Source organism: Cervus elaphus, chromosome 27 (genome assembly GCF_910594005.1).
Source record: "Cervus elaphus chromosome 27, mCerEla1.1, whole genome shotgun sequence".
Classification (NCBI taxonomy): Eukaryota; Metazoa; Chordata; class Mammalia; order Artiodactyla; family Cervidae; genus Cervus; species Cervus elaphus.
This window is the reverse complement of record NC_057841.1, coordinates 3313195-3601552: the sequence shown is the minus strand read 5'-3', so window position 1 is coordinate 3601552 and position 288358 is coordinate 3313195.

Sequence of the window (288358 nt, the reverse complement as noted above, 5' to 3'; positions counted from 1 at the left end):
CCCAAGATGAAAGGATGTCTGAATCTCCTGTGGAGACCACAGAGAAAGACCTAGATCCCCACCTCATCGCGACCGGATTCCTTATATCCTTTGAAAATTCCAGAGGTACGCGGAGATCAGTGCCTCCAAAGGAGACGATGCCTGACTCCTCCTCAAACTTGATAGGAGTCCCAGGATTCCTGTGGCACGTGGAAAGGGACCCTTGGTCTCCCGCCTCAGCTGGAGAGGCGTCCCAATTGCCCTGCCAAGCCTCGAGGAGAATCCCGAGTTGTCCCTCGCAACTAGGCAGGAGTCCTGACGTCGCTGAACAAACACGTGGGTGGAAGGGCCATCCCCGTCGTAACTCGAGAATATACCCCAGGATCGCACCGCAACTCGAGAAAAACCATGAGACTTCCCTCTCGCCGCGAGATGAGGCACGATTCCCCTGCACTGCGTGCAGAGCAATTCCGTGTTGCACATCACACATGAAAGGAGCCTTCATTTCCTTGGTGGCACTCCAGAGAAACCCCAAGAACACTGTTTCAAGGCTAGAGGGATCCTGAGGTCACTGTAGCAACACGAAAGAGCTCCGTGGACCAAAAATCAACTCGAGATGAGAGGTTAGTCCCTGGCTTCGACTACAGAGGAATACCACCTTACCACAAGCACCTCAAGAGAAGCCTTCTCTCAGCTCTAGGTATGTGAGAGGGACCCTGAGTTTGCGGCCTCAAGTGGAATGGACACCGCGATGCCCTAGCTCGAAATAAGGCCGGATATCCCTGCAGTGACTTGAATGCAGGCTCGTCTTGCATCTCCCAAGACGAAAGGATGTCTGAATCCCCTGTGCAGACCACAGAGAAAGACCTAGTTCTCCACCTCATCGCGACCGGAGGCCTCACATCCTTTGAAAACTCCAGAGGTACGCGGAGATCAGTGCCTCCAAAGGAGACGATTCGTGACTCCTCGTGAAACTTGATAGGAGACCCAGGATTCCTGTGGCACGTGGAAAGGGAGCCTTAGTCTCCCGCCTCAGCTGGAGAGGCGTCCCAATTGCCCTGCCAAGCCTCGAGGAGAATCCCGAGTTGTCCCTCGCAACTAGGCAGGAGTCCTGACGTCACTGAACAAACACATGGGTGGAAGGGCCATCCCCGTCGTAACTCGAGAATATACCCCAGGTTCCCGCCGCAACTCGAGAAAAGCCATGAGACTTCCCCCTCGCCGCCAGATGAGGCCCGATTCCCCTGCACTGTGTGCAGAGGAATTCCGTGTTGCACATCACACATGAAAGGAGCCTTGATTTCCTTGATGGCACTCCAGAGAAACCCCAAGAACACTGTTTCAAGGCTAGAGGGATCCTGAGGTCACTGTAGCAACACGAAAGAGCTCCGTGGACCAAAAATCAACTCGAGATGAGAAGTTAGTCCCTGGCTTCAAATGCAGAGGAATACCACCTTACCACAAGCACCTCAAGAGGAGGCTTCTCTCAGCTCTAGGTATGTGAGAGGGACCCTGAATTTGCGGCCTCAAGTGGAATGGACACCGCGATGCCCTGGCTCGAAATAAGGCCGGATATCCCTGCAGTGACTTGAATGCAGGCTCGTCTTGCATCTTCCAAGACGAAAGGATGTCTGAATCCCCTGTGGAGACCACAGAGAAAGACCTAGTTCCCCAACTCATGGCGACCAGAGGCCTCACATCCTTTGAAAAATCCAGAGGTACGCGGAGATCAGTGCCTCCAAAGGAGACGATTCGTGACTCCTCGTGAAACTTGATAGGAGACCCAGGATTCCTGTGGCACGTGGAAAGGGAGCCTTAGTCTCCCGCCTCAGCTGGAGAGGCGTCCCAATTGCCCTGCCAAGCCTCGAGGAGAATTCCGAGTTGTCCCTCGCAACTAGGCAGGATTCCTGACGTCGCTGAACAAACACGTGTGTGGACGGGCCATCCCCGTCGTAACTCGAGAATATACCCCAGGTTCCCGCCGCAACTCGAGAAAAACCATGAGACTTCCCCCTCGCTGCGAGATGAGGCCTGATTTCCCTGCACTGCGTGCAGAGCAATTCCGTGTTGCACATCACACATGAAAGGAGCCTTGATTTCCTTGATGGCACTCCAGAGAAAACCCAAGAATAGTGTTTCAAGGCTAGAGGGATCCTGAGGTCACTGTAGCAACACGAAAGAGCTCCGGGGACCAAAAATCAACTCGAGATGAGAGGTTAGTCCCTGGCTTTGACTCCAGAGGAATACCACCTTACCACAAGCACCTCAAGAGGAGGCTTCTCTCAGCTCTAGGTATGTGAGAGGGACCCTGAGTTTGCGACCTCAAGTGGAATGGACACCGCGATGCCCTGACTCAAAATAAGGCTGGATATCCCTGCAGTGACTTGAATGCAGGCTTGTCTTGCATCTCCCAAGACGAAAGGATGTCTGAATCCCCTGTGTAGATCATAGAGAAAGACCTAGTTCCCCACCTCATCGCGACCGGAGGGCTCACATCCTTTGAAAACTCCAGAGGTACGCGGAGATCAATGCCTCCAAAGGAGAGGATGCCTGACTCCTCGTGAAACTTGATAGGAGTCCCAGGATTCCTGTGGCACGTGGAAAGGGACCCTTGGTCTCCCACCTCAGCTGGAGAGGCGTCCCAGTTGCCCTGCCAAGCCTCGAGGAGAATCCCGAGTTGTCCCTCGCAACTAGGCAGGAGTCCTGACTTCGCTGAAGAAACACGTGGGTGGAAGGGCCATCCCCGTCGTTACTCGAGAATATACCCCAGGTTCCCGTCGCAACTCGAGAAAAACCATGAGACTTCTCCCTCGGCGCGAGCTGAGGCCCGATTCCCCTGCACTGCGTGCAGAGCAATTCCGTGTTGCACATCACACATGAAAGGAGCCTTGATTTCCTTGATGGCACTCCAGAGAAACCCCAAGAACACTGTTTCAAGGCTAGAGGGATCCTGCGGGCACTGTAGCAACACGAAGAACTCCATGGACCAAAAATCAACTCGAGATGAGAGGTTAGTCCCTGGCTTCGACTCCAGAGGAATACCACCTTACCACAAGCACGTCAAGAGGAGGCTTCTCTCAGCTCTAGGTATGTGAGAAGGACCCTGAGTTTGCGGCCTCAAGTGGAATGGACACCGCGATGCCCTGGCTCGAAATAAGGCCGGATATCCCTGCAGTGACTTGAATGCAGGCTCGTCTTGCATCTCCCAAGACGAAAGGATGTCTGAATCCCCTGTGGAGACCACAGAGAAAGACCTAGTTCCCCAACTCATGGCGACCAGAGGCCTCACATCCTTTGAAAAATCCAGAGGTACGCGGAGATCAGTGCCTCCAAAGGAGACGATTCGTGACTCCTCGTGAAACTTGATAGGAGACCCAGGATTCCTGTGGCACGTGGAAAGGGAGCCTTGGTCTCCCGCCTCAGCTGGAGAGGCGTCCCAATTGCCCTGCCAAGCCTCGAGGAGAATTCCGAGTTGTCCCTCGCAACTAGGCAGGAGTCCTGACGTCGCTGAAGAAACACGTGTGTGGAAGGGCCATCCCCGTCGTAACTCGAGAATATACCCCAGGTTCCCGCCGCAACTCGAGAAAAACCATGAGACTTCCCCCTCGCTGCGAGATGAGGCCTGATTCCCCTGCACTGCGTGCAGTGCAATTCCGTGTTGCACATCACACATGAAAGGAGCCTTGATTTCCTTGATGGCACTCCAGAGAAAACCCAAGAACAGTGTTTCAAGGCTAGAGGGATCCTGAGGTCACTGTAGCAACACGAAAGAGCTCCGGGGACCAAAAATCAACTCGAGATGAGAGGTTAGTCCCTGGCTTCGACTCCAGAGGAATACCACCTTACCACAAGCACGTCAAGAAGAGGCTTCTCTCAGCTCTAGGTATGTGAGAGGGACCCTGAGTTTGCGGCCTCAAGTGGAATGGACACCGCGATGCCCTGATTCGAAATAAGGCCGGATATTCCTGCAGTGACTTGAATGCAGGCTCGTCTTGCATTTCCCAAGACGAAAGGATGTGTGAATCCCCTGTGGAGACCACAGAGAAAGACCAAGTCCCCCACCTCATCGCGACCGGAGGCCTCACATCCTTTGAAAACTTCAGAGGTACGCGGAGATCAGTGCCTCCAAAGAAGACGATGCCTGACTCCTCATGAACCTTGATAGGAGTCCCAGGATTCCTGTGGCACGTGGAAAGGGACCCTTGGTCTCCCGCCTTAGCTGGAGAGGCATCCCAATTGCCCTGCCAAGCCTCGAGGAGAATCCCGAGTTGTCCCTCGCAACTAGGCAGGAGTCCTGACGTCGCTGAACAAACACGTGTGTGAAAGGGCCATCCCCGTCGTAACTCGAGAATATAGCCCAGGTTCCCGCCGCAACTCGAGAAAGCCAAGAGACTTCCCCCTCGCCATGAGATGAGGCCCGATTCCCCTGCACTGCATGCAGAGCAATTCCGTGTTGCACATCAAACATGAAAGGAGCCTTGATTTCCTTGATGGCACTCCAGAGAAACACCAAGAACACTCTTTCAAGGCTAGAGGGATCCTGAGGTAACTGTAGCAACACGAAAGAGCTCCGTGGACCAAAAATCAACTCGAGATGAGAGGTTAGTCCCTGGCTTCGACTCCAGAGGACTACCACCTTACCACAAGCACCTCAAGAGGAGGCTTCTCTCAGCTCTAGGTATGTGAGAGGGGCCCTGAGTTTGCGGCCTCAAGTGGAATGGACACCGCGATGCCCTGACTCGAAATGAGGCCGGATATCCCTGCAGTGACTTGAATGCAGGCGCGTCTTGCATCTCCCAAGATGAAAGGATGTCTGAATCTCCTGTGGAGACCACAGAGAAAGACCTAGATCCCCACCTCATCGCGACCGGATTCCTTATATCCTTTGAAAATTCCAGAGGTACGCGGAGATCAGTGCCTCCAAAGGAGACGATGCCTGACTCCTCCTCAAACTTGATAGGAGTCCCAGGATTCCTGTGGCACGTGGAAAGGGACCCTTGGTCTCCCGCCTCAGCTGGAGAGGCGTCCCAATTGCCCTGCCAAGCCTCGAGGAGAATCCCGAGTTGTCCCTCGCAACTAGGCAGGAGTCCTGACGTTGCTGAACAAACACGTGGGTGGAAGGGCCATCCCCGTCGTAACTCGAGAATATACCCCAGGTTCGCGCCGCAACTCGAGAAAAACCATGAGACTTCCCTCTCGCCGCGAGATGAGGCACGATTCCCCTGCACTGCGTGCAGAGCAATTCCGTGTTGCACATCACACATGAAAGGAGCCTTCATTTCCTTGGTGGCACTCCAGAGAAACCCCAAGAACACTGTTTCAAGGCTAGAGGGATCCTGAGGTCACTGTAGCAACACGAAAGAGCTCCGTGGACCAAAAATCAACTCGAGATGAGAGGTTAGTCCCTGGCTTCGACTACAGAGGAATACCACCTTACCACAAGCACCTCAAGAGAAGCCTTCTCTCAGCTCTAGGTATGTGAGAGGGACCCTGAGTTTGCGGCCTCAAGTGGAATGGACACGGCGATGCCCTAGCTCGAAATAAGGCCGGATATCCCTGCAGTGACTTGAATGCAGGCTCGTCTTGCATCTCCCAAGACGAAAGGATGTCTGAATCCCCTGTGCAGACCACAGAGAAAGACCTAGTTCTCCACCTCATCGCGACCGGAGGCCTCACATCCTTTGAAAACTCCAGAGGTACGCGGAGATCAGTGCCTCCAAAGGAGATGATGCCTCACTCCTCGTGAAACTTGATAGGAGTCCCAGGATTCCTGTGGCACGTGGAAAGGGACCCTTGGTCTCCCGCCTCAGCTGGAGAGGCGTCCCAATTGCCCTGCCAAGCCTCGAGGAGAATCCCGAGTTGTCCCTCGCAACTAGGCAGGAGTCCTGACTTCGCTGAACAAACACGTGGGTGGAAGGGCCATCCCCGTCGTAACTCGAGAATATACCACAGGTTCCCGCCGCAACTCGAGAAAAACCATGAGACTTCCCCCTCGCCGCGAGATGAGGCCCGATTCCCCTGCACTGTGTGCAGAGCAATTCCGTGTTTTACATCACACATGAAAGGAGCCTTGATTTCCTTGATCGCACTCCAGAGAAACCCCAAGAACACTGTTTCCAGGCTAGAGGGATCCTGAGGTCACTGTAGCAAACCGAAAGAGCTCCGTGGACCAAAAATCAACTCGAGATGAGAGGTTAGTCCGTGGCTTCGACTCCAGAGGAATACCACCTTACCACAAGCACCTCAAGAGGAGGCTTCTCTCAGCTCTAGGTATGTGAGAGGGTCCCTGATTTTGCGGCCTCAAGTGAAATGGACACTGCAATGCCCTGTCGCGAAATAAGGCCGGATATCCCTGCAGTGACTTGAATGCAGGCTCGTCTTGCATCTCCCAAGACGAAAGGATGTCTGAATCCCCTGTGGAGACCGCAGAGAAAGACCTAGTTCCCCACCTCATCGCAACCGGAGGCCTCACATCCTTTGAAAACTCCAGAGGTACGCGGAGATCAGTGCCTCCAAAGGAGACGATGCCTGACTCCTCGTGAAACTTGATAGGAGTCCCAGGATTCCTGTGGCACTTGGAAAGGGACCCTTGGTCTCCCGCCTCAGCTGGAGAGGCGTCCCAATTGCCCTGCCAAGCCTCGAGGAGAATCCCGAGGTGTCCCTCGCAACTAGGCAGGAGTCCTGACGTCGCTGAACAAACACGTGGGTGGAAGGGCCATCCCCGTCGTACCTCGGGAATATACCCCAGGTTCCCGCCGCAACTCGACAAAAACGATGAGACTTCCCCCTCGCCGCGAGATGAGGCCCGATTCCCCTGCACTGCGTGCAGAGCAATTCCGTGTTGCACATCACACATGAAAGGAGCCTTGATTTCCTTGATGGCACTCCAGAGAAACCCCAAGAACACTGTTTCAAGGCTAGAGGGATCCTGAGGTCACTGTAGCAACACGAAAGAGCTCTGTGGACCAAAAATCAACTCGAGATGAGAGGTTAGTCCCTGGCTTCGACTCCAGAGGAATACCACCTTACCACAAGCACCTCAAGAGGAGGCTTCTCTCAGCTCTAGGTGTGTGAGAGTTATCCTGAGTTTGCGGCCTCAAGTGGAATGGACACCGCGATGCCCTGACTCGAAATAAGGCCGGATATCACAGCAGTGACTTGATTGCAGGCTCGTCTTGCATCTCCCAAGACGAAAGGATGTCTGAATCCCCTGTGGAGACCACAGAGAAAGACGTAGTTCCCCACCTCATCACGATCGGAGGCCTCACATCCTTTGAAAACTCTTGAGGGACGCGGAGATCAGTGCCTCCAAAGGAGACGATGCCTGACTCCTCGTGAAACTTGATAGGAGTACCAGGACTCCTGTGGCACGTGGAAAGGGACCCTTGGTCTCCCGCCTCAGATGGAGTGGCGTCTCAATTGCCCTGCCAAGCCTCGAGGAGAATCCCGTGTTGTCCCTCGCAACTAGGCAGGAGTCCTGACATGGCTTAACAAACACGTGGGTGGAAGGGCCATCCCCGTCGTAACTCGAGAATATACCACAGGTTCCCACCGCACTTCGAGAAAAACCATGAGACTTCCCCCTCGCCGCAAAATGAGGCCCGATACCCTGCACTGCGTGCAGAGCAATTCCGTGTTGCACATCACACATAAAAGGAGCCTTGATTTCCTTGATGGCACTCCACAGAAACCCCAAGAACACTGTTTCAAGGCTAGAGGGATCCTGAGGTCACTGTAGCAACACGAAAGAGCTCCGTGGACCAAAAATCAACTCGAGATGAGAGGTTAGTCCCTGGCTTCGACTCCAGAGGAATACCACCTTACCACAAGCACCTCAAGAGGAGGCTTCTCTCAGCTCTAGGTATGTGAGAGGGACCCTGAGTTTGCGGCCTCAAGTGGAATGGACACCGCGATGCCCTGACTCGAAATGAGGCCGGATATCACTGAAGTTACTTGAATGCAGGCTCGTCTTGCATCTCCCAAGACGAAAGGATGTCTGAATCCCCTGTGGAGACCACAGAGAAAGACCTAGTTCCCCACCTCATCGCGACCGGAGGCTTCACATCCTTTGAAAACTCCTGAGGGACGCGGAGATCAGTGCCTCCAAAGGAGACGATGCCTGACTCCTCGTGAAACTTGATAGGAGTCCCAGGACTCCTGTGGCACGTGGAAAGGGACCCTTGGTCTCCCGCCTCAGCTGGAGAGGCGTCTCAATTGCCCTGCCAAGCCTCGAGGAGAATCCCGAGTTGTCCCTCGCAACTAGGCAGGAGTCCTGACGTGGCTTAACAAACACGTGGGTGGAAGGGCCATCCCCGTCGTAACTCGAGAATATACCCCAGGTTCCCACCGCAACTCCAGAAAAACCATGAGACTTCCCCCTCGCCGCGAGATGAGGCCCGATATCCTGCACTGCGTGCAGAGCAATTCCGTGTTGCACATCACACATGAAAGGAGCCTTGATTTCCTTGATGGCACTCCAGAGAAACCCCAAGAACACTGTTTCCAGGCTAGAGGGATCCTGAGGTCACTGTAGCAACACGAAAGAGCTCCGTGGACCAAAATTCAACTCGAGATGATAGGTTAGTCCCTGGCTTCGACTCCAGAGAAATACCACCTTACCACAAGCACCTCAAGAGGAGGCTTCTCTCAGCTCTAGGTATGTGAGAGGGAACCTGATTTTGCGGCCTCAAGCGGAATGGACACAGCGATGCCCTGACTCGAAATAAGGCTGGATATACCTGCAATGACTAGAATGCAGGCTCGTCTTGCATCTCCGAAGACGAAAGGTTGGCTGAGTCCCCTGTGGAGACCACAGAGAAAGACCTAGTTCCCCACCTCATCGCGACGGGAGGCCTCACATCCTTTGAAAACTCCAGAGGTACGCGGAGATCAGTGCCTCCAATTGAGATGATGCCTGACTCCTCGTGAAACTTGATAGGAGTCCCAGGATTCCTGTGGCACGTGGAAAGGGAGCCTTGGTTTCCCGCCTCAGCTGAGAGGCGTCCCAATTGCCCTGCCAAGCCTCGAGGAGAATCCCGAGTTGTCCCTCGCAACTATGCAGGAGTCCTGACGTCTCTAAACAAACACGTGTGTGGAAGGGCAATCCCCGTCGTAACTCGAGAATATACCCCAGGTTCCCGCCGCAACTCGAGAAAAACCATGAGACTTCCCCCTCGCCGCGAGATGAGGCCCGATTCCCCTGCATTGCGTGCAGAGCAATTCCGTGTTGCACATCACACATGAAAGGAGCCTTGATTTCCTTGATGGCACTGCAGAGAAACCCCAAGAACACTGTTTCAAGGCTAGACGGATCCTGAGGTCACTGTAGCAACACGAAAGAGCTCCGTGGACCAAAAATCAACTCGAGATGAGAGGTTAGTCCCTGGCTTCGACTCCAGAGGAATACCACCTTACCACAAGCACCTCAAGAGGAGGCTTCTCTCAGCTCTAGGTATGTGAGAGGGGCCCTGAGTTTGCGGCCTCAAGTGGAATGGACACCCCGATGCCCTGACTCGAAATAAGACCGGATATCCCTGCAGTGACTTGAATGCAGGCTCGTCTTGCATCTCCCAAGATGAAAGGATGTCTGAATCCCCTGTGGAGACCACAGAGAAAGACCTACTTCCCCACCTCATCGCGACCGGAGGCCTCACATCCTTTGAAAACTCCAGAGGTACACGGAGATCAGTGCCTCCAAAGGAGACGATGCCTGACTCCTCGTGAAACTTGATAGGAGTCCCAGGATTCCTGTGGCACATGGAAAGGGACCCTTGGTCTCCCGCCTCAGCTGGAGAGGCGTCCCAATTGCCCTGCCAAGCCTCGAGGAGAATCCCGAGTTGTCCCTCGCAACTAGGCAGGAGTCGTGACGTCGCTGAACAAACACGTGGGTGGAAGGGCCATCCCCATCGTAACTCGAGAATATACCGCAGGTTCCCGCCGTAACTCGAGAAAAACCATGAGACTTCCCCCTCGCTGGGAGATGAGGCCCGATTCCCCTGACTGCGTGCAGAGCAATTCCGTGTTGCCCATCACACATGAAAGGAGACTTGATTTCCTTGATGGCACTCCAGAGAAACCCCAAGAACACTGTTTCAAGGCTAGAGGGATCCTGAGGTCACTGTAGCAACACGAAAGACCTCCATAGACCAAAAATCAACTCGAGATGAGAGGTTAGTCCCTGGCTTCGACTCCAGAGGAATACCACCTTACCACAAGCACCTCAAGAGGAGGCTTCTCTCAGCTCTAGGTATGTGAGAGGGACCCTGAGTTTGCGGCCTCAAGTGGAATGGACACCGCGATGCCCTGACTCGAAATAAGGCCGGATATCCCTGCAGTGACTTGAATGCAGGCTCGTCTTGCATCTCCCAAGATGAAAGGATGTCTGAATCCCCTGTGGAGACCACAGAGAAAGACCTAGTTCCCCACCTCATCGCGACCGGAGGCCTCACATCCTTTGAAAACTCCAGAGGTACGCGGAGATCAGTGCCTCCAAAGGAGACGATGCCTGACTCCTCGTGAAACTTGATAGGAGTCCCAGGATTCCTGTGGCAGGTGGAAAGGGATCCTTGGTCTTCTGCCTCAGCTGGAGAGGCGTCCCAATTGCCCTGCCAAGCCTCGAGGAGAATCCCGAGTTGTCCCTCGCAACTAGGCAGGAGTCCTGACGTCGCTGAACAAACACGTGGGTGGAAGGACCATCCCCGTCGTAACTCGACAATATACCCCTGGTTCCCGCCGCAACTCGAGAAAAACCATGAGACTTCCCACTCGCCGTTAGATGAGGCCTGATTCCCCTGCACTGCATGCAGAGCAATTCCGTGTTGCACATCACACATGAAAGGAGCCTTGATTTCCTTGATGGCACTCCAGAGAAACCCCAAGAACACTGTTTCAAGGCTAGAGGGATCCTGAGGTCACTGTAGCAACACGAAAGAGCTCTGTGGACCAAAAATCAACTCGAGATGAGAGGTTAGTCCCTGGCTTCGACTCCAGACGAATACCACCTTACCACAAGCACCTCAAGAGGAGGCTTCTCTCAGCTCTAGGTATGTGAGAGGGACCCTGAGTTTGCGGCCTCAAGTGGAATGGAAACCGCGATGCCCTGACTCAAAATAACGCCGGATATCCCTGCAGTGACTTGAATGCAGGCTCGTTTTGCATCTCCCAAGACGAAAGGATGTCTGAATCCCCTGTGGAGACCACAGAGAAAGACCTAGTTCCCCACCTCTTCGTGACCGGAGGCCTCACATCCTTTGAAAACTCCAGAGGTACGCGGAGATCAGTGCCTCCAAAGGAGACGATGCCTGACTCCTCGTGAAACTTGATAGGAGTCCCAGGATTCCTGTGGCACGTGGAAAGGGACCCTTGGTCTCCCGCCTCAGCTGGAGAGGCGTCCCAATTGCCCTGCGAAGCATCGAGGAGAATCCCGAGTTGTCCCTCGAAACTATGCAGGAGTCCTGACGTCACTGAAAAAACACGTGGGTGGAAGGGCCATCCCCGTCGTAACTCGAGAATATAACCCAGGTTCCCGCCGCAACTCGAGAAAAACCATGAGACTTCACCCTCGCTGCGAGATGAGGCCCGATTCCCCTGCACTGCGTGCAGAGCAATTCCGTGTTGCACATCACACATGAAAGGAGCCTTGATTTCCTTGATGGCACTCCAGAGAAACCCCAAGAACACTGTTTCAAGGCCAGAGGGATCCTGAGGTAACTGTAGCAACACGAAAGAGCTCCGTGCACCAAAAATCAACTCGAGATGAGAGGTTAGTCCCTGGCTTTGACTCCAGAGGAATACCACCTTACCACAAGCACCTCAAGAGAAGGCTTCTCTCAGCTCTAGCTATGTGAGAGGGACCCTGAGTTTGCGGCCTCAACTGGAATGGACACCGCGATGCCCTGACTCGAAATAAGGCCGGATATCACAGCAGTGACTTGAATGCAGGCTCGTCTTGCATCTCCCAAGACGAAAGGATGTCTGAATCCCCTGTGGAGACCACAGGGAAAGACCTAGTTCCCCACCTCATCGCGACCGGAGGCCTCACATCCTTTGAAAACTCCAGAGGGATGCGGAGATCAGTGCCTCCAAAGGAGACGATGCCTGACTCCTCGTGAAACTTGATAGGAGTCCCAGGATTCCTGTGGCACGTGGAAAGGGACCCTTGGTCTCCCGCCTCAGCTGGAGAGGCGTCCCAATTGCCCTGCCAAGCCTCGAGGAGAATCCTGAGTTGTCCCTCGCAACTAGGCAGGAGTCCTGACGTCGCTGAACAAACACGTGTGTGGGAGGGCCATCCCCGTCGTAACTCGAGAATATACCCCAGGTTCCCGCCGCAACTCGAGAAAAACCATGAGACTTCCCCCTCGCCGCGAGATGAGGCCCGATTCCCCTGCACTGTGTGCAGAGCAATTCCGTGTTGCACATCACACATGAAAGGAGCCTTGATTTCCTTGATGGCACTCCAGAGAAACCCCAAGAACACGGTTTCAAGGCTAGAGGGATCCTGAGGTCACTGTAGCAACCCGAAAGAGCTCCGTGGACCAAAAATCAACTCGAGATGAGAGGTTAGTCCCTGGCTTCGACTCCAGAGGAATACCACCTTACCACAAGCACCTCAAGAGGAGGCTTCTCTCAGCTCTAGGTATGTGAGAGGGACCCTGAGTTTGCGGCCTCAAGTGGAATGGACACCGCGATGCCCTGACTCGAAATGAGGCCGGATATCACTGAAGTTACTTGAATGCAGGCTCGTCTTGCATCTCCCAAGAAGAAAGGATGTCTGAATCCCCTGTGGAGACCACAGAGAAAGACCTAGTTCCCCACCTCATCGCGACCGGAGGCCTCACATCCTTTGAAAACTCCAGAGGTACGCGGAGATCAGTGCCTCCAAAGGAGACGATGCCTGACTCCTCGTGAAACTTGATAGGAGTCCCAGGATTCCTGTGGCACGTGGAAAGGGACACTTGGTCTCCCGCCTCAGCTCGAGAGGCGCCCCAATTTCCCTGCCAAGCCTCGAGGAGAATCCCGAGTTGTCCCTCGCAACTAGGCAGGAGTCCTGACGTCGCTGAACAAACACGTGTGTGGGAGGGCCATCCCCGTCGTAACTCGAGAATATACCCCAGGTTTCCGCCGCAACTCGAGAAAAACCATGAGACTTCCCCCTCGCCGCGAGATGAAGCCCGATTCCCCTGCACTGTGTGCAGAGCAATTCCGTGTTGCACATCACACATGAAAGGAGCCTTGATTTCCTTGATGGCACTCGAGAGAAAGCCCAAGAACACTGTTTCAAGGCTAGAGGGATCCTGAGGGCACTGTAGCAACACGAAAGAGCTCCATGGACCAAAAATCAACTCGAGATGAGAGGTTAGTCCCTGGCTTCGACACCAGAGGAATACCACCTTACCACAAGCACCTCAAGAGGAGGCTTCTCTCAGCTCTAGCTATGTGAGAGGGACCCTGAGTTTGCGACCTCAAGTGGAATGGACACCCCGATGCCCTGACTCGAAATAAGGCCGGATATCCCTGCAGTGACTTGAATGCAGGCTCGTCTTGCATCTCCCAAGACGAAAGGATGTCTGAATCCCCTGTGGAGACCACAGAGAAAGACCTAGTTCCCCACCTCATCGCGACCGGAGGCCTCACATCCTTTGAAAACTTCAGAGGTACGCGTAGATCAGTGCCTCCAAAGGAGACGATGCCTGACTCCTCGTGAAACTTGATAGGAGTCCCAGGATTCGGTGGCACGTGGAAAGGGACACTTTGTCTCCCGCCTCAGCTGGAGAGGCGTCCCAATTGCCCTGCCAAGGCTTGAGGAGAATCCCGAGTTGTCCCTTGCAACTAGGCAGGAGTCCTGACGTCGCTGAACAAACACGTTGGTGGAAGGGCCATCCTCGTCGTAACTCGAGAATATACCCCAGGTTCCAGGCCCAACTCGAGAAAAACAATGAGTCTTCCCACTTGTCGCGAGATGACGCTCAATTCCCCTGCACTGCGTGCAGAGCAATTCCGTGTTGCACATCACACACGAAAGGAGCCTTGATTTCCTTGATGGCACTCCAGAGAAACCCCAAGAACACTGTTTAAAGGCTAGAGGGATCCTGAGGTCACTGTAGCAACACGAAAGATCTCCGTGGACCAAAGATCAACTCGAGATGAGAGGTTAGTCCCTGGATTCCACTCCAGAGGAATACCACCTTACCACAAGCACCTCAAGAGGAGGCTTCTCTCAGCTCTAGGTATGTGAGAGGGTCCCTGATTTTGCGGCCTCAAGTGAAATGGACACCGCGATGCCCTGTCGCGAAATAAGGCCGGATATCCCTGCAGTGACTTGAATGCAGGCTCGTCTTGCATCTCCCAAGATGAAAGGATGTCTGAATCCCCTGTGGAGACCGCAGAGAAAGACCTAGTTCCCCACCTCATGGCGACCGGAGGCCTCACATCCTTTGAAAACACCAGAGGTACGCGGAGATCAGTGCCTCCAAAGGAGACGATGCCTGACTCCCCGGGAAACTTGATAGGAGTCCCAGGATTCCTGTGGCACGTGGAAAGGGACCCTTGGTCTCCCGCCTCACCTGGAGAGGCGTCCCAATTGCCCTGCCAAGCCTCGAGGAGAATCACGAGTTGTCCCTCGCAACTAGGAAGGAGTCCTGACGTCGCTGAACAAACACATGTGTGGAAGGGCCATCCCCGTCGTACCTCGAGAATATACCCCAGGTTCCCGCCGCAACTCGACAAAAACGATGAGACTTCCCCCTCGCCGCGAGATGAGGCCCGATTCCCCTGCACTGCGTGCAGAGCAATTCCGTGTTGCACATCAAACATGAAAGGAGCCTTGATTTCCTTGATGGCACTCCAGAAAAACCCCAAGAACACTGTTTCAAGGCTAGAGGGATCCTGACGTCACTGTAGCAACACGAAAGAGCTCCGTGGACCAAAAGTCAACTCGAGATGAGAGGTTAGTCCCTGGCTTCGACTCCAGAGCAATACCACCTCACCACAAGCACCTCAAGAGGAGGCTTCTCTCAGCTCTAGGTGTGTGAGAGGGATCCTGAGTTTGTGGCCTCAAGTGGAATGGACACCGCGATGCCCTGACTCGAAATAAGGCCGGATATCCCTGCAGTGACTTGAATGCAGGCTCGTCTTGCATCTCCCAAGACGAAAGGATGTCTGAATCCCCTGTGGAGACCACAGAGAAAGACCTAGTTTCCCACCTCATCGCGACCGGAGGCTTCACATCCTTTGAAAACTCCTGAGGGACGCGGAGATCAGTGCCTCCAAAGGAGACGATGCCTGACCCCTCGTGAAACTTGATAGGAGTCCCAGGACTCCTGTGGCACGTGGAAAGGGACCCTTGGTCTCCCGCCTCAGCTGGAGAGGCGTCTCAATTGCCCTGCCAAGCCTCGAGGAGAATCCCGAGTTGTCCCTCGCAACTAGGCAGGAGTCCTGACGTGGCTTAACAAACACGTGGGTGGAAGGGCCATCCCCGTCGTAACTCGAGAATATACCCCAGGTTCCCACCGCAACTCGAGAAAAACCATGAGACTTCCCCCTCGCCGCGAGATGAGGCCCGATATCCTGCACTGCGTGCAGAGCAATTCCGTGTTGCACATCACACATGAAAGGAGCCTTGATTTCCTTGATGGCACTCCAGAGAAACCCCAAGAACACTGTTTCAAGGCTAGAGGGATCCTGAGGTCACTGTAGCAACACGAAAGAGCTCCGTGGACCAAAATTCAACTCGAGATGATAGGTTAGTCCCTGGCTTCGACTCCAGAGAAATACCACCTTACCACAAGCACCTCAAGAGGAGGCTTCTCTCAGCTCTAGGTATGTGAGAGGGAACCTGATTTTGCGGCCTCAAGCGGAATGGACACAGCGATGCCCTGACTCGAAATAAGGCTGGATATACCTGCAATGACTAGAATGCAGGCTCGTCTTGCATCTCCGAAGACGAAAGGTTGGCTGAGTCCCCTGTGGAGACCACAGAGAAAGACCTAGTTCCCCACCTCATCGCGACGGGAGGCCTCACATCCTTTGAAAACTCCAGAGGTACGCGGAGATCAGTGCCTCCAATTGAGATGATGCCTGACTCCTCGTGAAACTTGATAGGAGTCCCAGGATTCCTGTGGCACGTGGAAAGGGAGCCTTGGTTTCCCGCCTCAGCTGAGAGGCGTCCCAATTGCCCTGCCAAGCCTCGAGGAGAATCCCGAGTTGTCCCTCGCAACTATGCAGGAGTCCTGACGTCTCTAAACAAACACGTGTGTGGAAGGGCAATCCCCGTCGTAACTCGAGAATATACCCCAGGTTCCCGCCGCAACTCGAGAAAAACCATGAGACTTCCCCCTCGCCGCGAGATGAGGCCCGATTCCCCTGCATTGCGTGCAGAGCAATTCCGTGTTGCACATCACACATGAAAGGAGCCTTGATTTCCTTGATGGCACTGCAGAGAAACCCCAAGAACACTGTTTCAAGGCTAGACGGATCCTGAGGTCACTGTAGCAACACGAAAGAGCTCCGTGGACCAAAAATCAACTCGAGATGAGAGGTTAGTCCCTGGCTTCGACTCCAGAGGAATACCACCTTACCACAAGCACCTCAAGAGGAGGCTTCTCTCAGCTCTAGGTATGTGAGAGGGGCCCTGAGTTTGCAGCCTCAAGTGGAATGGACACCCCGATGCCCTGACTCGAAATAAGACCGGATATCCCTGCAGTGACTTGAATGCAGGCTCGTCTTGCATCTCCCAAGATGAAAGGATGTCTGAATCCCCTGTGGAGACCACAGAGAAAGACCTACTTCCCCACCTCATCGCGACCGGAGGCCTCACATCCTTTGAAAACTCCAGAGGTACACGGAGATCAGTGCCTCCAAAGGAGACGATGCCTGACTCCTCGTGAAACTTGATAGGAGTCCCAGGATTCCTGTGGCACATGGAAAGGGACCCTTGGTCTCCCGCCTCAGCTGGAGAGGCGTCCCAATTGCCCTGCCAAGCCTCGAGGAGAATCCCGAGTTGTCCCTCGCAACTAGGCAGGAGTCGTGACGTCGCTGAACAAACACGTGGGTGGAAGGGCCATCCCCATCGTAACTCGAGAATATACCGCAGGTTCCCGCCGTAACTCGAGAAAAACCATGAGACTTCCCCCTCGCTGGGAGATGAGGCCCGATTCCCCTGACTGCGTGCAGAGCAATTCCGTGTTGCCCATCACACATGAAAGGAGACTTGATTTCCTTGATGGCACTCCAGAGAAACCCCAAGAACACTGTTTCAAGGCTAGAGGGATCCTGAGGTCACTGTAGCAACACGAAAGACCTCCATAGACCAAAAATCAACTCGAGATGAGAGGTTACTCCCTGGCTTCGACTCCAGAGGAATACCACCTTACCACAAGCACCTCAAGAGGAGGCTTCTCTCAGCTCTAGGTATGTGAGAGGGACCCTGAGTTTGCGGCCTCAAGTGGAATGGACACCGCGATGCCCTGACTCGAAATAAGGCCGGATATCCCTGCAGTGACTTGAATGCAGGCTCGTCTTGCATCTCCCAAGATGAAAGGATGTCTGAATCCCCTGTGGAGACCACAGAGAAAGACCTAGTTCCCCACCTCATCGCGACCGGAGGCCTCACATCCTTTGAAAACTCCAGAGGTACGCGGAGATCAGTGCCTCCAAAGGAGACGATGCCTGACTCCTCGTGAAACTTGATAGGAGTCCCAGGATTCCTGTGGCACGTGGAAAGGGATCCTTGGTCTTCTGCCTCAGCTGGAGAGGCGTCCCAATTGCCCTGCCAAGCCTCGAGGAGAATCCCGAGTTGTCCCTCGCAACTAGGCAGGAGTCCTGACGTCGCTGAACAAACACGTGGGTGGAAGGACCATCCCCGTCGTAACTCGACAATATACCCCTGGTTCCCGCCGCAACTCGAGAAAAACCATGAGACTTCCCACTCGCCGTTAGATGAGGCCTGATTCCCCTGCACTGCATGCAGAGCAATTCCGTGTTGCACATCACACATGAAAGGAGCCTTGATTTCCTTGATGGCACTCCAGAGAAACCCCAAGAACACTGTTTCAAGGCTAGAGGGATCCTGAGGTCACTGTAGCAACACGAAAGAGCTCTGTGGACCAAAAATCAACTCGAGATGAGAGGTTAGTCCCTGGCTTCGACTCCAGACGAATACCACCTTACCACAAGCACCTCAAGAGGAGGCTTCTCTCAGCTCTAGGTATGTGAGAGGGACCCTGAGTTTGCGGCCTCAAGTGGAATGGAAACCGCGATGCCCTGACTCAAAATAACGCCGGATATCCCTGCAGTGACTTGAATGCAGGCTCGTTTTGCATCTCCCAAGACGAAAGGATGTCTGAATCCCCTGTGGAGACCACAGAGAAAGACCTAGTTCCCCACCTCTTCGTGACCGGAGGCCTCACATCCTTTGAAAACTCCAGAGGTACGCGGAGATCAGTGCCTCCAAAGGAGACGATGCCTGACTCCTCGTGAAACTTGATAGGAGTCCCAGGATTCCTGTGGCACGTGGAAAGGGACCCTTGGTCTCCCGCCTCAGCTGGAGAGGCGTCCCAATTGCCCTGCGAAGCATCGAGGAGAATCCCGAGTTGTCCCTCGCAACTATGCAGGAGTCCTGACGTCACTGAAAAAACACGTGGGTGGAAGGGCCATCCCCGTCGTAACTCGAGAATATAACCCAGGTTCCCGCCGCAACTCGAGAAAAACCATGAGACTTCCCCCTCGCTGCGAGATGAGGCCCGATTCCCCTGCACTGCGTGCAGAGCAATTCCGTGTTGCACATCACACATGAAAGGAGCCTTGATTTCCTTGATGGCACTCCAGAGAAACCCCAAGAACACTGTTTCAAGGCCAGAGGGATCCTGAGGTCACTGTAGCAACACGAAAGAGCTCCGTGCACCAAAAATCAACTCGAGATGAGAGGTTAGTCCCTGGCTTTGACTCCAGAGGAATACCACCTTACCACAAGCACCTCAAGAGAAGGCTTCTCTCAGCTCTAGCTATGTGAGAGGGACCCTGAGTTTGCGGCCTCAACTGGAATGGACACCGCGATGCCCTGACTCGAAATAAGGCCGGATATCACAGCAGTGACTTGAATGCAGGCTCGTCTTGCATCTCCCAAGACGAAAGGATGTCTGAATCCCCTGTGGAGACCACAGGGAAAGACCTAGTTCCCCACCTCATCGCGACCGGAGGCCTCACATCCTTTGAAAAGTCCAGAGGGACGCGGAGATCAGTGCCTCCAAAGGAGACGATGCCTGACTCCTCGTGAAACTTGATAGGAGTCCCAGGATTCCTGTGGCACGTGGAAAGGGACCCTTGGTCTCCCGCCTCAGCTGGAGAGGCGTCCCAATTGCCCTGCCAAGCCTCGAGGAGAATCCTGAGTTGTCCCTCGCAACTAGGCAGGAGTCCTGACGTCGCTGAACAAACACGTGTGTGGGAGGGCCATCCCCGTCGTAACTCGAGAATATACCCCAGGTTCCCGCCGCAACTCGAGAAAAACCATGAGACTTCCCCCTCGCCGCGAGATGAGGCCCGATTCCCCTGCACTGTGTGCAGAGCAATTCCGTGTTGCACATCACACATGAAAGGAGCCTTGATTTCCTTGATGGCACTCCAGAGAAACCCCAAGAACACTGTTTCAAGGCTAGAGGGATCCTGAGGTCACTGTAGCAACCCGAAAGAGCTCCGTGGACCAAAAATCAACTCGAGATGAGAGGTTAGTCCCTGGCTTCGACTCCAGAGGAATACCACCTTACCACAAGCACCTCAAGAGGAGGCTTCTCTCAGCTCTAGGTATGTGAGAGGGACCCTGAGTTTACGGCATCAAGTGGAATGGAAACCGCGATGCCCTGACTCGAAATAAGGCCGGATATCCCTGCAGTGACTTGAATGCAGGCTCGTCTTGCATCTTCCAAGACGAAAGGATGTCTGAATCCCCTGTGGACACCACAGAGAAAGACCTAGTTCCCCACCTCATCGCGACCGGAGGCCTCACATCCTTTGAAAACTCCAGAGGTATGCGGAGATCAGTGCCTCCAAAGGAGACGATGCCTGACTCCTCGTGAAACTTGATAGGAGTCCCAGGATTCCTGTGGCACGTGGAAAGGGAACGTTGGTCTCCCGCCTCAGCTGGAGAGGCGTCCCAATTGCCCTGCCAAGCCTCGAGGAGAATCCCGAATTGTCCCTCGCAACTAGCTAGGAGTCCTGACGTCGCTGAACAAACACGTGGGTGGAAGGGCCATCCCCGTCGTAACTCGAGAATATAACCCAGGTTCCGGCCGCAACTCGAGAAAAACCATGAGACTTCCCCCTCGCCGCGAGATGAGGCCCGATTCCCCTGCACTGCGTGCAGAGCAATTCCGTGTTGCACATCACACATGAAAGGAGCCTTGATTTCCTTGATGGCACTCCAGAGAAACCCAAAGAACACTGTTTCAAGGCTAGAGGGATCCTGAGGTCACTGTAGCAACACGAAAGAGCTCCGTGGACCAAAATTCAACTCGAGATGATAGGTTAGTCCCTGGCTTCAACTCCAGAGGAATACCACCTTACCACAAGCACGTCAAGAGGAGGCTTCTCTCAGCTCTAGGTATGTGAGAGGGACCCTGAGTTTGCGGCCTCAAGCGGAATGGACACCGCGATGCCCTGACTCGATATAAGGCTGGATATCCCTGCAGTGACTTGAATGCAGGCTCTTCTTGCATCTCCCAAGAAGAAAAATGCCTGAATCCCCTGTGGAGACCACAGAGAAAGACCTAGTTCCCCACCTCATCGCGACCGGAGGCCTCATATCCTTTGAAACCTCCAGAGGTACGCGGAGATCAGTGCCTCCAAAGGAGACGATGCCTGACGCCTCGTGAAAGTTGATAGGAGTCCCAGGATTCCTGTGGCACGTGGAAAGGGACCCTTGGTCTCCCGCCTCAGCTGGAGAGGCGTCCCAATTGCCCTGCCAAGCCTCGAGGAGAATCCCGAATTGTCCCTCGCAACTAGGCAGGAGTCCTGACGTCGCTGAACAAACACGTGTGTGGAAGGACCATCCCCGTCGTAACTCGAGAATATAACCCAGGTTCCCGCCGCAACTCAAGAAAAACCATGAGACTTCCCCCTCGCCGCGAGATGAGGCCCGATTCCCCTGCCTGTGTGCAGAGCAATTCCGTGTTGCACATCACACATGAAAGGAGCCTTGATTTCCTTGATGGCACTCCAGAGAAACCCCAAGAACACTGTTTCAAGGCTAGAGGGATCCTGAGGTCACTGTAGCAACACGAAAGAGCTCCGTGGACCAAAAATCAACTCGAGATGAGAGGTTAGTCCCTGGCTTCGACTCCAGAGGAATACCACCTTACCACAAGCACCTCAAGAGGAGGCTTCTCTCAGCTCTAGCTATGTGAGAGGGACCCTGAGTTTGCGGCCTCAAGTGGAATGGACACCGCGATGCCCTGATTCGAAATGAGGCCGGATATCCCTGAAGTGACTTGAATGCAGGCTCGTCTTGCATCTCCCAAGACGACAGGATGTCTGAATCCCCTGTGGAGACCACAGAGAAAGACCTAGTTCCCCACCTCATCGCGACCGGAGGCCTCACATCCTTTGAAAATTCCAGAGGTACGCGGAGATCAGTGCCTCCAAAGGAGACGATGCCTGACTCCTCGTGAAACTTGATAGGAGTCCCAGGATTCCTGTGGCACGTGGAAAGGGACCCTTGGTCTCCCGCGTCTGCTCGAGAGGCGCCCCAATTGCCCTGCCAAGCCTCGAGGAGAATCCCGAGTTGTCCCTCGCAACTAGGCAGGAGTCCTGACGTCGCTGAACAAACACGTGTGTGGAAGGGCCATCCCCGTCGTAACTCGAGAATATACCCCAGGTTCCCGCCGCAACTCGAGAAAAACCATGAGACTTCCCCCTCGCCGCGAGATGAGGCCCGATTCCCCTGCACTGTGTGCAGAGCAATTCCGTGTTGCACATCACACATGAAAGGAGCCTTGATTTCCTTGATGGCACTCCAGAGAAACCCCAAGAACACTGTTTCAAGGCTAGAGGGATCCTGAGGTCACTGTAGCAACACGAAAGAGCTCCGTGGACCAAAAATCAACTCGAGATGAGAGGTTAGTCCGTGGCTTCGACTCCAGAGGAATACCACCTTACCACAAGCACCTAAAGAGGAGGCTTCTCTCAGCTCTAGGTATGTGAGAGGGTCCCTGATTTTGCGGCCTCAAGTGAAATGGACACTGCAATGCCCTGTCGCGAAATAAGGCCGGATATCCCTGCAGTGACTTGAATGCAGGCTCGTCTTGCATCTCCCAAGACGAAAGGATGTCTGAATCCCCTGTGGAGACCGCAGAGAAAGACCTAGTTCCCCACCTCATGGCGACCGGAGGCTTCACATCCTTTGAAAACTCCAGAGGTACGCGGAGATCAGTGCCTCCAAAGGAGACGATGCCTGACTCCTCGTGAAACTTGATAGGAGTCCCAGGATTCCTGTGGCAGGTGGAAAGGGACACTTGGTCTCCCGCCTCAGCTGGAGAGGCGTCCCAATTGCCCTGCCAAGCCTCGAGGAGAATCCCTAGTTGTCCCTCCCAACTAGGCAGGAGTCCTGACGACGCTGAACAAACACGTGGGTGGAAGGGCCATCCCCGTCGTACCTCGAGAATATACCCCAGGTTCCCGCCGCAACTCAACAAAAACGATGAGACTTCCCCCTCGCCGCGAGATGAGGCCCGATTCCCCTGCACTGTGTGCAGAGCAATTCCGTGTTGCACATCAAACATGAAAGGAGCCTTGATTTCCTTGATGGCACTCCAGAGAAACACCAAGAACACTCTTTCAAGGCTAGAGGTATCCTGAGGTCACTGTAGCAACACGAAAGAGCTCCGTGGATGAAAAATCAACTCGAGATGAGAGGTTAGTCCCTGGCTTCGACTCCAGAGGAATACCACCTTACCACAAGCACCTCAAGAGGAGGCTTCTCTCAGTTCTAGGTATGTGAGAGGGACCCAAATTTAGCGGCCTCAAGCGGAATGGACACTGCGATGCCCTGACGCGAAATAAGGCCGGATATCCCTGCAGTGACTTGAATGCAGGCTCGTCTTGCATCTCCCAAGAGGAAAGGATGTCTGAATCCCCTGTGGAGACCACAGAGAAAGACCTAGTTCCCCACTTCATCGCGACCGGAGGCCTCACATCCTTTGAAAACTCCAGAGGTACGCAGAGATCAGTGCCTCCAAAGGAGACGATGCCTGACTCCTCGTGAAACTTGATAGGAGTCCCAGGATTCCTGTGGCACGTGGAAAGGGACCCTCGGTCTCCCGCCTCAGCTGGAGAGGCGTCCCAATTGCCCTGCCAAGCCTCGAGGAGAATCCCGAGTTGTCCCTCGCAACTAGGCAGGAGTCCTGACGTCGCTGAACAAACACGTGGGTGGAAGGGCCATCCCCGTCGTAACTCGAGAATATACCCCAGGTTCCCGCCGCAACTCGAGAAAAACCATGAGACTTCCCCCTCGCCAGGAGATTAGGCCCAATTCCCCTGCACTGTGTGCAGAGCAATTTCGTGTTGCACATCACACATGAAAGGAGCCTTGATTTCCTTGATGGCACTCCAGAGAAACCCCAAGAACACTGTTTCAAGGCTAGAGGGATCCTGAGGTCACTGTAGCAACACGAAAGACCTCCGTGGACCAAAAATCAACTCGAGATGAGAGGTTAGTCCCTGGCTTCGACTCCAGAGGAATACCACCTCACCACAAGCACCTCAAGAGGAGGCTTCTCTCAGCTCTAGCTATGTGAGAGGGACCCTGAGTTTGCGGCCTCAAGTGGAATGGACACCCCGATGCCCTGACTCGAAATAAGGCCGGATATCCATGCAGTGACTTGAATGCAGGGTCGTCTTGCATCTCCCAAGACGAATGGATGTCTGAATCCCCTGTGGAGACCACAGAGAAAGACCTAGTTCCCCACCTCATCGCGACCGGAGGCCTCACATCCTTTGAAAACTTCAGAGGTACGCGGAGATCAGTGCCTCCAAAGGAGACGATGCCTGACTCCTCGTGAAACTTGATAGGAGTCCCAGGATTCCTGTGGCACGTGGAAAGGGACACTTGGTCTCACGCCTCAGCTGGTGAGGCGTCCCAATTGCCCTGCCAAGCCTCGAGGAGAATCCCGAGTTGTCCCTCGCAACTAGGCAGGAGTCCTGACGTCGCTGAACAAACACGTGGGTGGAAGGGCCATCCTCGTCGTAACTCGAGAATATACCCCAGGTTCCCGCCGCAACTCGAGAAAAACCATGAGTCTTCCCACTTGTCGCGAGATGAGGCTCAATTCCCCTGCACTACATGCAGAGCAATTCCGTGTTGCACATCACACACGAAAGGAGCCTTGATTTCCTTGATGGCACTCCAGAGAAACCCCAGGAACACTGATTCAAGGCTAGAGGGATCCTGAGGTCACTGTAGCAACACGAAAGATCTCCGTGGACCAAAGATCAACTCGAGATGAGAGGTTAGTCCCTGGCTTCGACTCCAGAGGAATACCACCTTACCACAAGCACCTCAAGAGGAGGCTTCTCTCAGCTCTATGTATGTGAGAGGGTCCCTGATTTTGCGGCCTCAAGTGAAATGGACACTGCAATGCCCTGACGCGAAATAAGGCCGGATATCCCTGCAGTGACTTGAATGCAGTCTCGTCTTGCATCTCCCAAGACGAAAGGATGTCTGAATCCCCTGTGGAGACCACAGAGAAAGACCTAGTTCCCCACCTCATGGCGACCGGAGGCCTCACATCCTTTGAAAACTCCAGAGGTACGCGGAGATCAGTGCCTCCAAAGGAGACGATGCCTGACTCCTCGTGAAACTTGATAGGAGTCCCAGGATTCCTGTGGCACGTGGAAAGGGACCCTTGGTCTCCCGCCTCAGCTGGAGAGGCGTCCCAATTGCCCTGCCAAGCCTCGAGGAGAATCCCGAGGTGTCCCTCGCAACTAGGCAGGAGTCCTGACGTCGCTGAACAAACACGTGGGTGGAAGGGCCATCCCCGTCGTACCTCGGGAATATACCCCAGGTTCCCGCCGCAACTCCACAAAAACGATGAGACTTCCCCCTCGCCGCGAGATGAGGCCCGATTCCCCTGCACTGCGTGCAGAGCAATTCCGTGTTGCACATCAAACATGAAAGGAGCCTTGATTTTCTTGATGGCACTCCAGAGAAACCCCAAGAACACTGTTTCAAGGCTAGAGGGATCCTGAGGTCACTGTAGCAACACGAAAGAGCTCCGTGGACCAAAAATCAACTCGAGATGAGAGGTTAGTCCCTGGCTTCGACTCCAGAGGAATACCACCTTACCACAAGCACCTCAAGAGGAGGCTTCTCTCAGCTCTAGGTGTGTGAGAGGGATCCTGAGTTTGCGGCCTCAAGTGGAATGGACACCGCGATGCCCTGACTCGAAATAAGGCCGGATATCCCTGCAGTGACTTGAATGCAGGCTCGTCTTGCATCTCCCAAGAGGAAAGGATGTCTGAATCCCCTGTGGAGACCACAGAGAAAGACCTAGTTCCCCACTTCATCGCGACCGGAGGCCTCACATCCTTTGAAAACTCCAGAGGTACGCAGAGATCAGTGCCTCCAAAGGAGACGATGCCTGACTCCTCGTGAAACTTGATAGGAGTCCCAGGATTCCTGTGGCACGTGGAAAGGGACCCTCGGTCTCCCGCCTCAGCTGGACAGGCGTCCCAATTGCCCTGCCAAGCCTCGAGGAGAATCCCGAGTTGTCCCTCGCAACTAGGCAGGAGTCCTGACGTCGCTGAACAAACACGTGGGTGGAAGGGCCATCCCCGTCGTAACTCGAGAATATACCCCAGGTTCCCGCCGCAACTCGAGAAAAACCATGAGACTTTTCCCTCGCCAGGAGATTAGGTCCAATTCCCCTGCACTGTGTGCAGAGCAATTTCGTGTTGCACATCACACATGAAAGGAGCCTTGATTTCCTTGATGGCACTCCAGAGAAACCCCAAGAACACTGTTTCAAGGCTAGAGGGATCCTGAGGTCACTGTAGCAACACGAAAGACCTCCGTGGACCAAAAATCAACTCGAGATGAGAGGTTAGTCCCTGGCTTCGACTCCAGAGGAATACCACCTCACCACAAGCACCTCAAGAGGAGGCTTCTCTCAGCTCTAGCTATGTGAGAGGGACCCTGAGTTTGCGGCCTCAAGTGGAATGGACACCCCGATGCCCTGACTCGAAATAAGGCCGGATATCCATGCAGTGACTTGAATGCAGGGTCGTCTTGCATCTCCCAAGACGAATGGATGTCTGAATCCCCTGTGGAGACCACAGAGAAAGACCTAGTTCCCCACCTCATCGCGACCGGAGGCCTCACATCCTTTGAAAACTTCAGAGGTACGCGGAGATCAGTGCCTCCAAAGGAGACGATGCCTGACTCCTCGTGAAACTTGATAGGAGTCCCAGGATTCCTGTGGCACGTGGAAAGGGACACTTGGTCTCACGCCTCAGCTGGTGAGGCGTCCCAATTGCCCTGCCAAGCCTCGAGGAGAATCCCGAGTTGTCCCTCGCAACTAGGCAGGAGTCCTGACGTCGCTGAACAAACACGTGGGTGGAAGGGCCATCCTCGTCGTAACTCGAGAATATACCCCAGGTTCCCGCCGCAACTCGAGAAAAACCATGAGTCTTCCCACTTGTCGCGAGATGAGGCTCAATTCCCCTGCACTACATGCAGAGCAATTCCGTGTTGCACATCACACACGAAAGGAGCCTTGATTTCCTTGATGGCACTCCAGAGAAACCCCAGGAACACTGATTCAAGGCTAGAGGGATCCTGAGGTCACTGTAGCAACACGAAAGATCTCCGTGGACCAAAGATCAACTCGAGATGAGAGGTTAGTCCCTGGATTCGACTCCAGAGGAATACCACCTTACCACAAGCACCTCAAGAGGAGGCTTCTCTCAGCTCTAGGTATGTGAGAGGGTCCCTGATTTTGCGGCCTCAAGTGAAATGGACACTGCAATGCCCTGACGCGAAATAAGGCCGGATATCCCTGCAGTGACTTGAATGCAGTCTCGTCTTGCATCTCCCAAGACGAAAGGATGTCTGAATCCCCTGTGGAGACCGCAGAGAAAGACCTAGTTCCCCACCTCATGGCGACCGGAGGCCTCACATCCTTTGAAAACTCCAGAGGTACGCGGAGATCAGTGCCTCCAAAGGAGACGATGCCTGACTCCTCGTGAAACTTGATAGGAGTCCCAGGATTCCTGTGGCACGTGGAAAGGGACCCTTGGTCTCCCGCCTCAGCTGGAGAGGCGTCCCAATTGCCCTGCCAAGCCTCGAGGAGAATCCCGAGGTGTCCCTCCCAACTAGGCAGGAGTCCTGACGTCGCTGAACAAACACGTGGGTGGAAGGGCCATCCCCGTCGTACCTCGGGAATATACCCCAGGTTCCCGCCGCAACTCCACAAAAACGATGAGACTTCCCCCTCGCCGCGAGATGAGGCCCGATTCCCCTGCACTGCGTGCAGAGCAATTCCGTGTTGCACATCAAACATGAAAGGAGCCTTGATTTTCTTGATGGCACTCCAGAGAAACCCCAAGAACACTGTTTCAAGGCTAGAGGGATCCTGAGGTCACTGTAGCAACACGAAAGAGCTCCGTGGACCAAAAATCAACTCGAGATGAGAGGTTAGTCCCTGGCTTCGACTCCAGAGGAATACCACCTTACCACAAGCACCTCAAGAGGAGGCTTCTCTCAGCTCTAGGTGTGTGAGAGGGATCCTGAGTTTGCGGCCTCAAGTGGAATGGACACCGCGATGCCCTGACTCGAAATAAGGCCGGATATCCCTGCAGTGACTTGAATGCAGGCTCGTCTTGCATCTCCCAAGACGAAAGGATGTCTGAATCCCATGTGAAGACCACAGAGAAAGACGTAGTTCCCCACCTCATCACGACCGGAGGCCTCATATCCTTTGAAAACTCTTGAGGGACGCGGAGATCAGTGCCTCCAAAGGAGACGATGCCTGACTCCTCGTGAAACTTGATAGGAGTACCAGGACTCCTGTGGCACGTGGAAAGGGACCCTTGGTCTCACGCCTCAGATGGAGTGGCGTCTCAATTGCCCTGCCAAGCCTCGAGGAGAATCCCGTGTTGTCCCTCGCAACTAGGCAGGAGTCCTGACATGGCTTAACAAACACGTGGGTGGAAGGGCCATCCCCGTCGTAACTCGAGAATATACCACAGGTTCCCACCGCAACTCGAGAAAAACCATGAGACTTCCCCCTCGCCGCAAAATGAGGCCCGATACCCTGCACTGCGTGCAGAGCAATTCCGTGTTGCACATCGCACATAAAAGGAGCCTTGATTTCCTTGATGGCACTCCACAGAAACCCCAAGAACACTGTTTCAAGGCTAGAGGGATCCTGAGGTCAGTGTAGCAACACGAAAGAGCTCCGTGGACCAAAAATCAACTCGAGATGAGAGGTTAGTCCCTGGCTTCGACTCCAGAGGAATACCACCTTACCACAAGCACCTCAAGAGGAGGCTTCGCTCAGCTCTAGGTATGTGAGAGGGACCCTGAGTTTGCGGCCTCAAATGGAATGGACACCGCGATGCCCTGACTCGAAATGAGGCCGGATATCACTGAAGTTACTTGAATGCAGGCTGGTCTTGCATCTCCCAAGACGAAAGGATGTCTGAATCCCCTGTGAAGACCACAGAGAAAGACCTAGTTCCCCACCTCATCGCGACCGGAGGCCTCACATCCTTTGAAAACTCCAGAGGTACGCGGAGATCAGTGCCTCCAAAGGAGACGATGCCTGACTCCTCGTGAAACTTGATAGGAGTCCCAGGATTCCTGTGGCACGTGGAAAGGGACACTTGGTTTCCCGCCTCAGCTCGAGAGGCGCCCCAATTGCCCTGCCAAGCCTTGAGGAGAATCCCGAGTTGTCCCTCGCAACTAGGCAGGAGTCCTGACGTCGCTGAACAAACACGTGTGTGGAAGGGCAATCCCCGTCGTAACTCGAGAATATACCCCAGGTTTCCGCCGCAACTCGAGAAAAACCATGAGACTTCCCCCTCGCCGCGAGATGAGGCCCGATTCCCCTGCACTGTGTGCAGAGCAATTCCGTGTTGCACATCACACATGAAAGGAGCCTTGATTTCCTTGATGGCACTCCAGAGAAACCCCAAGAACACTGTTTCAAGGCTAGAGGGATCCTGAGGTCACTGTAGCAACACGAAAGACCTCCGTGGACCAAGAATCAACTCGAGATGAGAGGTTAGTCCCTGGCTTCGACTCCAGAGGAATACCACCTTACCACAAGCACCTCAAGAGGAGGCTTCTCTCAGCTCTAGCTATGTGAGAGGGACCCTGAGTTTGCGGCCTCAAGTGGAATGGACACCCCGATGCCCTGACTCGAAATAAGGCCGGATATCCCTGCAGTGACTTGAATGCAGGCTCGTCTTGCATCTCCCAAGACGAAAGGATGTCTGAATCCCCTGTGGAGACCACAGAGAAAGACCTAGTTCCCCACCTCATCGCGACCGGAGGCCTCACATCCTTTGAAAACTTCAGAGGTACGCGGAGATCAGTGCCTCCAAAGGAGACGATGCCTGACTCCTCGTGAAACTTGATAGGAGTCCCAGGATTCCTGTGGCACGTGGAAAGGGACACTTTGTCTCCCGCCTCAGCTGGAGAGGCGTCCCAATTGCCCTGCCAAGCCTTGAGGAGAATCCCGAGTTGTCCCTCGCAACTAGGCAGGAGTCCTGACGTCGCTGAACAAACACGTTGGTGGAAGGGCCATCCTCGTCGTAACTCGAGAATATACCCCAGGTTCCCGGCCCAACTCGAGAAAACCATGAGTCTTCCCACTTGTCGCGAGATGACGCTCAATTCCCCTGCACTACATGCAGAGCAATTCCGTGTTGCACATCACACACGAAAGGAGCCTTGATTTCCTTGATGGCACTCCAGAGAAACCCCAGGAACACTGATTCAAGGCTAGAGGGATCCTGAGGTCACTGTAGCAACACGAAAGATCTCCGTGGACCAAAGATCAACTCGAGATGAGAGGTTAGTCCCTGGATTCGACTCCAGAGGAATACCACCTTACCACAAGCAACTCAAGAGGAGGCTTCTCTCAGCTCTAGGTATGTGAGAGCGTCCCTGATTTTGCGGCCTCAAGTGAAATAGACACCGCGATGCCCTGTCGCGAAATAAGGCCGGATATCCCTGCAGTGACTTGAATGCAGGCTCGTCTTGCATCTCCCAAGACGAAAGGATGTCTGAATCCCCTGTGGAGACCGCAGAGAAAGACCTAGTTCCCCACCTCATGGCGACCGGAGGCCTCACATCCTTTGAAAACACCAGAGGTACGCGGAGATCAGTGCCTCCAAAGGAGACGATGCCTGACTCCCCGGGAAACTTGATAGGAGTCCCAGGATTCCTGTGGCACGTGGAAAGGGACCCTTGGTCTCCCGCCTCAGCTGGAGAGGCGTCCCAATTGCCCTGCCAAGCCTCGAGGAGAATCACGAGTTGTCCCTCGCAACTAGGCAGGAGTCCTGACGTCGCTGAACAAACACGTGTGTGGAAGGGCCATCCCCGTCGTACCTCGAGAATATACCCCAGGTTCCCGCCGCAACTCGACAAAAACGATGAGACTTCCCCCTCGCCGCGAGATGAGGCCCGATTCCCCTGCACTGCGTGCAGAGCAATTCCGTGTTGCACATCAAACATGAAAGGAGCCTTGATTTCCTTGATGGCACTCCAGAAAAACCCCAAGAACACTGTTTCAAGGCTAGAGGGATCCTGACGTCACTGTAGCAACACGAAAGAGCTCCGTGGACCAAAAGTCAACTCGAGATGAGAGGTTAGTCCCTGGCTTCGACTCCAGAGGAATACCACCTCACCACAAGCACCTCAAGAGGAGGCTTCTCTCAGCTCTAGGTGTGTGAGAGGGATCCTGAGTTTGCGGCCTCACGTGGAATGGACACCTCGATGCCCTGACTCGAAATAAGGCCGGATATCCCTGCAGTGACTTGAATGCAGGCTCGTCTTGCATCTCCCAAGACGAAAGGATGTCTGAATCCCCTGTGGAGACCACAGAGAAAGACCTAGTTCCCCACTTCATGGCGACCGGAGTCCTCACATCCATTGAAAACTCCAGAGGTACGCGGAGATCAGTGCCTCCAAAGGAGACGATGCCTGACTCCTCGTGAAACTTGATAGGAGTCCCAGGATTCCTGTGGCACGTGGAAAGGGACTCTTGGTCTCCCGCTTCAGCTGGAGAGGCGTCCTAATTGCCCTGCCAAGCCTCGAAGAGAATCCCGAGTTGTCCCTCGCAACTAGGCTGGAATCCTGACGTCCCTGAACAAACACGTGGGTGCAAGGTCCATCCCCGTCGTAACTCGAGAATGTACCCCAGGTTCCCGCCACAACTCGAGAAAAACCATGAGACTTCCCTCTCCCCGCGAAATGAGGCCCGATTCTCCTGCACTGCATGCAGAGCAATTCTGTGTTACACATCACGCATGAACGGAGCTTTGATTTCCTTGATGGCACTCCAGAGAAACCTCAAGAACTCTGTTTCAAGGCTAGAGGGATCCTGAGGTCACTGTAGCAACATGAAACAGCTCCGTGGACCAAAAATCAACTCGAGATGAGAGGTTAGTCCCTGGCTTCGACTGCAGAGGACTACCACCTTACCACAAGCACCTCAAGATTAGGCTTCTCTCCGCTCTAGGTATGTGAGAGGGACCCTGAGTTTGCGGCCTCAAGTGGAATGGACACCGCGATGCCCTGACTCGAAATAAGGCCAGATATCCCTGCAGTGACTTGAATGCAGGCTCGTCTTGCACCTCCCAAGACGAAAGGATGTCTGAATCCCCTGTGGAGACCACAGAGAAAGACCTAGTCTATCATCTCATCGCGATTGGAGGCCTCACATCCTTTGAAAACTCCAGAGGTACGCGGAGATCAGTGCCTCCAAAGGAGACGATGCCTGACTCCTCGTTAAACTTGATAGGAGTCCCAGGATTCCTGTGGCACGTGGAAAGGGACCCTTGGTCTCCCGCCTCAGCTGGAGAGGCGTTCCAATTGCCCTGGAAAGCCTCGAGGAGAATCCCGAGTTGGCCCTCGCAACTAGGCAGGAGTCCTGACGTCGCTGAATAAACACGTGTGTGGAAGGGCTTTCCCCGTCGTAACTCGGGAATATACCCCAGGTTCCCGCCGCAACTCGAGAAAAACCATGAGACTTCCCCCTCACCGCGAGATGAGGCCCGATTCCCCTGCACTGCATGCAGAGCAATTCTGTATTGCACATCACACATGAAAGGAGCCTTGATTTCCTTGATGGCACTCCAGAGAAACCCCAAGAACACTGGTTCAAGGCTAGAGGGATCCTGAGGTCACTGTAGCAACACGAAAGAACTCAGTGGACCAAGAATCAACTCGAGATGAGAGGTTAGTCCCTGGCTTCGACTCCAGAGGAATACCAGCTTACCACAAGCACCTCAAGAGGAGGCTTCTCTCAGCTCTTGGTATGTGAGAGGGACCTTGGGTTTGGGGCCTCAAGTGGAATGGACACCGCGATGCCCTGACTCAAAATGAGGCCGCATATCCCTGCAGTGACTTGAATGCAGGCTCGTCTTGCATCTCCCAAGACGAAAGGATGTCTGAATCCCCTGTGGAGACCACAGAGAAAGACTTAGTTCCCCACCTCATCGCGACCGGAGGCCTGACATCCTTTGAAAAGTTCAGAGGTATGCGGAGATCAGTGCCTCCAAAGGAGACGATGCCTGACGCCTCGTGAATTTGATAGGAGTCCCAGGATTCCTGTGGCACGTGGAAATGGACCCTTGGTCTCCCGCCTCACCTGGAGACGCGTCCCAATTGGCCTGCCATGCCTCGAGGAGAATCCCGAGTTGTCCCTCGCAACTAGGCTGGAGTCCAGACGAGGCTGAACAAACACGTGTGTGGAAGGGCCATCCCCGTCGTAACTCGAGAATGTACCCCAGGTTCCCGCCGCAACTCGAGAAAAACCATGAGACTTCCCCCTCGCCGCGAGATGACCTCCGATTCCCCTGGACCGTGTGCAGAGCAATTCCGAGTTGCACATCACACATGAAAGGAGCCTTGATTTCCTTGATGGCACTCCAGAGAAACCGCAAGAACACTGTTTTAAGGCTAGAGGGATTCTGATGTCACTGTAGCAACACGAAAGAGCTCCGTGGACCAAGAATCAACTCGAGACGAGAGGTTAGTTCCTGGCTTCGACTCCAGAGGAATACCACCTTACCACAAGCACCTCAAGAGGAGGCTTCTCTCAGCTCTTGGTATGTGAGAGGGACTCTGAGTTTGCGGCCTCAAGTGGAATGGACACCGCGATGCCCTGACTCGAAATAAGGCCGAATATCCCTGCAGTGACTTGAATGCCGGCTCGTTTTGCATTTGCAAAGATGAAAGGATGTTTGAATCCCCTGTGGAGACCACAGAGAAAGACCTAGTTCCCCACCTCAACGCGACTGGAGTCCTCACATCCTTTGAAAACTCCAGAGGTACGCGGAGATCAGTGCCTCTAAAAGGGACGATGCCTGACTCCTCGTGAAACTTGATAGGAGTCCCAGGATTCCTGTGGCACGTGGAAAGGGACCCTTGGTCTCCCGCCTCAGCTGGAGAGGCGTCCCAATTGCCCTGCCAAGCCTCGAGGAGAATCCCGAATTGACCCTCACAACTAGGCAGGAGTCCTGACGTCGCTGAACAAACACGTGTGTGGAAGGGCCATCCCCGTCGTAACTCGAGAATATACCCCAGGTTCCCGCCGCAACTTGAGAAAAACCATGAGGTTTCCTCCTCGCCGCGAGATGAGGCCCGATTCCCCTGCACTGCATTCAAAGCAATTCCATGTTGCACATCACACATGAAAGGAGCCTTGATTTCCTTGATGGCACTCCAGAGAAACCCCAAGAACCCTGTTTCAAGGCTAGAGGGATCCTGAGGACACTGTAGCCACACGAAAGAGCTCCGTGGACCAAAAATCAATTCGAGAAGAGAGGTTAGTCCCTGGCTTCGACTCCAGAGGAATACCACCTTACCACAAGCACCTCAAGAGGAGGCTTCTCTCAGCTCTAGGTATGTGAGAGGGACCCTGAGTTTGCGGCCTCAAGTGGAATGGACACTGCGATGCCCTGACGCGAAATAATGCCGGATATCCCTGCAGTGACTTGAATCCAGGCTCGTTTTGCATCTCCCAAGACGAAAGGATGTCTGAATCCCCTGTGGAGACCACAGGGAAAGACCTAGTTCCCCACCTCATTGCGACCGGAGGCCTCACATCATTTGAAAACTCCAGAGGTACGCGGAGATCAGTGCCTCCAAAGGAGACGATGCCTGACTCCTCGTCAAACTTGATAGGAGTCCCAGGATTCCTGTGGCACGCCGAAAGGGACACTTGGTCTCTGCCTCAGCTGGAGAGGCCTCCAAATTGCCCTGCCAAGACTCGAAGAGAATCCCGAGTTGTCCCTCGCAACTAGGCAGGAGTACTGACGTCGCTGAACAAACACGTGTGTGGAAGGGCCATCCCTGTCGTAATTCGAGAATATACCCCAGGTTCCCGCCGCAACTCGAGAAAAACCATGAGACTTTTCCCTCGCTGCGATATGAGGCCCGATTCCCCTGCACTGCGTGCAGAGCAATTCCGTGTTGCACATCACACATGAAAGGAGCCTTGATTTCCTTGATGGCACTCCAGAGAAACCCCAAGAACACTGTTTCAAGGCTAGAGGGATTCTGAGGTCACTGTAGCCACACGAAAGAGCTCCGTGGACCAAAAATCAACTCGAGATGAGAGGTTAGTCCCTGGCTTCGACTCCAGAGGAATACCACCTTACCACAAGCACCTCAAGAGGAGGCTTCTCTCAGCTCTAGCTATGTGAGAGGGACCCTGAGTTTGCGGCCTCAAGTGGAATGGACACCGCGATGCCCTGACTCGAAATAAGGCCGGATATCCCTGCAGTGACTTGAATGTAGGCTCGTCTTGCATCTCCCAAGACGAAAGGATGTCTGAATCCCCTGTGTAGACCACAGAGAAAGACATAGTTCCCCACCTCATCGCGACCGGAGGCCTCACATCCTTTGAAAACTCCAGAGGTACGCGGAGATCAGTGACTCCAAAGGAGACGATGCCTGACTCCTCGTGAAACTTGATAGGAGTCCCAGGATTCCTGTGGCATGTGGAAAGGGACACTTGGTCTCCCGCCTCAGCTGGAGAGGCGTCCGAATTGCCCTGCCAAGCCTCGAGGAGAATCCCGAGTTGTCCCTCGCAACTAGGCAGGAGTCCTGACGTCGCTGAACAAACACGTGTGTGGAAGGGCCCTCCCCGTCATAACTCGAGAATATACCCCAGGTTCCCGCCCCAACTCGAGAAAAACCATGAGACTTCCCCCTCGCCGCGAGATGAGGCCTGATACCCCTGCACTGCGTTCAGAGCAATTCCGTGTTGCACATCACACATGGAAGGAGCCTTGATTTCCTTGATGGCACTCCAGAGAAACCCCAAGAACATTGTTTCAAGGCTCGAGGGATCCTGAGGTCACTGTAGCAACACGAAAAAGCTCCGTGGACCAAAAATCAACTCGAAATGAGAGGTTAGTCCCTGGCTTCGACTCCAGAGGAATACCACCTTACCACAAGCACCTCAAGAGGAGGCTTCTCTCAGCTCTAGGTATGTGAGAGGGACCCTGAGTTTGCGGCCTCAAGTGGAATGGACACCGAGATGCCCTGGCTCGAAATAAGGCCGGATATCCCTGCAGTGACTTGAATGCAGGCTCGTCTTGCATCTCCCAAGATGAAAGGATGTCTGAATCCCCTGTGGAGACCACAGAGAAAGACCTAGTTCCCCACCTCATCGCGACCGGAAGCCTCACATCCTTGGAAAACTGCAGAGGGACGTGGAGATCAGTGCCTCAAAAGGAGATGATGCCTGACTCCTCGTGAAACTTGATAGGAGTCCGAGGATTCCTGTGGCACGTGCAAAGGGAGCCTCGGTCTCCCGCCTCAGCTGGAGAGGCGTCCCAATTGCCCTGCCAAGCCTCGAGGAGAATCCCGAGTTGTCCCTCGCAACTAGGCAGGAGTCCTGACGTCGCTGAACAAACACGTGTGTGGAAGGGCCCTCCCCGTCATAACTCGAGAATATACCCCAGGTTCCCGCCCCAACTCGAGAAAAACCATGAGACTTCCCCCTCGCCGCGAGATGAGGCCTGATTCCCCTGCACTGCGTGCAGAGCAATTCCGTGTTGCACATCACACATGGAAGGAGCCTTGATTTCCTTGATGGCACTCCAGAGAAACCCCAAGAACACTGTTTCAAGGCTAGAGGGATCCTGAGGTCACTGTAGCAACACGAAAGAACTCAGTGGACCAAGAATCAACTCGAGATGAGAGGTTAGTCCCTGGCTTCGACTCCAGAGGAATACCAGCTTACCACAAGCACCTCAAGAGGAGGCTTCTCTCAGCTCTTGGTATGTGAGAGGGACCTTGGGTTTGGGGCCTCAAGTGGAATGGACACCGCGATGCCCTGACTCAAAATGAGTCCGCATATCCCTGCAGTGACTTGAATGCAGGCTCGTCTTGCATCTCCCAAGACGAAAGGATGTCTGAATCCCCTGTGGAGACCACAGAGAAAGACCTAGTTCCCCACCTCATCGCGACCGGAGGCCTCACATCCTTTGAAAACTCCAGAGGTACGCTGAGATCAGTTCCTTCAAAAGGGACGATGCCTGACTACTCGTGAAACTTGATAGGAGTCCCAGGATTCCTGTGGCACGTGGAAAGGGACACTTGGTCTCCCGCCTCAGCTGGAGAGGCTTCCCAATTGCCCTGCCAAGCCTCGAGGAGAATCCCGAATTGACCCTCACAACTAGGCAGGAGTCCTGACGTCGCTGAACAAACACGTGTGTGGAAGGGCCATCCCCGTCGTAACTCGAGAATATACCCCAGTTTCCCGCCGCCACTCGGGAAAAACCCTGAGACTTCCCCCTCGCCGCGAGATGAGGCCCGATTCCCCTGCACTGCATGCAGAGCAATTCCGTGTTGCACATCACACATGAAAGGATCCTTGATTTACTTGATGGCACTCCAGAGAACCCCCAAGAACACTGTTTTAAGGCTAGAGGGATCCTGAGGTCACTGTAGCAACACGAAAGATCTCCGTGGACTAAAAATCAACTCGAGATGAGAGGTTAGTCCCTGGCTTCGACTCCAGAGGAATACCACCTTACCACAAGCACCTCAAGAGGAGGCTTCTCTCAGCTCTAGGTATGTGAGAGGGACCCTGAGTTTGCGGCCTCAAGTGGAATGGATACCGCGATGCCCTGACTCGAAATAAGGCCGGATATCCCTGCAGTGACTTGAATGCAGGCTCGTCTTGCATCTCCCAAGACGAAAGGATGTCTGAATCCCCTGTGGAGACCACAGAGAAAGACGTAGTTCCCCATCTCATCGCGACCGGAGGCCTCACATCCTTTGAAAACTCCAGAGGTACACGGAGATCAGTGCTTCCAAAGGAGACGATGCCTGACTCCTCGTGAAACTTGATTGGAGTCCCAGGATTCCTGTGGCACGTGGAAAGGGACCCTTGGTCTCCCGCCTCAGCTGGAGAGGCGTCCTTATTGCCCTGCCAAGCCTCGAAGAGAATCCCGAGTTGTCCCTCGCAACTAGGCTGGAATCCTGACGTCCCTGAACAAACACGTGGGTGGAAGGGCCATCCCCGTCGTAACTCGAGAATGTACCCCAGGTTCCCGCCACAACTCGAGAAAAACCATGAGACTTCCCCCTCGCCGAGAGATGAGGCCCGATTCCCCTGCACTGCATGCAGAGCAATTCTGTGTTGCACATCACGCATGAAAGAAGCTTTGATTTCCTTGATGGCACTCCAGAGAAACCTCAATAACACTGTTTCAAGGCTAGAGGGATCCTGAGGTCACTGTAGCAACACGAAAGAACTTCATGGACCAAAAATCAACTCGAGATGAGAGGTTAGTCCCTGGCTTCGACTGCAGAGGACTACCACCTTACCACAAGCACCTCAAGAGGAGGCTTCTCTCGGCTCTAGGTATGTGAGAGGGACCCTGATTTTGCGGCCTCAAGTGGAATGTACACTGCAGTGCCCTGACTCGAAATAAGGCCGGATATCCCTGCCGTGACTTGAATGCAGGCTCGTCTTGCATCTCCCAAGACGAAAGGATGTCTAAATCCCCTTTGGAGACCACAGAGAAAGACCTAGTTCCCCACCTCATGGCGACCGGAGGCCTCACATCCTTTGAAAACTCCAGAGCTACGCGGAGATCAGTTCCTCCAAAGGAGACGATGCCTGACTCCTCGTGAAACTTGATAGGAGTCCCAGGATTCCTGTGGAACATGGAAAAGGACCCTTGGTCTCCCGCCTCAGCTGGAGAGGCGTCCAAATTGCCCTGCCAAGCCTCGAGGAGAATCCCGAGTTGTCCCTCGCAACTAGGCTGGAGTCCTGACGAGGCTGAACAAACACGTGGGTGGAAGGGCCATCCCCGTCGTAACTCGAGAATATACCCCAGGTTCCCGCCGCAACTCGAGAAAAACCATGAGACTTCCCCCTCGCCGCGAGATGAGGCCCGATTCCGCTGCACTGCATGCAGAGTAATTCCGTGTTGCACATCACACATGAAAGGAGCCTTGATTTCCTTGATGGCACTCCAGAGAAACCCCAAGAACACTGTTTCAAGGCTAGACTGATCCTGAGGTCACTGTTGCAACACGAAAGAGCTCCGTGGCCCAAAAGTCAACTCGAGATGAGAGGTTAGTCCCTGGCTTCGACTCCAGAGGAAAACCACCTTACCACAGGTACCTCAAGAGGAGGCTTCTCTCAGCTCTAGGTATGTGAGAGGGACCCTGAGTTTGCGGCCTCAAGTGGAATGGACACTGCGATGCCCTGACGCGAAATAATGCCGGATATCCCTGCAGTGACTTGAATCCAGGCTCGTCTTGCATCTCCCAAGACGAAAGGATGTCTGAATCCCCTGTGGAGACCACAGAGAAAGACTTAGTTCCCCACCTCATTGCGACCGGAGGCCTCACATCTTTTGAAAACTCCAGAGGTACGCGGAAATCAGTGCCTCCAAAGGAGACGATGCCTGACTCCTCGTGAAAGTTGATAGGAGTCCCAGGATTCCTGTGGCACGCCGAAAGGGACACTTGGTCTCTGCCTCAGCTGGAGAGGCCTCCAAATTGCCCTGCCAAGACTCGAAGAGAATCCCGAGTTGTCCCTCGCAACTAGGCAGGAGTACTGACGTCGCTGAACAAACACGTGTGTGGAAGGGCCATCCCGGTCGTAACTCGAGAATATACACCAGGTTCCCACTGCAACTCGAGAAAAACCATGAAACTTTCCCCTCGCCGCGAGATGAGGCCCGATACCCCTGCACTGCGTGCAGAGCAATTCCGTGTTGCACATCACACATGAAAGGAGCCTTGATTTCCTTGATGGCACTCCAGAGAAACCCCAAGAACACTGTTTCAAGGCTAGAGGGATCCTGAGGTCACTGTAGAAACACGAAAGAGCTCCGTGGACCAAGAATCAACTCGAGATGAGAGGTTAGTCCCTGGCTTCGACTCCAGAGGAATACCACCTTACCACAAGCACCTCAAGAGGAGGCTTCTCTCAGCTCTAGGTATGTGAGAGGGACCCTGAGTTTGCGGCCTCAAGTGGAATGGACACCGCGATGCCCTGACTCGAAATAAGGCCGGATATCGCTGCACTGACTTGAATGCAGGCTCGTCTTGCATCTCCCAAGACGAAAGGATGTCTGAATCCCCGGTGGAGACCACAGAGAAAGACCTACTTCCCCACCTCATCGCGACCGGAGGCCTCACATCCTTTGAAAACTCCAGAGGTACGCGGAGATCAGTGCCTCCAAAGGAGACGATGCCTGACTCTTCGTGAAACTTGATAGGAGTCCCAGGATTCCTGTGGCACGTGGAAAGGGAGCCTTGGTCTCCCGCCTCACCTGGAGAGGCGTCCCAATTGCCCTGCCAAGCCTCGAGGAGAATCCCGAGTTGTCCCTCGTAACTAGGCAGGAGTCCTGACGTCGCTGAACAAACACGTGGGTGGAAGGGCCATCCCCGTCGTAACTCGAGAATATACCCCAGGTTCCCGCCGCAACTCGAGAAAAACCATAAGACTTCCTCCTCGCCGCAAGATGAGGCCCGATTCCCCTGCACTGCATTCAAAGCAATTCCGTATTGCACATCAAACATGAAAGGAGCCTTGATTTCCTTGATGGCACTCCAGAGAAACCCCAAGAACACTGTTTCAAGGCTAGAGGGATCCTGAGGTCACTGTAGCAACACGAAAGAGCTCCGTGGACCAAAAATCAACTCGAGATGAGAGGTTAGTCCCTGGCTTCGACTCCAGCGGAAAACCACCTTACCACAAGCACCTCAAGGGGAGGCTTCTCTCAGCTCTAGGTATGTGAGAGGGATCCTGAGTTTGCGGCCTCAAGTGGAATGGACACTGCGATGCCCTGACGCGAAATAAGGCCGAATATCCCTGAAGTGACTTGAATGCAGGCTCGTCTTGCATCTCCCAAGACGAAAGGATGTCTGAATCCCCTGTGGAGACCACAGAGAAAGACCTAGTTCCCCACTTCATGGCGACCGGAGTCCTCACATCCATTGAAAACTCCAGAGGTACGCGGAGATCAGTGCCTCCAAAGGAGATGATGCCTGACTCCTCGTGAAACTTGATAGGAGTCCCAGGATTCCTGTGGCACGTGGAAAGGGACTCTTGGTCTCCCGCTTCAGCTGGAGAGGCGTCCTAATTGCCCTGCCAAGCCTCGAAGAGAATCCCGAGTTGTCCCTCGCAACTAGGCTGGAATCCTGACGTCCCTGAACAAACACGTGGGTGCAAGGTCCATCCCCGTCATAACTCGAGAATGTACCCCAGGTTCCCGCCACAACTCGAGAAAAACCATGAGACTTCCCTCTCCCCGCGAGATGAGGCCCGATTCCCCTGCACTGCATGCAGAGCAATTCTGTGTTACACATCACGCATGAAAGGAGCTTTGATTTCCTTGATGGCACTCCAGAGAAACCTCAAGAACTCTGTTTCAAGGCTAGAGGGATCCTGAGGTCACTGTAGCAACACGAAAGAACTTCATGGACCAAAAATCAACTCGAGATGAGAGGTTAGTCCCTGGCTTCGACTGCAGAGGACTACCACCTTACCACAAGCACCTCAAGATTAGGCTTCTCTCCGCTCTAGGTATGTGAGAGGGACCCTGAGTTTGCGGCCTCAAGTGGAATGGACACCGCGATGCCCTGACTCGAAATAAGGCCGGATATCCCTGCAGTGACTTGAATCCAGGCTCGTTTTGCATCTCCCAAGACGAAAGGATGTCTGAATCCCCTGTGGAGACCACAGGGAAAGACCTAGTTCCCCACCTCATTGCGACCGGAGGCCTCACATCATTTGAAAACTCCAGAGGTACGCGGAAATCAGTGCCTCCAAAGGAGACGATGCCTGACTCCTCGTCAAACTTGATAGGAGTCCCAGGATTCCTGTGGCACGCCGAAAGGGACACTTGGTCTCTGCCTCAGCTGGAGAGGCCTCCAAATTGCCCTGCCAAGACTCGAAGAGAATCCCGAGTTGTCCCTCGCAACTAGGCAGGAGTACTGACGTCGCTGAACAAACACGTGTGTGGAAGGGCCATCCCTGTCGTAATTCGAGAATATACCCCAGGTTCCCGCCGCAACTCGAGAAAAACCATGAGACTTTTCCCTCGCTGCGATATGAGGCCCGATTCCCCTGCACTGCGTGCAGAGCAATTCCGTGTTGCACATCAAACATGAAAGGAGCCTTGATTTCCTTGATGGCACTCCAGAGAAACCCCAAGAACACTGTTTCAAGGCTAGAGGGATTCTGAGGTCACTGTAGCCACACGAAAGAGCTCTGTGGACCAAAAATCAACTCGAGATGAGAGGTTAGTCCCTGGCTTCGACTCCAGAGGAATACCACCTTACCACAAGCACCTCAAGAGGAGGCTTCTCTCAGCTCTAGGTATGTGAGAGGGACCCTGAGTTTGCGGCCTCAAGTGGAATGGACACCGCGATGCCCTGACTCGAAATAAGGCCGGATATCCATGCAGTGACTTGAATGTAGGCTCGTCTTGCATCTCCCAAGACGAAAGGATGTCTGAATCCCCTGTGTAGACCACAGAGAAAGACATAGTTCCCCACCTCATCGCGACCGGAGGCCTCACATCCTTTGAAAACTCCAGAGGTACGCGGAGATCAGTGACTCCAAAGGAGACGATGCCTGACTCCTCGTGAAACTTGATAGGAGTCCCAGGATTCCTATGGCATGTGGAAAGGGACACTTGGTCTCTGCCTCAGCTGGAGAGGCGTCCGAATTGCCCTGCCAAGCCTCGAGGAGAATCCCGAGTTGTCCCTCGCAACTAGGCAGGAGTCCTGACGTCGCTGAACAAACACGTGTGTGGAAGGGCCCTCCCCGTCATAACTCGAGAATATACCCCAGGTTCCCGCCCCAACTCGAGAAAAACCATGAGACTTCCCCCTCGCCGCGAGATGAGGCCTGATTCCCCTGCACTGCGTGCAGAGCAATTCCGTGTTGCACATCACACATGGAAGGAGCCTTGATTTCCTTGATGGCACTCCAGAGAAACCCCAAGAACATTGTTTCAAGGCTCGAGGGATCCTGAGCTCACTGTAGCAACACGAAAAAGCTCCGTGGACCAAAAATCAACTCGAAATGAGAGGTTAGTCCCTGGCTTCGACTCCAGAGGAATACCACCTTACCACAAGCACCTCAAGAGGAGGCTTCTCTCAGCTCTAGGTATGTGAGAGGGACCCTGAGTTTGCGGCCTCAAGTGGAATGGACACCGAGATGCCCTGGCTCGAAATAAGGCCGGATATCCCTGCAGTGACTTGAATGCAGGCTCGTCTTGCATCTCCCAAGATGAAAGGATGTCTGAATCCCCTGTGGAGACCACAGAGAAAGACCTAGTTCCCCACCTCATCGCGACCGGAGGCCTCACATCCTTGGAAAAATGCAGAGGGACGTGGAGATCAGTGCCTCAAAAGGAGATGATGCCTGACTCCTCGTGAAACTTGATAGGAGTCCCAGGATTCCTGTGGCACGTGCAAAGGGAGCCTCGGTCTCCCGCCTCAGCTGGAGAGGCGTCCCAATTGCCCTGCCAAGCCTCGAGGAGAATCCCGAGTTGTCCCGCGCAACTAGGCAGGAGTCCTGACGTCGCTGAAGAAACACGTGTGTCTAAGGGCCATCCCCGTCGTAACTCGAGAATATACCCCAGGTTTCTGCGGCAACTCGAGAAAAACCATGAGACTTCCCCCTCGCCGCGAGATGAGGCCCGATTCCCCTGCACTGCGTGCAGAGCAATTCAGTGTTGCACATCACACAGGAAAGGAGCCTTGATTTCCTTGGTGGCACTCCAGAGAAACCCCAAGAACACTGTTTCAAGGCTAGAGGGATCCTGACGTCACTGTAGCAACACGAAAGAGCTCCGTGGACCAAAAATCAACTCGAGATGAGAGGTTAGTCCCTGGCTTCGACTCCAGAGGAATACCACCTTACCACAAGCACCTCAAGAGGAGGCTTCTCTCAGCTCTAGCTATGTGAGAGGGGCCCTGAGTTTGCGGCCTCAAGTGGAATGGACACCGCGATGCCCTGACTCGAAATAAGGCGGGATATCCCTGCAGTGACTTGAATGTAGGCTCGTCTTGCATCTCCCAAGACGAAAGGATGTCTGAATCCCCTGTGTAGACCACAGAGAAAGACATAGTTCCCCACCTCATCGCGACCGGAGGCCTCACATCCTTTGAAAACTCCAGAGGTACGCGGAGATCAGTGCCTCCAAAGGAGACGATGCCTGATTCCTCGTGAAACTTGATAGGAGTCCCAGGATTCCTGTGGCACGCCGAAAGGGACACTTGGTCTCTGCCTCAGCTGGAGAGGCCTCCAAATTGCCCTGCCAAGACTCGAAGAGAATCCCGAGTTGTCCCTCGCAACTAGGCAGGAGTACTGACGTCGCTGAACAAACACGTGTGTGGAAGGGCCATCCCTGTCGTAATTCGAGAATATACCCCAGGTTCCCGCCGCAACTCGAGAAAAACCATGAGATTTTTCCCTCGCCGCGATATGAGGCCCGATTCCCCTGCACTGCGTGCAGAGCAATTCCGTGTTGCACATCACACATGAAAGGATCCTTGATTTCCTTGATGGCACTCCAGAGAAACCCCAAGAACACTGTTTCAAGGCTAGAGGGATCCTGAGGTCACTGTAGCCACACGAAAGAGCTCCGTGGACCAAAAATCAACTCGAGATGAGAGGTTAGTCCCTGGCTTCGACTCCAGAGGAATACCACCTTACCACAAGCACCTCAAGAGGAGGCTTCTCTCAGCTCTAGCTATGTGAGAGGGACCCTGAGTTTGCGGCCTCCAGTGGAATGGACACCGCGATGCCCTGACTCGAAATAAGGCCGGATATCCCTGCAGTGACTTGAATGTAGGCTCGTCTTGCATCTCCCAAGACGAAAGGATGTCTGAATCCCCTGGGTAGACCACAGAGAAAGACATAGTTCCCCACCTCATCGCGACCGGAGGCCTCACATCCTTTGAAAACTCCAGAGGTACGCGGAGATCAGTGACTCCAAAGGAGACGATGCCTGACTCCTCGTGAAACTTGATAGGAGTCCCAGGATTCCTGTGGCATGTGGAAAGGGACACTTGGTCTCCCGCCTCAGCTGGAGAGGCGTCCGAATTGCCCTGCCAAGCCTCGAGGAGAATCCCGAGTTGTCCCTCGCAACTAGGCAGGAGTCCTGACGTCGCTGAACAAACACGTGTGTGGAAGGGCCCTCCCCGTCATAACTCGAGAATATACCCCAGGTTCCCGCCCCAACTCGAGAAAAACCATGAGACTTCCCCCTCGCCGCGAGATGAGGCCTGATTCCCCTGCACTACGTGCAGAGCAATTCCGTGTTGCACATCACACATGGAAGGAGCCTTGATTTCCTTGATGGCACTCCAGAGAAACCCCAAGAACACTGTTTCAAGGCTAGAGGGATCCTGAGGTCACTGTAGCAACACGAAAGAACTCAGTGGACCAAGAATCAACTCGAGATGAGAGGTTAGTCCCTGGCTTCGACTCCAGAGGAATACCAGCTTACCACAAGCACCTCAAGAGGAGGCTTCTCTCAGCTCTTGGTATGTGAGAGGGACCTTGGGTTTGGGGCCTCAAGTGGAATGGACACCGCGATGCCCTGACTCAAAATGAGGCCGCATATCCCTGGAGTGACTTGAATGCAGGCTCGTCTTGCATCTCCCAAGACGAAAGGATGTCTGAATCCCCTGTGGAGACCACAGAGAAAGACTTAGTTCCCCACCTCATCGCGACCGGAGGCCTGACATCCTTTGAAAAGTTCAGAGGTATGCGGAGATCAGTGCCTCCAAAGGAGACGATGCCTGACGCCTCGTGAATTTGATAGGAGTCCCAGGATTCCTGTGGCACGTGGAAAGGGACCCTTGGTCTCCCGCCTCAGCTGGAGACGCGTCCCAATTGGCCTGCCATGCCTCGAGGAGAATCCCGAGTTGTCCCTCGCAACTAGGCTGGAGTCCTGACGAGGCTGAACAAACACGTGTGTGGAAGGGCCATCCCCGTCGTAACTCGAGAATGTACCCCAGGTTCCCGCCCCAACTCGAGAAAAACCATGAGACCTCCCCCTCGCCGCGAGATGAGGCCTGATTCCCCTGCACTGCGTGCAGAGCAATTCCGTGTTGCACATCACACATGGAAGGAGCCTTGATTTCCTTGATGGCACTCCAGAGAAACCCCAAGAACATTGTTTCAAGGCTCGAGGGATCCTGAGGTCACTGTAGCAACACGAAAAAGCTCCGTGGACCAAAAATCAACTCGAAATGAGAGGTTAGTCCCTGGCTTCGACTCCAGAGGAATACCACCTTACCACAAGCATCTCAAGAGGAGGCTTCTCTCAGCTCTAGGTATGTGAGAGGGACCCTGAGTTTGCGGCCTCAAGTGGAATGGACACCGAGATGCCCTGGCTCGAAATAAGGCCGGATATCCCTGCAGTGACTTGAATGCAGGCTCGTCTTGCATCTCCCAAGATGAAAGGATGTCTGAATCCCCTGTGGAGACCACAGAGAAAGACCTAGTTCCCCACCTCATCGCGACCGGAGGCCTCACATCCTTGGAAAAATGCAGAGGGACGTGGAGATCAGTGCCTCAAAAGGAGATGATGCCTGACTCCTCGTGAAACTTGATAGGAGTCCCAGGATTCCTGTGGCACGTGCAAAGGGAGCCTCGGTCTCCCGCCTCAGCTGGAGAGGCGTCCCAATTGCCCTGCCAAGCCTCGAGGAGAATCCCGAGTTGTCCCGCGCAACTAGGCAGGAGTCCTGACGTCGCTGAAGAAAAACGTGTGTCTAAGGGCCATCCCCGTCGTAACTCGAGAATATACCCCAGGTTTCTGCGGCAACTCGAGAAAAACCATGAGACTTCCCCCTCGCCGCGAGATGAGGCCCGATTCCCCTGCACTGCGTGCAGAGCAATTCAGTGTTGCACATCACACATGAAAGGAGCCTTGATTTCCTTGGTGGCACTCCAGAGAAACCCCAAGAACACTGTTTCAAGGCTAGAGGGATCCTGACGTCACTGTAGCAACACGAAAGAGCTCCGTGGACCAAAAATCAACTCGAGATGAGAGGTTAGTCCCTGGCTTCGACTCCAGAGGAATACCACCTTACCACAAGCACCTCAAGAGGAGGCTTCTCTCAGCTCTAGGTATGTGAGAGGGGCCCTGAGTTTGCGGCCTCAGGTGGAATGGACACCGTGATGCCCTGACTCGAAATAAGGCCGGATATCCCTGCAGTGACTTGAATGCAGGCTCGTCTTGCATCCCCCAAGAGGAAAGCATGTCTGAATCCCCTGTGGAGACCACAGAGAAAGACCTAGTTCCCCACCTCATCGCGACCGGAGGCCTCACATCCTTTGAAAACTCCAGAGGTACGCGGAGATCAGTGCCTCCAAAGGAGACGATGCCTGACTCCTCGTGAAACTTGATAGGAGTCCCAGGATTCCTGTGGCACGTGGAAAGGGACACTTGGTCTCCCACCTCAGCTGGAGAGGCGTCCCAATTGCCCTGCCAAACCTCGAGGAGAATCCCGAGTTGTCCCTCGCAACTAGGCAGGAGTCCTGCCGTCGCTGAACAAACACGTGTGTGGAAGGGCCATCCCCGTCGTAACTCGAGAATATACCCCAGGTTCCCGCCGCAACTCGAGAAAAACCATGAGACTTCCCCCTCGCCGCGAGATGAGGCCTGATTCCCCTGCACTGCCTGCAGAGCAATTCCGTGTTGCACATCACACATGGAAGGAGCCTTGATTTCCTTGATGGCACTCCAGAGAAACCCCAAGAACACTGTTTCAAGGTTCGAGGGATCCTGAGGTCACTGTAGCTACACGAAAAAGCTCCGTGGACCAAAAATCAACTCGAGATGAGTGGTTAGTCCCTGGCTTTGACTCCAGAGGAATACCACCTTATCACAAGCACCTCAAGAGGAGGCTTCTCTCAGCACTAGGTATGTGAGAGGGACCCTGAGATTGCGGCCTCAAGTGGAATGGACACCGCGATGCCCTGGCTCGAAATAAGGCTGGATATCCCTGCAGTGACTTGAATGCAGGCTCGTCTTGCATCTCCCAAGATGAAAGGATGTCTGAATCCCCTGTGGAGACCACAGAGAAAGACCTAGTTCCCCACCTCATCGCGACCGGAGGCCTCACATCCTTTGAAAACTCCAGAGGTACGCGGAGATCAGTGCCTCCAAAGGAGATGATGCCTGACTCCTCGTGAAACTTGATAGGAGGCCCAGGATTCCTGTGGCACCTGGAAAAGGAGCCTTGGTCTCCCGCCTCAGCTGGAGAGGCGTCCCAATTGCCCTGCCAAGCCTCGAGGAGAATCCCGAGTTGTCCCTCGCAACTAGGCAGGAGTCCTGACGTCGCTGAAGAAACACGTGGGTGGAAGGGCCATCCCCGTCGTAACTCGGGAATATACCCCAGGTTCCCGCCGCAACTCGAGAAAAACCATGAGACTTCCCCCTCGCCGCGAGATGAGGCCCGATTCCCCTGCACTGCGTGCAGAGCAATTCCGTGTTGCACATCACACATGAAAGGAGCCTTGATTTCCTTGATGGCACTCCAGAGAAACCCCAAGAACACTGTTTCAAGGCTAGAGGGATCCTGAGGTCACTGTAGCAACACGAAAGAGCTCCGTGGACCAAAAATCAACTCGAGATGAGAGGTTAGTCCCTGGCTTCGACTCCAGAGGACTACCACCTTACCACAAGCACCTCAAGAGGAGGCTTCTCTCAGCTCTAGGTATGTGAGAGGGGCCCTGAGTTTGCGGCCTCAAGTGGAATGGATACCGCGATGCCCTGACTCGAAATAAGGCCGGATATCCCTGCAGTGACTTGAATGCAGGCTCGTCTTGCATCTCCTAAGATGAAAGTATGTCTGAATCCCCTGTGGAGACCACAGAGAAAGACCTAGTTCCCCAGCTCATCGCGACCGGATTCCTTATATCCTTTGAAAAATCCAGAGGTACGCGGAGATCACTGCCTCCAAAGGAGACGATGCCTGACTCCTCGTGAAACTTGATAGGAGACCCAGGATTCCTGTGGCACGTGGAAAGGGACCCTTGGTCTCCCGCCTCAGCTGGAGAGGCGTCCCAATTGCCCTGCCAAGCCTCGAGGAGAATCCCGAGTTGTCCCTCGCAACTAGGCAGGAGTCCTGCCGTCGCTGAACAAACACGTGTGTGGAAGGGCCATCCCCGTCATAACTCGAGAATATACCCCAGGTTCCCACCCCAACTCGAGAAAAACCATGAGACTTCCCCCTCCCCACGAGATGAGGCCTGATTCCCCTGCACTGCGTGCAGAACAATTCCGTGTTGCACATCACACATTGAAGGAGCCTTGATTTCCTTGATGGCACTCCAAAGAAACCCCAAGAACACTGTTTCAAGGCTAGAGCGATCCTGAGGTCACTGTAGCAACACGAAAGAGCTCCGTGGACCACAAATCAACTCGAGATGAGAGGTTAGTCCCTGGCTTCGACTCCAGAGGAATACCACCTTACCACAAGCACCTCAAGAGGAGGCTTCTCTCTGCTCTAGGTATGTGAGAGGGACCCTGAGTTTGCCGCCTCAAGTGGAATGGACACCGCGATGCCCTGGCTCGAAATAAGGCTGGATATCCCTGCACTGACTTGAATGGAGGCTCGTCTTGCATCTCCCAAAATGAAAGGATGTCTGAATCCCCTGTGGAGACCACAGAGAAAGACCTAGTTCCCCACCTCATCGCGACCGGAGGCCTCACATCCTTTGAAAACTCCAGAGGTACGCGGAGATCAGTGCCTCCAAAGGAGACGATGCCTGACTCCTCGTGAAACTTGATAGGAGTCCCAGGATTCCTGTGGCACGTGGAAAGGGAGCCTTGGTCTCCCGCCTCAGCTGGAGAGGCGTCCCAATTGCCCTGCCAAGCCTCGAGGAGAATCCCGAGTTGTCCCTCGCAACTAGGCAGGAGTCCTGACGTCGCTGAACAAACACGTGGGTGGAAGGGCCATCCCCATCGTAACTCGAGAATATACCGCAGGTTCCCGCCGTAACTCGAGAAAAACCATGAGACTTCCCCCTCGCTGGGAGATGGGGCCGGATTCCCCTGCACTGCGTTCAGAGCAATTCCGTGTTGCCCATCACAAATGAAAGGAGACTTGATTTCCTTGATGGCACTCCAGAGAAACCCCAAGAACACTGTTTCAAGGCTAGAGGGATCCTGAGGTCACTGTAGCAACACGAAAGACCTCCATGGACCAAGAATCAACTCGAGATGAGAGGTTAGTCCCTGGCTTTGACTCCAGAGGAATACCACCTTACCACAAGCACCTCAAGAGGAGGCTTCTCTCAGCTCTAGGTATGTGAGAGGGACCCTGAGTTTGCGGCCTCAAGTGGAATGGACACCGCGATGCCCTGATTCGAAATAAGGCCGGATATCCCTGCAGTGACTTGAATGCAGGCTCGTCTTGCATCTCCCAAGACGAAAGGATGTCTGAATCCCCTGTGGAGACCACAGAGAAAGACCTAATTTCCCACCTCAAAACGACCGGAGGCCTCACATTCTTTGAAAACTCCAGAGGTACGCGGAGATCAGTGCCTCCAAAGGAGACGATGCCTGACTCCTTGTGAAACTTGATAGGAGTCCCAGGATTCCTGTGGCACGTGGAAAGGGACCCTTGGTCTCCCGCCTCAGCTGGAGAGGCGTCCTTATTGCCCTGCCAAGCCTCGAAGAGAATCCCGAGTTGTCCCTCGCAACTAGGCTGGAATCCTGACGTCCCTGAACAAACACGTGGGTGGAAGGGCCATCCCCGTCGTAACTCGAGAATGTACCCCAGGTTCCCGCCACAACTCGAGAAAAACCATGAGACTTCCCCCTCGCCGAGAGATGAGGCCCGATTTCCCTGCACTGCATGCAGAGCAATTCTGTGTTGCACATCACGCATGAAAGAAGCTTTGATTTCCTTGATGGCACTCCAGAGAAACCTCAATAACACTGTTTCAAGGCTAGAGGGATCCTGAGGTCACTGTAGCAACACGAAAGAACTTCATGGACCAAAAATCAACTCGAGATGAGAGGTTAGTCCCTGGCTTCGACTGCAGAGGACTACCACCTTACCACAAGCACCTCAAGAGGAGGCTTCTCTCGGCTCTAGGTATGTGAGAGGGACCCTGATTTTGCGGCCTCAAGTGGAATGTACACTGCAGTGCCCTGACTCGAAATAAGGCCGGATATCCCTGCCGTGACTTGAATGCAGGCTCGTCTTGCATCTCCCAAGACGAAAGGATGTCTAAATCCCCTTTGGAGACCACAGAGAAAGACCTAGTTCCCCACCTCATGGCGACCGGAGGCCTCACATCCTTTGAAAACTCCAGAGCTACGCGGAGATCAGTTCCTCCAAAGGAAACGATGCCTGACTCCTCGTGAAACTTGATAGGAGTCCCAGGATTCCTGTGGAACATGGAAAAGGACCCTTGGTCTCCCGCCTCAGCTGGAGAGGCGTCCAAATTGCCCTGCCAAGCCTCGAGGAGAATCCCGAGTTGTCCCTCGCAACTAGGCTGGAGTCCTGACGAGGCTGAACAAACACGTGGGTGGAAGGGCCATCCCCGTCGTAACTCGAGAATATACCCCAGGTTCCCGCCGCAACTCGAGAAAAACCATGAGACTTCCCCCTCGCCGCGAGATGAGGCCCGATTCCGCTGCACTGCATGCAGAGTAATTCCGTGTTGCACATCACACATGAAAGGAGCCTTGATTTCCTTGATGGCACTCCAGAGAAACCCCAAGAACACTGTTTCAAGGCTAGACGGATCCTGAGGTCACTGTTGCAACACGAAAGAGCTCCGTGGCCCAAAAGTCAACTCGAGATGAGAGGTTAGTCCCTGGCTTCGACTCCAGAGGAAAACCACCTTACCACAGGTACCTCAAGAGGAGGCTTCTCTCAGCTCTAGGTATGTGAGAGGGACCCTGAGTTTGCGGCCTCAAGTGGAATGGACACTGCGATGCCCTGACGCGAAATAATGCCGGATATCCCTGCAGTGACTTGAATCCAGGCTCGTTTTGCATCTCCCAAGACGAAAGGATGTCTGAATCCCCTGTGGAGACCACAGAGAAAGACTTAGTTCCCCACCTCATTGCGACCGGAGGCCTCACATCTTTTGAAAACTCCAGAGGTACGCGGAAATCAGTGCCTCCAAAGGAGACGATGCCTGACTCCTCGTGAAAGTTGATAGGAGTCCCAGGATTCCTGTGGCACGCCGAAAGGGACACTTGGTCTCTGCCTCAGCTGGAGAGGCCTCCAAATTGCCCTGCCAAGACTCGAAGAGAATCCCGAGTTGTCCCTCGCAACTAGGCAGGAGTACTGACGTCGCTGAACAAACACGTGTGTGGAAGGGCCATCCCGGTCGTAACTCGAGAATATACCCCAGGTTCCCACTGCAACTCGAGAAAAACCATGAAACTTTCCCCTCGCCGCGAGATGAGGCCCGATACCCCTGCACTGCGTGCAGAGCAATTCCGTGTTGCACATCACACATGAAAGGAGCCTTGATTTCCTTGATGGCACTCCAGAGAAACCCCAAGAACACTGTTTCAAGGCTAGAGGGATCCTGAGGTCACTGTAGAAACACGAAAGAGCTCCGTGGACCAAGAATCAACTCGAGATGAGAGGTTAGTCCCTGGCTTCGACTCCAGAGGAATACCACCTTACCACAAGCACCTCAAGAGGAGGCTTCTCTCAGCTCTAGGTATGTGAGAGGGACCCTGAGTTTGCGGCCTCAAGTGGAATGGACACTGCGATGCCCTGACGCGAAATAATGCCGGATATCCCTGCAGTGACTTGAATCCAGGCTCGTTTTGCATCTCCCAAGACGAAAGGATGTCTGAATCCCCTGTGGAGACCACAGAGAAAGACTTAGTTCCCCACCTCATCGCGACCGGAGGCCTCACATCCTTGGAAAACTCCAGAAGTACGCGGAGATCAGTGCCTCCAAAGGAGACGATGCCTGACTCCTCGTGAAACTTGATAGGAGTCCCAGGATTCCTGTGGCACGTGGAAAGGGACCCTTGGTCTCCCGCCTCAGCTGGAGAGGCATCCCAATTGCTCTGCCAAGCCTCGAGGAGAATCCCGAGTTGTCCCTCGCAACTAGGCAGGAGTCCTGACGTCGCTGAACAAACACGTTGGTGAAAGGGCCATCCCCGTCGTAACTCGAGAATATACCCCAGGTTCCCGCCGCAACTCGAGAAAAACCATGAGACTTCCCCCTCGCCGCGAGATGAGGCCCGATTCCCCTGCACTGCGTGCAGAGCAATTCCGTGTTGCACATCACACATGAAAGGAGCCTTGATTTCCTTGATGGCACTCCAGAGAAACCCCAAGAACACTGTTTCAAGGCTAGAGGGATCCTGAGGTCACTGTAGAAACACGAAAGAGCTCCGTGGACCAAGAATCAACTCGAGATGAGAGGTTAGTCCCTGGCTTCGACTCCAGAGGAATACCACCTTACCACAAGCACCTCAAGAGGAGGCTTCTCTCAGCTCTAGGTATGTGAGAGGGACCCTGAGTTTGCGGCCTCAAGTGGAATGGACACCGCGATGCCCTGACTCGAAATAAGGCCGGATATCCCTGCACTGACTTGAATGCAGGCTCGTCTTGCATCTCCCAAGACGAAAGGATGTCTGAATCCCCGGTGGAGACCACAGAGAAAGACCTACTTCCCCACCTCATCGCGACCGGAGGCCTCACATCCTTTGAAAACTCCAGACGTACGCGGAGATCAGTGCCTCCAAAGGAGACGATGCCTGACTCCTCGTGAAACTTGATAGGAGTCCCAGGATTCCTGTGGCACGTGGAAAGGGAGCCTTGGTCTCCCGCCTCAGCTGGAGAGGCGTCCCAATTGCCCTGCCAAGCCTCGAGGAGAATCCCGAGTTGTCCCTCGCAACTAGGCAGGAGTCCTGACGTCGCTGAACAAACACGTGGTTGGAAGGGCCATCCCCGTCGTAACTCGAGAATATACCCCAGGTTCCCGCCGCAACTCGAGAAAAACCATAAGACTTCCCCCTCGCCGCAAGATGAGGCCCGATTCCCCTGCACTGCATTCAAAGCAATTCCGTATTGCACATCAAACATGAAAGGAGCCTTGATTTCCTTGATGGCACTCCAGAGAAACCCCAAGAACACTGTTTCAAGGCTAGAGGGATCCTGAGGTCACTGTAGCAACACGAAAGAGCTCCGTGGACCAAAAATCAACTCGAGATGAGAGGTTAGTCCCTGGCTTCGACTCCAGCGGAAAACCACCTTACCACAAGCACCTCAAGGGGAGGCTTCTCTCAGCTCTAGGTATGTGAGAGGGATCCTGAGTTTGCGGCCTCAAGTGGAATGGACACTGCGATGCCCTGACGCGAAATAAGGCCGAATATCCCTGAAGTGACTTGAATGGAGGCTCGTCTTGCATCTCCCAAGACGAAAGGATGTCTGAATCCCCTGTGGAGACCACAGAGAAAGACCTAGTTCCCCACTTCATGGCGACCGGAGTCCTCACATCCATTGAAAACTCCCGAGGTACGCGGAGATCAGTGCCTCCAAAGGAGATGATGCCTGACTCCTCGTGAAACTTGATAGGAGTCCCAGGATTCCTGTGGCACGTGGAAAGGGACTCTTGGTCTCCCGCTTCAGCTGGAGAGGCGTCCTAATTGCCCTGCCAAGCCTCGAAGAGAATCCCGAGTTGTCCCTCGCAACTAGGCTGGAATCCTGACGTCCCTGAACAAACACGTGGGTGCAAGGTCCATCCCCGTCATAACTCGAGAATGTACCTCAGGTTCCCGCCACAACTCGAGAAAAACCATGAGACTTCCCTCTCCCCGCGAGATGAGGCCCGATTCCCCTGCACTGCATGCAGAGCAATTCTGTGTTACACATCACGCATGAAAGGAGCTTTGATTTCCTTGATGGCACTCCAGAGAAACCTCAAGAACTCTGTTTCAAGGCTAGAGGGATCCTGAGGTCACTGTAGCAACACGAAAGAACTTCATGGACCAAAAATCAACTCGAGATGAGAGGTTAGTCCCTGGCTTCGACTGCAGAGGATTACCACCTTACCACAAGCACCTCAAGATTAGGCTTCTCTCCGCTCTAGGTATGTGAGAGGGACCCTGAGTTTGCGGCCTCAAGTGGAATGGACACCGCGATGCCCTGACTCGAAATAAGGCCGTATATCCCTGCAGTGATTTGAATGCAGGCTCGTCTTGCACCTCCCAAGACGAAAGGATGTCTGAATCCCCTGTGGAGACCACAGAGAAAGACCTAGTCTCTCATCTCATCGCGATTGGAGGCCTCACATCCTTTGAAAACTCCAGAGGTACGCGGAGATCAGTGCCTCCAAAGGAGACGATGCCTGACTCCTCGTTAAACTTGATAGGAGTCCCAGGATTCCTGTGGCACGTGGAAAGGGACACTTGGTCTCCCGCCTCAGCTGGAGAGGCGTTCCAATTGCCCTGGAAAGCCTCGAGGAGAATCCCGAGTTGGCCCTCGCAACTAGGCAGGAGTCCTGACGTCGCTGAATAAACACGCGTGTGGAAGGGCTTTCCCCGTCGTAACTCGGGAATATACCCCAGGTTCCCGCCGCAACTCGAGAAAAACCATGAGACTTCCCCCTCACCGCGAGATGAGGCCCGATTCCCCTGCACTGCATGCAGAGCAATTCTGTATTGCACATCACACATGAAAGGAGCCTTGATTTCCTTGATGGCACTCCAGAGAAACCCCAAGAACACTGTTTCAAGGCTAGAGGGATCCTGAGGTCACTGTAGCAACACGAAAGAACTCAGTGGACCAAGAATCAACTCGAGATGAGAGGTTAGTCCCTGGCTTCGACTCCAGAGGAATACCAGCTTACCACAAGCACCTCAAGAGGAGGCTTCTCTCAGCTCTTGGTATGTGAGAGGGAACTTGGGTTTGGGGCCTCAAGTGGAATGGACACCGCGATGCCCTGACTCAAAATGAGGCCGCATATCCCTGGAGTGACTTGAATGCAGGCTCGTCTTGCATCTCCCAAGACGAAAGGATGTCTGAATCCCCTGTGGAGACCACAGAGAAAGACTTAGTTCCCCACCTCATCGCGACCGGAGGCCTGACATCCTTTGAAAAGTTCAGAGGTATGCGGAGATCAGTGCCTCCAAAGGAGACGATGCCTGACGCCTCGTGAATTTGATAGGAGTCGCAGGATTCCTGTGGCACGTGGAAAGGGACCCTTGGTCTCCCGCCTCAGCTGGAGACGCGTCCCAATTGGCCTGCCATGCCTCGAGGAGAATCCCGAGTTGTCCCTCGCAACTAGGCAGGAGTACTGACGAGGCTGAACAAACACGTGTGTGGAAGGGCCATCCCCGTCGTAACTCGAGAATGTACCCCAGGTTCCCGCCGCAACTCGAGAAAAACCATGAGACTTCCCCCTCGCCGCCAGATGACCTCCGATTCCCCTGGACCGTGTGCAGAGCAATTCCGAGTTGCACATCACACATGAAAGGAGCCTTGATTTCCTTGATGGCACTCCAGAGAAACCCCAAGAACATTGTTTCAAGGCTCGAGGGATCCTGAGGTCACTGTAGCAACACGAAAAAGCTCCGTGGACCAAAAATCAACTCGAAATGAGAGGTTAGTCCCTGGCTTCGACTCCAGAGGAATACCACCTTACCACAAGCATCTCAAGAGGAGGCTTCTCTCAGCTCTAGGTATGTGAGAGGGACCCTGAGTTTGCGGCCTCAAGTGGAATGGACACCGAGATGCCCTGGCTCGAAATAAGGCCGGATATCCCTGCAGTGACTTGAATGCAGGCTCGTCTTGCATCTCCCAAGATGAAAGGATGTCTGAATCCCCTGTGGAGACCACAGAGAAAGACCTAGTTCCCCACCTCATCGCGACCGGAGGCCTCACATCCTTGGAAAACTGCAGAGGGACGTGGAGATCAGTGCCTCAAAAGGAGATGATGCCTGACTCCTCGTGAAACTTGATAGGAGTCCCAGGATTCCTGTGGCACGTGCAAAGGGAGCCTCGGTCTCCCGCCTCAGCTGGAGAGGCGTCCCAATTGCCCTGCCAAGCCTCGAGGAGAATCCCGAGTTGTCCCGCGCAACTAGGCAGGAGTCCTGACGTCGCTGAAGAAACACGTGTGTCTAAGGGCCATCCCCGTCGTAACTCGAGAATATACCCCAGGTTTCTGCGGCAACTCGAGAAAAACCATGAGACTTCCCCCTCGCCGCGAGATGAGGCCCGATTCCCCTGCACTGCGTGCAGAGCAATTCAGTGTTGCACATCACACAGGAAAGGAGCCTTGATTTCCTTGGTGGCACTCCAGAGAAACCCCAAGAACACTGTTTCAAGGCTAGAGGGATCCTGACGTCACTGTAGCAACACGAAAGAGCTCCGTGGACCAAAAATCAACTCGAGATGAGAGGTTAGTCCCTGGCTTCGACTCCAGAGGAATACCACCTTACCACAAGCACCTCAAGAGGAGGCTTCTCTCAGCTCTAGCTATGTGAGAGGGGCCCTGAGTTTGCGGCCTCAAGTGGAATGGACACCGCGATGCCCTGACTCGAAATAAGGCGGGATATCCCTGCAGTGACTTGAATGTAGGCTCGTCTTGCATCTCCCAAGACGAAAGGATGTCTGAATCCCCTGTGTAGACCACAGAGAAAGACATAGTTCCCCACCTCATCGCGACCGGAGGCCTCACATCCTTTGAAAACTCCAGAGGTACGCGGAGATCAGTGCCTCCAAAGGAGACGATGCCTGATTCCTCGTGAAACTTGATAGGAGTCCCAGGATTCCTGTGGCACGCCGAAAGGGACACTTGGTCTCTGCCTCAGCTGGAGAGGCCTCCAAATTGCCCTGCCAAGACTCGAAGAGAATCCCGAGTTGTCCCTCGCAACTAGGCAGGAGTACTGACGTCGCTGAACAAACACGTGTGTGGAAGGGCCATCCCTGTCGTAATTCGAGAATATACCCCAGGTTCCCGCCGCAACTCGAGAAAAACCATGAGATTTTTCCCTCGCCGCGATATGAGGCCCGATTCCCCTGCACTGCGTGCAGAGCAATTCCGTGTTGCACATCACACATGAAAGGATCCTTGATTTCCTTGATGGCACTCCAGAGAAACCCCAAGAACACTGTTTCAAGGCTAGAGGGATCCTGAGGTCACTGTAGCCACACGAAAGAGCTCCGTGGACCAAAAATCAACTCGAGATGAGAGGTTAGTCCCTGGCTTCGACTCCAGAGGAATACCACCTTACCACAAGCACCTCAAGAGGAGGCTTCTCTCAGCTCTAGCTATGTGAGAGGGACCCTGAGTTTGCGGCCTCCAGTGGAATGGACACCGCGATGCCCTGACTCGAAATAAGGCCGGATATCCCTGCAGTGACTTGAATGTAGGCTCGTCTTGCATCTCCCAAGACGAAAGGATGTCTGAATCCCCTGGGTAGACCACAGAGAAAGACATAGTTCCCCACCTCATCGCGACCGGAGGCCTCACATCCTTTGAAAACTCCAGAGGTACGCGGAGATCAGTGACTCCAAAGGAGACGATGCCTGACTCCTCGTGAAACTTGATAGGAGTCCCAGGATTCCTGTGGCATGTGGAAAGGGACACTTGGTCTCCCGCCTCAGCTGGAGAGGCGTCCGAATTGCCCTGCCAAGCCTCGAGGAGAATCCCGAGTTGTCCCTCGCAACTAGGCAGGAGTCCTGACGTCGCTGAACAAACACGTGTGTGGAAGGGCCCTCCCCGTCATAACTCGAGAATATACCCCAGGTTCCCGCCCCAACTCGAGAAAAACCATGAGACTTCCCCCTCGCCGCGAGATGAGGCCTGATTCCCCTGCACTACGTGCAGAGCAATTCCGTGTTGCACATCACACATGGAAGGAGCCTTGATTTCCTTGATGGCACTCCAGAGAAACCCCAAGAACACTGTTTCAAGGCTAGAGGGATCCTGAGGTCACTGTAGCAACACGAAAGAACTCAGTGGACCAAGAATCAACTCGAGATGAGAGGTTAGTCCCTGGCTTCGACTCCAGAGGAATACCAGCTTACCACAAGCACCTCAAGAGGAGGCTTCTCTCAGCTCTTGGTATGTGAGAGGGACCTTGGGTTTGGGGCCTCAAGTGGAATGGACACCGCGATGCCCTGACTCAAAATGAGTCCGCATATCCCTGCAGTGACTTGAATGCAGGCTCGTCTTGCATCTCCCAAGATGAAAGGATGTCTGAATCCCCTGTGGAGACCACAGAGAAAGACCTAGTTCCCCACCTCATCGCGACCGGAGGCCTCACATCCTTGGAAAACTGCAGAGGGACGTGGAGATCAGTGCCTCAAAAGGAGATGATGCCTGACTCCTAGTGAAACTTGATAGGAGTCCCAGGACTCCTGTGGCACGTGCAAAGGGAGCCTCGGTCTCCCGCCTCAGCTGGAGAGGCGTCCCAATTGCCCTGCCAAGCCTCGAGGAGAATCCCGAGTTGTCCCGCGCAACTAGGCAGGAGTCCTGACGTCGCTGAAGAAACACGTGTGTCTAAGGGCCATCCCCGTCGTAACTCGAAAATATACCCCAGGTTTCTGCGGCAACTCGAGAAAAACCATGAGACTTCCCCCTCGCCGAGAGATGAGGCCCGATTCCCCTGCACTGCATGCAGAGCAATTCTGTGTTGCACATCACGCATGAAAGAAGCTTTGATTTCCTTGATGGCACTCCAGAGAAACCTCAATAACACTGTTTCAAGGCTAGAGGGATCCTGAGGTCACTGTAGCAACACGAAAGAACTTCATGGACCAAAAATCAACTCGAGATGAGAGGTTAGTCCCTGGCTTCGACTGCAGAGGACTACCACCTTACCACAAGCACCTCAAGAGGAGGCTTCTCTCGGCTCTAGGTATGTGAGAGGGACCCTGATTTTGCGGCCTCAAGTGGAATGTACACTGCAGTGCCCTGACTCGAAATAAGGCCGGATATCCCTGCCGTGACTTGAATGCAGGCTCGTCTTGCATCTCCCAAGACGAAAGGATGTCTAAATCCCCTTTGGAGACCACAGAGAAAGACCTAGTTCCCCACCTCATGGCGACCGGAGGCCTCACATCCTTTGAAAACTCCAGAGCTACGCGGAGATCAGTTCCTCCAAAGGAAACGATGCCTGACTCCTCGTGAAACTTGATAGGAGTCCCAGGATTCCTGTGGAACATGGAAAAGGACCCTTGGTCTCCCGCCTCAGCTGGAGAGGCGTCCAAATTGCCCTGCCAAGCCTCGAGGAGAATCCCGAGTTGTCCCTCGCAACTAGGCTGGAGTCCTGACGAGGCTGAACAAACACGTGGGTGGAAGGGCCATCCCCGTCGTAACTCGAGAATATACCCCAGGTTCCCGCCGCAACTCGAGAAAAACCATGAGACTTCCCCCTCGCCGCGAGATGAGGCCCGATTCCGCTGCACTGCATGCAGAGTAATTCCGTGTTGCACATCACACATGAAAGGAGCCTTGATTTCCTTGATGGCACTCCAGAGAAACCCCAAGAACACTGTTTCAAGGCTAGACGGATCCTGAGGTCACTGTTGCAACACGAAAGAGCTCCGTGGCCCAAAAGTCAACTCGAGATGAGAGGTTAGTCCCTGGCTTCGACTCCAGAGGAAAACCACCTTACCACAGGTACCTCAAGAGGAGGCTTCTCTCAGCTCTAGGTATGTGAGAGGGACCCTGAGTTTGCGGCCTCAAGTGGAATGGACACTGCGATGCCCTGACGCGAAATAATGCCGGATATCCCTGCAGTGACTTGAATCCAGGCTCGTTTTGCATCTCCCAAGACGAAAGGATGTCTGAATCCCCTGTGGAGACCACAGAGAAAGACTTAGTTCCCCACCTCATTGCGACCGGAGGCCTCACATCTTTTGAAAACTCCAGAGGTACGCGGAAATCAGTGCCTCCAAAGGAGACGATGCCTGACTCCTCGTGAAAGTTGATAGGAGTCCCAGGATTCCTGTGGCACGCCGAAAGGGACACTTGGTCTCTGCCTCAGCTGGAGAGGCCTCCAAATTGCCCTGCCAAGACTCGAAGAGAATCCCGAGTTGTCCCTCGCAACTAGGCAGGAGTCCTGACGAGGCTGAACAAACACGTGGGTGGAAGGGCCATCCCCGTCGTAACTCGAGAATATACCCCAGGTTCCCGCCGCAACTCGAGAAAAACCATGAGACTTCCCCCTCGCCGCGAGATGAGGCCCGATTCCGCTGCACTGCATGCAGAGTAATTCCGTGTTGCACATCACACATGAAAGGAGCCTTGATTTCCTTGATGGCACTCCAGAGAAACCCCAAGAACACTGTTTCAAGGCTAGACGGATCCTGAGGTCACTGTTGCAACACGAAAGAGCTCCGTGGCCCAAAAGTCAACTCGAGATGAGAGGTTAGTCCCTGGCTTCGACTCCAGAGGAAAACCACCTTACCACAGGTACCTCAAGAGGAGGCTTCTCTCAGCTCTAGGTATGTGAGAGGGACCCTGAGTTTGCGGCCTCAAGTGGAATGGACACTGCGATGCCCTGACGCGAAATAATGCCGGATATCCCTGCAGTGACTTGAATCCAGGCTCGTTTTGCATCTCCCAAGACGAAAGGATGTCTGAATCCCCTGTGGAGACCACAGAGAAAGACTTAGTTCCCCACCTCATTGCGACCGGAGGCCTCACATCTTTTGAAAACTCCAGAGGTACGCGGAAATCAGTGCCTCCAAAGGAGACGATGCCTGACTCCTCGTGAAAGTTGATAGGAGTCCCAGGATTCCTGTGGCACGCCGAAAGGGACACTTGGTCTCTGCCTCAGCTGGAGAGGCCTCCAAATTGCCCTGCCAAGACTCGAAGAGAATCCCGAGTTGTCCCTCGCAACTAGGCAGGAGTACTGACGTCGCTGAACAAACACGTGTGTGGAAGGGCCATCCCGGTCGTAACTCGAGAATATACCCCAGGTTCCCACTGCAACTCGAGAAAAACCATGAAACTTTCCCCTCGCCGCGAGATGAGGCCCGATACCCCTGCACTGCGTGCAGAGCAATTCCGTGTTGCACATCACACATGAAAGGAGCCTTGATTTCCTTGATGGCACTCCAGAGAAACCCCAAGAACACTGTTTCAAGGCTAGAGGGATCCTGAGGTCACTGTAGAAACACGAAAGAGCTCCGTGGACCAAGAATCAACTCGAGATGAGAGGTTAGTCCCTGGCTTCGACTCCAGAGGAATACCACCTTACCACAAGCACCTCAAGAGGAGGCTTCTCTCAGCTCTAGGTATGTGAGAGGGACCCTGAGTTTGCGGCCTCAAGTGGAATGGACACTGCGATGCCCTGACGCGAAATAATGCCGGATATCCCTGCAGTGACTTGAATCCAGGCTCGTTTTGCATCTCCCAAGACGAAAGGATGTCTGAATCCCCTGTGGAGACCACAGAGAAAGACTTAGTTCCCCACCTCATCGCGACCGGAGGCCTCACATCCTTGGAAAACTCCAGAAGTACGCGGAGATCAGTGCCTCCAAAGGAGACGATGCCTGACTCCTCGTGAAACTTGATAGGAGTCCCAGGATTCCTGTGGCACGTGGAAAGGGACCCTTGGTCTCCCGCCTCAGCTGGAGAGGCATCCCAATTGCTCTGCCAAGCCTCGAGGAGAATCCCGAGTTGTCCCTCGCAACTAGGCAGGAGTCCTGACGTCGCTGAACAAACACGTTGGTGAAAGGGCCATCCCCGTCGTAACTCGAGAATATACCCCAGGTTCCCGCCGCAACTCGAGAAAAACCATGAGACTTCCCCCTCGCCGCGAGATGAGGCCCGATTCCCCTGCACTGCGTGCAGAGCAATTCCGTGTTGCACATCACACATGAAAGGAGCCTTGATTTCCTTGATGGCACTCCAGAGAAACCCCAAGAACACTGTTTCAAGGCTAGAGGGATCCTGAGGTCACTGTAGAAACACGAAAGAGCTCCGTGGACCAAGAATCAACTCGAGATGAGAGGTTAGTCCCTGGCTTCGACTCCAGAGGAATACCACCTTACCACAAGCACCTCAAGAGGAGGCTTCTCTCAGCTCTAGGTATGTGAGAGGGACCCTGAGTTTGCGGCCTCAAGTGGAATGGACACCGCGATGCCCTGACTCGAAATAAGGCCGGATATCCCTGCACTGACTTGAATGCAGGCTCGTCTTGCATCTCCCAAGACGAAAGGATGTCTGAATCCCCGGTGGAGACCACAGAGAAAGACCTACTTCCCCACCTCATCGCGACCGGAGGCCTCACATCCTTTGAAAACTCCAGACGTACGCGGAGATCAGTGCCTCCAAAGGAGACGATGCCTGACTCCTCGTGAAACTTGATAGGAGTCCCAGGATTCCTGTGGCACGTGGAAAGGGAGCCTTGGTCTCCCGCCTCAGCTGGAGAGGCGTCCCAATTGCCCTGCCAAGCCTCGAGGAGAATCCCGAGTTGTCCCTCGCAACTAGGCAGGAGTCCTGACGTCGCTGAACAAACACGTGGTTGGAAGGGCCATCCCCGTCGTAACTCGAGAATATACCCCAGGTTCCCGCCGCAACTCGAGAAAAACCATAAGACTTCCCCCTCGCCGCAAGATGAGGCCCGATTCCCCTGCACTGCATTCAAAGCAATTCCGTATTGCACATCAAACATGAAAGGAGCCTTGATTTCCTTGATGGCACTCCAGAGAAACCCCAAGAACACTGTTTCAAGGCTAGAGGGATCCTGAGGTCACTGTAGCAACACGAAAGAGCTCCGTGGACCAAAAATCAACTCGAGATGAGAGGTTAGTCCCTGGCTTCGACTCCAGCGGAAAACCACCTTACCACAAGCACCTCAAGGGGAGGCTTCTCTCAGCTCTAGGTATGTGAGAGGGATCCTGAGTTTGCGGCCTCAAGTGGAATGGACACTGCGATGCCCTGACGCGAAATAAGGCCGAATATCCCTGAAGTGACTTGAATGGAGGCTCGTCTTGCATCTCCCAAGACGAAAGGATGTCTGAATCCCCTGTGGAGACCACAGAGAAAGACCTAGTTCCCCACTTCATGGCGACCGGAGTCCTCACATCCATTGAAAACTCCCGAGGTACGCGGAGATCAGTGCCTCCAAAGGAGATGATGCCTGACTCCTCGTGAAACTTGATAGGAGTCCCAGGATTCCTGTGGCACGTGGAAAGGGACTCTTGGTCTCCCGCTTCAGCTGGAGAGGCGTCCTAATTGCCCTGCCAAGCCTCGAAGAGAATCCCGAGTTGTCCCTCGCAACTAGGCTGGAATCCTGACGTCCCTGAACAAACACGTGGGTGCAAGGTCCATCCCCGTCATAACTCGAGAATGTACCTCAGGTTCCCGCCACAACTCGAGAAAAACCATGAGACTTCCCTCTCCCCGCGAGATGAGGCCCGATTCCCCTGCACTGCATGCAGAGCAATTCTGTGTTACACATCACGCATGAAAGGAGCTTTGATTTCCTTGATGGCACTCCAGAGAAACCTCAAGAACTCTGTTTCAAGGCTAGAGGGATCCTGAGGTCACTGTAGCAACACGAAAGAACTTCATGGACCAAAAATCAACTCGAGATGAGAGGTTAGTCCCTGGCTTCGACTGCAGAGGATTACCACCTTACCACAAGCACCTCAAGATTAGGCTTCTCTCCGCTCTAGGTATGTGAGAGGGACCCTGAGTTTGCGGCCTCAAGTGGAATGGACACCGCGATGCCCTGACTCGAAATAAGGCCGTATATCCCTGCAGTGATTTGAATGCAGGCTCGTCTTGCACCTCCCAAGACGAAAGGATGTCTGAATCCCCTGTGGAGACCACAGAGAAAGACCTAGTCTCTCATCTCATCGCGATTGGAGGCCTCACATCCTTTGAAAACTCCAGAGGTACGCGGAGATCAGTGCCTCCAAAGGAGACGATGCCTGACTCCTCGTTAAACTTGATAGGAGTCCCAGGATTCCTGTGGCACGTGGAAAGGGACACTTGGTCTCCCGCCTCAGCTGGAGAGGCGTTCCAATTGCCCTGGAAAGCCTCGAGGAGAATCCCGAGTTGGCCCTCGCAACTAGGCAGGAGTCCTGACGTCGCTGAATAAACACGCGTGTGGAAGGGCTTTCCCCGTCGTAACTCGGGAATATACCCCAGGTTCCCGCCGCAACTCGAGAAAAACCATGAGACTTCCCCCTCACCGCGAGATGAGGCCCGATTCCCCTGCACTGCATGCAGAGCAATTCTGTATTGCACATCACACATGAAAGGAGCCTTGATTTCCTTGATGGCACTCCAGAGAAACCCCAAGAACACTGTTTCAAGGCTAGAGGGATCCTGAGGTCACTGTAGCAACACGAAAGAACTCAGTGGACCAAGAATCAACTCGAGATGAGAGGTTAGTCCCTGGCTTCGACTCCAGAGGAATACCAGCTTACCACAAGCACCTCAAGAGGAGGCTTCTCTCAGCTCTTGGTATGTGAGAGGGAACTTGGGTTTGGGGCCTCAAGTGGAATGGACACCGCGATGCCCTGACTCAAAATGAGGCCGCATATCCCTGGAGTGACTTGAATGCAGGCTCGTCTTGCATCTCCCAAGACGAAAGGATGTCTGAATCCCCTGTGGAGACCACAGAGAAAGACTTAGTTCCCCACCTCATCGCGACCGGAGGCCTGACATCCTTTGAAAAGTTCAGAGGTATGCGGAGATCAGTGCCTCCAAAGGAGACGATGCCTGACGCCTCGTGAATTTGATAGGAGTCGCAGGATTCCTGTGGCACGTGGAAAGGGACCCTTGGTCTCCCGCCTCAGCTGGAGACGCGTCCCAATTGGCCTGCCATGCCTCGAGGAGAATCCCGAGTTGTCCCTCGCAACTAGGCAGGAGTACTGACGAGGCTGAACAAACACGTGTGTGGAAGGGCCATCCCCGTCGTAACTCGAGAATGTACCCCAGGTTCCCGCCGCAACTCGAGAAAAACCATGAGACTTCCCCCTCGCCGCCAGATGACCTCCGATTCCCCTGGACCGTGTGCAGAGCAATTCCGAGTTGCACATCACACATGAAAGGAGCCTTGATTTCCTTGATGGCACTCCAGAGAAACCCCAAGAACATTGTTTCAAGGCTCGAGGGATCCTGAGGTCACTGTAGCAACACGAAAAAGCTCCGTGGACCAAAAATCAACTCGAAATGAGAGGTTAGTCCCTGGCTTCGACTCCAGAGGAATACCACCTTACCACAAGCATCTCAAGAGGAGGCTTCTCTCAGCTCTAGGTATGTGAGAGGGACCCTGAGTTTGCGGCCTCAAGTGGAATGGACACCGAGATGCCCTGGCTCGAAATAAGGCCGGATATCCCTGCAGTGACTTGAATGCAGGCTCGTCTTGCATCTCCCAAGATGAAAGGATGTCTGAATCCCCTGTGGAGACCACAGAGAAAGACCTAGTTCCCCACCTCATCGCGACCGGAGGCCTCACATCCTTGGAAAACTGCAGAGGGACGTGGAGATCAGTGCCTCAAAAGGAGATGATGCCTGACTCCTCGTGAAACTTGATAGGAGTCCCAGGATTCCTGTGGCACGTGCAAAGGGAGCCTCGGTCTCCCGCCTCAGCTGGAGAGGCGTCCCAATTGCCCTGCCAAGCCTCGAGGAGAATCCCGAGTTGTCCCGCGCAACTAGGCAGGAGTCCTGACGTCGCTGAAGAAACACGTGTGTCTAAGGGCCATCCCCGTCGTAACTCGAAAATATACCCCAGGTTTCTGCGGCAACTCGAGAAAAACCATGAGACTTCCCCCTCGCCGCGCGATGAGGCCCGATTCCCCTGCACTGCGTGCAGAGCAATTCCGTGTTGCACATCACACATGAAAATAGCCTTGATTTCCTGGGTGGCACTCCAGAGAAACCCCAAGAACACTGTTTCAAGGCTAGAGGGATCCTGACGTCACTGTAGCAACACGAAAGAGCTCCGTGGACCAAAAATCAACTCGAGATGAGAGGTTAGTCCCTGGCTTCGACTCCAGAGGAATACCACCTTACCACAAGCACCTCAAGAGGAGGCTTCTCTCAGCTCTAGGTATGTGAGAGGGGGCCCTGCGTTTGCGGCCTCAGGTGGAATGGACACCGTGATGCCCTGACTCGAAATAAGGCCGGATATCCCTGCAGTGACTTGAATGCAGGCTCGTCTTGCATCCCCCAAGAGGAAAGCATGTCTGAATCCCCTGTGGAGACCACAGAGAAAGACCTAGTTCCCCACCTCATCGCGACCGGAGGCCTCACATCCTTTGAAAACTCCAGAGGTACGCGGAGATCAGTGCCTCCAAAGGAGACGATGCCTGACTCCTCGTGAAACTTGATAGGAGTCCCAGGATTCCTGTGGCACGTGGAAAGGGACACTTGGTCTCCCACCTCAGCTGGAGAGGCGTCCCAATTGCCCTGCCAAGCCTCGAGGAGAATCCCGAGTTGTCCCTCGCAACTAGGCCGGAGTCCTGCCGTCGCTGAACAAACACGTGTGTGGAAGGGCCATCCCCGTCGTAACTCGAGAATATACCCCAGGTTCCCGCCGCAACTCGAGAAAAACCATGAGACTTCCCCCTCGCCGCGAGATGAGGCCTGATTCCCCTGCACTGCCTGCAGAGCAATTCCGTGTTGCACATCACACATGGAAGGAGCCTTGATTTCCTTGATGGCACTCCAGAGAAACCCCAAGAACACTGTTTCAAGGTTCGAGGGATCCTGAGGTCACTGTAGCTACACGAAAAAGCTCCGTGGACCAAAAATCAACTCGAGATGAGTGGTTAGTCCCTGGCTTTGACTCCAGAGGAATACCACCTTATCACAAGCACCTCAAGAGGAGGCTTCTCTCAGCACTAGGTATGTGAGAGGGACCCTGAGATTGCGGCCTCAAGTGGAATGGACACCGCGATGCCCTGGCTCGAAATAAGGCTGGATATCCCTGCAGTGACTTGAATGCAGGCTCGTCTTGCATCTCCCAAGATGAAAGGATGTCTGAATCCCCTGTGGAGACCACAGAGAAAGACCTAGTTCCCCACCTCATCGCGACCGGAGGCCTCACATCCTTTGAAAACGCCAGAGGTACGCGGAGATCAGTGCCTCCAAAGGAGATGATGCCTGACTCCTCGTGAAACTTGATAGGAGTCCCAGGATTCCTGTGGCACCTGGAAAAGGAGCCTTGGTCTCCCGCCTCAGCTGGAGAGGCGTCCCAATGCCCTGCCAAGCCTCGAGGAGAATCCCGAGTTGTCCCTCGCAACTATGCAGGAGTCCTGACGTCGCTGAAGAAACACGTGGGTGGAAGGGCCATCCCCGTAGTAACTCGAGAATATACCCCAGGTTCCCGCCGCAACTCGAGAAAAACCATGAGACTTCCCCCTCGCCGCGAGATGAGGCCCGATTCCCCTGCACTGCGTGCAGAGCAATTTCGTGTTGCACATCACACATGAAAGGAGCCTTGATTTCCTTAATGGCACTCCAGAGAAACCCCAAGAACACTGTTTCAAGGCTAGAGGGATCCTGAGGTCACTGTAGCAACACGAAAGAGCTCCGTGGACGAAAAATTAACTCGAGATGAGAGGTTAGTCCCTGGCTTCGATTCCAGAGGAATACCACCTTACCACAAGCACCTCAAGAGGAGGCTTCTCTCAGCTCTAGGTATGTGAGAGGGGCCCTGAGTTTGCGGCCTCAGGTGGAATGGACACCGTGATGCCCTGACTCGAAATAAGGCCGGATATCCCTGCAGTGACTTGAATGCAGGCTCGTCTTGCATCCCCCAAGAGGAAAGCATGTCTGAATACCCTGTGGAGACCACAGAGAAAGACCTAGTTCCCCACCTCATCGCGACCGTAGGCCTCACATCCTTTGAAAACTCCAGAGGGACGCGGAGATCAGTGCCTCCAAAGGAGACGATGCCTGACTCCTCGTGAAACTTGATAGGAGTCCCAGGATTCCTGTGGCACATGGAAAGGGACCCTTGGTCTCCCGCCTCACCTGGAGAGGCGTCCCAATTGCCCTGCCAAGCCTCGAGGAGAATCCCGAGTTGTCCCTCGCAACTAGGCAGGAGTCCTGACGTCGCTGAAGAAACACGTGTGTGGAAGGGCCATCCCCGTCGTAACTCGAGAATATACCCCAGGTTCCCGCCGCAACTCGAGAAAAACCATGAGACTTCCCCCTCGCCGCGAGATGAGGCCCGATTCCCCTGTACTGCATGCAGAGCAATTCCGTGTTGCACATCACACATGAAAGGAGCCTTGATTTCCTTGATGGCACTCCAGAGAAACCCCAAGAACACTGTTTCAAGGCTAGAGGGATCCTGACGTCAGTGTAGCAACACGAAAGAGGTCCGTGGACCAAAAATCAACTCGAGATGAGAGGTTAGTCCCTGGCTTCGACTCCAGAGCAATACCACCTTACCACAAGCACCTCAAGAGGAGGCTTCTCTCCGCTCTAGGTATGTGAGAGGGACCCTGAATTTGTGGCCTCAAGTGGAAAGGACACCGCGATGCCCTGACTCAAAATAAGGCCGGATATCCCTGCAGTGACTTGAATGCAGGCTCGTCTTGCATCTCCCAAGAAGAAAGGATGTCTGAATCCCCTGTGGAGACCACAGAGAAAGACCTAGTTCCCCACCTCATCGCGACCGGAGGCCTCACATCCTTTGAAAACTCCAGAGGTACGCGGAGATCAGTGCCTCCAAAGGAGACGATACCTGACTCCTCGTGAAACTTGATAGGAGTCCCAGGATTCCTGTGCACGTGGATAGGGACCCTTGGTCTCCCGCCTCAGCTGGAGAGGCGTCCCAATTGCCCTGCCAAGCCTCGAGGAGAATCCCGAGTTGTCCCTTGCAACTAAGCAGTAGTCCTGACGTCGCTGAACAAACACGTGGTTGAAAGGGTCATCCCTGTCGTAACTCGACAATATACCCCAGGTTCCCGCCGCAACTCGAGAAAAACCATGAGACTTTCCCCTCTCCGCGATATGAGGCCCGATTCCCGTGCACTGCGTGCAGAGCAATTCCGTTTTGCACATCACACATGAAAGGAGCCTTGATTTCCTTGATGGCACTCCAGAGAAACCCCAAGAACACTGTTTCAAGGCTAGAGGGATCCTGAGGTCACTGTAGCAACACAAAAGAGCTCCGTGGACCAAAAATCAACTCGAGATGAGAGGTTAGTCCCTGGCTTTGACTCCAGAGGAATACCACCTTATCACAAGCACCTCAAGAGGAGGCTTCTCTCAGCTCTAGCTATGTGAGAGGGACCCTGAGTTTGCGGCCTCAAGTGGAATGGACACCGCGATGCCCTGGCTCGAAATAAGGCCGGATATCCCTGCAGAGACTTGAATGCAGGCTCGTCTTGCATCTCCCAAGATGAAAGGATGTCTGAATCCCCTGTGGAGACCACAGAGAAAGACCTAGTTCCCCACCTCATCGCGACTGGAGGCCTCACATCCTTTGAAAACTCCAGAGGTACGCGGAGATCAGTGCCTCCAAAGGAGACGATGCCTGACTCCTCGTGAAACTTGATAGGAGTCCCAGGATTCCTGTGGCACGTGGAAAGGGAGACTTGGTCTCCCGCCTCAGCTGGAGAGGCGTCCCAATTGCCCTGCCAAGCCTCGAGGAGAATCCCGAGTTGTCCCTCGCAACTAGGCAGGAGTCCTGACGTCGCTAAAGAAACACGTGGGTGGAAGGGCCATCCCCGTCGTAACTCGAGAATATACCCCAGGTTCCCGCCGCAACTCGAGAAAAACCATGAGACTTCCCCCTCGCCGCGAGATGAGGCCCGATTCCCCTGCACTGCGTGCAGAGCAATTCCGTGTTGCACATCACACATGAAAGGAGCCTTGATTTCCTTGATGGCACTCCAGAGAAACCCCAAGAACACTGTTTCAAGGCTAGAGGGATCCTGAGGTCACTGTAGCAACACGAAAGAGCTCCGTGGACCAAAAATCAACTCGAGATGAGAGGTTAGTCCCTGGCTTCGACTCCAGAGGAATACCACCTTACCACAAGCACCTCAAGAGGAGGCTTCTCTCAGCTCTAGCTATGTGAGAGGGACCCTGAGTTTGCGGCCTCAAGTGGAATGGATACCGCGATGCCCTGACTCGAAATAAGGCCGGATATCCCTGCAGTGACTTGAATGCAGGCTCGTCTTGCATCTCCTAAGATGAAAGGATGTCTGAATCCCCTGTGGAGACCACAGAGAAAGACCTAGTTCCCCAGCTCATCGCGACCGGATTCCTTATATCCTTTGAAAAATCCAGATGTACGCGGAGATCACTGCCTCCAAAGGAGACGATGCCTGACTCCTCGTGAAACTTGATAGGAGACCCAGGATTCCTGTGGCACGTGGAAAGGGACCCTTGGTCTCCCGCCTCAGCTGGAGAGGCGTCCCAATTGCCCTGCCAAGCCTCGAGGAGAATCCCGAGTTGTCCCTCGCAACTAGGCAGGAGTCCTGCCGTCGCTGAACAAACACGTGTGTGGAAGGGCCATCCCCGTCATAACTCGAGAATATACCCCAGGTTCCCACCCCAACTCGAGAAAAACCATGAGACTTCCCCCTCCCCACGAGATGAGGCCTGATTCCCCTGCACTGCGTGCAGAACAATTCGGTGTTGCACATCACACATTGAAGGAGCCTTGATTTCCTTGATGGCACTCCAAAGAAACCCCAAGAACACTGTTTCAAGGCTAGAGGGATCCTGAGGTCACTGTAGCAACACGAAAGAGCTCCGTGGACCACAAATCAACTCGAGATGAGAGGTTAGTCCCTGGCTTCGACTCCAGAGGAATACCACCTTACCACAAGCACCTCAAGAGGAGGCTTCTCTCTGCTCTAGGTATGTGAGAGGGACCCTGAGTTTGCCGCCTCAAGTGGAATGGACACCGCGATGCCCTGGCTCGAAATAAGGCTGGATATCCCTGCACTGACTTGAATGGAGGCTCGTCTTGCATCTCCCAAAATGAAAGGATGTCTGAATCCCCTGTGGAGACCACAGAGAAAGACCTAGTTCCCCACCTCATCGCGACCGGAGGCCTCACATCCTTTGAAAACTCCAGAGGTACGCGGAGATCAGTGCCTCCAATTGAGATGATGCCTGACTCCTCGTGAAACTTGATAGGAGTCCCAGGATTCCTGTGGCACGTGGAAAGGGAGCCTTGGTCTCCCGCCTCAGCTGGAGAGGCGTCCCAATTGCCCTGCCAAGCCTCGAGGAGAATCCCGAGTTGTCCCTCGCAACTAGGCAGGAGTCCTGACGTCGCTGAACAAACACGTGGGTGGAAGGGCCATCCCCATCGTAACTCGAGAATATACCGCAGGTTCCCGCCGTAACTCGAGAAAAACCATGAGACTTCCCCCTCGCTGGGAGATGAGGCCCGATTCCCCTGCACTGCGTTCAGAGCAATTCCGTGTTGCCCATCACACATGAAAGGAGACTTGATTTCCTTGATGGCACTCCAGAGAAACCCCAAGAACACTGTTTCAAGGCTAGAGGGATCCTGAGGTCACTGTAGCAACACGAAAGACCTCCATGGACCAAGAATCAACTCGAGATGAGAGGTTAGTCCCTGGCTTTGACTCCAGAGGAATACCACCTTACCACAAGCACCTCAAGAGGAGGCTTCTCTCAGCTCTAGGTATGTGAGAGGGACCCTGAGTTTGCGGCCTCAAGTGGAATGGACACCGCGATGCCCTGATTCGAAATAAGGCCGGATATCCCTGCAGTGACTTGAATGCAGGCTCGTCTTGCATCTCCCAAGACGAAAGGATGTCTGAATCCCCTGTGGAGACCACAGAGAAAGACCTAATTTCCCACCTCAAAACGACCGGAGGCCTCACATTCTTTGAAAACTCCAGAGGTACGCGGAGATCAGTGCCTCCAAAGGAGACGATGCCTGACTCCTTGTGAAACTTGATAGGAGTCCCAGGATTCCTGTGGCACGTGGAAAGGGACCCTTGGTCTCCGCCTCAGCTGGAGAGGCGTCCCAATTGCCTTGCCAAGCCTCGAGGAGAATCCCGAATTGTCCCTCGCAACTAGCTAGGAGTCCTGACGTCGCTGAACAAACACGTGGGTGGAAGGGCCATCCTCGTCGTAACTCGAGAATATACCCCAGGTTCCCGCCGCAACTCGAGAAAAACCATGAGACTTCCCCCTCGCCGCGAGATGAGGCCCGATTCCCCTGCACTGCGAGCAGAGCAATTCAGTGTTGCACATCACACATGAAAGGAGCGTTGATTTCCTTGATGGCACTCCAGAGAAACCCCAAGAACACTGTTTCAAGGCTAGAGGGATCCTGAGGTCACTGTAGCAACACGAAAGAGCTCCGTGGACCAAAAATCAACTCGAGATGAGAGGTTAGTCCCTGGCTTCGACTGCAGACGAATACCACCTTACCACAAGCACCTCAAGAGGAGGCTTCTCTCAGCTCTAGGTATGTGAGAGGGACCCTGATTTTGCGGCCTCAAGTGGAATGGACACTGCAATGCCCTGACGCGAAATAAGGCCGGATATCCCTGCAGTGACTTGAATGCAGGCTCGTCTTGCATCTCCCAAGACGAAAGGATGTCTGAATCCACTGTGGAGACCACAGAGAAAGACCTAGTTCGCCACCTCATCGCGACCGGAGGCCTCACATCCTTTGAAAACTCCAGAGGTACGCGGAGATCAGTGCCTCCAAAGGAGACGATGCCTGACTCCTCGTGAAACTTGATAGGAGTCCCAGGATTCCTGTGGCACGTGGAAAGGGACCCTCGGTCTCCCGCCTCAGCTGGAGAGGCGTCCCAATTGCCCTGCCAAGCCTCGAGGAGAATCCCGAGTTGTCCCTCGCAACTAGGCAGGAGTCCTGACGTCGCTGAACAAACACGTGTGTGGAAGGGCCATCCCCGTCGTAACTCGGGAATGTACCCCTGGTTCCCGCCACAACTCGAGAAAAACCATGAGACTTCCCCCTCGCCGTTAGATGAGTCCTGATTCCCCTGCACTGCATGCAGAGCAATTCCGTGTTGCACATCACACATGAAAGGAGCCTTGATTTCCTTGATGGCACTCCAGAGAAACCCCAAGAACACTGTTTCAAGGCTAGAGGGATCCTGAGGTCACTGTAGCAACACGAAAGAGCTCCGTGGACCAAAAATCAACTCGAGATGAGAGGTTAGTCCCTGGCTTCGACTCCAGACGAATACCACCTTACCACAAGCACCTCAAGAGGAGGCTTCTCTCAGCTCTAGGTATGTGAGAGGGACCCTGAGTTTGCGGCCTCAAGTGGAATGGACACCGCGATGCCCTGGCTCGAAATAAGGCCGGATATCCCTGCAGTGACTTGAATGCAGGCTCGTCTTGCATCTCCCAAGATGAAAGGATGTCTGAATCCCCTGTGGAGACCACAGAGAAAGACCTAGTTCCCCACCTCATCGCGACCGGAGGCCTCACATCCTTTGAAAACTCCAGAGGTACGCGGAGATCAGTGCCTCCAAAGGAGACGATGCCTGACTCCTCGTGAAACTTGATAGGAGTCCCAGGATTCCTGTGGCACGTGGAAAGGGATCCTTGGTCTTCTGCCTCAGCTGGAGAGGCGTCCCAATTGCCCTGCCAAGCCTCGAGGAGAATCCCGAGTTGTCCCTCGCAACTAGGCAGGAGTCCTGACGTCGCTGAACAAACACGTGTGTGGAAGGGCCATCCCCGTCGTAACTCGAGAATATACTCCAGGTTCCCGCCGCAACTCGAGAAAAACCATGAGACTTTCCCCTCGCCGCGAGATGAGGCCCGATTCCCCTGCACTGCGTGCAGAGCAATTCCGTGTCGCACATCACACATGAAAGGAGCCTTGATTTCCTTGATGGCACTCCAGAGAAACCCCAAGAACACTGTTTCAAGGCTAGAGGGATCCTGAGGTCACTGTAGCAACACAAAAGAGCTCCGTGGACCAAAAATCAACTCGAGATGAGAGGTTAGTCTCTGGATTCGACTCCAGAGGAATACCACCTTACCACAATCAACTCAAGAGGAGTCTTCTCTCAGCTCTAGGTATGTGAGAGGAACCCTGAGTTTGCGGCCTCAAGTGGAATGGACACCCCGATGCCCTGACTCGAAAAAAGACTGGATATCCCTGCAGTGACTTGAATGCAGGCTCGTCTTGCATTTCCCAAGACGAAAGAATATCTGACTCCCCTGTGGAGACCACAGAGAAAGACCTAGTTCCCCACCTCATCACGACCGGAGGCCTCACATCCTTTGAAAACTCCAGAGGTATGCGGAGATCAGTGCCTCCAAAGGAGACGATGCCTGACTCCTCGTGAAACTTGATAGGAGTCCCAGGATTCCTGTGGCACGTGGAAAGGGACCCTTGGTCTCCCGCCTCAGCTGGAGAGGCGTCCCAATTGCCCTGCCAAGCCTCGAGGAGAATCCCGAGTTGTCCCTCGCAACTAGGCAGGAGTCCTGACGTCGCTGAACAAACACGTGGGTGGAAGGGCCATCCCCGTCGTAACTCGACAATATACCCCTGGTTCCCGCCGCAACTCGAGAAAAACCATGAGACTTCCCACTCGCCGTTAGATGAGGCCTGATTCCCCTGCACTGCATGCAGAGCAATTCCGTGTTGCACATCACACATGAAAGGAGCCTTGATTTCCTTGATGGCACTCCAGAGAAACCCCAAGAACACTGTTTCAAGGCTAGAGGGATCCTGAGGTCACTGTAGCAACACGAAAGAGCTCTGTGGACCAAAAATCAACTCGAGATGAGAGGTTAGTCCCTGGCTTCGACTCCAGACGAATACCACCTTACCACAAGCATCTCAAGAGGAGGATTCTATCAGCACTAGGTATGTGAGAGGGACCCTGATTTTGCGGCCTGAAGTGGAATGTAAACTGCGATGCCCTGACGCGAAATAAGGCCGGATATCCCTGCAGTGACTTGAATGCAGGCTCGTCTTGCATCTCCCAAGATGAAAGGATGTCTGAATCCCCTGTGGAGACCACAGAGTAAGACCTAGTTGCCCACCTCATCGCGACCGGAGGCCTCACATCCTTTGAAAACTCCAGAGGTATGCGGAGATCAGTGCCTCCAAAGGAGACGATGCCTGACTCCTCGTCAAACTTGATAGGAGTCCCAGGATTCCTGTGGCACGTGGAAAGGGACCCTCGGTCTCCCGCCTCAGCTGGAGAGGCGTCCCAATTGCCCTGCCAAGCCTCGAGGAGAATCCCGAGTTGTCCCTCGCAACTAGGCAGGAGTCCTGACGTCGCTGAACAAACACGTGTGTGGAAGGGCCATCCCCGTCGTAACTCGAGAATATACCCCAGGTTCCCGCCGCAACTCGAGAAAAACCATGAATCTTCCCCCTCGCCACTAGATGAGGCCCGATTCCACTGCACTGCGTGCAAAGGAATTCCGTGTTGCACATCACACATGAAAGGAGCCTTGATTTCCTTGATGGCACTCCATAGAAACCCCAAGAACACTGTTTCAAGGCTAGAGGGATCCTGAGGTCACTGTAGCAACACGAAAGAGCTCCGTGGACCAAAAATCAACTCGAGATGAGAGGTTAGTCCCTGGCTTCGACTCCAGAGGAATACCACCTTACCACAAGCACCTCAAGAGGAGGCTTCTCTCAGCTCTAGGTATGTGAGAGGGACCCTGAGTTTGCCGCCTCAAGTGGAATGGACACCGCCATGCCCTGACTCGAAATAAGGCCGGATATCCCTGCAGTGACTTCAATGCAGGCTCGTCTTGCATCTCCCAAGATGAAAGGATGTCTGAATCCCCTGTGGAGACAACAGAGAAAGACCTAGTTCCCCACCTCATCGCGACCGGAGGCCTCACATCCTTTGAAAACTCCAGAGGTACGCGGAGATCAGTGCCTCCAAAGGAGACGATGCCTGACTCCTCGTGAAACGTGATAGGAGTCCCAGGATTCCTGTGGCACGTGGAAAGGGACCCTTGGTCTCCCGCCTCAGCTGGAGAGGCGTCCCAATTGCTCTGCCAAGCCTCGAGGAGAATCCCGAGTTGTCCCTCGCAACTAGGCAGGAGTCCTGACGTCGCTGAACAAACACGTGTGTGGGAGGGCCATCCCCGTCGTAACTCGAGAATACACCCCAGGTTCCCGCCGCAACTCGAGAAAAACCATGAGACTTCCCCCTCGCCCCGAGATGAGGCCCGATTCCCCTGCACTGCGTGCAGAGCAATTCCGTGTTGCACATCACACATGAAAGGAGCCTTGATTTCCTTGATGGCACTCCAGAGAAACCCCAAGAACACTGTTTCAAGGCTAGAGGGATCCTGAGGTCACTGTAGCAACACGAAAGAGGTCCGTGGACCAAAAATCAACTCGAGATGAGAGGTTAGTCCCTGGCTTCGACTCCAGAGGAATACCACCTTACCACAAGCACCTCAAGAGGAGGCTTCTCTCAGCTCTAGGTATGTGAGAGGGACCCTGAGTTTGCGGCATCAAGTGGAATGGACACTGCGATGCCCTGACTCAAAATAACGCCGGATATCCCTGCAGTGACTTGAATGCAGGCTCGTCTTGCATCTCCCAAGACGAAAGGACGGCTGAATCCCCTGTGGAGACCACAGGGAAAGACCTAGTTCCGCACCTCATCGTGACCGGAGGCCTCACATCCTTTGAAAACTCCAGAGGGACGCGGAGATCAGTGCCTCCAAAGGAGACGATGCCTGACTCCTCGTGAAACTTGATAGGAGTCCCAGGATTCCTGTGGCACGTGGAAAGGGACCCTTGGTCTCCCGCCTCAGCTGGAGAGGCGTCCCAATTGCTCTGCCAAGCCTCGAGGAGAATCCCGAGTTGTCCCTCGCAACTAGGCAGGAGTCCTGACGTCGCTGAACAAACACGTGTGTGGGAGGGCCATCCCCGTCGTAACTCGAGAATACACCCCAGGTTCCCGCCGCAACTCGAGAAAAACCATGAGACTTCCCCCTCGCCCCGAGATGAGGCCCGATTCCCCTGCACTGCGTGCAGAGCAATTCCGTGTTGCACATCACACATGAAAGGAGCCTTGATTTCCTTGATGGCACTCCAGAGAAACCCCAAGAACACTGTTTCAAGGCTAGAGGGATCCTGAGGTCACTGTAGCAACACGAAAGAGGTCCGTGGACCAAAAATCAACTCGAGATGAGAGGTTAGTCCCTGGCTTCGACTCCAGAGGAATACCACCTTACCACAAGCACCTCAAGAGGAGGCTTCTCTCAGCTCTAGGTATGTGAGAGGGACCCTGAGTTTGCGGCATCAAGTGGAATGGACACTGCGATGCCCTGACTCAAAATAACGCCGGATATCCCTGCAGTGACTTGAATGCAGGCTCGTCTTGCATCTCCCAAGACGAAAGGACGGCTGAATCCCCTGTGGAGACCACAGGGAAAGACCTAGTTCCGCACCTCATCGTGACCGGAGGCCTCACATCCTTTGAAAACTCCAGAGGGACGCGGAGATCAGTGCCTCCAAAGGAGACGATGCCTGACTCCTCGTGAAACTTGATAGGAGTCCCAGGATTCCTGTGGCACGTGGAAAGGGACCCTTGGTCTCCCGCCTCAGCTGGAGAGGCGTCCCAATTGCCCTGCCAAGCCTCGAGGAGAATCCCGAGTTGTCCCTCGCAACTAGGCAGGAGTGCTAACGTCGCTGAACAAACACGTGTGTGGAAGGGCCATCCCCGTCATAACTTGAGAATATACCCCCAGTTCCTGCCGCAACTGGAGAAAAACCATGAGACTTCCCCCTCGCCGCGAGATGAGCCCCGATTCCCCTGCACTACATGCAGAGCAATTCCGTGTTGCACATCACACATGAAAGGAGCCTTGATTTCCTTGATGGCACTCCAGAGAAACCCCAGGAACACTGATTCAAGGCTAGAGGGATCCTGAGGTCACTGTAGCAACATGAAAGATCTCCGTGGACCAAAGATCAACTCGAGATGAGAGGTTAGTCCCTGGCTTCGACTCCAGAGGAATACCACCTTACCACACGCACCTCAAGAGGAGGCTTCTCTCAGCTCTAGGTATGTGAGAGGGTCCCTGATTTTGCGGCCTCAAGTGGAATGGACACCGCGATGCCCTGACGCGAAATAAGGCCGGATATCCCTGCAGTGACTTGAGTGCAGTCTCGTCTTGCATCTCCCAAGACGAAAGGATGTCTGAATCCCCTGTGGAGACCGCAGAGAAAGACCTAGTTCCCCACCTCATGGCGACCGGAGGCCTCACATCCTTTGAAAACTCCAGAGGTACGCGGAGATTAGTGCCTCCAAAGGAGACGATGCCTGACTCCTCGTGAAACTTGATAGGAGTCCCAGGATTCCTGTGGCACGTGGAAAGGGACCCTTTGTCACCCGCCTCAGCTGGAGAGGCGTCCCAATTGCCCTGCCAAGCCTCGAGGAGAATCCCGAGGTGTCCCTCGCAACTAGGCAGGAGTCCTGACGTTGCTGAACAAACACGTGTGTGGAAGGGCCATCCCCGTCGTACCTCGGGAATATACCCCAGGTTCCCGCCGCAACTCGACAAAAACGATGAGACTTCCCCCTCGCCGCGAGATGAGGCCCGATTCCCCTGCACTGCGTGCAGAGCAATTCCGTGTTGCACATCAAACATGAAAGGAGCCTTGATTTTCTTGATGGCACTCCAGAGAAACCCCAAGAACACTGTTTCAAGGCTAGAGGGATCCTGAGGTCACTGTAGCAACATGAAAGAGCTCCGTGGACCAAAAATCAACTCGAGATGAGAGGTTAGTCCCTGGCTTCGACTCCAGAGGAATACCACCTTACCACAAGCACCTCAAGAGGAGGCTTCTCTCAGCTCTAGGTGTGTGAGAGGGATCCTGAGTTTGCGGCCTCAAGTGGAATGGACACCGCGATGCCCTGACTCGAAATAAGGCCGGATATCCCTGCAGTGACTTGAATGCAGGCTCGTCTTGCATCTCCCAAGACGAAAGGATGTCTGAATCCCATGTGGAGACCACAGAGAAAGACGTAGTTCCCCACCTCATCGCGACTGGAGGCCTCACATCCTTTGAAAACTCTTGAGGGACGCGGAGATCAGTGCCTCCAAAGGAGACGATGCCTGACTCCTCGTGAAACTTGATAGGAGTACCAGGACTCCTGTGGCACGTGGAAAGGGACCCTTGGTCTCACGCCTCAGATGGAGTGGCGTCTCAATTGCCCTGCCAAGCCTCGAGGAGAATCCCGTGTTGTCCCTCGCAACTAGGCAGGAGTCCTGACATGGCTTAACAAACACGTGGGTGGAAGGGCCATCCCCGTCGTAACTCGAGAATATACCACAGGTTCCCACCGCAACTCGAGAAAAACCATGAGACTTCCCCCTCGCCGCAAAATGAGGCCCGATACCCTGCACTGCGTGCAGAGCAATTCCGTGTTGCACATCACACATGAAAGGAGACTTGATTTCCTTGATGGCACTCCACAGAAACCCCAAGAACACTGTTTCAAGGCTAGAGGGATCCTGAGGTCACTGTAGCAACACGAAAGAGCTCCGTGGACCAAAAATCAACTCGAGATGAGAGGTTAGTCCCTGGCTTCGACTCCAGAGGAATACCACCTTACCACAAGCACCTCAAGAGGAGGCTTCGCTCAGCTCTAGGTATGTGAGAGGGACCCTGAGTTTGCGGCCTCAAGTGGAATGGACACCGCGATGCCCTGACTCGAAATGAGGCCGGATATCACTGAAGTTACTTGAATGCAGGCTCGTCTTGCATCTCCCAAGACGAAAGGATGTCTGAATCCCCTGTGGAGACCACAGAGAAAGACCTAGTTCCCCACCTCATCGCGACCGGAGGCCTCACATCCTTTGAAAACTCCAGAGGTACGCGGAGATCAGTGCCTCCAAAGGAGACGATGCCTGACTCCTCGTGAAACTTGATAGGAGTCCCAGGATTCCTGTGGCACGTGGAAAGGGACACTTGGTCTCCCGCCTCAGCTCGAGAGGCGCCCCAATTGCCCTGCCAAGCCTCGAGGAGAATCCCGAGTTGTCCCTCGCAACTAGGCAGGAGTCCTGACGTCGCTGAACAAACACGTGTGTGGAAGGGCAATCCCCGTCGTAACTCGAGAATATACCCCAGGTTTCCGCCGCAACTCGAGAAAAACCATGAGACTTCCCCCTCGCCGCGAGATGAGGCCCGATTCCCCTGCACTGTGTGCAGAGCAATTCCGTGTTGCACATCACACATGAAAGGAGCCTTGATTTCCTTGATGGCACTCCAGAGAAACCCCAAGAACACTGTTTCAAGGCTAGAGGGATCCTGAGGTCACTGTAGCAACACGAAAGAGCTCCGTGGACCAAAAATCAACTCGAGATGAGAGGTTAGTCCCTGGCTTCGACTCCAGAGGAATACCACCTTACCACAAGCACCTCAAGAGGAGGCTTCTCTCAGCTCTAGGTATGTGAGAGGGATCCTGAGTTTAAGGCCTCAATTGGAATGGACACCCCGATGCCCTGACTCGAAATAAGGCCGGATATCCCTGCAGTGACTTGAATGCAGGCTCGTCTTGCATCTCCCAAGACGAAAGGATGTCTGAATCCCCTGTGGAGACCACAGAGAAAGACCTAGTTCCCCACCTCATCGCGACCGGAGGCCTCACATCCTTTGAAAACTCCAGAGGGACGCGGAGATCAGTGCATCCAAAGGAGACGATGCCTGACTCCTAGTGAAACTTGATAGGAGTCCCAGGATTCCTGTGGCACGTGGAAAGGGACCCTCGGTCTCCCGCCTCAGCTGGAGAGGCGTCCCAATTGCCCTGCCAAGCCTCGAGGAGAATCCCGAGTTGTCCCTCGCAACTAGGCAGGAGTCCTGACGTCGCTGAACAAACACGTGGGTGGAAGGGCCATCCTCGTCGTAACTCGAGAATATACCCCAGGTTCCCGCCGCAACTCGAGAAAAACCATGAGTCTTCCCACTTGTCGCGAGATGAGGCCCGATTCCCCTGCACTGCGTGCAGAGCATTTCCGTGTTGCACATCACACACGAAAGGAGCCTTGATTTCCTTGATGGCACTCCAGAGAAACCCCAGGAACACCGTTTCAAGGCTAGAGGGATCCTGAGGTCACTGTAGCAACACGAAAGATCTCCGTGGACCAAAGATCAACTCGAGATGAGAGGTTAGTCCCTGGCTTCGACTCCAGAGGAATACCACCTTACCACAAGCACCTCAAGAGGGGGCTTCTCTCAGCTCTAGGTATGTGAGAGGGTCCCTGATTTTGCGGCCGAAAGTGAAATGGACACTGCAATGCCCTGTCGCGAAATAAGGCCGGATATCCCTGCAGTGACTTGAATGCAGGCTCGTCTTGCATCTCCCAAGACGAAAGGATGTCTGAATCCCCTGTGGAGACCGCAGAGAAAGACCTAGTTCCCCACCTCATGGCGAACGGAGGCCTCACATCCTTTGAAAACTCCAGAGGTACGCGGAGATCAGTGCCTCCAAAGGAGACGATGCCTGACTCCTCGTGAAACTTGATAAGAGTCCCAGGATTCCTGTGGCACGTGGAAAGGGACCCTTGGTCTCCCGCCTCAGCTGGAGAGGCGTCCCAATTGCCCTGCCAAGCCTCGAGGAGAATCCCGAGTTGTCCCTCGCAACTAGGCAGGAGTCCTGACGTCGCTGAACAAACACGTGGGTGGAAGGGCCATCCCCGTCGTACCTCGAGAATATACCCCAGGTTCCCGCCGCAACTCGAGAAAAACGATGAGACTTCCCCCTCGCCGCGAGATGAGGCCCGATTCCCCTGCACTGCGTGCAGAGCAATTCCGTGTTGCACATCAAACATGAAAGGAGCCTTGATTTCCTTGATGGCACTCCAGAGAAACCCCAAGAACACTGTTTCAAGGCTAGAGGGATTCTGAGGTCACTGTAGCAACACGAAAGAGCTCCGTGGACCAAGAATCAACTCGAAATGAGAGGTTAGTCCCTGGCTTCGACTGCAGAGGACTACCACCTTACCACAAGCACCTCAAGATTAGGCTTCTCTCCGCTCTAGGTATGTGAGAGGGACCCTGAGTTTGCGGCCTCAAGTGGAATGGACACCGCGATGCCCTGACTCGAAATAAGGCCGGATATCCCTGCAGTGACTTGAATGCAGGCTCGTCTTGCACCTCCCAAGACGAAAGGATGTCTGAATCCCCTGTGGAGACCACAGAGAAAGACCTAGTCTCTCACCTCATCGCGATTGGAGGCCTCACATCCTTTGAAAACTCCAGAGGTACGCGGAGATCAGTGCCTCCAAAGGAGACGATGCCTGACTCCTCGTTAAACTTGATAGGAGTCCCAGGATTCCTGTGGCACGTGGAAAGGGACCCTTGGTCTCCCGCCTCAGCTGGAGAGGCGTTCCAATTGCCCTCGAAAGCCTCGAGGAGAATCCCGAGTTGGCCCTCGCAACTAGGCAGGAGTCCTGACATCGCTGAATAAACACGTGTGTGGAAGGGCTTTCCCCGTCGTAACTCGGGAATATACCCCAGGTTCCTGCCGCAACTCGAGAAAAACCATGAGATTTCCCCCTCACCGCGAGATGAGGCCCGATTCCCCTGCACTGCATGCAGAGCAATTCTGTATTGCACATCACACATGAAAGGAGCCTTGATTTCCTTGATGGCATCCAGAGAAACCCCAAGAACACTGTTTCAAGGCTAGAGGGATCCTGAGGTCACTGTAGCAACACGAAAGAACTCAGTGGACCAAGAATCAACTCGAGATGAGAGGTGAGTCCCTGGCTTCGACTCCAGAGGAATACCAGCTTACCACAAGCACCTCAAGAGGAGGCTTCTCTCAGCTCTTGATATGTGAGAGGGACCTTGGGTTTGGGGCCTCAAATGGAATGGACACCGCGATGCCCTGACTCAAAATGAGGCCGCATATCCCTGCAGTGACTTGAATGCAGGCTCGTCTTGCATCTCCCAAGACGAAAGGATGTCTGAATCCCCTGTGGAGACCACAGAGAAAGACTTAGTTCCCCACCTCATCGCGACCGGACGCCTGACATCCTTTGAAAAGTTCAGAGGTACGCGGAGATCAGTGCCTCCAAAGGAGACGATGCCTGACGCCTCGTGAATTTGATAGGAGTCCCAGGATTCCTGTGGCACGTGGAAAGGGACCCTTGGTCTCCCGCCTCAGCTGGAGAGGCGTCCCAATTGGCCTGCCAAGCCTCGAGGAGAATCCCGAGTTGTCCCTCGCAACTAGGCTGGAGTCCTGACGAGGCTGAACAAACACGTGTGTGGAAGGGCCATCCCCGTCGTAACTCGAGAATATACCCCAGGTTCCCGCCGCAACTCGAGAAAAACCATGAGACTTCCCCCTCGCCGCGAGATGACCTCCGATTCCCATGGACCATGTGCAGAGCAATTCCGAGTTGCACATCACACATGAAAGGAGCCTTGATTTCCTTGATGGCACTCCAGAGAAACCCCAAGAACACTGTTTCAAGGCTAGAGGGATCCTGAGGACACTGTAGCCACACGAAAGAGCTCCGTGGACCAAAAATCAACTCGAGATGAGAGGTTAGTCCCTGGCTTCGACTCCAGAGGAATACCACCTTACCACAAGCACCTCAAGAGGAGGCTTCTCTCAGCTCTAGGTATGTGAGAGGGACCCTGAGTTTGCGGCCTCAAGTGGAATGGACACTGCGATGCCCTGACGCGAAATAATGCCGGATATCCCTGCAGTGACTTGAATCCAGGCTCGTTTTGCATCTCCCAAGACGAAAGGATGTCTGAATCCCCTGTGGAGACCACAGAGAAAGACCTAGTTCCCCACCTCATTGCGACCGGAGGCCTCACATCTTTTGAAAACTCCAGAGGTACGCGGAAATCAGTGCCTCCAAAGGAGACGATGCCTGACTCCTCGTCAAACTTGATAGGAGTCCCAGGATTCCTGTGGCACGCCGAAAGGGACACTTGGTCTCTGCCTCAGCTGGAGAGGCCTCCAAATTGCCCTGCCAAGACTCGAAGAGAATCCCGAGTTGTCCCTCGCAACTAGGCAGGAGTACTGACGTCGCTGAACAAACACGTGTGTGGAAGGGCCATCCCGGTCGTAACTCGAGAATATACCCCAGGTTCCCACTGCAACTCGAGAAAAACCATGAAACTTTCCCCTCGCCGCGAGATGAGGCCCGATACCCCTGCACTGCGTGCAGAGCAATTCCGTGTTGCACATCACACATGAAAGGAGCCTTGATTTCCTTGATGGCACTCCAGAGAAACCCCAAGAACACTGTTTCAAGGCTAGAGGGATCCTGAGGTAACTGTAGAAACACGAAAGAGCTCCGTGGACCCAGAATCAACTCGAGATGAGAGGTTAGTCCCTGGCTTCGACTCCAGAGGAATACCACCTTACCACAAGCACCTCAAGAGGAGGCTTCTCTCAGCTCTAGGTATGTGAGAGGGACCCTGAGTTTGCGGCCTCAAGTGGAATGGACACCGCGATGCCCTGACTCGAAATAAGGCCGGATATCCCTGCACTGACTTGAATGCAGGCTCGTCTTGCATCTCCCAAGACGAAAGGATGTCTGAATCCCCTGTGGAGACCACAGAGAAAGACCTACTTCCCCACCTCATCGCGACCGGAGGCCTCACATCCATTGAAAACTCCAGAGGTACGCGGAGATCAGTGCCTCCAAAGGAGACGATGCCTGACTCCTCGTGAAACTTGATAGGAGTCCCAGGATTCCTGTGGCACGTGGAAAGGGACACTTGGTCTCCCGCCTCAGCTGGAGAGGCGTCCTAATTGCCCTGCCAAGCCTCGAAGAGAATAACGAGTTGTCCCTCGCAACTAGGCTGGAATCCTTACGTCCCTGAACAAACACGTGGGTGCAAGGTCCATCCCCGTCGTAACTCGAGAATGTACCCCAGGTTCCCGCCACAACTCGAGAAAAACCATGAGACTTCCCTCTCCCCGCGAGATGAGGCCCGATTCCCCTGCACTGCATGCAGAGCAATTCTGTGTTACACATCACGCATGAAAGGAGCTTTGATTTCCTTGATGGCACTCCAGAGAAACCTCAAGAACACTGTTTCAAGGCTAGAGGGATCCTGAGGTCACTGTAGCAACACGAAAGAACTTCATGGACCAAAAATCAACTCGAGATGAGAGGTTAGTCCCTGGCTTCGACTGCAGAGGACTACCACCTTACCACAAGCACCTCAAGATTAGGCTTCTCTCCGCTCTAGGTATGTGAGAGGGACCCTGAGTTTGCAGCCTCAAGTTGAATGGACACCGCGATGCCCTGACTCGAAATAAGGCCGGATATCCCTGCAGTGACTTGAATGCAGGCTCGTCTTGCACCTCCCAAGACGAAAGGATGTCTGAATCCCCTGTGGAGACCACAGAGAAAGACCTAGTCTCTCATCTCATCGCGATTGGAGGCCTCACATCCTTTGAAAACTCCAGAGGTACGCGGAGATCAGTGCCTCGAAAGGAGACGATGCCTGACTCCTCGTTAAACTTGATAGGAGTCCCAGGATTCCTGTGGCACGTGGAAAGGGACCCTTGGTCTCCCGCCTCAGCTGGAGAGGCGTTCCAATTGCCCTGGAAAGCCTCGAGGAGAATCCCGAGTTGGCCCTCGCAACTAGGCAGGAGTCCTGACGTCGCTGAATAAACACGTGTGTGGAAGGGCTTTCCCCGTCGTAACTCGGGAATATACCCCAGGTTCCCGCCGCAACTCGAGAAAAACCATGAGACTTCCCCCTCACCGCGAGATGAGGCCCGATTCCCCTGCACTGCATGCAGAGCAATTCTGTATTGCACATCACACATGAAAGGAGACTTGATTTCCTTGATGGCACTCCAGAGAATCCCCAAGAACACTGTTTCAAGGCTAGAGGGATCCTGAGGTCACTGTAGCAACACGAAAGAACTCAGTGGACCAAGAATCAACTCGAGATGAGAGGTTAGTCCCTGGCTTCGACTCCAGAGGAATACCAGCTTACCACAAGCACCTCAAGAGAAGGCTTCTCTCAGCTCTTGGTATGTGAGAGGGACCTTGGGTTTGGGGCCTCAAGTGGAATGGACACCGCGATGCCCTGACCCAAAATGAGGCCGCATATCCCTGCAGTGACTTGAATGCAGGCTCGTCTTGCATCTCCCAAGACGAAAGGATGTCTGAATCCCCTGTGGAGACCACAGAGAAAGACTTAGTTCCCCACCTCATCGCGACCGGAGGCCTGACATCCTTTGAAAGGTTCAGAGGTATGCGGAGATCAGTGCCTCCAAAGGAGACGATGCCTGACGCCTCGTGAATTTGATAGGAGTCCCAGGATTCCTGTGGCACGTGGAAAGGGACCCTTGGTCTCCCGCCTCAGCTGGAGACGCGTCCCAATTGGCCTGCCATGCCTCGAGGAGAATCCCGAGTTGTCCCTCGCAACTAGGCTGGAGTCCTGACGAGGCTGAACAAACACGTGTGTGGAAGGGCCATCCCCGTCGTAACTCGAGAATGTACCCCAGGTTCCCGCCGCAACTCGAGAAAAACCATGAGACTTCCCCCTCGCCGCAAGATGACCTCCGATTCCCCTGGACCGTGTGCAGAGCAATTCCGAGTTGCACATCACACATGAAAGGAGCCTTGATTTCCTTGATGGCACTCCAGAGAAACCGCAAGAACACTGTTTTAAGGCTAGAGGGATTCTGATGTCACTGTAGCAACACGAAAGAGCTCCGTGGACCAAGAATCAACTCGAGACGAGAGGTTAGTTCCTGGCTTCGACTCCAGAGGAATACCACCTTACCACAAGCACCTCAAGAGGAGGCTTCTCTCAGCTCTTGGTATGTGAGAGGGACTCTGGGTTTGGGGCCTCAAGTGGAATGGACACCGCGATGCCCTGACTCGAAATAAGGCCGAATATCCCTGCAGTGACTTGAATGCCGGCTCGTTTTGCATTTGCAAAGATGAAAGGATGTTTGAATCCCCTGTGGAGACCACAGAGAAAGACCTAGTTCCCCACCTCAACGCGACTGGAGGCCTCAAATCCTTTGAAAACTCCAGAGGTACGCGGAGATCAGTGCCTCTAAAAGGGACGATGCCTGACTCCTCGTGAAACTTGATAGGAGTCCCAGGATTCCTGTGGCACGTGGAAAGGGACCCTTGGTCTCCCGACTCAGCTGGAGAGGCGTCCCAATTGCCCTGCCAAGCCTCGAGGAGAATCCCGAATTGACCCTCACAACTAGGCAGGAGTCCTGACGTCGCTGAACAAACACGTGTGTGGAAGGGCCATCCCCGTCGTAACTCGAGAATATACCCCAGGTTCCCGACGCAACTTGAGAAAAACCATGAGGTTTCCCCCTCGCCGCGAGATGAGGCCCGATTCCCCTGCACTGCATTCAAAGCAATTCCGTGTTGCACATCACACATGAAAGGAGCCTTGATTTCCTTGATGGCACTCCAGAGAAACCCCAAGAACACTGTTTCAAGGCTAGAGGGATCCTGAGGACACTGTAGCCACATGAAAGAGCTCCGTGGACCAAAAATCAACTCGAGAAGAGAGGTTAGTCCCTGGCTTCGACTCCAGAGGAATACCACCTTACCACAAGCACCTCAAGAGGAGGCTTCTCTCAGCTCTAGGTATGTGAGAGGGACCCTGAGTTTGCGGCCTCAAGTGGAATGGACACTGCGATGCCCTGACGCGAAATAATGCCGGATATCCCTGCAGTGACTTGAATCCAGGCTCGTTTTGCATCTCCCAAGACGAAAGGATGTCTGAATCCCCTGTGGAGACCACAGGGAAAGACCTAGTTCCCCACCTCATTGCGACCGGAGGCCTCACATCATTTGAAAACTCCAGAGGTACGCGGAAATCAGTGCCTCCAAAGGAGACGATGCCTGACTCCTCGTCAAACTTGATAGGAGTCCCAGGATTCCTGTGGCACGCCGAAAGGGACACTTGGTCTCTGCCTCAGCTGGAGAGGCCTCCAAATTGCCCTGCCAAGACTCGAAGAGAATCCCGAGTTGTCCCTCGCAACTAGGCAGGAGTCCTGACGTCGCTGAACAAACACGTGTGTGGAAGGGCCATCCCGGTCGTAACTCGAGAATATACCCCAGGATCCCACTGCAACTCGAGAAAAACCATGAAACTTTCCCCTCGCCGCGAGATGAGGCCCGATTCCCCTGCACTGCGTGCAGAGCATTTCCGTGTTGCACATCACACATGAAAGGAGCCTTGATTTCCTTGATGGCACTCCAGAGAAACCCCAAGAACACTGTTTCAAGGCTAGAGGGATCCTGAGGTCACTGTAGAAACACGAAAGAGCTCCGTGGACCAAGAATCAACTCGAGATGAGAGGTTAGTCCCTGGCTTCGACTCCAGAGGAATACCACCTTACCACAAGCACCTCAAGAGGAGGCTTCTCTCAGCTCTAGGTATGTGAGAGGGACCGTGAGTTTGCGGCCTCAAGTGGATTGGACACCGCGATGCCCTGACTCGAAATAAGGCCGGATATCCCTGCAATGACTTGAATGCAGGCTCGTCTTGTATCTCCCAGAAGAAGGGATGTCTGAATCCCCTGTGGAGACCACAGAGAAAGACCTAGTTCCCCACCTCATCGCGACCGGAGGCCTCACATCCTTTGAAAACTCCAGAGGTACGCGGAGATCAGTGCCTCCAAAGGAGACGATGCCTGACTCCTCGTGAAACTTGATAGGAGTCCCAGGATTCCTGTGGCACGTGGAAAGGGACACTTGGTTTCCCGCCTCAGCTGGAGAGGCGTTCCAATTGCCCTGCCAAGCCTCGAGGAGAATCCCGAGTTGTCCCTCGCAACTAGGCAGGAGTCCTGACGTCGCTGAACAAACACGTGGGTGGAAGGGCCATTTCCGTCGTAACTCGAGAATATACCCCAGGTTCCCGCCGCAACTCGAGAAAAACCATGAGACTTCCCCCTCACCGCGAGATGAGGCCCGATTCCCCTGCACTGCGTGCAGAGCAATTCCGTATTGCACATCACACATGAAAGGAACCTTGATTTCCTTGATGTCACTCCAGAGAAACCCCAAGAACACTGTTTCAAGGCTAGAGGGATCCTGAGGTCACTGTAGCAACACGAAAGAGCTCCGTGGACCCATAATCAACTCGAGATGAGAGGTGAGTCCCTGGCTTCGACTCCAGAGGAATACCACCTTACCACAAGCACCTCAAGAGGAGGCTTCTCTCAGCTCTAGGTATGTGAGAGGGACCCTGAGTTTGCGGCCTCAAGTGGAATGGACACCGCGATGCCCTGACTCGAAATAAGGCCGGATATCCCTGCAGTGACTTGAATGCAGGCTCGTCTTGCATCTCCCAAGACGAAAGGATGTCTGAATCCCCTGTGGAGACCACAGAGAAAGACTTGGTTCCCCACCTCATCGCGACCGGAGGCCTCACATCCTTTGAAAACTCCAGAGGTACACTGAGATCAGTGCCTCCAAAGGAGACGATGCCTGACTCCTCGTGAAACTTGATCGGAGTCCCAGGATACCTGTGGCACGTGGAAAGGGACCCTTGGTCTCCCGCCTCAGCTGGAGAGGCGTCCCAATTGCCCTGCCAATCCTCGAGGAGAATCCCGAGTTGTCCCTCGCAACTAGGCAGGAGTCCTGACGTCGCTGAACAAACACGTGGGTGGAAGGGCCATCCCCGTCGTAACTAGAGAATATACCCCAGGTTCCCGCCGCAACTCGAGAAAAACCATGAGACTTCCCCCTCGCCGCGAGCTGAGGCCCGATTCCCCTGCACTGCGTGCAGAGCAATTCCGTGTTGCACATCACACATGAAAGGAGCCTTGATTTCCTTGATGGCACTCCAGAGAAACCCCAAGAACACTGTTTCAAGGCTAGAGGGATCCTGAGGTCACTCTAGCAACACGAAAGACCTCCGTGGACCACAAATCAACTCGAGATGAGAGGTTAGTCCCTGGCTTCGACTCCAGAGGAATACCACCTTACCACAAGCACCTCAAGAGGAGGCTTCTCTCAGCTCTAGGTATGTGAGAGGGACCCTGAGTTTGCGGCCTCAAGTGGAATGGACACCGCGATGCCCTGACTCGAAATAAGGCCGGATATCCCTGCAGTGACTTGAATGCAGGCTCGTCTTGCATCTCCCAAGACGAAAGGATGTCTGAATCCCGTGTGGAGACCACAGAGAAATACCTAGTTCCCCACCTCATCGTGACCGGAGGCCTCACATCCTTTGAAAACTCCAGAGGTACGCGGAGATCAGTGCCTCCAAAGGAGACGATGCCTGACTCCTCGTGAAACTTGATAGGAGTCCCAGGATTCCTGTGGCACGTGGAAAGGGACCCTTGGTCTCCCGCCTCAGCTGGAGAGGCGTCCTAATTGCCCTGCCAAGCCTCAAAGAGAATCCCGAGTTGTCCCTCGCAACTAGGCTGGAATCCTGACGTCCCTGAACAAACACGTGGGTGCAAGGTCCATCCCCGTCGTAACTCGAGAATGTACCCCAGGTTCCCGCCACAGCTCGAGAAAAACCATGAGACTTCCCTCTCCCCGCGAGATGAGGCCCGATTCCCCTGCACTGCATGCAGAGCAATTCTGTGTTACACATCACGCATGAAAGGAGCTTTGATTTCCTTGATGGCACTCCAGAGAAACCTCAAGAACACTGTTTCAAGGCTAGAGGGATCCTGAGGTCACTGTAGCAACACGAAAGAACTTCATGGACCAAAAATCAACTCGAGATGAGAGGTTAGTCCCTGGCTTCGACTGCAGAGGACTACCACCTTACCACAAGCACCTCAAGATTAGGCTTCTCTCTGCTCTAGGTATGTGAGAGGGACCCTGAGTTTGCAGCCTCAAGTGGAATGGACACCGCGATGCCCTGACTCGAAATAAGGCCGGATATCCCTGCAGTGACTTGAATGCAGGCTCGTCTTGCACCTCCCAAGACGAAAGGATGTCTGAATCCCCTGTGGAGACCACAGAGAAAGACCTAGTCTCTCATCTCATCGCGATTGGAGGCCTCACATCCTTTGAAAACTCCAGAGGTACACGGAGATCAGTGCCTCCAAAGGAGACGATGCCTGACTCCTCGTTAAACTTGATAGGAGTCCCAGGATTCCTGTGGCACGTGGAAAGGGACCCTTGGTCTCCCGCCTCAGCTGGAGAGGCGTTCCAATTGCCCTGGAAAGCCTCGAGGAGAATCCCGAGTTGGCCCTCGCAACTAGGCAGGAGTCCTGACGTCGCTGAATAAACACGTGTGTGGAAGGGCTTTCCCCGTCGTAACTCGGGAATATACCCCAGGTTCCCGCCGCAACTCGAGAAAAACCATGAGACTTCCCCCTCACCGCGAGATGAGGCCCGATTCCCCTGCACTGCATGCAGAGCAATTCTGTATTGCACATCACACATGAAAGGAGCCTTGATTTCCTTGATGGCACTCCAGAGAAACCCCACGAACACTGTTTCAAGGCTAGAGGGATCCTGAGGTCACTGTAGCAACACGAAAGAACTCAGTGGACCTAGAATCAACTCGAGATGAGAGGTTAGTCCCTGGCTTCGACTCCAGAGGAATACCAGCTTACCACAAGCACCTCAAGAGGAGGCTTCTCTCAGCTCTTGGTATGTGAGAGGGACCTTGGGTTTGGGGCCTCAAGTGGAATGGACACCGCGATGCCCTGACTCAAAATGAGGCCGCATATCCCTGCAGTGACTTGAATGCAGGCTCGTCTTGCATCTCCCAAGACGAAAGGATGTCTGAATCCCCTGTGGAGACCACAGAGAAAGACTTAGTTCCCCACCTCATCGCGACCGGAGGCCTGACATCCTTTGAAAGGTTCAGAGGTATGCGGAGATCAGTGCCTCCAAAGGAGACGATGCCTGACGCCTCGTGAATTTGATAGGAGTCCCAGGATTCCTGTGGCACGTGGAAAGGGACCCTTGGTCTCCCGCCTCAGCTGGAGACGCGTCCCAATTGGCCTGCCATGCCTCGAGGAGAATCCCGAGTTGTCCCTCGCAACTAGGCTGGAGTCCTGACGAGGCTGAACAAACACGTGTGTGGAAGGGCCATCCCCGTCGTAACTCGAGAATGTACCCCAGGTTCCCGCCGCAACTCGAGAAAAACCATGAGACTTCCCCCTCGCCGCGAGATGACCTCCGATTCCCCTGGACCGTGTGCAGAGCAATTCCGAGTTGCACATCACACATGAAAGGAGCCTTGATTTCCTTGATGGCACTCCAGAGAAACCGCAAGAACACTGTTTTAAGGCTAGAGGGATTCTGATGTCACTGTAGCAACACGAAAGAGCTCCGTGGACCAAGAATCAACTCGAGACGAGAGGTTAGTTCCTGGCTTCGACTCCAGAGGAATACCACCTTACCACAAGCACCTCAAGAGGAGGCTTCTCTCAGCTCTTGGTATGTGAGAGGGACTCTGAGTTTGCGGCCTCAAGTGGAATGGACACCGCGATGCCCTGACTCGAAATAAGGCCGAATATCCCTGCAGTGACTTGAATGCCGGCTCGTTTTGCATTTGCAAAGATGAAAGGATGTTTGAATCCCCTGTGGAGACCACAGAGAAAGACCTAGTTCCCCACCTCAACGCGACTGGAGGCCTCAAATCCTTTGAAAACTCCAGAGGTACGCGGAGATCAGTGCCTCTAAAAGGGACGATGCCTGACTCCTCGTGAAACTTGATAGGAGTCCCAGGATTCCTGTGGCACGTGGAAAGGGACCCTTGGTCTCCCGCCTCAGCTGGAGAGGCGTCCCAATTGCCCTGCCAAGCCTCGAGGAGAATCCCGAATTGACCCTCACAACTAGGCAGGAGTCCTGACGTCGCTGAACAAACACGTGTGTGGAAGGGCCATCCCCGTCGTAACTCGAGAATATACCCCAGGTTCCCGCCGCAACTTGAGAAAAACCATGAGGTTTCCCCCTCGCCGCGAGATGAGGCCCGATTCCCCTGCACTGCATTCAAAGCAATTCCGTGTTGCACATCACACATAAAAGGAGCCTTGATTTCCTTGATGGCACTCCAGAGAAAACCCAAGAACACTGTTTCAAGGCTAGAGGGATCCTGAGGACACTGTAGCCACATGAAAGAGCTCCGTGGACCAAAAATCAACTCGAGAAGAGAGGTTAGTCCCTGGCTTCGACTCCAGAGGAATACCACCTTACCACAAGCACCTCAAGAGGAGGCTTCTCTCAGCTCTAGGTATGTGAGAGGGACCCTGAGTTTGCGGCCTCAAGTGGAATGGACACTGCGATGCCCTGACGCGAAATAATGCCGGATATCCCTGCAGTGACTTGAATCCAGGCTCGTTTTGCATCTCCCAAGACGAAAGGATGTCTGAATCCCCTGTGGAGACCACAGGGAAAGACCTAGTTCCCCACCTCATTGCGACCGGAGGCCTCACATCTTTTGAAAACTCCAGAGGTACGCGGAAATCAGTGCCTCCAAAGGAGACGATGCCTGACTCCTCGTCAAACTTGATAGGAGTCCCAGGATTCCTGTGGTACGCCGAAAGGGACACTTGGTCTCTGCCTCAGCTGGAGAGGCCTCCAAATTGCCCTGCCAAGACTCGAAGAGAATCCCGAGTTGTCCCTCGCAACTAGGCAGGAGTACTGACGTCGCTGAACAAACACGTGTGTGGAAGGGCCATCCCGGTCGTAACTCGAGAATATACCCCAGGATCCCACTGCAACTCGAGAAAAACCATGAAACTTTCCCCTCGCCGCGAGATGAGGCCCGATTCCCCTGCACTGCGTGCAGAGCAATTCCGTGTTGCACATCACACATGAAAGGAGCCTTGATTTCCTTGATGGCACTCCAGAGAAACCCCAAGAACACTGTTTCAAGGCTAGAGGGATCCTGAGGTCACTGTAGAAACACGAAAGAGCTCCGTGGACCAAGAATCAACTCGAGATGAGAGGTTAGTCCCTGGCTTCGACTCCAGAGGAATACCACCTTACCACAAGCACCTCAAGAGGAGGCTTCTCTCAGCTCTAGGTATGTGAGAGGGACCGTGAGTTTACAGCCTCAAGTGGATTGGACACCGCGATGCCCTGACTCGAAATAAGGCCGGATATCCCTGCAATGACTTGAATGCAGGCTCGTCTTGCATCTCCCAGAAGAAGGGATGTCTGAATCCCCTGTGGAGACCACAGAGAAAGACCTAGTTCCCCACCTCATCGCGACCGGAGGCCTCACATCCTTTGAAAACTCCAGAGGTACGCGGAGATCAGTGCCTCCAAAGGAGACGATGCCTGACTCCTCGTGAAACTTGATAGGAGTCCCAGGATTCCTGTGGCACGTGGAAAGGGACACTTGGTCTCCCGAATCAGCTGGAGAGGCGTTCCAATTGCCCTGTCAAGCCTCGAGGAGAATCCCGAGTTGTCCCTCGCAACTAGGCAGGAGTCCTGACGTCGCTGAACAAACACGTGGGTGGAAGGGCCATTTCCGTCGTAACTCGAGAATATACCCCAGGTTCCCGCCGCAACTCGAGAAAAACCATGAGACTTCCCCCTCACCGCGAGATGAGGCCCAATTCCCCTGCACTGCGTGCAGAGTAATTCCGTATTGCACATCACACATGAAAGGAGCCTTGATTTCCTTGATGTCACTCCAGAGAAACCCCAAGAACACTGTTTCAAGGCTAGAGGGATCCTGAGGTCACTGTAGCAACACGAAAGAGCTCCGTGGACCCATAATCAACTCGAGATGAGAGGTTAGTCCCTGGCTTCGACTCCAGAGGAATACCACCTTACCACAAGCACCTCAAGAGGAGGCTTCTCTCAGCTCTAGGTATGTGAGAGGGACCCTGAGTGTGCGGCCTCAAGTGGAATGGACACCGCGATGCCCTGACTCGAAATAAGGCCGGATATCCCTGCAGTGACTTGAATGCAGGCTCGTCTTGCATCTCCCAAGACGAAAGGATGTCTGAATCCCCTGTGGAGACCACAGAGAAAGACTTGGTTCCCCACCTCATCGCGACCGGAGGCCTCACATCCTTTGAAAACTCCAGAGGTACACTGAGATCAGTGCCTCCAAAGGAGACGATGCCTGACTCCTCGTGAAACTTGATAGGAGTCCCAGGATACCTGTGGCACGTGGAAAGGGACCCTTGGTCTCCCGCCTCAGCTGGAGAGGCATCCCAATTGCCCTGCCAATCCTCGAGGAGAATCCCGAGTTGTCCCTCGCAACTAGGCAGGAGTCCTGACGTCGCTGAACAAACACGTGGGTGGAAGGGCCATCCCCGTCGTAACTCGAGAATATACCCCAGGTTCCCGCCGCAACTCGAGAAAAACCATGAGACTTCCCCCTCGCCGCGAGATGAGGCCCGATTCCCCTGCACTGCGTGCAGAGCAATTCCGTGTTGCACATCACACATGAAAGGAGCCTTGATTTCCTTGATGGCACTCCAGAGAAACCCCAAGAACACTGTTTCAAGGCTAGAGGGATCCTGAGGTCACTCTAGCAACACGAAAGAGCTCCGTGGACCACAAATCAACTCGAGATGAGAGGTTAGTCCCTGGCTTCGACTCCAGAGGAATACCACCTTACCACAAGCACCTCAAGAGGAGGCTTCTCTCAGCTCTAGGTATGTGAGAGGGACCCTGAGTTTGCGGCCTCAAGTGTAATGGACACCGCGATGCCCTGAATCGAAATAAGGCCGGATATCCCTGCAGTGACTTGAATGCAGGCTCGTCTTGCATCTCCCAAGACGAAAGGATGTCTGAATCCCGTGTGGAGACCACAGAGAAATAACTAGTTCCCCACCTCATCGTGACCGGAGGCCTCACATCCTTTGAAAACTCCAGAGGTACGCGGAGATCAGTGCCTCCAAAGGAGACGATGCCTGACTTCTCGTGAAACTTGATCGGAGTCCCAGGATTCCTGTGGCACGTGGAAAGGGACCCTTGGTCTCCCGCCTCAGCTGGAAAGGCGTCCCAATTGCCCTGCCAAGCCTCGAGGAGAATCCCGAGTTATCCCTCGCAACTAGGCAGGAGTCCTGACGTCGTTGAACAAACACGTGTGTGGAAGGGCCATCCCCGTCGTAACTCGAGAATATACCCCAGGTTCCCGCCGCAAATCGAGTAAAACCATGAGACTTCCCCCTCGCCGCGAGATGAGGCCCGATTCCCCTGCACTGCGTGCAGAGCAATTCCGTGTTGCACATCACACATGAAAGGAGCCTTGATTTCCTTGATGGCACTCCAGAGAAACCCCAAGAACACTGTTTCAAGGCTAGAGTGATCCTGAGTTCACTGTAGAAACACGAAAGAGCTCCGTGGACCAAGAATCAACTCGAGATGAGAGGTTAGTCCCTGGCTTCGACTCCAGAGGAATACCACCTTACCACAAGCACCTCAAGAGGAGGCTTCTCTCAGCTCTAGGTATGTGAGAGGGACCGTGAGTTTGCGGCCTCAAGTGGAATGGACACCGCGATGCCCTGACTCGAAATAAGGCCGGATATCCCTGCAATGACTTGAATGCAGGCTCGTCTTGCATCTCCCAGAAGAAGGGATGTCTGAATCCCCTGTGGAGACCACAGAGAAAGACCTAGTTCCCCACCTCATCGCGACCGGAGGCCTCACATCCTTTGAAAACTCCAGAGGTACGCGGAGATCAGTGCCTCCAAAGGAGACGATGCCTGACTCCTCGTGAAACTTGATAGGAGTCCCAGGATTCCTGTGGCACGTGGAAAGGGACACTTGGTCTCCCGCCTCAGCTGGAGAGGCGTTCCAATTGCCCTGTCAAGCCTCGAGGAGAATCCCGAGTTGTCCCTCGCAACTAGGCAGGAGTCCTGACGTCGCTGAACAAACACGTGGGTGGAAGGGCCATTTCCGTCGTAACTCGAGAATATACCCCAGGTTCCCGCCGCAACTCGAGAAAAATCATGAGACTTCCCCCTCACCGCGAGATGAGGCCCGATTCCCCTGCACTGCGTGCAGAGCAATTCCGTATTGCACATCACACATGAAAGGAGCCTTGATTTCCTTGATGTCACTCCAGAGAAACCCCAAGAACACTGTTTCAAGGCTAGAGGGATCCTGAGGTCACTGTAGCAACACGAAAGAGCTCCGTGGACCCATAATCAACTCGAGATGAGAGGTTAGTCCCTGGCTTCGACTCCAGAGGAATACCACCTTACCACAAGCACCTCAAGAGGAGGCTTCTCTCAGCTCTAGGTATGTGAGAGGGACCCTGAGTTTGCGGCCTCAAGTGGAATGGACACCGCGATGCCCTGACTCGAAATAAGGCCGGATATCCCTGCAGTGACTTGAATGCAGGCTCGTCTTGCATCTCCCAAGACGAAAGGATGTCTGAATCCCCTGTGGAGACCACAGAGAAAGACTTGGTTCCCCACCTCATCGCGACCGGAGGCGTCACATCCTTTGAAAACTCCAGAGGTACACTGAGATCAGTGCCTCCAAAGGAGACGATGCCTGACTCCTCGTGAAACTTGATAGGAGTCCCAGGATACCTGTGGCACGTGGAAAGGGACCCTTGGTCTCCCGCCTCAGCTGGAGAGGCGTCCCAATTGCCCTGCCAAGCCTCGAGGAGAATCCCGAGTTGTCCCTCGCAACTAGGCAGGAGTCCTGACGTCGTTGAACAAACATGTGTGTGGAAGGGCCATCCCCGTCGTAACTCGAGAATATACCCCAGGTTCCCGCCGCAAATCGAGTAAAACCATGAGACTTCCCCCTCGCCGCGAGATGAGGCCCGATTCCCCTGCACTGCGTGCAGAGCAATTCCGTGTTGCACATCACACATGAAAGGAGCCTTGATTTCCTTGTTGGCACTCCAGAGAAACCCAAAGAACACTGTTTCAAGGCTAGAGGGATCCTGAGGTCACTGTAGCTACACGAAAGAGCTCCGTGGACCAAGAATCAACTCGAGATGAGAGGTTAGTCCCTGGCTTCGACTCCAGAGGAAACCACCTTACCACAAGCACCTCAAGAGGAGGCTTCTCTCAGCTCTAGGTATGTGAGACGGACCCTGAGTTTGCGGCCTCAAATGGAATGGACACCGCGATGCCCTGACTCGAAATAAGGCCGGATATCCCTGCACTGACTTGAATGCAGGCTCGTCTTGCATCTCCCAAGACGAAAGGATGTCTGAATCCCCTGTGGAGACCACAGAGAAAGACCTAGTTCCCCACCTCATCGCGACCGGAGGCCTCACATCCTTTGAAAACTCCAGACGTACGCGGAGATCAGTGCCTCCAAAGGAGACGATGCCTGACTCCTCATGAAACTTGATAGGAGTCCCAGGATTCCTGTGGCACGTGGAAAGGGACCCTTGGTCTCCCGCCTCAGCTGGAGAGGCGTCCCAATTGCCCTGCCAAGCCTCGAGGTGTATCCCGAGTTGTCCCTCGCAACTAGGCAGGAGTCCTGACGTCGCTGAACAAACACGTGGGTGGAAGGGCCATCCCCGTCGTAACTCGAGAATATACCCCAGGTTCCCGCCGCAACTCGAGAAAAACCATAAGACTTCCCCCTCGCCGCAAGATGAGGCCCGATTCCCCTGCACTGCATTCAAAGCAATTCCGTATTGCACATCAAACATGAAAGGAGCCTTGATTTCCTTGATGGCACTCCAGAGAAACCCCAAGAACACTGTTTCAAGGCTAGAGGGATCCTGAGGTCACTGTAGCAACACGAAAGAGCTCCGTGGACCAAAAATCAACTCGAGATGAGAGGTTCGTCCCTGGCTTCGACTCCAGAGGAAAACCACCTTACCACAAGCACCTCAAGGGGAGGCTTCTCTCAGCTCTAGGTATGTGAGAGGGACCCTGAGTTTGCGGCCTCAAGTGGAATGGACACTGCGATGCCCTGACGTGAAATAAGGCCGAATATCCCTGAAGTGACTTGAATGCAGGCTCGTCTTGCATCTCCCAAGACGAAAGGATGTCTGAATCCCCTGTGGAGACCACAGAGAAAGACCTAGTTCCCCACTTCATGGCGACCGGAGTCCTCCCATCCATTGAAAACTCCAGAGGTACGCGGAGATCAGTGCCTCCAAAGGAGACGATGCCTGACTCCTCGTGAAACTTGATAGGAGTCCCAGGATTCCTGTGGCACGTGGAAAGGGACGCTTGGTCTCCCGCCTCAGCTGGAAAGGCGTCCCAATTGCCCTGCCAAGCCTCGAGGAGAATCCGGAGTTGTCCCTCGCAGCTAGGCAGGAGTCCTGACGTCGCTGAACAAACACGTGTGTGGAAGGGCCATCCCCGTCGTAACTCGAGAATATACCCCAGGTTCCCGCCGCAACTAGAGAAAACCATGAGACATACCCTCGCCGCAAGATGAGGCCAGATTCCCCTGCAGTGCGTGCAGAGCAATTCCGTGCTGCACATCACACATGAAAGAAGCCTTGATTTCCTTGATAGCACTCCAGAGAAACCCCAAGAACACTGTTTCAAGGCGAGAGGGATCCTGAGGTCACTGTAGCTACACCAAAGAGCTCCGTGGACCAAGAATCAACTCGAGATGAGAGGTTAGTCCCTGGCTTCGACTCCAGAGGAAACCACCTTACCACAAGCACCTCATGAAGAGGCTTCTCTCAGCTCTAGGTATGTGAGACAGACCCTGAGTTTGCGGCCTCAAGTGGAATGGACATCGCGATGCCCTGACTCGAAATAAGGCCGGATATCCCTGCAGTGACTTGAATGCAGGCTCGTCTTGCATCTCCCAAGACGAAAGGATGTCTGAATCCCCTGTGGAGACCACAGAGAAAGACCTAGTTACCCACCTCATCGCGACCGGAGGCCTTACATGCTTTGAAAACTCCAGAGGTACAAGGAGATCAGTGCCTCCAAAGGAGACGATGCCTGACTCCTCGTGAAACTTGATAGGAGTCCAAGGATTCCTGTGGCACGTGGAAAGGGACCCTTGGTCTCCCGCCTCAGCTGGAGAGGCGTCCCAATTGCGCTGCCAAGCCTCGAGGAGAATCCCGAGTTGTCCCTCGCAACTAGGCATGAGTCGTGACCTCGCTGAACAAACACGTGTGTGGAAGGGCCATCCCCGTCGTAACTCGAGAATATACCCCAGGTTCCCGCCGCAACTCGAGAAAAACCATTAGACTTCCCCCTGGCCGCGAGATGAGGCCAGATTCCCCTGCACTGCGTGCAGATTAATTCCGTGCTGCACATCACACATGAAAGGAGCCTTGATTTCCTTGATGGCACTCCAGAGAAACCCCAAGAACACTGTTTCAAGGCTAGAGGGATCCTGAGGTCACTGTAGCAACACGAAAGAGCTCCGTGGACCAAAAATCAACTCGAGATGAGAGGTTAGTCCCTGGCTTCGACTCCAGAGGAATACCACCTTACCACAAGCACCTCAAGAGGAGGCTTCTCTCAGCTCTAGGTATGTGAGAGGGACCCTGAGTTTGCGGCCTCAAGTGGAATGGACACCGCAATGCCCTGACTCGAAATAAGGCCGGATATCCCTGCAGTGACTTGAATGCAGGCTCGTCTTGCATCTCCCAAGACGAAAGGATGTCTGAATCCCCTGTGGAGACCGCAGAGAAATACCTAGTTCCCCACCTCATCGCGACCGGAGGCCTCACATCCTTTGAAAACTCCAGAGGGAGGCGGAGATCAGTGCCTCCAAAGGAGACGATGCCTGACTCCTCGTGAAACTTGATAGGAGTCCCAGGATTCCTGTGGAACGTGGAAAGGGACCCTTGGTCTCCCGCCTCAGCTGGAGAGGCGTCCCAATTGCCCTGCCAAGCCTCGAGGAGAATCCCGAGTTGTCCCTCGCAACTAGGCAGGAGTCCTGACGTCGCTGAACAAACACGTGTGTGGAAGGGCCATCCCCATCGTAACTCGATAATATAGCCCAGGTTCCCGCCGAAACTCGAGAAAAACCATGAGACTTCCCCCGCGCCGCGAGATGAGGCCCGATTCCCCTACACTGCGTGCAGAGCAATTCCTTGTTGCACATCACACATGAAAGAAGCCTTGATTTCCTTGATGGCACTCCAGAGAAAGCCCAAGAACACTGTTTCAAGGCTAGAGGGATCCTGAGGTCACTGTAGCCACACGAAAGAGCTCCGTGGACCAAAAATCAACACGAGATGAGAGGTTAGTCCCTGGCTTCGACTCCAGAAGAATACCACCTTACCACAAGCACCTCAAGAGGAGGCTTCTCTCAGCTATAGGTATGTGAGAGGGACCCTGAGTTTGCGGCCTCAAGTGGAATGGACACCGCGATGCCCTGACTCGAAATAAGGCCGGATATCCCTGCAGTGAATTGAATACAGGCTCGTCTTGCATCTCCCAAGACAACAGGATGTCTGAATCCCCTGTGGAGACCACAGAGAAAGACCTAGTTCCCCACCTCATCGCGACCGGAGGCCTCACATCCTTTGAAAATTCCAGCGGGACACGGAGATCAGTGCCTCCAAAGGAGACGATGCCTGACTCCTCGTGAAACTTGATAGGAGTCCCAGGATTCCTGTGGCACGTGGAAAGGGACCCTTGGTCTCCCGCCTCAGGTGGAGAGGCGTCCCAATTGCCCTGCCAAGCCTCGAGGAGCATCCCGAGTTGTCCCTCGCAACTAGGCAGGAGTCCTGACGTCGCTGAACAAACACGTGTGTGGAAGAGCCATCCCCGTCGTAACTAGAGAATATAACCTAGGTTCCCGCCGCAACTCGAGAAAAACCAGGAGGCTTCCCACTCGCCGCGACATGAGGCCCGATTCCCCTGCACTGCGTGCAGAGCAATTCCGTATTGCACATCACACAGGAAAGGAGCCTTGATTTCCTTGATGGCACTCCAGAGAAACCCCAAGAACACTGTTTCAAGGCTAGAGGGAACCTGAGGTCACTCTAGCAACACGAAAGAGCTCCGTGGACCATAAATCAACTCGAGATGAGAGGTTAGTCCCTGGCTTCGACTCCAGAGGAATACCATCTTACCACAAGCACCTCAAGAGAAGGCTTCTCTCAGCTCTAGGTATGTGAGAGGGACCCTGAGTTTGCGGCCTCAAGTGGAATGGACACCTTGATGCCCTGACTCGAAATAAGGACGGATATCCCTGCAGTGACTTGAATGCAGGCTCATCTTGCATCTCCCAAGCCGAAAGGATGTCTGAATCCCCTGTGGAGACCACAGAGAAAGACATAGTTCCCCACCTCATCGCGACCGGAGGCCTCACATCCTTTGAAAACTTCAGAGGTTTCGCGGAGATCAGTGCCTCCAAAGGAGACGATGCCTGACTCCTCGTGAAACTTGATAGGAGTCCCAGGATTCCTGTGGCACGTGGAAAGGGACCCTTGGTCTCCCACCTAACCTGGAGAGGCATCCCAATTGCCCTCCCAAGCCTCGAGGAGAATCTCGAGTTGTCCCTCGCAACTAGGCAGGAGCCCTGACGTCGCTGAACAAACACGTGTGTGGAAGGGCCATCCCCGTCGTAACTCGAGAATATACCCCAGGTTCCCACCGCAACTCGAGAAAAACCATGAGGCTTCCCCCTCGCCGCGAGATGAGGCCCGATTCCCCTGCACTGCGTGCAGAGCAATGCCGTGTTGCACATCACACAGGAAAGGAGCCTTGATTTCCTTGATGGCACTCCAGAGAAACCCCAAGAACACTGTTTCAAAGCTAGAGGGATCCTGAGGTCCCTGTAGCAACACGAAAGAGCTCCGTGGACCCATAATCAACTCGAGATGAGAGGTTAGTCCCTGGCTTCGACTCCAGAGGAATACCACCTTACCACAAGCACGTCAAGAGGAGGCTTCTCTCAGCTCTAGGTATGTGAGAGGGACCCTGAGTTTGCGGCCTCAAGTGGAATGGACACCGCGATGCCCTGGCTCGAAATAAGGCCGGATATCCCTGCAGTGACTTGAATGCAGGCTCGTCTTGCATCTCCCAAGACGAAATAATGTCTGAATCCCCTGTGGAGACCACAGAGAAAAACCTAGTTTCCCACCTCATCGCGACCGGAGGCCTCACATCCTTGGAAAACTCCAGAGGGACGCGGAGATCAGTGCCTCCAAAGGAGACGATGCCTGACTCCTCGTGAAACTTGATAGGAGTCCCAGGATTCCTGTGGCACGTGGAAAGGGAGCCTTGGTCTCCCGCCTCAGCTGGAGAGGCGTCCCATTTGTCCTACCAAGGCTCGAGGAGAATCCCGAGTTGTCCCTCGCAACTAGGCAAGAGTCCTGACGTCGCTGAACAAACACGTGTGTGGAAGGGCCATCCCCGCCGTAACTCGAGAATATACCCCAGGTTCCTGCCGCAACTCGACAAAAACCATGAGACTTCCCCCTCGGCGCGAGATGAGGCCCGATTCCCCTGCATTGCGTGCAGAGCAATTCCGTGTTGCACATCACACAGGAAAGGAGCCTTGATTTCCTTAATGGCACTCCAGAGAAAGCCCAAGAACACTGTTTCAAGGCTGGAGGGATCCTGAGGTCACTGTAGCAACACGAAAGAGCTCCGTGGACCAAAAATCAACTCGAGATGAGAGGTTAGTCCCTGGCTTCGACTCCAGAGGAATACCACCTTACCACAAGCACCTCAAGAGGAGGCTTCTCTCAGCTATAGGTATGTGAGAGGGACCCTGAGTTTTTGGCCTCAAGTGGAATGGACACCGCGATGCCCTGGCTCGAAATAAGGCCGGATATCCCTGCACTGACTTGAATGCAGGCTCGTCTTGCATCTCCCAAGACGAAAGGATGTCTGAATCCCCTGTGGAGACCACAGAGAAAGACCTAGTTCCCCACCTCATCGACCGGAGGCCTCACATTCTTTGAAAATTCCAGAGGGACGCGGAGATCAGTGCCTCCAAAGGAGACGATGCCTGACTCCTCGTCAAACTTGATAGGAGTCCCAGGATTCCTGTGGCACGTGGAAAGGGACCCTTGGTCTCCCGCCTCAGCTGGAGAGGCGTCCCAATTGCCCTGCCAAGCCTCGAGGAGAATCCCGAGTTGTCCCTCGCAACTAGGCAGGAGTCTTGACGTCGCTGAACAAACACGTGTGTGGAAGGGCCATCCCCTTCGTAACTCGAGAATATATCCCAGGTTCCCGCCGCAACTCGAGAAAGTCCATGAGACTTCCCCCTCGCCGCGAGATGAGGCCCGATTCCCCTGCACTGCGTGCAGAGCAATGCTGTGTTGCACATCACACAGGAAAGGAGCCTTAATTTCCTTGATGGCACTCCAGAGAAAGCCCAAGAACACTGTTTCAAGGCTCGAGGGATCCTGAGGTCACTGTAGCAACACGAAAGAGCTCCGTGGACCAAAAATCAACTCGAGATGAGAGGTTAGTCCCTGGCTTCGACTCCAGAGGAATAGCATCTTACCACAAGCACCTCAAGAGGAGGCTTCTGTCAGCTCTAGATATGTGAGAGGGACCCTGAGTTTGCGGCCTCAAGTGGAATGGACACCGCGAAGCCCTGACACGAAATAAGGCCGGATATCCCTGCAGTGACTTGAATGCAGGCTCGTCTTGAATCTCCCAAGACGAAACGATGTCTGAATCCCCTGTGGAGACCACAGAGAAAGACCTAGTCCCCACCTCAACGCGACCGGAGGCCTCACATTCTTTGAAAACTCCAGAGGGACGCGGAGATCAGTGCCTCCAAAGGAGACGATGCCTGACTCCTCGTGAAACTTGATAGGAGTCCCAGGATTCCTGTGTCACGTGGAAAGGGACCCTTGGTTTCCCGCCTCAGCTGGAGAGGCGTCCCAATTGCACTGCCAAGCCTCGAGGAGAATCCCAAGTTGTCTCTCGCAACTAGGCAGGAGTCCTGACGTCACTGAACAAACACGTGTGTGGAAGGGCCATCCACGTCATAACTCGAGAATATATCCCAGGTTCCCGCCGGAACTCGGGAAAAACCATGAGGCTTCCCCCTCGCCGCGAGATGAGGCCCGATTCCCCTGCACTGCGTGCAGAGCAATGCCGTGATGCACATCTGACAGGAAAGGAGCCTTGATTTCCTTGATGGCACTCCAGAGAAACCCCAAGAACACTGTTTCAAGGCTAGAGGGATCCTGAGGTCACTGTAGCAACACGAAAGAGCTCCGTGGACCAAAAATCAACTCGAGATGAGAGGTTAGTCCCTGGCTTCGACTCCAGAGGAATACCACCTTACCACAAGCACCTCAAGAGGAGGATTCTCTCAGCTCTAGGTATGTGAGAGGGACCCTGAGTTTGCAGCCTCAAGTGGAATGGACACCGTGATGCCCTGACTCGAAATAATGCCGGATATCCCTGCAGTGACTTGAATGCAGGCTCGTCTTGCATCTGCTAAGACGAAAGGATGTCTGAATCCCCTGTAGAGACCACAGAGAAAGACCTAGTTCCCCACCTCATCGCGACCGGAGGCCTCACATCCTTTAAAAATTCCAGCGGGACACGGAGATCAGTGCCTCCAAAGGAGACGATGCCTGACTCCTCGTGAAACTTGATAGGAGTCCCAGGATTCCTGTGGCACGTGGAAAGGGACCCTTGGTCTCCCGCCTCAGGTGGAGAGGCGTCCCAATTGCCCTGCCAAGCCTCGAGGAGCATCCCGAGTTGTCCCTCGCAACTAGGCAGAAGTCCTTACGTCGCTGAACAAACACGTGTGTGGAAGGGCCATCCCCGTCGTAACTAGAGAATATAACCTAGGTTCCCGCCGCAACTCGAGAAAAACCATGAGGCTTCCCACTCGCCGCGACATGAGGCCCGATTCCCCTGCACTGGGTGCAGAGCAATGCCGTGTTGCACATCACACAGGAAAGGAGCTTTGATTTCCTTGATGGGACTCCAGAGAAAGCCCAAGAACACTGTTTCAAGGCTAGAGGGATCCTGAGGTCACTGTAGCAACACGAAAGAGCTCCGTGAACCAAAAATCAGCTCGAGATGAGAGGTTAGTCCCTGGCTTCGACTCCAGAGGAATACCACCTTACCACAAGCACCTCAAGAGGAGGCTTCTCTCAGCTCTAGGTATGTGAGAGGGACCCTGAGTTTGCGGCCTCAAGAGGAATGGACACCGCGATGCCCTGACGCAAAATAAGGCCGGATATCCCTGCAGTGACTTGAATGCAGGCTCGTCTTGCATCTCCCAAGATGAAAGGATGTCTGAATCCCCTGTGGAGACCACAGAGAAAGACCTAGTTCCCCACCTCATGGCGACCGGAGGCCTCACATCCTTTGAAAACTCCAGAGGGACGCGGAGATAAGTGCCTCCAAAGGAGACGATGCCTGACTCCTCGTGAAACTTGATAGGAGTCCCAGGATTCCTGTGGCACGTGGAAAGGGAGCCTTGGTCTCCCGCCTAAGCTGGAGAGGCGTCCCAATTGCCCTGCCAAGCCTCGAGGAGAATCCCGAGTTGTCCCTCGCAACTAGGCAGGGGTCCTGACGTCGCTGAACAAACACGTGTGTGGAAGGGCCATCCCCGTCGTAACTCGAGAATATACCCCAGGTTCCCGCCGCAACTCGAGAAAAACCATGACACTTCCGCCTCACCGCGAGATGAGGCCCGATTCCCCTGCACTGCGTGCAGAGCAATGCCGTGTTGCACATCACACAGGAAAGGAGCCTTGATTTCCTTGATGGCACTCCAGAGAAAGCCCAAGAACACTGTTTCAAGGCTAGAGGGATCCTGAGGTCACTGTAGCAACACGAAAGAGCTCCGTGGACCCATAATCAACTCGAGATGAGAGGTTAGTCCCTGGCTTCGACTCCAGAGGAATACCACCTTACCACAAGCACCTCAAGAGGAGGCTTCTCTCAGCTCTAGGTATGTGAGAGGGACCCTGAGTTTGCGGCCTCAAGTGGAATGGACACCCCGATGCCCTGACTCGAAATAAGGCCGGATATCCCTGCAGTGACTTGAATGCAGGCTCGTCTTGCATCTCCCAAGAGGAAAGGATGTCTGAATCCCCTGTGGAGACCACAGAGAAAAACCTAGTTTCCCACCTCATCGCGACCGGAGGCCTCACATCCTTGGAAAACTCCAGAGGGACACGGAGATCAGTGCCTCCAAAGGAGACGATGCCTGACTCCTCGTGAAACTTGATAGGAGTCCCAGGATTCCTGTGGCACGTGCAAAGGGACCCTTGGTCTCCCGCCTCAGCTGGAGAGGCGTCCCATTTGCCCTGCCAAGGCTCGAGGAGAATCCCGAGTTGTCCCTCGCAACTAGGCAGGAGTCCTGACGTCGCTGAACAAACACGTGTGTGGAAGGGCCATCCCCGCCGTAACTCGAGAATATACCCCAGGTTCCTGCCGCAACTCGACAAAAACCATGAGACTTCCCCCTCGCCACGAGATGAGGCCCGATTCCCCTGCACTGCGTGCAGAGCAATGCCTTGTTGCACATCACACAGGAAAGGAGCCTTGATTTCCTTGATGGCACTCCAGAGAAAGCCCAAGAACACTATTTCAAGGCTCGAGGGATCCTGAGGTCACTGTAGCAACACGAAAGAGCTCCGTGGACCAAAATTCAACACGAGATGAGAGGTTAGTCCCTGGCTTCGACTCCAGAGGAATAGCACCTAACCACAAGCACCTCAAGAGGAGGCTTCTCTCAGCTCTAGGTATGTGAGAGGGACCCTGAGTTTGCGGCCTCAAGTGGAATGGACACCGCGATGCCCTGACTCGAAATAAGGCCGGATATCCCTGCACTGACATGAATGCAGGCTCGTCTTGCATCTCCCAAGACGAAAGGATGTCTGAATCCCCTGTGGAGACCACAGAGAAAGACCTAGTTCCCCACCTTATCGCGACCGGAGGCCTCACATCCTTTGAAAACTCCAGAGGGACACGGAGATTAGTGCCTCCAAAGGAGACGATGCCTGACTCCCCGTGAAACTTAATAGGAGTCCCAGGGTTCTTGTGGCACGTGGAAAGGGACCCTTGGTCTCCCGCCTCAGCTGGAGAGGCGTCCCAATTGCCCTGCCAAGCATCGAGGAGAATCCCGAGTTGTCCCTTGCAACTAGGCAGGAGTCCTGACGTCGCTGAACAAACACGTGTGTGGAAGGGCCATCCCCGTCGCAACTCGAGAATATACCCCAGGTTCCCGGCGACTCGAGAAAAACCATGAGACTTCCCCCTCGCCGCGACATGAGGCCCGATTCCCCTGCACTGCATGCAGAGCAATGCCGTGTTGAACATCACACAGGAAAGGAGCCTTGGTTTCCTTGATGGCACTCCAGAGAAAGCCCAAGAACACTGTTTCAAGGCTAGAGGGATCCTGAGGTCACTGTAGCAACACGAAACTCCTCCGTGGACCAAAAATCAACTCGAGATGAGAGGTTAGTCCCTGGCTTCGACTCCAGAGGAATAGCACCTCACCACAAGCACCTCAAGAGGAGGCTTCTCTCAGCTCTAGGTATGTGAGAGGGACCCTGAGTTTGCGGCCTCAAGTGGAATGGACACTGCGATGCCCTGACTCGAAATAAGGCCGGATATCCCTGCAGTGACTTGAATGCAGGCTCGTCTTGCATCTCCCAAGACGAAAGGTTGTCTGAATCCCCTGTGGAGACCACAGAGAAAGACCTAGTTCCCCACCTCATAGCGACCGGAGGCCTCACATCCTTTGAAAACTCCAGAGGGACGCGGAGATCAGTGCCTCCAAAGGAGACGATGCCTGACTCCTCGTGAAACTTGATAGGAGTCCCAGGATTCCTGTGGCACGTGGAAAGGGACCCTTGGTCTCCCGCCTCAGCTGGAGAGGCGTCCCAATTGCCCTGCAAAGCCTCGAGGAGAATCCCGAGTTGTCCCTTGCAACTAGGCAGGAGTCCTGACGTCGCTGAACAAACACATGTGTGGAAGGGTCATCCCCGTTGTAACTCGAGAATATACCCCATGTTCCCGCCGCAACTCAAGAGAAACCAGGAGAATTCCCCCTCACCGCGAGATGAGGCCCGATTCCCCTGCACTGCGTGCAGAGCAATGCCGTGTTGCACATCACACAGGAAAGGAGCCTTGATTTCCTTGATGGCACTCCAGAAAAAGCCCAAGAACACTGTTTCAAGGCTAGAGGGATCCTGAAGTCACTGTAGCAACACGAAAGAGCTCCGTGGACCAAAAATCAACTCGAGATGAGAGGTTAGGCCCTGGCTTCGACTCCAGAGGAATACCACCTTACCACAAGCACCTCAAGAGGAGGCTTCTCTCAGCTCTAGGTATGTGAGAAGGACCCTGAGTTTGCGGTCTCAAGTGGAATGGACACCGGGATGCCCTGACTCGAAATAAGGCCGGATATCCCTGCAGTGACTTGAATGCAGGCTCGTCTTGCATCTCCCAAGATGAAAGGATGTCTGAATCCCCTGTGGAGACCACAGAGAAAGACCTAGTTCCCCACTTCATCGCGACCGGAGGCCTCACATTCTTTGAAAACTCCAGAGGGATGCGGAGATCAGTGCCTCCAAAGGAGACGATGCCTGACTCCTCGTGAAACTTGATAGGAGTCCCAGGATTCCTGTGGCACGTGGAAAGGGACCCTTGGTCTCCCGCCTCAGCTGGAGAGGCGTCCCAATTGCCCTGCCAAGCCTCGAGGAGAATCCCGAGTTGTCCCTCAAAACTAGGCAGGAGTCCTGACGTCGCTGAACAAACACGTGTGTGAAGGGCCTTCCCCGTCGCAACTCGAAAATATACCCCAGGTTCCCGGCGACTCGAGAAAAACCATGAGACTTCCCCCTCGCCCCGAGTTGAGGCCCGATTCCCCTGCACTGCGTGCAGAGCAATGCCGTGTTGCACATCACACAGGAAAGGAGCCTTGGTTTCCTTGATGGCACTCCAGAGAAAGCCCAAGAACACTGTTTCAAGGCTAGAGGGATCCTGAGGTCACTGTAGCAACACGAAAGAGCTCCGTGGACCAAAAATCAACTCGAGATGAGAGGTTAGTCCCTGGCTTCGACTCCAGAGGAATAGCACCTCACCACAAGCACCTCAAGAGGAGGCTTCTCTCAGCTCTAGGTATGTGAGAGGGACCCTGAGTTTGCGGCCTCAAGTGGAATGGACACTGCGATGCCCTGACTCGAAATAAGGCCGGATATTCCTGCAGTGACTTGAAATCAGGCTCGTCTTGCATCTCCCAAGACGAAAGGATGTCTGAATCCCCTGTGGAGACCACAGAGAAAGACCTAGTTCCCCACCTCATAGCGACCGGAGGCCTCACATCCTTTGAAAACTCCAGAGGGACGCGGAGATCAGTGCCTCCAAAGGAGACGATGCCTGACTCCTCGTGAAACTTGATAGGAGTCCCAGGATTCCTGTGGCACGTGGAAAGGGACCCTTGGTCTCCCGCCTCAGCTGGAGAGGCGTCCCAATTGCCCTGCCAAGCCTCGAGGAGAATCCCGAGTTGTCCCTCGCAACTAGGCAGGAGTCCTGACGTCACTGAACAAACACGTGTGTGGAAGGGCCATCCCCGTCCTAACTCGAGAATATACCCCAGGTTCCCACCGCAACTCTAGAAAAACCGTGAGGCTTCCCCCTCGCCGCGAGATGAGGCTCGATTCCCCTGCACTGCGTGCAAAGCAATGCCGTGTTTCACATCACACTAGAAAGGAGCCTTGATTTCCTTGATGGCACTCCAGAGAAAGCCCGAGAACACTGTTTCAAGGCTAGAGGGATCTTGAGGTCACTGTAGCAACACGAAAGAGCTCCGGGGACAAAAAATCAACTCGAGATGAGAGGTTAGTCCCTGGCTTCGACTCCAGAGGAATACCACCTTACCACAAGCACCTCAAGAGGAGGCTTCTCTCAGCTCTAGGTATGTGAGAGGGACCCTGAGTTTGCGGCCTCAAGTGGAATGGACACCGCGGTGCCCTGACTCGAAATAAGGCCGGATATCCCTGCAGTGACTTGAATGCAGGCTCGTCTTGCATCTCCCAAGACGAAAGGATGTCTGAATCCCCTGAGGAGACCACAGAGAAAGACCTAGTTCCCCACCTCATGGCGACAAGAATCCTCACATCCTTTGAAAACTCCATAGGGACGCGGAGATCAGTGCCTCCAAAGGAGACGATGCCTGACTCCTCGTGAAACTTGATAGGAGTCCCAGGATTCCTGTGGCACGTGGAAAGGGACCCTTGGTCTCTCGCCTCAGCTGGAGACGCGTTCCAATTGCCCTGCCAAGCCTCGAGGAGAATCCCGAGTTGTCCCTCGCAACTAGGCAGGAGTCCTGACGTCGCTGAACAAACACGTGTGTGGAAGGCCCATCCCCGTCGTAACTCGAGAATATACCCCAGGTTACCGCCGCAACTCGAGAAAAACCATGAGACTTCCCCCTCGCCGCGAGATGAGGCCCGATTCCCCTGCACTGCGTGCAGAGCAATGCCGTGTTGCACATCACACAGGAAAGGAGCCTTGATTTCCTTGATGGCACTCCAGAGAAAGCCCAAGAACACTGTTTCAAGGCTAGAGGGATCCTGAGGTAACTGTAGCAACACGAAAGAGCTCCGTGGACCAAAAATCACCTCGAGATGAGAGGTTAGGCCCTGGCTTCGACTCCAGAGGAATACCACCTAACAACAAGCACCTCAAGAGAAGGCTTCTCTCAGCTCTAGGTATGTGAGAGGGACCCTGATTTTGCGGCCTCAAGTGGAATGGACACCGCGATGCCCTGACTCTAAATAAAGCCGGATATCCCTGCAGTGACTTGAATGCAGGCTCGTCTTGCATCTCCCAAGATGAAAGGATGTCTGAATCCCTTGTGGAGACCACAGAGAAAGACGTAGTTCCCCACCTCATCGCGACCGGAGGCCTCACATCCTTTGAAAACTCCAGAGGGACGCGGAGATCAGTGCCTCCAAAGGAGACGATGCCTGACTCCTCGGGAAACTTGATAGGAGTCCCAGGATTCCTGTGGCACGTGGAAAGGGACTCTTTGTCTCCCGCCTCAGCTGGAGAGGCGTCCCAATTGCCCTGCCAAGCTTCAAGGAGAAATCCGAGTTGTCCCTCGCAACTAGGCAGGACTCCTGACGTCGCTGAACAAACACGTGTGTGGAAGGACCATCCCCATCGTTACTCAAGAATATACCCCAGGTTCCCGCCGCAACTCGAGAAAAACCCTGAGACTTCCCCCTCTTCGCCAGATGAGGCCCGATTCCCCTGCACTGCATGCAGAGCAATGCCGTGTTGCCCATCACCCAGGAAAGGAGCCCTGATTTCCTTGATGGCACTCCAGAGAAAGCCCAAGAACACTGTTTCAAGCCTAGACGATCCTGACGTCAATGTAGTAACACGAAAGATCTCCGTGGACCACAAATCTACTCGAGATTAGAGGTTAGTCCCTGGCTTCGACTCCAGAGGAATACCACCTTACCACAAGCACCTCAAGAGGAGACTGCTCTCACCTCTAGGTATGTGAGAGGGACCCTGAGTTTGCAGCCTCAAGTGGAATGGACACCGCGAGGCCCTGACTCGAAATAAGGCCGGGTATCCCTGCAGTAACTTGAATGCAGGCTCGTCTTGCATCTCCCAAGACTAAAGGATGTCTGAATCCCCTGTGGAGACCACAGAGAAAGACCTAGTTCCCCACCTCATCGCGACCGGAGGCCTCACATCCTTTGAAAACTCCAGAGGGACGCGGAGATCAGTGCCTCCAAAGGAGACGATGCCTGACTCCTCGTGAAACTTGATAGGAGTCCCAGGATTCCTGTGGCACTTGGAAAGGGACCCTTGGTCTCCCGCCTCAGCTGGAGAGGCGTCCCAGTTGCCCTGCCAAGCCTCGAGGAGAATCCCGAGTTGTCCCTCGCAACTAGGCAGCAGTCCTGACGTCGCTGAACAAACACGTGTGTGGAAGGGCCATCACCGTCGTAACTCGAGAATATACCCCAGTTTCCCTCTGCAACTCGAGAAAAACCATGAGACTTCCCCTTAGCCGCAAGATGAGGCCCGATTCCCCTGCACTTCGTGCAGAGCAATGCCGTGTTGCACATCACACAGGAAAGGAGCCTTGATTTCCTTGATGGCACTCCAGAGAAAGCCCAAGAACATTGTTTCAAGGCTAGAGGGATCCTGAGGTCACTGTAGCAACACGAAAGAACTCAGTGGACCAAAAATCAACTCGAGATGAGAGGTTAGTCCCTGGCTTCGACTCCAGAGGAACACCACCTTTTAACAAGCACCTCAAGAGGAGGCTTCTCTCAGGTCTAGGTATGTGAGAGGGACCCTGAGTTTGCGGCCTCAAGTGGAATGGACACCGCAATGCCCTGACTCGAAATAAGGCCGGATATCCCTGCAGTGACTTGAATGCAGGCTCGTCTTGCATCTCCCAAGATGAAAGGATGTCTGAATCCCCTGTGGAGACCACAGAGAAAGACCTAGTTCCCCACCTCATCGCGACCGGAGGCCTCAGATCCTTTGAAATCTCCAGAGGGACTTGGAGATCAGTGCCTCCAAAGGAGACGATGCCTGACTCCTCGTGAAACTTCATAGGAGTCCCAGGATTCCTGTGGCACGTGGAAAGGGACCCTTGGTCTCCCGCCTCAGCTGGAGAGGCGTCCCAGTTGCCCTGCCAAGCCTCGAGGAGAATCCCGAGTTGTCCCTCGCAACTAGGCAGGAGTCCTGACATCGCTGAACAAACACGTGTGTGGAAGGGCCATCCCCGTCGTAACTCGAGAATATACCACAGTTTCCCTCTGCAACTCGAGAAAAACCATGAGACTTCCCCCTCACCGCGTGATGAGGCCCGATTCCCCTGCACTGCATGCAGAGCAATGACGTGTTGCCCATCACAAAGGAAAGGAGCCTTGATATCCTTGATGGCACTCCAGAGAAAGCCCAAGAACACTGTTTCAAGGCTAGAGGGATCCTGAGGTCACTGTAGCAACATGAAAGCGCTCCGTGGACCAAAAATCAACTCGAGATGAGAGGTTAGTCCCTGGCTTCGACTCCAGAGGAATACCACCTTACCGCAAGCACCTCAAGAGGAGGCTTCTCTCAGCTCTAGGTATGTGAGAGGGACCCTGAGTTTGCTGTCTCAAGTGGAATGGACACCGCAATGCCCTGACTCGAAATAAGGCCGGATATCACTGCAGTGACTTGAATGCAGGCTCGTCTTGCATCTCCCAATTCGAAAGGATGTCTGAATCCCCTGTGGAGACCACAGAGAAAGACCTAGTTCCCCACCTCATGGTGATCGGAGCCCTCACATCCTTTGAAAACTCCAGAGGGACGCGAAGATCAGTGCCTCCAAAGGAAACAATGCCTGACTCCTCGTGAAACTTGATAGGAGTTCCAGGATTCCTGTGGCACGTGGAAAGGGACCCTTGGTCTCCCACCTCAGCTGGAGAGCCATCCCAATTGCCCTGCCAAGCCTCGAGGGGAATCTCGAGTTGTCCCTCGCAACTAGGCAGGAGTCCTGACGTCGCTGAACAAACACGTGTGTGGAAGGGCCATCCCCGTCGTAACTCGAGGATATACCCCAGTTTCCCGCCGCAACTAGAGAAAAACCATGAGACTTCCCCCTCGCCGCGAGATGAGGCCCGATTCCCCTGCACTGCGTGCAGAGCAATGCCGTGTTGCACATCACACAGGAAAGGAGCCTTGATTTCCTTAATGGCACTCCAGAGAAACCTCAAGAACACTGTTTCAAGGCTAGAGGGATCCTGAGGTAACTGTAGCAGCACGAAAGAGCTCCGTGGACCAAAAATCAACTCGAGATGAGAGGTTAGTCCCTGGCTTCGACTCCAGAGGAATAGCACCTCACCACAAGCACCTCAAGAGGAGGCTTCTCTCAGCTCTAGGTATGTGAGAGGTATCCTGAGATTGCGGCCTCAAGTCGAATGGACACCGCAATGCCCTGATTCGAAATAAGGCCGAATATCCCTGCAGTGACTTGAATGCAGGCTCGCCTTGCATCTCTCAAAACTAAAGGATGTCTGAATCCCCTGTGGAGACCATAGAGAAAGACCTAGTTCCCCACCTCATCGCGACCGGAGGCCTCACATCCTTGGAAAACTCCAGAGGGACGCGGAGATCAGTGCCTCCAAAGGAGACGATGCCTGACTCCTCGTGAAACTTGATAGGAGTCCCAGGATTCCTGTGGCACTTGGAAAGGGGCCCTTGGTCTCCTGCCTCATCTGGAGAGGCGTCCCAATTGCCCTGCCAAGCCTCGAGGAGAATCCCGAGTTGTCCCTCGCAACTAGGCAGGAGTCCTGACATCGCTCAACAAACACGTGTGTGGAAGGGCCATCCCCGTCGTAACTCGAGAATATACCCCAGGTTCCCACTGCAACTCGAGAAAAACTATGAGAATTCCCCCTCGCCGCGAGATGAGGCCCGATTCCCCTGCACTGCGTGCAGAGCAATGCCGTGTTGCACATCACACATGAAAGAAGCCTTGATTTCCTTGATGGCACTCCAGAGAAACCCCAAGAACACTGTTTCAAGGCTAGAGGGATCTTGAGGTCACTGTAGCAACACGAAAGAGCTCGGTGGACCAAAAATCACCTCGAGATGAGAGGATAGTCCCTGGCTTCGACTCCAGAGGAATACCACCTTACCACAAGCACCTCAAGAGGAGGCTTCTCTCAGCTCTAGGTATGTGAGAGGGACCCTGAGTTTGCGGCCTCAAGTGGAATGGACACCGCGATGCCCTGACTCGAAATAAGGCCGGATATCCCTGCAGTGACTTGAATGCAGGCTCGTCTTGCATCTCCCAAGACGAAAGAATGTCTGAATCCCCTGTGGAGACCACAGAGAAAGACCTAGTTCTCCACCTCATCGCGACCAGAGGCCTCATATCCTTGGAAAACTCCAGAGGGACGCGGAGATCAGTGACTCCAAAGGAGACGATGCCTGACTCCTCGTGAAACTTGATAGGAGTCCCAGGATTCCTGTGGCACGTGGAAAGGGAGCCTTGGTCTCCCGCCTCAGCTGGAGAGGCGTCCCAATTGCCCTGCCAAGCCTCGAGGAGAATCCCGAGTTGTCCCTCGCAACTAGGCAGGAGTCCTGACGTCGCTGAACAAACACGTGTGTGGAAGGGCCATCCCCGTCGTAACTCGAGAATAAACTCCAGGTTCCCGCCGCAACTCGAGAAAAACCATGAGACTTCCCCCTCGCCGCGAGATGAGGCCCGATTCCCCTGGACTGCGTGCAGAGCAATGCCGTGTTGCACATCACACAGGAAAGGAGCCTTGATTTCCTTAATGGCACTCCAGAGAAACCCCAAGAACACTGTTTCAAGGCTAGAGGGATCCTGAAGTCACTGTCGCAACACAAAAGAGCTCCGTGGACCAAAAATCAACTCGAGATGAGAGGTTCGTCCCTGGCTTCGACTCCAGAGTAATACCACCTTACCACAAGCACCTCAAGAGGAGGCTTCTCTCAGCTCTAGGTATGTGAGAGGGACCCTGAGTTTGCGGCCTCAAGTGGAATGGACTCCGCGATGCCCTGACTCGAAATAAGGCCAGATATCCCTGCAGTGACTTGAATGCAGGCTCCTTTTGCATCTCCCAAGACGAAAGGATGCCTGAATCCCCTGTGGAGACCAGAGAGAAAGACCTAGTTCCCCACCTCATGGCGACGGGAGTCCTCACATCCTTGGAAAACTCCAGAGGGACGCGGAGATCAGTGCCTCCAAAGGAGACGATGCCTGACTCCTCGTGAAACTTGATAGGAGTCCCAGGATTCCTGTGGCACGTGGAAAGCGACACTTGGTCTCCCGCCTCAGCTGGAGAGGCGTCCCAATTGCCCTGCCAAGCCTCAAGGAGAATCCCGAGTTGTCCCTCGCAACTAGGCAGGAGTCCTGACGTCGCTGAACAAACACGTGTGTGGAAGGGCCATCTCCGTCTTAACTCGAGAATATATCCCAGGTTCCCGCCACAACTCGAGAAAAACCATGAGACTTCCCCCTCGCCGCGAGATGAGGCCAGATCCCCCTGCACTGCGTGCAGAGCAATGCCGTGTTGCACATCACACAGGAAAGGAGCCTTGATTTCCTTGATGGCACTCCAGAGAAACCCCAAGAACACTGTTTCAAGGCTAGAGGGATCCTGAGGTCACTGTAGCAACACGAATGAGCTCAGGGGACCAAAAATCAACTCGAGATGAGAGGTTAGTCCCTGGCTTCGACTCCAGAGGAATACCACCTTACCACAACACCTCAAGAGGAGGCTTCTCTGAGCTCTAGGTATGTGAGAGGGACCCTGAGTTTGCGGCCTCAAGTGGAATGGACACCGCGATTCCCTGACTCGAAATGAGGCTGGATATCCCTGCAGTGACTTGAATGCAGGCTCGTCTTGCATCTCCCAAGACGAAAGGATGTCTGAATCCCCTGTGGAGACCACAGAGAAAGACCTAGTTCTCCACCTCATCGCGACCAGAGGCCTCACATCCTTTGAAAACTCCAGAGAGACGCGGAGATCAGTGCCTCCAAGGAGACGATGCCTGACTCCTCGTGAAACTTGATAGGAGTCCCAGGATTCCTGTGGCACGTGGAAAGGGACCCTTGGTCTCCCACCTCAGCTGGAGAGGCGTCCCAATTGCCCTGCCAAGCCTCGAGGAGAATCCCGAGTTGTCCCTCGCAACTAGGCAGGAGTCCTGACATCGCTGAACAAACACGTGTGTGGAAGGGCCATCCCTGTCGTAACTCGAGAATAAACTCCAGGTTCCCGCCGCAACTCGAGAAAAACCATGAGACTTCCCCCTCACGGCGAGATGAGGCCCGATTCCCCTGCATTGCGTGCAGAGCAATGCAGTGTTGCACATCACACAAGAAAGGAGCCTTGATTTTCTTGATGGCACTCCAGAGAAACCCCAAGAATACTGTTTCAAGGCTAGAGGGATCCTGAGGTCACTGTCGCAACACAAAAGAGCTCCGTGGACCAAAAATCAACTCGAGATGAGAGGTTAGTCCCTGGTTTCGACTCCAGAGGAATACCACCTTACCACAAGCACCTCAAGAGGAGGCTTCTCTCAGCTCTAGATATGTGAGAGGGACCCTGAGTTTGCGGCCTCAAGTGGAATGGACACCGCGATGCCCTGACTCGAAATAAGGCCGGATATCCCTGCAGTGACTTGAATGCAGGCTCGTCTTGCATCTCCCATGACGAAAGGATGACTGAATCCCTTGTGGAAACCACAGAGAAAGACCTAGTTCCCCACCTCATCGCGACCGGAGGCCTCACATTCTTTGAACTCCAGAGGGACGCGGAGATCAGTGCCTCCAAAGGAGACGATGCCTGACTCCTCGTGAAACTTGATAAGAGTCCCAGGATTTCTGTGGCACGTGGAAAGGGACACTTGGTCTACCGCCTCACCTGGAGAGGCGTCCCAATTGCCCTGCCAAGCCTCGAGGAGAATTCCGAGTTGTCCCTCGCAACTAGGCAGGAGTCCTGACGTCGCTGAACAAACACGTGTGTGGAAGGGCCATCCCCGGCGTAACTCGAGGATATACCCCAGGTTCCCGCCGCAACTAGAGAAAAACCATGAGACTTCCCCCTCGCCGAGAGATGAGGCCCAATTCCCCTGCACTGCGTGCAGAGCAATGCCGTGTTGCACATCACACAGGAAAGGAGTCTTGATTTCTTTGATGGCACTCCAGAGAAAGCCCAAGAACACTGTTTCAAGGCTAGAGGGATCCTGAGGTCACTGTAGGAACACGAAAGAGCTCCGTAGACCAAAAATCACCTCGAGATGAGAGGTTAGCCCCTGGCTGCGACTCCAGAGGAATACCACCTTACCACAAGCACCTCAAGAGGAGGCTTCTCTCAGCTCTAGGTATGTGAGAGGGACCCTGAGTTTGCGGCCTCAAGTGGAATGGACACCGCGATGCCCTGACTCGAAATAAGGCCGGATATCCCTGCAGTGACTTGAATGCAGGCTCGTCTTGCATCTCCCAAGATGAAAGGATGTCTGAATCCACTGTGGAGACCACAGAGAAAGACCTAGTTCCCCACCTCATCGCGACCAGAGGCCTCAATCCTTTGAAAACTCCAGACGAATGTGGAGATCAGTGCCTCCAAAAGAGACGATGCCTGACTCCTCGTGAAACTTGATAGGAGTCCCAGGATTCCTGTGGCACATGGAAAGGGACTCTTGGTCTCCCGCCTCTGCTGGAGAGGCGTCCCAATTGCCCTGCCAAGCCTAGAGGAGAATCCCGAGTTGTCCCTCGCAACTAGGCAGGTGTCCTGACGTCGCTCAACAAACACGAGTGTGGAAGGGACATCCCCATCATAACTCGAGAATATACCACAGGTTCCCACCGCAACTCGAGAAAAACCATGAGAATTCCCCCTCGCCGCGAGATGAGGCCCGATTCCCCTGCACTGCGTGCAGAGCAATGCCGTGTTGCACATCACACAGGAAAGGAGCCTTGATTTCCTTGATGGCACTCCAGAGAAACCCCAAGAACACTGTTTCAAGGCTAGAGGGATCCTGAGCTCACTGTAGCAACACGAAAGAGCTCCGTCGACCAAAAATCAACTCGAGATGAGAGGTTAGTCCCTGGCTTCGACTCCAGAGGAATACCACCTTACCACAAGCACCTCAAGAGGAGGCTTCTCTCAGCTCTAGGTATGTGAGAGGGACCCTGAGTTTGCGGCCTCAAGTGGAATGGACACTGCGATGCCCTGACTCGAAATAAGGCCGGATATCCCTACAGTGACTTGAATGCAGGCTCGTCTTGCATCTGCCAAGATGATAGGATGTCTGAATCCCCTGTAGAGACCACAGAGAAAGACCTAGTTCCCCACCTCATCGCGACCGGAGGCCTCACATCCTTTGAAAACTCCAGAGGGACGCGGAGATCAGTGCCTCCAACAGAGACGATGCCTGATTCCTCGTGAAACTTGATAGGAGTCCCAGGATTTCTGTGGCACGTGGAAAGGGACCCTTGGTCTCCCGCCTCAGCTGGAGAGGGGTCCCAATTGCCCTGCTAAGCCTCGAGGAGAATCCCGAGTTGTCCCTCGCAACTAGGCAGGAGTCCTGACGTTGCTGAACAAACAAGTGTGTGGAAGGGCCATCCCCGTGGTAACTCGAGAATATACCCCGGGTTCCCGCCGCAACTCGAGAAAAACCATGAGACTTCCCCCTCGCCGCGAGATGAGGCCCGATTCCCCTGCCCTGCATGAAGAGCAATGCCGGGTTGCACATCACATAGGAAAGGAGCCTTGATTTCCTTGATGGCACTCCAGAGAAACCCCAAGAACCCTGTTTCAAGGCTAGAGGAATCCTGAGGTCACTGTAGCTACACGAAAGAGCTCCGTGGACCCCAAATCAACTCGAGATGAGAGGTTAGTCCCTGGCTTCGACTCCAGAGGAATACCACCTTACCACAAGCACCTCAAGAGGAGGATTCTCTCAGCTCTAGGTATGTGAGAGGGACCCTGAGTTTGCACCCTCAAGTGGAATGGACACCGCGATGCCCTGACTCGAAATAAGGCCGAATATCCCTGCAGTGACTTGAATGCAGGCTCGTCTTGCATCTCCCAAGACGAAACGATGTCTGAATCCCCTGTGGAGACCACAGAGAAAGACCTAGTTCCCCACCTCATCGCGACCGGAGGCCTCACATCCATTGAAAACTACAGAGGTACGCGGAGAACAGTGCCTCCAAAGGAGACGATGCCTGACTCCTCGTGAAACTTGATAGGAGTCCCCGGATTCCTGTGGCACGTGGAAAGGGACCCTTAGTCTCCCGCCTCAGATGGAGAGGCGTCCCAATTCCCCTGCCAAGCTTCGAGGAGAATGCCGATTTGTCCCTCGCATCTAGGCCGGAGTCCTGACGTCGCTGAACAAACAGGTGTGTGGAAGGGTCATCCCCGTCGTATATCGAGAATATACCCCAGGTTCCCGCAGCAACTTTAGAAAAACCATGAGACTTCCCCCTCGCCGCGAGATGAGGCCCGATTCCCCTGCACTGTGTGCAGAGCAATGCCGTGTTGCACATCACACAGGAAAGGAGCCTTGATTTCCTTAATGGCACTCCAAAGAAAGCCCAAGAACACTGTTTCATGGCTAGTGGGATCCTGAGGTCACTGTAGCAACATCAAAGAGCTCTGTGGACCACAAATCAACTCGAGATGAGAGGTTATTCCCTGGCTTTGACTCCAGAGTAATACCACCTTACCACAAGCACCTCAAAAGGAGGCTTCTCTCAGCTCTAGGTATGTGAGAGGGACCCTGAGTTTGCGGCCTCAAGTGGAATGGACACCGCGATGCCCTGACTCGAAATAAGGCCAGATATGTCTGCAGTGACTTGAATGAAGGCTCTTCTTGCATCTCCCAAGACGGAAGGGTGTCTGAATCCCCTGTGGAGACCACAGAGAAAGACCTAGTTCCCCACCTAATGGCGACCGGAGGCCTCACATCCTTTGAAAACTCCAGAGGGATGCGGAGATCAGTGCCTCCAAAGGAAACGATGCCTGACTCCTCGTCAAACTTGATAGGAGTCCCAGGATTCCTGTGGCACGTGGAAAGGGACCCTTGGTCTCCCGCCTCAGCTGGAGAGGCGTCCCAATTGCCCTGCCAAGCCTCGAGGAGAATCCCGAGTTGTCCCTCGCAACTAGGCAGGAGTCCTGACGTCGCTGAACAAACACGTGTGTGGAAGGGCCATCCCCGTCGTAACTCGAGAATATACCCCAGGTTCCCGCCGCAACTCGAGAAAAACCATGAGACTTCCCCATCGCCGCGAGATGAGGCCCGATTCCCCTACACTGCGTGCAGAGCAATGCCCTATTGCACATCACACTGGAAAGGAGCCTTGATTTCCTTAATGGCACTCCAGAGAAAGCCCAAGAACACTGTTTCAAGGCTAGAGGGATCCTGAGGTCACTGTAGCAACACGAAAGAACTCCGTGGACCACAAATCAACTCGAGATGAGAGGTTAGTCCCTGGCTTTGACTCCAGAGGAATACCACCTTACCAGAAGCACCTCAAGGGGAGGCTTCTCTGAGCTCTAGGTATGTGAGAGGGACCCTGAGTTTTTGGCCTCAAGCGGAATGGACACCGCGATGCCCTGACTCGAAATAAGGCCGGATATCCCTGCAGTGACTTGAATGCAGGCTCGTCTTGCATCTCCCAAAACGAAAGGATGTCTGATTCCCCTATGGAGACTACAGAGAAAGACCTAGTTCCCCACCTCATCGCCACCGGAGGCCTCACATCCTTTGAAAACTCCAGAGGGACGTGGAGATCAGTGCCTAGAAAGGAGACGATGCCTGACTCCTCATGAAACTTGATAGGAGTCCCAGGATTCCTGTGGCACGTGGAAAGGGACCCTTGGTCTCCCCCCTCAGCTGGAGAGGCGTCCCAATTGCCCTGCCAAGCCTCGAGGAGAATCCCGAGTTGTCCCTCGCAACTAGGCAGGAGTCCTGACGTCGCTGAACAAACACGTGTGTGGAAGGGCCATCCCTGTCGTAACTCGAGAATATACCCCAGGTTCCCGCCGCAACTCAAGAAAAACCATGAGACTTCCCCCTCGCCGTGAGATGAGTCCCGATTCCCCTGCACTGTGTGCAGAGCAATGCTGTGTTGCACATCACACAGGAAAGGAGCCTTGATTTCCTTAATGGCAGTCCAGAGAAACCCCAAGAACACTGTTTCAAGGCTAGAGGGATCCTGAGGTCAGTGTCGCAACACGAAAGAGCTCCGTGGACCAAAAATCAACTCGAGATGAGAGGTTAGTCCCTGGCTTCGACTCCAGAGGAATACCACCTTACCACAAGCACCTCAAGAGGAGGCTTCTCTCAGCTCTAGGTATGCGAGAGGGACCCTGAGTTTGCGGCCTCCAGTGGAATGGACACCGCGATGCCCTGACTCGAAATAAGGCCGGATATCCCTGCAGTGACTTGAATGCAGGCTCGTCTTGCATCTCCCAAGACGAAAGGATGTCTGAATCCCCTGTGGAGACCACAGAGAAAGACCTAGTTCCCCACCTCATCGCGACCGGAGGCCTCACATCCTTTGAAAACTCCAGAGGTACGCGGAGATCAGTGCCTCCAAAGGAGACGATGCCTGACTCCTCGTGAAACTTGATAGGAGTCCCAGGATTCCTTGGCACGTGGAAAGGGACCCTTGGTCTCCCGCCTCAGCTGGAGAGGCGTCCCAATTGCCTTGCCAAGCCTCGAGGAGAATCCCGAGTTGTCCCTCGCAGCTAGGCAGGAGTCCTGACGTCGCTGAACAAACATGTGTGTGGAAGGGCCATCACCGTCGTAACTCAAGCATATACCCCAGGTTCCCGCCGCAACTCGAGAAAAACCATGAGACTTCCCCCTCGCCGCGAGATGAGGCCCGATTCCCCTACACTGCGTGCAGAGCAATGCCGTGTTGCACATCACACAGGAAAGGAGCCTTGATTTCCTTGATGGCACTCCAGAGAAAGCCCAAGAACACTGTTTCAAGGCTAGAGGGATCGTGAGGTCACTGTAGCAACACTAAAGAGCTCTGCCGACCAAGAATCAATTCGAGATGAGAGGTTAGTCCCTGGCTTCGACTCCAGAGGAATCCTACCTTACCACAAGCACCTCAAGAGGAGGCTTCTCTCAGCTCTAGGTATGTGAGAGAGACCCTGAGTTTGCGGCCTCAAGTGGAATGGACACCGCGATGCGCTGACTCGAAATAAGGCCGGATATCCCTGCAGTGACTTGAATGCAGGCTCGTCTTGCATCTCCCAAGACGAAAGGATGTGTGAATCCCCTGTGGAGACCACAGAGAAAGACCTAGTTCCCCACCTCATCGCGACCTGAGGCCTCACATCCTTTGAAAACTCCAGAGGTACGCGGAGATCAGTGCCTCCAAAGGAGACGATGCCTGACTCCTCGTGAAACTTGATAGGAGTCCAAGGATTCCTGTGGCACGTGGAAAGGGACCCTTGGTCTCCCGCCTCAGCTGGAGAGGCGTCCCAATTGCCCTGCCAAGCCTCGAGGAGACTCCCAAGTTGTCCCTCGCAACTAGGCAGGAGTCCTGAAGTCGCTGAACAAACAGGTGTGTGGAAGGGCCATCCCCGTCGTAACTCGAGAATATACCCCAGGTTCCCGCCGCAACTAGAGAAAAACCATGAGACTTCCCCCTCGCCGCCAGATGAGGCCAGATTCCCGTGCACTGCGTGCAGAGCAATTCCGTGTTGCACATCACACATGAAAGGACCCATGATTTCCTTGATGGCACTCCAGAGAAACCCAAGAACACTGTTTCAAGGCTAGAGGGATCCTGAGGTCACTGTAGCAACACGAAAGAGCTCCGTGGACCACAAATCAACTCGAGATGAGAGGTTAGTCCCTGGCTTCGACTCCAGAGGAATACCACCTTACCACAAGCACTTCAAGAGGAGGCTTCTCTCAGCTCTAGGTATGTGCGAGGGACCCTGAGTTTGCGGCCTCAAGTGGAATGGACACCGCAATGCCCTGTCTCAAAATAAGCCCGGATATCCCTGCAGTGACTTGATTGAAGGCTCGTCTTGCATCACCCAAGATGAAAGGATGTCTGAATCCCCTGTGGAGACCACAGAGAAAGACCTAGTTCCCCACATCATTGCGACCGGAGGCCTCACATCCTTTGAAAATGGAGAGGTAAGCGGAGATCAGTGCCTCCAAAGGAGACGATGCCTGACTCCTCTTGAAACTTGATAGGAGTCCCAGGATTCCTGTGGCACGTGGAAAGGGACACTTGGTCTCCCGCCTCAGCTGGAGAGGCGTCCCAATTGCCCTGCCAAGCCTCGAGGAGAATCCCGAGTTGTCCCTTGCCACTAGGCAGGAGTCCTGACGTCGCTGAACAAACACGTGTGTGGAAGGGCCATCCCCGCCGTAACTCGAGAATATACCCCAGGTTCCCGCCTCAACTCGAGAAAAAGCATAAGAATTCCCCCTCGTCGTGAGATGAGGCCCGATTCCCCTGCACTGCGTGCAGAGCAATTCCGTGTTGCACATCAAATATGAAATGAGAATTGATTTCCTTGATGGCACTCCAGAGAATCACCAAGAACACTCTTTCGAGGCTAGAGGGATCCTGAGGTCACTGTAGCAACACGAAAGAACTTCGTGGACCAAAAATCAACTCGAGATGAGAGGTTAGTCCCTGGCTTCGACTCCAGAGAAATACCACCTTACCACAAGCACCTCAAGAGGAGGCTACTCTCATCTCTAGGTATGTGAGAGGGACCCTGAGTTTGCGGCCTCAAGTGGAATGGACACCGCGATGCCCTGACTCAAAATAAGGCCGGATATCCCTGCAGTGACTTGAATGCAGGCTCGTCTTCCATCTCCCAAAACGAAAGGATGTCTGAATCCCCTGTGGAGACCACAGAGAAAGACCTAGTTCCCCACCTCATCGCGACCGGAGGCCTCACATCATTTGAAAACTGCAGAGGGACTCGGAGATCAGTGTCTCCAAAGATGACGATGCCTGACTTCTCGTGAAACTTGATAGGAGTCCCAGGATTCCTGTGGCACGTGGAAAGGGACCCTTGGTCTTCCACCTCAGCTGGAGAGGCGTCACAATTGCCCTGCCAAGCCTCGAGGAGAATCCCGAGTTGTCCCTCGCAACTAGGCAGGAGTCCTGACGTCGCTGAACAAACACGAGTCTGGAAGCGCCATCCCCGTCGTAACTCGAGAATATACCCCAGGTTCCCGCCGCAACTCGAGAAAAACCATGAGACTTCCCCCTCGCCGCGAGATGAGGCCCGATTCCCCTGCACTGCGTGCAGAGCAATGCCGTGTTGCAAATCACATAGGAAAACAGCCTTGATTTCCTTGATGGCACTCCAGAGAATGCCCAAGAACACTGTTTCAAGGCTAGAGGGATCCTGAGGTCACTGTAGCAACTCGAAAGAGCTCCGTGGAACAAAAATCAACTCGAGATGAGAGGTTAGTCCCTGGCTTCGACTCCAGAGGAATACCACCTTACCACAAGCACCTCAAGAGGAGGCTTCTCTCAGCTCTAGGTATGTGAGAGGGACCCTGAGTTTGCGGCCTCAAGTGGAATGGACACCGCGATGCCCTGACTCGAAATAAGGCCGGATATCCCTGCAGTGACTTGAATGCAGGCTCGTCTTGCATCTCCCAAGACGAAAGGATGTCTGAATCCCCTGTGGAGACCACAGAGAAAGACCTAGTTCCCCACCTCATCGCGATCGAAGGCCTACATCCACTGAAAACTCCAGAGGGACGCGGAGAACAGTGCCTCCAAAGGAGACGATGCCTGACTCCTCGTGAAACTTGATAGGAGTCCCAGGATTCCTGTGACATGTGGAAAGGGACCTTTAGTCTCCCGCCTCAGCTGAAGAGGCGTCCCAATTGCCCTGCCAAGCTTCGAGGAGAATCCCGAGTTGTCCCTCGCATCTAGGCAGGAGTCCTGACGTTGCTGAACAAACACGTGTGTGGAAGGGCCATCCCCAAGGTAACTCGGGAATATACCCCAGGTTCCCACCGCAACTCGAGAAAAACCATGAGACTTCCCCCTCGCCGCGAGATGAGGCCCGATTCCCCTGCACTGCGTGCAGAGCAATGCCGTGTTGCACATCACAAAGGAAAGGAGCCTTGATTTCCTTGATGGCATTCCAGAGAAAGCCCAAGAACACTGTTTCAAGGCTAGAGGGATCCTGACGTCAATGTAGCAACACGAAAGAGCTCCGTGGACCAAAAATCAACGCGAGATGAGAGGTTAGTCCCTGGCTTCGACTGCAGAGGAATACCACCTAAGCATAAGCACTTCAAGAGGAGGCTTCTCTCAGCTCTAGGTATGTGAGAGAGACCCTGAGTTTGCGGCAACAAGTAGAATGGACACCGCGATGCCCTGACTCGAAATAAGGCCGGTTTTCCCTGTAGTGACTTGAATGCAGGCTCGTCTTGCATCTCCCAAGACGAAAGGATGTCTGAATCCCCTGTGGAGACAACAGAGAAAGACCTAGTTCCCCACCTCATCGCGACCGGAGGCCTCACATCCTTTGAAAACTCCAGAGGGAGGCGGAGATCAGTGCCTCCAAAGGAGACGATGCCTGACTCCTCGTGAAACTTGATAGGAGTCCCAGGATTCCTGTGGCACGTGGAAAGGGACTCTTGGTCTTCCGCCTCAGCTGGAGAGGCGTCCCAACTGCCCTGCCAAGCCTCGAGGAGAATCGCGAGTTGTCCCTCACAACTAGGCAGGAGTCCTGACGTCGCTGAACAAACACGTGTGTGGAAGGGCCATCCCCGCCGTAACTCGAGAATATACCCCAGGTTCCCGCCGCAACTCGAGAAAGACCATGAGACTTCCCCCTCGCCGTGAGATGAGGCCCGATTCCCCTACACTGCCTGCAGAGAAATGCCGTGTTGCACATCACACATGAAAGGAGCCATGATTTCCTTGATGGCACTCCAGAGAAACCCCAAGAACACTGTTTCAAGGCTAGAGGGATCCTGAGGTCACTGTAGCAACACGAAAGAGCTCCGTGGACCAAGAATCAACTCGAGATGAGAGGTTAGTCCCTGGCTTCGACTCCAGAGGAATACCACCTTACCACAAGCACCTCAAGAGGAGGCTTCTCTCAACTCTAGGTATGTGAGAGGGACCCTGAGTTTGCGGCCTCAAGTGGAATGGACACCGCGATGCCCTGACTCGAAATAAGGCCGGATATCCCTGCAGTGACTTGAATGCAGGCTCGTCTTGCATCTCCCAAGACGAAAGGATGTCTGAATCCCCTGTGGAGACCACAGAGAAAGACCTAGTTCCCCACCTCATCGCGACCTGAGGCCTCACATCCTTTGAAAACTCCAGAGGTACGCGGAGATCAGTGCCTCCAAAGGAGACGATGCCTGACTCCTCGTGAAACTTGATAGGAGTCCCAGGATTCCTGTGGCACGTGGAAAGGGACCCTTGGTCTTCCACCCCAGCTGGAGAGGCGTCACAATTGCCCTGGCAAGCCTCGAGGAGAATCCCGAGTTGTCCCTCGCAACTAGGCAGGAGTCCTGACGTCGCTGAACAAACACGTGTGTGGAAGGGCCATCCCTGTCGTAACTCGAGAATATACCCCAGGTTCCCGCCGCAACTCGAGAAAAACCATGAGACTTCCCCCTCGCCGTGAGATGAGGCCCGATTCCCCTGCACTGCGTGCAGAGCAATGCTGTGTTGCACATCACACAGGAAAGGAGCCTTGATTTCCTTGATGGCAGTCCAGAGAAACCCCAAGAACACTGTTTCAAGGCTAGAGGGATCCTGAGGTCAGTGTCGCAACACGAAAGAGCTCCGTGGACCAAAAATCAACTCGAGATGAGAGGTTAGTCCCTGGCTTCGACTCCAGAGGAATACCACCTTACCACAAGCACGTCAAGAGGAGGCTTCTCTCAGCTCTAGGTATGTGAGAGGGACCCTGAGTTTGCGGCCTCCAGTGGAATGGACACCGCGATGCCCTGACTCGAAATAAGGACGGATATCCCTGCAGTGACTTGAATGCAGGCTCGTCTTGCATCTCCCAAGACGAAAGGATGTCTGAATCCCCTGTGGAGACCACAGAGAAAGACCTAGTTCCCCACCTCATCGCGACCGGAGGCCTCACATCCTTTGAAAACTCCAGAGGGACGCGGAGATCAGTGCCTCCAAAGGAGACGATGCCTGACTCCTCGTGAAACTTGATAGGAGTCCCAGGATTCCTCTGGCACGTGGAAAGGGACCCTTGGTCTCCCGTCTCAGCTGCAGAGGCGTCCCAATTGCCCTGCCAAGCCTCGAAGAGAATCCCGAGTTGTCCCTCGCAACTAGGCCGGAGTCCTGACGTCGCTGAACAACAGGTGTGTGGAAGGGTCATCCCCGTCGTATCTCGAGAATATACCCCAGGTTCCCGCCGCAACTCGAGAAAAACCATGAGACTTCCCCCTCGCCGCCAGATGAGGCCAGATTCCCGTGCACTGCGTGCAGAGCAATTCCGTGTTACACATCACACATGAAAGGAACCATGATTTCCTTGATGGCACTCCAGAGAAACCCCAAGAACACTGTTTCAAGGCTAGAGGGATCCTGAGGTCACTGTAGCAACACGAAAGAGCTCCGTGGACCAAGAATCAACTCGAGATGAGAGGTTAGTCCCTGGCTTCGACTCCAGAGGAATACCACCTTACCACAAGCACTTCAGGAGGAGGCTTCTCTCAGCTCTAGGTATGTGCGAGGGACCCTGAGTTTGCGGCCTCAAGTGGAATGGACACCGCAATGCCCTGTCTCAAAATAAGCCCGGATATCCCTGCAGTGACTTGATTGAAGGCTCGTCTTGCATCACCCAAGATGAAAGGATGTCTGAATCCCCTGTGGAGACCACAGAGAAAGACCTAGTTCCCCACATCATTGCGACCGGAGGCCTCACATCCTTTGAAAACTGGAGAGGTAAGCGGAGATCAGTGCCTCCAAAGGAGACGATGCCTGACTCCTCGTGAAACTGGATAGGAGTCCCAGGATTCCTGTGGCACGTGGAAAGGAACGCTTGGTCTCCCGCCTCAGCTGGAGAGGCGTCCCAATTGCCCTGCCAAGCCTCGAGGAGAATCCCTAGTTGTCCCTCGCAACTAGGCAGGAGTCCTGACGTCGCTGAACAAACACGTGTGTGGAAGGGCCATCCCTGTCTTAACTCGAGAATATACCCCAGGTTCCCGCCGCAACTCGAGAAAAACCATGAGACTTCCCCCTCGCCGCGAGATGAGGCCCGATTCCCTTGCACTGCGTGGAGAGCAATTCCGTGTTGCACATCACAAAGGAAAAGAAACTTGATTTCCCTGATGGCACTCCAGATAAACCCCAAAAACACTGTTTCAAGGCTAGAGGGATCCTGTGGTCACTGTACCAACACGAAAGAGCTCCGTGGACCACAAATCAACTCGAGATGAGAGGTTAGTCCCTGGCTTCGACTGCAGAGGAATACCACCTAAGCACAAGCACCTCAAGAGGAGGCTTCTCTCAGCTCTAGGTATGTGAGAGGGACCCTGAGTTTGCGGCCTCAAGTGGAATGGACACCGCAATGCCCTGACTCGAAATAAGGCCGGTTTTCCCTGCAGTGACTTGAATGCAGGCTCGTCTTGCATCTCCCAAGACGAAAGGATGTCTGAATCCCCTGTGGAGACCACAGAGAAAGACATAGTTCCCCACTTCATCGCGACCGGAGGCCTCACATCCTTTGAAAACTCCAGAGGGATGCGGAGATCAGTGCCTCCAAAGGAGACGATGCCTGACTCCTCGTGAAACTTGATAGGAGTCCCAGGATTCCTGTGGCACGTGCAAAGGGACCCTTGGTCTCCCGCCTCAGATGGAGAGGCGTCCCAATTGCCCTGCCAAGCCTCGAGGAGAATCCCGAGTTGTTCCTCCCACCTAGGCAGGAGATCTGACGTCGCTGAACAAACACGTGGGTGGAAGGTCCATCCCGGTCCTAACTCGAGAATATACCCCAGGTTCCCGCCGCAACTCGAGAAAAACCATGAGACTTCCCCCTCGCCGCGAGATGAGGCCCGATTCCCCTACACTGCGTGCAGAGCAATGCCGTGTTGCACATGACACAGGAAAGGAGCCTTGATTTCCTTGATGGCACTCCAGAGAAAGCCCAAGAACACTGTTTCAATGCTAAAGGGATCTTGAGGTCACTGTAGCAACACGAAAGAGCTCCGTGGACCACAAATCAACTCGAGATGCGAGGTTAGTCCCTGGCTTCGACTCCAGAGGAATACCACCTTACCACAAGCACCTCAAGAGGAGGCTTCTCTCAGCTCTAGGTATGTGAGAGGTACCCTGAGTTTGCGGCAACAAGTGGAATGGACACCGCGATGCCCTGACTCGAAATGAGGCCGGATATCCCTGCAGTGACTTGAATGCAGGCTCGTCTTGCATCTCCCAAGACGATAGTATGTCTGAATTCCCTGTGGAGATAACAGAGAAAGACCTAGTTCGCCACCTCATCGCGACCGGAGGCCTCACATCCTTTGAAAACTCCAGAGGGACGCGGAGATCAGTGCCTCCTAAGGAGACAATGCCTGACTCCTCGTGAAACTTGATAGGAGTCCCAGGATTTCTGTGGCACCTGGAAAGGGACACTTGGTCTCCCGCCTAAGCTGGAGAGGCGTCCCAATTGCCCTGCCAAGCCTCGAGGAGAATCCCGAGTTGTCCCTCGCAACTAGGCAGGAGTCCTGACGTTGCTGAACAAACACGTGTGTGGAAGGGCCATCCCCAAGGTAACTCGGGAATATACCCCAGGTTCCCACCGCAACTCGAGAAAAACCATGAGACTTCCCCCTCGCCGTGAGATGAGGCCCGATTCCCCTGCACTGCATGCAGAGCAATGCTGTGTTGCACATCACACAGGAAAGGAGCCTTGATTTCCTTGATGGCAGTCCAGAGAAACCCCAAGAACACTGTTTCAAGGCTAGAGGGATCCTGAGGTCAGTGTCGCAACACGAAAGAGCTCCGTGGACCAAAAATCAACTCGAGATGAGAGGTTAGTCCCTGGCTTCGACTCCAGAGGAATACCACCTTACCACAAGCACCTCAAGAGGAGGCTTCTCTCAGCTCTAGGTATGTGAGAGGGACCCTGACTTTGCGGCCTCCAGTGGAATGGACACCGCGATGCCCTGACTCGAAATAAGGACGGATATCCCTGCAGTGACTTGAATGCAGGCTCGTCTTGCATCTCCCAAGACGAAAGGATGTCTGAATCCCCTGTGGAGACCACAGAGAAAGACCTAGTTCCCCACCTCATCGCGACCGGAGGCCTCACATCCTTTGAAAACTCCAGAGGTACGCGGAGATCAGTGCCTCCAAAGGAGACGATGCCTGACTCCTCTTGAAACTTGATAGGAGTCCCAGGATTCCTGTGGCACGTGGAAAGGGACCCTTGGTCTCCCGCCTCAGCTGGAGAGGCGTCCCAATTGCCCTGCCAAGCCTCGAGGAGAATCCCGAGTTGTCCCTCGCAGCTAGGCAGGAGTCCTGACGTCGCTGAACAAACATGTGTGTGGAAGGGCCATCACCGTCGTAACTCGAGCATATAACCCAGGTTCCCGCCGCAACTCGAGAAAAACCATGAGACTTCCCCCTCGCCGCGAGATGAGGCCCGATTCCCCTACACTGCGTGCAGAGCAATGCCGTGTTGCACATCACACAGGAAAGGAGCCTTGATTTCCTTGATGGCACTCCAGAGAAAGCCCAAGAACACTGTTTCAAGGCTAGAGGGATCCTGAGGTCACTGTAGCAACACTAAAGAGCTCCGCCGACCAAGAATCAATTCGAGATGAGAGGTTAGTCCCTGGCTTCGACTCCAGAGGAATACCACCTTACCACAAGCACCTCAAGAGGAGGATTCTCTCAACTCTAGGTATGTGAGAGGGACCCTGAGTTTGCGGCCTCAAGTGGAATGGACACCGCGATGCCCTGACTCGAAATAAGGCCGGATATCCCTGCAGTGACTTGAATGCAGGCTCGTCTTGCATCTCCCAAGACGAAAGGATGTCTGAATCCCCTGTGGAGACCACAGAGAAAGACCTAGTTCCCCACCTCATCGCGACCTGAGGCCTCACATCCTTTGAAAACTCCAGAGGTACGCGGAGATCAGTGCCTCCAAAGGAGACGATGCCTGACTCCTCGTGAAATTTGATAGGAGTCCAAGGATTCCTGTGGCACGTGGAAAGGGACCCTTGGTCTCCCGCCTCAGCTGGAGAGACGTCGCAATTGCCCTGCCAAGCCTCGAGGAGAATCCCAAGTTGTCCCTCGCAACTACGCAGGAGTCCTGAAGTCGCTGAACAAACAGGTGTGTGGAAGGGCCATCCCCGTCGTAACTCGAGAATATACCCCAGGTTCCCGCCGCAACTCGAGAAAAACCATGAGACTTCCCCCTCGCCGCGAGATGAGGCCAGATTCCCGTGCACTGCGTGCAGAGCAATTCCGTGTTGCACATCACACATGAAAGGAGCCATGATTTCCTTGATGGCACTCCAGAGAAACCCAAGAACACTGTTTCAAGGCTAGAGGGATCCTGAGGTCACTGTAGCAACACGAAAGAGCTCCGTGGACCAAGAATCAACTCGAGATGAGAGGTTAGTCCCTGGCTTCGACTCCAGAGGAATACCACCTTACCACAAGCACTTCAAGAGGAGGCTTCTCTCAGCTCTATTATGTGCGAGGGACCCTGAGTTTGCGGCCTCAAGTGGAATGGACACCGCGATGCCCTGTCTCAAAATAAGCCCGGATATCCCTGCAGTGACTTGATTGAAGGCTCGTCTTGCATCACCCAAGATGAAAGGATGTCTGACTCCCCTGTGGAGACCACAGAGAAAGACCTAGTTCCCCACATCATTGCGACCGGAGGCCTCACATCCTTTGAAAACTGGAGAGGTAAGCGGAGATCAGTGCCTCCAAAGGAGACGATGCCTGACTCCTCGTGAAACTTGATAGGAGTCCCAGGATTCCTGTGGCACGTGAAAAGGGACCCTTGGTCTCCCGCCTTAGCTGGAGAGGCGTCCCAATTGCCCTGCCAAGCCTCGAGGAGAATCCCGAGTTGTCCCTTGCAACTAGGCAGGAGTCCTGACGTCGCTGAACAAACACGTGTGTGGAAGGGCCATCCCCGCCGTAACTCGAGAATATACCCCAGGTTCCCGCCTCAACTCGAGAAAAAGCATAAGAATTCCCCCTCGCCGTGAGATGAGGCCCGATTTCCCTGCACTGCGTGCAGAGCAATTCCGTGTTGCACATCAAATATGAAATGAGAATTGATTTCCTTGATGGCACTCCAGAGAATCACCAAGAACACTCTTTCGAGGCTAGAGGGATCCTGAGGTCACTGTAGCAACACGAAAGAACTTCGTGGACCAAAAATCAACTCGAGATGAGAGGTTAGTCCCTGGCTTCGACTCCAGAGAAATACCACCTTACCACAAGCACCTCAAGAGGAGGCTACTCTCATCTCTAGGTATGTGAGAGGGACCCTGAGTTTGCGGCCTCAAGTGGAATGGACACCGCGATGCCCTGACTCAAAATAAGGCTGGATATCCCTGCAGTGACTTGAATGCAGGCTCGTCTTGCATCTCCCAAAACGAAAGGATGTCTGAATCCCCTGTGGAGACCACAGAGAAAGACCTAGTTCCCCACCTCATCGCGACCGGAGGCCTCACATCATTTGAAAACTGCAGAGGTACGCGGAGATCAGTGTCTCCAAAGGAGACGATGCCTGACTTCTCGTGAAACTTGATAGGAGTCCCAGGATTCCTGTGGCACGTGGAAAGGGACCCTTGGTCTTCCACCTCAGCTGGAGAGGCGTCACAATTGCCCTGCCAAGCCTCGAGGAGAATCCCGAGTTGTCCCTCGCAACTAGGCAGGAGTCCTGACGTCGCTGAACAAACACGTGTGTGGAAGGGCCATCCCCGTCGTAACTCGAGAATATACCCCAGGTTCCCGCCGCAACTCGAGAAAAACCATGAGACTTCCCCCTCGCCGCGAGATGAGGCCCGATTCCCCTGCACTGCGTGCAGAGCAATGCCGTGTTGCACATCACACAGGAAAACAGCCTTGATTTCCTTGATGGCACTCCAGAGAAAGCCCAAGAACACTGTTTCAAGTCTAGAGGGATCCTGAGGTCACTGTAGCAACTCGAAAGAGCTCCGTGGAACAAAAATCAACTCGAGATGAGAGGTTAGTCCCTGGCTTCGACTCCAGAGGAATACCACCTTACCACAAGCACCTCAAGAGGAGGCTTCTCTCAGCTCTAGGTATGTGAGAGGGACCCTGAGTTTGCGGCCTCAAGTGGAATGGACACCGCGATGCCCTGACTCGAAATAAGGCCGGATATCCCTGCAGTGACTTGAATGCAGGCTCGTCTTGCATCTCCCAAGACGAAAGGATGTCTGAATCCCCTGTGGAGACCACAGAGAAAGACCTAGTTCCCCACCTCATCGCGATCGAAGGCCTACATCCACTGAAAACTCCAGAGGGACGCGGAGAACAGTGCCTCCAAAGGAGACGATGCCTGACTCCTCGTGAAACTTGATAGGAGTCCCAGGATTCCTGTGGCACGTGGAAAGGGACCCTTGGTCTTCACCCCAGCTGGAGAGGCGTCACAATTGCCCTGGCAAGCCTCGAGGAGAATCCCGAGTTGTCCCTCGCAACTAGGCAGGAGTCCTGACGTCGCTGAACAAACACGTGTGTGGAAGGGCCATCCCTGTCGTAACTCGAGAATATACCCCAGGTTCCCGCCGCAACTCGAGAAAAACCATGAGACTTCCCCCTCGCCGTGAGATGAGGCCCGATTTCCCTGCACTGCGTGCAGAGCAATGCTGTGTTGCACATCACACAGGAAAGGAGCCTTGATTTCCTTGATGGCAGTCCAGAGAAACCCCAAGAACACTGTTTCAAGGCTAGAGGGATCCTGAGGTCAGTGTCGCAACACAAAAGAGCTCCGTGGACCAAAAATCAACTCGAGATGAGAGGTTAGTCCCTGGCTTCGACTCCAGAGGAATACCACCTTACCACAAGCACCTCAAGAGGAGGCTTCTCTCAGCTCTAGGTATGTGAGAGGGACCCTGAGTTTGCGGCCTCCAGTGGAATGGACACCGCGATGCCCTGACTCGAAATAAGGACGGATATCCCTGCAGTGACTTGAATGCAGGCTCGTCTTGCATCTCCCAAGACGAAAGGATGTCTGAATCCCCTGTGGAGACCACAGAGAAAGACCTAGTTCCCCACCTCATCGCGACCGGAGGCCTCACATCCTTTGAAAACTCCAGAGGTACGCGGAGATCAGTGCCTCCAAAGGAGACGATGCCTGACTCCTCGTGAAACTTGATAGGAGTCCCAGGATTCCTCTGGCACGTGGAAAGGGACCCTTGGTCTCCCGTCTCAGCTGCAGAGGCGTCCCAATTGCCCTGCCAAGCCTCGAAGAGAATCCCGAGTTGTCCCTCGCAACTAGGCCGGAGTCCTGACGTCGCTGAACAACAGGTGTGTGGAAGGGTCATCCCCGTCGTATCTCGAGAATATACCCCAGGTTCCCGCCGCAACTCGAGAAAAACCATGAGACTTCCCCCTCGCCGCGAGATGAGGCCCGATTCCCCTGCACTGCGTGCAGAGCAATGCCGTGTTGCACATCACACAGGAAAGGAGCCTTGATTTCCTTAATGGCACTCCAGAGAAAGCCCAGGAACACTGTTTCATGGCTAGAGGGATCCTGAGGTCACTGTAGCAACATCAAAGAGCTCTGTGGAACACAAATCAACTCGAGATTAGAGGTTATTCCCTGGCTTCGACTCCAGAGTAATACCACCTTACCACAAACACCTCAAGAGGAGGATTCTCTCAGCTCTAGGTATGTGAGAGGGACCCTGAGTTTGCACCCTCAAGTGGAATGGACACCGCGATGCCCTGACTCAAAATAAGGCCGGATATCCCTGCAGTGACTTGAATGAAGGCTCGTCTTGCATCTCCCAAGACGAAAGGATGTCTGAATCCCCTGTGGAGACCACAGAGAAAGACCTAGTTCACCACCTCATCGCGATCGGAGGCCTCACATCCTTTGAAAACTCCAGAGGGATGCGGAGATCAGTGCCTCCAAAGGAGACGATGCCTGACTCATCGTGAAACTTGATAGGAGTCCCAGGATTCCTGTGGCACGTGGAAAGGGACCCTTGGTCTCCCGCCTCTGCTGGAGAGGCATCCCAATTGCCCTGCCAAGCCTCGAGGAGAATCCCGAGTTGTCCCTCGCAACTAGGCAGGAGTCCTGACTTCGCTGAACAAACACGTGTGTGGAAGGGCCATCCCCGTCGTAACTCGAGAATATACCTCAGGTGCCCGCCGCAACTCGTGAAAAACCATGAGACTTCCCTCTCGCCGCGAGAGGAGGCCCGATTCCCCTGCACTGCCTGCAGAGCAATGCCGTGTTGCACATCACACAGGAAAGGAGCCTTGATATCCTTGATGGCAATCCAGAGAAAGCCCCAGAACACTGTTTCAAGGCTAGAGGGATCCTGAGGTCACTGTAGCAACACGAAAGAGCTCGGTGGACCAAAAATCAACTCGAGATGAGAGGTTAGTCCCTGGCTTCGACTCCAGAGGAATACCACCTTACCAAAAGCACGTCAAGAGAAGGCTTCTCTCAGCTCTAGGTATGTGAGAGGGACCCTGAGTTTGCAGCCTCAGTGGAATGGACACCGCGATGCCCTGACTCGAAATAAGGCCGGATATCCCTGCAGTGACTTGAATGCAGGCTCGTCTTGCATCTCCCAAGACGAAAGGATGTCTGAATCCCCTGTGGAGACCACAGAGAAAGACCTAGTTCCCCACCTCATCGCGACCGGAGGCCTCACATCCTTTGAAAACTCCAGAGGTACGCGGAGATCAGTGCCTCCAAAGGAGACGATGCCTGACTCCGCGTGAAACTTGATAGGAGTCCCAGGATTCATCTGGCACGTGGAAAGGGACCCTTGGTCTCCCGTCTCAGCTGCAGAGGCGTCCCAATTGCCCTGCCAAGCCTCGAAGAGAATCCCGAGTTGTCCCTCGCAACTAGGCCGGAGTCCTGACGTCGCTGAACAACAGGTGTGTGGAAGGGTCATCCCCGTCGTATCTCGAGAATATACCCCAGGTTCCCGCCGCAACTCGAGAAAAACCATGAGACTTCCCCCTCGCCGCGAGAGGAGGCCCGATTCCCCTGCACTGCCTGCAGAGCAATGCCGTGTTGCACATCACACAGGAAAGGAGCCTTGATTTCCTTAATGGCACTCCAGAGAAAGCCCAGGAACACTGTTTCATGGCTAGAGGGATCCTGAGGTCACTGTAGCAACATCAAAGAGCTCTGTGGAACACAAATCAACTCGAGATGAGAGGTTATTCCCTGGCTTCGACTCCAGAGTAATACCACCTTACCACAAACACCTCAAGAGGAGGATTCTCTCAGCTCTAGGTATGTGAGAGGGACCCTGAGTTTGCACCCTCAAGTGGAATGGACACCGCGATGCCCTGACTCAAAATAAGGCCGGATATCCCTGCAGTGACTTGAATGAAGGCTCGTCTTGCATCTCCCAAGAAGAAAGGATGTCTGAATCCCCTGTGGAGACCACAGAGAAAGACCTAGTTCACCACCTCATCGCGATCGGAGGCCTCACATCCTTTGAAAACTCCAGAGGGATGCGGAGATCAGTGCCTCCAAAGGAGACGATGCCTGACTCATCGTGAAACTTGATAGGAGTCCCAGGATTCCTGTGGCACGTGGAAAGGGACCCTTGGTCTCCCGCCTCTGCTGGAGAGGCATCCCAATTGCCCTGCCAAGCCTCGAGGAGAATCCCGAGTTGTCCCTCGCAACTAGGCAGGAGTCCTGACTTCGCTGAACAAACACGTGTGTGGAAGGGCCATCCCCGTCGTAACTCGAGAATATACCTCAGGTGCCCGCCGCAAATCGTGAAAAACCATGAGACTTCCCTCTCGCCGCGAGAGGAGGCCCGATTCCCCTGCACTGCCTGCAGAGCAATGACGTGTTGCACATCACACAGGAAAGGAGCCTTGATATCCTTGATGGCAATCCAGAGAAAGCCCCAGAACACTGTTTCAAGGCTAGAGGGATCCTGAGGTCACTGTAGCAACACGAAAGAGCTCGGTGGACCAAAAATCAACTCGAGATGAGAGGTTAGTCCCTGGCTTCGACTCCAGAGGAATACCACGTTACCAAAAGCACCTCAAGAGAAGGCTTCTCTCAGCTCTAGGTATGTGAGAGGGACCCTGAGTTTGCAGCCTCAGTGGAATGGACACCGCGATGCCCTGACTCGAAATAAGGCCGGATATCCCTGCAGTGACTTGAATGCAGGCTCGTCTTGCATCTCCCAAGACGAAAGGATGTCTGAATCCCCTGTGGAGACCACAGAGAAAGACCTAGTTCCCCACCTCATCGCGACCGGAGGCCTCACATCCTTTGAAAACTCCAGAGGTACGCGGAGATCAGTGCCTCCAAAGGAGACGATGCCTGACTCCCGTTGAAACTTGATAGGAGTCCCAGGATTCCAGTGGCACGCGGAAAGGAACCCTTGTTCTCCCGCCTCAGCTGGAGAGGCGTCCCAATTGCCCTGCCAAGCCTCGAGGAGAATCCCGAGTTGTCCCTCGCAGCTAGGCAGGAGTCCTGACGTCGCTGAAAAAACATGTGTGTGGAAGGGCCATCACCGTCGTAACTCAAGCATATACCCCAGGTTCCCGCGGCAACTCGAGAAAAACCATGAGACTTCCCCCTCGCCGCGAGATGAGGCCCGATTCCCCTACACTGCGTGCAGAGAAATGCCGTGTTGCACATCACACAGGAAAGGAGCCTTGATTTCCTTGATGGCACCTAAGAGAAACCCCAAGAACACTGTTTCAAGGCTAGAGGGATCCTGAGGTCACTGTAGCAACACTAAAGAGCTCCGCCGACCAAGAATCAACTCGAGATGAGAGGTTAGTCCCTGGCTTCGACTCCAGAGGAATCCTACCTTACCACAAGCACCTCAAGAGGAGGCTTCTCTCAGCTGTAGGTATGTGAGAGGGACCCTGAGTTTGCGGCCTCAAGTGGAATGGACACCGCGATGCCCTGACTCGAAATAAGGCCGGATATGCCTGCAGTGACTTGAATGCAGGCTCGTCTTGCATCTCCCAAGATGAAAGGATGTCTCAATCCCCTGTGGAGACCACAGAGAAAGACCTAGTTCCCCACCTCATGGCGACCTGAGGCCTCACATCCTTTGAAAACTCCAGAGGTACGCGGAGATCAGTGCCTCCAAAGGAGACGATGCCTGACTCCGCGTGAAACTTGATAGGAGTCCAAGGATTCCTGTGGCACGTGGAAAGGGACCCTTGGTCTCCCGCCTCAGCTGGAGAGGCGTCCCAATTGCCCTGCCAAGCCTCGAGGAGAATTCCAAGTTGTCCCTCGCAACTAGGCAGGAGTCCTGAAGTCGCTGAACAAACAGGTGTGTGGAAGGGCCATCCCCTTCGTAACTCGAGAATATACCCCAGGTTCCCGCCGCAACTAGAGAAAAACCATGAGACTTCCCCCTCGCCGCCAGATGAGGCCAGATTCCCGTGCACTGCGTGCAGAGCAATTCCGTGTTGCACATCACACATGAAAGGAGCCATGATTTCCTTGATGGCACTCCAGAGAAACCCCAAGAACACTGTTTCAAGGTTAGAGGGATCCTGAGGTCACTGTAGCAACACGAAAGAGCTCCGTGGACCAAGAATCAACTCGAGATGAGAGGTTAGTCCCTGGCTTCGACTCCAGAGGAATACCACCTTACCACAAGCACTTCAAGAGGGGGCTTCTCTCAGCTCTAGGTATGTGCGAGGGACCCTGAGTTTGCGGCCTCAAGTGGAATGGACACCGCGATGCCCTGTCTCAAAATAAGCCCGGATATCCCTGCAGTGACTTGAATGCAGGCTCGTCTTGCATCACCCAAGATGAAAGGATGTCTGAATCCCCTGTGGAGACCACAGAGAAAGACCTAGTTCCCCACATCATTGCGACCGGAGGCCTCACATCCTTTGAAAACTGGAGAGGTAAGCGGAGATCAGTGCCTCCAAAGGAGACGATGCCTGACTCCTCGTGAAACTGGATAGGAGTCCCAGGATTCCTGTGGCACGTGGAAAGGGACCCTTGGTCTCCCGCCTTAGCTGGAGAGGCGTCCCAATTGCCCTGCCAAGCCTCGAGGAGAATCCCGAGTTGTCCCTTGCAACTAGGCAGGAGTCCTGACGTCGCTGAACATACACGTGTGTGGAAGGGCCATCCCCGCCGTAACTCGAGAATATACCCCAGGTTCCCGCCTCAACTCGAGAAAAAGCATAAGAATTCCCCCTCGCCGTGAGATGAGGCCCGATTCCCCTGCACTGCGTGCAGAGCAATTCCGTGTTGCACATCAAATGTGAAATGAGAATTGATTTCCTTGATGGCACTCCAGAGAAACCCCAAGAACACTCTTTCGAGGCTAGAGGGATCCTGAGGTCACTGTAGCAACACGAAAGAACTTCGTGGACCAAAAATCAACTCGAGATGAGAGGTTAGTCCCTGGCTTCGACTCCAGAGAAATACCACCTTACCACAATCACCTCAAGAGGAGGCTACTCTCATCTCTAGGTATGTGAGAGGGACCATGAGTTTGCGGCCTCAAGTGGAATGGACACCGCGATGCCCTGACTCAAAATAAGGCCGGATATCCCTGCAGTGACTTGAATGCAGGCTCGTCTTCCATCTCCCAAGACGGAAGAATGTCTGAATCCCCTGTGGAAACCACAGAGAAAGACCTAGTTCCCCACCTCATCGGGACCGGAGGCGTCACATCATTTGAAAACTGCAGAGGTACGCGGAGATCAGTGTCTCCAAAGGAGACGATGCCTGACTTCTCGTGAAACTTGATAGGAGTCCCAGGATTCCTGTGGCACGTGGAAAGGGACCCTTGGTCTTCCACCTCAGCTGGAGAGGCGTCACAATTGCCCTGGCAAGCCTCGAGGAGAATCCCGAGTTGTCCCTCGCAACTAGGCAGGAGTCCTGACGTCGCTGAACAAACACGTGTGTGGAAGGGCCATCCCTGTCGTAACTCGAGAATATACCCCAGGTTCCCGCCGCAACTCGAGAAAAACCATGAGACTTCCCCCTCGCCGTGAGATGAGGCCCGATTCCCCTGCACTGCGTGCAGAGCAATGCTGTGTTGCACATCACACAGGAAAGGAGCCTTGATTTCCTTGATGGCAGTCCAGAGAAACCCCAAGAACACTGTTTCAAGGCTAGAGGGATCCTGAGGTCAGTGTCACAACACAAAAGAGCTCCGTGGACCAAAAATCAACTCGAGATGAGAGGTTAGTCCCTGGCTTCGACTCCAGAGGAATACCACCTTACCACAAGCACCTCAAGAGGAGGCTTCTCTCAGCTCTAGGTATGTGAGAGGGACCCTGAGTTTGCGGCCTCCAGTGGAATGGACACCGCGATGCCCTGACTCGAAATAAGGACGGATATCCCTGCAGTGATTTGAATGCAGGCTCGTCTTGCATCTCCCAAGACGAAAGGATGTCTGAATCCCCTGTGGAGACCACAGAGAAAGACCTAGTTCCCCACCTCATCGCGACCGGAGGCCTCACATCCTTTGAAAACTCCAGAGGTACGCGGAGATCAGTGCCTCCAAAGGAGACGATGCCTGACTCCTCGTGAAACTTGATAGGAGTCCCAGGATTCCTCTGGCACGTGGAAAGGGACCCTTGGTCTCCCGTCTCAGCTGCAGAGGCGTCCCAATTGCCCTGCCAAGCCTCGAAGAGAATCCCGAGTTGTCCCTCGCAACTAGGCAGGAGTCCTGACGTCGCTGAACAACAGGTGTGTGGAAGGGTCATCCCCGTCGTATCTCGAGAATATACCCCAGGTTCCCGCCGCAACTCGAGAAAAACCATGAGACTTCCCCCTCGCCGCGAGATGAGGCCCGATTCCCCTGCACTGCGTGCAGAGCAATGCCGTGTTGCACATCACACAGGAAAGGAGCCTTGATTTCCTTAATGGCACTCCAGAGAAAGCCCAGGAACACTGTTTCATGGCTAGAGGGATCCTGAGGTCACTGTAGCAACATCAAAGAGCTCTGTGGAACACAAATCAACTCGAGATGAGAGGTTATTCCCTGGCTTCGACTCCAGAGTAATACCACCTTACCACAAACACCTCAAGAGGAGGATTCTCTCAGCTCTAGGTATGTGAGAGGGACCCTGAGTTTGCACCCTCAAGTGGAATGGACACCGCGATGCCCTGACTCGAAATAAGGCCGGATATCCCTGCAGTGACTTGAATGAAGGCTCGTCTTGCATCTCCCAAGAAGAAAGGATGTCTGAATCCCCTGTGGAGACCACAGAGAAAGACCTAGTTCACCACCTCATCGCGATCGGAGGCCTCACATCCTTTGAAAACTCCAGAGGGATGCGGAGATCAGTGCCTCCAAAGGAGACGATGCCTGACTCATCGTGAAACTTGATAGGAGTCCCAGCATTCCTGTGGCACGTGTAAAGGGACCCTTGGTCTCCCGCCTCTGCTGGAGAGGCATCCCAATTGCCCTGCCAAGCCTCGAGGAGAATCCCAAGTTGTCCCTCGCAACTAGGCAGGAGTCCTGACTTCGCTGAACAAACACGTGTGTGGAAGGGCCATCCCCGTCGTAACTCGAGAATATACCTCAGGTGCCCGCCGCAACTCGTGAAAAACCATGAGACTTCCCCCTCGCCGCGAGAGGAGGCCCGATTCCCCTGCACTGCCTGCAGAGCAATGCCGTGTTGCACATCAAACAGGAAAGGAGCCTTGATATCCTTGATGGCAATCCAGAGAAAGCCCCAGAACACTGTTTCAAGGCTAGAGGGATCCTGAGGTCACTGTAGCAACACGAAAGAGCTCGGTGGACCAAAAATCAACTCGAGATGAGAGGTTAGTCCCTGGCTTCGACTCCAGAGGAATACCACCTTACCAAAAGCACCTCAAGAGAAGGCTTCTCTCAGCTCTAGGTGTGTGAGAGGGACCTTGAGTTTGCAGCCTCAGTGGAATGGACACCGCGATGCCCTGACTCGAAATAAGGCCGGATATCCCTGCAGTGTCTTGAATGCAGGCTCGTCTTGCATCTCCCAAGAGGAAAGGATGTCTGAATCCCCTGTGGAGACCACAGAGAAAGACCTAGTTCCCCACCTCATCGCGACCGGAGGCCTCACATCCTTTGAAAACTCCAGAGGGACGCGGAGATCAGTGCCTCCAAAGGAGACGATGCCTGACTCCCGTTGAAACTTGAAAGGAGTCCCAGGATTCCTGTGGCACGTGGAAAGGGACCCTTGGTCTCCCGCCTCAGCTGGAGAGGCGTCCCAATTGCCCTGCCAAGCCTCGAGAAGAATCCCAAGTTGTCCCTCGCAACTGGGCAGGAGTCCTGACGTCGCTGAACAAACACGTGTGTGGAAGGGCCATCCCTGTCGTAACTCGAGAATATACCCCAGGTTCCCACCGCATCGCGAGAAAAACCATGAGACTTCCCCCTCGCCACGAGATGAGGCCCGATTCCCCTGCACTGCGTGCAGAGCAATGCCGTGTTGCACATCACACAGGAAAGGAGCCTTGATTTCCTTGATGGCACTCCAGAGAAAGGCCAAGAACACTGTTTCAAGGCTAGAGGGATCCTGAGGTCACTGTAGCAACACGAAAGAGCTCCGTGGACCAAAAATCAACTCGAGATGAGAGGTTAGTCCCTGGCTTCGACTCCAGAGGAATACCACTCTACCACAAACACCTCAAGAGGAGGCTTCTCTCAGCTCTAGGTATTTGAGAGGGACCCTGAGTTTGCGGCCCCAAGGGGAATGGACACCGCGATGCCCTGACTCGAAATAAGGCCAGATATCCCTGCAGTGACTTGAATGCAGGCTCGTCTTGCATCTCCCAAGACGAAAGAATACCTGAATCCCCTGTGGAGACCACAGAGAAAGACCTAGTTCCCCACCTCATCGCGACCGGAGGCCTCACATCCTTTGAAAATTCCAGAGGGTCGCGGAGATCAGTACCTCCAGAGGAGATGATGCCTGACTCCTCGTGAATCTTGATAGGAGTCCCAGGATTCCTGCGGTACGTGAAAAGGGACCCTTATTCTCCCGCCTCAGCTGGAGAGGCGTCCCAATTGCCCTGCCAAGCCTCGAGGAGAATCCCTAGTTGTCCCTCGCAACTAGGCAGGAGTCCTGACGTCGCTGAACAAACACGTGTGTGGAAGGGCCATCCCCGTCGTAACTCGAGAATATACCCCAGGTTCCCGCCGCAACTCGAGAAAAACCATGAGAATTCCCCCTCGCCGTGAGAGGAGGCCCTATTCCCCTGCACTGCGTGCAGAGCAATGCCGTGTTGCACACCACACAGGAAAGGAGCCTTGATTTCCTTGATGGCACTCCACAGAAACCCCAAGAACACTGTATCAAGGCTAGAGGGATTCTGAGGTCACTGTAGAAAGACGAAAAATCTCCATGGACCAAAAATCAACTCGAGATGAGAGGTTACTCCCTGGCTTCGACTCCAGAGAAATACCACCTTACCACAAGTACCTCAAGAGGAGGCTTCTCTCAGCTCTAGGAATGTGAGAGGGACCCTGAGTTTGCGGCCCCAAGTGGAATGGACACCGCGATGCCCTGACTCGAAATAAGGCCGGATTTCCCTGCAGTGACTTGAATGCAGGCTCGTCTTGCATCTCCCAAGACGAAAGGATGTCTGAATCCCCTGTGGACACCACAGAGAAAGACCTAGTTCCCCACCTCATGGCGACCGGAGGCCTCACATCCTTTGAAAACTCCAGAGGGACGCGGAGATCAGTGCCTCCAAAGGAGACGATGCCTGACTCCTCGTGAAACTTGATAGGAGTCCAAGGATTCCTGTGGCACGTGGAAAGGGACCCTTGGTCTCCCGCCTCAGCTGGAGAGGCGTCCCAATTGCCCTGCCAAGCCTCGAGGAGAATCCCGAGTTGTCCCTCGCAACTAGGCAGGAGTCCTGACGTCGCTGAACAAACACGTGTGTGGAAGGGCCATCCCCGCCGTAACTCGAGAATATACCCCAGGTTCCCGCCTCAACTCGAGAAAAAGCATAAGAATTCCCCCTCGCCGTGAGATGAGGCCCGATTCCCCTGCACTGCGTGCAGAGCAATTCGGTGTTGCACATCAAATATGAAATGAGAATTGATTTCCTTGATGGCACTCCAGAGAATCACCAAGAACACTCTTTCGAGGCTAGAGGGATCCTGAGGTCACTGTAGCAACACGAAAGAACTTCGTGGACCAAAAATCAACTCGAGATGAGAGGTTAGTCCCTGGCTTCGACTCCAGAGAAATACCACCTTACCACAAGCACCTCAAGAGGAGGCTACTCTTATCTCTAGGTATGTGAGAGGGACCATGAGTTTGCGGCCTCAAGTGGAATGGACACCGCGATGCCCTGACTCAAAATAAGGCCGGATATCCCTGCAGTGACTTGAATGCAGGCTCGTCTTCCATCTCCCAAGACGGAAGAATGTCTGAAACCCCTGTGGAAACCACAGAGAAAGACCTAGTTCCCCACCTCATCGAGACCGGAGGCCTCACATCATTTGAAAACTGCAGAGGTACGCGGAGATCAGTGTCTCCAAAGGAGACGATGCCTGACTTCTCGTGAAACTTGATAGGAGTCCCAGGATTCCTGTGGCACGTGGAAAGGGACCCTTGGTCTTCCACCTCAGCTGGAGAGGCGTCACAATTGCCCTGGCAAGCCTCGAGGAGAATCCCGAGTTGTCCCTCGCAACTAGGCAGGAGTCCTGACGTCGCTGAACAAACACGTGTGTGGAAGGGCCATCCCTGTCGTAACTCGAGAATATACCCCAGGTTCCCGCCGCAACTCGAGAAAAACCATGAGACTTCCCCCTCGCCGTGAGATGAGGCCCGATTCCTCTGCACTGCGTGCAGAGCAATGCTGTGTTGCACATCACACAGGAAAGGAGCCTTGATTTCCTTGATGGCAGTCCAGAGAAACCCCAAGAACACTGTTTCAAGGCTAGAGGGATCCTGAGGTCAGTGTCGCAACACAAAAGAGCTCCGTGGACCAAAAATCAACTAGAGATGAGAGGTTAGTCCCTGGCTTCGACTCCAGAGGAATACCACCTTACCACAAGCACCTCAAGAGGAGGCTTCTCTCAGCTCTAGGTATGTGAGAGGGACCCTGAGTTTGCGGCCTCCAGTGGAATGGACACCGCGATGCCCTGACTCGAAATAAGGACGGATATCCCTGCAGTGACTTGAATGCAGGCTCGTCTTGCATCTCCCAAGACGAAAGGATGTCTGAATCCCCTGTGGAGACCACAGAGAAAGACCTAGTTCCCCACCTCATCGCGACCGGAGGCCTCACATCCTTTGAAAACTCCAGAGGTACGCGGAGATCAGTGCCTCCAAAGGAGACGATGCCTGACTCCTCGTGAAACTTGATAGGAGTCCCAGGATTCCTCTGGCACGTGGAAAGGGACCCTTGGTCTCCCGTCTCAGCTGCAGAGGCGTCCCAATTGCCCTGCCAAGCCTCGAAGAGAATCCCGAGTTGTCCCTCGCAACTAGGCCGGAGTCCTGACGTCGCTGAACAACAGGTGTGTGGAAGGGTCATCCCCGTCGTATCTCGAGAATATACCCCAGGTTCCCGCCGCAACTCGAGAAAAACCATGAGACTTCCCCCTCGCCGCGAGATGAGGCCCGATTCCCCTGCACTGCGTGCAGAGCAATGCCGTGTTGCACATCACACAGGAAAGGAGCCTTGATTTCCTTAATGGCACTCCAGAGAAAGCCCAGGAACACTGTTTCATGGCTAGAGGGATCCTGAGGTCACTGTAGCAACATCAAAGAGCTCTGTGGAACACAAATCAACTCGAGATGAGAGGTTATTCCCTGGCTTCGACTCCAGAGTAATACCACCTTACCACAAACACCTCAAGAGGAGGATTCTCTCAGCTCTAGGTATGTGAGAGGGACCCTGAGTTTGCACCCTCAAGTGGAATGGACACCGCGATGCCCTGACTCGAAATAAGGCCGGATATCCCTGCAGTGACTTGAATGAAGGCTCGTCTTGCATCTCCCAAGAAGAAAGGATGTCTGAACCCCCTGTGGAGACCACAGAGAAAGACCTAGTTCCCCACCTCATCGCGACCGGAGGCCTCACATCCTTTGAAAACTCCAGAGGGACGCGGAGATCAGTGCCTCCAAAGGAGACGATGCCTGACTCCCGTTGAAACTTGAAAGGAGTCCCAGGATTCCTGTGGCACGTGGAAAGGGAACCTTTTTCTCCCGCCTCAGCTGGAGAGGCGTCCCAATTGCCCTGCCAAGCCTCGAGAAGAATCCCAAGTTGTCCCTCGCAACTGGGCAGGAGTCCTGACGTCGCTGAACAAACACGTGTGTGGAAGGGCCATCCCCGTCGTAACTCGAGAATATACCCCAGGTTCCCGCCGCAACGCGAGAAAAACCATGAGACTTCCCCCTCGCCACGAGATGAGGCCCGATTCCCCTCCACTGCGTGCAGAGCAATGCCGTGTTGCACATCACACAGGAAAGGAGCCTTGATTTCCTTGATGGCACTCCAGAGAAAGGCCAAGAACACTGTTTCAAGGCTAGAGGGATCCTGAGGTCACTGTAGCAACACGAAAGAGCTCCGTGGACCAAAAATCAACTCGAGATGAGAGGTTAGTCCCTGGCTTCGACTCCAGAGGAATACCACTCTACCACAAACACCTCAAGAGGAGGCTTCTCTCAGCTCTAGGTATTTGAGAGGGACCCTGAGTTTGCGGCCCCAAGGGGAATGGACACCGCGATGCCCTGACTCGAAATAAGGCCAGATATCCCTGCAGTGACTTGAATGCAGGCTCGTCTTGCATCTCCCAAGACGAAAGAATACCTGAATCCCCTGTGGAGACCACAGAGAAAGACCTAGTTCCCCACCTCATCGCGACCGGAGGCCTCACATCCTTTGAAAATTCCAGAGGGTCGCGGAGATCAGTACCTCCAGAGGAGATGATGCCTGACTCCTCGTGAATCTTGATAGGAATCCCAGGATTCCTGCGGTACGTGAAAAGGGACCCTTGGTCTCCCGCCTCAGCTGGAGAGGCGTCCCAATTGCCCTGCCAAGCCTCGAGGAGAATCCCGAGTTGTCCCTCGCAACTAGGCAGGAGTCCTGACGTCGCTGAACAAACACGTGTGTGGAAGGGCCATCCCCGTCGTAACTCGAGAATATACCCCAGGTTCCCGCCGCAACTCGAGAAAAACCATGAGAATTCCCCCTCGCCGTGAGAGGAGGCCCGATTCCCCTGCACTGCGTGCAGAGCAATGCCGTGTTGCACACCACACAGGAAAGGAGCCTTGATTTCCTTGATGGCACTCCACAGAAACCCCAAGAACACTGTATCAAGGCTAGAGGGATTCTGAGGTCACTGTAGAAAGACAAAAAATCTCCATGGACCAAAAATCAACTCGAGATGAGAGGTTACTCCCTGGCTTCGACTCCAGAGAAATACCACCTTACCACAAGTACCTCAAGAGGAGGCTTCTCTCAGCTCTAGGAATGTGAGAGGGACCCTGAGTTTGCGGCCCCAAGTGGAATGGACACCGCGATGCCCTGACTCGAAATAAGGCCGGATTTCCCTGCAGTGACTTGAATGCAGGCTCGTCTTGCATCTCCCAAGACGAAAGGATGTCTGAATCCCCTGTGGACACCACAGAGAAAGACCTAGTTCCCCACCTCATGGCGACCGGAGGCCTCACATCCTTTGAAAACTCCAGAGGGACGCGGAGATCAGTGCCTCCAAAGGAGACGATGCCTGACTCCTCGTGAAACTTGATAGGAGTCCAAGGATTCCTGTGGCACGTGGAAAGGGACCCTTGCTCTCCCCCCTCAGCTGGAGAGGCGTCCCAATTGCCCTGCCAAGCCTCGAGGAGAATCCCGAGTTGTCCCTCGCAACTAGGCAGGAGTCCTGACGTCACTGAACAAACACGTGTGTGGAAGGGCCATCCCCGTCGTAACTTGAGAATATACCCCAGGTTCCCGCCGCAACTCGAGAAAAACCATGAGACTTCCCCCTCGCCGCGAGATGAGGCCCGATTCCCCTGCACTGCGTGCAGAGCAATTCCGTGTTGCACATCACACATGAAAGGAACCTTGATTTCCTTGATGGCACTGCAGAGAAAGCCCAAGAACACTGTTTCAAGGCTCGAGGGATCCTGAGGTCACTGTAGCAACACGAAAGAGCTCCGTGGACCCCAAATCAACTCGACATGAGAGGTTAGTCCCTGGCTTCGACTCGAGAGGTATACCACCTTACCACAAGGACCTCAAGAGGAGGCTTCTGTCAGCTCTAGGTATGTGAGTTGGACCCTGAGTTTGCGGCCTCAAGTGGAATGGACACCGCGATGCCCTGACTCGAAATAAGGCCGGATATGCCTGCAGTGACTTGAATGCAGGCTCGTCTTGCATCTCCCAAGACGAAAGGATGTCTCAATCCCCTGTGGAGACCACAGAGAAAGACCTAGTTCCCCACATCATCGCGACCCGAGGCCTCACATCCTTTGAAAACTCCAGAGGGACGCGGAGATCAGTGCCTCCAAAGGAGACGATGCCTGACTCCTCGTGAAACTTGATAGGAGTCCCAGGATTCCTGTGGCACGTGGAAAGGGACCCTTGGTCTCCCGCCTCAGCTGGAGAGGCGTCCCAATTGCCCTGCCAAGCCTCGAGGAGAATTCCCAGTTGTCCCTGGCAACTAGGCAGGAGTCCTGTCGTCGCTGGACAAACACGTGTGTGGAAGGGCCATTCCCGTCGTAACTCTAGAATATACCCCAGGTTCCCGCCGCAACTCGAGAAAAATCATGAGACTTCCCCCTCGCCTCGAGATGAGGCCCGATTCCCCTGCACTGTCTGCAGAGCAATGCCGTGTTGCACATCAAACAGGAAAGGAGCCTTGATTTCCTTGATGGCACTCCAGAGAAACCCCAAGAACACTGTTTCAAGGCTAGAGGGATCCTGAGGTCACTGTAGCAACACGAAAGAGCTCCGAGGACCCATAATCAACTCGAGATGAGAGGTTAGTCCCTGGCTTCGACTCCAGAGGAATACCACCTTACCACAAGCACCTCAAGAGGAGGCTTCTCTCAGCTCTAGGTATGTGAGAGGGACCCTGAGTTTGCGGCCTCAAGTGGAATGGACACCGCGATGCCCTGACTCGAAATAAGGCCGGATATGCCTGCAGTGACTTGAATGCAGGCTCGTCTTGCATCTCCCAAGATGAAAGGATGTCTGAATCCCCTGTGGAGACCACAGAGAAAGACCTAGTTCCCCACCTCATCACGTCCGGAGGCCTCACATCCTTTGAAAACTCCAGAGACTTGCGGAGATCAGTGACTCCAAAGGAGACGATGCCTGACTCATTGTGAAACTTGATAGGAGTCCCAGGATTCCCGTGGCACGTGGAAAGGGACCCTTGGTTTCCCGGCTCAGTTGGAGAGGCGTCCCAATTGCCCTGCCAAGCCTCGAGGAGAATCCCGAGTTGTCCCTCGCAACTAGGCAGGAGTCCTGACTTCGCTGAACAAACAAGTGTGTGGAAGGGCCATCCCCGTGTTAACTCGAGAATATACCCCAGGTTCCCGCCGCAACTCTAGAAAAACCATGAGACTTCCCCCTCGCCGCGAGATGAGGCCCGATTCCCCTGCACTGCCTACAGAGCAATGCCGTGTTGCACATCACACAGGAAAGGAGCCTTGATTTCCTTGATGGCACTCCAGAGAATCCCCAAGAACACTGTTTCAAGGATAGAGGGAACCTGAGGTCACTGTAGCAACACGAAAGAGCTCCGTGGACCAAAAATCAACTCGAGATGAGAGGTTAGTCCCTGGCTTCGACTCCAGAGGAATACCACCTTACCACAAGCACCTCAACAGGATGCTTCTGTCAGCTCTAGGTATGTGAGAGGGACCCTGAGTTTGCGGCCTCAAGTGGAATGGACACCGCGATGCCCTGACTCGAAATAAGGCCGGATATGCCTGCAGTGATTTGAATGAAGGCTCGTCTTGCATCTCCCAAGACGAAAGGATGTCTGAATCGCCTCTGGAAACCACAGAGAAAGACCTAGTTCCCCACCTGATCGTGACCAGAGGCCTCACATCCTTGGAAAACTCCAGAGGGATGCCGAGATCAGTGCCTCCAAAGGAGACGATGCCTGACTCCTCGTGAAACTTGATAGGAGTCCAAGGATTCCTGTGGCACGTGGAAAGGGACCCTTGGTCTCCCGCCTCAGCTGGAGAGGCGTCCCAATTGCCCTGCCAAGCCTCGAGGAGAATCCCGAGTCGTCCCTCGCAACTAGGCAGGAGTCCTGACGTCGCTGAACAAACACGTGTGTGGAAGGGCCATCCCCATCGTAACTCGAGAATATACCCCAGGTTCCCGCCGCAACTCGAGAAAAACCATGAGACTTCCCCCTCACCGCGAGATGAGGCCCGATTCCCCTGCACTGCATGCAGAGCAATGCCGTGTTGCACATCACACAGGAAAGGAGCCTTGATTTCCTTGATGGTAGTCCAGAGAAACCCCAAGAACACTGTTTCAAGGCTAGAGGGATCCTGAGGTCACTGTAGCAAGACGACAGAGCTCCGTGGACCACAAATCAACTCGAGATGAAAGGTTAGTTCCTGGCTTCGACTCAAGAGGAATACCACCTTACCACAAGCACCTCAAGAGGAGGTTTCTCTCAGCTCTAGGTATGTGAGAGGGACCCTGAGTTTGCGGCCTCAAGTGGAATGGACACCGCGATGCCCTGACTCGAAATAAGGCCGGATATGCCTGCAGTGACTTGAATGCAGGCTCGTCTTGCATCTCCCAAGACGAAAGGATGTCTGAATCCCATGTGGAGACCACAGAGAAAGACCTAGTTCCCCACCTCATCGCGACCGGAGGCCTCATATCCTTGGAAAACTCCAGAGGGACGCGGAGATCAGTGCCTCCAAAGGAGACGATGCCTGACTCCTCGTGAAACTTGATAGGAGTCCCAGGATTCCTGTGGCACGTGGAAAGGGACCCTTGGTCTCCCGCCTCAGCTGGAGAGGCGTCCCAATTGCCCTGCCAAGCCTCGAGGAGAATCCCGAGTTGTCCCTCGCAACTAGGCAGGAGTCCTGACGTCGCTGAACAAACACGTGTGTGGAAGGGCCATCCCCGTCGTAACTCGAGAATATACCCCAGGTTCCCGCCGCAACGCGAGAAAAACCATGAGACTTCCCCCTCGCCACGTGATGAGGCCCGATTCCCCTGCACTGCGTGCAGAGCAATGCCGTGTTGCACATCACACAGGAAAGGAGCCTTGATTTCCTTGATGGCACTCCAGAGAAAGGCCAAGAACACTGTTTCAAGGCTAGAGGGATCCTGAGGTCACTGTAGCAACACGAAAGAGCTCCGTGGACCAAAAATCAACTCGAGATGAGAGGTTAGTCCCTGGCTTCGACTCCAGAGGAATACCACCTTACCACAAGCACCTCAAGAGGAGGCTTCTCTCAGCTCTAGGTATTTGAGAGGGACCCTGAGTTTGCGGCCCCAAGGGGAATGGACACCGCGATGCCCTGACTCGAAATAAGGCCAGATATCCCTGCAGTGACTTGAATGCAGGCTCGTCTTGCATCTCCCAAGACGAAAGAATACCTGAATCCCCTGTGGAGACCACAGAGAAAGACCTAGTTCCCCACCTCATCGCGACCGGAGGCCTCACATCCTTTGAAAATTCCAGAGGGTCGCGGAGATCAGTACCTCCAGAGGAGATGATGCCTGACTCCTCGTGAATCTTGATAGGAATCCCAGGATTCCTGCGGTACGTGAAAAGGGACCCTTGGTCTCCCGCCTCAGCTGGAGAGGCGTCCCAATTGCCCTGCCAAGCCTCGAGGAGAATCCCGAGTTGTCCCTCGCAACTAGGCAGGAGTCCTGACGTCGCTGAACAAACACGTGTGTGGAAGGGCCATCCCCGTCGTAACTCGAGAATATACCCCAGGTTCCCGCCGCAACTCGAGAAAAACCATGAGAATTCCCCCTCGCCGTGAGAGGAGGCCCGATTCCCCTGCACTGCGTGCAGAGCAATGCCGTGTTGCACACCACACAGGAAAGGAGCCTTGATTTCCTTGATGGCACTCCACAGAAACCCCAAGAACACTGTATCAAGGCTAGAGGGATTCTGAGGTCACTGTAGAAAGACAAAAAATCTCCATGGACCAAAAATCAACTCGAGATGAGAGGTTACTCCCTGGCTTCGACTCCAGAGAAATACCACCTTACCACAAGTACCTCAAGAGGAGGCTTCTCTCAGCTCTAGGAATGTGAGAGGGACCCTGAGTTTGCGGCCCCAAGTGGAATGGACACCGCGATGCCCTGACTCGAAATAAGGCCGGATTTCCCTGCAGTGACTTGAATGCAGGCTCGTCTTGCATCTCCCAAGACGAAAGGATGTCTGAATCCCCTGTGGACACCACAGAGAAAGACCTAGTTCCCCACCTCATGGCGACCGGAGGCCTCACATCCTTTGAAAACTCCAGAGGGACGCGGAGATCAGTGCCTCCAAAGGAGACGATGCCTGACTCCTCGTGAAACTTGATAGGAGTCCAAGGATTCCTGTGGCACGTGGAAAGGGACCCTTGCTCTCCCCCCTCAGCTGGAGAGGCGTCCCAATTGCCCTGCCAAGCCTCGAGGAGAATCCCGAGTTGTCCCTCGCAACTAGGCAGGAGTCCTGACGTCACTGAACAAACACGTGTGTGGAAGGGCCATCCCCGTCGTAACTTGAGAATATACCCCAGGTTCCCGCCGCAACTCGAGAAAAACCATGAGACTTCCCCCTCGCCGCGAGATGAGGCCCGATTCCCCTGCACTGCGTGCAGAGCAATTCCGTGTTGCACATCACACATGAAAGGAACCTTGATTTCCTTGATGGCACTGCAGAGAAAGCCCAAGAACACTGTTTCAAGGCTCGAGGGATCCTGAGGTCACTGTAGCAACACGAAAGAGCTCCGTGGACCCCAAATCAACTCGACATGAGAGGTTAGTCCCTGGCTTCGACTCGAGAGGTATACCACCTTACCACAAGGACCTCAAGAGGAGGCTTCTGTCAGCTCTAGGTATGTGAGTTGGACCCTGAGTTTGCGGCCTCAAGTGGAATGGACACCGCGATGCCCTGACTCGAAATAAGGCCGGATATGCCTGCAGTGACTTGAATGCAGGCTCGTCTTGCATCTCCCAAGACGAAAGGATGTCTCAATCCCCTGTGGAGACCACAGAGAAAGACCTAGTTCCCCACATCATCGCGACCCGAGGCCTCACATCCTTGGAAAACTCCAGAGGGACGCGGAGATCAGTGCCTCCAAAGGAGACGATGCCTGACTCCTCGTGAAACTTGATAGGAGTCCCAGGATTCCTGTGGCACGTGGAAAGGGACCCTTGGTCTCCCGCCTCAGCTGGAGAGGCGTCCCAATTGCCCTGCCAAGCCTCGAGGAGAATTCCCAGTTGTCCCTGGCAACTAGGCAGGAGTCCTGTCGTCGCTGGACAAACACGTGTGTGGAAGGGCCATTCCCGTCGTAACTCTAGAATATACCCCAGGTTCCCGCCGCAACTCGAGAAAAATCATGAGACTTCCCCCTCGCCTCGAGATGAGGCCCGATTCCCCTGCACTGTCTGCAGAGCAATGCCGTGTTGCACATCAAACAGGAAAGGAGCCTTGATTTCCTTGATGGCACTCCAGAGAAACCCCAAGAACACTGTTTCAAGGCTAGAGGGATCCTGAGGTCACTGTAGCAACACGAAAGAGCTCCGAGGACCCATAATCAACTCGAGATGAGAGGTTAGTCCCCTGGCTTCGACTCCAGAGGAATACCACCTTACCACAAGCACCTCAAGAGGAGGCTTCTCTCAGCTCTAGGTATGTGAGAGGGACCCTGAGTTTGCGGCCTCAAGTGGAATGGACACCGCGATGCCCTGACTCGAAATAAGGCCGGATATGCCTGCAGTGACTTGAATGCAGGCTCGTCTTGCATCTCCCAAGATGAAAGGATGTCTGAATCCCCTGTGGAGACCACAGAGAAAGACCTAGTTCCCCACCTCATCACGTCCGGAGGCCTCACATCCTTTGAAAACTCCAGAGACTTGCGGAGATCAGTGACTCCAAAGGAGACGATGCCTGACTCATTGTGAAACTTGATAGGAGTCCCAGGATTCCCGTGGCACGTGGAAAGGGACCCTTGGTTTCCCGGCTCAGTTGGAGAGGCGTCCCAATTGCCCTGCCAAGCCTCGAGGAGAATCCCGAGTTGTCCCTCGCAACTAGGCAGGAGTCCTGACTTCGCTGAACAAACAAGTGTGTGGAAGGGCCATCCCCGTGTTAACTCGAGAATATACCCCAGGTTCCCGCCGCAACTCTAGAAAAACCATGAGACTTCCCCCTCGCCGCGAGATGAGGCCCGATTCCCCTGCACTGCCTACAGAGCAATGCCGTGTTGCACATCACACAGGAAAGGAGCCTTGATTTCCTTTATGGCACTCCAGAGAATCCCCAAGAACACTGTTTCAAGGATAGAGGGAACCTGAGGTCACTGTAGCAACACGAAAGAGCTCCGTGGACCAAAAATCAACTCGAGATGAGAGGTTAGTCCCTGGCTTCGACTCCAGAGGAATACCACCTTACCACAAGCACCTCAACAGGATGCTTCTGTCAGCTCTAGGTATGTGAGAGGGACCCTGAGTTTGCGGCCTCAAGTGGAATGGACACCGCGATGCCCTGACTCGAAATAAGGCCGGATATGCCTGCAGTGACTTGAATGAAGGCTCGTCTTGCATCTCCCAAGACGAAAGGATGTCTGAATCGCCTCTGGAAACCACAGAGAAAGACCTAGTTCCCCACCTGATCGTGACCAGAGGCCTCACATCCTTGGAAAACTCCAGAGGGATGCCGAGATCAGTGCCTCCAAAGGAGACGATGCCTGACTCCTCGTGAAACTTGATAGGAGTCCCAGGATTCCTGTGGCACGTGGAAAGGGACCCTTGGTCTCCCGCCTCAGCTGGAGAGGCGTCCCAATTGCCCTGCCAAGCCTCGAGGAGAATCCCGAGTCGTCCCTCGCAACTAGGCAGGAGTCCTGACGTCGCTGAACAAACACGTGTGTGGAAGGGCCATCCCCATCGTAACTCAAGAATATACCCCAGGTTCCCGCCGCAACTCGAGAAAAACCATGAGACTTCCCCCTCACCGCGAGATGAGGCCCGATTCCCCTGCACTGCATGCAGAGCAATGCCGTGTTGCACATCACACAGGAAAGGAGCCTTGATTTCCTTGATGGTAGTCCAGAGAAACCCCAAGAACACTGTTTCAAGGCTAGAGGGATCCTGAGGTCACTGTAGCAAGACGACAGAGCTCCGTGGACCACAAATCAACTCGAGATGAAAGGTTAGTTCCTGGCTTCGACTCAAGAGGAATACCACCTTACCACAAGCACCTCAAGAGGAGGCTTCTCTCAGCTCTAGGTATGTGAGAGGGACCCTGAGTTTGCGGCCTCAAGTGGAATGGACACCGCGATGCCCTGACTCGAAATAAGGCCGGATATGCCTGCAGTGACTTGAATGCAGGCTCGTCTTGCATCTCCCAAGACGAAAGGATGTCTGAATCCCATGTGGAGACCACAGAGAAAGACCTAGTTCCCCACATCATTGCGACCGGAGGCCTCATATCCTTGGAAAACTCCAGAGGGACGCGGAGATCAGTGCCTCCAAAGGAGACGATGCCTGACTCCTCGTGAAACTTGATAGGAGTCCCAGGATTCCTGTGGCACGTGGAAAGGGACCCTTGGTCTCCCGCCTCAGCTGGAGAGGCGTCCCAATTGCCCTGCCAAGCCTCGAGGAGAATCCCGAGTTGTCCCTCGCAACTAGGCAGGAGTCCTGACGTCGCTGAACAAACACGTGTGTGGAAGGGCCTTCCCCGTTGTAACTCGAGAATATACCCCAGGTTCCCGCCGCAATTCGAGAAAAGCCATGAGACTTCCCCCTCGCCGCGAGATGAGGCCCGATTCCCCTGCACTGCGTGCAGAGCAATGCCGTGTTGCACATCACACAGGAAAGGAGCCTTGATTTCCTTGATGGCACTCCAGAGAAACCCCAAGAACACTGTTTCAAGGCTAGAGGGATCCTGAGGTCACTGTAGCAACACGAAAGAGCTCCGTGGATCAAAAATCAACTCGAGATGAGAGGTTAGTCCCTGGCTTCGACTCCAGAGGAATACCACCTTACCACAAGCACCTCAAGAGGAGACTTCTCTCAGGTCTAGGTATGTGAGAGGGACCCTGAGCTTGCGGCCTCAAGTGGAATGGACACCGCGATGACCTGACTCGAAATAAGGCCGGATATCCCTGCAGTGATTTGAATGCAGGCTCCTCTTGCATCTCCCAAGACGAAAGGATGCCTGAATCCCCTGTGGAGACCACAGAGAAAGACCTAATTCCCCACCTCATCGCGACCGGAGGCCTCACATCCTTTGAAAACTCCAGAGGGACGCGAAGATCAGTGCCTCCAAAGGAGACGATGCCTGACTCCTCGTGAAACTTGATAGGAGTCCCAGGATTCCTGTGGCACGTGGAAAGGGACACTTGGTCTCCCGCCTCAGCTTGAGAGGCGTCCCAATTGCCCTGCCAAGCCTCGAGGAGAATCCCGAGTTGTCCCTGGCAACTAGACAGGAGTCCTGACGTCGCTGAACAAACACGTGTGTGGAAGGGCCATCCCCGTCGTAACTCAAGAGTATACCCCAGGTTCCCGAAGCAACTCGAGAAAAACCATGAGACTTCCCCCTCGTCGCGAGATGAGGCCCGATTCCCCTGCACTGCGTGCAGAGCAATGCCGTGTTGCACATCACACAGGAAAGGAGCCTTGATTTCCTTGATGGCACTCCGGAGAAACCCCAAGAACACTGTTTCAAGGCTAGAGGGATGCTGAGGTCACTGTAGCAACACGAAAGAACTCCGTGGACCAAAAATCAACTCGAGATGAGAGGTTAGTCCCTGGCTTCGACTCCAGAGGAATACCACCTTACCACAAGCACCTCAAGAGGAGGCTTCTCTCAGCTCTAGGTATGTGAGAGGGACCCTGAGTTTGCGGCCTCAAGTGGAATGGACACCGCGATGCCCTGACTCGAAATACGGCCGGATATCCCTGCAGTGACTTGAATACAGGCTGGTCTTGCATCTCCCAAGACGAAAGGATATCTGAGTCCCCTGTGGAGACCACAGAGAAAGACCTAGTTCCCCACCTCATCGCGATCGGAGGCCTCACATCCCTTGTAAACTCCAGAGGGATGCGGAGATCAGTGCCTCCAAAGGAGACGATGCCTGACTCCTCGTGAAACTTGATAGGAGTCCCAGGATTCCTGTGGCACGTGAAAAGGGACCCTTGGTCTCCCGCCTCAGCTGCAGAGGCGTCCTAATTGCCCTGCGAAGCCTCGAGGAGAATCCCGAGTTGTCCCTCGCAACTAGGCAGGAGTCCTGACGTCGCTGAACAAACACGTGTGTGGAAGGGCCATCCCCTTCATAACTCGAGAATATACCCCAGGTTCCCGCCCCAACTCGAGAAAAACCATGAGACTTCCCCCTCGCCGCGAGATGAGGCCCGATTCCCCTGCACTGCGTGCAGAGCAATGCCGTGTTGCACATCACACAGGAAAGGAGCCTTGATTTCCTTGATGGCACTCCAGAGAAACCCCAAGAACACTGTTTCAAGGCTAGAGGGATCCTGAGGTCACTGTAGCAACACGAAAGAGCTCCGTGGACCATAAGTCAATGCGAGATGAGACATTAGTCCCTGGCTTCGACTCCAGAGGAATACCACCTTACCACAAGCACCTCAGGTGGAAGCTTCTCTCAGCTCTAGGTATGTGAGAGGGACCCTGAGTTTGCGGCCTCAAGTGGAATGGACACCACGATGCCCTGACTCGAAATAAGACCGGATAAGCCTGCAGTGACTTGAATGCAGGCTCGTCTTGCATCTCCCTATTCGAAAGGATGTCTGAATCCCCTGTGGAGACCAAAGAGAAAGACCTAGTTCCCCACCTCATCGCGACCGGAGGCCTCACATTCTTTGAAAACTCCAGAGGGACGCGGAGATCAGTGACTCCAAAGGAGACGATGCCTGACTCCTCGTGAAACTTGATAGGAGTCCCAGGATTCCTGTGGCACGTGGAAAGGGACCCTTGGTCTCCCGCCTCAGCTGGAGAGGCGTCCCAATTGCCCTGCCAAGCCTCGAGGAGAATCCCGAGTTCTCCCTCGCAACTAGGCAGGAGTCCTGACGTCGCTGAACAAACACGTGTGTGGAAGGGCCATCCCCGTCGTAACTCGAGAATATACCCCAGGTTCCCGCCGCAACTCGAGAAAAACCATGAGACTTCCCCCTCGCCGCGAGATGAGGCCCGATTCCCCTGCACTGCGTGCAGAGCAATGCCGTGTTGCACATCACACAGGAAAGGAGCCTTGATTTCCTTGATGGCACTATAGAGAAACCCCAAGAACACTGTTTCAAGGCTAGAGGGATCCTGAGGTCACTGTAGCAGCACGAAAGAGCTCTGTGGACCATAAGTCAACTCGAGATGAGACATTAGTCCCTGGCTTCGACTCCAGAGGAATACCACCTTACCACAAGCACCTCAAGAGGGGGCTTCTCTCAGCTCTAGGTATGTGAGAGGGACCCTGAGTTTGCGGCCTCAAGTGGAATGGACACCGCGATGACCTGACTCGAAATAAGGCCGGATATCCCTGCAGTGACTTGAATGCAGGCTCGTCTTGCATCTCCCAAGACGAAAGGATGTCTGAATCCCCTGTGGAGACCACAGAGAAAGAACTTGTTCCCCACCTCATCGCGACCGGAGGCCTCACATTCTTTGAAAACTCCAGAGGGACGCCGAGATCAGTGCCTCCAAAGGAGACGATGCCTGACTCCTCGTGAAACTTGATAGGAGTCCCAGGATTCCTGTGGCACGTGGAAAGGGACCCTTGGTCGCCCGCCTCAGCTGGAGAGGCGTCGCAATTGCCCTGCCAAGCCTCGAGGAGAATCCCGAGTTGTCCCTCACAACTAGGCAGGAGTCCTGACGTCGCTGAACAAACACGTGTGTGGAAGGGCCATCCCCGTCGTAACTCGAGAATAAATTCCAGGTTCCCACCGCAACTCGAGAAAAACCATGAGACTTCCCCCTCGCCGCGAGATGAGGCCCGATTCCCCTGCACTGCGTGCAGAGCAATGCTGTGTTGCACATCACACAGGAAAGGAGCCTTGATTTCCTTGATGGCACTCCAGAGAAAGCCCAAGAACACTGTTTCAAGGCTAGAGGGATCCTGAGGTCACTGTAGCAACAAGAAAAAGCCCCGTGGACCAAAAATCAACTCGACATGAGAGATTAGTCCCTGGCTTCGACTCCAGAGGAATACCACCTTACCACAAGCACCTCAAGAGGAGGCTTCTCTCAGCTCTAGGTATGTGAGAGGGACCCTGAGTTTGCGGCCTCAAGTGGAATGGACACCGCGATGCCCTGACTCGAAATAAGGCCGGATATCCCTGCAGTGACTTGAATGCCGGCTCGTCTTGCATCTCCCAAAACGAAAGGATGTCTGAATCCCCTGTGGAGACCACAGAGAAAGACCTAGTTCCCCACCTCATCGCGACCGGAGGCCTCACATTCTTGAAAACTCCAGAGGGACGCGGAGATCAGTGCCTCCAAAGGAGACGATGCCTGACTCCTCGTGAAACTTGATAGGAGTCCCAGGATTCCTGTGGCACGTGGAAAGGGACGCTTGGTCTCCCGCCTCAGCTGGAGAGGCGTCCCAATTGCCCTGCCAAGCCTCGAGGAGAATCCCGAGTTGTCCCTCGCAACTAGGCAGGAGTCCTGACGTCGCTGAACAAACACGTGTGTGGAAGGGCCATCCCCGTCGTAAGTCGAGAATATACCCCAGGTTCCCGCCGCAACTCGAGAAAAACCATGAGACTTCCCCCTCGCCGCGAGATGAGGCCCGATTCCCCTGCACTGCGTGCAGAGTAATGCTGTGTTGCACATCACACGGGAAACGAGCCTTGATTTCCTTGATGGCACTCCAGAGAAAGCCCAACAACACTGTTTCAAGGCTAGAGGGATCCTGAGGTCACTGTAGCAACACGACAGAGCTCCGTGGACCAAAAATCAATTCGACATGAGAGGTTAGTCCCTGGCTTCGACTCCAGAGGAATACCACCTTACCACAAGCACCTCAAGAGGAGGCTTCTCTCAGCTCTAGGTATGTGAGAGGGACCCTGAGTTTGCGGCCTCAAGTGGAATGGACACCGCGATGCCCTGACTCCAAAATAGGCCGGATATCCCTGCAGTGACTTGAATGCAGGCTCGTCTTGCATCTCCCAAGACGAAAGGATGTCTGAATCCCATGTGGAGACCACAGAGAAAGACCTAGTTCCCCACCTCATCACGCCCGGAGGCCTCACATCCTTTGAAAACTGCAGAGGGACGCGGAGATCAGTGCCTCCAAAGGAGACGATGCCTGACTCCTCGTGAAACTTGATAGGAGTCCCAGGATTCCTGTGGCACGTGGAAAGGGACCCTTGGTCTCCCGCCTCAGCTGGAGAGGCGTCCCAATTGCCCTGCCAAGCCTCGAGGAGAATCCCGAGTTGTCCCTCGCAACTAGGCAGGAGTCCTGACGTCGCTGAACAAACACGTGTGTGGAAGGGCCATCCCCGTCGTAACTCGAGAATATACCCCAGGTTACCGCCGCAACTCGAGAAAAACCATGAGACTTCCCCCTCGCCGCGAGATGAGGCCCGATTCCCCTGCACTACGTGCAGAGCAATGCCGTGTTGCACATCACACAGGAAAGGAGCCTTGATTTCCTTGATGGCACTCCAGAGAAACCCCAAGAACACTGTTTCAAGGCTAGAGGGATCCTGAGGTCACTGTAGCAGCACGAAAGAGCTCTGTGGACCATAAGTCAACTCGAGATGAGACATTAGTCCCTGGCTTCGACTCCAGAGGAATACCACCTTACCACAAGCACCTCAAGAGGAGGCTTCTCTCAGCTCTAGGAATGTGAGAGGGACCCTGAGTTTGCGGCCTCAAGTGGAATGGACACCGCGATGCCCTGACTCGAAATAAGGCCGGATATCCCTGCAGTGACTTGAATGCAGGCTCTTATTGCATCTCCTAAGATGAAAGGATGTCTGAATCCCCTGTGGAGACCATAGAGAAAGACCTAGTTCCCCACCTCATCGCGACCAGAGATCTCACATTCTTGGAAAACTCCAGAGGGACGCGGAGATCAGTGCCTCCAAAGGAGACGATGCCTGACTCCTCGTGAAACTTGATAGGAGTCCGAGGATTCCTGTGGCACGTGGAAAGGAACGCTTGGTCTCTCGCCTCAGCTGGAGAGGCGTCCCAATTGCCCTGCCAAGCCTCGAGGAGAATCCCGAGTTGTCCCTTGCAACTAGGCAGGAGTCCTGATGTCGCTGAACAAACACGTGTGTGGAAGGGCCATCCCCGTCGTAAGTCGAGAATATACCCCAGGTTCTCGCCGCAACTCGAGAAAAACCATGAGACTTCCCCCTCGCCGCGAGATGAGGCCCGATTCCCCTGCACTGCGTGCAGAGCAATTCCGTGTTGCACATCACACAGGAAAGGAGCTTTGATTTCTTTGATTGCACTCCAGAGAAACCCCAAGAACACTGTTTCAAGGCTAGAGGGATCCTGAGGTCACTGTAGCAACACGAAAGAGCTCCGTGGACCACAAATCAACTCGAGATGAGAGGTTAGTCCCTGGCTTCGACTCCAGAGGAATACCACCTTACCACAAGCACCTCAAGAGCAGGCTTCTCTCAGCTCTAGGTATGTGAGAGGGACCCTGAGTTTGCAGCCTCAAGTGGAATGAACACCGCGATGCCCTGACTCGAAATAAGGCCGGATATCCCTGCAGTCATTGAATGCAGGCTCGTCTTGCATCTCCCAAGACGAAAGGATGTCTGAATCCCCTGTGGAGACCACAGAGAAAGACCTAGTTCCCCACTTCATCGCGACCGGAGGCCTCACATTCTTTGAAAACTCCAGAGGTACGCGGAGATCAGTGCCTCCAAAGGAGACGATGCCTGACTCCTCGTGAAACTTGATAGGAGTCCGAGGATTCCTGTGGCACGTGGAACGGGAGCCTTGGTCTCTCGCCTCAGCTGGAGAGGCGTCCCAATTGCCCTGCCAAGCCTCGAGGAGAATCCCGAGTTGTCCCTCGCAACTAGGCAGGAGTCCTGACGTCGGTGAACAAACACGTGTGTGGAAGGGCCATCCCCGTCGTAACTCGAGAATATACCCCAGATTCCCACCGAAACTCGGGAAAAACCATGAGACTTCCCCCTCGCAGCGAGATGAGGCCCGATTCCCCTGCACTGCGTGCAGAGCAATTCCGTGTTGCACATCACACAGGAAAGGAGCCTTGATTTCCTTGATGGCACTCCAGAGAATGCCCAAGAACACTGTTTCAAGGCTCGAGGGATCCTGAGGTCACTGTAGCAACACGAAAGAGCTCCGTGGACCAAAAATCAACTCGAGATGAGAGGTTAGTCCCTGGCTTCGACTCCAGAGGAATACCACCTTACCACAAGCACCTCAAGAGGAGGCTTCTCTCAGCTCTAGGTATGTGAGAGGGACCCTGAGTTTGCGGCCTCAAGTGGAATGGACACCGCGATGACCTGACTCGAAATAAGGCCGGATATCCCTGCAGTGACTTGAATGCAGGCTCGTCTTGCATCTCCCAAGACGAAAGGATGTCTGAATCCCCTGTGGAGACCACAGAGAAAGACCTAGTTCCCCACCTCATCGCGACCGGAGGCCTCACATTCTTTGAAAACTCCAGAGGGACGCGGAGATCAGTGCCTCCAAAGGAGACGATGCCTGACTCCTCGTGAAACTTGATAGGAGTCCCAGGATTCCTGTGGCACGTGGAAAGGGACCCTTGGTCTCCCGCCTCAGCTGGAGAGGAGTCCCAAATGCCCTGCCAAGCCTCGAGGAGAATCCCGAGTTGTCCCTCGCAACTAGGCAGGAGTCCTGACGTCGCTGAAAAACACGTGTGTGGAAGGGCCATCCCCGTCGTAACTCGAGAATATACCCCAGGTTCCCGCCGCAACTCGAGAAAAACCATGAGACTTCCCCCTCTCCGCGAGATGAGGCCCGATTCCCCTGCACTGCGTGCAGAGCAATGCCGTGTTGCACATCACACTGAAAGGAGCCTTGATTTCCTTGATGGCACTCCAGAGAAACCCCAAGAACACTGTTTCAAGGCTAGAGGGATCCTGAGGTCACTGTAGCAGCACGAAAGAGCTCTGTGGACCATAAGTCAACTCGAGATGAGACATTAGTCCCTGGCTTCGACTCCAGAGGAATACTACCTTACCACAAGCACCTCAAGAGGAGGCTTCTCTCAGCTCTAGGTATGTGAGAGGGACCCTGTGTTTGCGGCCTCAAGTGGAATGGACAGCGCGATGCCCTGACTCGAAATAAGGCCGGATATCCCTGCAGTGACTTGAATGCAGGCTCTTATTGCATCTCCTAAGATGAAAGGATGTCTGAATCCACTGTGGAGACCATAGAGAAAGACCTAGTTCCCCACCTCATCGCGACCAGAGATCTCACATCCTTGGAAAACTCCAGAGGGATGCGGAGATCAGTGCCTCCAAAGGAGACGATGCCTGACTCCTCGTGAAACTTGATAGGAGTCCCAGGATTCCTATGGCACGTGGAAAGGGAGCCTTGGTCTCTCGCCTCAGCTGGAGAGGCGTCCCAATTGCCCTGCCAAGCCTCGAGGAGAATCCCGAGTTGTCCCTTGCAACTAGGCAGGAGTCCTGATGTCGCTGAACAAACACGTGTGTGGAAGGGCCATCCCCGTCGTAAGTCGAGAATATACCCCAGGTTCTCGCCGCAACTCGAGAAAAACCATGAGACTTCCCCCTCGCCGCGAGATGAGGCCCGATTCCCCTGCACTGCGTGCAGAGCAATTCCGTGTTGCACATCACACAGGAAAGGAGCTTTGATTTCCTTGATGGCACTCCAGAGAAACCCCAAGAACACTGTTTCAAGGCTAGAGGGATCCTGAAGTCACTGTAGCAACACGAAAGAGCTCCGTGGACCACAAATCAACTCGAGATGAGAGGTTAGTCCCTGGCTTCGACTCCAGAGGAATACCACCTTACCACAAGCACCTCAAGAGGAGGCTTCTCTCAGCTCTAGGTATGTGAGAGGGACCCTGAGTTTGCGGCCTCAAGTGGAATGAACACCGCGATGCCCTGACTCGAAATAAGGCCGGATATCCCTGCAGTGATTGAATGCAGGCTCGTCTTGCATCTCCCAAGACGAAAGGATGTCTGAATCCCCTGTGGAGACCACAGAGAAAGACCTAGTTCCCCACTTCATCGCGACCGGAGGCCTCACATTCTTTGAAAACTCCAGAGGTACGCCGAGATCAGTGCCTCCAAAGGAGACGATGCCTGACTCCTCGTGAAACTTGATAGGAGTCCCAGGATTCCTGTGGCACGGGGAAAGGGACCCTTGGTCTCCCACCTCAGGTGGAGAGGCGTCCCAATTGCCCTGCCAAGCCTCGAGGAGAATCCCGAGTTGTCCCTCGCAACTAGGCAGGAGTCCTGACGTCGCTGAACAAACACGTGTGTGGAAGGGCCATCCCCGTCGTAACTCGAGAATATACCCCAGGTTCCCGTCGCAACTCGGGAAAAACCATGAGACTTCCCCCTCGCGGCGAGATGAGGCCCGATTCCCCTGCACTGCGTGCAGAGCAATTCCGTGTTGCACATCACACAGGAAAGGAGCCTTGATTTCCTTGATGGCACTCCAGAGAATGCCCAAGAACACTGTTTCAAGGCTCGAGGGATCCTGAGGTCACTGTAGCAACACGAAAGAGCTCCGTGGACCACAAATCAACTCGAGATGAGAGGTTTGTCCCTGGCTTCGACTCCAGAGGAATACCACCTTACCACAAGCACCTCAAGAGGAGGCTTCTCTCAGCTCTAGGTATGTGAGAGGGACCCTGAGTTTGCGGCCTCAAGTGGAATGGACACCGCGATGACCTGACTCGAAATAAGGCCGGATATCCCTGCAGTGACTTGAATGCAGGCTCTTATTGCATCTCCTATGATGAAAGGATGTCTGAATCCCCTGTGGAGACCATAGAGAAAGACCTAGTTCCCCACCTCATCGCGACCAGAGATCTCACATCCTTGGAAAACTCCAGAGGGATGCGGAGATCAGTGCCTCCAAAGGAGACGATGCCTGACTCCTCGTGAAACTTGATAGGAGTCCCAGGATTCCTGTGGCACGTGGAAAGGGAGCCTTGGTATCTCGCCTCAGCTGGAGAGGCGTCCCAATTGCCCTGCCTAGCCTCGAGGAGAATCCCGAGTTGTCCCTTGCAACTAGGCAGGAGTCCTGATGTCGCTGAACAAACACGTGTGTGGAAGGGCCATCCCCGTCGTAAGTCGAGAATATACCCCAGGTTCTCGCCGCAACTCGAGAAAAACCGTGAGACTTCCCCCTCGCCGAGAGATGAGGCCCGATTCCCCTGCACTGCGTGCAGAGCAATTCCGTGTTGCACATCACACAGGAAAGGAGCTTTGATTTCCTTGATGGCACTCCAGAGAAACCCCAAGAACACTGTTTCAAGGCTAGAGGGATCCTGAGGTCACTGTAGCAACACGAAAGACCTCCGTGGACCACAAATCAACTCGAGATGAGAGGTTAGTCCCTGGCTTCGACTCCAGAGGAATACCACCTTACCACAAGCACCTCAAGAGGAGGCTTCTCTCAGCTCTAGGTATGTGAGAGGGACCCTGAGTTTGCGGCCTCAAGTGGAATGAACACCGCGATGCCCTGACTCGAAATAAGGCCGGATATCCCTGCAGTGATTGAATGCAGGCTCGTCTTGCATCTCCCAAGATGAAAGGATGTCTGAATCCCCTGTGGAGACCACAGAGAAAGACCTAGTTCCCCACTTCATCGCGACCGGAGGCCTCACATTCTTTGAAAACTCCTGAGGTACGCGGAGATCAGTGCCTCCAAAGGAGACGATGCCTGACTCCTCGTGAAACTTGATAGGAGTCCCAGGATTCCTGTGGCACGGGGAAAGGGACCCTTGGTCTCCCACCTCAGGTGGAGAGGCGTCCCAATTGCCCTGCCAAGCCTCGAGGAGAATCCCGAGTTGTCCCTCGCAACTAGGCAGGAGTCCTGACGTCGCTGAACAAACACGTGTGTGGAAGGGCCATCCCCGTCGTAACTCGAGAATATACCCCAGGTTCCCACCGCAACTCGGGAAAAACCATGAGACTTCCCCCTCGCGGCGAGATGAGGCCCGATTCCCCTGCACTGCGTGCAGAGCAATTCCGTGTTGCACATCACACAGGAAAGGAGCCTTGATTTCCTTGATGGCACTCCAGAGAATGCCCAAGAACACTGTTTCAAGGCTCGAGGGATCCTGAGGTCACTGTAGCAACACGAAAGAGCTCCGTGGACCAAAAATCAACTCGAGATGAGAGGTTAGTCCCTGGCTTCGACTCCAGAGGAATACCACCTTACCACAAGCACCTCAAGAGGAGGCTTCTCTCAGCTCTAGGTATGTGAGAGGGACCCTGAGTTTGCGGCCTCAAGTGGAATGGACACCGCGATGCCCTGACTCGAAATAAGGCCGGATATCCCTGCAGTGACTTGAATGTCGGCTCGTCTTGCATCTCCCAAGACGAAAGGATGTCTGAATCCCCTGTGGAGACCACAGAGAAAGACCTAGTTCCCCACCTCATCGCGACCGGAGGACTCACATTCTTTGAAAACTCCAGAGGGACGCGGAGATCAGTGCCTCCAAAGGAGACGATGCCTGACTCCTCGTGAAACTTGACAGGAGTCCCAGGATTTCTGTGGCACGTGGAAAGGGACCCTTGGTCTCCCGCCTCAGCTGGAGAGGCGTCCCAATTGCCCTGCCAAGCCTCGAGGAGAATCCCGAGTTGTCCCTCGCAACTAGGCAGGAGTCCTGACGTCGCTGAACAAACACGTGTGTGGAAGGGCCATCCCCGTCGTAACTCGAGAATAAATACCAGGTTCCCACTGCAACTCGAGAAAAACCATGAGACTTCCCCCTCGCCGCGAGATGAGGCCCGATTCCCCTGCACTGCGTGCAGAGTAATGCTGTGTTGCACATCACACGGGAAAGGAGCCTTGATTTCCTTGATGACACTCCAGAGAAAGCCCAACAACACTGTTTCAAGGCTAGAGGGATTGTGAGGTCACTGTAGCAACACGAAAGAGCTCCGTGGACCAAAAATCAATTTGACATGAGAGGTTAGTCCCTGGCTTCGACTCCAGAGGAATACCACCTTACCACAAGCACCTCAAGAGGAGGCTTCTCTCAGCTCTAGGTATGTGAGAGGGACCCTGAGTTTGCGGCCTCAAGTGGAATGGACACCGCGATGCCCTGACTCGAAATAAGGCCGGATATGCCTGCAGTGACTTGAATGCAGGCTCGTCTTGCATCTCCCAAGACGAAAGGATGTCTGAATCCCCTCTGGAGACCACAGAGAAAGACCTAGTTCCCCACCTCATCGTGACCGGAGGCCTCACATCCTTGGAAAACTCCAGAGGGACGCGGAGATCAGTGCCTCCAAAGGAGACGATGCCTGACTCCTCGTGAAACTTGATAGGAGTCCCAGGATTCCTGTGGCACGTGGAAAGGGACCCTTGGTCTCCCGCCTCAGCTCGAGAGGCGTCGCAATTGCCCTGCCAAGCCTCGAGGAGAATCCCGAGTTGTCCCTCGCAACTAGGCAGGAGTCCTGACGTCGCTGAACAAACACGTGTGTGGAAGGGCCATCCCCGTCGTAACTCGAGAATAAATCCCAGGTTCCCACCGCAACTCGAGAAAAACCATGAGACTTCCCCCTCGCCGCGAGATGAGGCCCGATTCCCCTGCACTGCGTGCACAGCAATGCTGTGTTGCACATCACACAGGAAAGGAGCCTTGATTTCCTTGATGGCACTCCAGAGAATGCCCAAGAACACTGTTTCAAGGCTACACGGATCCTGAGGTCACTGTAGCAACAAGAAAAAGCTCCGTGGACCAAAAATCAACTCGACATGAGAGGTTAGTCCCTGGCTTCGACTCCAGAGGAATACCACCTTACCACAAGCACCTCAAGAGGAGGCTTCTCTCAGCTCTAGGTATGTGAGAGGGACCCTGAGTTTGCGGCCTCAAGTGGAATGGACACCGCGATGCCCTGACTCGAAAATAGGCCGGATATCCTTGCAGTGACTTGAATGCAGGCTCGTCTTGCATCTCCCAAGACGAAAGGATGTCTGAATCCCCTGTGGAGACCACAGAGAAAGACCTAGTTCCCCACATCATCACGACCGGAGGCCTCACATCCTTTGAAAACGCCAGAGGGATGCGGAGATCAGTGCCTCCAAAGGAGACGATGCCTGACTCCTCGTGAAACTTGATAGGAGTCCCAGGAATCCTGTGGCACGTGGAAAGGGACCCTTGGTCTCCCGCCTCAGCTGGAGAGGCGTCCCAATTGCCCTGCCAAGCCTCGAGGAGAATCCCGAGTTGTCCCTCGCAACTAGGCAGGAGTCCTGACGTCGCTGAACAAACACGTGTGTGGAAGGCCCATCCCCGTCGTAACTCGAGAATATACCCCAGGTTCCCGCCGCAACTCGGGAAAAACCATGAGACTTCCCCCTCGCCGCGAGATGAGGCCCGATTCCCCTGCACTGCGTGCAGAGCAATGCCGTGTTGCACATCTCACATGAAAGGAACCTTGATTTCCTTGATGGCACTCAAGAGAAAGCCCAAGAACTCTGTTTCAAGGCTAGAGGGATCCTGAGGTCGCTGTAGCAACACGAAAGAGCTCGGTGGACCAAAAATCAACTCGAGATGAGAGGTTAGTCCCTAGTTTCGACTCCAGAGGAACACCACCTTACCAAAAGCACCTCAAGAGGAGGCTTCTCTCAGCTCTAGGTATGTGAGAGGGACCCTGAGTTTGCGGCCTCAAGTGGAATGGACACCGCGATGCCCTGACTCGAAATAAGGCCGGATATCCCTGCAGTGACTTGAATGCAGGCTCGTCTTGCATCTCCCAAGACGAAAGGATGTCTGAATCGCCTGTGGAGACCACAGAGAAAGACCTAGTTCCCCACCTCATCGCGACCGGAGGCCTCACATCCTTTGAAAACTCCAGAGGGACGCGGAGATCAGTGCCTCCAAAGGAGACGATGCCTGACTCCTCGGGAATCTTGATAGGAGTCCCAGGATTCCTGTGGCACGTGGAAAGGGACCCTTGGTCTCCCGCCTCAGCTGGAGAGGCGTCCCAATTGCCCTGCCAAGCCTCGAGGAAAATCCCGAGTTGTCCGTCGCAACTAGGCAGGAGTCCTGTCGTCGCTGAACAAACACGTGTGTGGAAGGGCCATCCCCGTCGTAACTCGCTAATACACCCCAGGTTCCGGCCGCAACTCGAGAAAAACCATGAGACTTCCCCATCGCGGCGAGATGAGGCCCGATTCCCCCGCACTGGTTGCAGAGCAATGCCGTGTTGCACATCACGCAGGAAAGGAGCCTTGATTTCCTTGATGGCACTCCAGAGAAAGCCCAAGAACACTGTTTCAAGGCTAGGTGGATCCTGAGGTCACTGTAGCAACACGAAAGAGCTCCGTGGACCAAAAGTCAACTCGAGATGAGAGGTTAGTCCCTGGCATCCACTCCAGAGGAACACCACCTTCCCAAAAGCACCTCAAGAGGAGGCTTCTCTCAGCTCTAGGTATGTGAGAGGGACCCTGAGTTTGCGGCCTCAAGTGGAATGGACACCGCGATGCCCTGACTCGAAATAAGGTCGGATATCCTTGCAGTGACTTGAATGCAGGCTCGTCTTGCATCTCCCAAGACGAAAGGATGTCTGAATCCCCTGTGGAGACCACAGAGAAAGACCTAGTTCCTCAACTCATCGCGACCGCAGGGCTCACATCCTTTGAAAACTCCAGAGGGACGCGGAGATCAGTGCCTCCAAAGGAGACGATGCCTGACTCCTCCTGAAACTTGGTAGGAGTCCCAGGATTCCTGCGGCACGTGGAAAGGAACCCTGGGTCTCCCGCCTCAGCTGGAGAGGCATCCCAATTGCCCTGCCAAGCCTCGAGGAGAATCCCTAGTTGTCCCTCGGAACTAGGCAGGAATCCTGACGTCGCTGAACAAACACGTGGGTGGAAGGGCCATCCCCGTCGTAACTCGAGAATATACCCCAGGTTCCCGCCGAAACTCGAGAAAAACCATGAGACTTCACCCTCGCCGCGAGATGAGGCCCGATTCCCCTGCACTGAGTTCAGAGCAATGCCGTGTTGCACATCACACAGGAAAGGAGCCTTGATTTCCTTGATGGCACTCCAGAGAAACCCCAAAAACATTGTTTCAAGGCTAGAGGGATCCTGAGGTCACTGTAGCAAAAGGAAAGAGCTCCGTGGACGAAAATTCAACTCGAGATGAGAGGTTAGTCCCTGGCTTCGACTCCAGAGGAATACCACCTTACCCCAAGCACCTCAAGAGGAGGCTTCTCTCAGCTCTAGGTATGTGAGAGGGACCCTGAGTTTGCGGCCTCAAGTGGAATGGACACCGCGATGCCGTGACTCGAAATAAGGCCGGATATCCCTGCAGTGACTTGAATGCAGGCTCGTCTTGCATCTCCCAAGACGAAAGGATGTCTGAATGCCCTCTGGAGACCACAGAGAAAGACCTAGTTCCCAACCTCATCGCGACCAGAGGCATCACATCCTTTGAAAACTCTAGAGGGACGCGGAGATCAGTGCCTCCAAAGGAGACGATGCCTGACTCCTCGTGAAACTTGATAGGAGTCCCAGGATTCCTGTGGCTCGTGGAAAGGGACCCTTGGTCTCCCGGCTCAGCTGGAGAGGCGTCCCAATTGCCCTGCCAAGCCTCGAAGAGAATCCCGAGTTGTCCCTCGCAACTAGGCTGGAGTCCTGATGTCGCTGAACAAACACGTGTGTGGAAGGGCCATCCCCGTCGTAACTCGAGAATATACCCCAGGTTCCCGCCACAACTCAAGAAAAACCATGAGACATCCCCCTCGCCGCGAGATGAGGCCCGATTCCCCTGCACTGCGTGCAGAGCAATGCCGTGTTGCACATCACACAGGAAAGGAGCCTTGATTGCCTTGATGGCACTCCAGAGAAAGCCCAAGAACACTCTTTCAAGGCTAGAGGGATCCTGAGGTCACTGTAGCAACACGAAAGAGGTCCGTGGACCATAAGTCAACTCGAGATGAGAGGATAGTCCCTGGCTTCGACTCCAGAGGAATACCACCATACCACAAGCACCTCAAGAGGAGGCTTCTCTCAGCTCTAGGTATGTGAGAGGGTCCCGAAGTTTGCGGCCTCAAGTGGAATGGACACCGCGATGCCCTGACTCGAAATAAGGCCGGATATCCCTGCAGTGACTTGAATGCAGGCTCGTCATGCATCTCCCAAGGTGAAAGGATGTCTGAATCCCCTTTGGAGACCACAAAGAAAGACCTAGTTCCCCACCTCATCACGACCGGAGGCCTCACATCCTTTGTAAAGTCCAGAGGGACGCGGAGTTCAGTGCCTCCAAAGGAGACGATGCCTGGCTCCTCGTGAAACTTGATAGGAGTCCCAGGATTCCTGTGGCACTTGGAAAGGGACCCTTGGTCTCCCGCCTCAGCTGGAGAGGCGTCGCAATTGCCCTGCCAAGCCTCGAGGAGAATCCCGAGTTGTCCCTCGCAACTAGGCAGGAGTCCTGACGTCGCTGAACAAACACGTGTGTGGAAGGGCCATCCCCGTCGTAACTCGAGAATAAATCCCAGGTTCCCACCGCAACTCGAGAAAAACCATGAGACTTCCCCCTCGCTGCGAGATGAGGCCCGATTCCCCTGCACTGCGTGCAGAGCAATGCTGTGTTGCACATCACACAGGAAAGGAGCCTTGATTTCCTTGATGGCACTCCAGAGAAACCCAAGAACACTGTTTCAAGGCTAGAGGGATCCTGAGGTCACTGTAGCAACAAGAAAAAGCTCCGTGGACCAAAAATCAACTCGACATGAGAGGTTAGTCCCTGGCTTCGACTCCAGAGGAATACCACCTTACCACAAGCACCTCAAGAGGAGGCTTCTCTCAGCTCTAGGTATGTGAGAGGGACCCTGAGTTTGCGGCCTCAAGTGGAATGGACACCGCGATGCCCTGACTCGAAATAAGGCCGGATATCCCTGCAGTGACTTGAATGCCGGCTCGTCTTGCATCTCCCAAGACGAAAGGATGTCTGAATCCCCTGTGGAGACCACAGAGAAAGACCTAGTTCCCCACATCATCGCGACCGGAGGCCTCACATTCTTTGAAAACTCCAGAGGGACGCGGAGATCAGTGCCTCCAAAGGAGACGATGCCTGACTCCTCGTGAAACTTGATAGGAGTCCCAGGATTCCTGTGACACGTGGAAAGGGACCCTTGGTCTCCCGCCTCAGCTGGAGAGGCGTCCCAATTGCCCTGCCAAGCCTAGAGGAGAATCCCGAGTTGTCCCTCGCAACTAGGAAGGAGTCCTGACGTCGCTGAACAAACACGTGTGTGGAAGGGCTTTCCCCGTTGTAACTCGAGAATAAATCCCAGGTTCCCACTGCAACTCGAGAAAAACCATGAGACTTCCCCCTCGCCGCGAGATGAGCCCCGATTCCCCTGCACTGCGTGCAGAGGAATGCTGTGTTGCACATCACACGGGAAAGGAGCCTTGATTTCCTTGATGGCACTCCAGAGAAAGCCCAACAACACTGTTTCAAGGCTAGAGGGATCCTGAGGTCACTGTAGCAACACGAAAGAGCTCCGTGGACCAAAAATCAATTCGACATGAGAGGTTAGTCCCTGGCTTCGACTCCAGAGGAATACCACCTTACCACAAGCACCTCAAGAGGAGGCTTCTCTCAGCTCTAGGTATGTGAGAGGGACCCTGAGTTTGCGGCCTCAAGTGGAATGGACACCGCGATGCCCTGACTCGAAAATAGGCCGGATATCCCTGCAGTGACTTGAATGCAGGCTCGTCTTGCATCTCCCAAGACGAAAGGATGTCTGAATCCCATGTGGAGACCACAGAGAAAGACCTAGTTCCCCACCTCAGCACGACCGGAGGCCTCACATCCTTTGTAAACTCCAGAGGGACGCGGAGTTCAGTGCCTCCAAAGGAGACATTGCCTGACTCCTTGTGAAACTTGATAGGAGTCCCAGGATTCCTGTGGCACGTGGAAAGGGACCCTTGGTCTCCCGCCTAAGCTGGAGAGGCGTCCCAATTGCCCTGCCAAGCCTCGAGGAGAATCCCGAGTTGTAACTTGCAACGAGGCAGGAGTTCTGACGTCCCTGAACAAACACGTGTGTGGAAGCGCCATCCCAGTCTTAACTCGAGAATATACCCCAGGTTGCCGCAGCAACTCGAGAAAAACCATGAGACTTCCCCCTCGCCGCGAGATGAGGCCCGATTCCCCTGCACTGCGTGCAAGCAATGCCGTGTTGCACATCACACAGGAAAGGAGCCTTGATTTCCTTGATGGCACTCCAGAGAAACCCCAAGAACACTGTTTCAAGGCTAGAGGGATCCTGAGGTCACTGTAGCAACACGAAAGAGCTCCGTGGACCATAAATCAACTCGAGATGAGAGGTTAGTCCCTGGCTTCGACTCCATAGGAATACCACCTTACCACAAGCATCTCAAGAGGAGGCTTCTCTGAGCTCTAGGTATGTGAGAGGGACCCTGAGTTTTCGGCCTCAAGTGGAATGGACACCGCGATGCCCTGACTCGAAATAAGGCCGGATATGTCTGCAGTGATTGGAATGCAGGATCGTCTTGCATCTCCCAAGACGAAAGGATGTCTCAATCCCCTGTGGAGACCACAGAGAAAGACCTAGTTCCCCACCTCATCGCGACCGGAGGCCTCACATCCTTTGAAAACTCCAGAGGGACACGGAGATCAGTGCGTCCAAAGGAGACAATGCCTGACTCCTCGTGAATTTGATAGGAGTCCCAGGATTCCTGTGGTACGTGGAAAGAGACACTTGGTCTCCCACCTCAGCTGGAGAGGAGTCCCAATTGCCCTGCCAAGCCTAGAGGAGAATCCCGAGTTGTTCCTCGCAAATAGGCAGGAGTCCTGACTTTGCTGAACAAACACGTGTGTGGCAGGGCCACCCCCGTCGTAACTCGAGAATATACCCCAGGTTCCCGCCGCAACTCGAGAAAAAACATGAGACTTCCCCAACAGAGCAATGCCGTGTTGCACATCACACAGTAAAGGAGCCTTGATTTCCTTGCTGGCACTCCAGAGAAAGCCCAAGAACACTGTTTCAAGGCTAGAAGGATCCTGCGGTCACTGTAGCAATATGAAAGAGCTCCGTGTACCATAAATCAACTCGAGATGAGAGGTTAGTCCCTGGCTACGACTCCAGATGAATACCACCTTACCACAAGCACCTCAAGAGGAGGCTTCTCTCAGCTCTAGGTATGTGAGAGGGACCCTGAGTTTGCGGCCGCAAGTGGAATGGACACCGCGATGCCCTGACTCGAAATAAGGCCGGATATCCTTGCAGTGACTTGAATGCAGGCTCGTCTTGCATCTTCCAAGACGAAAGGATGTCTGAATCCCCTGTGGAGGCCACAGACAACGACCTAGTTCCCCACCTCATCGCGAGCGGAAGCCTCACATCCTTTGAAAACTCCAGAGGTACGCGGAGATCAGTGCCTCCAAAGGAGACGATGCCTGACTCCTCGTGAAACTGGATAGGAGTCCCAGGATTCCTGTGGCACGTGGACAGGGACACTTGGATTCATGCCTCAGATGGAGAGGCGTCCCAATTAGCCTGCCAAGCCTCGAGGAGAATCCCGAGTTGTCCCTCGCACCCAGGCAGGAGTCCTGACGTCGCTGAACAAACACGTGTGTGGAAGGGCCATCCCCGTCGTAACTCGAGAATATACCCCAGGTTCCCGCCGCAACTCCAGAAAAACCATGAGACTTCCCCCTCGCCGCGAGATGAGGCCAGATTCCCCTGCACTGCGTGGAGAGCAATTCCGTGCTGCACATCAAATATGAAAGGAGTCTTGATTTCCTTGATGGCACTCCAGAGAAACCCGAAGAACACTGTTTCAAGGCTAGAGGGATCCTGAGGTCACTGTAGCAACACTTACGAGGTGCGTGGACCAAAAATCAAGTCGAGATGAGAGGTTAGTCCCTGGCTTCGGCTCCAGAGGAATACCACCTTACACAAGAACCTCAAGAGTAGGCTTCTCCTAGCTCTAGGTATGTGAGAGGGACCCTGAGTGTGCGGCCTCAAGTGGAATGGACACCGCAATGCCCTGACTCGAAATAAGGCCGGATATCCCTGCTGTGATTTGAATGCAGGCTTGTCTTGCATCTGCCAAGAAGAAAGTGAGTCTGAGTCCCCTGTGGAGACCACAGAGAAAGACCTAGTTCCCCACCTCATCGCGAGCGGCGGCCTCACATACTTTGAAAACACCAGAGGTACGCGGACATCAGTGCCTCCAAAGGAGACGATGCCTGACTCCTCGTGGAACTTGATAGGAGTCCCATGATTCCTGTGGCACGTGGAAAGGGACCTTGGTCTCCCGCCTCAGCTGGAGAGGCGTCGCAATTGCCCTGACAAGCCTCGAGGAGAATCCCGAGTTGTCCCTCGCAACTAGGCAGGAGTCCTGATGTCGCTGAACAAACACGTGTGTGCAAGGGCTATCCCCCTCGTATCTCGACAATATACCCCAGGTTCCCGCCGCAACTCGAGAAAAACCATGAGACTTCCCCCTCGCCGCGAGATGAGGCCTGATTCCCCTGCACTGCGTGCAGAGCAATTCCGTGTTGCACATCACACAGGAAAGGAGCCTTGATTTCCTTGATGGCACTCCAGAGAAACCCCAAGAACACTTTCAAGGATAGAGGGATCCTGAGGTCACTGTAGCAACACGAAAGAGCTCCGTGGACCAAAAATCAACTCGAGATGACAGGTTAGTCCCTGGCTTCGACTCCAGAGGAATACCACCTTACCACAAGAACCTCAAGAGGAGGCTTCTCTCAGCTCTAGGTATGTGAGAGGGACCCTGAGTTTGCGGCCTCAAGTGGAATGGACACCGCGATGCCCTGACTCGAAATAAGGCCAGATATCCCTTCAGTGACTTGACTGCAGGCTCGTCTTGCATCTCCCAAGACGAAAGGATGTCTGAATCCCCTGTGGAGACCACAGAGAAAGACGTAGTTCCCCACCTCATCGCGACCGGAGGCCTCACATCCTTTGAAAACTCTTGAGGGACGCGGAGATCAGTGCCTCCAAAGGAGACGATGCCTGACTCCTCGTGAAACTTGATAGGAGTCCCAGGATTCCTGTGGCACGTGGAAAGGGACCCTTGGTCTCCCGCCTCAGCTGGAGAGGCGTCCCAATTGCCCTGCCCAGCCTCGAGGAGAATCCCGAGTTGTCCCTCTCAACTAGGCAGGAGTCCTGACGTTGCTGAACAAACACGTGTGTGGAAGGGCCATCCACGTGGTAACTCGAGAATATACCCCAGGTTCCCGCCGCAACTCGAGAAAAACCATGAGACTTCCCCTTCGCCGTGCGATGAGGCCCGATTCCCCTGGACTGCGTGCAGAGCAACACCGTGTTGCACATCACACATGAAAGGAGCCTTGATTTACTTGATGGCACTCCAGAGAAACCCCAAGAACACTGTTTCAAGGCTAGAGGGATCCTGAGGTCACTGTAGCAACACAAAAGAGCTCCGTGGACCAAAAATAAACTCGAGATGAGAGGTTTGTCCCTGGCTTCGACTCCAGAGGAATACCACCTTACAACAAGCAACTCAAGAGGAGGCTACTCTCATTTCTAGGTAGGTGAGAGGGACCCTGATTTTGGGGCCTCAAGTGGAATGGACACCGCGATGCCCTGACTCGAAATAAGGCCAGATATCCCTGCAGTGACTTGAATGCAGGCTCGTCTTGCATCTCCAAAGACGAAAGGATGTCTGAATCCCCTCTAGAGACCACAGAGAAAGACCTAGTTCCCCACTTCATCGCGACCGAAGGCCTCACATCCTTCGAAAACTGCAGAGGTACGCGGAGATCAGGGCCTCCAAAGGAGACGATGCCTGACTCCTCGTGAAACTTGAAAGGAGTCCCAGGATTCCTGTGGCACGTGGAAAGGGACCCTTGGTCTCCCGCCTCAGCTGGAGAGGCGTCCCAATTGCCCTGACAAGCCTCGAGGAGAATCCCGAGTTGTCCCTCGCAACTAGGCAGGAGTCCTGACGTCGCTGAACAAACACGTGTGTGGAAGGGCCATCCCCGTCGTAATTCGAGAATATACCCCAGGTTCCCGCCGCAACTCGAGAAAAACCATGAGACTTCCCCTTCGCCGCGCGATGAGGCCCGATTCCCCTGCACTGCGTGCAGAGCAACACCGTGTTGCACATCACACATGAAAGGAGCCTTGATTTCCTTGATGGCACTCCAGAGAAACCCCAAGAACACTGTTTCAAGGCTAGAGGGTTCCTGAGGTCACTGTAGCAACACAAAAGAGCTCCGTGGACCAAAAATAAACTCGAGATGAGAGGTTTGTCCCTGGCTTCGACTCCAGAGGAATACCACCTTACCACAAGCACCTCAAGAGGAGGCTACTCTCATCTCTAGGTATGTGAAAGGGACCCTGATTTTGGGGCCTCAAGTAGAATGGACACCGCGATGCCGTGACTCGAAATAAGGCCAGATATCCCTGCAGTGACTTGAATGCAGGCTCGTCTTGCATCTCCAAAGACGAAAGGATGTCTGAATCCGCTCTAGAGACCACAGAGAAAGACCTAGTTCCCCACTTCATCGCGACCGAAGGCCTCACATCCTTCGAAAACTGCAGAGGTACGCGGAGATCAGGACCTCCAAAGGAGACGATGCCTGACTCCTCGTGAAACTTGAAAGGAGTCCCAGATTTCCTGTGGCACGTGGAAAGGGACTCTTGGTCTTCCGCCTCAGCTGGAGAGGCGTCCCAATTGCCCTGCCAAGCCTTGAGGAGAATCCCGAGTTGTCCCTCGCAACTAGGCAGGAGTCCTGACGTCGCTGAACAAACACGTGTTTGGAAGGGCCATCCCCGCCGTAACTCGAGAATATACCCCAGGTTCCCGCCTCAACTCGAGAAAAAGCATAAGAATTCCCCCTCGCCGCGAGATGAGGCCAGATTCTCCTGCACTGCGTGCAGAGCAATTCCGTGTTGCACATCAAATATGAAAGGAGACTTGATTTCCTTGATGGCACTCCAGAGAAACCCCAAGAACACTGTTTCAAGGCTAGAGGGATCCTGTGGTCACTGTAGCCACATGAAAGAGCTCCGTGTGCCAAAAATCAACTCGAGATGAGAGGTTAGTCCCTGGCTTCGACTCCAGAGGAATACCACCTTACCACAAGCAACTCAAGAGTAGGCTTCTCTCAGCTCTAGGTATGTGAGAGGGACCCTGAGTTTGCGGCCTCAAGTGGAATGGACACCGCGATGCCCTGACTCGAAATAAGGCCGGATATCCCTGCAGTGACTTGAATGCAGGCTCGTCTTGCATCTCCCAAGACGAAAGGATGTCTGAATCCCCTGTGGAGACCCCAGAGAAACACCTAGTTCCCCACCTCATTGCGACCGGAGGCCTCACATCCTTTGAAAACTCCAGCGGGACTCGGAGATCAGTGCCTGCAAAGGAGACGATGCCTGACTCCACGTGAAACTTGATAGGAGTCCCAGGATTCCTGTGGCACGTGGAAAGGGACCCATGGTCTCCCGCCTCAGCTGGAGAGGAGTCCCAATTGCCCTGCCAAGCCTCGAGGAGAATCCCGAGTTGTCCCTCGCAACTAGGCAGGAGTCCTGACGTCGCTGAACAAACACGTGTGTGGAAGGGCCATCCCCGTCGTAACTCGAGAATATACCACAGGTTCCCACCGCAACTCGAGTAAAACCATTTGACTTCCCCCTCGCCGCCAGATAAGGCCCGATTCCCCTGCACTGATTGCAGAGCAATTCCGTGTAACAAATCACAAATGAAAGGAGCCTTGATTTCCTTGATGGCACCTAAGAGGAACCCCAAGAACACTGCTTCAAGGCTAGAGGGATCCTGAGGTCACTGTAGCAACAAGAAAGAGCTCCATGGACTAAAAATCAACTCGAGATGAGAGGTTAGTCCCTGGCTTCGACTCAAGAGGAATACCACCTTACCACAAGCACCTCAAGAGGAGGCTTCTCTCAGCTCTATGTATGTGAGAGGGACCCTGAGTTGGTGGCCTCAAGTGGAATGGACACCGCGATGCCCTGACTCGAAATAAGGCCGGATATCCCTGTAGTGACTAGAATGCATGCTCGTGTTGCATCTCCCAAGACGAAAGGTTGTCTGAATCCTCTGTGGAGACCGCAGAGAAAGACCTAGTTCCCCACCTCATCGCGACCGGAGGCCTCACATCCTTTGAAAACTCCAGAGGTACGCGGAGATCAGTGCCTCCAAAGGAGACGATGCCTGACTCATCGTGAAACTTGATAGGCGTCCCAGGATTCCTGTGGCACGTGGAAATTGACCCTTGGTTTCCCGCCTCTGCTGGAGAGGCGTCCCAATTGCCCTGCCAAGCCTCGAGGAGAATCCCGAGTTGTCCCTCGCAACTAGGCAGGAGTCCTGACGTCGCTGAACAAACACGTGTGTGGAAGGGCCATCCCCGTCGTAACTCGAGAATATACCCCGGGTTCCCGCCGCAACTCGAGAAAAACCATGAGACTTCCCCCTCTCCGCGAGATGAGGCCTGATTCCCCTGCACTGCATGCAGAGCAATTCCGTGTAACAAATCACACATGAAAGGAGCCTTGCTTTCCTTGATGGCACTCCAGAGAATCCCCAAGAACACTGTTTCAAGGCTAGAGAGATCCTGAATACACTGTAGCAAAAGGAAAGAGCTCCGTGGACTAAAAATCAACTCGAGATGAGAGGTTAGTCCCTCACTTCGACTCCAGAGGAATACCACCTTACCACAAGCACCTCAAGTGGAGGCTTCTCTCAGCTCTAGGTATGTGAGAGGGACCCTGAGTTGGCGGCCTCAATGGAGTGGACACCGCGATGCTCTGACTCGAAATAAGGCCGGATATCCCTGCAGTGACTTGAATGCAGGCTCGCCTTGCATCTCCCAAGACGGAAGGATGTCTGAATCCTCTGTGGAGACCGCAGAGAAAGACCTAGTTCCCAACCTCATCGCGACCGGAGGCCTCACATCCTTGGAAAACTGCAGAGGGACGCGTAGATCAGTGCCTAAAAAGGAGACGATGCCTGACTCCTCGTGAAACTTGATAGTACTCCCAGAATGCCTGTGGCACGTGGAAATTGACCCTTGGTTTCCTGGCTCAGCTCGAGACGCGTCCCAATTGCCCTGCCAAGCCTCGAGGACAATCCCGAGTTGTCCCTGGCAACTAGGCAGGAGTCCTGACGTCGCTGAACAAACACGTGTGTGGAAGGGCCATCCCAGTCCTAATTCGAGAATATACCCCAGGTTCCCGCCGCAACTCGAGAAAAACCATGAGACTTCCCCCTCGCTTGGAGATGAGGCCCGATTCCCCTGCACTGCGTGCAGAGCAATTTAGTGTTGCACATCACACTGGAAAGGAGCCTTGATATCCTTGATGGCACCTAAGAGAAACCCCAAGAACACTGTTTCAAGGCTAGAGGGATCCTGAGGTCACTGTAGCAACACGAAAGAGCTCCGTGGACCACAAATCAACTCGAGATGAGAGGTTAGTCCCTGGATTCGACTCCAGAGGAATACCACCTTACCACAAGTACCTCAAGAGGAGGCTTCTCTCAGCTCTAGGTATGTGAGAGGGACCCTGAGTTTGCGGCCTCAAGTGGAATGAACACCGTGATGCCCTGACTCGATGTAAGGCCGGATATCCCTGCAGTGACTTGAATGCAGGTTCGTCTTCCATCTCCCAAGACGAAAGGATGACTGAATCCCCTGTAGAGACCACAGAGAAAGACCTAGTTCCCCACCTCAATGCGGCCGGAGGCCTCAGTTCCTTTGAAATCTCCAGAGGTACGTGGATATCAGTGCCTCCAAAGGAGACGATGCCTGACTCCTCGTGAAACTTGATAGGAGTCCCAGGATTCCTGTGGCACGTGAAAAGGGACCCTTGGTCTCCCGCCTCAGCTGGAGAGGCGTCCCAATTGTCCTGCCAAGCCTCGAGGAGAATCCCGAGTTGTCCCTTGCAAGTAGGCAGGAGTCCTGACGTCGCTGAACAAACACGTGTGTGGAAGGGCCATCCCCGCCGTAACTCGAGAATATAACCCAGGTTCCCCCCGCAACTCGAGAAAAACCATGAGACTTCCCCCTCGCCGCGAGATGAGGCCTGATTCCACTGCACTGCGTGCAGAGCAATTCCGTGTTGCACATCACACAGGAAACGAGCCTTGATTTCCTTGATGGCACTCCAGAGAAACCCCAAGAACACTGTTTCAAGGATAGAGGGATCCTGAGGTCACTGTAGCAACAGGAAAGAGCTCCGTGGACCAAAAATCAACTCGAGATGACAGGTTAGTCCCTGGCTTCGATTCCAGAGGAATACCACCTTTCCACAAGCACCTCAAGAGGAGGCTTCTCTCATCTCTAGGTATGTGATCGGGACCCTGAGTTTGCGGCCGCAAGTGGAACGGACACCGCGATGCCCTGACTCGAAATAAGGCCGGATATCCCTGCAGTGACTTGAATGCAGGCTCGTCTTGCATCTCCCAAGACGAAAGGATGTCTGAATCCCATGTGGAGGCCACAGAGAAAGACCTAGTTCCCCACCTCATCGCGAGCGGAAGCCTCACATCCTTTGAAAACTCAAGAGGTGCGCGGAGATCAGTGCCTCCAAAGGAGACGATGCCTGACTCCTCGTGAAACTTGATAGGAGTCCCAGGATTCCTGGTGCACGTGGATAGGGACCCTTGGTTTCCTGCCTCAGCTGGAGAGGCGTCCCAATTGCCCTGCCAAGCCTCGAGGAGAATCCCGAGTTGTCCCTCGCAACTAGGCAGGAGTCCTGAAGTCGCTGAACAAACACGTGTGTGGAAGGGCCATCCCCGTCGTAACTCGAGAATATATCCCAGGTTCCCGCCGCAACTCGAGAAAAACCATGAGACTTCCCCCTCGCCGCGAGATTAGGCCTGATTCCCGTGCACGGCGTGTAGAGCAATTCCGTGTTGCACATCACACAGGAAAGGAGCCTTGATTTCCTTGAGGGCACTCCAGAGAAACCCCAAGAACACTGTTTCAAGGCTAGAGGGATCCTGAGGTCACTGTAGCAACACGAAAGAGCTCCGTGGACCAAAAATCAACCCGAGATGAAAGGTTAGTCCCTGGCTTTGACTCCAGAGGAATACCACCTTACCACAAGCACCTCAAGAGGAGGCTTCTCTCAGCTATAGGTATGTGAGAGGGACCCTGAGTTTGCGGCCGCAAGTGGAATGGACACCGCGATGCCCTGACTCGAAATAAGGCCGGATATCCCTGCAGTGACTTGAATGCAGGCTCGTCTTGCATCTTCCAAGACGAAAGGATGTCTGAATCCCCTGTGGAGGCCACAGACAACGACCTAGTTCCCCACCTCATCGCGAGCGGAAGCCTCACATCCTTTGAAAACTCCAGAGGTACGCGGAGATCAGTGCCTCCAAAGGAGACGATGCCTGACTCCTCGTGAAACTTGATAGGAGTCCCAGGATTCCTGTGGCACGTGGACAGGGACACTTGGACTCATGCCTCAGATGGAGAGGCGTCCCAATTGCCCTGCCAAGCCTCGAGGAGAATCCCGAGTTGTCCCTCGCACCCAGGCAGGAGTCCTAACGTCGCTGCACAAACACGTGTGTGGAAGGGCCATCCCCGTCGTAACTCGAGAATATACCACAGGTTCCCGCCGCAACTCCAGAAAAACCATGAGACTTCCCCCTCGCCGCGAGATGAGGCCAGATTCCCCTGCACTGCGTGGAGAGCAATTCCGTGCTGCACATCAAATATGAAAGGAGTCTTGATTTCCTTGATGGCACTCCAGAGAAACCCCAAGAACACTGTTTCAAGGCTAGAGGGATCCTGAGGTCACTGTAGCAACACCAAAGAGGTCCGTGGACCAAGAATCAACTCGAGATAAGAGGCTAGTCCCTGGCTTCGACTCCAGAGGAATACCACCTTACCACAAGAACCTCAAGAACAGGCTTCTCACAGCTCTAGGTATGTGAGAGGGACTCTGAGTTTGCGGCCTCAAGTGGAATGGACACCGCGATGCCCTGACTCAAAATAAGGCTGGATATCCCTGCAGTGACTTGAATGCACGCTTGTTTTGCATCTCCCAAGACGAAAGGTTGTCTGAATCTCCTGTGGAGACCACAAAGAAAGACCAAGTTCCCCACCTCAAAGCGACCGGAGGCCTCACTTCCTTTGAAATCTCCAGAGGTACGTGGATATCAGTGCCTCCAAAGGAGACGATGCCTGACTCTTCGTGAAACTTGATAGGTGTCCCAGGATTCCTGTGGCACGTGGAAAGGGACACTTGGTCTCTTGCCTCAGCTGGAGAGGCGTCCCAATTGCCCTGTCAAGCCTCGAGGAGAATCCCGAGTTGTCCCTCGCAACTAGGCAGAAGTCCTGACGTCGCTGAACAAACACGTGTGTGCAAGGGCCATCCCCGCCGTAACTCGAGAAAATACCACAAGTTCCCGCCGCAACTCGAGAAAAAAAATGACACTTCCCCCTCGCCGTGAGATGAGGCCCGATTCCCGTGCACTGCGTGCAGAGCAATTCCGTGTTGCACATCACACAGGAAAGGAGCCTTGATTTCCTTGATGGCACTCCAGAGAAACCCCAAGAACACTTTCAAGGATAGAGGGATCCTGAGGTCACTGTAGCAACACGAAAGAGCTCCGTGGACCAAAAATCAACTCGAGATGACAGGTTAGTCCCTGGCTTCGACTCCAGAGGAATACCACCTTACCACAAGAACCTCAAGAGGAGGCTTCTGTCAGCTCTAGGTATGTGAGAGGGACCCTGAGTTTGCGGCCTCAAGTGGAATGGACACCGCGATGCCCTGACTCGAAATAAGGCCAGATATCCCTTCAGTGACTTGAATGCAGGCTCCTCTTGCATCTTCCAAGACGAAAGGATGTCTGAATCCCCTGTGGAGACCACAGAGAAAGACGTAGTTCCCCACCTCATCGCGACCGGAGGCCTCACATCCTTTGAAAACTCCACAGGGACGCGGAGATCAGTGCCTCCAAAGGAGACGATGCCTGACTCCTCGTGAAACTTGATAGGAGTCCCAGGATTCCTGTGGCACGTGGAAAGGGACCCTTGGTCTCCCGCCTCAGCTGGAAAGGCGTCCCAATTGCCCTGCCAAGCCTCGAGGAGAATCCCTAGTTGTCCCTCGCAACTAGGCAGGAGTTCTGACGTCGCTGAACAAACACGTGTGTGGAAGCGCCATCCCAGTCTTAACTCGAGAATATACCCCAGGTTGCCGCAGCAACTCGAGAAAAACCATGAGACTTCCCCCTCGCCGCGAGATGAGGCCCGATTCCCCTGCACTGCGTGCAAGCAATGCCGTGTTGCACATCACACAGGAAAGGAGCCTTGATTTCCTTGATGGCACTCCAGAGAAACCCCAAGAACACTGTTTCAAGGCTAGAGGGATCCTGAGGTCACTGTAGCAACACGAAAGAGCTCCGTGGACCATAAATCAACTCGAGATGAGAGGTTAGTCCCTGGCTTCGACTCCATAGGAATACCACCTTACCACAAGCATCTCAAGAGGAGGCTTCTCTGAGCTCTAGGTATGTGAGAGGGACCCTGAGTTTTCGGCCTCAAGTGGAATGGACACCGCGATGCCCTGACTCGAAATAAGGCCGGATATGTCTGCAGTGATTTGAATGCAGGCTCGTCTTGCATCTCCCAAGACGAAAGGATGTCTCAATTCCCTGTGGAGACCACAGAGAAAGACCTAGTTCCCCACTTCATCGCGACCGGAGGCCTCACATCCTTTGAAAACTCCAGAGGGACACGGAGATCAGTGCGTCCAAAGGAGACAATGCCTGACTCCTCGTGAAACTTGATAGGAGTCCCAGGATTCCTGTGGTACGTGGAAAGAGACACTTGGTCTCCCGCCTCAGCTGGAGAGGAGTCCCAATTGCCCTGCCAAGCCTAGAGGAGAATCCCGAGTTGTTCCTCGCAAATAGGCAGGAGTCCTGACTTTGCTGAACAAACACGTGTGTGGCAGGGCCACCCCCGTCGTAACTCGAGAATATACCCCAGGTTCCCGCCGCAACTCGAGAAAAAACATGAGACTTCCCCAACAGAGCAATGCCGTGTTGCACATCACACATGAAAGGAGCCTTGATTTCCTTGATGGCACTCCAGAGAAACCCCAAGAACACTGTTTCAAGGCTAGAGGGATCCTGAGGTCACTGTAGCAACACAAAAGAGCTCCGTGGACCAAAAATAAACTCGAGATGAGAGGTTTGTCCCTGGCTTCGACTCCAGAGGAATACCACCTTACAACAAGCAACTCAAGAGGAGGCTACTCTCATTTCTAGGTAGGTGAGAGGGACCCTGATTTTGGGGCCTCAAGTGGAATGGACACCGCGATGCCCTGACTCGAAATAAGGCCAGATATCCCTGCAGTGACTTGAATGCAGGCTCGTCTTGCATCTCCAAAGACGAAAGGATGTCTGAATCCCCTCTAGAGACCACAGAGAAAGACCTAGTTCCCCACTTCATCCCGACCGAAGGCCTCACATCCTTCGAAAACTGCAGAGGTACGCGGAGATCAGGGCCTCCAAAGGAGACGATGCCTGACTCCTCGTGAAACTTGAAAGGAGTCCCAGGATTCCTGTGGCACGTGGAAAGGGACCCTTGGTCTCCCGCCTCAGCTGGAGAGGCGTCCCAATTGCCCTGACAAGCCTCGAGGAGAATCCCGAGTTGTCCCTCGCAACTAGGCAGGAGTCCTGACGTCGCTGAACAAACACGTGTGTGGAAGGGCCATCCCCGTCGTAATTCGAGAATATACCCCAGGTTCCCGCCGCAACTCGAGAAAAACCATGAGACTTCCCCTTCGCCGCGCGATGAGGCCCGATTCCCCTGCACTGCGTGCAGAGCAACACCGTGTTGCACATCACACAGGAAAGGAGCCTTGATTTCCTTGATGGCACTCCAGAGAAACCCCAAGAACACTGTTTCAAGGCTAGAGGGATCCTGAGGTCACTGTAGCAACACAAAAGAGCTCCGTGGACCAAAAATAAACTCGAGATGAGAGGTTTGTCCCTGGCTTCGACTCCAGAGGAATACCACCTTACCACAAGCACCTCAAGAGGAGGCTACTCTCATCTCTAGGTATGTGAAAGGGACCCTGATTTTGGGGCCTCAAGTAGAATGGACACCGCGATGCCGTGACTCGAAATAAGGCCAGATATCCCTGCAGTGACTTGAATGCAGGCTCGTCTTGCATCTCCAAAGACGAAAGGATGTCTGAATCCGCTCTAGAGACCACAGAGAAAGACCTAGTTCCCCACTTCATCGCGACCGAAGGCCTCACATCCTTCGAAAACTGCAGAGGTACGCGGAGATCAGGACCTCCAAAGGAGACGATGCCTGACTCCTCGTGAAACTTGAAAGGAGTCCCAGGATTCCTGTGGCACGTGGAAAGGGACGCTTGGTCTTCCGCCTCAGCTGGAGAGGCGTCCCAATTGCCCTGCCAAGCCTTGAGGAGAATCCCGAGTTGTCCCTCGCAACTAGGCAGGAGTCCTGACGTCGCTGAACAAACACGTGTTTGGAAGGGCCATCCCCGCCGTAACTCGAGAATATACCGCAGGTTCCCGCCTCAACTTGAGAAAAAGCATAAGAATTCCCCCTCGCCGCGAGATGAGGCCAGATTCTCCTGCACTGCGTGCAGAGCAATTCCGTGTTGCACATCAAATATGAAAGGAGACTTGATTTCCTTGATGGCACTCCAGAGAAACCCCAAGAACACTGTTTCAAGGCTAGAGGGATCCTGTGGTCACTGTAGCCACATGAAAGAGCTCCGTGTGCCAAAAATCAACTCGAGATGAGAGGTTAGTCCCTGGCTTCGACTCCAGAGGAATACCACCTTACCACAAGCAACTCAAGAGTAGGCTTCTCTCAGCTCTAGGTATGTGAGAGGGACCCTGAGTTTGCGGCCTCAAGTGGAATGGACACCGCGATGCCCTGACTCGAAATAAGGCCGGATATCCCTGCAGTGACTTGAATGCAGGCTCGTCTTGCATCTCCCAAGACGAAAGGATGTCTGAATCCCCTGTGGAGACCCCAGAGAAACACCTAGTTCCCCACCTCATTGCGACCGGAGGCCTCACATCCTTTGAAAACTCCAGCGGGACTCGGAGATCAGTGCCTGCAAAGGAGACGATGCCTGACTCCACGTGAAACTTGATAGGAGTCCCAGGATTCCTGTGGCACGTGGAAAGGGACCCATGGTCTCCCGCCTCAGCTGGAGAGGAGTCCCAATTGCCCTGCCAAGCCTCGAGGAGAATCCCGAGTTGTCCCTCGCAACTAGGCAGGAGTCCTGACGTCGCTGAACAAACACGTGTGTGGAAGGGCCATCCCCGTCGTAACTCGAGAATATACCACAGGTTCCCACCGCAACTCGAGAAAAACCATTTGACTTCCCCCTCGCCGCCAGATAAGGCCCGATTCCCCTGCACTGATTGCAGAGCAATTCCGTGTAACAAATCACAAATGAAAGGAGCCTTGATTTCCTTGATGGCACCTAAGAGGAACCCCAAGAACACTGCTTCAAGGCTAGAGGGATCCTGAGGTCACTGTAGCAACACGAAAGAGCTCCGTGGACCACAAATCAACTCGAGATGAGAGGTTAGTCCCTGGATTCGACTCCAGAGGAATACCACCTTACCACAAGTACCTCAAGAGGAGGCTTCTCTCAGCTCTAGGTATGTGAGAGGGACCCTGAGTTTGCGGCCTCAAGTGGAATGAACACCGTGATGCCCTGACTTGAAGTAAGGCCGGATATCCCTGCAGTGACTTGAATGCAGGTTCGTCTTCCATCTCCCAAGACGAAAGGATGACTGAATCCCCTGTAGAGACCACAGAGAAAGACCTAGTTCCCCACCTCAATGCGGCCGGAGGCCTCAGTTCCTTTGAAATCTCCAGAGGTACGTGGATATCAGTGCCTCCAAAGGAAACGATGCCTGACTCCTCGTGAAACTTGATAGGAGTCCCAGGATTCCTGTGGCACGTGGAAAGGGACCTTGGTCTCCCGCCTCAGCTGGAGAGGCGTCCCAATTGTCCTGCCAAGCCTCGAGGAGAATCCCGAGTTGTCCCTTGCAAGTAGGCAGGAGTCCTGACGTCGCTGAACAAACACGTGTGTGGAAGGGCCATCCCCGCCGTAACTCGAGAATATAACCCAGGTTCCCCCCGCAACTCGAGAAAAACCATGAGACTTCCCCCTCGCCGCGAGATGAGGCCTGATTCCACTGCACTGCGTGCAGAGCAATTCCGTGTTGCACATCACACAGGAAACGAGCCTTGATTTCCTTGATGGCACTCCAGAGAAACCCCAAGAACACTGTTTCAAGGATAGAGGGATCCTGAGGTCACTGTAGCAACAGGAAAGAGCTCCGTGGACCAAAAATCAACTCGAGATGACAGGTTAGTCCCTGGCTTCGATTCCAGAGGAATACCACCTTTCCACAAGCACCTCAAGAGGAGGCTTCTCTCAGCTCTAGGTATGTGATCGGGACCCTGAGTTTGCGGCCGCAAGTGGAACGGACACCGCGATGCCCTGACTCGAAATAAGGCCGGATATCCCTGCAGTGACTTGAATGCAGGCTCGTCTTGCATCTCCCAAGACGAAAGGATGTCTGAATCCCATGTGGAGGCCACAGAGAAAGACATAGTTCCCCACCTCATCGCGAGCGGAAGCCTCACATCCTTTGAAAACTCAAGAGGTGCGCGGAGATCAGTGCCTCCAAAGGAGACGATGCCTGACTCCTCGTGAAACTTGATAGGAGTCCCAGGATTCCTGGTGCACGTGGATAGGGACCCTTGGTTTCCTGCCTCAGCTGGAGAGGCGTCCCAATTGCCCTGCCAAGCCTCGAGGAGAATCCCGAGTTGTCCCTCGCAACTAGGCAGGAGTCCTGAAGTCGCTGAACAAACACGTGTGTGGAAGGGCCATCCCCGTCGTAACTCGAGAATATATCCCAGGTTCCCGCCGCAACTCGAGAAAAACCATGAGACTTCCCCCTCGCCGCGAGATTAGGCCTGATTCCCGTGCACGGCGTGTAGAGCAATTCCGTGTTGCACATCACACAGGAAAGGAGCCTTGATTTCCTTGAGGGCACTCCAGAGAAACCCCAAGAACACTGTTTCAAGGCTAGAGGGATCCTGAGGTCACTGTAGCAACACGAAAGAGCTCCGTGGACCAAAAATCAACCCGAGATGAAAGGTTAGTCCCTGGCTTTGACTCCAGAGGAATACCACCTTACCACAAGCACCTCAAGAGGAGGCTTCTCTCAGCTATAGGTATGTGAGAGGGACCCTGAGTTTGCGGCCGCAAGTGGAATGGACACCGCGATGCCCTGACTCGAAATAAGGCCGGATATCCCTGCAGTGACTTGAATGCAGGCTCGTCTTGCATCTTCCAAGACGAAAGGATGTCTGAATCCCCTGTGGAGGCCACAGACAACGACCTAGTTCCCCACCTCATCGCGAGCGGAAGCCTCACATCCTTTGAAAACTCCAGAGGTACGCGGAGATCAGTGCCTCCAAAGGAGACGATGCCTGACTCCTCGTGAAACTTGATAGGAGTCCCAGGATTACTGTGGCACGTGGACAGGGACACTTGGACTCATGCCTCAGATGGAGAGGCGTCCCAATTGCCCTGCCAAGCCTCGAGGAGAATCCCGAGTTGTCCCTCGCACCCAGGCAGGAGTCCTGACGTCGCTGAACAAACACGTGTGTGGAAGGGCCATCCCCGTCGTAACTCGAGAATATAACCCAGGTTCCCGCCGCAACTCCAGAAAAACCATGAGACTTCCCCCTCGCCGCGAGATGAGGCCAGATTCCCCTGCACTGCGTGGAGAGCAATTCCGTGCTGCACATCAAATATGAAAGGAGTCTTGATTTCCTTGATGGCACTCCAGAGAAACCCCAAGAACACTGTTTCAAGGCTAGAGGGATCCTGAGGTCACTGTAGCAACACCAAAGACGTCCGTGGACCAAGAATCAACTCGAGATAAGAGGCTAGTCCCTGGCTTCGACTCCAGAGGAATACCACCTTACCACAAGAACCTCAAGAACAGGCTTCTCACAGCTCTAGGTATGTGAGAGGGACTCTGAGTTTGCGGCCTCAAGTGGAATGGACACCGCGATGCCCTGACTCAAAATAAGGCCAGATATCCCTGCAGTGACTTGAATGCAGGCTCGTCTTGCATCTCCAAAGACGAAAGGATGTCTGAATCCCCTCTAGAGACCACAGAGAAAGACCTAGTTCCCCACTTCATCGCGACCGAAGGCCTCACATCCTTCGAAAACTGCAGAGGTACGCGGAGATCAGGGCCTCCAAAGGAGACGATGCCTGACTCCTCGTGAAACTTGAAAGGAGTCCCAGGATTCCTGTGGCACGTGGAAAGGGACCCTTGGTCTCCCGCCTCAGCTGGAGAGGCGTCCCAATTGCCCTGCCAAGCCTCGAGGAGAATCCCGAGTTGTCCCTCGCAACTAGGCAGGAGTCCTGACGTCGCTGAACAAACACGTGTGTGGAAGGGCCATCCCCGTCGTAACTCGAGAATATACCCCAGGTTCCCGCCGCAACTCGAGAAAAACCATGAGACTTCCCCTTCGCCGCGCGATGAGGCCCGATTCCCCTGCACTGCGTGCAGAGCAACACCGTGTTGCACATCACACATGAAAGGAGCCTTGATTTCCTTGATGGCACTCCAGAGAAACCCCAAGAACACTGTTTCAAGGCTAGAGGGATCCTGTGGTCACTGTAGCCACATGAAAGAGCTCCGTGTGCCAAAAATCAACTCGAGATGAGAGGTTAGTCCCTGGCTTCGACTCCAGAGGAATACCACCTTACCACAAGCAACTCAAGAGTAGGCTTCTCTCAGCTCTAGGTATGTGAGAGGGAACCTGAGTTTGCGGCCTCAAGTGGAATGGACACCGCGATGCCCTGACTCGAAATAAGGCCGGATATCCCTGCAGTGACTTGAATGCAGGCTCGTCTTGCATCTCCCAAGACGAAAGGATGTCTGAATCCCCTGTGGAGACCCCAGAGAAACACCTAGTTCCCCACCTCATTGCGACCGGAGGCCTCACATCCTTTGAAAACTCCAGCGGGACTCGGAGATCAGTGCCTGCAAAGGAGACGATGCCTGACTCCACGTGAAACTTGATAGGAGTCCCAGGATTCCTGTGGCACGTGGAAAGGGACCCTTGGTCTCCCGCCTCAGCTGGAGAGGAGTCCCAATTGCCCTGCCAAGCCTCGAGGAGAATCCCGAGTTGTCCCTCGCAACTAGGCAGGAGTCCTGACGTCGCTGAACAAACACGTGTGTGGAAGGGCCATCCCCGTCGTAACTCGAGAATATACCACAGGTTCCCACCGCAACTCGAGAAAAACCATTTGACTTCCCCCTCGCCGCCAGATAAGGCCCGATTCCCCTGCACTGATTGCAGAGCAATTCCGTGTAACAAATCACACATGAAAGGAGCCTTGCTTTCCTTGATGGCACTCCAGAGAAACCCCAAGAACACTGCTTCAAGGCTAGAGAGATCCTGAATTCACTGTAGCAACAGGAAAGAGCTCCGTGGACTAAAAATCAACTCGAGATGAGAGGTTAGTCCCTCACTTCGACTCCAGAGGAATACCACCTTACCACAAGCACCTCAAGTGGAGGCTTCTCTCAGCTCTAGGTATGTGAGAGGGACCCTGAGTTGGCGGCCTCAATGGAGTGGACACCGCGATGCTCTGACTCGAAATAATGCCGGATATCCCTGCAGTGACTTGAATGCAGGCTCGTATTGCATCTCCCAAGACGAAAAGATGTCTGAATCCTCTGTGGAGACCGCAGAGAAAGACCTAGTTCCCAACCTCATCGCGACCGGAGGCCTCACATCCTTGGAAAACTGCAGAGGGACGCGCAGATCAGTGCCTAAAAAGGAGACGATGCCTGACTCCTCGTGAAACTTGATAGTACACCCAGAATGCCTGTGGCACGTGGAAATTGACCCTTGGTTTCCTGCCTCAGCTCGAGACGCGTCCCAATTGCCCTGCCAAGCCTCGAGGAGAATCCCGAGTTGTCCCTGGCAACTAGGCAGGAGTCCTGACGTCGCTGAACAAACACGTGTGTGGAAGGGCCATCCCAGTCCTAATTCGAGAATATACCCCAGGTTCCCGCCGCAACTCGAGAAAAACCATGAGACTTCCCCCTCGCCGCGAGATGAGGCCCGATTCCCCTGCACTGCGTGCAGAGCAATTTAGTGTTGCACATCACACTGGAAAGGAGCCTTGATATCCTTGATGGCACTCCAGAGAAACCCCAAGAACACTGTTTCAAGGCTAGAGGGAACCTGAGGCCACTGTAGCAACACGAAAGAGCTCCATGGACCAAAAGTCAACTCGAGATGAGAGGTTAGTCCCTGGCTTCGACTTCAGAGGAATACCACCTTACCATAAGCACCTCAAGTGGAGGCTTCTCTCAGCTCTAGGTATGTGAGAGGGACCCTGAGTTTGCGGCCTCAAGTGGAATGGACACTGCGATGCCTTGACTCAAAATAAGGCCGGACATCCCTGCAGTGACTTGAATGCAGGCTCGTCTTGCATCTTCCAAACGAAAGGATATCTGAATCTCCTGTGGAGGCCACAGAGAAAGACCTAGTTCCCCACCTCATCGCGACCGGAGGCCTCACATCCTTTGAAAACTCCAGAGGTACGCGGAGATCAGTGCCTCCAAAGGAGACGATGCCTGACTCCTCGTGAAACTTGATAGGAGTCCCAGGATTCCTGTGGCATGTGGAAAGGGACCCTTGGTCTCGCGCCTCAGGTGGAGAGGCGTCCCAATTCCCCTGCCAAGCCTCGAGGAGAATCCCGAGTTGTCCCTCGCAACTAGGCAGGAGTCCTGACGTCGCTGAACAAACACGTGGGTGGAAGGGCCATCCCCGGCGTAACTCGAGAATGTACCCCAGGTTCCCGCCGCAACTCGAGAAAAACCATGAGACTTCCCCCTCGCCGCGAGATGAGGCCCGATTCCCCTGCACTGCGTGCAGAGCAATTCCGTGTTGCACATCACACATGAAAGGAGCCTTGATTTCCTTGATGGCACTCCAGAGAAACCCCAAGAACACTGTTTCAAGGCTAGAGGGATCCTGAGGTCACTGTAGCAACACAAAAGAGCTCCGTGGACCAAGAATCAACTCGAGATGAGAGTTTAGTCCCTGGCTTCGACTCCAGGGGAATACCACCTTACCACAAGCACCTCAAGAGGAGGCTTCTCTCAGCTCTAGGTATGTGAGAGGGACCCTGATTTTGCGGCCTCAAGTGGAATGGACACTGCGATGCCCTGACGCGAAATAAGGCCGGATATCCCTGCAGTGACTGGAATGCAGGCTCGTCTTGCATCTCCCAAGACGAAAGGATGTCTGAATCCCCTCTGCAGACCGCAGAGAAAGAGCTAGTTCCCCACCTCATCGCGACCGGAGGCCTCACATTCTTTGAAAACTCCAGAGGTACGCGGAGTTCAGTGCCTCCAAAGGAGACGATGCCTGACTCCTCGTGAAACTTGATAGGAGTCCCAGGATTCCTGTGGCACGTGGAAAGGGACCCTTGGTCTCCCGCCTCAGCTGAAGAGGCTTCCAATTGCCCTGCCAAGACTCGAGGAGAATCCCGAGTTGTCCCTCGCAACTAGGCAGGAGTTCTGCCGTCGCTGAACAAACATGTGGGTGTAAGGGCCATCCCCGTCGTAACTCGAGAATATACCCCAGGTTCCCGCCGCAACTCGAGAAAAACCATGAGACTTTCCCCTCGCCGCGAGATGAGGCCCGATTCCCCTGCACTGCGTGCAGAGCAATTCCGTGTTGCACATCACATATGAAAGGAGCCTTGATTTCCTTCATGGCACTCCAGAGAAACCCCAAGAACACTGTTTCAAGGCTAGAGGGATCCTGAGGTCACTGTAGCAACATGAAAGAGCTCCGTGGACCAAGAATCAACTCGAGATGAGAGGTTAGTTCCTGGCTTCGACTCCAGAGGAATACCACTTTACCACAAGCACCTCAAGAGGAGGCTTCTCTCAGCTCTAGGTATGTGAGAGGGACCCTGAGTTTGCGGCCTCAAGTGGAATGGACACTGCGAAGCCCTGACGCGAAATAAGGCCGGATATCCCTGCAGTGACTTGAATGCAGGCTCGTCTTGCATCTCCCAAGACGAAAGGATGTCTGAATCCCCTGTGGATACCACAGAGAAAGACCTAGTTCCCCACCTCATCGCGACCGGAGGCCTCACATCCTTTGAAAACTCCAGAGGTACGCGGAGATCAGTGCCTCCAAAGGAGACGATGCCTGACTCCTCGTGAAACTTGATAGGAGTCCCAGCATTCCTGTGGCACGTGGAAAGGGACCCTTGGTCTCCCGCCTCAGCTGGCGAGGCGTCCCAATTGCCCTGCCCAGCCTCGAGGAGAATCCCGAGTTGTCCCTTGCAACTAGGCAGGAGTCCTGACGTCGCTGAACAAACACGTGGGTGGAAGGGCCATCCTCGTCCTAACTCGAGAATATACCCCAGGTTCCCGCCGCAACTCGAGAAAAACCATGAGACTTCCCCCTCGCCGCGAGATGAGGCCCGATTCCCCTGCACTGCGTGCAGAGCAATACCGTGTTGCACATCACACATGAAAGGAGCCTTGATTTCCTTGATGGCACTCCAGAGAAACCCCAAGAACACTGTTTCAAGGCTAGAGGGATCCTGAGGTCACTGTAGCAACACGAAAGAGCTCCGTGGACCAAGAATCAACTCGAGATGAGAGGTTAGTCCCTGGCTTCGACTCCAGAGGACTACCACCTTACCACAAGCACCTCAAGAGGAGGCTTCTCTCAGCTCTAGGTATGTGAGAGGGACCCTGAGTTAGCGGCCTCAAGTGGAATGAACACCGCGATGCCCTGACTCGAAATAAGGCCTGATATCCCTGCAGTGACTTGAATGCAGGCTCGTCTTGGATCTCCCAAGACGAAAGGATGTCTGAATCCCCTGTGGAGACCACAGAGAAAGATCTAGTTCCCCACCTCATTGCGACCGGAGGCCTCACATCCTTTGAAAACTCCAGAGGTACGCGGAGATCAGTGCCTCCAAAGGAGACGATGCCTGACTCCTCGTGAAACTTGATAGGAGTCCCAGGATTCCTGTGCACGTGGAAAGGGACCCTTGGTCTCCCGCCTCAGCTGGAGAGGCGTCCAAATTGCCCTGCCAAGCCTCGAGGAAAATCCTGAGTTGTCCCTCGCAACTAGGAAGGAGTCCTGACGTCACTGAACAAACACGTGGGTGGAAGGGCCATCCTCGTCCTAACTCTAGAATATACCCCAGGTTCCCACCGCAACTCGAGAAAAACCATGAGACTTCCCCCTCGTCGCAAAATGAGGCCCGATATCCTGCAGTGCGTGCAGAACAATTCCGTGTTGCACATCACACATGAAAGCAGCCTTGATTTCCTTGATGGCCCTCCAGAGAAACCCCAAGAACACTGTTTCAAGGCTAGAGGGAACCTGAGGTCACTGTAGCAACACAAAAGAGCTCCGTGGACCAAGAATCAACTCGAGATGAGAGGTTAGTCCCTGACTTCGACTCCAGAGGAATACCACCTTACCACAAGCACCTCAAGAGGAGGCTTCTCTCAGCCCTACGTATGTGAGAGGGACCCTGAGTTTGCGGCCTCAAGTGGAATGGACACCGCGATGCCCTGACTCGAAAGAAGGCCGGATATCGCTGCAGTGACTTGAATGCAGGCTCGTCTTGCATCTCCCAAGACGAAAGGATGTCTGAATCCCCTGTGGAGACCACAGAAAAAGACCTAGTTCCCCACCTCATCGCGACCGGAGGCCTCACATCCTTTGAAAACTTCAGAGGGACGCGGAGATCAGTGCCTCCAAAGGAGACGATGCCTGACTCCTCATGAAACTTGATAGGAGTCCCAGGATTCCTGTGGCACGTGAAAAGGGACCCTTGGTCTCCCGCCTCAGCTGGAGAGGCGTCCCAATTTCCCTGCCAAGCCTCGAGGAGAATCCCGAGTTGTCCCTCGCAACTAGGCAGGAGTCCTGCCGTCGCTGAACAAACACGTGAGTGGAAAGGCCATCCCCGTCGTAACTCGAGAATATACCCCAGGTTCCCGCCGCAACTCGAGAAAAACCATGAGACTTCCCCCTCGCCGCGAGATGAGGCCCGATTCCCCTGCACTGCGTGCAGAGCAATACCGTGTTGCACATCACACATGAAAGGAGCCTTGATTTCCTTGATGGCACTCCAGAGAAACCCCAAGAACACTGTTTCAAGGCTAGAGGGATCCTGAGGTCACTGTAGCAACACGAAAGAGCTCCGTGGACCAAGAATCAACTCGAGATGAGAGGTTAGTCCCTGGCTTCGACTCCAGAGGAATACCACCTTACCACAAGCACCTCAAGAGGAGGCTTCCTTCAGCTCTAGCTATGTGAGAGGGACCCTTAGTTAGCGGCCTCAAGTGGAATGGACACCGCGATGCCCTGACTCGAAATAAGGCCGGATATCCCTGCAGTGACTTGAATGCAGGCTCGTCTTGCATCTCCCAAGATGAAAGGTTGTCTGAATCCCCTGTGGAGACCACAGAGAAAGACCTAGTTCCCCACCTCATCGCGACCGGAGGCCTCACATCCTTTGAAATCTCCAGAGGTACGTGGAGATCAGTGCCTCCAAAGGAGACGATGCCTGACTCCTCGTGAAACTTGATAGCAGTCCCAGGATTCCTGTGCACGTGGAAAGGGACCCTTGGTCTCCCGCCTCAGCTGGAGAGGCGTCCAAATTGCCCTGCCAAGCCTCGAGGAGAATCCTGAGTTGTCCCTCGCAACTAGGAAGGAGTCCTGACGTCGCTGAACAAACACATGGTTGGAAGGGCCATCACCGTCGTAACTCGAGAATATACCCCAGGTTCCCGCCGCAACTCGAGAGAAACCATGAGACTTCCCCCACGCCGCGATATGAGGCTCGATTCCCCTGCAGTGCGTGCAGAGCAATTCCGTGTTGCACATCACACATGAAAGGAGCCTTGATTTCCTTGGTGGCACGCCAGAGAAACCCCAAGAACACTGTTTCAAGGCTAGAGGGATCCTGAGGTCACTGTAGCAACATGAAAGAGCTCCGTGGACCAAAAATCAACTCAAGATGAGAGGTTAGTCCCTGGCTTCGACTCCAGAGGAATACCACCTTACCACAAGCACCTCAAGAGGAGGCTTCTCTCAGCTCTAGCTATGTGAGAGGGAACCTGAGTTTGCGGTCTCAAGTGGAATGGACACCGCGATGCCCTGACTAGAAATAAGGCCAGATATCCCTGCAGTGACTTGAATGCAGGCTCGTCTTGCATCTCCCAAGACGAAAGGATGTCTGAATCCCCTGTGGAGACCACAGAGAAAGACCTAGTTCCCCACCTCATCGCGACCGGAGGCCTCACATCCTTTGAAAACTCCAGAGGTACGCGGAGATCAGTGCCTCCAAAGGAGACGATGCCTGACTCCTCGTGAAACTTGATAGGAGTCCCAGGATTCCTGTGGCATGTGGAAAGGGACCCTTGGTCTCGCGCCTCAGGTGGAGAGGCGTCCCAATTCCCCTGCCAAGCCTCGAGGAGAATCCCGAGTTGTCCCTCGCAACTAGGCAGGAGTCCTGACGTCGCTGAACAAACACGTGGGTGGAAGGGCCATCCCCGGCGTAACTCGAGAATGTACCCCAGGTTCCCGCCGCAACTCGAGAAAAACCATGAGACTTCCCCCTCGCCCCGAGATGAGGCCCGATTCCCCTGCACTGCGTGCAGAGCAATTCCGTGTTGCACATCACACATGAAAGGAGCCTTGATTTCCTTGATGGCACTCCAGAGAAACCCCAAGAACACTGTTTCAAGGCTAGAGGGATCCTGAGGTCACTGTAGCAACACAAAAGAGCTCCGTGGACCAAGAATCAACTCGAGATGAGAGTTTAGTCCCTGGCTTCGACTCCAGGGGAATACCACCTTACCACAAGCACCTCAAGAGGAGGCTTCTCTCAGCTCTAGGTATGTGAGAGGGACCCTGATTTTGCGGCCTCAAGTGGAATGGACACTGCGATGCCCTGACGCGAAATAAGGCCGGATATCCCTGCAGTGACTGGAATGCAGGCTCGTCTTGCATCTCCCAAGACGAAAGGATGTCTGAATCCCCTCTGCAGACCACAGAGAAAGAGCTAGTTCCCCACCTCATCGCGACCGGAGGCCTCACATTCTTTGAAAACTCCAGAGGTACGCGGAGTTCAGTGCCTCCAAAGGAGACGATGCCTGACTCCTCGTGAAACTTGATAGGAGTCCCAGGATTCCTGTGGCACGTGGAAAGTGACCCTTGGTCTCCCGCCTCAGCTGAAGAGGCTTCCAATTGCCCTGCCAAGACTCGAGGAGAATCCCGAGTTGTCCCTCGCAACTAGGCAGGAGTTCTGCCGTCCCTGAACAAACATGTGGGTGTAAGGGCCATCCCCGTCGTAACTCGAGAATATACCCCAGGTTCCCGCCGCAACTCGAGAAAAACCATGAGACTTTCCCCTCGCCGCGAGATGAGGCCCGATTCCCCTGCACTGCGTGCAGAGCAATTCCGTGTTGCACATCACATATGAAAGGAGCCTTGATTTCCTTCATGGCACTCCAGAGAAACCCCAAGAACACTGTTCCAAGGCTAGAGGGATCCTGAGGTCACTGTAGCAACATGAAAGAGCTCCGTGGACCAAGAATCAACTCGAGATGAGAGGATAGTTCCTGGCTTCGACTCCAGAGGAATACCACTTTACCACAAGCACCTCAAGAGGAGGCTTCTCTCAGCTCTAGGTATGTGAGAGGGACCCTGAGTTTGCGGCCTCAAGTGGAATGGACACTGCGAAGCCCTGACGCGAAATAAGGCCGGATATCCCTGCAGTGACTTGAATGCAGGCTCGTCTTGCATCTCCCAAGACGAAAGGATGTCTGAATCCCCTGTGGATACCACAGAGAAAGACCTAGTTCCCCACCTCATCGCGACCGGAGGCCTCACATCCTTTGAAAACTCCAGAGGTACGCGGAGATCAGTGCCTCCAAAGGAGACGATGCCTGACTCCTCGTGAAACTTGATAGGAGTCCCAGCATTCCTGTGGCACGTGGAAAGGGACCCTTGGTCTCCCGCCTCAGCTGGAGTGGCGTCCCAATTGCCCTGCCCAGCCTCGAGGAGAATCCCGAGTTGTCCCTCGCAACTAGGCAGGAGTCCTGACGTCGCTGAACAAACACGTGGGTGGAAGGGCCATCCTCGTCCTAACTCGAGAATATACCCCAGGTTCCCACCGCAACTCGAGAAAAACCATGAGACTTCCCCCTCGCCGCAAAGTGAGGCCCGATATCCTGCAGTGCGTGCAGAAGAATTCCGTGTTGCACATCACACATGAAAGTAGCCTTGATTCCCTTGATGGCCCTCCAGAGAAACCCCAAGAACACTGTTTCAAGGCTAGAGGGAACCTGAGGTCACTGTAGCAACACGAAAGAGCTCCGTGGACCAAGAATCAACTCGAGATGAGAGGTTAGTCCCTGACTTGGACTCCAGAGGAATACCACCTTACCCCAAGCACCTCAAGAGGAGGCTACTCTCAGCCCTAGGTATGTGAGAGGGACCCTGAGTTTGCGGCCTCAAGTGGAATGGACACCGCGATGCCCTGACTCGAAATAAGGCCGGATATCCCTGCAGTGACTTGAATGCAGGCTCGTCTTGCATCTCCCAAGACGAAAGGATGTCTGAATCCCCTGTGGAAACCACAGAGAAAGACCTAGTTCCCCACCTCATCGCGACCGGAGGCCTCACATCCTTTGAAAACTTCAGAGGTACGCGGAGATCAGTGCCTCCAAAGGAGACGATGCCTGACTCCTCATGAAACTTGATAGGAGTCCCAGGATTCCTGTGGCACGTGAAAAGGGACCCTTGGTCTCCCGCCTGAGCTGGAGAGGCGTCCCAATTTCCCGGCCAAGCCTCGAGGAGAATCCCGAGTTGTCCCTCGCAACTAGGCAGGAGTCCTGCCGTCGCTGAACAAACACGTGAGTGGAAAGGCCATCCCCGTCGTAACTCGAGTATATACCCCAGGTTCCCGCCGCAACTCGAGAAAAACCATGAGACTTCCCCCTCGCCGCGAGATGAGGCCCGATTCCCCTGCACTGCGTGCAGAGCAATACCGTGTTGCACATCACACATGAAAGGAGCCTTGATTTCCTTGATGGCACTCCAGAGAAACCCCAAGAACACTGTTTCAAGGCTAGAGGGATCCTGAGGTCACTGTAGCAACACGAAAGAGCTCCGTGGACCAAGAATCAACTCGAGATGAGAGGTTAGTCCCTGGCTTCGACTCCAGAGGACTACCACCTTACCACAAGCACCTCAAGAGGAGGCTTCTCTCAGCTCTAGGTATGTGAGAGGGACCCTGAGTGAGCGGCCTCAAGTGGAATGAACACCGCGATGCCCTGACTCGAAATAAGGCCTGATATCCCTGCAGTGACTTGAATGCAGGCTCGTCTTGCATCTCCCAAGACGAAAGGATGTCTGAATCCCCTGTGGAGACCACAGAGAAAGATCTAGTTCCCCACCTCATTGCGACCGGAGGCCTCACATCCTTTGAAAACTCCAGAGGTACGCGGAGATCAGTGCCTCCAAAGGAGACGATGCCTGACTCCTCGTGAAACTTGATAGGAGTCCCAGGATTCCTGTGCACGTGGAAAGGGACCCTTGGTCTCCCGCCTCAGCTGGAGAGGCGTCCAAATTGCCCTGCCAAGCCTCGAGGAAAATCCTGAGTTTTCCCTCGCAACTAGGAAGGAGTCCTGACGTCACTGAACAAACACGTGGGTGGAAGGGCCATCCTCGTCCTAACTCTAGAATATACCCCAGGTTCCCACCGCAACTCGAGAAAAACCATGAGACTTCCCCCTCGTCGCAAAATGAGGCCCGATATCCTGCAGTGCGTGCAGAACAATTCCGTGTTGCACATCACACATGAAAGCAGCCTTGATTTCCTTGATGGCCCTCCAGAGAAACCCCAAGAACACTGTTTCAAGGCTAGAGGGAACCTGAGGTCACTGTAGCAACACAAAAGAGCTCCGTGGACCAAGAATCAACTCGAGATGAGAGGTTAGTCCCTGACTTCGACTCCAGAGGAATACCACCTTACCACAAGCACCTCAAGAGGAGGCTTCTCTCAGCCCTACGTATGTGAGAGGGACCCTGAGTTTGCGGCCGCAAGTGGAATGGACACCGCGATGCCCTGACTCGAAAGAAGGCCGGATATCGCTGCAGTGACTTGAATGCAGGCTCGTCTTGCATCTCCCAAGACGAAAGGATGTCTGAATCCCCTGTGGAGACCACAGAAAAAGACCTAGTTCCCCACCTCATCGCGACCGGAGGCCTCACATCCTTTGAAAACTTCAGAGGGACGCGGAGATCAGTGCCTCCAAAGGAGACGATGCCTGACTCCTCATGAAACTTGATAGGAGTCCCAGGATTCCTGTGGCACGTGAAAAGGGACCCTTGGTCTCCCGCCTCAGCTGGAGAGGCGTCCCAATTTCCCTGCCAAGCCTCGAGGAGAATCCCGAGTTGTCCCTCGCAACTAGGCAGGAGTCCTGCCGTCGCTGAACAAACACGTGAGTGGAAAGGCCATCCCCGTCGTAACTCGAGAATATACCCCAGGTTCCCGCCGCAACTCGAGAAAAACCATGAGACTTCCCCCTCGCCGCGAGATGAGGCCCGATTCCCCTGCACTGCGTGCAGAGCAATACCGTGTTGCACATCACACATGAAAGGAGCCTTGATTTCCTTGATGGCACTCCAGAGAAACCCCAAGAACACTGTTTCAAGGCTAGAGGGATCCTGAGGTCACTGTAGCAACACGAAAGAGCTCCGTGGACCAAGAATCAACTCGAGATGAGAGGTTAGTCCCTGGCTTCGACTCCAGAGGAATACCACCTTACCACAAGCACCTCAAGAGGAGGCTTCTCTCAGCTCTAGCTATGTGAGAGGGACCCTGAGTTAGCGGCCTCAAGTGGAATGGACACCGCGATGCCCTGACTCGAAATAAGGCCGGATATCCCTGCAGTGACTTGAATGCAGGCTCGTCTTGCATCTCCCAAGATGAAAGGTTGTCTGAATCCCCTGTGGAGACCACAGAGAAAGACCTAGTTCCCCACCTCATCGCGACCGGAGGCCTCACATCCTTTGAAATCTCCAGAGGTACGTGGAGATCAGTGACTCCAAAGGAGACGATGCCTGACTCCTCGTGAAACTTGATAGGAGTCCCAGGATTCCTGTGCACGTGGAAAGGGACCCTTGGTCTCCCGCCACAGCTGGAGAGGCGTCCAAATTGCCCTGCCAAGCCTCGAGGAGAATCCTGAGTTGTCCCTCGCAACTAGGAAGGAGTCCTGACGTCGCTGAACAAACACATGTTTGGAAGGGCCATCACCGTCGTAACTCGAGAATATACCCCAGGTTCCCGCCACAACTCGAGAGAAACCATGAGACTTCCCCCTCGCCGCGATATGAGGCTCGATTCCCCTGCAGTGCGTGCAGAGCAATTCCGTGTTGCACATCACACATGAAAGGAGCCTTGATTTCCTTGGTGGCACGCCAGAGAAACCCCAAGAACACTGTTTCAAGGCTAGAGGGATCCTGAGGTCACTGTAGCAACATGAAAGAGCTCCGTGGACCAAAAATCAACTCGAGATGAGAGGTTAGTCCCTGGCTTCGACTCCAGAGGAATACCACCTTACCACAAGCACCTCAAGAGGAGGCTTCTCTCAGCTCTAGCTATGTGAGAGGGAACCTGAGTTTGCGGTCTCAAGTGGAATGGACACCGCGATGCCCTGACTAGAAATAAGGCCAGATATCCCTGCAGTGACTTGAATGCAGGCTCGTCTTGCATCTCCCAAGACGAAAGGATGTCTGAATCCCCTGTGGAGACCACAGAGAAAGACCTAGTTCCCCACCTCATCGCGACCGGAGGCCTCACATCCTTTGAAAACTCCAGAGGTACGCGGAGATCAGTGCCTCCAAAGGAGACGATGCCTGACTCCTCGTGAAACTTGATAGGAGTCCCAGGATTCCTGTGGCACTTTGAAAGGTACCCTTGGTCTCCCGCCTCAGCTGGAGAGGCGTCCCAATTGCCCTGCCCAGCCTCGAGGAGAATCCCGAGTTGTCCCTCGCAACTAGGCAGGAGTCCTGCCGTCGCAGAACAAACACGTGGGTGGAAGGGCCATCCCCGTCGTAACTCGAGAATATACCTCAGGTTCCCGCCGCAACTCGAGAAAAACCATGAGACTTCCCCCTCGCCGCGAGATGAGGCCCGATTCCCCTGCAATGCGTGCAGAGCAATTCCGTGTTGTACATCACACATGAAAGGAGCCTTGATTTCCTTGATGGCACTCCAGAGAACCCCCAAGAACACTGTTTCAAGGCTAGAGGGATCCTGAGGTCACTGTAGCAACACGAAAGAGCTCCATGGACAAAAAATCAACTCGAGATGAGAGGTTAGTCCCTGGATTCGACTCCAGAGGAATACCACCTTACCACAAGCACCTCAAGAGGAGGCTTCTCTCAGCTCTAGGTATGTGAGAGGGTCCCTGAGTTTGCGGCCTCAAGTGGAATGGACACCGCGATGCACTGACTCGAAATAAGGCCAGATATGCCTGCAGTGACTTGAATGCAGGCTCGTCTTGCATCTCCCAAGACAAAAGGATGTCTGAATCCCCTGTGGAGACCACAGAGAAAGACCTAGTTCCCCACCTCATCGCGACCGGAGGCCTCACATCCTTGGAAAACTCCAGAGGTACGCGGAGATCAGTGCCTCCAAAGGAGACGATGCCTGACTCCTCGTGAAACTTGATAGGAGTCCCAGGATTCCTGTGGCACGTGGAAAGGGACCCTTGGTCTCCCGCCTCAGCTGGAGAGGCATCCCAATTGCTCTGCCAAGCCTCGAGGAGAATCCCGAGTTGTCCCTCGCAACTAGGCAGGAGTCCTGACGTCGCTGAACAAACACGTTGGTGAAAGGGCCATCCCCGTCGTAACTCGAGAATATACCCCAGGTTCCCGCCGCAACTCGAGAAAAACCATGAGACTTCCCCCTCGCCGCGAGATGAGGCCCGATTCCCCTGCACTGCGTGCAGAGCAATTCCGTGTTGCACATCACACATGAAAGGAGCCTTGATTTCCTTGATGGCACTCCAGAGAAACCCCAAGAACACTGTTTCAAGGCTAGAGGGATCCTGAGGTCACTGTAGCAACACGAAAGAGCTCCGTGGACCAAAAATCAACTCGAGATGAGAGGTTAGTCCCTGGCTTCGACTCCAGAGGAATACCACCTTACCACAAGCACCTCAAGAGGAGGCTTCTCTCAGCTCTAGGTATGTGAGAGGGACCCTGAGTTTGCGGCCTCAAGTGGAATGGACACCGCGATGCCCTGACTCGAAATAAGGCCGGATATCCCTGCAGTGACTTGAATGCAGGCTCGTCTTGCATCTCCCAAGAAGAAAGGATGTCTGAATCCCCTGTGGAGACCACAGAGAAAGACCTACTTCCCCACTTCATCGCGAACGGAGGCCTCACATCCTTTGAAAACTTCAGAGGTACGCGGAGATCAGTGCCTCCAAAGGAGACGATGCCTGACTCCTCGTGAAACTTGATAGGAGTCCCAGGATTCCTGTGGCACGTGGAAAGGGACCCTTGGTCTCCCGCCTCAGCTGGAGAGGCGTCCCAGTTGCCCTGCTAAGCCTCGAGGAGAATCCCGAGTTGTCCCTCGCAACTAGGCAGGAGTCCTGACGTCGCTGAACAAACACGTGGGTGGAAGGGCCATCCCCGTCGTAACTCGAGAATATACCCCAGGTTCCCGCCGCAACTCGAGAAAAACCATGAGACTTCCCCCTCGCCGCGAGATGAGGCCCGATTCCCCTGCACTGCGTGCAGAGCAATTCCGTGTTGCACATCACACATGAAAGGAGCCTTGATTTCCTTGGTGGCACGCCAGAGAAACCCCAAGAACACTGTTTCAAGGCTAGAGGGATCCTGAGGTCACTGTAGCAACATGAAAGAGCTCCGTGGCCCAAAAATCAACTCGAGATGAGAGGTTAGTCCCTGGCTTCGACTCCAGAGGAATACCACCTTAACACAAGCACCTCAAGAGAAGGCTTCTCTCAGCTCTAGGTATGTGAGAGGGACCCTGAGTTTGCGGCCTCACGTGGAATGGACACCGCGATGCCCTGACTCGAAATAAGGCTAGATATCCCTGCAGTGACTTGAATGCAGTCTCGTCTTGCATCTCCCAAGACGAAAGGATGTCTGAATCCCCTGTGGAGACCACAGAGAAAGACCTAGTTCCCCACCTCATCGCGACCGGAGGCCTCACATCCTTTGAAAACTCCAGAGGTACGCGGAGATCAGTGCCTCCAAAGGAGACGATGCCTGACTCCTCGTGAAACTTGATAGGAGTCCCAGGATTCCTGTGGCACATGGAAAGGGACCCTTGGTCTCCCGCCTCAGCTGGAGTGGCGTCCCAATTGCCCTGCCAAGCCTCGAGGAGAATCCCGAGTTGTCCCTCGCAACTAGGCAGGAGTCCTGACGTCGCTGAACAAACACGTGGGTGGAAGGGCCATCCCCGTCGTACCTCGAGAATATACCCCAGGTTCCCGCCGCAACTCGAGAAAAACCATGAGACTTCCCCCTCGCCGCGAGATGAGGCCCGATTCCCCTGCACTGCGTGCAGAGCAATACCGTGTTGCACATCACACATGAAAGGAGCCTTGATTTCCTTGATGGCACTCCAGAGAAACCCCAAGAACTCTGGTTCAAGGCTAGCGGGATCCTGAGGTCACTGTAGCAACACGAAAGAGCTCCGTGGACCAACAATCAACTCGAGATGAGAGGTTAGTCCCTGGCTTCGACTCCAGAGGAATACCACCTTACCACAAGCACCTCAAGAGGAGGCTTCTCTCAGCTCTAGGTATGTGCTGAGTTTGCGGCCTCAAGTGGAATGGACACCGCGATGCCCTGACTCGAAATAAGGCCGGACATCCCTGCAGTGACTTGAATGCAGGCTCGTCTTGCATCTCCCAAGACGAAAGGATGTCTGAATCCTCTGTGGAGACCACAGAAAAAGACCTAGTTCCCCACCTCATCGCGACCGGAGGCCTCACATCCTTTGAAAACTTCAGAGGTAAGCGGAGATCAGTGCCTCCAAAGGAGACGATGCCTGACACCTCGTGAAACTTGATAGGAGTCCCAGGATTCCTGTGCACGTGGAAAGGGCCCCTTGGTCTCCCGCCTCAGCTGGAGAGGCGTCCCAATTGCCCTGCCAAGCCTCGAGGAGAATCCCGAGTTGTCCCTCGCAACTAGGCAGGAGTCCTGCCGTCGCTGAACAAACACGTGGTTGGAAGGGCCATCCCCGTCGTAACTCGAGAATATACCCCAGGTTCCCGCCGCAACTCGAGAAAAACCATGAGACTTCCCCCTCACCGCGATATGAGGCCCGATTCCCCTGCACTGCGTGCAGAGCAATTCCGTGTTGCACATCACACATGAAAGGATCCTTGATTTCCTTGGTGGCACTCCAGAGAAACCCCAAGAATACTGTTTCAAGGCTAGAGGGATCCTGAGGTCACTGTAGCAACACGAAAGAGCTCCATGGACCAAAAATCAACTCGAGATGAGAGGTTAGTCCCTGGCTTCGACTCCAGAGGAATACCACCTTACCACAAGCACCTAAAGAGGAGGCTTCTCTCAGCTCCAGGTATGTGAGAGGGACCCTGAGTTTGTGGCCTCAAGTGGAATGGACACCGCGATGCCCTGACTCGAAATAAGGCCGGATATCCCTGCAGTGACTTGAATGCAGGCTCGTCTTGCATCTCCCAAGACGAAAGGATGTCTGAATTCCCTGTGGAGACCACAGAGAAAGACCTACTTTCCCACTTCATCGTGAACGAAGGCCTCACATTCTTTGAAAACTTCAGAGGTACGCGGAGATCAGTGCCTCCAAAGGAGACGATGCCTGACTCCTCGTGAAACTTGATAGGAGTCCCAGGATTCCTGTGCCCGTGGAAAGGGACTCTTGGTCTCCCGCCTCAGCTGGAGAGGCGTCCCAATTGCCCTGCCAAGCCTCGAGGAGAATCCCGAGTAGTCCCTCGCAACTAGGAAGGAGTCCTGACGTCGCGGAACAAACACGTGGTTGGAAGGGCCATCCCCGTCGTAACTCGAGAATATACCCCAGGTTCCCGCCGCAACTCGAGAAAAACCATGAGACTTCCCCCTCGCCGCGAGATGAGGCCCGATTCCCCTGCACTGCGTGCAGAGCAATTCCGTGTTGCACATCACACATGAAAGGAGCCTTGATTTCCTTGATGGCACTCCAGAGGAACCCCAAGAACACTGTTTCAAGGCTAGAGGGATCCTGAGGTCACTGTAGCCACACGAAAGAGCTCCGTGGCCCAAAAATCAACTCGAGATGAGAGGTTAGTCCCTGGCTTCGACTCCAGAGGAATACCACCTTAACACAAGCACCTCAAGAGGAGGCTTCTCTCAGCTCTAAGTATGTGAGAGGGACCGTGAGTTTGCGGCCTCAAGTGGAATGGACACTGCAATGCCCTGCCGCGAAATAATGCCGGATATCCTTGCAGTGACTTGAAGGCTGGCTCGTCTTGCATCTCCCAAGATGAAAGGATGTCTGAATCGCCCGTGGAGACCACAGAGAAAGACCGAATTCCCCACCTCATCGCGACCGGAGGCCTCACATCCTTTGAAAACTCCAGAGGTACGCGGAGATCAGTGCCTCCAAAGGAGACGATGCCTGACTCCTCGTGAAACTTGATAGGAGTCCCAGGATTCCTGTGGCACGTGGAAAGGGACACTTGGTCTCCCGCCTCAGCTGGAGAGGCATCCCAATTGCCCTGCCAAGCCTCGAGGAGAATCCCGAGTTGTCCCTCGCAACTAGGCAGGAGTCCTGACGTGGCTGAACAAACACGTGGGTGGAAGGGCCATGCCCGTCGTAACTCGAGAATATACCCCAGGTTCCCGCCGCAACTCGAGAAAAACCATGAGACTTCCCCCTCGCCGCGAGATGAGGCCCGATTCCCCTGCACTGCGTGCAGACTAATTCCGTGTTGCACATCACACATGAAAGGAGCCTTGATTTCCTTCATGGCACTCCAGAGAAACCCCAAGAACACTGTTTCAAGGCTAGAGTGATCCTGAGGTCACTGTAGCCACACGAAAGAGCTCCGTGGACCAAAAATCAACTTGAGATGAGAGGTTAGTCCCTGGCTTCGACTCCAGAGGAATACCACCTTACCACAAGCACCTCAAGAGGAGGCTTCTCTCAGCTCTAGGTATGTGAGAGGGACCCTGAGTTTGCGGCCTCAAGTGGAATGGACACCGCGATGCCCTGACTCGAAATAAGGCCGGATATTCCTGCAGTGACTTGAATGCAGGCACGTCTTGCATCTCCCAAGATGAAAGGATGTCTGAATACCCTGTGGAGACCACAGAGAAAGACCTAGTTCCCCACCTCATCGCGACCGGAGGCCTCACATCCTTTGAAAACTCCAGAGGTAGGCGGAGATCAGTGCCTCCAAAGGGAACGATGCCTGACTCCTCGTGAATCTTGATAGGAGTCCCAGGATTCCTGTAGCACGTGGAAAGGGACACTTGGTCTCCCGCCTCAGCTGGAGAGGCGTACCAATTGCCCTGCCAAGCCTCGAGGTGAATCCCGAGTTGTCCCTCGCAACTAGGCAGGAGTCCTGACGTCGCTGAACAAACACGTGGCTGGAAGGGCCATCCCCGTCGTAACTCGAGAATATACCCCAGGTTCCCGCCGCAACTCGAGAAAAACCATGAGACTTCCCCCTCGCCGAGAGATGAGGCCCGATTCCCCTGCACTGCATGCAGAGCAATTCAGTGTTGCACATCACACATGAAAGGAGCATTGATTTCCTTCATGGCACTCCAGAGAAACCCCAAGAACACTGATTCAAGGCTAGAGGGATCCTGAGGTCACTGTAGCAACAAGAAAGAACTCCGTGGACCAAAAATCAACTCGAGATGAGAGGTTAGTCCCTAACTTCGACTCCAGAGGAATACCACCTAACCAGAAGCACCTCAAGAGGAGGCTTCTCGCAGCTTTAGGTATGTGAGAGGGACCCTGAGTTTGCAGCCTCAAGTGGAATGGACACCGCGATGCCCTGACTAGAAATAAGGCCGGATATCCCTGCATTGACATAAATGCAGGCTCGTCTTGCATCTCCAAAGACAAAAGGATGTCTGAATCCTCTGTGGAGACCACAGAGAAAGACCTAGTTCCCCACCTCATCGCGACCAGAGGCCTCACATCCTTTGAAAACTCCAGAGGTACGCGGAGATCAGTGCCTCCAAAGGAGACGATGCCTGACTCTTCGTGAAACTTGATAGGAGTCCCAGGATTCCTGTGGCACGTGGAAAGGGACCCTTGGTCTCCCGCGTCAGCTGGAGAGACGTCCCAATGGCCCTGCCAAGCCTCGAGAAGAATCCCGAGTTGTCCCTCGCAACTAGGCAGGAGTCCTGACGTCGCTGAACAAACACGTGGGTGGAAGGGCCATCCCCATCGTAACTCGATAATATAGCACAGGTTCCCGCCGCAACTCGAGAAAAACCATGAGACTTCCCCCTCGCCGCAAGATGAGGCCCGATTCCCCTTCACTGTATGCAGAGCAATTCCGTGTTGCACATCAAACATGAAAGGAGCCTTGATTTCCTTGATGGCACTCCAGAGAAACCCCAAGAACACTGTTTCCAGGCTAGAGGGATCCTGAGGTCACTGTAGCAACATGAAACAGCTCCGTGGCCCAAAAATCAACTCGAGATGAGAGGTTAGTCCCTGGCTTCAACTCCAGAGGAATACCACCTTACCACAAGCACCTCAAGAGGAGGCTTCTCTCAGCTCTAAGTATGTGAGAGGGACCCTGAGTTTGCGGCCTCAAGTGGAATGGACACCGCGATGCCCTGACTCGAAATAAGGCCGGATATCCCTGCAGTGACTTGAATGCAGGCTCGTCTTGCATCTCCCAAGACGAAAGGATGTCTGAATCCCCTGTGGAGACCACAGAGAAAGACCTAGTTCCCCACCTCATCGCGACCGGAGGCCTCACATCCTTTGAAAATTCCTGAGGTATGCGGAGATCAGTGCCTCCAAAGGAGACGATGCCTGACTCCTTGTGAAACTTGATAGGAGTTCCAGGATTCCTGTGACACGTGGAAAGGGACTCTTGGTCTCCTGCCTCAGCTGGAGAGGCGTCCCAATTGCCCTGCCAAGCCTCGAGGAGAATCCCGAGTTGTCCCTCGCAACTAGGCAGGAGTCCTGACGTCGCTGAACAAACACGTGGCTGGAAGAGCCATCGCCGTCGTAACTCGAGAATATACCCCAGGTTCCCACCGCAACTCGAGAAAAACCATGAGACTTCCCCCTCGCCGCGAGATGAGGCCCGATTCCCCTGCACTGCATGCAGAGCAATTCCCTATTGCACATCAAACATGGAAGGAGCCTTGATTTCCTTGATGGCACTCCAGAGAAACCCCAAGAACACTGTTTCAAGGCTAGAGGGATCCTGAGGTCACTGTAGCAACACGAAAGAGCTCCATGGACCAAAAATCAACTCGAGATGAGAGGTTAGTCCCTGGCTTCGACTCCAGAGGAATACCACCTTACCACAAGCACCTCAAGAGGAGGCTTCTCTCAGCTCTAGGTATGTGAGAGGGACCCTGAGTTTGCGGCCTCAAGTGGAATGGACACCGCGATGCCCTGGCTCGAAATAAGGCCGAATATCCCTGCAGTGACTTGAATGCAGGCTCGTCTTGCATCTCCTAAGACGAAAGGATGTCTGAATCCCCTGTGGAGACCACAGAGAAAGACCTAGTTCCCCACCTCATCGCGACCGGAGGCCTCACATCCTTTGAAAACTCCAGAGGTAGGCGGAGATCAGTGCCTCCAAAGGGGACGATGCCTGACTCCTCGTGAAACTTGATAGGAGTTCCAGGATTCCTGTGGCACGTGGAAAGGGACCCTTGGTCTCCCGCCTCACCTGGAGAGGCGTCCCAATTGCCCTGCCAAGCCTCGAGGAGAATACCGAGTTGTCCCCCGCAACTAGACAGGAGTCCTGACGTCGCTGAACAAACACGTGGGTGGAAGGGCCATCCCCGTCGTAACTCGAGAATATACCCCAGGTTCCCGCCGCAACTCGAGAAAAACCATGAGACTTCCCCCTCGCCTCGAGATGAGGCCCGATTCCCCTTCACTGCATGCAGAGCAATTCCGTGTTGCACATCAAACATGAAAGGAGCCTTGATTTCCTTGATGGCACTCCAGAGAAACCCCAAGAACACTGTTTCCAGGCTAGAGGGATCCTGAGGTCACTGTAGCAACATGAAACAGCTCCGTGGACCAAAAATCAACTTGAGATGAGAGGTTAGTCCCTGGCTTCAACTGCAGAGGAATACCACCTTACCACAAGCACCTCAAGAGGAGGCTTCTCTCAGCTCTAGGTATGTGAGAGGGACCCTGAGTTTGCGGCCTCAAGTGGAATGGACACTGAGATGCCCTGACGCGAAATAAGGCCGGATATCCCTGCAGTGAATTGAATGCAGGCTCATCTTGCATCTCCCAAGATGATAGGATGTCTGAATCCCCTGTGGAGACCACAGAGAAAGACCTAGTTCCCAACTTCATGGCGACCGGCGGCCTCACATCCTTTGAAAACTTCAGAGGTACGCGGAGATCAGTGCCTCCAAAGGAGACGATGCCTGACTCCTCGTGAAAATTGATAGGAGTCCCAGGATTCCTATGGCACGTGGAAAGGGACCCTTGCTCTCCCGCCTCAGCTGGAGAGGCGTCCCAGTTGCCCTGCCAAGCCTCGAGGAGAATCCCGAGTTGTCCCTCGCAACTAGGCAGGATTACTGACGTCGCTGAACAAACACGTGGGTGGAACGGCCATCCCCGTCGTAACTCGAGAATATACCCCAGGTTCCCGCCGCAACTCGAGAAAAAGCATGAGACTTCCCCCTCGCTTGGAGATGAGGCCCGATTCCCCTGCACTTCATGCAGAGCAATTCCGTGTTGCACATCACACATGAAAGGAGCCTTGATTTCCTTGATGGCACTCCAGAGAAACCCCAAGAACACTGTTTCAAGGCTAGAGGGATCCTGAGGTCACTGTAGCAACACGAAAGAGCTCCGGGGACCAAAAATCAACTCGAGATGAGAGGTTAGTCCCTGGCTTCGACTCCAGAGGAATACCACCTTACCACAAGCACCTCAAGAGGAGGCTTCTCTCAGCTCTAGCTATGTGAGAGAACCCTGAGATTGCGGCCTCAAGTGGAATGGACACCGCGATGCCCTGACTCGAAATAAGGCCGGATATCCCTGCAGTGACTTGAATGCAGGCTCGTCTTGCATCTCCCAAGACGAAAGGATGTCTGAATCCCCTGTGGAGACCTCAGAGAAAGATCTAGTTCCCGACCTCATCGCGACCAGAGGCCTCACATCCTTTGAAAACTCCAGAGGTACGCGGAGATCAGTGCCTCCAAAGGAGACGATGCCTGACTCCTCGTGAAACTTAATAGGAGTCCCAGGATTCCTGTGGCACATGGAAAGGGAACCTTGGTCTCCCGCCTCAGCTGGAGAGGCGTCCCAATTGCCCTGCCAAGCCTCGAGGAGAATCCCGAGTTGTCCCTCGCAACTAGGCAGGAGTCCTGACGTCGCTGAACAAACACGTAGCTGGAAGGGCCATCCCCGTCATAACTCGAGAATATAACTCAGGGTCCCGCCGCAACTCGAGAAAAACCATGAGACATCCCCCTCGCCGCGAGATGAGGCTCGATTCTCCTGCACTGCATGCAGAGCAATTCCGTGTTGCACATCAAACATGAAAGGAGCCTTGATTTCCTTGATGGCACTCCAGAGAAACCCCAAGAACACTGTTTCAAGGCTAGAGGGATCCTGAGGTTACTGTAGCAACACGAAAGAGCTCCGTGGACCAAAAATCAACTCGAGATGAGAGGTTAGTCACTGGCTTCGACTCCAGAGGAATACCACCTTACCACAAGCACCTCAACAGGAGGCTTCTCTCAGCTCTAGGTATGTGAGAGGGACCCTGAGTTTGCGGCCTCAAGTGGAATGGACACTGAGATGCCCTGACGCGAAATAAGGCCGGATATCCCTGCAGTGAATTGAATGCAGGCTCATCTTGCATCTCCCAAGATGATAGGATGTCTGAATCCCCTGTGGAGACCACAGAGAAAGACCTAGTTCCCAACTTCATGGCGACCGGAGGCCTCACATCCTTTGAAAACTTCAGAGGTACGCGGAGATCAGTGCCTCCAAAGGAGACGATGCCTGACTCCTCGTGAAACTTGATAGGAGTCCCAGGATTCCTGTGGCACTTGGAAAGGGACACTTGGTCTCCCGCCTCAGCTGGAGAGGCGTCCCAATTGCCCTGCCCAGCCTCGAGGAGAATCCCGAGTTGTCCCTCGCAACTAGGCAGGAGTCCTGAAGTCGCTGAACAAACACGTGGGTGGAAGGTCCATCCCCGTCATAACTCGGGAATATACCCCAGGTTCCCGCTGCAACTCGAGAAAAACCATGAGACTTCCCCCTCGCCGCGAGATGAGGCTCGATTCTCCTGCACTCCATGCAGAGCAATTCCATGTTGCATATCAAACATGAAAGGAGCCTTGTTTTCCTTGATGGCACTCCAGAGAAACCCCAAGAACACTGTTTCCAGGCTAGAGGGATCCTGAGGTCACTGTAGCAACACGAAAGAGCTCCGTGGACCAAAAATCAACTCGAGATGAGAGGTTAGTCCCTGGCTTCGACTCCAGAGGAATACCACCTTAACACAAGCACCTCAAGAGGAGGCTTCTCTCAGCTCTAGGTATGTGAGAGGCACCCTGATTTTGCGGCCTCAAGTGGAATGGACACCGCGATGCCCTGACTCGAAATAAGGCCGGATATATCTGCAGTGACTTGAATGCAGGCTCGTCTTGCATCTCCCAAGACGAAAGGATGTCTGAATCCCCTGTGGAGACCACAGAGAAAGACCTAGTTCCCCACCTCATCGCGACCGGAGGCCTCACATCCTTTGAAAACTCCAGAGGTACGCGGAGATCAGTGCCTCCAAAGGAGACGATGCCTGACTCCTCGTGAAACTTGATAGGAGTCCCAGGATTCCTGTGGCACGTGGAAAGGGACCCTTGGTCTCCCGCCTCAGCTGGAGAGGCGTCCCAATTGCCCTGCCAAGCCTCGAGGAGAATCGCGAGTTGTCCCTCGCAACTTGGCAGGAGTCCTGATGTCGCTGAACAAACATGTGGGTTGAAGGGCCATCCCCGTCACAACTCGAGAATATACCCCAGGTTCCCGCCGCAACTCGAGAAAAACCATGAGACTTCCCCCTCGCCGCGAGATGAGGCCCGATTCCCCTGCACCGCGTGCAGAGCAATTCCGTGCTGCACATCACACATGAAAGGAGCCTTGATTTCCTTGATGGCACTCCAGAGAAACCCCAAGAACACTGTTTCAAGGCTAGAGGGATCGTGAGGTCACTGTAGCAACACGAAAGAGCTCCGTGGACAAAAAATCAACTCGAGATGAGAGTTTAGTTCCTGGCTTCGACTCCATAGGAATACCACCTTACCACAAGCACCTCAAGAGGAGGCTTCTCTCAGCTCTAAGTATGTGAGAGGGACCCTGAATTTGCGGCCTCAAGTGGAATGGACACCGCGATGCCCTGACTCGAAATAAGGCCGGATATCCCTGCAGTGACTTGAATGCAGGCTCGTCTTGCATCTCCCAAGATGAAAGGATGTCTGAATCCCCTGTGGAGACCAAAGAGAAAGACTTAGTTCCCCACCTCATCGCGACCGGAGGCCTCACATCCTTTGAAAACTCCAGAGGTACGGGGAGATCAGTGCCTCCAAAGAAGACGATGCCTGACTCCTCGTGAAACTTGATAGGAGTCCCAGGATTCCTGTGGCACGTGGAAAGGGAACCTTGGTCTCCCGCCTCAGCTGGAGAGGCGTCCCAATTGCCCTGCCAAGCCTCGAGGAGAATCCCGAGTTGTCCCTCGGAACTAGGCAGGAGTCCTGACGTTGCTGAGCAAACACGTGGCTGGAAGGGCCATCCCCGTCGTAACTCGAGAATATACCCCAGGTTCCCGCCGCAACTCGAGAAAAACCATGAGACTTCCCCCTCGCCGCGAGATGAGGCCCGATTCCCCTGCACTGCGTGCAGAGCAATTCCGTGTTGCACATCAAACATGAAAGGAGCCTTGATTTCCTTGATGGCACTCCAGAGAAACCCCAAGAACACAGTTTCAAGGCTAGAGGGATCCTGAGGTCACTGTAGCCACACGAAAGAGCTCCGTGGACCAAAACTCAACTCGAGATGAGAGGTTAGTCCCTGACTTCGACTCCAGAGGAATACTACCTTACACAATCACCTCAAGAGAAGGCTTCTCTCAGCTCTAGCTATGTGAGAGGGACCCTGAGTTTGCGGCCTCAAGTGGAATGGACACCGCGATGCCCTGACTCGAAATAAGGCCGGATATCCCTGCAGTGACTTGAATGCAGGCTCGTCTTGCATCTCCCAAGACGAAAGGATATCTGAATCCCCTGTGGAGACCACAGAGAAAGACCTAGTTCCCCACCTCATCGCGACCGTAGGCCTCACATCCTTTGAAAATTCCAGAGGTACGCAGAGATCAGTGCCTCCAAAGGAGACGATGCCTGACTCCTCATGAAACTTGATAGGAGTCCCAGGATTCCTATGGCACATGGCAAGGGACACTTGGTCTCCCGCCTCAGCTGGAGAGGCGTCCCAATTGGCCTGCCAAGCCTCGAGGAGAATCCCGAGTTGTCCCTCCCAACTAGGCAGGAGTCCTGACGTCGCTGAACAAACACGTGTGTGGAAGGGCCATCCCCATCGTAACTCGAGAATATACACCATGTTCCCGCCGCAACTCGAGAAAAACCTTGAGACTTCCCCCTCGCCTCAAAATGAGGCCCGATTCCCCTGCTCTGCGTGCAGAGCAATTCCGTGTTGCACATCACACATGAAAGGAGCCTTGATTTCCTTGATGGCACTCCAGAGAAACCCCAAGAACACTGTTTCAAGGCTAGAGGGATCCTGAGGTCACTGTAGCAACACGAAAGAGCTCCGTGGACCAAGAATCAACTCGAGATGAGAGGTTAGTCCCTGGCTCCGACTCCAGAGGAATACCACCTTACCACAAGCACCTCAAGAGGAGGCTTCTCTCAGCTCTAGCTATGTTAAAGGGACCCTGAGTTTGCAGCCTCAAGTGGAATGGACACCGCGATGCCCTGACTCGAAATAAGGCCGGATATCCCTGCAGTGACTTGAATGCACGCTCGTCTTGCATCTCCCAAGACGAAAGGATGTCTGAATCCCTTGTGGAGACCACAGAGAAAGACCTAGTTCCCCACCTCATCGCGACCGGAGGCCTCACATCCTTTGAAAACTCCAGAGGTAGGCAGAGATCAGTGCCTCCAAAGGAGACGATGCCTGACTCCTCGTGAAACTTGATAGGAGTCCCAGGATTCCTGTGGCACGTGGCAAGGGACCCTTGTTCTCCCGCCTCAGCTGGAGAGGCGTCCCAATTTCCCTGCCAAGCCTCGAGGAGAATCCCGAATTGTCCCTCGCAACTAGGCAGGAGTCCTGACGTCGATTAACAAACACGTGTGTGGAAGGGCCATCCCCATCGTAACTCGAGAATATACCCCAGGTTCCCGCCGCAACTCGAGAAAAACCATGAGACTTACCCCTCGCCGCGAGATGAGGCCCGATTCCCCTGCACTGCGTGCAGAGCAATTCCGTCTTGCACATCACACATGAAAGGAGCCTTGATTTCCTTGATGGCACTCCAGAGAAACCCCAAGAACACTGTTTCAAGGCTAGAGGGATCCTGAGGTCACTGTAGCAACACGAAAGAGCTCCGTGGCCAAAAATCAACTCGAGATGAGAGGTTAGTCCCTGGCTTCGACTCCAGAGGAATAGCACCTTACCACAAGCACCTCAAGAGGACGCTTCTCTCAGCTCTAGCTATGTGAGAGGGACCCTGAGTTTGCGGCCTCAAGTGGAATGGACACCGCGATGCCCTGACTAGAAATAAGGCCGGATATCCCTGCAGTGACTTGAATATGGGCTCGTCTTGCATCTCCGAAGACGAAAGGATGTCTGAATCACCTGTGGAGACCACAGAGAAAGACCTAGTTCCCCACCTCATGGCGACCGGAGGCCTCACATCCTTTGAAAACTCCAGAGGTACGCGGAGATCAGTGACTCCAAAGGAGACGATGCCTGACTCCTCATGAAACTTGATAGGAGTCCCAGGATTCCTGTGGCACGTGGAAAGGAACACTTGGTCTCCCGCCTCAGCTGGAGAGGCGTTCCAATTGCCCTGCCAAGCCTCGAGGAGAATCCCGAGTTGTCCCTCGCAACTAGGCAGGAGTCCTGACGTGGCTAAACAAACACGTGTGTGGAAGGGCCATCCCCGTCGTAACTCGAGAATATACCCCAGGTTCCCACCGCAACTCGAGAAAACCATGAGACTTCCCCCTCGCCGCGAGATGAGGCCCGATTCCCCTGCACTGCATGCAGAGCAATTCCGTGTTGCACATCAAACATGGAAGGAGCCTTGATTTCCTCGATGGCACTCCAGAGAAACCCGAAGAACACTGTTTCAAGGCTAGAGGGATCCTGAGGTCACTGTAGCAACACGAAAGAGCTCTGTGGACCAAAAATCAACTCGAGATGAGAGGTTAGTCCCTGGCTTCGACTCCAGAGGAAAACCACCTTACCACAAGCACCTCAAGAGGAGGCTTCTCTCAGCTCTAGCTATGTGAGAGGCACCCTGATTTTGCGGCCTCAATTGGAATGGACACCGCGATGCCCTGACTCGAAATAAGGCCGGATATCCCTGCAGTGACTTGAATGCAGGCTCGTCTTGCATCTCCCAAGACGAAAGGATGTCTGAATCCCCTGTGGAGACCACAGAGAAAGACCTAGTTCCCCACCTCATCGCAACCGGAGGCCTCACATGCTTTGAAAACTCCAGAGGTACGCGGAGATCAGTGCCTCCAAAGGAGACGATGCCTGACTCCTCATGAAACTTGATAGGAGTCCCAGGATTCCTGTGGCACGTGGAAAGGGACACTTGGTCTCCCGCCTCAGCTGGAGAGGCGTCCCAATTGCCCTGCCAAGCCTCGAGGAGAATCCCGAGTTGTCCCTCGCAATTAGGCTGGAGTCCTGACGTCGCTGAACAAACACGTGGGTGGAAGGGCCATCCCCGTCGTAACTCGAGAATATACCCCAGGTTCCCGCCGCAACTCGAGAAAAACCATGAGACTTCCCCCTCGCCGCGAGATGAGGCCCGATTCCCCTGCACTGCGTGCAGAGCAATTCTGTGTTGCACATCAAACATGAAAGGAGCCTTGATTTCCTTGATGGCATTCCAGAGAAACCCCAAGAACACTGTTTCAAGGCTCGAGGGATCCTGAGGTCACTGTAGCAACATGAAAGAGCTCCGTGGACCAAAAATCAACTCGAGATGAGAGGTTAGTCCCTGGCTTCGACTCCAGAGCAATACCACCTTACCACAAGCACCTCAAGAGGAGGCTTCTCTCAGCTCTAGGTATGTGAGAGGGACCCTGAGTTTGCGGCCTCAAGTGGAATGGACACCGCGATGCCCTGACTCGAAATGAGGCCGGATATCCCTGCAGTGACTTGAATGCAGGCTCGTCTTACATCTCCCAAGACGAAAGGATGTCTGAATCCCCTGTGGAGACCTCAGAGAAAGACCTAGTTTCCCACCTCATCGCGACCGGAGGCCTCACATCCTTTGAAAACTCCAGAGGTACGCGGAGATCAGTGCCTCCAAAGGAGACGATGCCTGACTCCTCGTGAAACTTGATATGAGTCCCAGGATTCCTGTTGGACTTTGAAAGGGACACTTGGTCTCCCGCCTCTGCTGGAGAGGCGTCCCAATTTCCCTGCCCAGCCTCGAGGAGAATCCCGAGTTGTCCCTCGCAACTAGGCAGGAGTCCTTAAGTCGCTGAACAAACACGTGGGTGGAAGGGCCATCCCCGTCGTAACTCGAGAATATAGCCCAGGTTCCCGCCGCAACTCGAGAAAAACCATGAGACTTCCCCCTCGCCGCGATATGAGGCCTGATTCCCCTGCACTGCATGCAGAGCAATTCCTTGTTGCACATCACACATGAAAGGAGCCTTGATTTCCTTGATGGCACTCCAGAGAAACCCCAAGAACACTGTTTCAAGGCTAGAGGGATCCTGAGGTCACTGTAGCAACACGAAAGAGCTCCGTGGCCCAAAAATCAACTGGAGATGAGAGGTTAGTCCCTGGCTTCGACTCCAGAGGAATACCACCTTACCACAAGCACCTCAAGAGGAGGCTTCTCTCAGCTCTAGGTATGTGAGAGGGACCCTGAGTTTGCGGCCTCAAGTGGAATGGACACCGCGATGCCCTGACTCAAAATGAGGCCGGATATCCCTGCAGTGACTTGAATGCAGGCTCGTCTTGCATCTCCCAAGACGAAAGGATGTCTGAATCCCCTGTGGAGACCACAGAGAAAGACCTAGTTCCCCACCTCATCGCGACCGGAGGCCTCACATCCTTTGAAAACTCCAGAGGTACGCGGAGATCAGTGCCTCCAAAGGAGACGATGCCTGACTCCTCGTGAAACTTGATAGGAGTCCCAGGATTCCTGTGGCACATGGAAAGGGACCCTTGGTCTCCCGCCTCAGCTGGAGAGGCGTCCCAATTGCCCTGCCAAGCCTCGAGGAGAATCCCGAGTTGTCCCTCGCAACTAGGCAGGAGTCCTGACGTCGCTGAACAAACACGTGGGTGGAAGGGCCATCCCCGTCGTAACTCGAGAATATACCCCAGGTTCCCGCCGCAACTCGAGAAAAACCATGAGACTTCCCCCTCGCCGCGAGATGAGGCCCGATTCCCCTGCACTGCGTGCAGACTAATTCCGTGTTGCACATCACACATGAAAGGAGCCTTGATTTCCTTCATGGCACTCCAGAGAAACCCCAAGAACACTGTTTCAAGGCTAGAGTGATCCTGAGGTCACTGTAGCCACACGAAAGAGCTCCGTGGACCAAAAATCAACTTGAGATGAGAGGTTAGTCCCTGGCTTCGACTCCAGAGGAATACCACCTTACCACAAGCACCTCAAGAGGAGGCTTCTCTCAGCTCTAGGTATGTGAGAGGGACCCTGAGTTTGCGGCCTCAAGTGGAATGGACACCGCGATGCCCTGACTCGAAATAAGGCCGGATATCCCTGCAGTGACTTGAATGCAGGCACGTCTTGCATCTCCCAAGATGAAAGGATGTCTGAATACCCTGTGGAGACCACAGAGAAAGACCTAGTTCCCCACCTCATCGCGACCGGAGGCCTCACATCCTTTGAAAACTCCAGAGGTAGGCGGAGATCAGTGCCTCCAAAGGAGACGATGCCTGACTCCTCGTGAATCTTGATAGGAGTCCCAGGATTCCTGTAGCACGTGGAAAGGGACACTTGGTCTCCCGCCTCAGCTGGAGAGGCGTACCAATTGCCCTGCCAAGCCTCGAGGTGAATCCCGAGTTGTCCCTCGCAACTAGGCAGGAGTCCTGACGTCGCTGAACAAACACGTGGCTGGAAGGGCCATCCCCGTCGTAACTCGAGAATATACCCCAGGTTCCCGCCGCAACTCGAGAAAAACCATGAGACTTCCCCCTCGCCGAGAGATGAGGCCCGATTCCCCTGCACTGCATGCAGAGCAATTCAGTGTTGCACATCACACATGAAAGGAGCATTGATTTCCTTCATGGCACTCCAGAGAAACCCCAAGAACACTGATTCAAGGCTAGAGGGATCCTGAGGTCACTGTAGCAACAAGAAAGAACTCCGTGGACCAAAAATCAACTCGAGATGAGAGGTTAGTCCCTAACTTCGACTCCAGAGGAATACCACCTAACCAGAAGCACCTCAAGAGGAGGCTTCTCGCAGCTTTAGGTATGTGAGAGGGACCCTGAGTTTGCAGCCTCAAGTGGAATGGACACCGCGATGCCCTGACTAGAAATAAGGCCGGATATCCCTGCATTGACATAAATGCAGGCTCGTCTTGCATCTCCAAAGACAAAAGGATGTCTGAATCCTCTGTGGAGACCACAGAGAAAGACCTAGTTCCCCACCTCATCGCGACCAGAGGCCTCACATCCTTTGAAAACTCCAGAGGTACGCGGAGATCAGTGCCTCCAAAGGAGACGATGCCTGACTCTTCGTGAAACTTGATAGGAGTCCCAGGATTCCTGTGGCACGTGGAAAGGGACCCTTGGTCTCCCGCGTCAGCTGGAGAGACGTCCCAATAGCCCTGCCAAGCCTCGAGAAGAATCCCGAGTTGTCCCTCGCAACTAGGCAGGAGTCCTGACGTCGCTGAACAAACACGTGGGTGGAAGGGCCATCCCCATCGTAACTCGATAATATAGCACAGGTTCCCGCCGCAACTCGAGAAAAACCATGAGACTTCCCCCTCGCCGCAAGATGAGGCCCGATTCCCCTTCACTGTATGCAGAGCAATTCCGTGTTGCACATCAAACATGAAAGGAGCCTTGATTTCCTTGATGGCACTCCAGAGAAACCCCAAGAACACTGTTTCCAGGCTAGAGGGATCCTGAGGTCACTGTAGCAACATGAAACAGCTCCGTGGCCCAAAAATCAACTCGAGATGAGAGGTTAGTCCCTGGCTTCAACTCCAGAGGAATACCACCTTACCACAAGCACCTCAAGAGGAGGCTTCTCTCAGCTCTAAGTATGTGAGAGGGACCCTGAGTTTGCGGCCTCAATTGGAATGGACACCGCGATGCCCTGACTCGAAATAAGGCCGGATATCCCTGCAGTGACTTGAATGCAGGCTCGTCTTGCATCTCCCAAGACGAAAGGATGTCTGAATCCCCTGTGGAGACCACAGAGAAAGACCTAGTTCCCCACCTCATCGCGACCGGAGGCCTCACATCCTTTGAAAATTCCTGAGGTATGCGGAGATCAGTGCCTCCAAAGGAGACGATGCCTGACTCCTTGTGAAACTTGATAGGAGTTCCAGGATTCCTGTGACACGTGGAAAGGGACTCTTGGTCTCCTGCCTCAGCTGGAGAGGCGTCCCAATTGCCCTGCCAAGCCTCGAGGAGAATCCCGAGTTGTCCCTCGCAACTAGGCAGGAGTCCTGACGTCGCTGAACAAACACGTGGCTGGAAGAGCCATCGCCGTCGTAACTCGAGAATATACCCCAGGTTCCCACCGCAACTCGAGAAAAACCATGAGACTTCCCCCTCGCCGCGAGATGAGGCCCGATTCCCCTGCACTGCATGCAGTGCAATTCCCTATTGCACATCAAACATGGAAGGAGCCTTGATTTCCTTGATGGCACTCCAGAGAAACCCCAAGAACACTGTTTCAAGGCTAGAGGGATCCTGAGGTCACTGTAGCAACACGAAAGAGCTCCATGGACCAAAAATCAACTCGAGATGAGAGGTTAGTCCCTGGCTTCGACTCCAGAGGAATACCACCTTACCACAAGCACCTCAAGAGGAGGCTTCTCTCAGCTCTAGGTATGTGAGAGGGACCCTGAGTTTGCGGCCTCAAGTGGAATGGACACCGCGATGCCCTGGCTCGAAATAAGGCCGAATATCCCTGCAGTGACTTGAATGCAGGCTCGTCTTGCATCTCCTAAGACGAAAGGATGTCTGAATCCCCTGTGGAGACCACAGAGAAAGACCTAGTTCCCCACCTCATCGCGACCGGAGGCCTCACATCCTTTGAAAACTCCAGAGGTAGGCGGAGATCAGTGCCTCCAAAGGGGACGATGCCTGACTCCTCGTGAAACTTGATAGGAGTTCCAGGATTCCTGTGGCACGTGGAAAGGGACCCTTGGTCTCCCGCCTCACCTGGAGAGGCGTCCCAATTGCCCTGCCAAGCCTCGAGGAGAATACCGAGTTGTCCCCCGCAACTAGACAGGAGTCCTGACGTCGCTGAACAAACACGTGGGTGGAAGGGCCATCCCCGTCGTAACTCGAGAATATACCCCAGGTTCCCGCCGCAACTCGAGAAAAACCATGAGACTTCCCCCTCGCCTCGAGATGAGGCCCGATTCCCCTTCACTGCATGCAGAGCAATTCCGTGTTGCACATCAAACATGAAAGGAGCCTTGATTTCCTTGATGGCACTCCAGAGAAACCCCAAGAACACTGTTTCCAGGCTAGAGGGATCCTGAGGTCACTGTAGCAACATGAAACAGCTCCGTGGACCAAAAATCAACTTGAGATGAGAGGTTAGTCCCTGGCTTCAACTGCAGAGGAATACCACCTTACCACAAGCACCTCAAGAGGAGGCTTCTCTCAGCTCTAGGTATGTGAGAGGGACCCTGAGTTTGCGGCCTCAAGTGGAATGGACACTGAGATGCCCTGACGCGAAATAAGGCCGGATATCCCTGCAGTGAATTGAATGCAGGCTCATCTTGCATCTCCCAAGATGATAGGATGTCTGAATCCCCTGTGGAGACCACAGAGAAAGACCTAGTTCCCAACTTCATGGCGACCGGCGGCCTCACATCCTTTGAAAACTTCAGAGGTACGCGGAGATCAGTGCCTCCAAAGGAGACGATGCCTGACTCCTCGTGAAAATTGATAGGAGTCCCAGGATTCCTATGGCACGTGGAAAGGGACCCTTGCTCTCCCGCCTCAGCTGGAGAGGCGTCCCAGTTGCCCTGCCAAGCCTCGAGGAGAATCCCGAGTTGTCCCTCGCAACTAGGCAGGATTACTGACGTCGCTGAACAAACACGTGGGTGGAACGGCCATCCCCGTCGTAACTCGAGAATATACCCCAGGTTCCCGCCGCAACTCGAGAAAAAGCATGAGACTTCCCCCTCGCTTGGAGATGAGGCCCGATTCCCCTGCACTTCATGCAGAGCAATTCCGTGTTGCACATCACACATGAAAGGAGCCTTGATTTCCTTGATGGCACTCCAGAGAAACCCCAAGAACACTGTTTCAAGGCTAGAGGGATCCTGAGGTCACTGTAGCAACACGAAAGAGCTCCGTGGACCAAAAATCAACTCGAGATGAGAGGTTAGTCCCTGGCTTCGACTCCAGAGGAATACCACCTTACCACAAGCACCTCAAGAGGAGGCTTCTCTCAGCTCTAGCTATGTGAGAGAACCCTGAGATTGCGGCCTCAAGTGGAATGGACACCGCGATGCCCTGACTCGAAATAAGGCCGGATATCCCTGCAGTGACTTGAATGCAGGCTCGTCTTGCATCTCCCAAGACGAAAGGATGTCTGAATCCCCTGTGGAGACCTCAGAGAAAGATCTAGTTCCCGACCTCATCGCGACCAGAGGCCTCACATCCTTTGAAAACTCCAGAGGTACGCGGAGATCAGTGCCTCCAAAGGAGACGATGCCTGACTCCTCGTGAAACTTAATAGGAGTCCCAGGATTCCTGTGGCACATGGAAAGGGACCCTTGGTCTCCCGCCTCAGCTGGAGAGGCGTCCCAATTGCCCTGCCAAGCCTCGAGGAGAATCCCGAGTTGTCCCTCGCAACTAGGCAGGAGTCCTGACGTCGCTGAACAAACACGTAGCTGGAAGGGCCATCCCCGTCATAACTCGAGAATATAACTCAGGGTCCCGCCGCAACTCGAGAAAAACCATGAGACATCCCCCTCGCCGCGAGATGAGGCTCGATTCTCCTGCACTGCATGCAGAGCAATTCCGTGTTGCACATCAAACATGAAAGGAGCCTTGATTTCCTTGATGGCACTCCAGAGAAACCCCAAGAACACTGTTTCAAGGCTAGAGGGATCCTGAGGTTACTGTAGCAACACGAAAGAGCTCCGTGGACCAAAAATCAACTCGAGATGAGAGGTTAGTCACTGGCTTCGACTCCAGAGGAATACCACCTTACCACAAGCACCTCAACAGGAGGCTTCTCTCAGCTCTAGGTATGTGAGAGGGACCCTGAGTTTGCGGCCTCAAGTGGAATGGACACTGAGATGCCCTGACGCGAAATAAGGCCGGATATCCCTGCAGTGAATTGAATGCAGGCTCATCTTGCATCTCCCAAGATGATAGGATGTCTGAATCCCCTGTGGAGACCACAGAGAAAGACCTAGTTCCCAACTTCATGGCGACCGGAGGCCTCACATCCTTTGAAAACTTCAGAGGTACGCGGAGATCAGTGCCTCCAAAGGAGACGATGCCTGACTCCTCGTGAAACTTGATAGGAGTCCCAGGATTCCTGTGGCACTTGGAAAGGGACACTTGGTCTCCCGCCTCAGCTGGAGAGGCGTCCCAATTGCCCTGCCCAGCCTCGAGGAGAATCCCGAGTTGTCCCTCGCAACTAGGCAGGAGTCCTGAAGTCGCTGAACAAACACGTGGGTGGAAGGTCCATCCCCGTCATAACTCGGGAATATACCCCAGGTTCCCGCTGCAACTCGAGAAAAACCATGAGACTTCCCCCTCGCCGCGAGATGAGGCTCGATTCTCCTGCACTCCATGCAGAGCAATTCCATGTTGCATATCAAACATGAAAGGAGCCTTGTTTTCCTTGATGGCACTCCAGAGAAACCCCAAGAACACTGTTTCCAGGCTAGAGGGATCCTGAGGTCACTGTAGCAACACGAAAGAGCTCCGTGGACCAAAAATCAACTCGAGATGAGAGGTTAGTCCCTGGCTTCGACTCCAGAGGAATACCACCTTACCACAAGCACCTCAAGAGGAGGCTTCTCTCAGCTCTAGGTATGTGAGAGGCACCCTGATTTTGCGGCCTCAAGTGGAATGGACACCGCGATGCCCTGACTCGAAATAAGGCCGGATATCCCTGCAGTGACTTGAATGCAGGCTCGTCTTGCATCTCCCAAGACGAAAGGATGTCTGAATCCCCTGTGGAGACCACAGAGAAAGACCTAGTTCCCCACCTCATCGCGACCGGAGGCCTCACATCCTTTGAAAACTCCAGAGGTACGCGGAGATCAGTGCCTCCAAAGGAGACGATGCCTGACTCCTCGTGAAACTTGATAGGAGTCCCAGGATTCCTGTGGCACGTGGAAAGGGACCCTTGGTCTCCCGCCTCAGCTGGAGAGGCGTCCCAATTGCCCTGCCAAGCCTCGAGGAGAATCGCGAGTTGTCCCTCGCAACTTGGCAGGAGTCCTGATGTCGCTGAACAAACATGTGGGTTGAAGGGCCATCCCCGTCACAACTCGAGAATATACCCCAGGTTCCCGCCGCAACTCGAGAAAAACCATGAGACTTCCCCCTCGCCGCGAGATGAGGCCCGATTCCCCTGCACCGCGTGCAGAGCAATTCCGTGCTGCACATCACACATGAAAGGAGCCTTGATTTCCTTGATGGCACTCCAGAGAAACCCCAAGAACACTGTTTCAAGGCTAGAGGGATCGTGAGGTCACTGTAGCAACACGAAAGAGCTCCGTGGACAAAAAATCAACTCGAGATGAGAGTTTAGTTCCTGGCTTCGACTCCATAGGAATACCACCTTACCACAAGCACCTCAAGAGGAGGCTTCTCTCAGCTCTAAGTATGTGAGAGGGACCCTGAATTTGCGGCCTCAAGTGGAATGGACACCGCGATGCCCTGACTCGAAATAAGGCCGGATATCCCTGCAGTGACTTGAATGCAGGCTCGTCTTGCATCTCCCAAGATGAAAGGATGTCTGAATCCCCTGTGGAGACCAAAGAGAAAGACTTAGTTCCCCACCTCATCGCGACCGGAGGCCTCACATCCTTTGAAAACTCCAGAGGTACGGGGAGATGAGTGCCTCCAAAGAAGACGATGCCTGACTCCTCGTGAAACTTGATAGGAGTCCCAGGATTCCTGTGGCACGTGGAAAGGGAACCTTGGTCTCCCGCCTCAGCTGGAGAGGCGTCCCAATTGCCCTGCCAAGCCTCGAGGAGAATCCCGAGTTGTCCCTCGGAACTAGGCAGGAGTCCTGACGTTGCTGAGCAAACACGTGGCTGGAAGGGCCATCCCCGTCGTAACTCGAGAATATACCCCAGGTTCCCGCCGCAACTCGAGAAAAACCATGAGACTTCCCCCTCGCCGCGAGATGAGGCCCGATTCCCCTGCACTGCGTGCAGAGCAATTCCGTGTTGCACATCAAACATGAAAGGAGCCTTGATTTCCTTGATGGCACTCCAGAGAAACCCCAAGAACACAGTTTCAAGGCTAGAGGGATCCTGAGGTCACTGTAGCCACACGAAAGAGCTCCGTGGACCAAAACTCAACTCGAGATGAGAGGTTAGTCCCTGACTTCGACTCCAGAGGAATACTACCTTACACAATCACCTCAAGAGAAGGCTTCTCTCAGCTCTAGCTATGTGAGAGGGACCCTGAGTTTGCGGCCTCAAGTGGAATGGACACCGCGATGCCCTGACTCGAAATAAGGCCGGATATCCCTGCAGTGACTTGAATGCAGGCTCGTCTTGCATCTCCCAAGACGAAAGGATATCTGAATCCCCTGTGGAGACCACAGAGAAAGACCTAGTTCCCCACCTCATCGCGACCGTAGGCCTCACATCCTTTGAAAATTCCAGAGGTACGCAGAGATCAGTGCCTCCAAAGGAGACGATGCCTGACTCCTCATGAAACTTGATAGGAGTCCCAGGATTCCTATGGCACATGGCAAGGGACACTTGGTCTCCCGCCTCAGCTGGAGAGGCATCCCAATTGGCCTGCCAAGCCTCGAGGAGAATCCCGAGTTGTCCCTCCCAACTAGGCAGGAGTCCTGACGTCGCTGAACAAACACGTGTGTGGAAGGGCCATCCCCATCGTAACTCGAGAATATACACCATGTTCCCGCCGCAACTCGAGAAAAACCTTGAGACTTCCCCCTCGCCTCAAAATGAGGCCCGATTCCCCTGCTCTGCGTGCAGAGCTATTCCGTGTTGCACATCACACATGAAAGGAGCCTTGATTTCCTTGATGGCACTCCAGAGAAACCCCAAGAACACTGTTTCAAGGCTAGAGGGATCCTGAGGTCACTGTAGCAAAACGAAAGACCTCCGTGGACCAAGAATCAATTCGAGATGAGCGGTTAGTCCCTGGCTTCGACTCCAGAGGAAAACCACCTTACCACAAGCACCTCAAGAGGAGGCTTATCTCAGCTCTAGGTATGTGAGAGGGACCCTGGGTTTGCGGCCTCAAGTGGAATGGACACCGCGATGGCCTGACTCGAAATAAGGCCAGATATCTCTGCAGTGACTTGAATGCCAGCTCGTCTTGCAGCTCCCAAGATGAAAGGATGTCTGAATTCCCTGTGGAGACCACAGAGAAAGACCTAGTTCCCCACCTCATCGCGACCGGAGGCCTCACATCCTTTGAAAACTCCAGAGGTACACGGAGATCAGTGCCTCCAAAGGAGACAATGCCTGACTCCTCGTGAAACTTGATAGGAGTCCCAGGATTCCTGTGGCACGTGGAAAGGGAACCTTGGTCTCCCGCCTCAGCTGGAGAGGCGTCCCAATTGCCCTGCCAAGCCTCGAGGAGAATCCCGAGTTGTCCCTCGCAACTAGGCAGGAGTCCTGACGTGGCCGAACAAACACGTGTCTGGAAGGGCCATCCCCGTCGTAACTCGAGAATATACCCCAGGTTCCCGCCGCAACTCGAGAAAAACCATGAGACTTCCCCCTCGCCGCGAGATGAGGCCCGATTCCCCTGCACTGCGTGCAGAGCAATTCCGTGTTGCACATCACACATGAAAGGATCCTTGATTTCCTTGATGGCACTCCAGAGAAACCCCAAGAACAATCTTTCAAGGCTAGAGGATCCTGAGGTCACTGAAGCAACCCGAAAGAGCTCCGTGGACCAAGAATCAACTCGAGATGAGAGGTTAGTCCCTGGCTTCGACTCCTGAGGAATACCACCTTATCACAAGCACCTCAAGAGGAGGCTTCTCTCAGCTCTAGGTATGTGAGAGGAACCCTGAGTTTGCGGCCTCAAGTGGAATGGACACCGCGATGCCCTGACTCGAAATAAGGCCGGATATCCCTGCAGTGACTTGAATACAGGCTCGTCTTGCATCTCCCAAGATGAAAGGATGTCTGAATCCCCTGTGGAGACCACAGAGAAAGACCTAGTTCCCCACCTCATCGCGACCGGAGGCCTCACATCCTTGAAAACTCCAGAGGTACGCGGAAATCAGTGCCTCCAAAGGAGACGATGCCTGACTCCTCGTGAAAATTAATAGGAGTCCCAGGATTCCTGTGGCACGTGGAAAGGGACCCTTGGTCTCCCGCCTCAGCTGGACAGGTGTCCCAATTGCCCTGCCAAGCCTCGAGGAGAATCCCGAGTTGTCCCTCGCAACTAGGCAGGAGTCCTGACGTCGCTGAACAAACACGTGGGTTGAAGGGCCATCCCCGTCGTAACTCGAGAATAAACCCCAGGTTCCCATCGCAACTCGAGAAAAACCATGAGACTATCCCCTCGCCGCAAAATGAGGCCCGATACCCTGCACTGCGTGCAGAACAATTCCGTGTTGCACATCACACATGAAAGGAGCCTTGATTTCCTTGATGGCACTCCAGAGAAACCCCAAGAACACTGTTTCAAGGCTAGAGGGATCCTGAGGTCACTGTAGCAACACGAAAGAGCTCCGTGGACCAAAAATCAACTCGAGATGAGAGGTTAGTCCCTGGCTTCGACTCCAGAGAAATACCACCTTACCACAAGCACCTCAAGAGGAGGCTTCTCTCAGCTCTAGGTATGTGAGAGGGACCCTGAGTTTGCGGCCTCAAGTGGAATGGACACCGCGATGCCCTGACTCGAAATAAGGCCGGATATCCCTGCAATGACTTGAATGCAGGCTCGTCTTGCATCTCCCAAGATGAAAGGATGTGTGAATCCCCTGTGGAGACCACAGAGAAAGACCTAGTTCCCCACCTCATCGCGACCGGAGGCCTAATATCCTTTGATAACTCCAGAGGTACGCGGAGATCAGTGCCTCCAAAGGAGACGATGCCTGACTCCTCGTGAAACTTGATAGGAGTCCCAGGATTTCGGTGGCACGTGGAAAGGGACGCTTGGTCTCCCGTCTCAGCTGGAGAGGCGTCACAATTGCCCTGCCAAGCCTCGAGGAAAATCCCGAGTTGTCCCTCGCATCTAGGCAGGAGTCCTGACGTCGCTGAACAAACACGTGGGTGGAAGGGTCATCCCCGTCGTAACTCGAGAATATACCGCAGGTTCCCGCCGCAACTCGAGAAAGACCATGAGACTTCCCGCTCGCCGCGAACTGAGGCCCGATTCCCCTGCACTGCGTGCAGAGCAATTCCGTGTTGCACATCACAGATGAAAGGAGCCTTGATTTCCTTGATGGCACTCCAGAGAAACCCCAAGTACACTGTTTCAAGGCTAGAGGGATCCTGAGATCACTGTAGCAAAACGAAAGAGCTCCGTGGACCAAGAATCAACTCGAGATGAGAGGTTAGTCCCTGGCTTCGACTCCAGAGGAATACCACCTTACCACAAGCACCTCAAGAGGAGGCTTCTCTCAGCTCTAGGTATGTGAGAGGGACCCTGAGTTTGCGGCCTCAAGTGGAATGGACACTGCGATGCCCTGACGCGAAATAAGGCCGGATATCCCTGCAGTGACTTGAATGCAGGCTCGTCTTGCATCTCCCAAGATGAAAGGATGTCTGAATCCCCTGTGGAGACCACAGAGAAAGACCTAGTTCCCCACCTCATCGCGACCGGAGGCCTCACATCCTTTCAAAACTCCAGAGGTACACGGAGATTAGTGCCTCCAAAGGAGACGATGCCTGACTCCTCGTGAAACTTGATAGGAGTCCCAGGATTCTTGTGGCACGTGGAAAGGGACCCTTCGTCTCCCGCCTCAGCTGGAGAGGCGTCCCAATTGCCCTGCCAAGCCTCGAGTTGAATCCCGAGTTGTCCCTCGCAACTAGACAGGAGTCCTGACGTCGCTGAACAAACACGTGGTTGGAAGGGCCATCCCCGTGGTAACTCGAGAATATACCCCAGGTTCCCGCCGCAACTCGAGAAAAACCATGAGACTTCCCCCTCGCGGTCAGATGAGGCCCGATTCCCCTGCACTGCGTGCAGAGTAATTCCGTGTTGCACATCACACATGAAAGGAGCCTTGATTTCCTTGATGGCACTCCAGAGAAACCCCAAGAACACTGTTTCAAGGCTAGAGGGATCCTGAGGTCACTGTAGCAACAGAAAAGAACTCCGTGGACCAAAAATCAACTCGAGATGAGAGGTTAGTCCCTGGCTTCGACTCCAGAGAAATACCACCTTACCACAAGCACCTCAAGAGGAGGCTTCTCTCAGCTCTAGGTATGTGAGAGGGACCCTGAGTTTGCGGCCTCAAGTGGAATGGACAACGCGATGCCCTGACTCGAAATAAGGCCGGATATCCCTGCAGTGACTTGAATGCAGGCTCGTCTTGCATCTCCCAAGATGAAAGGATGTCTGAATCCCCTGTGGAGACCACAGAGAAAGACCTAGTTCCCCACCTCATCGCGACCGGAGGCCTCACATCCTTTGAAAACTCCAGAGCTACGCGGAGATCAGTGCCTCCAAAGGAGACGATGCCTGACTCCTCGTGAAACTTCTTAGGAGTCCCAGGATTCCTGTGGCACGTGGAAAGGGACCCTTGGTCTCCCGCCTCAGCTGGAGAGGCGTCCCAATTGCCCTGCCAAGCCTCGAGGAGAATCCCGAGTTGTCCCTCGCAACTAGGCAGGAGTCCTGACGTCGCTGAACAAACACGTGTGTGGAAGGGCCATCCCCGTCGTAATTCGAGAATATACCCCAGGTTCCTGCCGCAACTCGAGAAAAACCATGAGACTTCCCCATCGCCGTGAGATGAGGCCCGATTCCCCTGCACTGCATGCAGAGCAATTCAGTGTTGCACATCAAACATGAAAGGAGCCTTGATTTCCTTCATGGCACTCCAGAGAAACCCCAAGAACACTGTTTCAAGGCTAGAGGGATCCTGAGGACACTGTAGCAACACGAAAGAGCTCCGTGGACCAAAAATCAACTCGAGATGAGAGGTTAGTCCCTGGCTTCGACTCCAGAGGAATACCACCTTACCACAAGCACCTCAAGAGGAGGCTTCTCTCAGCTCTAGGTATGTGAGAGGGACCCTGAGTTTGCGGCCTCAAGTGGAATGGACACCGCGATGCCCTGACTCGAAATAAGGCCGGATATCCCTGCAGTGACTTGAATGCAGGCTCGTCTTTCATCTCCCATGAGGAAAGGATGTCTGAATCCCCTGTGGAGACCACAGAGAAAGACCTAGTTCCCCACCTCATCGCGACCGGAGGTCTCACATCCTTTGAAAACTCCAGAGATACGCGGAGATCAGTGCCTCCAAAGAGACGATGCCTGACTCCTCGTGAAACTTGATAGGAGTCCCAGGATTCCTGTGGCACGTGGAAAGGGACCCTTGGTCTCCCGCCTCAGCTGGAGAGGCGTCCCAATTGCCCTGCCAAGCCTCGAGGAGAATCCCGAGTTGTCCCTCGCAACTAGGCAGGAGTCCTGACGTCGCTGAACAAACACGTGGGTGGAAGGGCCATCCCCGTCGTAACTCGAGAATATACCCCAGGTTCCCGCCACAACTCGAGAAAAACCATAAGACTTCCCGTTCGCCGCGAAATGAGGCCCGATTCCCCTGCACTGCGTGCAGAGCAATTCCGTGTTGCACATCACATATGAAAGGAGCCTTGATTTCCTTGATGGCACTCCAGAGAAACCCCAAGAACACTGTTTCAAGGCTAGAGGGATCCTGAGGTCACTGTAGCAAAATGAAAGACCTCCGTGGACCAAGAATCAATTCGAGATGAGCGGTTAGTCCCTGGCTTCGACTCCAGAGGAAAACCACCTTACCACAAGCACTTCAAGAGGAGGCTTCTCTCAGCTCTAGGTATGTGAGAGGGACCCTGGGTTTGCGGCCTCAAGTGGAATGGACACCGCGATGCCCTGACTCGAAATAAGGCCAGATATCTCTGCAGTGACTTGAATGCCAGCTCGTCTTGCAGCTCCCAAGATGAAAGGATGTCTGAATCCCCTGTGGAGACCACAGAGAAAGACCTAGTTCCCCACCTCATCGCGACCGGAGGCCTCACATCCTTTGAAAACTCCAGAGGTACGCGGAGATCAGTGCCTCCAAAGGAGACGATGCCTGACTCCTCGTGAAAATTAATAGGAGTCCCAGGATTCCTGTGGCACGTGGAAAGGGACCCTTGGTCTCCCGCCTCAGCTGGACAGGTGTCCCAATTGCCCTGCCAAGCCTCGAGGAGAATCCCGAGTTGTCCCTCGCAACTAGGCAGGAGTCCTGACGTCGCTGAACAAACACGTGTGTGGAAGGGCCATCCCCGTCGTAACTCGAGAATAAACCCCAGGTTCCCATCGCAACTCGAGAAAAACCATGAGACTATCCCCTTGCCGCAAAATGAGGCCCGATACCCTGCACTGCGTGCAGAACAATTCCGTGTTGCACATCACACATGAAAGGAGCCTTGATTTCCTTGATGGCACTCCAGAGAAACCCCAAGAACACTGTTTCAAGGCTAGAGGGATCCTGAGGTCACTGTAGCAACACGAAAGAGCTCCGTGGACCAAGAATCAATTCGAGATGAGAGGTTAGTCCCTGGCTTCGATTCGAGAGGAATACCAGCTTACCACAAGCACCTCAAGAGGAGGCTTCTCTCAGCTCTAGGTATGTGAGAGGGACCCTGAGTTTGCAGCCTCAAGTGGAATGGACACCGCGATGCCCTGACTCGAAATAAGGCTGGATATCCCTGCAGTGACTTGAATGCAGGCTCGTCTTGCATCTCCCAAGACGAAAGGATGTCTGAATCCCCTGTGGAGACCACAGAGAAAGACCTAGTTCCCCACCTCATCGCGACCGGACTCCTCACATCCTTTAAAAACTCCAGAGGTACGCGGAGATCAGTGCCTCCAAAGGAGATGATGCCTGAGTCCTCGTGAAACTCGATAGGAGTCCCAGGATTCCTGTGGCACGTGGAAAGGGATTCTTGGTCTCCCGCCTCAGCTGGAGAGGCATCCCAATTGCCCTGCCTAGCCTCGAGGAGAATCCCGAGTTGTCCCTCGCAACTAGGCAGGAGTCCTGACGTTGCTGAACAAACACGTGGGTGGAAGGGCCATCCCCGTCGTAACTCGAGAATATACCCCAGGTTCCCGCCGCAACTCGAGAAAAACCATGAGACTTCCCCCTCGCCGCGAGATGAGGCCCGATTCCCCTGCACTGCGTGCAGTGCAATTCCGTGTTGCACATCACACATGAAAGGAGCCTTGATTTCCTAGATGGCACTCCAGAGAAACCCCAAGAACACTGTTTCAAGGCTAGAGGGATCCTGAGGTCACTGTAGCAACACAAAAGAGCTCCGTGGACCAAAAATCAACTCGAGATGAGAGGTTAGTCCCTGGCTTCGACTCCAGAGGAAAACCACCTTACCACAAGCACCTCAAGAGGAGGCTTCTCTCAGCTCTAGGTATGTGAGAGGGACCCTGGGTTTGCGGCCTCAAGTGGAATGGACACCGCGATGCCTTGACTCGAAATAAGGCCGGATATCCCTGCAGTGATTTGAATGCAGGCTCGTCTTGCATCTTCCAAGACGAAAGGATGTCTGAATCCCCTGTGGAGACCACAGAGAAAGACTTAGTTCCCCACCTCATCGCGACCGGAGGCCTCACATCCTTTGAAAACTCCACAGGTATGCGGAGATCAGTGCCTCCAAAGGAGACGATGCCTGACTCCTCGTGAAACTTGATAGGAGTCCCAGGATTCCTGTGGCACCTGGAAAGGGACACTTGATCTCCCGCCTCAGCTGGAGAGGCGTCCCAATTGCCCTGCCAAGCCTCGAGGAGAATCCCGAGTTGTCCCTCGCAACTAGGCTGAAATCCTGACGAGGCTGAGCAAACCCGTGGGTGGAAGGGCCATCCCCGTCGTAACTCGAGAATGTACCCCAGGTTCCCGCCGCAACTCGAGAAAAACCATGAGACTTCCCCCTCGCCGCGAGATGAGGCCCGATTCCCTTGCACTGCATGCAGAGCAATTCCGTGTTGCACATCACGCATGAAAGGAGCTTTGATTTCCTTGATGGCACTCCAGAGAATCCTCAAGAACACTGTTTCAAGGCTAGAGGGATCCTAATGTCACTGTAGCAACACGAAAGAACTTCATCGACCAAAAATCAACTCGACATGAGAGGTTAGTCCCTGGCTTCGACTGCAGAGGACTACCACCTTTCCACAAGTACCTCAAGAGGAGGCTTCTCTCAGCTCTAGGTATGGGAGAGGGACCCTGAGTTTGCGGCCTCAAGTGGAATGGACACCGCGATGCCCTGACTCGAAATAAGGTCAGATATCTCTGCAGTGACTTGAATGCCAGCTCGTCTTGCATCTCCCAAGATGAAAGGATGTCTGAATCCCCTGTGGAGACCACAGAGAGAGACCAAGTTCCCCACCTCATCGATACCGGAGGCCTCACATACTTTGAAAACTCCAGAGGTACACTGAGATCAGTGCCTCCAAAGGAGACGATGCCTGACTCCTCGTGAAACTTGATAGGAGTCCCAGGATTCCTGTGGCACGTGGAAAGGGACCCTTGGTCTCCCGCCTCAGCTGGAGAGGCGTCCCAATTGCCCTGCCAAGCCTCGAGGAGAATCCCGAGTTGTCCCTCGCAACTAGGCAGGAGTCCTGCCGTCGCTGAACAAACACGTGGGTGAAAGGGCCATCCCCGTCGTAACTCGAGAATATACCCCAGGTTCCCGCCGCAACTCGAGAAAAACCATGAGACTTCCCCCTCGCCGCGAGATGAGGCCCGATTCCCCTGTACTGCGTGCAGAGCAATTCCGTGTTGCACATCACACATGAAAGGAGCCTTGATTTCCTTGATGGCACTCCAGAGAAATCCCAAGAACACTGTTTCAAGGCTAGAGGGATCCTGAGGTCACTGTAGTAACACGAAAGAGCTCCGTGGACCACAAATCAACTCAAGATGAGAGGTTAGTCCCTGGCTTCGACTCCAGAGGAATACCACCTTACCACAAGCACCTCAAGAGGAGGCTTCTCTCAGCTCTAGGTATGTGAGAGGGACTCTGAGTTTGTGGCCACAAATGGAATGGACACCGCGATGCCCTGACTCGAAATAAGGTCGGATATCCCTGCCGTGACTTAATTGCAGGCTTGTCTTGCATCTCCGAAGACGAAAGGATGTCTGAATCCCCTGTGGAGACCACAGAGAAAGACCTAGTTCCCCACCTCATCGTGACTGGAGGCCTCACATCCTTTGAAAACTCCAGAGGTACGTGAATATCAGTGCCTCCAAAGGAAACGATACCTGACTCCTCGTGAAACTTGATAGGAGTCCCAGGATTCCTGTGGCACGTGGAAAGGGACCCTTGGTCTCCTGCCTCAGCTGGAGAGGCGTCCCAATTGCCCTGCCAAGCCTCGAGGAGAATCCCGAGTTGTCCCTCGCAACTAGGCAGGAGTCCTGACGTCGCTGAACAAACACGTGTGTGGAAGGGCCATCCCCGTCGTAACTCGAGAATATACCCCAGGTTCCCGCCGCAACTCGAGAAAAACCATGAGACTTTCCCCTCGCCGTGAGATGAGGCCCGATTCCCCTGCACTGCGTGCAGAGCAATTCCGTGTTGCACATCATACAAGAAAGGAGCCTTGATTTCCTTGATGGCACTCCAGAGAAACCCCGAGAACAGTGTTTCAAGGCTAGAGGGATCCTGAGGTCACTGTAGCAACACGAAAGAGCTCCGTGGACCAAAAATCAACTCGAGATGAGAGGTTAGTCCCTGGCTTCGACTCCAGAGGAATACCACCTTACCACAAGCACCTCAAGAGGAGGCTTCTCTCAGCTCTAGGTATGTGAGAGGGACCCTGAGTTTGCGGAATCAAGTGGAATGTACACCGCGATTCCCTTACTCGAATTAAGGCCGCAAATCCCTGCAGTGACTTGAATGCAGGCTCATCTTGCATTTCCCAAGACGAAAGGATGTCTGAATCCCCTGTGGAGACCACAGAGAAAGACCTAGTTCCCCACCTCATCGCGACCGGAGGCCTCACATCCTTTGAAAACACCAGAGGTACGCGGAGATCAGTGCCTCCAAAGGAGACGATGCCTGACTCCTCGTGAAACTTGATAGGTGTCCCAGGATTCCTGTGGCACGTGGAAAGGGACCCTTGGTCTCCCGCCTCAGCTGGAGAGGCGTCCCAATTGCCCTGCCAAGCCTCGAGGAGAATCCCGAGTTGTCCCTCGCAACTAGGAAGGAGTCCTGACGTCGCTGAATAAACACGTGGGTGGAAGGGCCATCCCCTTCGTAACTCGAGAATATACGCCAGGTTCTCGCCGCACCTCGAGAAAAACTATAAGACTTCCCCCTCGCCGCAAGATGAGGCCCGATTCCACTGCACTGCGTGCAGAGCAATTCCGTGTTGCACATCACACATGAAAGGAGCCTTGATTTCCTTGATGGCACGCCAGAGAAACCCCAAGAACACTGTTTCAAGGCTAGAGGGATCCTGAGGTCAACTGTAGCAACACGAAAGAGCTCCGTGGACAAAAATCAACTCGAGATGAGGGGTTAGTCCCTGGCTTCGTCTCCAGAGGAATACCACCTTACCACAAGCACCTCAAGAGAAGGCTTCTCTCAGCTCTAGGTATGTGAGAGGGACCCTGAGTTTGCGGCCTCAAGTGGAATGGACACTGCGATGCCCTGACTCGAAATAAGGCCGGATATCCCTGCAGTGACATGAATGCAGGCTCGGCTTGCATTTCCCAAGACGAAAGGATGTCTGAATCCCCTGTGGAGACCACAGAGAAAGACCTAGTTCCCCACCTCATCGCGACCGGAGGCCTCACATCCTTTGAAAACTCCAGAGGTACGCGGAGATCAGTGCCTGCAAAGGAGACGATGCCTGACTCCTGGTGAAACTTGATAGGAGTCCCAGGATTCCTGTGGAACGTGGAAAGGGACACTTGGTCTCCCGCCTCAGCTGGAGAGGCGTCCCAATTGCCCTGCCAAGCCTCGAGGAGAATCCCGAGTTGTCCCTCTCAACTAGGCAGGAGTCCTGACGTCGCTGATAAAACACGTGTGTGGAAGGGCCATCCCCGTCGTAACTCGAGAATATACCCCAGGTTCCCGCCGCAACTCGAGAAAAACCATGAGACTTCCCCCTCGCCGCGAAATGAGGCCCGATTCCCCTGCACTGCGTGCAGAGCAATTCCGTGTTGCACATCACACATGAAAGGAGCCTTGATTTCCTTGATGGCACTCCAGAGAAACCCCAAGAACACTGTTTCAAGGCTAGAGGGATCCTGAGGTCACTGTAGCTACACGAAATAGTTCCGTGGACCAAAAATCAACTCGAGATGAGAGGTTAGTCCCTGGCTTCGACTCCAGAGGAAACCACCTTACCACAAGCACCTCAAGAGGAGGCTTCTCTCAGCTCTAGGTATGTGAGAGGGACCCTGAGTTTGCGGCCTCAAGTGGAATGGACACCGCGATGCCCTGACTCGAAATAAGGCCGGTTATCCCTGCAGTGACTTGAATGCAGGCTCGTCTTGCATTTCCCAAGACGAAAGGATGTTTGAATCCCCTGTGGAGACCACAGAGAAAGACCTAGTTCCCCAGCTCATCGCGACCTGAGGCTTCACATACTTTGAAAATTCCAGAGGTACACTGAGATCAGTGCCTCCAAAGGAGACGATGCCTGACTCCTCGTGAAACTTGATAGGAGTCCCACGATTCCTGTGGCACGTGGAAAGGTACCCTTGGTCTCCCCCCTCAGCTGGAGAGGCGTCCCAATTGCCCTGCCAAGCCTCGAGGAGAATCCCGAATTGTCCCTCGCAACTAGGCAGGAGTCCTGACGTCGCTGAACAAACACGTGTGTGGAAGGGCCATCCCCGTCGTAACTCGAGAATATAACCCAGGTTCCCGCCGCAACTCGAGGTAAACCATGAGACTTCCCCCTCGCCGCAAGATGAGGCCCGATTCCCCTGCACTGCATTCAAAGCAATTCCGTATTGCACATCAAACATGAAAGGAGCCTTGATTTCCTTGATGGCACTCCAGAGAAAGCCGAAGAACAGTGTTTCCAGGCTAGAGGTATCCTGAGGTCACTGTAGCAACACGAAAGAGCTCCGTGGACCACAAATCAACTGGAGATGAGAGGTTAGTCCCTGGCATCAACTCCAGAGGAATACCACCTTACCACAAGCACCTCAAGAGGAGGCTTCTCTCAGCTCTAGGTATGTGAGAGGGACCCTGAGTTTGTGGCCTCAAGTGGAATGGACACCGCGATGCCCTGACTCGAAATAAGGCCGGATATCCCTGCAGTGACTTGAATGCAGGCTCGTCTTGCATCTCCCAAGACGAAAGGATGTCTGAATCCCCTGTGGAGACCACAGAGAAAGACCTAGTTCCCCACCTCATCGCGACCGGAGGCCTCACATCCTTTGAAAACTCCAGAGGTACGCGGAGATCAGTGCCTCCAAAGGAGACGATGCCTGACTCCTCGTGAAACTTCTTAGGAGTCCCAGGATTCCTGTGGCACATGGAAAGGGACCCTTGGTCTCCCGCCTCAGCTGGAGAGGCGTCCCAATTGCCCTGCCAAGCCTCGAGGAGAATCCCGAGTTGTCCCTCGCAACTAGGCAGGAGTCCTGACGTCGCTGAACAAACACGTGGCTGGAAGGGCCATCCCCGTCGTAACTCGAGAATATACCCCAGGTTCCCGCCGCAACTCGCGAAAAACCATGAGACTTCCCCCTCGCCGCGAGATGAGGCCCGATTCCACTGCACTGCGTGCAGAGCAATTCCGTGTTGCACATCACACATGAAAGGAGCCTTGATTTCCATTATGGCACTCCAGAGAAACCCCAAGAACACTGTTTCAAGGCTAGAGGGATCCTGAGGTCACTGTAGCAACACAAAAGAGCTCCGTGGACCAAAAATCAACTCGAGATCAGAGGGTAGTCCCTGGCTTCGACTCCAGAGGAATACCACCTTACCACAAGCACCTCAAGAGGAGGCTTCTCTCAGCTCTAGGTATGTGAGAGGGACCCTGAGTTTGCGGCCTCAAGTGGAATGGACACCGCGATGCCCTGACTCGAAATAAGGTCGGATATCCCTGCAGTGACTTGAATGCAGGCTCGTGTTGCATCTCCCAAGAGGAAAGGATGTCTGAATCCCCTGTGGAGACCACAGAGAAAGACCGAGTTCTCCACCTCTTCGCGACCGGAGGCCTCACATCCTTTGAAAACTCCAGAGGTACGCGGAGATCAGTGCCTCCAAAGGAGACGATGCCTGACTCCTCGAAATATTTGATAAGAGTCCCAGGATTCCTGTGGCACGTGGAAAGGGACACTTGGTCTCCCGCCTCAGCTGGAGAGGCGTCCCAATTGCCCTGCCAAGCCTCGAGGAGAATCCCAAGTTGTCCCTCGCAACTAGGCAGGAGTCCTGACGTCGCTGAACAAACACGTGTGTGGAAGGTCCATCCCGTCGTAACTCGAGAATATACCCCAGGTTCCCGCCGCAACTCGAGAAAAACCATGAGACTTCCCCCTCGCCGCGAGATGAGGCCCGATTCCCCTGCACTGCGTGCAGAGCAATTCCGTGTTGCACATCACAGATGAAAGGAGCCTTGATTTCCTTGATGGCACTCCAGAGAAACCCCAAGAACACTGTTTCAAGGCTAGAGGGATCCTGAGGTCCCTGTAGCAACACGAAAGAGCTCCGTGGACCAAGAATCAATTCGAGATGAGAGGTTAGTCCCTGGCTTCGATTCGAGAGGAATACCAGCTTACCACAAGCACCTCAAGAGGAGGCTTCTCTCAACTCTAGGTATGTGAGAGGGACCCTGAGTTTGCAGCCTCAAGTGGAATGGACACCGCGATGCCCTGACTCGAAATAAGGCTGGATATCCCTGCAGTGACTAGAATGCAGGCTCGTCTTGCATCTCCCAAGACGAAAGGATGTCTGAATCCCCTGTGGAGACCACAGAGAAAGACCTAGTTCCCCACCTCATCGCGACCGGACTCCTCACATCCTTTAAAAACTCCAGAGGTACGCGGAGATCAGTGCCTCCAAAGGAGATGATGCCTGAGTCCTCGTGAAACTCGATAGGAGTCCCAGGATTCCTGTGGCACGTGGAACGGGACTCTTGGTCTCCCGCCTCAGCTGGAGAGGCATCCCAATTGCCCTGCCAAGCCTCGAGGAGAATCCCGAATTGTCCCTCGCAACTAGGCAGGAGTCCTGACGTTGCTGAACAAACACGTGGGTGGAAGGGCCATCCCCGTCGTAACTCGAGAATATACCCCAGGTTCCCGCCGCAACTCGAGAAAAACCATGAGACTTCCCCCTCGCCGCGAGATGAGGCCCGATTCCCCTGCACTGCGTGCAGTGCAATTCCGTGTTGCACATCACACATGAAAGGAGCCTTGATTTCCTAGATGGCACTCCAGAGAAACCCCAAGAACACTGTTTCAAGGCTAGAGGGATCCTGAGGTCACTGTAGCAACACAAAAGAGCTCCGTGGACCAAAAATCAACTCGAGATGAGAGGTTAGTCCCTGGCTTCGACTCCAGAGGAAAACCACCTTACCACAAGCACCTCAAGAGGAGGCTTCTCTCAGCTCTAGGTATGTGAGAGGGACCCTGGGTTTGCGGCCTCAAGTGGAATGGACACGGGGATGCCCTGACTCGAAATAAGGCCGGATATCCCTGCAGTGATTTGAATGCAGGCTCGTCTTGCATCTTCCAAGACGAAAGGATGTCTGAATCCCCTGTGGAGACCACAGAGAAAGACTTAGTTCCCCACCTCATCGCGACCGGAGGCCTCACATCCTTTGAAAACTCCACAGGTATGCGGAGATCAGTGCCTCCAAAGGAGACGATGCCTGACTCCTCGTGAAACTTGATAGGAGTCCCAGGATTCCTGTGGCACCTGGAAAGGGACACTTGATCTCCCGCCTCAGCTGGAGAGGCGTCCCAATTGCCCTGCCAAGCCTCGAGGAGAATCCCGAGTTGTCCCTCGCAACTAGGCTGAAATCCTGACGAGGCTGAGCAAACACGTGGGTGGAAGGGCCATCCCCGTCGTAACTCGAGAATGTACCCCAGGTTCACGCCGCAACTCGAGAAAAACCATGAGACTTCCCCCTCGCCGCGAGATGAGGCCCGATTCCCTTGCACTGCATGCAGAGCAATTCCGTGTTGCACATCACGCATGAAAGGAGCTTTGATTTCCTTGATGGCACTCCAGAGAATCCTTAAGAACACTGTTTCAAGGCTAGAGGGATCCTAATTTCACTGTAGCAACACGAAAGAACTTCATCGACCAAAAATCAACTCGACATGAGAGGTTAGTCCCTGGCTTCGACTGCAGAGGACTACCACCTTACCACAAGTACCTGAAGAGGAGGCTTCTCTCAGCTCTAGGTATGGGAGAGGGACCCTGAGTTTGCGGCCTCAAGTGGAATGGACACCGCGATGCCCTGACTCGAAATAAGGTCAGATATCTCTGCAGTGACTTGAATGCCAGCTCGTCTTGCATCTCCCAAGATGAAAGGATGTCTGAATCCCCTGTGGAGACCACAGAGAGAGACCAAGTTCCCCACCTCATCGATACCGGAGGCCTCACATACTTTGAAAACTCCAGAGGTACACTGAGATCAGGGCCTCCAAAGGAGACGATGCCTGACTCCTCGTGAAACTTGATAGGAGTCCCAGGATTCCTGTGGCACGTGGAAAGGGACCCTTGGTCTCCCGCCTCAGCTGGAGAGGAGTCCCAATTGCCCTGCCAAGCCTCGAGGAGAATCCCGAGTTGTCCCTCGCAACTAGGCAGGAGTCCTGCCGTCGCTGAACAAACACGTGGGTGAAAGGGCCATCCCCGTCGTAACTCGAGAATATACCCCAGGTTCCCGCCGCAACTCGAGAAAAACCATGAGACTTCCCCCTCGCCGGGAGATGAGGCCCGATTCCCCTGTACTGCGTGCAGAGCAATTCCGTGTTGCACATCACACATGAAAGGAGCCTTGATTTCCTTGATGGCACTCCAGAGAAATCCCAAGAACACTGTTTCAAGGCTAGAGGGATCCTGAGGTCACTGTAGCAACACGAAAGAGCTCCGTGGACCACAAATCAACTCGAGATGAGAGGTTAGTCCCTGGCTTCGACTCCAGAGGAATACCACCTTACCACAAGCACCTCAAGAGGAGGCTTCTCTCAGCTCTAGGTATGTGAGAGGGACTCTGAGTTTGTGGCCACAAATGGAATGGACACCGCGATGCCCTGACTCGAAATAAGGTCGGATATCCCTGCCGTGACTTAATTGCAGGCTTGTCTTGCATCTCCGAAGACGAAAGGATGTCTGAATCCCCTGTGGAGACCACAGAGAAAGACCTAGTTCCCCACCTCATCGTGACTGGAGGCCTCACATCCTTTGAAAACTCCAGAGGTACGTGAATATCAGTGCCTCCAAAGGAGACGATACCTGACTCCTCGTGAAACTTGATAGGAGTCCCAGGATTCCTGTGGCACGTGGAAAGGGACCCTTGGTCTCCTGCCTCAGCTGGAGAGGCGTCCCAATTGCCCTGCCAAGCCTCGAGGAGAATCCCGAGTTGTCCCTCGCAACTAGGCAGGAGTCCTGACGTCGCTGAACAAACACGTGTGTGGAAGGGCCATCCCCGTCGTAACTCGAGAATATACCCCAGGTTCCCGCCGCAACTCGAGAAAAACCATGAGACTTTCCCCTCGCCGTGAGATGAGGCCCGATTCCCCTGCACTGTGTGCAGAGCAATTCCGTGTTGCACATCACACATGAAAGGAGCCTTGATTTCCTTGATGGCACTCCAGAGAAACCCCGAGAACAGTGTTTCAAGGCTAGAGGGATCCTGAGGTCACTGTAGCAACACGAAAGAGCTCCGTGGACCAAAAATCAACTCGAAATGAGAGGTTAGTCCCTGGCTTCGACTCCAGAGGAATACCACCTTACCACAAGCACCTCAAGAGGAGGCTTCTCTCAGCTCTAGGTATGTGAGAGGGACCCTGAGTTTGCGGAATCAAGTGGAATGTACACCGCGATTCCCTGACTCGAATTAAGGCCGCAAATCCCTGCAGTGACTTGAATGCAGGCTCATCTTGCATTTCCCAAGACGAAAGGATGTCTGAATCCCCTGTGGAGACCACAGAGAAAGACCTAGTTCCCCACCTCATCGCGACCGGAGGCCTCACATCCTTTGAAAACACCAGAGGTACGCGGAGATCAGTGCCTCCAAAGGAGACGATGCCTGACTCCTCGTGAAACTTGATAGGTGTCCCAGGATTCTTGTGGCACGTGGAAAGGGACCCTTGGTCTCCCGCCTCAGCTGGAGAGGCGTCCCAATTGCCCTGCCAAGCCTCGAGGAGAATCCCGAGTTGTCCCTCGCAACTAGGAAGGAGTCCTGACGTCGCTGAATAAACACGTGGGTGGAAGGGCCATCCCCTTCGTAACTCGAGAATATACCCCAGGTTCTCGCCGCACCTCGAGAAAAACTATAAGACTTCCCCCTCGCCGCAAGATGAGGCCCGATTCCACTGCACTGCGTGCAGAGCAATTCCGTGTTGCACATCACACATGAAAGGAGCCTTGATTTCCTTGATGGCACGCCAGAGAAACCCCAAGAACACTGTTTCAAGGCTAGAGGGATCCTGAGGTCAACTGTAGCAACACGAAAGAGCTCCGTGGACAAAAATCAACTCGAGATGAGGGGTTAGTCCCTGGCTTCGTCTCCAGAGGAATACCACCTTACCACAAGCACCTCAAGAGGAGGCTTCTCTCAGCTCTAGGTATGTGAGAGGGACCCTGAGTTTGCGGCCTCAAGTGGAATGGACACTGCGATGCCCTGACTCGAAATAAGGCCGGATATCCCTGCAGTGACATGAATGCAGGCTCGTCTTGCATTTCCCAAGATGAAAGGATGTCTGAATCCCCTGTGGAGACCACAGAGAAAGACCTAGTTCCCCACCTCATCGCGACCGGAGGCCTCACATCCTTTGAAAACTCCAGAGGTACGCGGAGATCAGTGCCTCCAAAGGAGACGATGCCTGACTCCTGGTGAAACTTGATAGGAGTCCCAGGATTCCTGTGGAACGTGGAAAGGGACACTTGGTCTCCCGCCTCAGCTGGAGAGGCGTCCCAATTGCCCTGCCAAGCCTCGAGGAGAATCCCGAGTTGTCCCTCTCAACTAGGCAGGAGTCCTGACGTCGCTGATAAAACACGGGTGTGGAAGGGCCATCCCCGTCGTAACTCGAGAATATACCCCAGGTTCCCGCCGCAACTCGAGAAAAACCATGAGACTTCCCCCTCGCCGCGAAATGAGGCCCGATTCCCCTGCACTGCGTGCAGAGCAATTCCGTGTTGCACATCACACATGAAAGGAGCCTTGATTTCCTTGATGGCACTCCAGAGAAACCCCAAGAACACTGTTTCAAGGCTAGAGGGATCCTGAGGTCACTGTAGCTACACGAAATAGTTCCGTGGACCAAAAATCAACTCGAGATGAGAGGTTAGTCCCTGGCTTCGACTCCAGAGGAAACCACCTTACCACAAGCACCTCAAGAGGAGGCTTCTCTCAGCTCTAGGTATGTGAGAGGGACCCTGAGTTTGCGGCCTCAAGTGGAATGGACACCGCGATGCCCTGACTCGAAATAAGGCCGGTTATCCCTGCAGTGACTTGAATGCAGGCTCGTCTTGCATTTCCCAAGACGAAAGGATGTTTGAATCCCCTGTGGAGACCACAGAGAAAGACCTAGTTCCCCAGCTCATCGCGACCGGAGGCTTCACATACTTTGAAAATTCCAGAGGTACACTGAGATCAGTGCCTCCAAAGGAGACGATGCCTGACTCCTCGTGAAACTTGATAGGAGTCCCACGATTCCTGTGGCACGTGGAAAGGTACCCTTGGTCTCCCGCCTCAGCTGGAGAGGCGTCCCAATTGCCCTGCCAAGCCTCGAGGAGAATCCCGAGTTGTCCCTCGCAACTAGGCAGGAGTCCTGACGTCGCTGAACAAACACGTGTGTGGAAGGGCCATCCCCGTCGTAACTCGAGAATATAACCCAGGTTCCCGCCGCAACTCGAGGTAAACCATGAGACTTCCCCCTCGCCGCAAGATGAGGCCCGATTCCCCTGCACTGCATTCAAAGCAATTCCGTATTGCACATCAAACATGAAAGGAGCCTTGATTTCCTTGATGGCACTCCAGAGAAAGCCGAAGAACAGTGTTTCCAGGCTAGAGGGATCCTGAGGTCACTGTAGCAACACGAAAGAGCTCCGTGGACCACAAATCAACTGGAGATGAGAGGTTAGTCCCTGGCATCAACTCCAGAGGAATACCACCTTACCACAAGCACCTCAAGAGGAGGCTTCTCTCAGCTCTAGGTATGTGAGAGGGACCCTGAGTTTGTGGCCTCAAGTGGAATGGACACCGCGATGCCCTGACTCGAAATAAGGCCGGATATCCCTGCAGTGACTTGAATGCAGGCTCGTCTTGCATCTCCCAAGACGAAAGGATGTCTGAATCCCCTGTGGAGACCACAGAGAAAGACCTAGTTCCCCACCTCATCGCGACCGGAGGCCTCACATCCTTTGAAAACTCCAGAGGTACGCGGAGATCAGTGCCTCCAAAGGAGACGATGCCTGACTCCTCGTGAAACTTCTTAGGAGTCCCAGGATTCCTGTGGCACATGGAAAGGGACCCTTGGTCTCCCGCCTCAGCTGGAGAGGCGTCCCAATTGCCCTGCCAAGCCTCGAGGAGAATCCCGAGTTGTCCCTCGCAACTAGGCAGGAGTCCTGACGTCGCTGAACAAACACGTGTGTGGAAGGGCCATCCCCGTCGTAACTCGAGAATATACCCCAGGTTCCCGCCGCAACTCGAGAAAAACCATGAGACTTCCCCCTCGCCGCGAGATGAGGCCCGATTCCACTGCACTGCGTGCAGAGCAATTCCGTGTTGCACATCACACATGAAAGGAGCCTTGATTTCCATTATGGCACTCCAGAGAAACCCCAAGAACACTGTTTCAAGGCTAGAGGGATCCTGAGGTCACTGTAGCAACACAAAAGAGCTCCGTGGACCAAAAATCAACTCGAGATGAGAGGGTAGTCCCTGGCTTCGACTCCAGAGGAATACCACCTTACCACAAGCACCTCAAGAGGAGGCTTCTCTCAGCTCTAGGTATGTGAGAGGGACCCTGAGTTTGCGGCCTCAAGTGGAATGGACACCGCGATGCCCTGACTCGAAATAAGGTCGGATATCCATGCAGTGACTTGAATGCAGGCTCGTGTTGCATCTCCCAAGAGGAAAGGATGTCTGAATCCCCTGTGGAGACCACAGAGAAAGACCGAGTTCTCCACCTCTTCGCGACCGGAGGCCTCACATCCTTTGAAAACTCCAGAGGTACGCGGAGATCAGTGCCTCCAAAGGAGACGATGCCTGACTCCTCGAAATATTTGATAAGAGTCCCAGGATTCCTGCGGCACGTGGAAAGGGACACTTGGTCTCCCGCCTCAGCTGGAGAGGCGTCCCAATTGCCCTGCCAAGCCTCGAGGAGAATCCCGAGTTGTCCCTCGCAACTAGGCAGGAGTCCTGACGTCGCTGAACAAACACGTGTGTGGAAGGTCCATCCCGTCGTAACTCGAGAATATACCCCAGGTTCCCGCCGCAACTCGAGAAAAACCATGAGACTTCCCCCTCGCCGCGAGATGAGGCCCGATTCCCCTGCACTGCGTGCAGAGCAATTCCGTGTTCCACATCACAGATGAAAGGAGCCTTGATTTCCTTGATGGCACTCCAGAGAAACCCCAAGAACACTGTTTCAAGGCTAGAGGGATCCTGAGGTCCCTGTAGCAACACGAAAGAGCTCCGTGGACCAAGAATCAATTCGAGATGAGAGGTTAGTCCCTGGCTTCGATTCGAGAGGAATACCAGCTTACCACAAGCACCTCAAGAGGAGGCTTCTCTCAGCTCTAGGTATGTGAGAGGGACCCTGAGTTTGCAGCCTCAAGTGGAATGGACACCGCGATGCCCTGACTCGAAATAAGGCTGGATATCCCTGCAGTGACTTGAATGCAGGCTCGTCTTGCATCTCCCAAGACGAAAGGATGTCTGAATCCCCTGTGGAGACCACAGAGAAAGACCTAGTTCCCCACCTCATCGCGACCGGACTCCTCACATCCTTTAAAAACTCCAGAGGTACGCGGAGATCAGTGCCTCCAAAGGAGATGATGCCTGAGTCCTCGTGAAACTCGATAGGAGTCCCAGGATTCCTGTGGCACGTGGAACGGGACTCTTGGTCTCCCGCCTCAGCTGGAGAGGCATCCCAATTGCCCTGCCAAGCCTCGAGGAGAATCCCGAATTGTCCCTCGCAACTAGGCAGGAGTCCTGACGTTGCTGAACAAACACGTGGGTGGAAGGGCCATCCCCGTCGTAACTCGAGAATATACCCCAGGTTCCCGCCGCAACTCGAGAAAAACCATGAGACTTCCCCCTCGCCGCGAGATGAGGCCCGATTCCCCTGCACTGCGTGCAGTGCAATTCCGTGTTGCACATCACACATGAAAGGAGCCTTGATTTCCTAGATGGCACTCCAGAGAAACCCCAAGAACACTGTTTCAAGGCTAGAGGGATCCTGAGGTCACTGTAGCAACACAAAAGAGCTCCGTGGACCAAAAATCAACTCGAGATGAGAGGTTAGTCCCTGGCTTCGACTCCAGAGGAAAACCACCTTACCACAAGCACCTCAAGAGGAGGCTTCTCTCAGCTCTAGGTATGTGAGAGGGACCCTGGGTTTGCGGCCTCAAGTGGAATGGACACGGGGATGCCCTGACTCGAAATAAGGCCGGATATCCCTGCAGTGATTTGAATGCAGGCTCGTCTTGCATCTTCCAAGACGAAAGGATGTCTGAATCCCCTGTGGAGACCACAGAGAAAGACTTAGTTCCCCACCTCATCGCGACCGGAGGCCTCACATCCTTTGAAAACTCCACAGGTATGCGGAGATCAGTGCCTCCAAAGGAGACGATGCCTGACTCCTCGTGAAACTTGATAGGAGTCCCAGGATTCCTGTGGCACCTGGAAAGGGACACTTGATCTCCCGCCTCAGCTGGAGAGGCGTCCCAATTGCCTTGCCAAGCCTCGAGGAGAATCCCGAGTTGTCCCTCGCAACTAGGCTGAAATCCTGACGAGGCTGAGCAAACACGTGGGTGGAAGGGCCATCCCCGTCGTAACTCGAGAATGTACCCCAGGTTCCCGCCGCAACTCGAGAAAAACCATGAGACTTCCCCCTCGCCGCGAGATGAGGCCCGATTCCCTTGCACTGCATGCAGAGCAATTCCGTGTTGCACATCACGCATGAAAGGAGCTTTGATTTCCTTGATGGCACTCCAGAGAATCCTCAAGAACACTGTTTCAAGGCTAGAGGGATCCTAATGTCACTGTAGCAACACGAAAGAACTTCATCGACCAAAAATCAACTCGACATGAGAGGTTAGTCCCTGGCTTCGACTGCAGAGGACTACCACCTTACCACAAGTACCTGAAGAGGAGGCTTCTCTCAGCTCTAGGTATGGGAGAGGGACCCTGAGTTTGCGGCCTCAAGTGGAATGGACACCGCGATGCCCTGACTCGAAATACGGTCAGATATCTCTGCAGTGACTTGAATGCCAGCTCGTCTTGCATCTCCCAAGATGAAAGGATGTCTGAATCCCCTGTGGAGACCACAGAGAGAGACCAAGTTCCCCACCTCATCGATACCGGAGGCCTCACATACTTTGAAAACTCCAGAGGTACACTGAGATCAGTGCCTCCAAAGGAGACGATGCCTGACTCCTCGTGAAACTTGATAGGAGTCCCAGGATTCCTGTGGCACGTGGAAAGGGACCCTTGGTCTCCCGCCTCAGCTGGAGAGGCGTCCCAATTGCCCTGCCAAGCCTCGAGGAGAATCCCGAGTTGTCCCTCGCAACTAGGCAGGAGTCCTGCCGTCGCTGAACAAACACGTGGGTGAAAGGGCCATCCCCGTCGTAACTCGAGAATATACCCCAGGTTCCCGCCGCAACTCGAGAAAAACCATGAGACTTCCCCCTCTCCGCGAGATGAGGCCCGATTCCCCTGTACTGCGTGCAGAGCAATTCCGTGTTGCACATCACACATGAAAGGAGCCTTGATTTCCTTGATGGCACTCCAGAGAAATCCCAAGAACACTGTTTCAAGGCTAGAGGGATCCTGAGGTCACTGTAGCAACACGAAAGAGCTCCGTGGACCACAAATCAACTCGAGATGAGAGGTTAGTCCCTGGCTTCGACTCCAGAGGAATACCACCTTACCACAAGCACCTCAAGAGGAGGCTTCTCTCAGCTCTAGGTATGTGAGAGGGACTCTGAGTTTGTGGCCACAAATGGAATGGACACCGCGATGCCCTGACTCGAAATAAGGTCGGATATCCCTGCCGTGACTTAAATGCAGGCTTGTCTTGCATCTCCGAAGACGAAAGGATGTCTGAATCCCCTGTGGAGACCACAGAGAAAGACCTAGTTCCCCACCTCATCGTGACTGGAGGCCTCACATCCTTTGAAAACTCCAGAGGTACGTGAATATCAGTGCCTCCAAAGGAGACGATACCTGACTCCTCGTGAAACTTGATAGGAGACCCAGGATTCCTGTGGCACGTGGAAAGGGACCCTTGGTCTCCTGCCTCAGCTGGAGAGGCGTCCCAATTGCCCTGCCAAGCCTCGAGGAGAATCCCGAGTTGTCCCTCGCAACTAGGCAGGAGTCCTGACGTCGCTGAACAAACACGTGGGTGGAAGGGCCATCCCCGTCGTAACTCGAGAATATACCCCAGGTTCCCGCCGCAACTCGAGAAAAACCATGAGACTTTCCCCTCGCCGTGAGATGAGGCCCGATTCCCCTGCACTGCGTGCAGAGCAATTCCGTGTTGCACATCACACAAGAAAGGAGCCTTGATTTCCTTGATGGCACTCCAGAGAAACCCCGAGAACAGTGTTTCAAGGCTAGAGGGATCCTGAGGTCACTGTAGCAACACGAAAGAGCTCCGTGGACCAAAAATCAACTCGAGATGAGAGGTTAGTCCCTGGCTTTGACTCCAGAGGAATACCACCTTACCACAAGCACCTCAAGAGGAGGCTTCTCTCAGCTCTAGGTATGTGAGAGGGACCCTGAGTTTGCGGAATCAAGTGGAATGTACACCGCGATTCCCTGACTCGAATTAAGGCCGCAAATCCCTGCAGTGACTTGAATGCAGGCTCATCTTGCATTTCCCAAGACGAAAGGATGTCTGAATCCCCTGTGGAGACCACAGAGAAAGACCTAGTTCCCCACCTCATCGCGACCGGAGGCCTCACATCCTTTGAAAACTCCAGAGGTACGCGGAGATCAGTGCCTCCAAAGGAGACGATGCCTGACTCCTCGTGAAACTTGACAGGAGTCCCAGGATTCCTGTGGCACGTGGAAAGGGACCCTTGGTCTCCCGCCTCAGCTGGAGAGGCGTCCCAATTGCCCTGCCAAGCCTCGAGGAGAATCCCGAGTTGTCCCTCGCAACTAAGCAGGAGTCCTGACGTCGCTGAACAAACACGTGTGTGGAAGGGCCATTCCCGTCGTAACTCGAGAATATACCCCAGGTTCCCGCCGCAACTCGAGAAAAACCATGAGACTTCCCCCTCACCGCGAGATGAGGCCCGATTCCCCTGTACTGCGTGCAGAGCAATTCCGTGTTGCACATCACACATGAAAGGAGCCTTGATTTCCTTGATGGCACTCCAGAGAAACCCCAAGAACACTGTTTCCATGCTAGAGGGATCCTGAGGTCACTGTAGCCACACGAAAGAGCTCTGTGGACCAAAAATCAACTCGAGATGAGAGGTTAGTCCCTGGCTTCGACTGCAGAGGAATACCACCTTACCACAAGTACCTCAAGAGGAGGCTTCTCTCAGCTCTAGCTATGTGAGAGGGACCCTGAGTTTGCGGCCTCAAGTGGAATGGACACCGTGATGCCCTGACTCGAAATAAGGCCGGATATCCCTGCAGTGACTTGAATGCAGGCTCGTCTTGCATCTCCCATGAGGAAAGGATGTCTGAATCCCCTGTGGAGACCACAGAGAAAGACCTAGTTCCCCACCTCATCGTGACCGGAGGCCTCACATCCTTTGAAAACTCCAGAGGTACGCGGAGATCAGTGCCTCCAAAGGAGACGATGCCTGACTCCTCGGGAAACTTGATAGGAGTCCCAGGATTCCTGTGGCACGTGGACAGGGACCCTTGGTCTCCCGCCTCAGCTGGAGAGGCGTCCCAATTGCCCTGCCAAGCCTCGAGGAGAATCCCGAGTTGTCCCTCACAACTAGGCAGGAGTCCTGACGTGGCTGAACAAACACGTGGGTGGAAGGGCCTTCCCCATCGTAACACGAAAATATACCCCAGGTTCCCGCCGCAACTCGAGAAAAACCATGAGAGTTCCCACTCGCCCTGAGATGAGGCCCGATTCCCCTGCACTGAATGCAGAGCAATTCCGTGTTGCACATCAAACATGAAAGGAGCCTTGATTTCCTTGATGGCACTCCAGAGAAACCCCAAGAACACTGTTTCAAGGCTAGAGGGATCCTGAGGTCACTGTAGTAACACGAAAGAGCTCCGTGGACCAAAAATCAACTCGAGATGAGAGGTTATTCCCTGGCTTCGACTCCAGAGGAATACCACCTTACAACAAGCACCTGAAGAGGAGGCTTCTCTCAGCTCTAGGTATGTGAGAGGGACCCTGGGTTTGCGGCCTCAAGTGGAATGGACACCGGGATACTGTGACTCAAAATAAGGCCGAAAATCCCTGCAGTGACTTGAATGCAGGCTCGTCTTGCATCTCCCAAGACGAAAAGATGTCTGAATCCCCTATGGTGACCACAGAGAAAGAACAAGTTATCCATCTCATCGCGACCGGAGGCCTCACATCCTTTGAAAACTCCAGAGGTACGCGGAGATCAGTGCCTCCAAAGGAGACGATGCCTGACTCCTCGTGAAACTTGATAGGAGTCCCAGGATTCCTGTGGCACGTGGAAAGGGACACTTGGTCTCCCGCCTCAGCTGGAGAGGCGTCCCAATTGCCCTGCCAAGCCTCGAGGAGAATCCCGAGTTGTCCCTCGCAACTAGGCAGGAGTCCTGCCGTCGCTGAAGAAACACGTGTGTGGAAGGGCCATCCCCGTCGTAACTCGAGAATATACCCCAGGTTCCCTCCGCAACTTGAGAAAAACCATGAGACTTCCCCCTCGCCGCGAGATGAGGCCCGATTCCCCAGCACAGCGTGCAGAGCAATTCCATGTTGCACATCACACATGAAAGGAGCCTTGATTTCCTTGATGGCACTCCAGAGAAACCCCAAGAACACTGTTTCAAGACTAGAGAGATCTTGAGGTCATTGTAGCAACACGAAAGAGCTCCGTGGACCAAAAATCAACTCGAGATGAGAGGTTAGTCCCTAGCTTCGACTCCAAGGAATACCACCTTACCACAAGCACCTCAAGAGGAGGCTTCTCTCAGCTCTAGGTATGTGAGAGGAACCCTGAGTTTGCGGCCTCAAGTGGAATGGACACCGCGATGCCCTGACGCGAAATAAGGCCGGATATCCCTGCAGTGACTTGAATGCAGGCTCGTCTTGCATCTCCCAAGACGAAAGGATGTCTGAATCCCCTGTGGAGACCACAGAGAAAGACCTAGTTCCCCACCTCGTCGCGACCGGAGGCCTCACATCCTTTGAAAACTCCAGAGGTACGCGGAGATCAGTGCCTCCAAAGGAGACGATCCCTGACTCTCGTGAAACTTGATAGCAGTGCCAGGATTCCTGTGGCACGTGGAAAGGGACCCTTGGTCTCCCGCCTCAGCTGGAGAGGCGTCCCAATTGCCCTGCCATGCCTCGAGTAGAATCCCGAGTTGTCCCTCGCAACTAGGCAGGAGTCCTGACGTAGCTGAACAAACACGTGGGTGGAAGGGCCATCCCCGTCGTAACTCGAGAATATACCCCAGGTTCCCGCCGCAACTCGAGAAAAACCATGAGACTTCCCCCTCGCCGCGAGATGAGGCCCGATTCCCCTGCACTGCGTGCAGAGCAATTCCGTGTTGCACATCACACATGAAAGGAGCCTTGATTTCCTTGATGGCACTCCAGAGAAACCCCAAGAACACTGTTTCAAGGCTAGAGGGATCCTGAGGTCACTGAAGCAACAGGAAAGAGCTCCGTGGACCAAGAATCAACTCGAGATGAGAGGTTAGTCCCTGGCTTCGACTCCAGAGGAATACCACCTTACCACAAGCACCTCAAGAGGAGGCTTCTCTCAGCTCTAGGTATTTGAGAGGGACCCTGAGTTTGCGGCCTCAAGTGGAATGGACACCGTGATGCCCTGACTCGAAATAAGGCTGGATATCCCTGCAGTGACTTGAATGCAGGCTCGTCTTGCATCTCCCAAGACGAAAGGATATCTGAATCCCCTGTGAAGACCACAGAGAAAGACCTAGTTCCCCACCTCATCGCGACCGGAGGCCTCACATCCTTTGAAAACTCCAGAGATACGCGGAGATCAGTGCCTCCAAAGAAGACGATGCCTGACTCCTCGTGAAACTTGACAGGAGTCCCAGGATTCCTGTGGCACGTGGAAAGGGACCCTTGGTCTCCCGCCTCAGCTGGAGAGGCGTCCCAATTGCCCTGCCAAGCCTCGAGGAGAATCCCGAGTTGTCCCTCGCAACTAGGCAGGAGTCCTGACGTCGCTGAACAAACACGTGTGTGGAAGGGCCATCCCCGTCGTAACTCGAGAATATACCCCAGGTTCCCGCCGCAACTCGAGAAAAACCATGAGACTTTCCCCTCTCCGCGAGATGAGGCCCGATTCCTCTGCACTGCGTGCAGAGCAATTCCGTGTTGCACATCACACATGAAAGGAGCCTTGATTTCCTTGATGGCACTCCAGAGAAACCCCAAGAACACTGTTTCAGGCTAGATGGATCCTGAAGTCACTGTAGTAACACGAAGAGCTCCGTGGACCAAAAATCAACTCGAGATGAGAGGTTAGTCCCTGGCTTCGACTCCAGAAGAATACCACCTTACCACAAGCACCTCAAGAGGAGGCTTCTCTCAGCTCTAGCTATGTGAGAGGGACCCTGAGTTTGCGGCCTCAAGTGGAATGGATACTGTGATGTCCTGACGCGAAATAAGGCCGGATAACCCTGCAGTGACTTGAATGCAGGCTCGTCTTGCATCTCCCAAGACGAAAGGATGTCTGAATCCCCTGTGGAGACCACAGAGAAAGACGTAGTTCCCCACCTCATTGCGACCTGAGGCCTCACATCCTTTGAAAACTCCAGAGGTACGCGGAGATCAGTGCCTCCAAAGGAGACAATGCCTGACTCCTCGTGAAACTTCATAGGAGTCCCAGGATTCCTGTGGCAAATGGAAAGGGACCCTTGGTCTACCGCCTCAGCTGGAGAGGCGTCCCAATTGCCCTGCCAAGCCTCGAGGAGAATCCCGAGTTGTCCCTCGCAACTAGGCAGGAGTCCTGACGTCGCTGAAGAAACACGTGTGTGGAAGGGCCATCCCCGTCGTAACTCGAGAATATACCCCAGGTTCACGCCGCAACTCGAGAAAAACCATGAGACTTCCCCCTCGCCGCGAGATGAGGCCCGATTCCCCTGCACTGTGTGCAGAGCAATTCCGTGTTGCACATCACACATGAAAGGAGCCTTGATTTCCTTGATGGCACTCCAGAGAAACCCCAAGAACACTGTTTCAAGGCTAGAGGGATCCTGAGGTCACTATAGCAACACGAAAGAGCTCCGTGGACCAAGAATCAACTCGAGATGAGAGGTTAGCCCCTGGCTTCGACTCCAGAGGAATACCACCTTACCACAAGCACCTCAAGAGGAGGCTTCTCTCAGCTCTAGGTATGTGAGAGGGACCCTGAGTTTGCGGCCTCAAGTGGAAAGGACACCGCGATGCCCTGACTCGAAATAAGCCCGGATATCCCTGCAGTGACTTGAATGCAGGCTCGTCTTGCATCTCCCAAGACGAAAGGATGTCTGAATCCTCTGTGGAGACCACAGAGAAAGACCTAGTTCCCCACCTCATCGCGACCGGAGGCCTCACATCCTTTGAAAACTCTAGAGGTACGCAGAGATCAGTGCCTCCAAAGGAGACGATGCCTGACTCCTCGTGAAACTTGATAGGAGTCCCAGGATTCCTGTGGCACGTGGAAAGGGACCCTTGGTCTCCCGCCTCAGCTGGAGAGGCGTCCCGATTGCCCTGCCAAGCCTCGAGGAGAATCCCGAGTTGTCCCTCGCAACTAGGCAGGAGTCCTGACGTCGCTGAACAAACATGTGGGTGGAAGGGCCATCCCCGTCGTAACTCGAGAATATACCCCAGGTTCCCGCCGCAACTCGAGAAAAACCATGAGACTTCCCCCTCGCCACGAGATGAGGCCCGATTCCCCTGCACTGCGTGCAGAGCAATTCCGTGTTGCACATCACACATGAAAGGAGCCTTGATTTCCTTGATGGCACTCCAGAGAAACCCCAAGAACACTGTTTCAATTCTAGAGGGATCCTCACGTCAATGTAGCAACACGAAAGAGCTCCGTGGACCAAATATCAACTCGAGATGAGAGGTTATTCCCTGGCTTCGACTCCAGAGGAATACCACCTTACCACAAGCACCTCAAGAGGAGGCTTCTCTCAGCTCTAGGTATGTGAGAGGAACCCTCAGTTTGCGGCCTCAACTGGAATGGACACCGCGATGCCCTGACTCGAAATAAGGCCGGATATCGCTGCAGTGAATTGAATGCAGGCTCGTCTTCCATCTCCCAAGACGAAAGGATGTCTGAATCCCCTGTGGAGACCACAGAGAAAGACCTAGTTCCCCACCTAATCGCGACCGGATGCCTTACATCCTTTGAAAACTCCAGAGGTACGCGGAGATCAGTGCCTCCAAAGGAGACGATGCCTGACTCCTCGGGAAACTTGATAGGAGTCCCAGGATTCCTGTGACACGTGGAAAGGGACTCTTGTTCTCCCGCCTCAGCTGGAGAGGCGTCCCAATTGCCCTGCCATGCCTCGAGGAGAATCAGGAGTTGTCCCTTGCAACTAGGCAGGAGTCCTGACGTCGCTGAACAAACACGTGTGTGGAAGGGCCATCCCCGTCGTAACTCGAGAATATACCCCAGGTTCCCACCGCAACTCGAGAAAAACCATGAGACTTCCCCCTCGCCGCGAGATGAGGCCCGATTCCCCTGCACTGCGTGCAGAGCAATTCCGTGTTGCACATCACACATGAAAGGAGCCTTGATTTCCTTGATGGCACTCCAGAGAAACCCCAAGAACACTGTTTCAAGGCTAGAGGGATCCTGAGGTCACTGTAGCAACACGAAAGAGCTCCGTGGACCAAAAATCAACTCGAGATGAGAGGTTAGTCCCTGGCTTCGACTCCAGAGGAATACCACCTTACCACAAGCACCTCAAGAGGAGGCTTCTCTCAGCTCTAGGTATGTGAGAGGGACCCTGAGTTGCGGCCTCAAGTCGAATGGACACCGCGATGCCCTGGCTCGAAATAAGGCCGGATATCCCTGCAGTGACTTGAATGCAGGCTCGTCTTGCATCTCCCAAGACGAAAGGATGTCTGAATCCCCTGTGGAGACCACAGAGAAAAACCTAGTTCCCCACATCATGGCGACCGGAGGCCTCACATCCTTTGAAAACTCCAGAGGTACGCGGAGATCAGTGCCTCCAAAGGAGACGATGCCTGACTCCTCGTGAAACTTGATAGGAGTACCAGGATTCCTGTGGCACGTGGAAAGGGACCCTTGGTCTCCCGCCTCAGCTGGAGAGGCGTCCCAATTGCCCTGCCAAACCTCGAGGAGAATCCCGAGTTGTCCCTCGCAACTAGGCAGGAGTCCTGACGTCGCTGAACAAACACGTGGGTGGAAGGGCCATCCCCGTCGTAACTCGAGAATATACCCCAGGTTCCCGCCGCAACTCGAGAAAAACCATGAGACTTCCCCCTCGCCGGGAGCTGAGGCCCGATTCCCCTGCACTGCGTGCAGAGCAATTCCGTGTTGCACATCACACATGAAAGGAGCCTTGATTTCCTTGATGGCACTCCAGAGAAACCCCAAGAACACTGTTTCAAGGCTAGAGGGATCCTGAGGTCACTGTAGCAACACGAAAGAGCTCCGTTGACCAAAAATCAACTCGAGATGAGAGGATAGTCCCTGGCTTCGACTCCAGAGGAATACCACCTAACCACAAGCACCTCAAGAGGAGGCTTCTCTCAGCTCTAGGTATGTGAGAGGGACCCTGAGTTTGCGGCCTCAACTGGAATGGACACCGCGATGCTCTGACTCGAAATAAGGCCGGATATCCCTGCAGTGACTTGAATGCAGGCTCGTCTTGCATCTCCCAAGACGAAAGGATGTCTGAATCCCCTGTGGAGACCACAGAGAAAGACCTAGTTCCCCACCTCATCCCGACCGGAGGCCTCACATCCTTTGAAAACTCCAGAGGTACGCGGAGATCAGTGCCTCCAAAGGAGACGATGCCTGACTCCTCGTGAAACTTGATAGGAGTCCCAGGATTCCTGTGGCACGTGGAAAGGGACCCTTGGTCTCCCGCCTCACCTAGAGAGGCGTTGCAATTGCCCTGCCAAGCCTCGAGGAGAATCCCGAGTTGTCCCTCGCAACTAGGCAGGAGTCCTGACGTCGCTGAACAAACACGTGGGTGGAAGGGCCATCCCCGTCGTAACTCGAGAATATACCCCAGGTTCCCGCCGCAACACGAGAAAAACCATGAGACTTCCCCCTCGCTGCGAGATGAGGCCCGATTCCCCTGCACTGCGTGCAGAGCAATTCCGTGTTGCACATCACACATGAAAGGAGCCTTGATTTCCTTGATGGCACTCCAGAGAAACCCCAAGAACACTGTTTCAAGGCTAGAGGGATCCTGAGGTCACTGTAGCAACACGAAAGAGCTCCATGGACCAAAAATCAACTCGAGATGAGAGGTTAGTCCCTGTCTTCGACTCCAGAGAAATACCACCTTACCACAAGCACCTCAAGAGGAGGCTTCTCTCAGCTCTAGGTATGTGAGAGGGACCCTGAGTTTGCGGCCTCAAGTGGAATGGACACCGCGATGCCCTGACTCGAAATTAGGCTGGATATCCCTGCAGTGACTTGAATGCAGGCTTGTCTTGCATCTCCCAAGACGAAAGGATGTCTGAATCCCCTGTGGAGATCACAGAGAAAGACCTAGTTCCCCAGCTCATGGCGACCGGAGGCCTCACATCCTTTGAAATCTCCAGAGGTACGCGGAGATCAGTGCCTCCAAAGGAGACGATGCCTGACTCCTCGTGAAACTTGATAGGAGTCCCAGGATTCCTGTGGCACGTGGAAAGGGACCCTTGGTCTCCCGCCTCAGCTGGAGAGGCGTCCCAATTGCCCTGCCAAGCCTCGAGGAGAATCCCGAATTGTCCCTCGCAACTAGGCAGGAGTCCTGCCGTCGCTGAACAAACTCGTGTGTGCAAGGGCCATACCCATCGTAACTCGAGAATATACCCCAGGTTCCCGCCGCAACTCGAGAAAAACCATGAGACTTCCCTCTCGCCGCGAGATGAGGCCCGATTCCCCTGCACTGCGTGCAGAGCAATTCCGTGTTGCACATCACACATGAAAGGAGCCTTGATTTCCTTGATGGCACTCCAGAGAAACCCCAAGAACACTGTTTCAAGGCTAGAGGGATCCTGAGGTCACTGTAGCAACACGAAAGAGCTCCGTGGACGAAAAATCAGCTCGAGATGAGAGGTTAGTCCCTGGCTTCGACTCCAGAGGAATACCACCTTACCACAAGAACCTCAAGAGGAGGCTTCTCTCAGCTCTAAGTATGTGAGAGTGACCCTGAGTTTGCGGCCTCAAGTGGAATGGACACCGCGATGCCCTGACTCGAAATAAGACCGGATATCCCTGCAGTGACTTGAATGCAGGCTCGTCTTGCATCTCCCAAGACGAAAGGATGTCTGAATCCCCTGTGGAGACCACAGAGAAAGACCTAGTTCCCCACCTCATCCCGACCGGAGGCCTCACATCCTTTGAATACTCCAGAAGTACGCGGAGATCAGTGCCTCCAAAGGAGACAATGCCTGACTCCTCGTGAAACGTCTTAGGAGTCCCAGGATTCTTGTGGCACGTGGAAAGGGAGCCTTGGTCTCCCGCCTCAGCTGGAGAGGCGTCCCAATTGCCCTGCCATGCCTCGAGGAGAATCCCGAGTTGTCCCTTGCAACTAGGCAGGAGTCCTGACGTCGCTGAACAAACACGTGGGTGGAAGGGCCATCCCCGTCGTAACTCGAGAATATACCCCAGGTTCCCGCCGCAACTCGAGAAAAACCATGAGACTTCCCCCTCGCCGCGAGATGAGGCCCGATTCCCCTGCACTGCGTGCAGAGCAATTCCGTGTTGCACATCACACATGAAAGAAGCCTTGATTTCCTTGATGGCACTCCAGAGAAACCCCAAGAACACTGTTTCAAGGCTAGAGGGATCCTGAGGTCACTGTAGCAACACGAAAGAGCTCCGTGGACCAAAAATAAACTCGAGATGAGAGGTTAGTCCCTGGCTTCGACTCCAGAGGAATACCACCTTACCACAAGCACTTCAAGAGGAGGCTTCTCTCAGCTCTAGGTATGTGAGAGGGACCCTGAGTTGCGGCCTCAAGTGGAATGGACACCGCGATGCCCTGGCTCGAAATAAGGCCGGATATCCCTGCAGTGACTTGAATGCAGGCTCGTCTTGCATCTCCCAAGACGAAAGGATGTCTGAATCCCCTGTGGAGACCACAGAGAAAGACCTAGTTCCCCACATCATGGTGACCGGAGGCCTCACATCCTTTGAAAACTCCAGAGGTACGCGGAGATCAGTGCCTCCAAAGGAGACGATGCCTGACTCCTTGTGAAACTTGATAGGAGTCCCAGGATTCCTGTGGCACGTGGAAAGGGACCCTTGGTCTCCCGCCTCAGCTGGAGAGGCGTCGCAATTGCCCTGCCAAACCTCGAGGAGAATCCCGAGTTGTCCCTCCCAACTAGGCAGGAGTCCTGACGTCGCTGAACAAACACGTGGGTGGAAGGGCCATCCCCGTCGTAACTCGAGAATATACCCCAGGTTCCCGCCGCAACTCGAGAAAAACCATGAGACTTCCCCCTCGCCGGGAGCTGAGGCCCGATTCCCCTGCACTGCGTGCAGAGCAATTCCGTGTTGCACATCACACATGAAAGGAGCCTTGATTTCCTTAATGGCACTCCAGAGAAACCCCAAGAACACTGTTTCAAGGCTAGAGGGATCCTGAGGTCACTGTAGCAACACGAAAGAGCTCCATGGACCAAAAATCAACTCGAGATGACAGGTTAGTCCCTGTCTTCGACTCCAGAGGAATACCACCTTATCACAAGCACCTCAAGAGGAGGCTTCTCTCAGCTCTAGGTATGTGAGAGGGACCCTGAGTATGCGGCCTCAAGTTCAATGGACACCGCGATGCCCTGACTCGAAATAAGGCCGGATATCCCTGCAGTGACTTGAATGCAGGCTCGTCTTGCATCTCCCAAGACGAAAGGATGTCTGAATCCCCTGTGGAGACCACAGAGAAAGACCTAGTTCCCCACCTCATCGCGACCGGAGGCCTCACATGCTTTGAAAACTCCAGAGGTACGTGGAGATCAGTGCCTCCAAAGGAGACGATGCCTGACTCCTCGTGAAACTTGATAGGAGTCCCAGGATTCCTGTGGCACGTGAAAAGGGACCCTTGGTCTCCCGCCTCAGCTGGAGAGGCGTCCCAATTGCCCTGCCAAGCCTCGAGGAGAATCCCGAGTTGTCCCTCGCAACTAGGCAGGAGTCCTGACGTCGCTGAAGAAACACGTGTGTGGAAGGGCCATCCCCGTCGTAACTCGAGAATATACCCCAGGTTCCCGCCGCAACTCGAGAAAAGCCATGAGACTTCCCCCTCGCCGCGAGATGAGGCCCGATTCCCCTGCACTGCGTGCAGAGCAATTCCGTGTTGCACATCACACATGAAAGGAGCCTTGATTTCCTTGATGGCACTCTAGAGAAACCCCAAGAAATCTGTTTCAAGGCTAGAGGGATCCAGAGGTCACTGTAGCAACACGAAAGAGCTCCGTGGACCAAGAATCAACTCGAGATGAGAGGTTAGTCCCTGGCTTCGACTCCAGAGGAATACCACCTTACCACAAGCACCTCAGGAGGCTTCTCTCAGCTCTAGGTATGTGAGAGGGACCCTGAGTTTGCGGCCTCAAGTGGAATGGACACCGCGGGGCCCTGGCTCGAAATAAGGCCGGATATCCCTGCAGTGACTTGAATGCAGGCTCGTCTTGCATCTCCCAAGACGAAAGGATGTCTGAATCCCCTGTGGAGACCACAGAGAAAGACCTAGTTCCCCACCTCATCGCGACCGGAGGCCTCACATCCTTTGAAAACTCCAGAGGTATGCGGAGATCAGTGCCTCCAAAGGAGACCATGCCTGACTCCTCGTGAAACTTGATAGGAGTCCCAGGATTCCTGTGGCACATGGAAAGGGACCCTTGGTCTCCCGCCTCAGCTGGAGAGGCGTCCCAAATGCCCTGCCACGCCTCGAGGAGAATCCCGAGTTGTCCCTCGCAACTAGGCAGGAGTCCTGACGTCGCTGAAGAAACACGTGGGTGGAAGGGCCATCCCCGTCATAACTCGAGAATATACCCCAGGTTCCCACCCCAACTCTAGAAAAACCATGAGACTTCCCCCTCCCCACGAGATGAGGCCTGATTCCCCTGCACTGCGTGCAGAGCAATACCGTGTTGCACATCACACATGAAAGGAGCCTTGATTTCCTTGATGGCACTCCAGAGAAACCCCAAGAACACTGTTTCAAGGCTAGAGGGATCCTGAGGTCAATGTAGCAACACGAAAGAGCTCCATGGACCAAAAATCAACTCGAGATGAGAGGTTAGTCCCTGGCTTCGACTCCAGAGGAATACCACCTTACCACAAGCTCCTCAAGAGGAGGCTTCTCTCAGCTCTAGCTATGTGAGAGGGACCCTGAGTTTGCGGCCTCAAGTGGAATGGACACCGCGATGCCCTGACTCGAAATTAGGCTGGATATCCCTGCAGTGACTTGAATGCAAGCTTGTCTTGCATCTCCCAAGATGAAAGGATGTCTGAATCCCCTGTGGAGATCACAGAGAAAGACCTAGTTCCCCACCTCATCGGGACCGGAGGCCTCACATCCTTTGAAAACTCCAGAGGTACGCGGAGATCAGTGCCTCCAAAGGAGACGATGCCTGACTCCGCGTGAAACTTGATAGGAGACCCAGGATTCCTGTGGCACGTGGAAAGGGACCCTTGGTCTCCCGCCTCAGCTGGAGAGGCGTCCCAATTGCCCTGCCAAGCCTCGAGGAGAATCCCGAGTTGTCCCTCGCAACTAGGCAGGAGTCCTGCCGTCGCTGAACAAACTCGTGTGTGCAAGGGCCATCCCCATCGTAAGTCGAGAATATACCCCAGGTTCCCGCCGCAACTCGAGAGAAACCATGAGACTTCCCTCTCGCCGCGGGATGAGGCCCGATTCCACTGCACTGCGTGCAGAGCAATTCCGTGTTGCACATCACACATGAAAGGAGCCTTCATTTCCTTGGTGGCACTCCAGAGAAACCCCAAGAACACTGTTTCAAGGCTAGAGGGATCCTGAGGTCACTGTAGCAACACGAAAGAGCTCCGAGGACCAAAAATCAACTCGAGATGAGAGGTTAGTCCCTGGCTTCGACTGTGGAGGAATACCACCTTACCACAAGCACCTCAAGAGGAGGCTTCTCTCAGCTCTAGGAATGTGAAAGGGACCCTGAGGTTGCAGCCTCAAGTGGAATAGACACCGCAATGCCCTGGCTCGAAATTAGGCCGGATATCCCTGCAGTGACTTGAATGCAGGCTCGTCTTGCATCTCCCAACACGAAAAGATGTCTGAATCCCCTGTGGAGACCACAGAGAAAGACCTAGTTCCCCACCTCATCGCGACCGGAGGCCTCACATCCTTTGAAAACTCCAGAGGTACGCGGAGATCAGTGCCTCCAAAGGAGATGATGCCTGACTCTTCGTGAAACTTGATAGGAGTCCCAGGATTCCTGTGGCACGTGGAAAGGGACCCTTGGTCTCCCGCCTCAGCTGGAGAGGCGTCCCAATTGCCCTGCCAAGCCTCGAGGAGAATCCCGAGTTGACCCTCGCAACTAGGCAGGAGTCCTGACGTCGCTGAAGAAACACGTGGGTGGAAGGGCCATCCCAGTCGTAACTCGAGAATATACCCCAGGTTCCCGCCGCAACTCGAGAAAAACCATGAGACTTCCCCCTCGCCGCGAGATGAGGCCCGATTCCCCTGCACTGCGTGCAGAGCAATTCCGTGTTGCACATCAAATATGAAAGGAGCCTTGATTTCCTTGATGGCACTCCAGAGAAACCCCAAGAACACTGTTTCAAGGCTAGAGGGATCCTGAGGTCACTGTAGCAACACGAAAGAGCTCCGTGGACCAAAAATCAACTCGAGATGAGAGGTTAGTCCCTGTCTTCGACTCCAGAGGAATACCACCTTACCACAAGCACCTCAAGAGGAGGCTTCTCTCAGCTCTAGCTATGTGAGAGGGACCCTGAGATTGCGGCCTCAAGTGGAATGGACACCGCGATGCCCTGACTCGAAATAAGGCCGGATATCCCTGCAGTGACTTGAATGCAGGCTCGTCTTGCATCTCCCAAGACGAAAGGATGTCTGAATTCCCTGTGGAGACCACAGAGAAAGACCTAGTTCCCCACCTCTTCGCGACCGGAGGCCTCACATCCTTTGAAAACTCCAGAGGTACGCGGAGATCAGTGCCTGCAAAGGAGATGATGCCTGACTCCTCGTGAAACTTGATAGCAGTGCCAGGATTCCTGTGGCACGTGGAAAAGGACCGTTGGTCTTCCGCCTCAGCTGGAGAGGCGTCCCAAATGCCCTGCCACGCCTCGAGGAGAATCCCGAGTTGTCCCTCGCAACTAGGCAGGAGTCCTGACGTCGCTGAAGAAACACGTGGGTGGAAGGGCCATCCCCGTCGTTACTCGAGAATATACCCCAGGTTCCCGCCGCAACTCGTGAAAAACCATGAGACTTCCCCCTTGCCGCGAGATGAGGCCCGATTCCCCTGCACTGCGTGCAGAGCAATACCGTGTTAAACATCACACATGAAAGGAACCTTGATTTCCTTGATGGCACTCCAGAGAAACCCCAAGAACACTGTTTCAAGGCTAGAGGGATCCTGAGGTCAATGTAGCAACACGAAAGAGCTCCATGGACCAAAAATCAACTCGAGATGAGAGGTTAGTCCCTGGCTTCGACTCCAGAGGAATACCACCTTACCACAAGCACCTCAAGAGGAGGCTTCTCTCAGCTCTAGCTATGTGAGAGGGACCCTGAGTTTGCGGCCTCAAGTGGAATGGACACCGCGATGCCCTGACTCGAAATTAGGCTGGATATCCCTGCAGTGACTTGAATGCAAGCTTGTCTTGCATCTCCCAAGATGAAAGGATGTCTGAATCCCCTGTGGAGATCACAGAGAAAGACCTAGTTCCCCACCTCATCGGGACCGGAGGCCTCACATCCTTTGAAAACTCCAGAGGTACGCGGAGATCAGTGCCTCCAAAGGAGACGATGCCTGACTCCGCGTGAAACTTGATAGGAGACCCAGGATTCCTGTGGCACGTGGAAAGGGACCCTTGGTCTCCCGCCTCAGCTGGAGAGGCGTCCCAATTGCCCTGCCAAGCCTCGAGGAGAATCCCGAGTTGTCCCTCGCAACTAGGCAGGAGTCCTGCCGTCGCTGAACAAACTCGTGTGTGCAAGGGCCATCCCCATCGTAAGTCGAGAATATACCCCAGGTTCCCGCCGCAACTCGAGAAAAACCATGAGACTTCCCTCTCGCCGCGGGATGAGGCCCGATTCCACTGCACTGCGTGCAGAGCAATTCCGTGTTGCACATCACACATGAAAGGAGCCTTCATTTCCTTGGTGGCACTCCAGAGAAACCCCAAGAACACTGTTTCAAGGCTAGAGGGATCCTGAGGTCACTGTAGCAACACGAAAGAGCTCCGAGGACCAAAAATCAACTCGAGATGAGAGGTTAGTCCCTGGCTTCGACTGCAGAGGAATACCACCTTAACACAAGCACCTCAAGAGGAGGCTTCTCTCAGCTCTAGGAATGTGAAAGGGACCCTGAGTTTGCAGCCTCAAGTGGAATAGACACCGCAATGCCCTGGCTCGAAATAAGGCCGGATATCCCTGCAGTGACTTGAGCGCAGGCTCGTCTTGCATCTCCCAACACGAAAGGATGTCTGAATCCCCTGTGGAGACCACAGAGAAAGACCTAGTTCCCCACCTCATCGCGACCGGAGGCCTCACATCCTTTGAAAACTCCAGAGGTACGCGGAGATCAGTGCCTCCAAAGGAGATGATGTCTGACTCTTCGTGAAACTTGATAGGAGTCCCAGGATTCCTGTGGCACGTGGAAAGGGACCCTTGGTCTCCCGCCTCAGCTGGAGAGGCGTCCCAATTGCCCTGCCAAGCCTCGAGGAGAATCCCGAGTTGTCCCTCGCAACTAGGCAGGAGTCCTGACGTCGCTGAAGAAACACGTGGGTGGAAGGGCCATCCCAGTCGTAACTCGAGAATATACCCCAGGTTCCCGCCGCAACTCGAGAAAAACCATGAGACTTCCCCCTCGCCGCGAGATGAGGCCCGATTCCCCTGCACTGCGTGCAGAGCAATTCCGTATTGCACATCGCACATGAAAGGAGCCTTGATTTCCTTGATGGCACTCCAGAGAAACCCCAAGAACACTGTTTCAAGGCTAGAGGGATCCTGAGGTCACTGTAGCAACACGAAAGAGCTCCGTTGACCAAAAATCAACTCGAGATGAGAGGATAGTCCCTGGCTTCGACTCCAGAGGAATACCACCTAACCACAAGCACCTCAAGAGGAGGCTTCTCTCAGCTCTAGGTATGTGAGAGGGACCCTGAGTTTGCGGCCTCAACTGGAATGGACACCGCGATGCTCTGACTCGAAATAAGGCCGGATATCCCTGCAGTGACTTGAATGCAGGCTCGTCTTGCATCTCCCAAGACGAAAGGATGTCTGAATCCCCTGTGGAGACCACAGAGAAAGACCTAGTTCCCCACCTCATCCCGACCGGAGGCCTCACATCCTTTGAAAACTCCAGAGGTACGCGGAGATCAGTGCCTCCAAAGGAGACGATGCCTGACTCCTCGTGAAACTTGATAGGAGTCCCAGGATTCCTGTGGCACGTGGAAAGGGACCCTTGGTCTCCCGCCTCACCTAGAGAGGCGTTGCAATTGCCCTGCCAAGCCTCGAGGAGAATCCCGAGTTGTCCCTCGCAACTAGGCAGGAGTCCTGACGTCGCTGAACAAACACGTGGGTGGAAGGGCCATCCCCGTCGTAACTCGAGAATATACCCCAGGTTCCCGCCGCAACACGAGAAAAACCATGAGACTTCCCCCTCGCTGCGAGATGAGGCCCGATTCCCCTGCACTGCGTGCAGAGCAATTCCGTGTTGCACATCACACATGAAAGGAGCCTTGATTTCCTTGATGGCACTCCAGAGAAACCCCAAGAACACTGTTTCAAGGCTAGAGGGATCCTGAGGTCACTGTAGCAACACGAAAGAGCTCCATGGACCAAAAATCAACTCGAGATGAGAGGTTAGTCCCTGTCTTCGACTCCAGAGAAATACCACCTTACCACAAGCACCTCAAGAGGAGGCTTCTCTCAGCTCTAGGTATGTGAGAGGGACCCTGAGTTTGCGGCCTCAAGTGGAATGGACACCGCGATGCCCTGACTCGAAATTAGGCTGGATATCCCTGCAGTGACTTGAATGCAGGCTTGTCTTGCATCTCCCAAGACGAAAGGATGTCTGAATCCCCTGTGGAGATCACAGAGAAAGACCTAGTTCCCCAGCTCATGGCGACCGGAGGCCTCACATCCTTTGAAATCTCCAGAGGTACGCGGAGATCAGTGCCTCCAAAGGAGACGATGCCTGACTCCTCGTGAAACTTGATAGGAGTCCCAGGATTCCTGTGGCACGTGGAAAGGGACCCTTGGTCTCCCGCCTCAGCTGGAGAGGCGTCCCAATTGCCCTGCCAAGCCTCGAGGAGAATCCCGAATTGTCCCTCGCAACTAGGCAGGAGTCCTGCCGTCGCTGAACAAACTCGTGTGTGCAAGGGCCATACCCATCGTAACTCGAGAATATACCCCAGGTTCCCGCCGCAACTCGAGAAAAACCATGAGACTTCCCTCTCGCCGCGAGATGAGGCCCGATTCCCCTGCACTGCGTGCAGAGCAATTCCGTGTTGCACATCACACATGAAAGGAGCCTTGATTTCCTTGATGGCACTCCAGAGAAACCCCAAGAACACTGTTTCAAGGCTAGAGGGATCCTGAGGTCACTGTAGCAACACGAAAGAGCTCCGTGGACGAAAAATCAGCTCGAGATGAGAGGTTAGTCCCTGGCTTCGACTCCAGAGGAATACCACCTTACCACAAGAACCTCAAGAGGAAGCTTCTCTCAGCTCTAGGTATGTGAGAGTGACCCTGAGTTTGCGGCCTCAAGTGGAATGGACACCGCGATGCCCTGACTCGAAATAAGACCGGATATCCCTGCAGTGACTTGAATGCAGGCTCGTCTTGCATCTCCCAAGACGAAAGGATGTCTGAATCCCCTGTGGAGACCACAGAGAAAGACCTAGTTCCCCACCTCATCCCGACCGGAGGCCTCACATCCTTTGAATACTCCAGAAGTACGCGGAGATCAGTGCCTCCAAAGGAGACAATGCCTGACTCCTCGTGAAACGTCTTAGGAGTCCCAGGATTCTTGTGGCACGTGGAAAGGGAGCCTTGGTCTCCCGCCTCAGGTGGAGAGGCGTCCCAATTGCCCTGCCATGCCTCGAGGAGAATCCCGAGTTGTCCCTTGCAACTAGGCAGGAGTCCTGACGTCGCTGAACAAACACGTGGGTGGAAGGGCCATCCCCGTCGTCACTCGAGAATATACCCCAGGTTCCCGCCGCAACTCGAGAAAAACCATGAGACTTCCCCCTCGCCGCGAGATGAGGCCCGATTCCCCTGCACTGCGTGCAGAGCAATTCCGTGTTGCACATCACACATGAAAGAAGCCTTGATTTCCTTGATGGCACTCCAGAGAAACCCCAAGAACACTGTTTCAAGGCTAGAGGGATCCTGAGGTCACTGTAGCAACACGAAAGAGCTCCGTGGACCAAAAATAAACTCGAGATGAGAGGTTAGTCCCTGGCTTCGACTCCAGAGGAATACCACCTTACCACAAGCACTTCAAGAGGAGGCTTCTCTCAGCTCTAGGTATGTGAGAGGGACCCTGAGTTGCGGCCTCAAGTGGAATGGACACCGCGATGCCCTGGCTCGAAATAAGGCCGGATATCCCTGCAGTGACTTGAATGCAGGCTCGTCTTGCATCTCCCAAGACGAAAGGATGTCTGAATCCCCTGTGGAGACCACAGAGAAAGACCTAGTTCCCCACATCATGGTGACCGGAGGCCTCACATCCTTTGAAAACTCCAGAGGTACGCGGAGATCAGTGCCTCCAAAGGAGACGATGCCTGACTCCTCGTGAAACTTGATAGGAGTCCCAGGATTCCTGTGGCACGTGGAAAGGGACCCTTGGTCTCCCGCCTCAGCTGGAGAGGCGTCGCAATTGCCCTGCCAAACCTCGAGGAGAATCCCGAGTTGTCCCTCGCAACTAGGCAGGAGTCCTGACGTCGCTGAACAAACACGTGGGTGGAAGGGCCATCCCCGTCGTAACTCGAGAATATACCCCAGGTTCCCGCCGCAACTCGAGAAAAACCATGAGACTTCCCCCTCGCCGGGAGCTGAGGCCCGATTCCCCTGCACTGCGTGCAGAGCAATTCCGTGTTGCACATCACACATGAAAGGAGCCTTGATTTCCTTAATGGCACTCCAGAGAAACCCCAAGAACACTGTTTCAAGGCTAGAGGGATCCTGAGGTCACTGTAGCAACACGAAAGAGCTCCATGGACCAAAAATCAACTCGAGATGACAGGTTAGTCCCTGTCTTCGACTCCAGAGGAATACCACCTTATCACAAGCACCTCAAGAGGAGGCTTCTCTCAGCTCTAGGTATGTGAGAGGGACCCTGAGTATGCGGCCTCAAGTTCAATGGACACCGCGATGCCCTGACTCGAAATAAGGCCGGATATCCCTGCAGTGACTTGAATGCAGGCTCGTCTTGCATCTCCCAAGACGAAAGGATGTCTGAATCCCCTGTGGAGACCACAGAGAAAGACCTAGTTCCCCACCTCATCGCGACCGGAGGCCTCACATCCTTTGAAAACTCCAGAGGTACGTGGAGATCAGTGCCTCCAAAGGAGACGATGCCTGACTCCTCGTGAAACTTGATAGGAGTCCCAGGATTCCTGTGGCACGTGAAAAGGGACCCTTGGTCTCCCGCCTCAGCTGGAGAGGCGTCCCAATTGCCCTGCCAAGCCTCGAGGAGAATCCCGAGTTGTCCCTCGCAACTAGGCAGGAGTCCTGACGTCGCTGAAGAAACACGTGTGTGGAAGGGCCATCCCCGTCGTAACTCGAGAATATACCCCAGGTTCCCGCCGCAACTCGAGAAAAGCCATGAGACTTCCCCCTCGCCGCGAGATGAGGCCCGATTCCCCTGCACTGCGTGCAGAGCAATTCCGTGTTGCACATCACACATGAAAGGAGCCTTGATTTCCTTGATGGCACTCTAGAGAAACCCCAAGAAATCTGTTTCAAGGCTAGAGGGATCCAGAGGTCACTGTAGCAACACGAAAGAGCTCCGTGGACCAAGAATCAACTCGAGATGAGAGGTTAGTCCCTGGCTTCGACTCCAGAGGAATACCACCTTACCACAAGCACCTCAGGAGGCTTCTCTCAGCTCTAGGTATGTGAGAGGGACCCTGAGTTTGCGGCCTCAAGTGGAATGGACACCGCGGGGCCCTGGCTCGAAATAAGGCCGGATATCCCTGCAGTGACTTGAATGCAGGCTCGTCTTGCATCTCCCAAGACGAAAGGATGTCTGAATCCCCTGTGGAGACCACAGAGAAAGACCTAGTTCCCCACCTCATCGCGACCGGAGGCCTCACATCCTTTGAAAACTCCAGAGGTATGCGGAGATCAGTGCCTCCAAAGGAGACCATGCCTGACTCCTCGTGAAACTTGATAGGAGTCCCAGGATTCCTGTGGCACATGGAAAGGGACCCTTGGTCTTCCGCCTCAGCTGGAGAGGCGTCCCAAATGCCCTGCCACGCCTCGAGGAGAATCCCGAGTTGTCCCTCGCAACTAGGCAGGAGTCCTGACGTCGCTGAAGAAACACGTGGGTGGAAGGGCCATCCCCGTCGTCACTCGAGAATATACCCCAGGTTCCCGCCGCAACTCGTGAAAAACCATGAGACTTCCCCCTTGCCGCGAGATGAGGCCCGATTCCCCTGCACTGCGTGCAGAGCAATACCGTGTTGCACATCACACATGAAAGGAACCTTGATTTCCTTGATGGCACTCCAGAGAAACCCCAAGAACACTGTTTCAAGGCTAGAGGGATCCTGAGGTCAATGTAGCAACACAAAAGAGCTCCATGGACCAAAAATCAACTCGAGATGAGAGGTTAGTCCCTGGCTTCGACTCCAGAGGAATACCACCTTACCACAAGCACCTCAAGAGGAGGCTTCTCTCAGCTCTAGCTATGTGAGAGGGACCCTGAGTTTGCGGCCTCAAGTGGAATGGACACCGCGATGCCCTGACTCGAAATTAGGCTGGATATCCCTGCAGTGACTTGAATGCAAGCTTGTCTTGCATCTCCCAAGATGAAAGGATGTCTGAATCCCGTGTGGAGATCACAGAGAAAGACCTAGTTCCCCACCTCATCGGGACCGGAGGCCTCATATCCTTTGAAAACTCCAGAGGTACGCGGAGATCAGTGCCTCCAAAGGAGACGATGCCTGACTCCGCGTGAAACTTGATAGGAGACCCAGGATTCCTGTGGCACGTGGAAAGGGACCCTTGGTCTCCCGCCTCAGCTGGAGAGGCGTCCCAATTGCCCTGCCAAGCCTCGAGGAGAATCCCGAGTTGTCCCTCGCAACTAGGCAGGAGTCCTGCCGTCGCTGAACAAACTCGTGTGTGGAAGGGCCATCCCCATCGTAAGTCGAGAATATACCCCAGGTTCCCGCCGCAACTCGAGAAAAACCATGAGACTTCCCTCTCGCCGCGGGATGAGGCCCGATTCCACTGCACTGCGTGCAGAGCAATTCCGTGTTGCACATCACACATGAAAGGAGCCTTCATTTCCTTGGTGGCACTCCAGAGAAACCCCAAGAACACTGTTTCAAGGCTAGAGGGATCCTGAGGTCACTGTAGCAACACGAAAGAGCTCCGAGGACCAAAAATCAACTCGAGATGAGAGGTTAGTCCCTGGCTTCGACTGCAGAGGAATACCACCTTACCACAAGCACCTCAAGAGGAGGCTTCTCTCAGCTCTAGGAATGTGAAAGGGACCCTGAGTTTGCAGCCTCAAGTGGAATAGACACCGCAATGCCCTGGCTCGAAATAAGGCCGGATATCCCTGCAGTGACTTGAGCGCAGGCTCGTCTTGCATCTCCCAACACGAAAGGATGTCTGAATCCCCTGTGGAGACCACAGAGAAAGACCTAGTTCCCCACCTCATCGCGACCGGAGGCCTCACATCCTTTGAAAACTCCAGAGGTACGCGGAGATCAGTGCCTCCAAAGGAGATGATGCCTGACTCTTCGTGAAACTTGATAGGAGTCCCAGGATTCCTGTGGCACGTGGAAAGGGACCCTTGGTCTCCCGCCTCAGCTGGAGAGGCGTCCCAATTGCCCTGCCAAGCCTCGAGGAGAATCCCGAGTTGTCCCTCGCAACTAGGCAGGAGTCCTGACGTCGCTGAAGAAACACGTGGGTGGAAGGGCCATCCCAGTCGTAACTCGAGAATATACCCCAGCTTCCCGCCGCAACTCGAGAAAAACCATGAGACTTCCCCCTCGCCGCGAGATGAGGCCCGATTCCCCTGCACTGCGTGCAGAGCAATTCCGTATTGCACATCGCACATGAAAGGAGCCTTGATTTCCTTGATGGCACTCCAGAGAAACCCCAAGAACACTGTTTCAAGGCTAGAGGGATCCTGAGGTCACCGTAGCAACAAGAAAGAGCTCCTTGGACCAAAAATCAACTCGAGATGAGAGGTTAGTCCCTGGCTTCGACTCCAGAGGAATACCACCTTACCACAAGCACCTCAAGAGGAGGCTTCTCTCAGCTCTAGCTATGTGAGAGGGACCCTGAGTTTGCGGCCTCAAGTGGAATGGACACCGCGATGCCCTGACTCGAAATAAGGTCGGATATCCCTGCAGTGACTTGAATGCAGGCTCGTCTTGCATCTCCCAAGACGAAAGGATGTCTGAATCCCCTGTGGAGACCACAGAGAAAGACGTAGTTCCCCACCTCATGGCGACAGGAGGCCTCACATCCTTTGAAAACTCCAGAGGTACGCGGAGATCAGTGCCTCCAAAGGAGACGATGCCTGACTCCTCGTGAAACTTGATAGGAGTCCCAGGATTCCTGTGGCACGTGGAAAGGGACCCTTGGTCTCCTGCCTCAGCTGGAGAGGCGTCGCAATTGCCCTGCCAAGCCTCGAGGAGAATCCCGAGTTGTCCCTCGCAACTAGGCAGGAGTCCTGACGTCGCTGAACAAACACGTGGGTGGAAGGGCCATCCCCGTCGTAACTCGAGAATATACCCCAGGTTCCCGCCGCAACTCGAGAAAAACCATGAGACTTCCCCCTCGCCGCGAGCTGAGGCCCGATTCCCCTGCACTGCGTGCAGAGCAATTCCGTGTTGCACATCACACATGAAAGGAGCCTTGATTTCCTTGATGGCACTCCAGAGAAACCCAAAGAACACTGTTTCAAGGCTAGAGGGATCCTGAGGTCACTGTAGCAACACGAAAGAGCTCCGTGGACCAAAAATCAACTCGAGATGAGAAGTTAGTCCGTGGCTTCGACTCCATAGGAATACCACCTTACCACAAGCACCTCAAGAGGAGGCTTCTCTCAGCTCTAGCTATGTGAGAGGGACCCTGAGTTTGCGGCCTCAAGTGGAATGGACACCGCGATGCCCTGGCACGAAATAAGGCCGGATATCCCTGCAGTGACTTGAATGCAGGCTCGTCTTGCATCTCCCAAGACGAAAGGATGTCTGAATCCCCTGTGGAGACCACAGAGAAAGACCTAGTTCCCCACCTCTTCGCGACCGGAGGCCTCACATCCTTTGAAAACTCCAGAGGTACGCGGAGATCAGTGCCTGCAAAGGAGACGATTCCTGACTTCTCGTGAATCTTGATAGGAGTCCCAGGATTTCTGTGGCACGTGGAAAGGGACCCTTGGTCTCCCGCCTCAGCTGGAGAGGCGTCCCAATTGCCCTGCCAAGCCTCGAGGAGAATTCCGAGTTGTCCCTCGCAACTAGGCAGGAGTCCTGACGTCGCTGAAGAAACACGAGTGTGGAAGGGTCATCCCCGTCGTAACTCGAGAATATACCCCAGGTTCCCGCCGCAACTCGAGAAAAACCATGAGACTTCCCCCTTGCCGCGAGATGAGGCCCGATTCCCCTGCACTGCGTGCAGAGCAATTCCGTGTTGCACATCACACATGAAAGGAGCCTTGATTTCCTTGATGGCACTCCAGAGATACCCCAAGAACACTGTTTCAAGGCTAGAGGGATCCTGAGGTCACTGTAGCAACAAGAAAGAGCTCCGTGGACCAAAAATCAACTCGAGATGAGAGGTTAGTCCCTGGCTTCGACTCCAGAGGAATACCACCTTACCACAAGCACCTCAAGAGGAGGCTTCTCTCAGCTCTAGGTATGTGAGAGGGACCCTGAGTTTGCGGCCTCAAGTGGAATGGACACCGCGATGCCCTGGCTCGAAATAAGGCCGGATATCCCTGCAGTGACTTGAATGCAGGCTCGGCTTGCATCTCCCAAGACGAAAGGATGTCTGAATCCCCTGTGGAGACTACAGAGAAAGACCTAGTTCCCCACCTCATCGCGACCGGAGGCCTCACATCCTTTGAAAACTCCAGAGGTACGCGGAGATCAGTGCCTCCAAAGGAGACGATGCCTGACTCCTCGTGAAAATTGATAGGAGTCCCAGGATTCCTGTGGCACGTGGAAAGGGACACTTGGTCTCCCGCCTCAGCTGGAGAGGCGTCCCAATTGCCCTGCCAAGCCTCGAGGAGAATCCCGAGTTGTCCCTCGCAACTAGGCAGGAGTCCTGACGTCGCTGAACAAACACGTGGGTGGAAGGGCCATCCCTGTCGTAATTCGAGAATATACCCCAGGTTCCCGCCGCAACACGAGAAAGCCATGAGACTTCCCCCTCACCGCGAGATGAGGCCCGATTCCCCTGCACTGCATGCAGGGCAATTCCGTGTTGCACATCACACATGAAAGGAGCCTTGATTTCCTTGATGGCACTCCAGAGAAACCCCAAGAACACTGTTTCAGGGCTAGAGGGATCCTGACGTCACTGTAGCAACACGAAAGAGCTCCGTGGACCAAAAATCAACTCGAGATGAGAGGTTAGTCCCTGGCTTCGACTCCAGAGGAATACCACCTTACCACAAGCACGTCAAGAAGAGGCTTCTCTCTGCTCTAGCTATGTGAGAGGGACCCTGAGTTTGCGGCCTCAAGTGGAATGGACACCGCGATGCCCTGACTCGAAATAAGACCGGATATCCCTGCAGTGACTTGAATGCAGGCTCGTCATGCATCTCCCAAGACGAAAGGATGTCTGAATCCCCTGTGGAGATCACAGAGAAAGACCTAGTTCCCCACCTCATCACGACCGGAGGCCTCACATCCTTTGAATACTCCAGAAGTACGCGGAGATCAGTGCCTTCAAAGGAGACAATGCCTGACTCCTCGTGAAACTTCTTAGGAGTCCCAGGATTCTTGTGGCACGTGGAAAGGGAGCCTTGGTCTCCCGCCTCAGCTGGAGAGGCGTCCCAATTGCCCTGCCATGCCTCGAGGAGAATCCCGAGTTGTCCCTTGCAACTAGGCAGGAGTCCTGACGTAGCTGAACAAACACGTGGGTGGAAGGGCCATCACCGTCGTAACTCGAGAATATACCCCAGGTTCCCGTCGCAACTCGAGAAAAACCATGAGACTTCCCCCTCGCCGCGAGATGAGGCCCGATTCCCCTGCACTGCATGCAGAGCAATTCCGTGTTGCACATCACACATGAAAGGAGCCTTGATTTCCTTGATGGCACTCCAGAGAAACCCCAAGAACACTGTTTCAAGGCTAGAGGGATCCTGAGGTCACTGTAGCAAAACGAAAGAGCTCCGTGGACCAAAAATCAACTCGAGATGAGAGTTTAGTCCCTGGCTTCGACTCCAGAGGAATACCACCTTACCACAAGCACCTCAAGAGGAGGCTTCTCTCAGCTCTAGGTATGTGAGAGGGACCCTGAGTTTGCGGCCTCAAGTGGAATGGACACCGCGATGCCCTGACTCGAAATAAGACCGGATATCCCTGCATTGACTTGAATGCAGGCTCGTCTTGCATCTCCCAAGACGAAAGGATGTCTGAATCCCCTGTGGAGACCACAGAGAAAGACCTAGTTCCCCACCTCATCACGACCGGAGGCCTCACATCCTTTGAATACTCCAGAAGTACGCGGAGATCAGTGCCTCCAAAGGAGACGATGCCTGACTCCTCGTGAAACTTGATAGGAGTCCCAGGATTCCTGTGGCACGTGAAAAGGGACCCTTGGTCTCCCGCCTCAGCTGGAGAGGCGTCCCAATTGCCCTGCCAAGCCTCGAGGAGAATCCCGAGTTGTCCCTCGCAACTAGGCAGGAGTCCTGACGTCGCTGAAGAAACACGTGTGTGGAAGGGCCATCCCCGTCGTAACTCGAGAATATACCCCAGGTTCCCGCCGCAACTCGAGAAAAGCCATGAGACTTCCCCCTCGCCGCGAGATGAGGCCCGATTCCCCTGCACTGCGTGCAGAGCAATTCCGTGTTGCACATCACACATGAAAGGAGCCTTGATTTCCTTGATGGCACTCTAGAGAAACCCCAAGAAATCTGTTTCAAGGCTAGAGGGATCCAGAGGTCACTGTAGCAACACGAAAGAGCTCCGTGGACCAAGAATCAACTCGAGATGAGAGGTTAGTCCCTGGCTTCGACTCCAGAGGAATACCACCTTACCACAAGCACCTCAGGAGGCTTCTCTCAGCTCTAGGTATGTGAGAGGGACCCTGAGTTTGCGGCCTCAAGTGGAATGGACACCGCGGGGCCCTGGCTCGAAATAAGGCCGGATATCCCTGCAGTGACTTGAATGCAGGCTCGTCTTGCATCTCCCAAGACGAAAGGATGTCTGAATCCCCTGTGGAGACCACAGAGAAAGACCTAGTTCCCCACCTCATCGCGACCGGAGGCCTCACATCCTTTGAAAACTCCAGAGGTATGCGGAGATCAGTGCCTCCAAAGGAGACCATGCCTGACTCCTCGTGAAACTTGATAGGAGTCCCAGGATTCCTGTGGCACATGGAAAGGGACCCTTGGTCTTCCGCCTCAGCTGGAGAGGCGTCCCAAATGCCCTGCCACGCCTCGAGGAGAATCCCGAGTTGTCCCTCGCAACTAGGCAGGAGTCCTGACGTCGCTGAACAAACACGTGGGTGGAAGGGCCATCCCCGTCATAACTCGAGAATATACCCCAGGTTCCCACCCCAACTCTAGAAAAACCATGAGACTTCCCCCTCCCCACGAGATGAGGCCTGATTCCCCTGCACTGCGTGCAGAGCAATACCGTGTTGCACATCACACATGAAAGGAGCCTTGATTTCCTTGATGGCACTCCAGAGAAACCCCAAGAACACTGTTTCAAGGCTAGAGGGATCCTGAGGTCAATGTAGCAACACGAAAGAGCTCCATGGACCAAAAATCAACTCGAGATGAGAGGTTAGTCCCTGGCTTCGACTCCAGAGGAATACCACCTTACCACAAGCTCCTCAAGAGGAGGCTTCTCTCAGCTCTAGCTATGTGAGAGGGACCCTGAGTTTGCGGCCTCAAGTGGAATGGACACCGCGATGCCATGACTCGAAATTAGGCTGGATATCCCTGCAGTGACTTGAATGCAAGCTTGTCTTGCATCTCCCAAGATGAAAGGATGTCTGAATCCCCTGTGGAGATCACAGAGAAAGACCTAGTTCCCCACCTCATCGGGACCGGAGGCCTCACATCCTTTGAAAACTCCAGAGGTACGCGGAGATCAGTGCCTCCAAAGGAGACGATGCCTGACTCCGCGTGAAACTTGATAGGAGACCCAGGATTCCTGTGGCACGTGGAAAGGGACCCTTGGTCTCCCGCCTCAGCTGGAGAGGCGTCCCAATTGCCCTGCCAAGCCTCGAGGAGAATCCCGAGTTGTCCCTCGCAACTAGGCAGGAGTCCTGCCGTCGCTGAACAAACTCGTGTGTGCAAGGGCCATCCCCATCGTAAGTCGAGAATATACCCCAGGTTCCCGCCGCAACTCGAGAAAAACCATGAGACTTCCCTCTCGCCGCGGGATGAGGCCCGATTCCACTGCACTGCGTGCAGAGCAATTCCGTGTTGCACATCACACATGAAAGGAGCCTTCATTTCCTTGGTGGCACTCCAGAGAAACCCCAAGAACACTGTTTCAAGGCTAGAGGGATCCTGAGGTCACTGTAGCAACACGAAAGAGCTCCGAGGACCAAAAATCAACTCGAGATGAGAGGTTAGTCCCTGGCTTCGACTGTGGAGGAATACCACCTTACCACAAGCACCTCAAGAGGAGGCTTCTCTCAGCTCTAGGAATGTGAAAGGGACCCTGAGTTTGCAGCCTCAAGTGGAATAGACACCGCAATGCCCTGGCTCGAAATTAGGCCGGATATCCCTGCAGTGACTTGAATGCAGGCTCGTCTTGCATCTCCCAACACGAAAGGATGTCTGAATCCCCTGTGGAGACCACAGAGAAAGACCTAGTTCCCCACCTCATCGCGACCGGAGGCCTCACATCCTTTGAAAACTCCAGAGGTACGCGGAGATCAGTGCCTCCAAAGGAGATGATGCCTGACTCTTCGTGAAACTTGATAGGAGTCCCAGGATTCCTGTGGCACGTGGAAAGGGAACCTTGGTCTCCCGCCTCAGCTGGAGAGGCGTCCCAATTGCCCTGCCAAGCCTCGAGGAGAATCCCGAGTTGTCCCTCGCAACTAGGCAGGAGTCCTGACGTCGCTGAAGAAACACGTGTGTGGAAGGGCCATCCCAGTCGTAACTCGAGAATATACCCCAGGTTCCCGCCGCAACTCGAGAAAAACCATGAGACTTCCCCCTCGCCGCGAGATGAGGCCCGATTCCCCTGCACTGCGTGCAGAGCAATTCCGTGTTGCACATCGCACATGAAAGGAGCCTTGATTTCCTTGATGGCACTCCAGAGAAACCCCAAGAACACTGTTTCAAGGCTAGAGGGATCCTGAGGTCACTGTAGCAACAAGAAAGAGCTCCGTGGACCAAAAATCAACTCGAGATGAGAGGTTAGTCCCTGGCTTCGACTCCAGAGGAATACCACCTTACCACAAGCACCTCAAGAGGAGGCTTCTCTCAGCTCTAGCTATGTGAGAGGGACCCTGAGATAGCGGCCTCAAGTGGAATGGACACCGCGATGCCCTGACTCGAAATAAGGCCGGATATCCCTGCAGTGACTTGAATGCAGGCTCGTCTTGCATCTCCCAAGACGAAAGGATGTCTGAATTCCCTGTGGAGACCACAGAGAAAGACCTAGTTCCCCACCTCTTCGCGACCGGAGGCCTCACATCCTTTGAAAACTCCAGAGGTACGCGGAGATCAGTGCCTGCAAAGGAGATGATGCCTGACTCCTCGTGAAACTTGATAGCAGTGCCAGGATTCCTGTGGCACGTGGAAAAGGACCGTTGGTCTTCCGCCTCAGCTGGAGAGGCGTCCCAAATGCCCTGCCAAGCCTCGAGGAGAATCCCGAGTTGTCCCTCGCAACTAGGCAGGAGTCCTGACGTCGCTGAAGAAACACGTGGGTGGAAGGGCCATCCCCGTCGTTACTCGAGAATATACCCCAGGTTCCCGCCGCAACTCGTGAAAAACCATGAGACTTCCCCCTTGCCGCGAGATGAGGCCCGATTCCCCTGCACTGCGTGCAGAGCAATACCGTGTTGCACATCACACATGAAAGGAACCTTGATTTCCTTGATGGCACTCCAGAGAAACCCCAAGAACACTGTTTCAAGGCTAGAGGGATCCTGAGGTCAATGTAGCAACACGAAACAGCTCCATGGACCAAAAATCAACTCGAGATGAGAGGTTAGTCCCTGGCTTCGACTCCAGAGGAATACCACCTTACCACAAGCACCTCAAGAGGAGGCTTCTCTCAGCTCTAGCTATGTGAGAGGGACCCTGAGTTTGCGGCCTCAAGTGGAATGGACACCGCGATGCCCTGACTCGAAATTAGGCTGGATATCCCTGCAGTGACTTGAATGCAAGCTTGTCTTGCATCTCCCAAGATGAAAGGATGTCTGAATCCCCTGTGGAGATCACAGAGAAAGACCTAGTTCCCCACCTCATCGGGACCGGAGGCCTCACATCCTTTGAAAACTCCAGAGGTACGCGGAGATCAGTGCCTCCAAAGGAGACGATGCCTGACTCCGCGTGAAACTTGATAGGAGACCCAGGATTCCTGTGGCACGTGGAAAGGGACCCTTGGTCTCCCGCCTCAGCTGGAGAGGCGTCCCAATTGCCCTGCCAAGCCTCGAGGAGAATCCCGAGTTGTCCCTCGCAACTAGGCAGGAGTCCTGCCGTCGCTGAACAAACTCGTGTGTGCAAGGGCCATCCCCATCGTAAGTCGAGAATATACCCCAGGTTCCCGCCGCAACTCGAGAAAAACCATGAGACTTCCCTCTCGCCGCGGGATGAGGCCCGATTCCACTGCACTGCGTGCAGAGCAATTCCGTGTTGCACATCACACATGAAAGGAGCCTTCATTTCCTGGGTGGCACTCCAGAGAAACCCCAAGAACACTGTTTCAAGGCTAGAGGGATCCTGAGGTCACTGCAGCAACACGAAAGAGCTCCGAGGACCAAAAATCAACTCGAGATGAGAGGTTAGTCCCTGGCTTCGACTGCAGAGGAATACCACCTTACCACAAGCACCTCAAGAGGAGGCTTCTCTCAGCTCTAGGAATGTGAAAGGGACCCTGAGTTTGCAGCCTCAAGTGGAATAGACACCGCAATGCCCTGGCTCGAAATAAGGCCGGATATCCCTGCAGTGACTTGAATGCAGGCTCGTCTTGCATGTCCCAAGATGAAAGGATGTCTGAATCCCCTGTGGAGACCACAGAGAAAGACCTAGTTCCCCACCTCATCGCGACCGGAGGCCTCACATCCTTTGAAAACTCCAGAGGTACGCGGAGATCAGTGCCTCCAAAGGAGACGATGCCTGACTCCTCGTGAAACTTGATAGGAGTCCCAGGATTCCTGTGGCACGTGGAAAGGGACCATTGGTCTCCCGCCTCAGCTGGAGAGGCGTCCCAATTGCCCTGCCAAGCCTCGAGGAGAATCCCGAGTTGTCCCTCGCAACTAGGCAGGAGTCCTGACGTCGCTGAAGAAACACGTGTGTGGAAGGGCCATCCCCGTCGTAACTCGAGAATATACCCCAGGTTCCCGCCGCAACTCGAGAAAAACCATGAGACTTCCGCCTCTCCGCGAGATGAGGCCTGATTCCCCTGCACTGCGTGCAGAGCCATTCCGTGTTGCACATCGCACATGAAAGGAGCCTTGATTTCCTTGATGGCACTCCAGAGAAAACCCAAAAACACTGTTTCAAGGCTAGAGGGATCCTGAGGTCACTGTAGCAACACGAAAGAGCTCCGTGGACCAAAAATCAACTCGAGATGAGAGGTTAGTCCCTGGCTTCGACTCCAGAGGAATACCACCTTACCACAAGCACGTCAAGAAGAGGCTTCTCTCAGCTCTAGGTATGTGAGAGGGACCCTGAGTTTGCGGCCTCAAGTGGAATGGACACCGCGATGCCCTGACTCGAAATAAGGCCGGATATTCCTGCAGTGACTTGAATGCAGGCTCGTCTTGCATCTCCCAAGACGAAAGGATGTGTGAATCCCCTGTGGAGACCACAGAGAAAGACCAAGTTCCCCACCTCATCGCGACCGGAGGCCTCACATCCTTTGAAAACTCCAGAGGTACGCGGAGATCAGTGCCTCCAAAGGAGACGATGCCTGACTCCTCATGAACCTTGATAGGAGTCCCAGGATTCCTGTGGCACGTAGAAAGGGACCCTTGGTCTCCCGCCTTAGCTGGAGAGGCATCCCAATTGCCCTGCCAAGCCTCGAGGAGAATCCCGAGTTGTCCCTCGCAACTAGGCAGGAGTCCTGACGTCGCTGAACAAACACGTGTGTGGAAGGGCCATCCCCGTCGTAACTCGAGAATATACCCCAGGTTCCCGCCGCAACTCGAGAAAAACCATGAGACTTCCCCCTCGCCGCGAGATGAGGCCCGATTCCCCTGCACTGCGTGCAGAGCAATTCCGTGTTGCACATCAAACATGAAAGGAGCCTTGATTTCCTTGATGGCACTCCAGAGAAACACCAAGAACACTCTTTCAAGGCTAGACGGATCCTGAGGTCACTGTAGCAACACGAAAGAGCTCCGTGGACGAAAAATCAACTCGAGATGAGAGGTTAGTCCCTGGCTTCGACTCCAGAGGACTACCACCTTACCACAAGCACCTCAAGAGGAGGCTTCTCTCAGCTCTAGGTATGTGAGAGGGGCCCTGAGTTTGCGGCCTCAAGTGGAATGGACACCGCGATGCCCTGACTTGAAATAAGGCCGGATATCCCTGCAGTGACTTGAATGCAGGCGCGTCTTGCATCTCCCAAGATGAAAGGATGTCTGAATCTCCTGTGGAGACCACAGAGAAAGACCTAGCTCCCCACCTCATCGTGACCGGATTCCTTATATCCTTTGAAAACTCCAGAGGTACGCGGAGATCAGTGCCTCCAAAGGAGACGATGCCTGACTCCTCGTGAAACTTGATAGGAGTCCCAGGATTCCTGTGGCACGTGGAAAGGGACACTTGGTCTCCTGCCTCAGCTGGAGAGGCGTCCCAATTGCCCTGCCAAGCCTCGAGGAGAATCCCGAGTTGTCCCTCGCAACTAGGCAGGAGTCCTGACGTCGCTGAACAGAAACGTGGGTGGAAGGGCCATCCCCGTGGTAACTCGAGAATATACCCCAGGTTCCCGCCGCAACTCGAGAAAAACCATGAGACTTCCCCCTCGCCGCGAGATGAGGCCCGATTCCCCTGCACTGTGCGCAGAGCAATTCCGTGTTGCACATCACACATGAAAGGATCCTTGATTTCCTTGATGGCACTCCAGAGAAACCCCAAGAACACCGTTTCAAGGCTAGAGGGATCCTGAGGTCACTGTAGCAACACGAAAGAGCTCCGTGGACCAAAAATCAACTCGAGATGAGAAGTTACTCCCTGGCTTCGACTCCAGAGGAATACCACCTTACCACAAGCACCTCAAGAGGAGGCTTCTCTCAGCTCTAGGTATGTGAGAGGGACCCTGAGTTTGCGGCCTCAAGTGGAATGGACACCGCGATGCCCTGGCTCGAAATAAGGCCGGATATCCCTGCAGTGACTTGAATGCAGGCTCGTCTTGCATCTCCCAAGACGAAAGGATGTCTGAATCCCCTGTGGAGACCACAGAGAAAGACCTAGTTCCCCAACTCATGGCGACCAGAGGCCTCACATCCTTGGAAAACTCCAGAGGTACGCGGAGATCAGTGCCTCCAAAGGAGACGATTCGTGACTCCTCGTGAAACTTGATAGGAGACCCAGGATTCCTGTGGCACGTGGAAAGGGAGCCTTGGTCTCCCGCCTCAGCTGGAGAGGCACCCCAATTGCCCTGCCAAGCCTCGAGGAGAATTCCGAGTTGTCCCTCGCAACTAGGCAGGAGTCCTGACGTCGCTGAAGAAACACGTGTGTGGAAGGGCCATCCCCGTCGTAACTCGAGAATATACCCCATGTTCCCGCCGCAACTCGAGAAAGCCAAGAGACTTCCCCCTCGCCGTGAGATGAGGCCCGATTCCCCTGCACTGCGTGCAGAGCAATTACGTGTTGCACATCACACATGAAAGGAGCCTTCATTTCCTTGGTGGCACTCCAGAGAAACCCCAAGAACACTGTTTCAAGGCTAGAGGGATCCTGAGGTCACTGTAGCAACACGAAAGAGCTCCGTGGACCAAAAATCAACTCGAGATGAGAGGTTAGTCCCTGGCTTTGACTCCAGAGGAATACCACTTTACCACAAGCACCTCAAGAGGAGGCTTCTCTCAGCTCTAGGTATGTGAGAGGGACCCTGAGTTTGCGGCCTCAAGTGGAATGGACACCGCGATGCCCAGACTCAAAATAAGGCTGGATATCCCTGCAGTGACTTGAATGCAGGCTTGTCTTGCATCTCCCAAGACGAAAGGATGTCTGAATCCCCTGTGTAGATCACAGAGCAAGACCTAGTTCCCCACCTCATCGCGACCGGAGGGCTCACATCCTTTGAAAACTCCAGAGGTACGCGGAGATCAGTGCCTCCAAAGGAGACGATGCCTGACTCTCGAGAAACTTGATAGGAGTCCCAGGATTCCTGGGGCACGTGGAAAGGGACCCTTGGTCTCCCGCCTCAGCTGGAGAGGCGTCCCAGTTGCCCTGCCAAGCCTCGAGGAGAATCCCGAGTTGTCCCTCGCAATTAGGCAGGAGTCCTGACGTCGCTGAAGAAACACGTGTGTGGAAGGGCCATCCCCGTCGTAACTCGAGAATATACCCCAGGTTCCCACCGCAACTCGAGAAAAACCATGAGACTTCCCCCTCGTCGCGAGATGAGGCCCGATTCCCCTGCACTGCGTGCAGAGCAATTCCGTCTTGCACATCACACATGAAAGGAGCCTTGATTTCCTTGATGGCACTCCAGAGAAACCCCAAGAACACTGTTTCAAGGCTAGAAGGATCCTGAGGTCACTGTAGCAACACGAAAGAGCTCCATGGACCAAAAATCAACTCGAGATGACAGGTTAGTCCCTGGCTTCGACTCCAGGGGAATACCACCTTACCACAAGCACCTCAACAGGAGGCTTCTCTCAGCTCTAGGTATGTGAGAGGGACCCTGAGTTTGCGGCCTCAAGTGGAATGGACACCGCGATGCCCTGACTCGAAATAAGGCCGGATATCCCTGCAGTGACTTGAATGCAGGCTCGTCTTACATCTCCCAAGACGAAAGGATGTGTGGATCCCCTGTGGAGACCACAGAGAAAGACCTAGTTCCCAACCTCATCGCTACCGGAGGCCTCACATCCTTTGAAAACTCCAGAGGTACGCGGAGATCAGTGCCTCCAAAAGAGACGATGCCTGACTCCTCGAGAAACTTGATAGGAGTCCCAGGATTCCTGTGGCACGTGGAAAGGGACTCTTGGTCTCCCGCCTCAGCTGGAGAGGCGTCCCAATTGCCCTGCCAAGCCTCGAGGAGAATCGCGAGTTGTCCCTCGCAACTAGGCAGGAGTCCTGACGTCGCTGAACAAACACGTGGTTGGAAGGGCCATCCCCGTTGTAACTCGAGAATATACCGCAGGTTCCCGCCGCAACTCGAGAAAAACCATGAGACTTCCCCCTTGCCGCGAGATGAGGCCCAATTCC